General features: G+C 38.8%; 6 protein-coding genes and 1 pseudogene across 11 annotated transcripts; 4 read left to right on the top strand and 3 right to left on the bottom strand.

Moving 5' to 3' along the window:
* The first annotated feature begins 2,895 nt into the window (after positions 1–2,895).
* On the top strand, positions 2,896–3,572 carry LOC141392609 (uncharacterized; annotated as a pseudogene).
* Positions 3,573–19,456: 15,884 nt separating this feature from the next.
* On the top strand, positions 19,457–62,365 carry red (LysM peptidoglycan-binding domain-containing protein red). 4 transcript variants are annotated; one of them, XM_073962098.1, is made up of 4 exons: positions 19,457–21,297; positions 51,588–51,785; positions 56,211–56,758; positions 61,933–62,365. In XM_073962098.1, exons 1-4 carry the CDS (start codon positions 21,250–21,252, stop codon positions 62,165–62,167), a joined length of 1,029 nt encoding a protein of 342 aa, XP_073818199.1. In that variant the 5' UTR covers positions 19,457–21,249; the 3' UTR covers positions 62,168–62,365. The 4 variants fall into 4 exon arrangements, with proteins under 4 accessions (XP_073818199.1, XP_073818200.1, XP_073818201.1 ...); XM_073962099.1 differs by lacking the exon at positions 19,457–21,297 and adding an exon at positions 50,644–50,983; XM_073962100.1 differs by lacking the exon at positions 19,457–21,297 and adding an exon at positions 51,069–51,235.
* LOC141389894 (palmitoyltransferase ZDHHC6-like) lies at positions 46,970–110,158 on the top strand. 2 transcript variants are annotated; one of them, XM_073962097.1, is made up of 7 exons: positions 46,970–46,982; positions 94,446–94,611; positions 95,825–96,009; positions 103,354–103,435; positions 103,503–103,801; positions 109,166–109,384; positions 109,453–110,158. In XM_073962097.1, the coding sequence occupies exons 2-7, from the start codon at positions 94,551–94,553 to the stop codon at positions 109,939–109,941; spliced, it is 1,335 nt and encodes a 444-aa protein (XP_073818198.1). In that variant the 5' UTR covers positions 46,970–46,982; positions 94,446–94,550; the 3' UTR covers positions 109,942–110,158. The 2 variants fall into 2 exon arrangements, with proteins under 2 accessions (XP_073818198.1, XP_073818197.1); XM_073962096.1 differs by lacking the exon at positions 46,970–46,982 and having other exon boundaries at positions 94,363–94,611.
* On the bottom strand, positions 74,203–83,427 carry IFT54 (intraflagellar transport 54). The gene is made up of 5 exons (XM_073962085.1): positions 83,175–83,427; positions 82,989–83,106; positions 75,022–76,589; positions 74,762–74,961; positions 74,203–74,611 (listed from the first exon to the last, which is right to left on the bottom strand). Exons 1-5 carry the CDS (start codon positions 83,307–83,309, stop codon positions 74,464–74,466), a joined length of 2,169 nt encoding a protein of 722 aa, XP_073818186.1. The 5' UTR covers positions 83,310–83,427; the 3' UTR covers positions 74,203–74,463.
* On the bottom strand, positions 83,536–88,520 carry su(Hw) (suppressor of Hairy wing). Of its 2 annotated transcripts, none has more exons than XM_073962081.1 (9): positions 88,448–88,520; positions 87,251–87,872; positions 87,027–87,185; positions 85,779–86,206; positions 85,576–85,708; positions 85,315–85,505; positions 85,106–85,251; positions 84,236–84,978; positions 83,536–84,171 (listed from the first exon to the last, which is right to left on the bottom strand). In XM_073962081.1, exons 2-9 carry the CDS (start codon positions 87,722–87,724, stop codon positions 83,860–83,862), a joined length of 2,586 nt encoding a protein of 861 aa, XP_073818182.1. In that variant the 5' UTR covers positions 87,725–87,872; positions 88,448–88,520; the 3' UTR covers positions 83,536–83,859. The 2 variants fall into 2 exon arrangements, with proteins under 2 accessions (XP_073818182.1, XP_073818181.1); XM_073962080.1 differs by having other exon boundaries at positions 88,219–88,500.
* A 9,598-nt stretch (positions 110,159–119,756) lies between the features above and the next one.
* On the top strand, positions 119,757–120,900 carry LOC141392599 (palmitoyltransferase ZDHHC6-like). Its single transcript, XM_073965534.1, has 3 exons — positions 119,757–119,768; positions 119,922–120,140; positions 120,209–120,900. The coding sequence occupies exons 1-3, from the start codon at positions 119,757–119,759 to the stop codon at positions 120,695–120,697; spliced, it is 720 nt and encodes a 239-aa protein (XP_073821635.1). The 3' UTR covers positions 120,698–120,900.
* A 25,739-nt stretch (positions 120,901–146,639) lies between these two features.
* Mical (Molecule interacting with CasL) lies at positions 146,640–229,722 on the bottom strand. Its single transcript, XM_073965525.1, has 21 exons — positions 229,322–229,722; positions 228,228–229,230; positions 226,395–227,016; positions 226,198–226,330; positions 221,768–222,261; positions 221,629–221,690; positions 220,706–220,954; positions 214,284–214,775; positions 213,522–213,791; positions 206,173–206,668; positions 205,997–206,112; positions 199,144–205,728; positions 198,065–198,223; positions 184,836–189,455; positions 171,084–171,116; positions 169,294–169,897; positions 165,100–165,304; positions 164,945–165,031; positions 164,398–164,498; positions 164,079–164,314; positions 146,640–147,307 (listed from the first exon to the last, which is right to left on the bottom strand). The coding sequence occupies exons 1-21, from the start codon at positions 229,462–229,464 to the stop codon at positions 147,302–147,304; spliced, it is 16,716 nt and encodes a 5,571-aa protein (XP_073821626.1). The 5' UTR covers positions 229,465–229,722; the 3' UTR covers positions 146,640–147,301.
* Positions 229,723–243,793: the final 14,071 nt, after the last annotated feature.

Below are 243,793 nucleotides of genomic sequence, written 5' to 3'. Positions count from 1 at the left end.
ATGTAATGGATGTAAGGAATGGGTGCACTTCCAATGCTGCTCTGGCCGGTACAAACCTATCTCGCTTGAGCTTGATTCTAGTGTATGGGTCACTAGGGAATGGTAGCGGGGTGGCGGTAAAGTGTGGGATTGCTGAGGTAGAGTAGCTTAAAGTGCATATACCACCAATGAATGGTTATGTCCTGCGTTATATGCCTGATATTATTAGTTCGCTTTTGGAGGGTAATAACCGTCAGGTGTTGGGGTAATTCAATGCTCATCATGAGCATTGGCATTCCTTTCTAGGCAATGACCAGAGGGGTACAAAGCTAGCAAACAAGCAAATTGGTAGCTCCACATCTTGCACGGTGAATGAAGACGCTCCAAGGAGGATAAGAGGAGATTGCCACAGTTCGCCAGACATCACCATTGTGGCACGTGGTCTGATAAATGTCGTGTCCTGGCAACTCGTTGTTTCCCTTGGCTCAGACCATCTTCCGATAATCGTTTCCGTTAACACACGACTTAATAACCTGGAACCATGGAAAAGCTGATTGGCAAGAATTCAGATAATTTAACTATCACCGCTTCAGAGAGCTGCCCATTCCCTCGGATTCTCGGGTAACTGAATGAACATCATGACTACTGTAGACTCGTTAAATACTAGCTGGTCGTATACATGAAATCAGACCAAATTTCCCAGAAGAGGCGATTCCCAGAAGGTTGCTTAACGAACTGGAGGATAAAACCGAACTTGAGTATTTGACATATTGTACCAGATGCCCGGAAAGTTGCGAGGGTGATCCCGCTACTGAATCCAGGCATGGATGTCAGCAGAGCCAAATTGTACAGGCCGATTTGCCTCCTGTCCGGCAGTAGCGAAGATCCTAAAGGCAGTACTCCCGATGATGAGAAGAATTAGTCAATTGACCAACATAAGCATCATGGATTTCGGAAAATTCATAGTACCAAAACAGCACTAAACACCATATAAAAAGATACACCATATATATATATATATATATATATATATATATATATATATATATATATATATACCATACCCATCTCGCTATAATGTAGCAGTCAGGTGTGGAAGTACCGAGTATTACCTGCTTAACATATATGTACATTCCGCCGATAAATATATGTGCTTCTGATAATAAGCCTCACATTAGCCCACTTTAGAAAGGTCGTAACTGCCAGCTTTTGCACATTATAGGTCACAGGTAATGATCAGAGGGTTATAACGCTGGCTGACCAGCTTGATCGCTTTATGTTTTGAACTGTTAATGACAACGACCCTACCAGGATTGGCATTAGGTGCTACATTCTGCTAGACATAAGCATCCCGTCACCTGGTCTGACAAGTTTCGTCAGCTGCAACCTGGTTTGGGGTCGTTGCGCTGACTGATCCGAAAAGGTGGGCAAGTTACTTTATTCCGCAATTTGTAGAGGACTCCGGGAGTAACAGGAATAAGAGAAGGGTACTACGTCGCATTAGATCTCTTCCTACCGAGGAGGAAGGAACCACTACAATTTTCAATGGATAATGATGCAAATGCCATTAGGAACGTTAAATCGTCCAATACTGCATGAGCAGGAAGTTGATTATATTACCAAGGTTATCAATCTGTAAACTACATCGGGAAAAGGTTGCAAGGAAGGTTTTCATCAAAGGTAAATCGTACGGACCCATTTGGCTTTTGTCGCCCGTAGTAGACTACTCTCTGGCCAAGTTTTAAATGTTGGATAGTCATGTGTGTGAAACCTGTAGTACGTGAAATTCGGTGAAGAAGTCTAAGTTCCGTGAATGATTTTTCACGGAACTTATACTTCTTGACCGAATTTCACATTCCCCTGGGAACTCCGGTCACCGTAGACTTTTTAGAGCTTTCGGGTCATTATGACTGTAAGCAAGTTATATCGTTGTAAACAGGATCAGAAGGACTACAGTCGGTAAAATTTTCCAAATCATCCTCGCTCAGCTTTTGAACTACACTTTAGGAACAATTTGTAGCTTTAGTTAGTTAACCAGCAAACAATTTCAAAACTGCTCTTTTTCGAAAAGAAATTAAAATTTTTGTGGGAAGAATGAACCATATTTTAACATGTTCTATGTTAATTACAAATATTACGAAGGGCAATGTATGGGCCAAAGTATGCAACATTTTAGCAAAAAAATCTAAAATTTTTGTGCGCGGAATAGTCCAATATGGATCATCTTTGGACCAAATCGGTTGATCCGCACAATTTGAAAAAAAATTCATTCACAACTTTCACATTAATGCCCACACACTCGTTCAAAGACGAATGAGTAACATCATAAAAACAACGTGTGAAATGAAGTATACGCAGTTTTTTCAAAGAAATTACCGGTGTCCATTGAACGAGATAGTGATCCGGATATTTCAGTTGAACGAGATTGCCCAACTCAAAAAATTTTGCATTTTACTATGTGGCGTATGAGCGATAAGTTTTGCTATTTTGCTTATTTTTCATACGCACCCTATAACGGATATAGAATAGGAGAGCTGGAACATAGAAAATTATATTAGGGATATCTACCTAATCCAACTTCCCTCTGGCTTTCCACCGACACTATGAAAAAAGTAAAAAAGTATCAGTCGGATTTGCGAACAGAGATATACCCTTAGTCTATGTAAACTTAAACTTTCATCTACTGACAAATCGAATGTATTAAGGGTCTTTTCAGAATTTTGTGGCCGTTTTTGGACATTTGAGCTTGCCGACAAAAATGTGGATTAGGACTAACGTTCAAAAGTGTTGCGGAGGAGGTACATAAATATCGAGGTAGATGTCATAAAGAAGGAATGTATCGGACACGTCCAAAAGCGTATGGGGTTCCGCCTTCGAAGTTTAGTAAAAAGTAACAAAAAGCTTGGAGGCAAAGGAATGTTGACAGGAAAATTGATTGACAAGCTCACAGTCTACTATGGACTTGCAATTCGACGCCATTCGAATTCAATTCACGATATACATGAAGCAATATGGGCAACCGTTGATCGTTACAGTTCAAGCGATACAAATCCACATCACGAGAGATGTCCAACCGGTGAAGACTCGTGGTGTTCATATCAACGGGGTCGGGCAAGAAAAGAGGCTTTCATGCACGATTCAGACCACTGCCATCAAATGTTTTGGATGCTATGAGACCTATATACAACGATCTAAGTATAGAATCTTTACTCGAAAGATGCGTCGGCGGCTTCAATCAAGATAGCAACGAAAGATTCAATCAACTTATTTTGAAAATTTGTCCCAAAACCCTTTCAAGTGGAGCACTCGTTGTAAATTTAGCCGCTTACATTGCGATTGGTATTTTTAACGAAGGTACAAAATCATTGTTATTTTATTTCAGCTCGATCGGAGTGAGCTGTGGACAAAACGCACACGAATATGCTAAGGAAATCGACCAAGCACGAATTGCACTGGCAAAGAGACGTGCGGCCGAATGCACTCGTGAAGGAAGAATGTTGCGAAGGCAACACCAAATTTCCATTTTACAAGCTGTATCGTCGGCGGAAGAGCTCCTGTATGGACCAGGAATAGATTCTTACTCACTTACTTAGGTGGCCCATTACAGAACATTTGTTCCATAGACCGAACTAAGAAAAGATCTCTCTGTTTTTCGCTTCGCTTTCTGGAATACCGCGCCTTTTCATTTATTCATCCCCTTGTGTGCTCCATCGAAGCGCCATGTGGCATGTATTCATTCGCCTTTTTAGCGGGATCATCATCGCTTATTCTTATGATATGCCCTAGCCAAAGCAATCGTTGCATCTCGATATGTTTAACTATATTCGTGTCTTTGTATAGCTGATATAGCTCGTGGTTCATACGACGTCGATATTCACCGTCAACGCAAATCGGCCCGTAGATCTTTCGAAGAAATTTCCTCTCAAACACACCAAGCACTGCCTTATCTGCTTGCGCAAGTTCCTATGCTTCGGAGCCATACATTAGCACGGGTAGTATCAGCGTTTTGTATAGTGTTATTTTTGTTTGACGAGATGTGACTTTGTTTTTAAATTGCTTACTTAACCCATAGTAGCATCTGTTGGCCAATACAATTCTTCTTATCTCACAACTGATGTTGTTTGTTGTGTTTATGGCAGTGTCGAGGTAGACGAAGTCCCTTACTACCTCAAAATTATAGGAACCAACGTCAACAGTTGGCCCGATCACTATGGATGCATTGCGCGACGACACCATTAACTTTGTCTTCTCGCCGTTTACCGCCAGACCCACTTTAGCAGATTCTCATTCGACCTTCATAAAGGTATTGGTTACTTCTTTTACTGATCGTCCCATGATGTCTATGTCATCAGCATAAGCAAGTAACATGTGGCTATTGGTGTAGATTGTGCCACTTATTTTCACCTTCGCATCTCGTATAACCTTTTCAAGCAGAATGTTGCAAATATCACACGAGAGGCCATCACCTTGTCTGAAACCTCTTTTGGTACCAAACTCTTCGGAGAGGTTATTTCCTATTTTAACTGACGACCGAGAATCAGTTAATGTCAAATTCAGACATGGCTTGGAATACCTTTGAACGTAGGGGGCTGTCGAAGGCTGCTTTGTAATCAACAAAAAGGTGGTAGGTGTCGATCTGGATTTCTTGGGTCTTCTCCACGATTTGCCGCAGGGTAAATATCTGGTCAGCTCTAAAGCCGCATTGGTATGTCCCAATTATTTCATCGACCATAGGCTTTAATCGTTCGCATATTTTCCCTGACACTATCTTGTAGCGAATAGGGAGAAGACTTATGTCCCTATATTAGAGCATACAGTCTTATCTCCTTTCTTGTGGATAGGGCACAGGATGCTCAGGTTCCAATCGTCGGGTACTCGTTCTTTCTGCCAGATGTTGCTAACTAGCTGATGAATACACCTTATCAGTGTGTCGCCACCTGTATTGAACAGCTCGGCTGGTAAGCCATCGGCTCCTGCTGCCTTATTATTCTTCAGCCGACTTATTGCTGTCTTTACCTCATCTTGGATGGGTGGTATACATTCAATACCATCTTCTGGGATTGAATCTGTGGTACCTTCGCCGTCTTTGCTACTATCGGATACCAACAGTTTGGAGAAATGTTCTTTCCATATCCTGAGCACACTATCTGTATCGTTACCAAATTACCTTGCTGGTCTCTACAGGAAGATATGCCTGTACCAAAGCCATCAGTTTGATGTTTCACTCTTTGGTAGAACTTTCGGACTTCATTCTGGCTCCTATACATCTCGATTTTTTCACACTCCCGTCTTTCCATTACTCTCTTTTTCCTGCAAAAAAGACGTTTCTCCACTCTCCTTTTCTCCCCGATACCTCTCTCGTGCGCTACGCGTTGCTACTGATTGTAGAGTAGCACTATATGCCGCATTTATCTCTTCGGTAGCAGCACGGCACTCCTCATACCATGGATTCCTTGGTGGAGGTCTCTGGTATCCAAGTATGGATTTTGCGGCTATTTGCATGGAGTGGGCAATAGTTTGCCTTTGCGCTGATGTGTTATCGGGATGAGAAGTGCTTTGATTAAGCAATTGGGCCAGTTGAGTGGAATATGCTGCGGCTGTCTTTTGTGATTGCAGATTACCGATGTCTAACTTTCGTGTTGTGCCTGTTCGCACTTTATTCGCTACGTTGAACCGGGTGCGTACCTTTGCTGCAACTAGGTAGTAATCCGTGTCTATGTTGGCTCCTCGGAACGATCGTACATCCAACACGCGCGATGAATGTCTTCCATCTATCACAACATGATCACTTTGATTAATCGTTCTTTGATCTGGAGTCAGCCAGGTGCCCTTATGAATATCGAGATGCTTAACTCTGGTACTGCTAACTACCATGTTTCTTGCAGCTGCAAAGTCTATCAGCCATCTCATACCATTGTCAGATGTTTCACTGTGGAGACTGAATTTCCCGACTGTTGGGCCAAAGGTATTCTCCTTTCCAATTTGGGCATTAAAATCGCTCAGTATAATTTTAATGTCATGGGCAGGGCAACGGCCATAAGTTTCTTCTAAGCGCTCGTAAAATATATCTTTGGTCTGTTCGTCCTTGTCTTCAGTGGCAGCATGAGCGCATATAAAGTTGATGTTGAAGAATTTTGCCTTTAATCGAATTGGAGCGAGTCTTTCATTCACTGGGGTGAGGCTGGAGTTCAGATATTTTAACCTCCGACCAAACAACAAATCCGCAACCAAACTCATGCTTTGTATCATGGCAGCTATAATACAGTGCGTCACCTTTAGGTGTTGTTGTGACGCCTTTCCCGTTCCATCGTATTTCCTGTATGTCAGTAATGTCGGCTTTGTACTTTTCAAGTACATCTGCCAATGCGTAAACTGCACCTTCTCTATAAAGAGTACGAACATTCCAGGAGCAGATTCGCAGATCATGGTCCTTAAAACGTTTGCGGGGTTCGTTAACTTTAGAGGGATTTGTTTTTCTTTTCTTTCGGTTTTTCATAGTAGGCTGTTTTTTTCTCTTTAACGCGTGTTAAAGGTGACACCACGGGGAGGTCAGTGTCCACTTGGGATGAAAGAGGGACCAACATAAATCCTGGGCTTTGCCATGTTAAAGCCGGTCAGGACCGTTCTTTGGTATCTTCCATCCCCTACGTCACCCAAGCGCACCTTACAGCATAGACAAATTATCGTATAGACAAAGAAATGCTCTCACCAATTAAAAATGCCAATAAACACGATTTTATAAATATTTTGTTCTAATAAAAACTTTATGGAGTTAGTTTTTGACGAAATCTACATCCTCAGATAGATATATAGAAGAAAATCTTTAAATTTTTTCTTGTTGAAAAACAAGAAACAAGGGAACTGATGAAGATCTGTGACAAGATCTGAAACTATAGTCTTCCCTGCCTTACCCCTTGGTAAACATTGCCAATTTTCTTACTAATAAATTATAGTTGTTTTAATAAAATATTAAAAGAACAACTATGGAATTAAGCCTGACTATTTTGAAAAACAAAATAGAAGTCTTCATCCCAAATAAAAAAACGCCACCCCTTCTTTCCATTTTCCCCCAAAATCGCCTTCGAACAATTTTGAGTTTTCTTCGTCTATACGATATTTCTTTGTCTATACGATAATTTGTCTATGCTTACAGAGTAGGTGATGCAGATCCATTAAAACTTAACATTTAACTATGCGGCGTATGAGCGATACGTTTTGCTATTTTGTATATTTTTCATACGCACGCTATAAAAATTGTATTATTTTCAGACATGTGTTGGATATCCGTCTAATCCAAGTTTCCCCTGGTTTTCCACAGAAACTACAACAAATGAAATAATTTATCACCACATATTTGAATAAAAAAGTCCCAATTTACATTGGGCGAGTTTATTTGCGGCAATTGTCAGTTTGTAGGTGAGAGAGGGTGCTGAGAGGCAAAGGGTTACCATATGCCTCACCTCTCTCTCCTACAAAATGACAATTGCCGCAAGTAAACTCGCCCAATGTAAATTGGGACATATTTAAAATACTTACCTACCTAGGGTAACAAAGTTTAAAGTCGCAATTCTTCTTCAAATTGTTTTGCATGAATGGGGAAAACAGGTGTTTTGTTCTTTTTGTTTTTCATTATTTCCAACTAATTTAACGTGACTATCATGACGCTTGTATATGACGCGTGCTTACAAACCAGCATGAAGTAAGTTTGCATTTACATATATTTACATTTTCGTTACATCTGTTAAGGTAATTTACTGTTACATACTTCAATTGTAAACAAACAAATGTTTAATTGTCACTGGAGTCGAGACCAGCTAAACATTTGATTGCAAGTGTAGGCTTTCACTAAGTTGGTATTCATTTGAGTCATTTCATTATCTGATATTGTTTTGCCTGCCTGCCCGCCAGCTGTAAAACGATTTCCTTTTATTCCACTCTTTTCCAACATCGTCATGACTCTAGCCAGCTCTGTAGACTTTTATCATTAGCACTTAGTGACAATTTGTTTATTTTGTTGTTGATATCAACACTAAGTTTAATATATTAGCAAAACAAACCTACTAAGAGTTTTTAATATAAATCACAAATAAAAACACGTACACACTATTATGTACACGCATATTTACAAAAGTACATCTCACCTTAACCGTATAATAGTTGCCCCATGGTAGGTAGTTCTCTTTGATGTGCATTTGACATGCAGTAAATGTCAATGTTTTCATTTATTGATGTTTATGGTACTTTATTTCATTTGTACATCTCTCGTATGTCATTAGAACGGGTAGCATTCTCAGGAAATTGTATAGATGTAAGAGTGTGTGTCTTTTTCCCTTTCTTTTCCAGAAATATTAACTTTAGCTGCTCTACTTCTTTGTCCATGTTTACTTTTATGGTGTAAAAACCATAACAATAGGTAGCAGCCGCCGTTATCAATCAATTACTCATCGTCGTTAAAATTTCTCCATACTCAACCATGCATCCATACTCTCTCTATTTTTCTGTATAAATATTGTTATTATTTTATAAATGTAGTTGCCAAAAATTTACAATTTTTGATCAAAGAAAAAAATCGGGAAAGAGTGTGAAGAGTGAGAGAATGTCCCATTTTAATATGAAAGATAATAATGCCAAGAGAGAAAGAGACTGTTCACCCCAACCAGAGAATTAATACAATCGATATGCACTAATAAGGAAAATAAACTAAACTAGCAAATACACTGAACAAAATTAATACATTTATTGTTATAAATTTTAGAGAATTCATATCATGACACTATGTTAAATGGAAAACTCACAGTTTATACAGTTGGACAATAAGCCCAGCTGATTGTTATGTTTGCTGTCAAAAACATTATTGTGATTTAAAATACACAGAAACTTAAATCACAATAATGTAAAATCTATTATGTTTGTTGTCAAAAGTTGTTAACAGAACTATGAATAACCGACCTTCTGTAGGCCTTGGGAAAACTTATGGAAAGATAGCGCCGTAATGGCGACCGCGAGCACAACCGGTTATAACAAATTCAAAACACCGTGGAACAGTGATAAGCACATCCATCTTGCCCTCAGAAGGTCTGCGGTTCAATCCCTGGCCAGAACATCAACATTTTCGGCCTTCGCAAAATCCCCTTAGCGTAATGGAGGCATACATTTCCTGAGTATTTCAGCCATGAAAAACTTTTGTACAAAGTGGTGACGTAAGACACGCCGTTCGAACTCGGCGATAAAAAGTAGGTCCCGCATAATTGAGCCTATATGAGTCGGCGTGCACTCACCACTATGTGACACGACATGTTTCGCCTTTGGTAAAGAAGGCTCCTCAGACATATCGGATGTGGACTTTTACTCTTTCAAATGCAGTTCGTTTTTATACCCTCCACCATAGGATGGGGGTATATTAAGTTTGTCACTACGTTTGTAACTACCCGAAATAATCATTGTAGACCCCACAAAGTATATATATTCTCGATCAGCGTGCAATTCTACATCGATATAGCCATGTCCGTCCGTCTGTGGAAATCACTCTAGCGTCCGAACGGATTGACGTAGGTTGATGAAATTTTGGGAAAATATGTTATACTAGCGGACCCGGCGAACTTCGTCTCGCTATTAAGGAATAAAATTTCATACAAAAACTCAATTTTCGATTTTTCCCATTTTCCGACTTTTCCAGAGAGATTTTCCAAAATTTTCTTCCGTAAAGACCTTTTCCTCGAAAATACGAATAACTGACAAAAAATTTTACAGAAATCGGCCTAGCCGTTCTCATTTTATGAATTACTATACATTTTTTACACCATTTTTATATATATAGATTTACGTAGGACTTTTGGTATTGAAAGCGGGCTATGTAGGTCTACGCTTTCGTATAGCCACCATACAAAATGACGCGTGACGCGTCGTCGTTTTAAGGAATTTTTAAGATATTTGGCCCATTTTACCACCGAATTGTTTGTAATTTGGTACTTTGTGTCTCCAGAGGCCAAAAATATTCCTACCAAAGTTGGGTTATATAGGTCCACGTTTTCGTATAGCCCCCATATAAGGCCCAATATAAAGTACGCGTTATTTTAATATATTTTGAATGTATTAGACCCATTTGACCAAAGAATCGGTTGTAACTTTGTATTTTGTGTTTCCAGAGGCTAAGAAACATTTCTACCATAAAATGTTTATATAGGTCCACGTGTTGATATAGCCCCCACAATACAATATCTCCCGATTTTCGATATTTTGAACGTTTTAGCCTCATTATCACACCGATATGGCTGAAATTTGGTATTTAGTCTTCTTTAGGCGTATAAAACTTTCCCCCAGAAATTTGTAGGTATAGGTCCACGCCATCATATAGCCCCCATAGAACGGTACCTTCCGAATTTCGGTATTTTGAAGGTTGTGGCCACATTAAATCACCGAAATGGGTGACATTTGTGGTGGAGGGTATAAAAAGTTCGGTCCGACCGAACTTAACGCTTTTCTTACTTGTTTACAGTTCTGAATGTTTTTTTTTCAGTCATTGTATGGCTTTCATGACAAACGCTTAGCGTAGGCTTTGAAAGTTATGAGTTTGGCTCTGAACACTAACACGCCGTGACAATACTTTTTTCCTTGTGTTTTTCAAGGACCTGGGGCCTTATTACGACATTCGATTCGATCGAGAATTTGCTCGTGAATAAGTTTTCTACACGATAAAAAGACTCGATCGAAAACGTTCAAGCAATGTTATCGATTTTTTCGATAGTAACCGGTAATCGATCAAGCAATCTTCAGGGAATATTATGAAGGTAGACGCCAAAAAATGTGTTTATTTTAAAACAAAAAATAAAAACCAAAATTTTGAATAAAAAAAATGTAAATATTTGTGGAATTTGTTGAACAATACATTGAATAATAATTTCGAAATGAAGTAGTGCTAAGAAAATAAGAAAATTATCTATGTTTACAAAACCTTTTTGACCTTGTTGTAACAGATTACTAATACATCTACCTTAATAGTTCTCTCTCAAAATAAATGAGAGAGAATTTCTTTTTGTTAGTTTACGATAGGCAATTTAGCTACGAGTAATTTCTCGCAAATTTATGCTCAATAACTCGATAATTTTACTCAATTACAAATGTTGTCATCCCAACTTTGAGTACTCGGTTCGAAACAACTCGATATCGAATCACATAATTAAGCCCCTGGGTTCAAACCCCAGCCTGGCTCAGTTGATTTTATTTATTTGAAAATTTTGCCTTTTTTAGGCAAAGATCATTTTTATACCCTCAGCATTTATGCTAACGAGGGTATATACTCTTTCATACGGGCAAAATGTGCCTCATCGAAATAATGGTTTTAGACCCCAAGTATGTTTGGACGAAATGTGTTTCAGACAATTTGGGGTCGATTGAGCAATGTCCGTCCGTCTGTCTGTCTGTCTGGCTGGAGCGCACGATAACTCTCGAAAATTTGGCTTTACTAATATTTTACCCAAACTTAGTTTAAGTTCGCAATCGGTCCACTCCTTCGGGTACCTCCCACACAAAACTTCGGAAAAGTTCAGTTTAGGGCCATCTCTCGAATCGCTTTGATTTTTGTTTTATCAACTTGTATTCACTGCCCTCCATACGACGGTACAAGTTTCATCAGGCGCAAGTCCATACTTCCTGAGAAAAAAGCATGAAAGTTGCAAAAAAACCCTATGACACCGTGTGAGGTGGTTGGAGCGCAAGATAGCTCTCGAACGGATCTGCCGATAGTTTAAGTTTGAAGATAAGCCATATCGGTCCACTCCTTCAGGTACCTCCCCCAAAAAAGTTCAAAAATGTTCGGAAAATTGTTCGTACGGTAGCTCTTGAAGGGAGTGGCCGAATTGGTCTATACTTTACACATCCTAATATATCTACCAGATATAAATCAGGTTCAAATATGTACTACAACATTTTTGTCGGTTCAAACGCCCAAAATTTTTAAACCCCCAAAATACATACATATTTTTGGGAAAAAATTGTTTCAATATACACAGGCTGAGGGTATATCTCTGTCGGCAAAGCCGACTGATACTTTTTTACTTGTTTATATGTCAAATGCTTATAATTGACAGAATGTTGACCTAAAAGTACGTTGACTGTCGGTGTGTACCCCGCACCACCCCGCAAACAGCACCTAAGCGAAATATTGCGATGTATTAAGGTTCAACTAATGCCTGTCACTTCTTTCGATAGATCTCGTGCCAACCAGCCATTTTATATGTCAGGAAGCAATTTTAGTTTTGGCCAAATCGGGTACTCGATTCGTAAGACAGCGTTCACATCAGTCTTTTTAGTTCGTATTGATTTGTTTTAAGCTTTTGAGTCATTAACTTAGGTAGTATGGGCTCACCTTCAAAAAAAATTGTACTTTCGTAAATCGATCCATAAACTGCACTTTTGCGAACGAATTAAAATTTTGTGTGGGAGGCATCGAAGGAGTGATGTTGTATCCTTGTTGTTGTAACAGCATATACTATGTTTGTATGTTCGTTTTCCTGCTTAATCTGGCTCTATCTCTGACTCTAGACTATTTCAGTGGGTTGTAACCATGTAGTAGTAGGTTTGGCAGTGCAGTTGCAAAAATGCAGGGTGTCGTGCGGGTCTGTACCGCATGGTGCATGGCGATGTGTACTAAGAGGTCCGCATTCACACGATAATTGTTTATGAGCTAAGGTTTCTCTTTTGTATCGTTGGATCTCTTTCTCTAGATAATTATGATCACTTCTAACAAACCTGAATGGTTAGTAGAATGACCTTCACAGAAACACCTGAGCAAGTAATACATTACAGGAAGAGGCACTCTGATACAGTTCTCAGAGAATATTACCCCATCGCGTTGTTTTTATGTTCGCGGACTAAACTGGTGCCACATTGCTTACCACAGACCGGCCTTTTTGCACCAGAAGTGGTGGCTTGGGGACCTGGCTCATACATCTTAGCTTTTTCCAGATAGTGCGCACCACGTGAACATCGTCATCTCCTCATGCAAATGATTTACTGATGACATGAGGAGGCACCCTGTTGTATTTATCTGAATGACGTTCTTAAAGGTTTGAATTTTATACCATTACGTTACACTTATATTCACAGACCAATCTGACGCCGAATAGCGTACCACAGACCGAATTATAGCGTTATATGTGGTCAACAATCTTTCTCTATCTGCACCCAAGTGTTGCTGGCTAGGGACTTGACCATGATCCTACATCTCAGCTTGTCGCAGATATCTCTGACATGCGTGGACAACGTTAACTTGCTGTCGATTGTTACCCCTAGAACCTTGGGGTACTTAGTGGCCAAAATTTATTTAACATCAACCAGGTGAACAGAGAGGGTGTATACTTAGAGGCGGATGTTTGCATGTTCCTCGCACGGAAAAAGGTGTTAAGATGGAATAAATAAGAGTTTAGCCATTAAAGGTCAAGCTGGTATAATGATCCTAATACGATTTCAATGTCGTCTGGAGGGAGTGGTATACAGAAGTGTTAGAGGTTAATGTTAATGATATGACCCTGAATTCCATGTACGACTAGTGTCCACACATATCAATGATTATTCAACTTTCAAACATGACCGGGGAGTTTATGTACCTTTTTGATAACTCGGGGCAACCAACACTGTCCTATCGCACGGCTTCTGATTGAGCTCTGGTTGAGTCCTCGACTAAAAAGTGTGGAGATGATCGGCAACTGGATTGCTATGATCAGCTATGTGTGGTTGATCTGCAACTGGATTGCTACTTCTGCTATTGGGAAGAAGTAAAGGCTCAAGAGTCTTTGATACGGGCAATAAAAACGAAATCGATCTGTACGATTCACCTTTGCTTACATTCTTGTCTGACTTCAGTAACTGGACGGTTTTTTAGACTTCGACACGATTTAGGTGTCTACCGACAGATTGTGAACTTCGGTGGGATACTACCTGCCGACACTCCAGACTTCGGGAATGATGTAGTTGGCTAGCTATTTTGGTGATATTAACTCCTGGCTCATTTACCTGTTTTAGAATTACCATGGAGAGTTCATCCACGCTTTAGATGATTTAGCGTCATTTACAAATATCATCCATTTGAAAATTGTGGTCGTTCACTCTCTGCAGGAGGGGATTTAATGCGGCGTAATACTCTTCTCTTCACCATTTCACCTGGGATTGACATGACGTTTATTGGCAAGTACCATCGCATCGGAAATATAGTCACCCTTCAGATATTCAATTAACGGTGACAAAAATACCCCTCAGCGTAATGTTGGAGTCGTTTTCTGATTATTTCAGCCCGCAAAACTTCTTTACAAATGGTGTCTTGAGATACGTCATTCGAGCTCTGTTATAACAAGTAGATACCAAATCATTTAACTAATACGATTCGGGGTTCACTTATTGCTATAAGAGAAGTCTCTCTTGTACCTTCGGGTACGTTTGTAGTATGATATATATAGGTATATAGCGAGCGGCAGCAGTATTACTGATGTCCCGTAACGTTATTTCTATTTCCCGATCATCAGAAGAGTTGCCTATTTCCTTAAGTGGTGATAAGTGAACTCTATGAAACTAGGCCAGAGGCGATGAAGTAGGACTGTTTGCTGATGGAGACAATTATATTCAGATGGTCTGACCTAACCCTGCGTTTACACATGACAGGACAGTTTAGTAAATGTATTGATTGTCAAAAACCCAAAACTTGCTTGTGTGACGTAAGCGTCCAGACAACTGCAAAAACAGTTGTAAAATTATGTATGAAAATCGTCGATTTCTTTTCGTTTTCCGTTCACATATTTTGTTTTAGTTCATGTTCTTTTGTTTTCAACACATTTAAATTATTATCTCACTTATTTTTACAAAAAATTTCAAAAATTTGTTAACCCAACTGTCTGTGAAAAAATGATGGACAGCTGGGAGACAACCGACAAATGAATGTATGTGTAGTAAATCAGAGTTGTATTTGCAAACAGTCTGTCTTGTGTAAACGCCTAGTAAGACAAACGATGGATTGCCACTTGACATCATATGTCAGACCAGGTGAGACAATGGTTATGTCTGGCGAACTGTGGGACTCTCCGCTAAGTCTGGTAGGGACATTCTCATACGTTCATTGTTCGGGTCATTAGAGGCAGGCTCACGAGAGATAGTTATTCAATAAACGGATGCAAAAGGAAACTCGGTTCCCCACATCTACTTCTAGGGATATCCTTCCTCAATACGGTGTAACCATTACAACGATTTAAGCTGCATTTGTTGAGCTTGGTTTCCCTTACCGCTGCGATCATGAAGTTCACTATTTCCTCAATTTACTTCGGAGTCCATTGCAATTAAATTGAAGCATTTTTAGGGATTGGGACAGTAACGGACGGTTTTAAGTGCTGCAGCTGAGGGGACTGCGGCCGAGTCTCGTACTCAGATGACGACTCACTAGAGACTGTGTTCACGCACCATGCATCAACATATCCTTATCGTAGTCACTCACATTGTCGAGTCCAGAGCAACCCCTAGATGTACCCACTCCGGACATCTATTGCATTTCACCGAACCCTGAGTGTGGTGGATACGGATATGACAAACCGAACACATACATGTTGGTCCTGTGTTCTCCTCCCTCTCGGCATTGACCAAAAGAACCCGGGCAGCCATTTCGGTTTCAAACAAGTAAAAAAGTGTCAGTCGGCTTTGCCGACAGATATATACCCTCAGCCAATGTGAAGTGATACTTTCACCTACGGACAGATCGAATGTATTTAAGGTCTCTTCAGAATTTTGTGACCCTTTTTGGACATTTGAACTTGCCGACAAAAATGTGGATTAGGAATTAAATGATGTGCCCTTAGGGAGGACCGATATGGGAAATTTTAGAAGTTAAACTAAATGTTGACAAAATATTAGGAGATCCAAAGTTTGGACCAAATTGGTTACCCCATCGTCCTAGCATTTTAAAATATTGGGGAGAAGTACCGGAAGTTAAAGACCGGTATTGCCCCATGCAACTAACTTTGGATAAAATATGACGAAGACCAAATGTTGGACCAAATCGGTTGAACAGTTCGAGAGTTATTGTGCTCTCCGATCGCCACATATGGTGACATATGGGTTTTTTACACCTTTCGGGTTGTTTTCCCAAGAAATATGGACTTGCCCTGAAAAAAATTTTAGCGACGTAATGGAGGTAGCGAATGCAAATCGTTTCAACAGAAATCAAATTGATTCGAGAGCAAGTCTTAAAGTGAACTTATCCGAAATTTTGTGTGAGAGGTACCAGAAAAAGGAGACAAATATAGTCCATATTCGAACCTGATCTATATCTGATAGATACATTAGGATGTGCAAAGTATGGATTACATCGGTCAATCCCTTCAAGAGTTATCGTGCGCACAATTTTTCCGAACATTTTTGAACTTTTGTGGGGAGGTACCTGAAGGAGTGGACCGATATGGCTTATCTTCAAATCTAAACTATGTTTGGACTACATATTACGAAGGCCAAATTTTGGACCAAATCGGCAGATCCGTTCGAGAGTTTTCTTGCGCTCCAACCACCTCACATGGTGTCATGGGGGCTTTTTGCATCTTTCAGGCTATTTTCTCTGGAAGTATGGACTTGCCCCTGAAAAAACTTGTACCGTCGTAATGAGGGCAACGAATACAAGTTGCTGCAACAAAAATCAAAGCGATTCGAGAGGAGGTCTTAAACTGAACTTATCCGAAATTTTGTGTGGGAGGTACGCGAAGGACTGAACCGATAATGTCTGGTAGAATTTCTCGATGTGCAAAGTATGGACCAAATCGGCTTCTCCTTTGAAGAATTATCGTGCGCACAATTTTCAGAACATTTTTGGACTTTTGTGGGGTAGGTATCCGAGGGAGTGGACCGATATGACCCATCTTCGAACTTAAACTAAGTTTGTACAAAAATTTACGGAAGCCAAATTTTGGACCAAATCGGTTAATCCGTTCGAGAGTTATCGTGCGCTCCAGCCAGACAGACAGACGGACATTGCTAAATCGACTCCAAATTGCCTCGTTAGCATAAATGCTGAGGGTATAAAAGGAAATAAATGTCAAACGAAAGATATTATAAAGAAAATATTTTGCATTTCAAATGTTCATAGAACAAGAATCTACACTCTGGTGTTGTAAATTCTCATGTCCTTGGCGTTCTTGAAGTTAATGTTAAGTCCAACATTGTGTCTCTAATTTTGACTGCATCCCTGCCAGCAATTGGAAGTGAGTTTCGCACTCCCTCACCTATGAGGTCACTCCGGAGACACGCCAAGGAAGATCATTGGTGAATTACACAAACAAGTTCTATAGCCTTATTGTGATTACGTTTTATCGCGTATGCCGACACTTCGGAGTGACTTCTGAGTGACTTCCAAGGCGATTGTTTACATTTATTTAATGATTCAACACATTTGAACAAATATAGAACATTTTCTATCTGATGATTCTGTCCGGGTTCGCTTCCCAAGTCAGGCAACAAAACATCACATTTATAAAATGACAAAGTTAATGTAGGCGGAAATTGCAAATAATAATTTCTCTAAAAGAGAAGAAAAATAAAAAAATAAATAAAAATAAAAAAAATTAAATTAAAATAAATAGAAAATAAAATATTTTTTTAATTTCTAGAACTATCGCGGAAATGATCTTCTAGAAGTGTCGCTGGAGTGACTTCCAAGACGACACGCCGGCGTGGTTCATTTCTTCACAACGGTCACTTCAGGGTGACTTCTGCGACTATCGCCGCGACTGTTTTCATCGCCCTGGGCGACACGCCTAAGTCACTTCCGTGAAAGTTTTTGCTTGCAGGGATGTTGGATATCTTGTGAGAGAGAATACAGTCTTCGAGTTGTCGCGAGAGACTCAATGTTATGCCTCTTCTCTAATATCAGACTTCACACAGTATTTCACCCATTTCACAATTGTGGCCAGCAGGGTGTAACAGAAGGCATCCTTGCTTTACTTCCGCATTTGTGTAGTTTAAACACAGTTGGTTTATGTTCCCGTTGTGAAGAACTGACAGTTGTGCACCCTCATACATGGATCTTTTTATTGCGAATATTTTCTGTGGTACCTCCTTTTTGTTCAATGCTTCCCATATGGCAGGTCGGCTGATGGTGTCGAAGGCTTTCTTGAAATCGATTAACAGTAGATACAGGGGATTGCACAATTCTATAGATTGTTCATTATGACGCGTAGGGTATTGCCATGGTCCACACAGCTTCTATTTGATCTGAAGCCAGCTTGCTCATCTCTCAGTATGTTTTCCACTTGCCTTTGAATTCTTTGTATTGTATTATGGCTGCTTGTATCTTGCATATGGTGTTTCCAGTTGTTACAATCTTTCCAGTCGCCACTTTTGGGTAACTATTTAAACGATGTTTTTTTCCATGTTGGAGGCAGTCTTTCCTCATTCCTGGCTGATATGATGTGAGGTCGAAGTATCTGTTGCTTACTGTTTTGTTGTTCTATTGCCTCTTATATCTCGTTCAAGCCGGGAGGGTTATACGGTATATTGAACGTATTTTCCATTGGCGTTTAGTTATTTTCATTGGCGTTTCTGACGTTACTAATTTCTTCGAAATGATCTCTCCATCTTTGTATTTGTTTTAGTAGTCTACCATTAAGATATTTTACTGCGTGGCTCCGAGTAGACCTTCGATTTTTCAGACTATCGATTGTCCGGTGTAGCTTTCTCATCTTATTCTGACTAGCTGCTTCATTGGCTGTTTTTGCTAGATCTTCTAGGAACTATCTTTTGTATTTTCTTGTTGATACTGTTGTCTTGTGATATTGTTGTTGTGCATCTCAAGCTCACCTCTTTGAGAAATTAGGTTCCAACCATGGTGCAAGAACGAATGTGATATAATAATAACATCTGATGTCTTCATTTGCTGTCGAAACAAAATTTTAATTAAAGATAAATAACAAATATTTCGCTTCCATAATAAATATCTGTGTATAACATCTTTATGTAAGCTTCGCGAAGTCTATTTTACCGTTTTCTTCTAACTTTTGTGGATATTTCGCGCAACAAATGTTGAAATCTACGGTCTGATTTCGCCTTTTGTATCACCGTGTTAAATTCGCCATGGTTCCAACTATAAGTTGTACTTGTGTATTATTTTCACTTTACTTTATTTGCAGTGTATTATTAATTTCTTTGTTAAAAATATCAATTATGTTAAAATAGCTCTCGCCAAATACTAATGCTAGTTATTCTCATTGTTTTTAGTTCTATCACTCACTCTCAATTTCACTTATCTTCTTTCACTCTCTCCGTTTCCAGAGAAAATAATAAATACACAGAACTCTTTGTTGATAAAATGTGAATAAGAAGAAATACCAGCAGCAAAATGATAATAATGAAGTTTTATTATTTGTTTTGTAAAGAGTAGAAGGGGATGGGGAGGAGATGAGGAAAAACAAAACAACAGAAATCAAGCTGCCAAAACCAGCCATACACATGAAACACAGTCTATAACAACAACAAACAGCTGACTAGATTGCTGGCTGGCTGGTTGGGGCTGACTGAGTGGCTGCTTTTTGTTGCTGTTGAGGTATTGGTGTTGTTGTCGTTGACTGACTGGGGCTTGCTCTGATGATGGTTGGTGTTAAAGTTAGTTACCCCACATAACAGTCAAGCAGTCAGAAGTAGTCGCTAGCCAAAAGCGAATGGTGAACGAAGAAGTTTTCAAAGCTGTGCGCGCGCTTAAATCGAATGTTTTACAACAGATATTTTTTGGTGGAATTGTTAACGGTTTTAAACGGTTAAAGGAGCCCCAAATATAGAACGGTTAAATTTGGAACAAAACATTCGTTGTGGTCGTACGAAACAGCAAAAAAAGAAAATTAAAAACGTCTTCCATTGAGAAAAAAGAAAAAAAATCAAATTAGTGCCTTATTTTTGATTAAAGAAATGAAGAAAATACCTCCAACAAAGTGATTGTAAATAGAAGCCTATGGAATTTGAAAGAAATTTATTAACAAGTGTATAAAACAAAATTTGCAAAAATAACAACAAGAACAACAAACAACGATATTTGAATGCCATATCTAGTATTAGTAGCAAATAACAAAAAAGTAACAGTCCAGCCGCCGCCGTTTTTATGGAAATCGAAAATATCAGCATTTAATCGTCCAATTTGATAATACGTGTACAAATTGACATTTCTGGTGGATTGTTTGCATATTTCAAATAAGAAAAAAAATCCAACATATAAACATCACGTTTCAACGTTTATTTGAATTTTTTTCATAACAACAAAAAAACTAAAGCACTGATACAGCAACAACAACAAGAACCATATAAACATTCACATTGTTTTATTGGCATGCAATGAATTTTGCACAGAAACAAGAATAGCAGGCAAAAGCCAATAACAACGACACAATAATAATAGTAATCAACAACAACTGTACTACAATTATAAGTGTATACAAGAAATAAAAGGGATTTCATGCAAGAACTACAACAACAATAAAAAGGAGTAAAGACCTGTCTGCATACCATATGTCAAAAGATATTTTTGGCCCCCCCAACACTACTGAATGTTAATTGACAAACAAAGAGATTAACAAGGAGAGTAGCCCCAATACTAAAACACTCTCACTAAGTCCATTGCACAACATAAACTCTGCATTGCATTTGCAACCAACGAAGAAGAAGAAGCCATTTGTCTTTTTTATCATTTTGCAAGCCATTCTTTTTTCTCCACTTAAGTCAGCTTAAGAAGACAAAGACCTTTGGTAGAATAAAATAAAAAAGGCAAGCAAGCACGTAACAACAAGTCCAAGCCCAATAACATTCACAAGTTAAAACTTTGCAAAGGCCAAATAGATCTGTACTAAAAGAAGAACAAGAACAACAAAGTGAGTGGCAAAGAGTGTACACAAAACAAGTAAAGTTTGTTGCCAAGTCCATAAGTCACATACTACAGAAACAACAGAAGAAAAGCAACAACCTCATATTTGGAGACAGGCACACTTCGCTCCAAAGCAAAAAAAAAAAGCAGACAGCCAGCCAGTAAGTGGAAGACACACAATAACAATAATCAACAACAAACGCCATTGTGACGTGCTAAAAATAAACTTACCCTACCCTAACTATTGGTGGTTTGTGTTAAGCTTGCAATATACATATGAGCACAAGGGACACTGGCTCTTCTTGATTTTGCAAAAGCAAGCACAGCAACAACAACAAAAGGCATCATAAACAGCAACATTATTATCACACGCACACAGGCAGCTCATCTTAATCATCATCATCATGGATTACTTTGTAAAGGCCTATAAAGATTGGAAACTGCATTCCCAGGTAAGAACAAAAAAACAAAAACAAAATATACATAGCTACAAAGCTTTTTGACTTAAACGTCTGTTTATTTCTTATAGTAACATTAATTTTTATCTGTAACACCTCACAAAACGCAAACACTTGGGGATTGCGTTCCAAAAAAACAAAAAAAAAAAACGTTCAACCATATTAAAATTTATTGCCATAATATTTTTAACGGGTAAAATTACCTTAACCGCAGTTGCGTTGAAGCTTACCTAAATTGTTTTTGCAAATACAAAATGATCGACAACAACGTCATTGGGTGGTGGTAGCCTACCAACCAGCATCATGTGTTATTGAGTACAACCTTCTTGGAAGGTTTTCCATTTCATGGGAAATATGAAATTCCATAGTTAAGTGGTTTGTGGCTTTTCTTTGACAGCCTAGATTGCGATTCTTATACCACCACAGATAGATGATTCACCAATTTGAGATCACAGAAGACGACGAAGAAGAAGAAAAACCCCCAAAACAGAAAAGAAAGTCATTGTACTGAACCAGTTTTATTTATTTTTTTGAGGATTGGGAAATTTTCTACCGACAGATACAAAGCCAGTTAGGCATAAGAAACTCGATTTCGTATAATTAAGTACGCTTGGTTTTGAAATTATCAAAATACATTTAATTAATGAGTATGCGTGTATTTTTTGAACTTTGAATCTCCTCCACACTCTGAACGATATGAAGTACCCCCAAAAAGATGTTATCGTTTTTATTCAGCAGTCATTAAGTCTGTCTGTTGACAGCAAATTCTTGCTGGCCAAATTACTTCTAGGAAGCACTTGTAACTCTTCTTCTTCCTGAAAACAATCAATCAGCTGTTCTTAATTATTCGGTGATTTATGTTTGTGAAAATTAAAAAAAAATTTTATTGTGGAAATAGCAATCATAATTGTATTGGTTTTTCGGAGAACAAAGTTGCAAAGTGGAAAAATCCATTTTTGGGTCATTTTCTGTATTGTTAAGTCAGCTGATTGCTTGCTGGTTTTTGCTGGGAAGGTGTCTGTTTACGTTTTACAATTTCCTTGTAAAAGAGAATAAAAACTCCTTACTCTCTGAGAAAGTTCTTGCTGGGAAAGTAACCAGACAGACCTAATCCTGATTCATTGCAGCAAAAATACTAATTACAAACATCTTACTGACCCATTATTTTTATAAGGGCATATCCCTCGAAATAGGTGGCTATTTTATAGCAAGGCATTTTGACTAGTTAGAAATATCAAAAAAAAAAAAAAACAAAAATATTTTGCAAAATAAAGCGAATCCTACAATATTTTTTGCACAATTAAATAACACTGTGCAACATTTTTAAGGTGATCTTGTGCAAACAATTCGAACTGAAGATTTTTTGAAAGTACAGACCCAAACGCCAAGAAACCCTAGTTGGGTTTTGTTGTGTCAGACCATCTCGGATTTTATGGCCCCATCTAAACATGGTTAAATATTGAGTTTTTAAAGAAATTCGGGCCTATATCTCTGAAACCAATGCGAATCTTCTTCTGACCTCTGAAGCAAATTTGTAGATAAGGACAAGAAAACAATATTTGGAGAAATAACGAACTCGAAAAACCACATTTATTGCCTCAAATTTCAAAATATATGCAAAAATACCACAATTTTTATACATTTCGCACCGTATCTCCAAAACCGTTAATTTTTTCTGAATATTTTCTTTTGCAAAAATATTCCCTGGAATGTAATACACAACTCTTCAGAACATGTCATTGTTGTAAAATGCCTCTGTCCCGTTGTTTTCAGTACATTTCTCAACGACGATTTAATAAAAATGTCAATAATGTAGTGAAATCCGAAATGCGAGAATAAACTGTTGGTGTGAACTGTGTTTGAAATACGTGTTGTAAAAGATATGATGCAAAATACCGCTGAAACAACATGAAGTAAGCAGTTTAGAGTTTCAGAATGTTCTAAAGAATTGTTGAGAACTTTATTTGGAAGATTTTTGCAAAAGGTTACTTGGTTCAACTCCCAATAGTTTAGCCGATACTGACCAGAATTTCAGCAATTATGTAAAATTTTCTATATTTTATAGATTTTGATGCCCTAGATGGAGTTTTTCTTATGTGGTTTCTACAAAAGATAAGTTCTACTAGTTTATGGCTATAATATTGCTAAAGACAGCAAGGCCAAATTCCTATTCGTTTCTGGGATAAAGGCCTGATAAATGCAAAAAAGTGTAGATTTAGCCCGTTTTAGATGAGGCCATAAAATTCGAACTGGATCTGACAGGACAAAACCCAACTAGGGTTTTTGTAGTCTAAATATGTACTTTCAAAAAATTAATACTAGAAGTTGTTTGCATTTTCAGTGTTGCATAGTGTAACAAAACGTAGAATTCAACAAATTCATTTAAATTATTAAATTAATGCTCTCTTCCAGAACCTGCAAGAAACTACTAGTTTTTACTACGATAACATTTTTTCCTTTATGTTATCCGGAAAAATAGTAAAAATTAGTAGATTCTTGCAGTTCTGGAACAGACCGTTAGATATATTATTTTAAACAATTAAATCATGTTTGACAGCTCTTGGTACCGTTAACTGGACTGATTTGGGCACCTGTATGATTGTGCCATGTCTGTTAGCCATTAACATATCGCACCTTTGCAAGAAAATTCTTATTTTTACAGTGTTTTATTTAATTTGCTTTGGTCCGTTTAGTTCAAATCTTACTTACTTAGCTGGCCCATTACAGAACATTTGTTCCATAGACCGAACTAAGAAAAGATCTCTAATTCTCTCAATTTCTTGCTTCGCACTCTGGAATACCGCTCCTTTTCATCTCATCATCCACTTGTTTGCGCCATCTATTACTTGGCCTGCCAATTCTGCGTGCACCGCCAAGTGGTCCGTATTTATACGCCTTTTTAGCGGGTTCATCATCGCTCATTCTTATTATATGGCCTAGCCAACGCAATCGCTGCATCTCGATACGTTTATCAATATTGATGTCGTATAGCAGATACAGCTGAACCACGCATGCGACGTCGATATTCACCGTCAACGCAGATTGGTCCGTAGATCTTTCGAAGAATTTTTCTCTCAAACACACCAAGCACTGCCATGTCTACTTGCGCGGGTAGTATCAGTGTTTTGCTGAGCGTTATTTTTGTTTGACGAGATGTGGCTTTGTTTTTAAACTGGTTACTTAAACCAAAGTAGCATCTGTTGGACAATACAATTCTTCTTTTTATTTCACAACTGATGTCGTTTGTTGTGTTTACGGAGGTGCCGAGGTAGACGAAGTATTTTACTACCTCGATATTATAGGAACCAACTTCCACAGTTGGTCCGAGCTCAATGGACGCATTGCGCGTCGACACCATCTACTTGGTCTTCTCACCGTTTACCGCCAGACCCACTTTAGCAGATTCTCCTTCGACCTTCATAAAGGTATCAGTTACTTCTTTTACTGATCGGCCTAGGGATAGGTAATGGAAAGCAATAATCGATTTTTCGACATTATGGTCTAAAACTAAAAATGCGATTTTCGGTCTTGCGATTATTTCAGTTGTCTTAAAACTCGACTTTCGACTTTGTCATAACCGTAGAAAATCGATTATAATCGATTATTCGTCGATTTTCGAGTTTTCTTTTGAAACTGTAAAACCGCCAAAAGTGTAAAACCGCCAAGTCAACAATCTATGGGCAAACTCGAAAATCGATCACAAGATAATCGATCATGCGATTTTTCCTCCAAACAAAAGTCGACTACGATTTTTAGATTTTTGACTGCAAAAAGTCGATTAATCGATTAACCGAAAGTCGACTTACCTATCCCTAGATCGGCCCATGATGTCTATATCATCAGCATAAGCAAGTAATATGCTGTTTATATTAGAGCTTTTTGCAGGGTTAACCTTCTTTATGAGGATTTGTTTGAAATATAAGCAATGGAATTGACATTTAAAACCCAGTCGGTTTGTTAAATCCGGTTATATATAAACGGGGTATAACATGTGACTATTGGTGTATATTGTGCCACTTCTTTTGACGTTTGCCTCTCGTATAACCTTTTCCAGCAGGATGTTGAAGAGATCACACGATAGGCTGTCTCCTTGTTTGAAACCTCTTTTGGTACCAAACTCTTCGGAGAGGTTCTTTCCTATTTTAACTGAGGACCTCGTGTCAGTTAAAGTCATTTTACAAAGCCGGATGAGCTTTGCGGGGATATCAAATTCAGACATGGATTGGAATACCTTTGAACGCAGCGGGCTGTCGAATCGACAAAAAGGTGGTAGGTGTCGATTTGCATCTCTTGGGTCTTCTCCAGGATTTGCCGCAGGGTAAATATCTGGTCAATGGTGGACTTGCCAGGTCTAAAGCCGCATTGGTATGGTCCAATTATCTCGTTGACCATAGGCTTTAGTCGTTCGCACAATGTCCCTGACACGATCTTGTAGGCAATAGGGAGCAGACTTTTGCCCCTATAGTTAGAGCATACAGTCTGATCTCCCTTCTTGTGGACAGGGCACAGGATACTCAGGTTCCAATCGTCGGGTACTCGTTCTTCCTGCCAGATTGTGCTAACTAGGTGATGAATACACCTTATCAGCGTGCCGCCTCCGGTTTTGAACAGCCCCTGCTGCCTTATTATTCTTCAGCCGATTTAATGCTGTCTTTACCTCATCTTGGCTGGGCGGTATACATTCAATACCATCTTCTGGGATTGGGAGTGTGATATCTTCGTCGTCTTCGCTGCTATTGGATACCAATAGTTTTGAAAAATGTTCTTTCCATATCCTGAGTATACTATCTGTATCACTTACCAAATTACCTTGCTGGTCTGTACAGGAGGATGTGCCTGTACCAAAGCCATCAGTTTGATGCTTGACTCTTTGATAGAATTTTCGGACTTCATTCTGGCTCACACTCCCGCTTTTCCATCTCTCTCTTTTTCCTATGGAAACGACGTTTCTCCTCTCTCCTTTTCTCCCTGTATCTCTCGTGCGCTACGCGTTGCTACGGATTGTAAAGTAGCCCTATATGCGGCATTTTTTTACGGTGGCAGCACGACTCTCCTGATCATACCATGGATTCCTTGGTGGAGGTCCCTGGTATCCAAGTATGGATTTTGCGGCTGTTTGCATGGAGTGGGCAATGCTTTGCCATTGCGCTGATATGTTATCGGGATGAGGAGTGCTTTGATTAAGCAATTGGGCTAGTTGAGTGGAATATGCTGTGGCTATCTATTGTGATTGCTGCTTACCGATGTCTAACTTTCGTGTTGTGTCTGTTCGTACTTTGTTTGCTACGTTTAAGCGGGTGCGTACTTTTGCTGCAACAAGGTACTGTTCCGAACCAATGTTTCCGCCTCGGAAAGTTCGTACATCCAACACGCTCGATGAATGTCTTCCATCTATCACAACATGATCAATTTGATTTCTTGTTTTCTGATCTGGAGACAAACCAAAACCAATATGGAGTACATTTTTTCCTATAGCTCCCATATAGCGGTACCACCCCATTTAGTTAAAATCTAGAAACTCATTTTTAACAAAGTTGCAGTTGACCTATCGAACTGAAACTTTGCACACTTTTCAGATTTGTATGACAATACATGGATATGCGCCCAATTTTTCCTACAGCCCCCATATAGCATTTCCAATGATACAGACATTTCCGCTCCAAAAATTGTTGACGTAGGTGCAGGTTTTGGTATAGCCACCATATAGTGGTACCACCCGATTTCAAGTGTTTTAAGGATTTTATCTTAATTTTTATCCAGAATTGGTTGTGACTTGGCATTTGGAGTTCCACTTTGGTACAGAAACTTCCCCACCAAAAATTATACGCATAAGTCCAGGTTTTGGTATAGCCTTTATATAACGGTACTGCACGATTTCAGGCATTTTAAAGTTTTTATCTAAAATTTTCGGCCAAAATTGACTATAATTTTGTTCTCAGTGGTCAAAAAAATTTATTTACTAAAAAGTTAAAAATAAAAAATAATTAAAAAAGTTAAGTTTCAGTGCTTTATTTAGAAATGCAATCAATAAAAATATATTCTTTCTCATGATGGAATCTCTCAAATATAATGCTTGTATTTAAATTATTTTTTTTAGTATTTTGTTTATTGATGTTTGACACTTTTTAATAGATCGGCACCATGGCACACTTACCAATGTAGTGGTATCACACCAAGGGCTGGATTCTTGTTCTATGAAAAATATTTTTGTTGTAATTTCCCCAACAACATAAAGAATATTTTGACATGACATATTCAAAATTTTACGATACCACTACCTTGGTAATTGTACCCTGACTGGAACATGTGAACTTCTCAAAAACTCATATTTTGATGCAAAATATGAAAAAAACTCAAAGGTTAAATATTACCTTGAATTCCGATGCAACTAGACGAATTTGTATTTGTTTAATGTATCGGAAAGCTGATTGCGTTATCTGAAAATATCTCTATCCGTTCAAAAGTTACATAGTTTTGGCCAGGAAAAAAATATTCTGAACCACTGTGCGCCGTGAGATTGTGGGAATCCTCATTTAGCGCCACCTTGCGACAAAATCATTTTCATCCCAGGTAGGCCCTTTCTATTATAATTACAACGATGTATATTTTTTTGTCCAGGAAATACATATATACTTCCCCAAATATAGTCCTCGAATGTTTCACCAAAACTCTAAACTGGACTTAAGTTTAGCATCGTATGGAAATTTTATTATGAAATTTTGTGGGGAGATTAGTACTGGAAAGTGTTGTCGTTATAGTTCAAATATTTCAAAAGAAATTACTTAATTATCTTGGCCTCAAAATATCTATTCCGAGTCCCCACTGTGTGTCGTGGGATATTTGACCATATGAACTATATCATGACGTATTTATAACTTACTTAATTTGAAAATTGTCAAATTCTGACTTACTGAAAATTCCCCACACAGCTTTCAAAACTAATAATCGGCTACTTCCGTCTCAATGGTGTCGAAAAGTACATTTTTGAGTAAGAAACAAAAAAACCGCTGTTGTTTGTTGCCATACAAAAATAGACAGTTATTTTGTTTTTATTTTAACAACAAACAAATCTACTCTGATCTATTCAATCGGTGATGATGATGATGATCAGAATGATGGTGCAAACGCAGACGTCATCAATCCATTCACAAAGATCGTGACACATTTGGTGGCTTGACAAGTTTTTGGGATTACCGTATGATTTTAGAAGTAGAGGTGAGAGAGTGAATGAAAAAAATAAAACCAGCCAAAAAAAGTTGTTCTTATTCCATTTTGTGTTTTTTGTTTTTTCTTTTAAAGTGCTTTACTTTCATCAGTTTCTGTTAGTTGCTGTTGATTGCAATGAAAGTTGTTGTCAGTTATCAATACAAAAAAATAATATTATTTTTTTATGGTGTTAATGGAGAACAATGGAAATTCTGTATAGGTACGCCATACATGAACTGAACTCAAAAACTTCATGGCCATCTGGTTAATGATTGTTAAGATCGAGGAATGGCCACAGAGACATTGAAACAAAAAAGAACACAAACAATAAGAAACATGTTACCATTAAGAAAGAAACTACTTGTTACAGAAAGCGAATAGAACACGCTGGACAGCCAGCTGTCGTTAAGAATTAAACTAATACCCAAGCTACAGCTGAACTTGTCTATAACAAACTTCACTATTAGGAAAAATTCTCTATAAGGAATTGTTTTATAGACCAAACATATGATATTTTACACAAAATTATCTCTCTATCTCTTTCTAACGTATGAACGTTTTGCTCCCAATAGCTTCGTTTTAGCGAAGTTTGACTGTACTTTGAAAACAAAAAACAATTTATTGTAGCAATCGAGGAAACCACTTCATGTTCTAATTGTTTTGACGACAACAAATGATGCTGGGTCGATCACCCACCTGAATAGCAAAAAACCAAAGGGTACACAAGTTTACTCTAAAACCGGATTTCATTTGTAGTAAATATTTGAAACGGATATGAATATTAATATGGGAAAATACAGCATGCAAGCCAACGCTAACTTTTGTTGACTTGTGATACTTATTATAATTGCCATAAAAATCATAGCAAATTCACAATTCCGTAATAGTTTTATGGCCCACAAATAAGGCATTAATGATTTTATTTTAATTATTCATTTAATATTTATACGAATATGGGTTAGTAAAGGGACCTCCTCATAGTCTGGGTACTAAATGAGAATATAGACTGCAAAAAACCAGCTGACAATGCTTAGAAGCTGATAATAACTGGGTCGTAAAGCATTTATTATCTACTATGGTTAAGCCGATAAAACCATAATTTAGTTAATGATACCATCATCCATCTTCCTATCCTATAACACGTTTACCAACAACATGTCACAAGGATCATAAACAATATGACATCAGATCAACAGGTGTTATCAAATGATGCCAGTTGGTTTGAATTCATATTTTTGCGAACATTAATGTTTTTATTTTTTTGATAAAAAAAATCACAAAGAGAAGGAGCATGTGCACTGAAAAAATAAAATTTATATTTTCGTTTAGCTCTCTTCTTCTTTTTTAACAATTTAAGGTAGACCACCCCTGCTGTATATTATTATTATTTTACTGCCAAGAGAATTCTAGTAGAATCATAAATTTCAAATCTACATGTGTTAAGTTGATAATGCGAAGCGATAAAGACCGGGGGTTGTTCACATATGCTTTAAAGGCCCCCACATTAGAACAAAGGAATAAATAAAATAATAATAACAAATGCATAATAACACACTGTTGGGACCAAAGCTATATTGTAGTTTATGAGGGAGCCAGTGTGGTGCAATTGTAAATACGTCTTCCACCCAGATGGTCTGCGGTACAATCCCTGACCAGAACATAAACATTTTCGGAGGGGGGAAAACTCCTCATTGCACAGTGGTTCCGCCCTTGGACAAAAATTGAAAAATTGATGGCGACAAATTTGATTGCGATTGAAATAAATATTCTCTAAACATGTAAAATTTTTAACATCCAGCATTATTTTTGTAAATTTACAGCGGTTATATGCCAAGTTAAGCCAAAGATGTTGTGATTTGTATGTGAGGCCTTAAAAACGAAAAATGCCTTTAAAATCGTCAAAATTCCGAAAATCGGGAGGTACGTTTATATGGGAGCTATACCTAAACATGGACCTATACTGAACATTGAATCGGTTGGAAAATGTAGGTAAAATGGTCAAAATTTCGAAAATCGGGAAATACGTTTATATGGGGGCTATTCCTAAACGTAGACCGATATTGACCATTTTTTGCATGGAAGTATTTGGTACACTCAGAACTCAAAATGCCGAAGTACAGCCAAATCAGTTGGAAAATTTAGCTTAAATTGTCAAAATACCGAAAATCTGAGGGTACATTTATATGGGGACTATACCTAAACGTAGACCTATATTGAAAATTTTTTTGTAAGGAGGTAGTTTATTCACTCAGAACTCAGAATGCAAAATAACATCCAAATTGGTTGGTAAATTTGGCCAAAATTGTCAAAATACCAAAAATCGGGAGATTTCTATGGGAGCTATACCCAAATATGCCAAATATAGACCTAGATCCACTAAAAATGGTTTTCTATATTTTTGGCTTGTTATAAAACTACGTTTAAAATTTGGAGGCGGTAGCTCGATTAGAACTATTTTTGGCACTCTTTTCCATACAAGTGGGACCACTGTGCAGTGTAATGCTTGCATTTCCTGAGTATTTCAGTAATGAAAAACTTCTCTACAAGTGGTGTCTTAACCCTGCGTTTACAAATGACAGGACAGTTGACTTCATGTATTGATTGTCAAAATCCCACAACTTGCCTGTGTGACGTAGGCGTCCAGACAACTGCGAAAACAGTTGTATAATTATGAATGAAAATTAACGATTTCTTTTTGTTTTCCATTCACATATTTTGTTTTGTACATATTCTTTTGTTTTTTAGCACATTTGAATTATCATCTCACTTCTTTTTCACAAAAATGTCAAAAATTTGTTAACCCGGCTGTCTGTGAAAAACTGATGAACAGCTGAGAGACAAACGACAAATGTATGCATGTGTTAGTAAATCAGAGTTGTATTTAAAGATAAACTGTCTGGTGTAAACGCCTTGTAAGTTGTATTTGAAGATAAACTGTCTGGTGTAAACGCCTTGTAAGTCACGCCGTACCAGTCGGACTCGGCATTAACCAGTAGTAGGGCACTCATTGATATGAGAGAAGTCTCCATTAATCCTTCGGTGATGTTGTGGGAAGATATCGCTCATTTACTCAAAGAATGGCACAACTCAAAAAATGCCTTTTACGAGTTAGCAATTTATATTTTTTCTACGACTTCTACTTTATCTTGTACCAAATTTTTATGTTCATATCTCTAAAACTCAGACTTTATGAAACATTAAAACACTCCAATTCATGCTGGATCTTGCACAGAAATTTAGCACTGTGTAATAATTCTTTTTTCATTTGGGAAGTCAAATTTCATTCGGCAACTTAAAACGTCTTTTTCTTGAAACTGAATTTTTTTAAGATGTGGCACTCTTTGAATAAATGAGCGGTATGTATGCAGTTCATTTTAACCATAGCTGTGTTCCTTTACTTACCTGAGGATACCATTTTTACCACCTGTTACCATTTTTGACCTGCAAAGCGTTCCTTAACCCCAAAACGTGATAAAACTGGCAGCAATTTTTAAGAGAGTCAGAGAGGTCACATATGCCTTTCTCTTCTACCACAGGCTACCAGACATGGTGGAATAAGAAGGTGTTACATCAAATCATGTTAAACGTCAAATTTGCTTACAATAATGTATTTAGGGTGCCACCGTGGTGCAATGGTATGCACGCCCGCCTTGCACGCAGAAGGTCGTGGGTTCGATTCCCCGGCCAGGCAACATCAAAAATTTCGAACGGTGGCAAAATACCCCTCAGTAATGTTGGCGACATTTCCTGAGTATTTCAGCCTTGTATAACTTCTCTACAAGTGGTGTCTTAGACACGCCGTTCGGACTCGGCGATAAACAGTAGGTCCCATATCATTGAGCTAAATATGAATCGGGGTGCACTCATTGATATGAGAGAAGTCTCCCTTGTCCCGTATGGGATGTTGTGGAACAATGTTTTTTTTTTTAATGTATTTCTGTGAATTGCTTGTTTACATTTTGTATGTGATTTTATTCACAATACCGCATTTTGACGACTGGTATGAAGATCAGCTGTTTTTGGCGCTACACCTTATTATTCCACCATGCTACCAGACAAATTTCTGCAGGTAAAAAATGGTAGAACTGATTTTTCGACATTTGTTCGATGATTAATGTTCGATGATGATCAAAAGGCGAACGTTGAGGAAAACAGAATCAAAAACTGTAAAATAAAAGAAGAAAATTGATTTTGTATGTTTCTTTTTGACATTGCTACCATTTTTTGAGTTACAAATTTCGGTAAAATTCAAAAGCTTATAATTTCGGTAATTAACGATATTTTTCAGTAAGTTTTATTCTCTTTTGCAAGAAATTTTTAAAAACTAACAGACACCTCCCCAGCAAAAACCTGCAAGCAATCAGCTGACTTGCCAAAACAGAACAATTAGTCCGCCAATGAAGGAAACAAAGGAAACAAAAATGTTGTATTTTAATAAAAATAAAAAAGAAAAGGATCCAAAAATGGATTTTCCGCTTTGCAACTTTGTTCTCCGAAAAAACAATAAAATTAGGCTTGCTATTTCCACAATAAAATTGTTTTTATTTTCACAAACATAAATCAACGAAAAATTAAAAACAGCTGATTGATTGTTTTCAGGAAGAAGAAGAGTTACAAGTTCTTGCTAGAAGAAATTTGTCCAGCAAGAATTCGCAAACTCTCAGTAAAAGTACTGTCAAAATGTCTCGAGATTCGATTCGAGAAATCGCTCTCTTTTGCCGACTTTTTGTGTTAACAGACGACTTTCAGCAACAATTGGTACAGACTGTTACAAGTTTTAGGATAACCAGACAGACCTAATGTTGTATTTTATTAAAAATAAATAAAATAAAATGACCCAAAAAATAAAAAAATAAAATGACCCAAAAATGGATTTTATGCACTTTGCAACTTTGTTCTACAAAAAATAATACAATTAGACTTGCTATTTCCGCAATAAAATTGTTTTTAATTTTCACAAACATGAATCAACGAAAAATTAAAAACAGATGACAGATGTGGCAAAACTGGAAGCAATTTTTAAGAGAGTGAGAGAGGAGAGAGAGCGAAAATGGCTTTCTCTTCTACCACAGGCTACCAGCAAAATTTCTGCAGGTAAAAAATGGCAGAACTGATTTTTCGACTTTTGTTTGACGATTATTTCACAATGAAGAAGAAAATGGACGAAAAAGAGAAGAAAAAGTCGAACGCTGACAAAACTAAATTAAAAACTGTGAAATAAAAGACGAAAATTGATTTTTTTATGTTTCTTTTTGACGTTGCTGCCAGATCTACCATTTTCCGTTCCTTTACTTTTCTGGTAAAAATGTTCATGACAGAGGAATTTTGAGCAATTTTGACACTTTTCTCTTTTACCACTCTTACCATTAAAAAAGTAAAGGAACAAAGCTATTGTTACAAATTTTAGTGTAACCAGACAGACCACATGTTTCACATCCATTGCAGTCGAATATTCGATTTTTTTCATATTTGGGATCGCCATATTTTACGAGTTACCGTGCTCACTATTTAGGGGAACATTTTTGAACTTGGTGGAAGAGGTATCCGATGTTGATTTAAGTTTGTGTAAAATATTACGAGATGCAAAGTTTGGACCTAATCGGTTGATCCGTTTGAGAGTTATCATGCGACTACAGTCGACTTCAAATTGTTTGAAATGGATTTCGTCCAAGATTATCCATTCGTGAAAAGATTTAATTTTGTAAGGCAAATCTGGTCAGATTTAGTTCACTCAAAGCTATAATGTAAACTTGCTATAATTTTACCTTTTACGCTGCCTCTCCAATCTGGAATAGCATGTTTTCAGTTATTAACTTTTCAATGTGAAAGTAAAATAAAAACAATTAAATTCCTATGAAATATAGAGCAATGAATAATGACAAACTTTAATCTAACAACGAATAAAAAAAAACTAATATTTATATTATGAAAAAATTGTATGAAAATATCTGAATTATTCTCAAATCTTTTAGACAAACATAAATTATACTTTGGCAAATGTTAAACAAAAGAGATAACAACTAAATTATTTATTCTTAACTCATCAACTTCACAATTCGGAAGGGGAGGGAAGCTATCTACTTTGTGATCATGATGAGGATGATGATGAGTCCATCACATTATCTGGTTAAACATTCATACTGCATAATAAAAATAATAATAATATTAGACATACATACAAACACTTGTATGTATGTTAATACATATCTACATAATTAGAAAAATTTCGTTGTGTTTATATTTTACCGCATTATAAAAACAAAACAAAAAGCCTGAAAATTGAAAAAAATATGAAACACATATTTTGTTATGAGCTTTCATTCATTTTGAATCTTTATCTTAAAGAAAAAAGGAATGAAATTGTGACATTGTTATTGTTATCAAACATGTGGGTGTTTTTTTCTTCTTCTTTGTTTTAATAAACGTTTTTAAAGAAAGGAGGCAATTCAAAGAAAAAACGAAGTATTTTTAGAAATCAAAGTCGATTTTGCTGGGTTGTGATATTTTCAAACTTTAGAAGGAAAATAGAATCTTGGTGATTAAACAAATAATGAACTCTGAAGACCTTCATATGGTGGTACAAAAAAAATTGGCTAAGGAGATTTCGTGTCCAGACACATAAGGCTAAGGATATAATAAATAATAGTACATTTATATATAACCGGATTTAATAAACCCACTCGGTTTCAAATGTCAATTCCTTTGCGTATACGTCAAATAAATCCTCATTAAGAAGGTTAACCCTGAGAAAGGCTATAAAATAAACATGGCATAAGTTTTTTAAAAAATTGGCATTAAAATGAAAACAATTCCAAACACAGTTTAAAAAAAAATTCGTTACTACTGACTCACACATCAACCACCCTCCCCCACTATTTCCATTATATTTACCTACTTCAGATGTCTTGAACTCACTTATCATTTAATTATATCAAAACTTAACAAAAGAATATAAACATAATAATAAATATGACAAGCAATTTTTGTGGAGTCTTAATTTTATTGTTGATATCAGCCGATATTTTGATTAGTTGTCAAAATCACATCAAAATTATACGGAAATATTCGAATCGTCATCATTATTGCTCAGAAAGGGGAAACAATTATGAATGAATCAAAACAATATCTAAAACCCCAAACCGGAACAAAAGATTTTGTGACCGACCAACACGAACGAAACAGTAATTCTTCTAATCGATCAAAAGGCGGAATTTCATTTCATCAAATTTATTGGACTATTCACTCGAATTGTTTACACCAAAACATATTAATCAATTTAAAATTAAATTTTTTTATCGAATTTATTTGAGTTCATAAAAATGGTTAGTTATAGACAACTCGCCTGGCTGTCTAAGTGGAATGTTCCATTAGAGTGGACACAAATGTTGTTGTGTTGTGTTCCATTGATAAGATTAAAACACATGCACAGTAGTTAAATACATGTGTTTGCTGTGCCTCCCACAAACATTTATGGAAAATTCCTGTCATCACCGATTTCACGGTCATTGTGGAATAATGCTAAGTTTACATTTACGAAATCCACTCGATTTCAACTGTCAATTCCATAGCTCAAACGTCAAATGAAATCTCATCTGGATTTCATTTGACGTTTAACCTATGGATTTGACAGTTGAAATCGAGTGGATTTCGTAAATGTAAACCAAGCATAAGAAGGTGTTACATCAAATCATGTCAAACGTCAAATTTGCTCACAATAGGTCTGTCTGGTTACATTCCCAGCAAGAATTGTCGAGCAAGAACTTTCTCACAGAAAATTGTAAAAAGTAAACAGACACATTCCCAGCAAAAACCAGCAAGCAATCAGCTGACTTGCCAAAACATAACAATTTGTCCGCCAATAAAGGAACCAAAGGAAGCAAAAATGCTTTGTCCATGGTGGACATCAAATCATGTCAAACGTCAAATTTGCTCACAATAGGTCTGTCTGGTTACATTCCCAGCAAGAATTGTCGAGCAAGAACTTTCTCACAGAAAATTGTAAAAAGTAAACAGACACATTAAGCCTGTCTGGTTACTTTCCCAGCAAGGATTGTCCAGCAAGAACTTTCTCAGAGAGTAAGGGGTTTTTATTCTCTTTTGCTAGAAAATTGTAAAAAGTAAACAGACACCTTCCCAGCAAAAACCAGCAAGCAATCAGCTGACTTGCCAAAACAGAACAATTTGTCCGCCAACAAAGGAAGCAAACACGTTGTATTTTATTAAAAATAAAAAAGAAAATGAAACAAAAAAGTATTTTTCCACTTTACAAATTTGTTCTCCATAAAACAATACAATTAGACTATGTTATTTCCACAATAAAATTGTTTTTAATGTTCACAATCATAAATCAACAAAAAACTAAAAACGGCTGGTTGTTTGTTTTCAGGAAGAAGAAGAGCTTGCAAGTGCTTGCTAGAAGAAATTTGTCCAGCAAGAATTTGCAAGCTCTCAGTGAAAGAACTGTAAAATGTCTCTCTCGAATCGCTCTCTTTTGCTGTTTTTTTTTTTTGTGTTAACAGACGACTTCCAGCAACAATTTGTACAAATTGTTACAAATTTTAGGGTAACCAGACACAGCTATTCCCAGCAAAAACCAGCAAGCAATCAGCTGACTTGCCAAAACATAACAATTTGTCCGCCAATAAAGGAACCAAGGAAATGTTTTATTTTATTAGAAATAAAATAGAAAATGACCCAAAAAAGGAATTTTTCCACTTTGCAACTTTGTTCTCCAAAAAACCAATACAATTATGCTTGCTATTTCCACAATAAAATTGTTTTTAATTTTCACAAACATAAATCACCGAATAATTAAAAACAGCTGATTGATTGTTTTCAAGAAGAAGAAGAGTTACAAGTGCTTGCTAGAAGAAATTTGTCCAGCAAGAATTTGCAAACTCTCAGTAAAAGAACTGTCAACATGTCTCTCTCGATTCGATCTCTTTTGCTGGCTTTTTGTGTTAACAGACGACTTCCAGCAACAATTGGTAAAAATTGTTACAAGTTTTAGGGTAACCAGACAGACATAATAATGCATTACTGTGAATTGCTTGTTCACAAGATTCAAGATTTCAAGATATATTTTATTGAGGCTTTTACAAAATTATAAGGAAAAGCATTTTGACAACTGGTATGTTTTTGGCGTTACACCTTATTATTCCATGATTGTGCCTCATTGAAATAATAGCGGTATTCACCCATGGTGGTAAAGTGGTATTGTAGATCTTTTACATGTTGTTAAAACACACTTTACACTTATGCTTGGTTTACATTTATGAAATCCACTCGATTTCAAATGTCAATTCCTTTGCGTATACGTCTAATGAGCAATGGAATTGACAGTTGAAATCGAGTGGATTTCGTAAATGTAAACCAAGCATTAATATGTTTTATAAAACTTGCTTCATTTAAGTTGTCAATTCCATACAATATCTGTCAAATAAATAACGTAAACTCCCAAAACACCCGTTTTAAGTGTAAGTGTAAAATGCATTTAATATTGTAGATCTACAACTAGAGGTGGCAAAAAATCGATAGCGCTATCGATAATATCGATTACTATTTAAAAATTCAATATCGATAGATAGTTTTGCCTATCGATATTATCGAAACAGAAATCCCCAACCTAAAATTCATTGAAATAAATAGAAATTTCGATGCTTTTCGGTTTTGTGTGTGTGTGAGAAAGTAAGTCCGTAGTTACACGTACACATTTTCGGTAAAATAAAATGTATTTTTTACATATTTTATAAAATAAAAGCAGTTGTTTATTCTCCTTTACATTTCTGTGAACTACTTTTGTATAATTTCAAGAAAATCATTGACATTTCCGCCATTTTAATCTCCAAATTAATGGCGATGACAACTTAATAATATCGATAGTAATCGATATTTTAAAACATTATATCGAAAATATCTAATGTTGGGAATATCGATGGTTTGCCAGTTTTAGACTACAACTGTTTACAATAGGTCTGTACGATAACCCAAAAGTCTGTACAAATTTGTAAAAACTTTTACAAAATGCTGTTCGATAACAAACTAGTAAAGTAAAAGAGAGAGAGTTTGGAGACAATAGTGAGAGAATTTTGGAGAGCTTTGGAGAGTTTTGTTTACAAGTTTTTGCAAGGAAAATTTTTCCTTTGATCAGCTGATTTAAATTCGAATGTTTTGTGGCGGACTTCTTGGCAAAAACATAAACAAACGTTTGGTTATTAAAATAAATAGAAATAAAAAAGGGAAACATTATTAAATAAATTATGGAAAACGATAATGTAAATAAAATAACTTATTTTGTAGATTGTGGTGACTACTTTTTTAATTTATTATTTATTTATTTAATCTTTTCCGCCAACATTTTCTTCTTCTTCTTCAAATCACCTAACTTCTTGCAAGTTTTTACAAATTACTGTTTGATAACAATCTGCAAATTTTTAGCTTCGAGAGAGTAAAATTGGCGGAGAGACGTTACTGAGAACTTGCTGAGTACTTGCAAGTACTTTTCACTTGCGAAGTTATCGTACAGACCTAATATCACAACAACAAAATACACGAAAGTTTAGTAGGTGTAGAACAGCTGATTGTTTTGTGAATTTTATGTCGGAGTTTTGTTTAGTGGTAGAAAAATGGGAAAAAAAAGAATAAAAGAATGGAGGCCAAGAAAAAACAAATTTTTAAGAAAAAAGTGTAATAAAACTGATTCTAAAAATATACTATGTTTACATTTACGAAATCCACTCGATTTCATCTGTCAATTCTCATATGAAATCGATTGGATTTAGATTTGACGTTTGAGCAATAGAATTGACAGTTGAAATCTAGTGGATTTCGTAAATGTAAACATATGTAGGTATAGACTGATGATGATGGTAAGATATTTTAATTTGTTTACAATATTCACAAAAAACATTGCTAAATTAGAAATGAAATTTTGATTTTTTTTCTCAACACTTTGACTTTCTAGGAAGAAAAAACTTAAAAAAAACGTTATTCCAGATCTAATAGTACGTTTATATATAACCGGATTCAAATGTCAACTCCTTTGCGAATACGTCAAATAAATCCTCATTAAGAAGGTTAGCCCTGCAAAAGGCAATAATATAAACATGGCCTTAAACTCGTTGCAACAATTCGGCTTAAGATACAAGTGTTATAAGCTTTGTTCCTTTACTTTTTTAATAGTAAAAGTAGCAAGAGAAAAAACTGCCAAAATTGCTCTCACGAAAAAAGTTTTGCTCAAAAGTAAAGGAACGGAAAAACAGTAGATCTTGCAGCGATGTCAAAAAAACAAACATGGCTACTTCAAAAAAATAACAACAAACAAAATAAATGCCACTGTTTTTTATTTTTTGTTTCATTGGTTTATTTTTTTATTATTTATACTTATTTTATTTTATTTCTTCTTATTTTGCTTTGACAGTGCTCCTTGTTTTTTTCTTTTGCCTTAATTGTCAATTAAATGTCAAATCAACAGTTTGACAGATTTTCCACTTTTTACACCACGAAATTTGTCGAGCAGAAAATAGTAAAAGAGAAAGCCATTTTGGCATGGTCTCCCTTAAATTTTGCTTCAAGTTTTACTACTTTTTGGGGTTAAGGAACGCTTTCCGAGGTAAAAATGGTAAAAGTGGTAAAACTTTAAGAAACTTTAACGTAAAGGAACAAAGCTATATTTAGGTCATCTAAAAACATAAGGGAGGAAGGAATGAGCTTTCTCTCATGAATTGTTACACTGTTTGCCTCGAGAGCCAATAAAGCTGTGTTCCAGAACTAAAAAGTTTTTACAATTTTTACGACTTTTACACATTTTACTCGAAAAAGCGTTCCCGTACACAAAAAAGTTGTAAAATGTTCACTTCTCTTTAAACAAAAATGGCGTTGAATGACGCTCTCTTTAAAAACTTTTTACACGACAAATTTGGGCGAGTAAAAAAATAGTAACATGGTTGCCGGCGTCTGATTGGCTGATACGCCGACTTTGACATTTGTTCCAGTTTTTTTGACGTATTTTCCATTTTTCCGTTCCCGAACTATTTCAAAAAACTTGTGTGTGAAAACAAATTTTTTGCAGTTCTCTCTTTTACGAGTTTTACTATTAAAAAGTACGGGAACGAAGCTTAAATGTGCACACCAACATTCAACATTTGTAAACGACTCAGCTGAATTTTGTAGTTGACCTAATTATAGCACATTTACATCATACCCGATTAAAATTTATTTTTTTTCCCGAAAGGTGTAAATTAGGTTTTAGTTGTTTTACAACAATCACCTTGTTGCCTGTCTGGCAAATTCATTATTAAACTAATTATTTTCCGAACAAAACCCCGATTACAAAATTTTGACAAGATTATTGTTTATTATTAAGTAATTTATCATATTTCCAAAATGTAGCATATCATTAAGATATTCAATCCTGCATTATGTTGATTAATCCCTACTTTACAAAAAATGGGACAAAAAATTAATTTTTGAACAATTAAATCAAAACACATGTGTCAAATTTTTACGCCACTGTGACATTTACCCATCAATTAGCAGAGGAAATATTTGAGTTTTCGTTTTTTTTTTGTTTCTTCGTTCATAATTAATAATTAAACATTGCTAATTTAGAAATGAAATGTTGATTTTTTTCTGAACACTTTGACTTTCTAGCAAGAAAAAAATGACAAATGATGAATTGTCATTATTGTTGCTGAAAAAATAATGTTTTTATTTATTTGTCAATCATCATACATATATCTGGTTAATGTTTTTTTGTATATTTCCTTTATAACAACAACAAGGTGACAGCTGAAAGTACTTGAATTGGTGGCATTTAACAATATGCCGCGGCGATACGCACCTTTTGTTGTTGGTTTGAATGTGAAACACAAAACCCCCCCTCTTTCTCTTTATTGATGAAATTAATGGAACTTGTTAATTATTCCCCTAAACTGATTAGAATCTAAATGGAAGTTTGTCTGGTTCACTTTTGTCACCAAGTGAAATCACATCCTACATCACACCACCAAGTGCCTGTCAATGAAAGTGTGTGTCTGTTTTTACCCTGACTTATTTAATGTGGGCTAAGTTAACACAAACACCCCCATTGTTCTTCTGAGGTGTGATTATTGTGATTTCCTGTTAACATAATAGCGGCATTATTTATTTACATATTTAGTTTTTATATTTGTATAGTTGTTTTTGTTTTACTTGTTGCCGTTATTGTCTACTGCTACTACTCATTCATTCACATAATGTTGAAAACAAATCACTTGCGTATTGACTTAACTAGTTCATGTATCATGAATTAAACAAAAATCTCAAAAATCTCTCGTATATCAACAATGTATGATCATATTTATAGTTAAAGACATATACATATATTGTTTATTTATATACAATTTTGTATGATATGTTTATTTAAAAGAAAGATTATTAATAATATATATGAAATATATATTCATTACTTGCGTTGAAATGCCGCGTATTAAGGTTTTGTGAAGGTCCAGTCGGGCGTATACGTTGTGTCAACAATAATACGCAATGATGTACATCAGGTATTTTTAAAGGAGAACCAAAAAAACTATGAAATCAAATTATGTTTCCAATATTTCCGCATAAATTTTTTGATAACTTTCTGGCCTAACAATAAAACCGTGAATATTTACCATCAAAAATAGGTTTATTGTTTATATGTATACATAATTCCGCTTTTTGCCCCCTTTTTATGTACCTTAAACATTATATTCTAGGTGTAATTTAATACGCTTAAATTTGAACTTTCCCAATTTGCCACTTAATTAGCATATGATTCATATTTTGATGCAGTGGGAAATTCAGTTCAATATACACATGTATTGTATTAAGTGAGAAATAAAAGCGAGTTCACGTGACATTCATAGGTAAAATACAACAATTGTTTAATGTTAATAACCCTATAAACGAGGCTCAGGTAAAATAAAGCCAAGTTTAGATTAGAGCTTTTTCCCAGGATAATAGTACGTTAACATATAACCGGATTTAACAAACCCAATGGGTTTCAAATGTCAATTCCTTTCGGTATACGTCAAATAAATCCTCATTAAGAAGGTTAACCCTGTAAAACGCTATAATATAAACATGGCCTATCTTTATGAGCATGGCACAATTACCAAAATAGATGTGCATCAGCCCAGATGATCGAATTTGAGATGTCAAAATAAACTGCAATTCGCCATGAAAAAATCAAAACAAAAACCATATGATTCAGTTGAACGGGGTTTGCACTAGAGCCATGGCACAATTATCAAGGTAGTGGTATAACACCAGCTGTTCGAATATGAAAAGTCAAATCCCTTTATAAAAAAATTATTTTTGTTGTAATTTCCCCAACAACACAAAGAAAAAATTTCGCATAACATATTCAAAATTGTGCCATGACAAGAGCTCATGATGAAATTAGGTGTGTTCGTTTACTCAATAATTTGTACAAATTTGTACAAGTTCAGTAACTTCTTGTAAACGACTAATGCTAGGTTTACATACATACATATGTTCCCACAACATCCCCGAAGGGACAAGGGAGACTTCTCTCATATCAATGAGTGCACGCCGATTCATATTGGCTCAATGATATGGGACCTAATTTTTATTGCCGAGTCCGAACGGCGTGTCTTACGACACCACTTGTAGAGAAGTTTTTCATGGCTTATATACTCAGGGAATGTCGCCAGCATTACTGAGGGGGAATTTTGCCACCGTTGAAAATTTGATGTTGCTTGGCCTGGGATTCGAACCGCAGACCTTCTGAGCGCAAGGTGGACGTTCTAACCATTGCACCACGGTGGCCCCAAATGCTAGGTTTACATTTACGAAATTCACTCGATTTCAACTGTCAATTCCATTGGTTAAACGTCAAATGAAATCCAAAGGATTTCAGAGTGGATTTCGTAAATGTAAACGTAGTATAAGGTATTTTGCATCGTATTGTAGAGTAAACTAACTAGAGGTGGGCGATTGTCGTGTTTCGTGTCACTAGAAAACACTACACAGCAAAGCTAAAGGGTTTAGTACATAGTCGTCGCTAAAATGGTATTGTTGTTTATGTGCATATTTGTTATTGTGTCGTGTTTTCTAGTGCCACGAACACGACAATCGCCCACCTCTAAAACTAACAACCTCCACAAAATATTTTATGGTTGCTGGACTAGAGCTGGCAAAAAAATCGATGGCATTATCGATAAAATCGATTGTTTTTTAAAAATTAAATATCGATTGATAGTTTTGCCTATCGATATTATCGGAACAAAACCCCCCAAGCCAAAACTCATTAAAATAAATAGAAATTTCGCTGCTTTTCGGTTTTGTGTGTGTGAGAAAATAAGCCCGTAGTCACACGTACCTATTTTTCGGAAAGGTAAAATGTATTTTTTTAATATTTTTATAAGATAAAAGCAATTTTTTATTCTCCTTTGCATTTCTGTGAACTACTTGTGCAAAATGTCAAGAAAAGCATTGACATTTCCGCCATTTTCATATCCAAATTAATGGTGTTGACAGCTTACCGATAATATCGATAGTAATCGATATTTTAAACTATTATATCGAAAATATCTAATGTTGGGAATATCGATGGTTTGCCAGCTCTATGCTGGACGGTTGGACAGTTATCGATAATTGCGAAAAATCGACAGTCAAAACTGATCGTGTGTACTCCGCTTAAAGGAACAGCTCATTTGTAAGTCCGCGTTTAGACACACAAATTTCTCGGGAAAGTAAATTAAATTTTTAGGTAGTAGGGGGTAGGAAAGAGTATTAAGGAGCTCTTTCCTCTCCGCTCTCTCCCAAAAAACTCAATTTACTTTCCCGAGAAATTTGCGTGTCTAAACATAGACTAAACAAATAGATTAGGTTTATTAGGTCTGTCCGGTTACCCTAAAACTTGTAACAATTTGTACCAATTGTTGCTGGAAGTCGTCTGTTAACACAAAAAACCAGCAAAAGAGAGCGAATCGAGAGAGACATGTTGACAGTTCTTTTACTGAGAGTTTGCAAATTCTTGCTGGACAAATTTCTTCTAGCAAGCACTTGTAACTCTTCTTCTTGCTGAAAACAATCAATCAGCTGTTTTTAATTATTCGGTGACTTATGTTTGTGAAAATTAAAAACAATTTTATTGTGTAAAAAGCAAGCCTAAGGGCCATTATTACATGTGTTCTTTTACTATCCGATGGATTTGAAAACGCAAAATAAACCAATTTTGAGGCATTAAAAATATAATTTGTACATTGAAAGTTAATTCCAAGAAGCTCCTCCTTGAAATTCAATCATCACTTTCAACTTTAAGTTAACCGGAACGCTATAAATCTGTTCGGTAAATCCAAACTATAACAAAAGAATTTTTATAATAATGGGGGTAATTGTATTGTTTTTTCGGAGAACAAAGTTGCAAAGTGGAAAAAAACCTTTTGTGGGTCGTTTTCTTTTTTATTTTTAATAAAATACAACATTTTTGCTTTCTTTGGTTCCTTTATTGGCAGCTGATTGCTTGCTGGTTTTTGTTGGGAAGGTGTCTGTTTACTTTTTACAATTTTCTTGCAAAAGAGAATAAAAACTTCTTACTCTCTGAGAAAGTTCGTGCTGGGAAATTAACCAGACAGACCTATTATCGTATTCGCATCAGTCTCTCATATAACCGCCAACCACACATTAATTATTTTGGCGGTTATTAAAATATAAATATGTGTACAACAACTTCGGGTATTACAGAAACATGCATAGTAAGACCATGATAAAAAATAATTGCCACCATGTAAACAAAAGTGAATTTACCACAAGCAAATTTAATTTCAATGTCAAAAACAAACTGTTGAAAAATTACACACCATGTTTGGAAATAATTGCATCTCTATGGTTTTGTAATTTATGAGAGTTGAAGATAATGGAGGTTATGTGCATATCATAGTTCATTATTAAAAGTCAAGGTAGAACGTGTATAAACAATATGCTTCAAAGGTAATGGCAAGTGAAGAATTGGCCGAAAATGTTATATCGCACTCATGGTCTTAAACCTAATTTACACTTGAACCTAAAACGCATTTTACACTGACATTCAAAACAGGTGTTTTGCGAATTTATGTCATTTATTTGACAGATATTCTATGGAATTGAGAACTTAAATGGAGCATGTTTTATGAAACATGAAACGCTTAAAAAAACTATTTGTGAAAAATACGTCATTTATTTGACAGATATTCAATGCAATTTACAATTTAAATGTCGCATTTTGTTAAAAATCTGTCAGATGTAAACGCTACTATATACTATTACGTCTAATAGTACGTTTACATATAATCGGATTTAATAAACCCACGGGGTTTCAGCTGTGAATTCTTAGCTGATGGCCATTGTAGCAAATGCTATGTCTTATTAACATTGTATTTACTACAAGTTAATATAATAATAAATAAATAAATTAAATAAATAAGTAAATAAATATGAATTCCATTGCGTATACGTCAAATAAATTCTCATAAAGTAGGTTAACCCAGCAAAAATCTATAATATAAACAGGTTATATGTTTCTTATATATGTTCATCCAAAAAGGATGATTTTCTTTTTATGTACAAACTTTTTTATACATTCCCAAAATGTTGACATTTCCTATTTTCCTTTGTATTTCACCTTACCTCTACAAATTCTCCGAAACTCACTCCTTCTCTGAAATTACCTTTTAAATCACAAACAAATACCATATTGTATTTTGTGTCATGGGAGCTGTTGTGTCGTGTCCACAATTTACAATATGGCAAATGTTATATAAATTAAAACAAAATAATACCTACTATTATAAAACATTCTATAATTTTAATACCCAGTAAATGAATTTATTGACATGGGGGATTTAGAAACATTTAGCAAAATAAAAATAAAATTCATTGTTTTTCATAAATTAAACAAAGCGACCGAATGAAGGCCAATATTAACCCCCAGTTTTTGTAAAAATTTTTATTCTTCTCACACGAATTGTCAAATTTTGTAGATCGATTTACTCGCTTTAGCGCAAATGTAGAGCGCTGATTTTTAAATGAGGAATCCTTAACGATATATGGAACGGGTATACGAAAAATTAGATGTGTATGTCATCTGGGGTCTGAGCTATGAATGCCTAAATTATTACGAATATAGACGAACGAACAAAAATAAGTTACAAAAACAGGGGGTAAGACGGCACTTTAAACAGACGGACGGGCCAACGATTATTTGAATTAGTACATGTACATACATACATACTCATATATTTGCGGACAAAAGTACAACAATGAAGCGCGCAATAGTCATGAGAGGTTTCTTTTCATAAAACAAACAAATTTCAGATTCACATACCCACTTACAAACATGTGTACAACAAATATGGATATGAATTTAGTTCTAACACGATTTGTGCAATACTTAATTATTGCCATTGTATATATATGTACATATTTCGCTTGCTGTGTAGTTGTATGTGTTTATTTCTAATTTAAAATATACAATTGCCTTTTGATAACATTAGAAGTTTTTTTTCTGCCGTTTGCGTTTTTTTTGCAAAGTGGCAGGTCTTAACATTTCAATTTGTTTGTCCATAAGTCAAGTAGAATTTGGCAAAGATTTACAATACTTATTAACATTTTTGAAAACTTAATTCATTGTTTGTTTAGGTGTTATCGGTGAAACCATCAACACCCAAACCGCCCCTTCGCCTCCCTTCCCACCAACCAACCAGCCAGTCAACCACCAGTAATTAATGTTTGTCAAAATAATGAAATAAAATAGAAATAATAAATAACAAAACACCCAATACGACCACCACTCACTCAGCTGTGTGACAAGAGCGCATTTTTTCTGTGTTGTCAAACAATTATTTCACATTCATTTGCAAATATTTTTTTGTCTGTTGTATTACTTCTACACTTTTCTTAAATGACAACAGGTTTTAGCCGGTTCGAGTATTTAAACGAAGCAAAAAACAACAACAAAAAGTTACCTGTATAATTATCACGTGAATTACGAAAGACATGATGTACAAATATTCCTTTGGAATATTATTTTCTTAGTAGTAGTTGTTGCCGCAGCAGCTGTGGTATTGTACCAGCTGTTAAGTTACTTCTTTTCTTTTCCATAACCATGATCATCTCAACTATTGTTATTGTTAAACTACCACATTTCTGTAGTTTATCATTGTTGATTTTTTGTTTTGTTTGAATTTTCATTTCAATTTTAACGGCACGTTGTGTCCTCTGTTTGCTCACCCGAATAGATAATTGTGTAACTTGGCATCACTGTCAATCAATGCTCAACACAGTAATGTAAAAAAGGGGAGTATGAGAAAGATTGGTATTAAGCCGCATTTACATCTAACAAATTTTATAAAACATGTGTCATTTAAGTTGTCAATTCCATATAATGTGTATTCCCGTACTTCTTAATGGTAACAGTAGTAAAAGAGGGAACTGTGAAAAAATGAGATACACATAAGCTTTGTTTCCGTACCTTTTAATAGTAAAACTTGTAAAAGAGAGAAAGAGAGACAAATGTTCTGACAATTTTTTTTTTCAAAAAGTTCGAGAACGCTTGAAATGAAAAAAACGTCAAAAGGCTGGAACAAATGTCAAAGTTGGCGTGCCAGTCAATCAGACGCCGGCAACCATGTTGCTATTTTTTACTCGCCCAAATTTGTCGTGTAAAAAGTTTTTAAAGAGAGCGTCATTCGGCGGCAAGTTTGTTTAAAGAGAAGTGAACATTTTACAATTGGAAATTAACAGGTTGTTCGGTGAGCATAAGGGGAAAAGTGGCTAAATCATTTGAAAAGGTGCAATATTGAATCCTGAAAAAATAGGAATATAGGGTCTCAGTCACGTTTGGCGACGTTACGCTAATGGGCCAAATACTGATCCGAAAAGGTGCGCAAATTACTTTAATTGACCGTTTGTCGAGCATCCCGGGAGTGATAGGACGAAGGGGCCAAAGCGCCGCGTTACAACAACCACATAAAAACTTCAAGAATAAACTTGGCATCAGTTACACATTTTTCATGTTGTTGTTTTCAACGCGCAACTCGTCACACAACGGCCGTATGTATTGGCCTCGAAGAGAAGGGTACTACGCCGCATTAGGTCTCTATTTGCCGAAGATGTTCCACCACAATTTACGATGGGTGATGTTGCGAATGTCACCAGGAACGCAAAATCATCCATATCGTTGGGCCGTGATGGAATCTCCATTATAATGCTGAAGCAGCTGGATGTTGAGAGTTGACAATCTTACGATAGTTCTCAACCTGTACCTAGCCACCCACATTATGCTCGTGGTCAGAAAAATGGACAGGCTGGCTCGAAGCCTGGCAAGGATACCAGCAAAGATGAATCGTACTGACCGAACTCGATTTTGTGGCCGGAAATAAAGACACTTGAGACGTCCTCGCCAACGTCAGAAATAGCGTACAGACCGATTTCACTTTTGGTGCTCGTATCTAAGACCCCTGAGTCTTTAATCCTTCCCAATGCCAGATATAACTATCCAGTTGCCGATCAACAGTATGGGTTACGTAAGAAGCACCATAGCACGAAAACAGCACTACAACTACAGGCCATCAAGTTGTGCGACTCATACTGTTTATGGCGCCCAACTTATCAAATGCCTTTGATGGTGTTTGGGGACATCGAGCAGACTATCAGGCCATGTTTGAAACGTTGGATAATCAATTATATGTGTGGACGCCAGTCGTACGAGGAATTCAGGAACATAAAGTTCAGGCACCGTAGAGTGAAACAGGGAGTTCCACTAGGTGGAAAATCTACAGCTATTCCGTTCATCACATGGACAGCAAAGGTCAGCACTGAGTTTAATACAATGGTCGACCACTAACTATCCCAAAATTCTAGAGGGCACATTTGACAGTATGCTAACGTCGTCCGGGAATATCACAGTTATCTGCGTCCTCAGTCGGCAGCGATTAGTGTGCAGATAAAGAAACCTTGTTGGAACAGACCAAAAGTAAAAACCCGTTATAGTCTGTTTATATTTTAGCTTTATATCGGGTAAACCTTCTTTATGAGGATTTATTTGACGTATACGCAATGGAATTGACATTTGGTTTGTTCCTTTACTTTTGAAAATGGTAAAACCGGCAAAAGTAGCAAAAGTCATAAAATGCTCCAATATGAATTGTATTGTGCCTGAAATAAAGGAACGCTTTTCAAGTAAAAAGTGGTAAAAATTGAAGATTCTTGAACGTAAAGGAACAGAGCTATTTAAAACTCTGTAGGTTTATTAAATCCGGTTATATTTAAACGTACTATTACTTTTCTATTAGAAATGTCGGATTGCTTTGCATAAAATGTCTGTTCCAGAACCTACAAGAAGCTCCTTTATGATATCGAAAAAATAGCAAAAATTAGTAGGTTATTGCAGTTCTGGAACAGACCAAAAGTTGTGTGAAATTAACAACCGGATTCAAAAAAATATTTGCTCTGTTCCAGAACCTGAAAGAAGCTGCTAGTTTTTACTACGATAACATTTTTTTCCATTATGTTAACGAAAAAATTAGTAGATTCTTGCAGTACTGGAACAGACCAGTTATTTGATTAAAAATATTTTTTTAAATACATATGGTCTGTTCCAGAACTGCAAGAATCTACTAATTTTTACTATTTTTTCCGATAACATAAAGGAAAAACTGTTATCGTAGTAAAAAATAGTAGATTCTTGCAGGTTCTGGAACAGAGCAATAATTTATATATCCCAATTAGAGGTAGTTTACACTATCTACCAATGTCATATGACACGAAATAAAAACATTCCATATCTACCCACGGAGGCAATGTGGAGACGTAATTTTATTATATTTTTGTTGGGGTGGACGCACAGAATAAATGGCGTAAGGAAAATCTCCAACATTCCACATATTAGCGAATATTTAACGATGGAAAATTTCATGTCATATGACATTTACATATAGTGTAAACTACCCCTTAGTGATCTAAAATTCCACCATTTCCCCGCCTTTCAATAGAATGCAAACATTCCACTCCGAAAAGTACCAAATTACCCATCACTGGCTGATAACAATTCTACCCAACATCTCTGTGTTATCTTGGAGATTATTTATCTGTACAATTTGTTGCTATCATTTCACTGGTGAATGACAATTTTTAAGAAGAAGTGTCATTCGTTTTTTTAATGGTGAAGGGTTTTGTTTTGGTTTGTCGGAACAATTGAACAATTAAAAAGCAAAAGAAATTAGAACAATTAAATCAGTGCAATATCTTATATAAACAATTGTTGTTATAAATCAAAAAATATATTAGTTTATTAACAAAAAATTATTGTGGCAACAATAAATAATAAGTTGGTATTGCTGAAACGTAGTGTAGTGTGTAAACCCACAAACGAGAAAATTAAAATTGTATTGAATTAAAACGTGTTTTTGTTGTTGTCGTCGTGTCAAAGAGATTGTTTTTTTTTTGGTAAAAGGTACATGTTGTGATTACGTTGGTTTAAGTAGAGAGGGGTATGGGTGGGGGTTTGGCAAGAGGGTAGTGGTTTTTGGGTGGCAGGCAGTCAGACAAGTGATGTGTTTGCGATTTGGACTTGTATGAAATTCCTGCACTCTTTATAATATAAATTTTACATTGCATAAAAACAACGAGGAATAGTTTAAATTACTACAGCTGACAAAAGTTGTAGCTGCTGTTGTTGGTTGTTGTTTCATCTGGTCTATTGAAAGTATGTCGTGCCAAGTGACATTTTATTTGCTGTAAATTTGTAACACTTTTTATAAATACAGGCTTATAATTGCGCAGTGTTTCATGACGTCACACCATAGACCCCTTGTCATTCATGCCACTCACTCGCTTATAAAGCTGTTCCGAGATGACTACCGCAATGATGAGGAACTGATAAGTGGGGGATTAAAACCAACAAAATGACAAGAGCCACACAAACCAACCAGTCAGTACTTGATGGGGCAATTAAAATCCAAGTGGCTGATATATTTTTGATTTCATTTACTCTTTATTTTTATCGTATGTGATGTATATTCATTATTTCATTTTATGTTTCTCCATTCTCTTTGCAGTTCCATGAAATTGTTCCCGATATGGATGATGATTTTGTCTTCAATGAAAAGCAATCAATACGCGATTCTTCACGTTCTCTAAAGAAATACGGCAGTACATGCTGTAATCAAAATATACGCAACAATGAGATTCTGGTACGCCATGTTGTGGAGAAAACCGACACATTACAGGGTATTGCTCTGAAATATGGATGCACTGTAAGTATAAATACATTATATGTACGAATGTAAACGTCTTCTATAGGCATTTCAATCAATTGTATATTATTTGTTGTAATCATCGCTTTGTTTGATTTTGCAAGCTTTTTTTATTGCTCAAACAACAAGATCACCAATGATTGTTGGTGTTTGTGTACACATTTGTGTGCTATCAAAGGGGAGCAGTAACATTGAACCATCAATTCATCGGCCAGCATCACATTGCATTGCATTGATGTCGGTCATTCACAGCTATTGACATTATCATCTCACCAAGGAAATTCATTACACATCATTTCATCTTTTTCTGATAACACCACTGATTCATAGAGATGATCGTGATGTACTTTGCAGCAAATAAAAACAATATGGAATGTGTCCTTAGATAGAAGCAGGGATGAACAATCCAAGTAGTGCCACCTCAGTCTACATATGTTTGTATTTGTTTCGTTATTCTGTGTTCGGATCAGCATATCCCGGAATGCCTGTTCCGAATTCTTTAGGTCCATGCCGGGACGGAGGAAAACCCACGGCCAATATATTTGTGCTCGGTTTGTCACATCCGCATCTTCTCCTAGTGAGTCGTCATCAGATTACGAAACTCCCCCGCAGTCCCCTCGACAGCAACAGCACACGCAGCATATTACACCAGCCGTTGTTGTCCCAATCCCAGAAAATTCATCCTGTTTGCAATTAGATTTCATGCGCCGGAAGAACATCAAGGTCGCGGTGGTGTAAGAAACCCAACAACAACTGTAGCTTACAACGTTGAGATGGTTACAAAGTGTTTGGGAAGGATCGCACCAGAAGTGGAGGTGGGGGAATAGCTTTCATATTGCACCAGGCTGTTCAATACAGACCTCATCATGAGATGTGGCTCTACGATTTGCACGGTCAATGAGAACGCCCCTACCAAAATTAGAGGAAAGTGTCGCAGTTCGCCAGACATAACCATCGTGTCACCTGGTCTGACAAATGACGTTACCTGGCAACCCGTCATTTCCCTTGGATCAGACCATCTCCCCATAATTGTCTCCAGAGGTGATGAAGTCAGGTGGTCCATCTCCAGACCACCCGACTTCATCACCTCTGAACGCCGCACGTTCGTCAATCATAAAAAAGCTGATTGGCCGAGTTTCAGAGAGTTCACCAATCACCGCTTCAGAGAATTGCCCAATCCTTCTGATGTTCGGGTAGCGGAAAGGACATTCCGGGACATCATCACTGCTGCAGCCGCTCGCCATATCCCTGCTGGTTGAATACCCGAAGTAAGACCAAATTTCCCAGCAGAGGCGACGAGATTAGCAAATGAGCGTGATGAGCTTCGTCCAGCCAAACCCAATTACCCCAGATTCAGGGAGCTGACACTGGAAGTTAACAGGCTGGTCGGCGAGCATAAGCGGAACAAATGGCTAAATCATCTGAAGAGTTGCAACATTGGAGCCGGTATAAGTGAATTGTGGGCAACGGTTAAGTCACTCTCTGGAAGGAGGGAAGATAGTGCCTCAGTCACATTTGGCGTTATGTTGACTAACCCGAAGAGGTGCGCAAGTTATTTCAATCGACAGTTTGTCGATCACCCCGAGAGTGACAGGGCGAAGAGAAGAGTTTTACATCGCATCAGATCTCTTCCTGCCGAGGATGAAACACCACAGTTTAAAATGGATGATGTTGCGAATGCCATCAGGAACGCAAAATCATCGTTGGACCCTGATGGAATCTCCATGGTAGTGCTGAAATAGCAGGATGAGCCGGGAGTAGAGTATCTCACTAAAGTTCTCAACTTGTCGCTAGCCACCCTCATTGTTCCCGAAGTCTGGAAAATGGAATACGGAAGTTAGGCAAGGATGCCAGCAAAAGTGAATCGTTCAGGTCGATTTCACAAAGACCCTAGAGGCCTTAGTCCTCCCCAGTATCAGAAATAGCTATAAAGTTGCCGATCATCAGCATGGGTTCCGTAAGCAGCACAGCACGACAATAGCACTGCACGCCATCTCCACATATATTTGTCAAGGACTCAACCTGAGACCGCTGTGTGATAGAACAGTGATGGTGGTTCTTGACTTATCAAAAGCCTTTGATACAGTCACGCACTCCACGCTGTTTGAGGACATTGAGCAGGCAGCCCTCCGGCCAAGCTTGAAACGTTGGATAGTCAATTATATGTGTGGACGCCAGTCGTACGTGGAATTCATAAACAAGAAGTCGAAGAGTGAAACTGGGAGTTCAAGGAGTGACACTGTTTAACCTCTACCTCTCCTGAACCAAAAATTGAGATCTGATATGCTCCAATAGCGAAGTGTGACTGCACTTAGTGTGAAACAAATTATGTTGAAGAACACCGCACTGATTTTTCGTCTGTTCATCTGTACGGTCTTAAATTCGTCTCCATAGACGACCTTAAATTTGCCTCCATAGATGACCTTAAATTTGTCTCCATAGATGACCTAAAAGTCGTCTTAGTAGACGTCCTTAAAGTCTTCTCCATAGTCGTCTGCCTATTCAGACCCTTAAAGTCGTCTGAATACACGACTCTTAAAGTCGTCTGCATAGGTGACCCTTAAAGTCGTCTGAATAGGTGACCTTTAAGACGGCTGCATAGACGACCTTTAAGTCGCTTCCATTCGTCACCTCTCTAAAGTCTTCTCCATAGTCGTCTGCCTATTCAGACCCTTAAAGTCGTCTAAATACACGACCCTTAAAGTCGACTGAATAGGCGACCCTTAAAGTCGACTGAATAGGCGACCCTTAAAGTCGTCTGCATAGGCGGCTTTTAAGTCGGCTGCATAGACGACCTTTAAGTCGCCTCCATAGCAATCTTTAATTCATTACCTCTGCCGTCCATGTAGTGAACAAAATGGCCGTAGATTTAGTGGCGGATCTTTGCATATTCCTCGGGTGGAAAAAGGTAAAAAGATCAGTCAAATCGGAGTTCAGCATTTCACAAATGGTATCAGGGAAGGTACGTGATTCCAAGATCATAACTGTTCGGTCTCATGGCCTATTCTGGTTCAGTCCTCGACTGATATGTGTGGATTTTGCTTGTAATGCTGTTGTGGTACTGTGCATTTTTCAGAATTCATGCTGATGTCGGGCAACTGGGAAACTGCTTTCATCGTGGGGAGAAGTAGGCCTCTAGGATCTTCGCTACTGGTGACATGATGAGAGCTAGAGCATGCTACCACTATCTGCTACAAGCTGAGAAGTAGGTTCAAGGTTCTCTTTCTCTGGAGTTATGTTTAGAATCGAAGAACCTGCTTGAGTGCTTAACATCATATGATGGCTAGGACCCCCAGCGGTCGCGGAGTATGTTCTTGAGTTCGAACATTACACGTGAGATCCGCTGTATCATCATGACTATCAAACAGAATTGGTCGATCCATCAGTCACCGCTAAGTTGTCTGAAGCGAAACCCATCGCATTTTAATAAGGACAACAAGTGGCCGGAACACGGGATTATTTTGGTTCCGTAATAGCCATTTTACAACTTTTTTCGTCGGCATAATTCACATTCATCTCATCTTCTGTGCCCTTTTCATAGCTAAATGCACGTGGAAATGAAAATTTCTTCCCGTAGCCAAGTTTTAATTTGTCTCTGTAAGATAAAAAGACACGAAGCAAAGATTTCAAACATTATTCATGTCATTGCTGCTTTAGACATTTATTTATTTAAGAAATTAAATAACAGAAGAGATAAGATTTTTGTAGTAAAACAAAAGGAAAAAAAGAAGAAAGTCTCTCGTCGGCATATCAACAACAAATATGAAGTAACTTAAGATAAATCACGAGTTTTATTTACCCTCCCACTCCTACACTTCTTTCCCATTGCCGTATTTATACGAAAAACAGATTGCAGTTATGAGAGTGATCATATATTCTATAATCCAGTTAATGGAACAGGCATATGATTTCAGTACCCTAACCTAAAATGTAGAGTATCTTCTTTAGACATATTTATGTCTCCATGCATCAATTCCATCATATTTGGAATGGAATTTAAAAAGAAATGAGACACTTTATAAGGTGTCATATTTCAAATTCAAAAAATTTCGATAGAAAAAAAAACTAATTGTTTATTCTGAAAAATTAAGTAATTTAACTACACTTCTAAATCTTATCAGATGCGCCAGTATTTCATGATTCTCATGCATGGCTAATAAATCAAACAGTCAAAACTGCTGCCTGTTGAATCATCAATCATTCATTCACCCTAAATATTTTAATATCATCAGTTTTTTTGTGGTTTTAATGGCCCATGGAAATCACGATAATGCCATGGTTTTCGACAATAATAAGATGGCAATTAAATTCAGCTTTACAACAACAATTATTAATGAATTAAATCATAATAATAATTTAATCATAGTATTTTTTTAATATTAATTTTTTTCCTTTTTCTCTCTTCCTCCCTCCCTCTCTTTACAGACAGAACAAATACGTCGTGCCAATCGTTTATTTGCCTCGGACAGTTTGTTTTTACGTCAATTTTTGATGATCCCCGTTGACAAATCATCAATCTACAATCCCAATGCAACGACAGGTGGTGGTGGTGATATTTTTGACAATGTGATAGAGAATAATGACAGCAGCAGCAACAACATTGGTGGCGATAGTGTCTTTGGTGATCCCCTAAATTGTACCTCAACATCTTCAACATTGTCTTCAAATTCTGCCTCGTCTTCTTCAATGTCCTCTACCTCGGATGTCGGTGGCAACAATCCACATCCTGGTACATTACCCACCCGGCCGTATTCAATAGCCGGTGAATTGTTAGTACAAACTGAGGAAGTTGAAACCAGCCTAAATAAAGCCAACAATGGTAATACAACAAAACAAAGTAAATCGTTGGATTCCGTTGCCGCTGTAGCTGCTTTAACGCCCGAGGAAGAAAGCCGTCGTAGCATAAATGAGTTTTTAAGCAAAATCGATAATACAATATCAGAATCACGCAAATATGTGGAAAAGTCAAAAGAGTAAGTACATGTTTTTTTCTTTTCTATGTGATCTTAATTATATTTCAAAATAGTTCTAGGACTTGTAGTAGAAGAATTTGAAAGTTCATTCAGATACATTTCACTACATTTCACATAAAAACCCGTCTCTATGGCTTCTGAACTGTTGGAGAAGATAGCTGGGAAGACAAGTTATCCTATCTTTCGTTGATATGAGGGAAGACATCATTGGTCCTTATTTTAAGTTTATGGGAAAAATATATGTAGATATTTAAACTATGTTATTAATAGCAGCGAACCACAATAGTAAAATGCTTCGTATGATGGCTAAACCCCCTCAGCAAGACTAAATCAGACAATTTGGAGTCGATGCAGCTGGTTTTTTGAAGTTTAAAGGCCTCGACACATAAGAAGTATGGCATTCTTGCTGAATTCATATCTGATAAAAGACTAAAGACCAAGTTCGACCTAATAAAAAGATTTCAGAATCAAATTTGAATTAGGTCGAACCTGTAGTGCGATTCTCTAACTCATTTTTTGAGTTATCGACAAATGTCGGTAAAATTAAAGCGCTAAATTATGAATGAAAAGTTCAAATAAAAGTTGACAACACTGTTGCTATCGGTGGAACTTTATGACGACTTTTTTTGGTCGCTAACTTACCGAATGATATTGTTAATTACCGAATTTATAAGCATTTTAATTTTACCGATTTTTGTCGGTAACTAAAAAAATGTGGTAGAGAATCGCACTACTGGTCTTTAGTCATTTACCAGATATGACTTAAGCACGAATGCCACGCTTCTTATGTGTCGAGGCCTTAAAGGCTGTTTGAGAAACGTCTTAGAAATGTGTGCGCTACACTAAGCCTTTAGCCCAATGAGGTACACATTTTGGCCCTCATCGAAATAATGACTTTAGACCTCAAGAATGTTGTTGTTGTTTTTAAAACCAAATCAGAAAATTTGGAGTCGACTATCTTTTGCAGACTAAGGGTTGTTTGAGAATCGATTTAGAATTTTCACTGAATTTAGTTTTTGTGACCCTGATAGCAATGACGTTATTACACCCTCAGCCTTGAGGCCTTATACCTCAGGTATGTTTTAAGGGCGAAACCTATAGCTCTGCGTGTTGCGTGTGCGTTCAAAAATACAAAAACAAAATACATGTATTTGTTGTTGTTTTCAATTTGAAATACATGTATTTTGTTTTTGTATTTTTGAACGCACACGCAACACGCAGAGCTATAGGTTTCGCCCTTAAAACATACCTGAGGTATAAGGCCTCAAGGCTGAGGGTGTAATAACGTAATTGCTATCAGGGTCACAAAAACTAAATTCAGTGAAAATTCTAAATCGATTCTCAAACAACCTTAGTCTGCAAAAGATAGTCGACACGCAAAGCTACAGGTTTCGCCCTAATGAACTCCGTTTCAGAGAATTTTGAGTCGACTCAGCCCTGTCGAAATATGTTCGTACGCATATATTTTTCAGTTATTTTGTTCTGATTCATCTATGCATAGATTCAAAAAATCTGCAACCTTGACTACCTGCTTCCATAAAGAATCAGGAGAAAGGTACGTGGGTTTAGATGGGCATCTAAACCGATGCAGAGTTTCGTGCGGTCCCAATCCACATGCAGGGCATTCCTTGCATATCGTGCGATGAATTCGCGCCCAATACGAATTGAGGAGGATATTTATTGGGCTAATACGACTAGTGTTTGTCTTGACAGATGGCGTTCTTCTGCTGCGATAGATAGGTGCACCTATCTGTACAGTACGACACGTGTTGTGTCAATATCAAAGGCGTCAGAATTGTTTTCGATTTTTTCAGAAAATCTGAACTTTTCTCCGAATTTTTCCAGAATTTCTTTCCTAATTCGAACAGATTTTCTTAAGAAAATCTAAATTTTTCATCGAATTTTCCAGAATTTTCTTCCGAATTCTGTCAGAAAATCTAAATTTTTCTCCGAATTTTCCAAGAATTTACTTCCGAACACGGACCGAATTCGTCGCGAAACTCTAAAATTTTTTAAGAATTTCCTTAGAAAATTCTTTCCGAATTCGGTGACCACGTCCATACAACTTTCGTACCGAATTCGATACGAATTGTTAGCTGGGTGGGTAGTCTCCGAGTATGGCATCCAGACTGTATCTTTGTACTTCCTGCGTAATTGCATCGTTGATCTAGAGTTTTTCGCTAGTACCTTTGGACCTCTTTCTAGATCATAAAAATCTCTACTAACATGCCTGAGGGGGGGGGGGGGGGGGGGGGGGAAGCCAGTCCACTAGCCTGTGGCGGGGATGCTCACGGCGGTAACATATAGTTAGTGCATCGGAAACATCTAGCTTTGTTGATGTACCGGTGAACTTTTTATCTCGTCGTGAAGACGGTACACTGGTGTCATGAGGAGGGACCCTGTTGCAGTTATCAGGGCGGCACTCTGACATTTTTGAATATTTTTTCCATCGGGGTGGACATGTATTCGCGGACACAACTGGCGCCACATCGCTTGTCACAGACCGACCTATCGCGTTATATGTAGTCAACATAGGGTCTAGGGCTAGGGTCTTGAGGAGTTCCTAAATCTCAGCTTGTCGCCGATAGCTCTTGCATGCACGAACGACGAGAATGTGCTGTCGAATGTGACTCCTAGAATTTTGGGGTAATTTATGGTCGGAATTCTGCTACCGTCGACCATGACATTCAACTCTGTGGCCGTAGATTTAGTGGCGGATATCGGTCAAATAGGTGTTCAGTCTTTCAGGGAAGATACCTGACGCCAAGATGGTACAATGGTCCGCATACGTTACGATATTAATGCCGTCTGGAGGGGGTGCAATATGGGTGAGGTAGTGGTTTAACAGTTCCGGAGATATCACCCCACCTTGGGTAACTCCCTGTTTCACTCTATGGGGCCTGGACCACTTGTTCCTGAATTCCATGTACGACTTGCGTCCACACATAAAATTGATTATACGACGTTTCAAGCTAGGTTGGAGAGTCCTCAAACAGCGTGGAGTGCTTGACAGTATCAAAGGCTTTCGATAAGTCAAGCGCCATCTTCACTGTTCTATCAGACGGCATACGTTACGATCTCAATGCCGTCTGGAGGGGACGGAATACAGAAGAGGTAGAGGTTAAACAGTTCCGGAGATATCACCCCATATTGGGGAACTTCCTGCTTCACTTAGTACTTGGACTTCTTGTTCCTGAATTCCACAAACGACTAGAATTGTCGACGCATATAATTGAATGTTTCAAACTAGGCCGAAGGGCCCTTAAACAGCGTGGAGTACTTGACAGTATCAAAGACTTTTGATAAATCAAGCGCCACCAACACTGTTCTATCACACGGCTTGTCCGGTTGAGTCCTCGTCTAATATGTGTGGAGATGGATTGATAGCTGTTTCTGACGCTGGGGAGGCCTACAGCCTCAAGGGTCTTTGCTAGGGGCGACAAAAGCAAAATCTGCCGTTACGATTCAGCTTTGCTGACATCCTTGCATGGCTTCAGTAGCGGAAACACACTGCCCATTTTTCAGACTTTGGGAGTGATGTGGGTGCCTAGCGACAGGTTGAAAACTTTAGTAAGATACTCCACTCCCGGCTTATCCAGCTGTTTCAGTATTACCATGGAGATTCTTTCAGGACCCAATGCTTTGCATGATTTAGGGTTCCTGACTACATGCGCAGCATCATCCATTGTAAATTGTGGTAGTTCATCCTCGATAGGAAGAGATCTAATGCGAATTAGTACTCTTCGCCCTGTCACTCTCGGAATGCTCGACAAACTGTCGAATAATATAACTTGCGCACCTCTTCTGGTCAGTCAGCCTAACGTCGCCAAAAGTGTGATTAGTGAAACTTTGCGAATTAGTTTTCCCATGATTGCCGGCGTTCAGAGGTGATAAAATCGGGAGGTCTGCTGATGGAGACAGTTATGGGCAGATGGTGTGATCCAAGAGAAACAACGGGTTGCCAGGTGATGTCATTTGTCAGACCAGTTGACACGATGGTTATGTCTGGCGATTTCTGACACTCTTCGCCAATTCTGGTAGGGGCGTCCTCATTAACCGTTCAAAACGTATAGCTATCAATCTGCTCAGCTAGCGCTGTACCCCTCTGGACATTTCCGAAGACCGAATTCCACAACTCATGAGGCTTATTAAAGTCCCCTAAAACCAGGTTATGACCTTCTAAAAGCGGGCTAATGTTGGACCTATAATCTAGAGTACAGCTATTTATCGGCTGGATGTATACCTTCAACAATTCTACACCAGCAGTTCCACACCTGACTGCTACACACATTCATTCTATGTACGGCGGTCATTAGAGCCATACTCAAGCGAGATTAGGTCTGTATTGAACAGCCTGGTGCAATATGAAAGCTATTCCCCCACCTCCACTTCTGGTCCGATCCTTCCTCATTACGTTGTAACCATCACAACGCCGTTAGCTGCAGTCGTTGTTGAGCTTGGTTTCGTATACCTAATGAAGTCCACTATTTCCATGATCTCACCTCGGAGTCCATTGCAATTAAATTGCAAAAGTGATGTATTTTCAGGGCTTGGAACAACAACGGCTGGTGTTAAATGCTGCGTGCGCGATTCCTGTTGGGGGGTGCTGCGGGGGCGTCTCGTAATCTGACAACGACGACGTGTTCATGCAGCGTGCGGCAACATAGTCGCTGTCATAGTCCATCGCATAGACAAGACCTGAACAACCTGTTAGATGCACCCACTCCCGACATCTGTTGCATCTCACGGAAGATTGGGTTTGGATGAAGATGCGGACGTGACAAACCGAGAACAAATATTAGTCCTGGGTTTTTCTCCGTCCCGGTACGGATCAAAAAAATCCGGAGCAGGGCATTCCGGGATATGGTGCTCCCAACACAGAAAAACGATATAAATACAAACATGTGTACACTGAGGTGGTGGCGTTCGCTGGCCGAAACACGGATGTTGTGTGGTTCCGGGTCAATCCGGTGCGAGAGAACCCGCTGCCGTGGGATTATTGTTGGAATCTCTGTTGCTCCCATCTTTAAAGGGCACTTCTTCCATCATTGTGTACAACTTTTTGTTTTTCCATTTTCTAATTATATTCTTTAGAAGATAATAATCGATTCAAGTCGAACTGTTAGCTACAACAACAACTAATCTCCCTGTTTCCCCCTTTTTTCTCGTTTTAGAATGATCTCCAATCAGACTGATGATTTATTTGTGGCCACCGAAGTTGTGTCGCGCCGACGTAACAACAACATCAACAATTCATACAAGAAAAACAGCTCTTCAAATACGTCCCAACACATCCGACACAGTTCAACGGGCAGTAATTCGGATACTGCCAATCTCTTGAACACAACACAGATGCGTCGGGTGCAAAAACGCATGGAACAGCAGCAGGATGATTTCTTTGAATTGTAGCATCCTAATGCTGCAAATGTTTAGATGTAATTCAAACTCTACAATATACAGATGGTACTAAAACTATAACGGAAAAAAATAGTTGACTGAAAATTACAACAACCATCGATATTAAAAATTCAACTGCAGTTTAAACACAGCACACACACACATACAGCAAGAAATACAGAAGAAGACGTCCTAAACAAGAAAAATAAATTATATAAAATATAAAATTACTTTTAAATTTAAATTATTTCTATATTTCATAATTGTAAATAATTTTTAATTGGTTTATAAGTACAACAACAAAACATATTAAGGGAAATTTCGATGAATACCAAGCACCCCAGTGGAGTGTTGGCAAATTTAGTTTGTTTTTTGTTACAATTTGAAACGGAAAGTAAATTGTTAAAGCAAATAACACAACTAAGCCAAAGAATGTTTCCAAGTCATTCCAGGTTTCAAGTGTTTGAAAAAAGAAATATTTTCTTTGTTTTGTTGCGATTGGTAAATGTATTATAAAGTGGGTCAAATGAGGTTATAAAAGTACCACATGATTATTGTTAATAACAAATTTGTATATTGTGTTATAACCTTAACTTTGGCTGCTTAACAACAATTTGTGATTGAATGAAATTTAAATGAAATGACGGGGTATTGTGTAAAAACCGGTTATTTTTTTTAACTGTATTTTTAAAATATTGCAGCTTTTTAATTATAAATTATTTTTAATGTATATTTTTATTTAGAAACTAGCGGACCCGGCGAACTTCGTCTCGCTATTAAGGAATAAAATTTCATACAAAAACTCAATTTTCGATCTTTCCAATTTTCCGACTTTTCCAGAGAGATTTTCCAAAATTTTCTCCCGTAAAGACCTTCTCCTCCAAAATACGAATAACTGACAAAAAATTTTACAGAAATCGGCCAAGCCGTTCTCATTTTATGAATTACTATACATTTTTTACACCATTTTTATATATATAGATTGTTCAAAATGTGTCGATTATAAATTTCTGCACAGAAAAAAAGAAAATCTAATTTTAGATTATAATTATTAATATTTTAAATTTTAGTTATTTTTTACTTATGACATTATTGCGAAAAGAAAGAAAATAGTCTATAACAACATATAATGTTTATTTCTCTATTATGTATATTTTGTTAGATGTAATGAATTATAAATATTTTTCATTATTTCCTATTCCAATACTTTCCTTCCTTCCCTTCCATCACATAATAGTACCTTGTTAATATAAAAACAATTTGTAATTATTGTTTTCCATTGTAAATGTTAAAAAATTATCTTCATTTGTTTTTTAAATAAAGTATTAATTTTTTAAAAACCTTCCATAAAACACAAACACCAAATAGGTTTCTTTTCTTTTAAAACACCAAAATTATATTACAGGTCTCCCTCCTCCTCCTCCTCCTAACAAAGAAACAATACTCTACAATAAATAACTAACCACCATCATATCTTTAAAGTAATGAAAAAAAAAAACCGAAAAATTTAGCATAAAAAAACAAACACGAAAACTCAATTACTAATTACCTATATATACAACAAATACATGCATACATACATACCTATCTAGTTAAATGAATTGATAATCTAAATATATTTTGAAATTTATAAAAAAAAAAAAACAAAAAACAAAAACGCACCAAATGAATATATACACCTTATTACCGATTAGGGAGTTAATCATATATGTGATTTGTTTTTAATAAATTTGTATCTCCTCTCCTTCTGCATACTCTGTTTCGTCATTGCAAAACCTAATTTTAAATTGCAAATTAAAAAGTAAAAGAAATCACATATTAATGCATGTTGTGTTGTTTTGTATAGACCAAGCCACGAGTGAAACAAAATGTATGTATAACCTATAATTGTTGAATATTTGAATGAAAAAAAAAATGAAATGAAATATAATGATGAGTGTATGTATATTTTATAGGAATAAATAAAGAGTCCACTAAATTACAATATGATGGAGTTTTTTCTTCCTCATACATTGGGGGTTATCTAAACAAAAATTACCCGTGAGTTCTGCCCTTCCGCCGTTTCAAATTAAGGCAGAAAATTAGAAAACTCACGGGGAATTTACCTTCAGAATAACCTCAATTATTGTTGTACCAACTCAAATATTTTTGCTATACCCTCTGCCTTTAGGATAACGAGAGTATATACACTCTGATACAAACAAAAATTTGCCTCATCGACATCAAGTCTGTCTGCATAGTGTGCACGATAACATTCAAACGGATAGATAGTCAGGGCAATCATGAATATTTCCCTCGGAATTTTCCGCACGGAAAATAATTTTAAAATGTGAAATTCTTTTAAAATCAATATTTTAAAAGGTTGGAAATTACAAGAGTCACTAAAATACGGAATATTCTCGACGAATCGACAAAAATTTTCCATTTTTGAACATAAATACGGAAATAATAAATTGTGAAATAGGGGAAGGGGAACAAATTCCGCACGGAATTTTTATTCGTGATTGCCCTGAATAGTGTTTTGTCCAAATTTACAATTTATATCATTTGGTTCACATCGGTGACTTCCTGGTGCGCACAATAGCTCTCGAAGTGAGTAACCGATTTGGTCTAAACTTTGCACATATTCGATATCAGGGCAATCATGAATATAAATTCCGTGCGGAATTTGTTCCCTTTCCCAAATTTTACAATTTTTTCTTCAATATTTATGTCCAAAAAGAGAATATTTTTGTTGATTCGGCGAGAATATTCCATAATTAAGCAATTCAAGTAGTTTTCAACGTTTTAAAATATTGATTTTAAAAGAATTTTACTTCATAAAATTATCGTCCGTGGGGAAAATTCCGAGGGAAATATTCATGATTGCCCTGTATATATCGCTGCAGGTTGTTCTAGCGTCCACTTTAAGGTGGTACAATTTTTCAAAAACATGTGCATACTTTCCTAGAAAATGACCCGAAAGATGTGAAAAAAAATTTCCGTCACCAACTAAAATGACTAATGACTCATCATCAGTTGTGACATTCGGTCCTCGGAAACGACCAGAGAGGTATTGTGCTAGCGGAGCAGATTTATACCTCTACGTTTTGCAGGGTCAATGAGGACGCCCCTACCAGAATTAGCGGATAGTGTCACAGTTCGCCAGAAATAACCATAATAACCTGGCAACCGGTTATTTCTCTTGGATCAGACCATCTCCCAATAAATGTCTCCATCAGCAGACTACCCGACTTCATCACCTCAGAACGCCGCATTTTCATCAATCATGGGCAAGCTAATTGGCCGACTTTCAGAGAATGCAGCAATCACCGCTTCAGAGATCTGCCCAATCCTTCTGATGTTCGGGCAGCAGAAACGACGTTCCGAGACATCATCACTGCTGCAGCCGCTTTCCAGCACAGGCTACACAGGATTAGCAAATGAGCGTGATGAGCTTCGCCGTGTCAAATCCCGTCACACCAGTGTCAGGGAGCTGACACTGGATGTTAACATGTTAGTCGGTGATCATAAGCGGAACAAGTGATTAAGTCATCTGAAGGGTTGCAACATTGGTACTCGAATAGTGAATTGTGGGTAACGGTTAAGTCACACTCTAGCCTTGGAAAGAAGGAAGATAGGACGTCAGTCACGTTTGGCGACGTTACGCTGACTGATCCGAAGAAGTGAGCAATTTTTATACCCTCAGCATTTATGCTAACGAGGGTATATACACTTTCATACGGGCAAAATGTGACTCATCGAAATAATGGTTTTAGACCCCAAGTATGCTTGGACGAAATGTGTTTCAGACAATTTGGAGTTGATTTAGCCATGTCCGTCCGTCTGTCTGGCTGGTGCGCACGATAACTCTCGAACGGAGCAACCGATTCGGTTCAAAATTTGGCTTTCGCAATATTTTGCCCAAACTTAGTTTAAGTTCGAAGATGGGTTATATCGGTCCACTCCTTCCGGTACCTCCCACACAAAAGTTCCAAAATGTTGGAAAATTTGTGCGCACGATAACTCTTGAAGGGAGTAACCGATTTGGCCCATACTTTGTACATCGTGAAAGTTCTACCAGACTTAGATGAAGTTTAAATATGGACTCAATCGGTCCACTCCTTCGGGTACCTCCCACACAAAATTTCGGAAAAGTTCAGTTTAGGTCCTGCTCTCGTATCGCTTTGATTGTGTTGTAGCAACTTGTATTCGCTGTCCCTCATACGACGGTACAAGTTTCATAAGGGGCAAGTTCATACTTCCTGAGAAAATAGCCTGAAAGGTGCAAAAAAAACCCTACGACACCGTGTGCAGTGGTTGGAGCGCAAGATAAATCTCGAACGGATCTGCCAATTTGGTCCAAAATTTGGCCTTCGTAATATTTTGTCCAAACATAGTTTAAGTTCGAAGATAAACCATGTCAGTCCACTCCTTCAGGTACCTCACAAAAATTCAAAAATCTTCGGAAAAAAATATGCGCACGATAACTCTTGAAGGGAGTGACTGATGTAATCCATACTCTGCACATCCTAATATATCTACCAGATATAGATCAGGTTCGAATATGGACTATATTTGTGCACTCCTTTGGGTACCTCCCACACATAATTTCGGATTAATTCACTTTAAGATCTGCTCTCGAATCACTTTGATTTTTGTTGAAGCGATTTGCATTCGCTACCCCCATTACGACGGTAAACGTTTTTTCAGGAGCAGGTCCATATTTCTTGGGAAAACATTCCGAAAGGTATAAAAAGCCCTATGTCACCATATGTGGCTCTCGAACTGTTCTACCGATTTGGTGCAACATTTGGTCTTCGTCATATTTTATCCAAACTTAGTTTCATGGGGCAATACCGGTCCCCAACTTCCGGTACTTCTCCCCAATATTTAAAAAATGTCACTAAAATGTTAGGACGATATCACTTGAATGGTGCAACCAATTTGGTCCAATCTTTGGATCACCTAATATTTTGTCAAAATTTAGTTAAACTTCAAAAATGGCCCATATCGGTCCTCCCTAAGGGTATCTTCCCCACAAAAGTTCAACATTTGTGTTAATTCCTAATCGACATTTTTGTCGGCAAGTTCAAATGTTGAAAAAGGGCCACCAAATTCTGAAGAGACGCTAAATACATTCTATCTGTCCGTAGATGAAAGTTTCAATTCACATTGGCTGAGGGTATACCTCTGTCGGCAAAGCCGACTGACACTTTTTTACTTGTTTTTTAAATCGACACTGTATCGAGAACTCCGGAGTGACAGGGCGATGAGAAGAGTACTACTCCGCATTAGATCTCTTCCTGCCGAGGATGAACCTCCACAATTTACAATGGATGATGTTGGGAATGTCATCAGGAACGCTAAATCATCCAAATCGTTGGGCACTTATGAAATCTCCATGGTAAAGCTGAAACTGCTGGATGTGCCGGAAGTCGTTTTTCTCTCTCTCTCTCTCTTGCTAGCTTCCCACATCGTTCCCTCAGTCTGAAAATGGGCAGGGTGGTCCCGCCCGTAGCAAAGACCCTTGAGGCCTTATTCCTACCCAGTATCAGAAATAGCTGTCCAGCTGCCAATCATCAGCATGGCGTCTGTAAGCAGCACAGCACAACAACAACGCTGCACGTCATCTCCACACATATTCGGGTATGGTCTGAGGCATACTTCACCTCTCACATCACGCCTCAAACATTTTGTTCACCCCATTTACTCCTATATTTTGCGAATTTCTTGGGTCTACGATTCATTAGGGCATTTAAAAAGAAGTTTACACCCTAGTCCGTCTACAAAATACTCGAACAATAAGCTTAGATTGGCTGAACAAAATGCTTGAGGAGCTTTTGATACTGTCAAGCACTTCACGCTGTTTGAGGTCATCGGGCAGACTACCCTCCGGCCAAGGTTGAAACGTTGGGTACTCAATTATAACGGGTGATCCACTAGAGATACTTTTTTCAATAGCATTTGTTTGACTGATCTCGTGTGAGTCGTATCATGCTGTCATGTTATTTGTGTTAAGTATTCGGGTATGTTCTGAGACACACTTCACCTCTCACTTCACTCTTCAAGCATTTTGTGCACCCCATCGTGGAAAGACTACTCATCAATATTTGAAAATCGTTAAACCTTATTACGAAAATGCACGTTCTTTGAGGAATGTGTTTCTAGCCAAATTTTGTTCAGTGTTTTCTGAGTAAAATATACAAAAAGTGTCTAGAAAATAACCACTTTGGGGGGCCAGGCTGTCCGGGCTTTCCCCTGGCTAGTCGGTGGTTCTGGAGATAGGTTTCACTCTTCATAGCTTCAACTACTTGTTTCTGAATTCCAAACACGAATGGCGCCCAACGTGTCTGACTAGGCCTGTAGTGTGATTCTCTTACACAGGTTTAGAGTTACTGACAAAAATCGGTAAAATTAAAACGCAAAATTATAAATGAAATTTTCAAATAAAAGTTGAAACGGTGGAACTTTACGACTACTTTTTATTTGTCGCTAACTTAGCGAATAATACCGTGAATTACCGAAATTATAAGCATTTTAATTTTACCGACTTTTAGGGAATCGCACTACTGGCGATGGTTTGATCGATAATTTCAATCAGTGCAGCGCCTGTAGGATAGACTTTTAATAAGTCTAGTGCCACCAACGCTGCTCTATGTTACGCCCTACTTTGTTTTCTGATGCCGTGCAAAACGTTGAGCTAATTATCTACTCTATCAGTGCCATGCTGTTCTGATCATTATCTAGGACGGAATGCTTCAGCTAATGATGTGCCTTAAAATCACCTAGTAACAGCCGATTATTGTCTGACAATAGCGGCCTAATGGTAGGTCAAGAAACCTTGATTACAGCTGCCTAGAGATAGCGGACAGAAGGTGTGGTAGTATCGATCTGGTTAAGTTTTTCCTCAGAGCCATCACAACGGTAAAACTATATTTATTGTTCTTCTAACCACTATGGCAAAATTTTTTATCGACGATGATTACATTGAATAGCTGGACATTTAAGCCAGCATCTTAGGCTAGATGGGTCCATAGTGATTCAGGTTAGCTGGGCTTGCAGGAATGCGAAAAGGTGCTGTGTGAGGTGCGATAACTGACCCCGTTTAGGTCATGTGTCTGAGACATCGGTTTCAGGAGTGAGATATAACTATTAGGTACCTAGAGATGCTCGATCGGTCTGGTCTCCCTAGTCGTCGTGGCCTTCTTATCACATAACCTTTCGGTTACTGACTCAATGCCTTCAGAATGTCAATTTGTGATACCCGTTGAACAGATTGGGTCCGCGTAATCCATAAGCGGTCGACAAATGGTTTTACATGTGGTATGGTCTCTTTGTTCTGCCGGTTCGTGCTTTTAGGATCTTATTTATCTCCCTCAAATTTCTAGTTACCAACTCAGCGTGTTTACAAAAAAGGGATATATGTATTATCAAAGGTGACGTCTAATATTTTGAAGCTTTTGGTACGTCGGGATATTCTGCCTGCGGATATTGATATTCAGTTCGGCATTTACCACTTTTATCCAAGATGTTAGGATGGAATGTGTACGTGAAACTTATACATACGTTGCGGAAATCTCTGAGAGAGGGGAGGTAGTTGTTAATGTTTGTTTCTATCTCTTTGATTCCCTTTCTGTCGATATGATTATGTAATCGTCAGAATATGAGATATGTTGAACGTCGTTTGGTTGATTGGGGCTTTGGATGAATAAACGTTGAATAGTAGGGTTACTTTTTATGTAGCAGGATCTTACTTAGTCCACTGAATTCTACATAAGATCACCTACCGGTCATCTAGTTTGTTAACCATATCATGGAGTGATTCGGTAGAGTGGTCTCCATGGCTTCCCTTTTTGACTGTGACGAAGGCTTTCGATAAGTCGAGCACCACTATTATTTTTCTTTAGTTGTTGTTGTTGTAACGGTGTTTTATTATTATGTTTGTATCTTCGTTCTCCTGTTCAATCTGGCTCTGGGTCTATCTCCAGTTCCAGGAAGTTGGCTACTTCGGTGGGATGTATCGGTGGCCAGCAGGTGGCGATTGGGATGGCTCTCACGGTAACACCCGAGCAAGTACTGCAACGATAGCATCTCATTATGTTGTCGTCCTGGAAGAATCTTTGCCTACTCATGTAGATGGTCCACTGGAGATTTGATGAGGCACCCTGTTGCTTTATACGTGGTCAACAAGGTTTTTTTTTATCTGCACCCCAAGTGCTGCCGGCTAGGGACTTGAGGACCTTGTTCCTACATTTCAGTTTATTGCAGATAGCTGTGGCATGCGCGGACGACGTGTCGAATGTGACCCATAGAATTTTGGGGCAGTTTGTGGTCGGAATTCTGTTACCATTGACCCTGACATTCAACTCTCTTCTTTACTACGCCGTCCATGCGGTGAACAGAGTGGCCGTCGATTTAGTGGCGGATATCTGCATTTTCCTCGCGTGGAAAAAGGTGGTAAGATCGGTTAAATAGGAGTTCAGTCTCTCAGGAGTTCTCATCAGGGTAGGTACCTGACGTCAGGATCGTACAATCATCCCCATACGTTACGATCTCAACATATATTGATTATCCAACGTTTCAGACTTGGCCGGAGGGTTGTCTGCTCGATGTCCTCGAACAGCGTGGAGTGCTTGACAGTATCAAAGGCTTTTGATAAGTCAAGCGCCACCATCACGGCCGTTCCTGGTTGAGTCCTCGACAAATATGTGTGGAGATGGCGTGCAGCGCTGTTGTCGTGCTGTGCTGCTTACGGAATCCATGCTGATGATCGGCAACTTAATAGTATTTGTAATGCTGGGGAGGACTAAGGCCTCAGGAGTCTTCGCTACAGGGGACAAAAGCGAAATCGGCCTGTACGATTCACCTTTGCTGGAATCCTTGCCTGGCTTCAGTAGCGGGACCATCCTGCCCATTTTCCAGACTTCGGGAACAATAAGGGTGCCTAGCGACAGGTTGAGAACTTTAGTGAGATACTCCACTCCCGGCTCATCCAGCTGTTTCAACATTACCATGGGAATTCCGTCAGGTCCCAACGCTTTGGATGATTTAGCGTTCCTGATGGCATTCGCAACATCATCCATTGTAAACTGTGGTGGTTCATCCTCGGCAGGAAGAGATCTAATGCGACGTAACACTCTTCTCTTCGCCCTGTCACTCTCGGGGTGCTCGACAAACAGTCGATTGAAATAACTTGCGCACCTCTTCGGGTCAGTCAACGTAACGTCGCCAAACGTGACTGAGGTCCTGTCATCCCTCCTTCCGGGGTTCGAGAGTGACTTAACCGTTGTCCACAATTTGCTTATACCGGCTCCAATGTTGCAACTCTTCAGATGATTTAATCACTTGTTCCGCTTATGTTCGCCGACCAGCCTGTTAACTTCCAGTGTCAGCTCCCTGACTCTAGGGTCGTCGGGGTTGGTTCGACGAAGCTCATCACGCTCATTTGCTAATCCCGTCGCCTCTGCCGGGAAATTTGGTCTTACTTCGGGTATTCGACCAGAAGGTATATGGCGAGCAGCTGCAGCATTGATGATGTCTCGGAACGTCCTTTCCGCTACCCGAACATCAGAAGGATTGGGCAATTCTCTGAAGTGGTGATTGGTGAACTCTCTGAAACTCGGCCAATCAGCTTTCCCATGATTGACGAATGTGCGGCGTTCAGAGGTGATGAAATCGGGTGGTCTGCTGATGGAGACAATTATGGGGAGATGGTCTGAACCAAGGGAAATGACGGGTTGCCAGGTGACGTCATTTGTCAGACAAGGTGACACGATGGTTATGTCTGGCGAACTGTGATACGCTCCTCTAATTCTGGTAGGGGCGTCCTCATTGACCGAGCAAAACGTAGAGCTATCAATCTGCTCAGCCAGCGCTATACCTCTCTGGTCGTTTCCGAGGGCCGAATGCCACATCTCATGATGCTCATTAAAGTCCCGAAGGACCAGACGATTATGACTTTCCAAAAGCGGGCTAATGTCAGGCTTATAATCTGAGATACAGCTATTTCTCGGCGGGTTGTATACGTTCAGCAACTCTATCTCGGCAGTTCCACACCTGACTGCTACCCCCATACATTCCATGTACGGGTCATTAGAGGCAGGCTCAAGCGAAATAGGTCTGTATTGAACAGACTGGTGCAAAAGGAAAGCTAATCCCCCACTTCCACATCTGGTGCGATCCTTCCTTATTACGTTGTAACCATCACAACGTACTGAGCTGTGGTCGTTCAGCATGGTTTCCTGCACCGCCGCGACCTTGATATTCTTCCGATTCATAAAGTCTACTATTTCATCGATCTTACTTACCACGGAACCCATTGCAATTAAATTGCAAAAAGGATGCATTTTCTGGAATTGGAACAACAACGGCTGGTGTTAAATGCTGCGCGTGCGGCTGCTGTTGGGGGGCGACTGCGGGGGAGTTTCGTTATCCGACGACGAAGGAGTTTTGTAATCTGACGACGACTCACTGGGGGCTGTGTTCGCGCAGCATGCAGCACCATAGTCCCTATCGTAGTCCCTCGCGTGGGCAAGTCCAGAGCAACCCCTTAAATGCACCCGCTCCTGACATCTATTGTATCTCACCGAAGATTGGATATGGGTGAAGATGCGGATGTGATAAACCGAGCACAAATATATTGGTCCTGGGTTTTCCTCCGTCCAGGCATGGACCAAAAGAATCCGGAGCAGACATTCCGGAATATGCCGCTCCCAGCACAGAAAAACGAAACAAATACAAACACATGTACACTGAGGTGACAGCCGCTGGCCAGAACGCTGATGTTGTGTGGTCCCGGGTCAATCCGGTACAGAGAACCCGCTGCCGTGGGATTTATTGTAATTCTGGTGGTTACATCACCGAGGGTGGTTCAGCGTTTTGGGATCTTAAGCCATATTGATGGTTGCTATGTGGAAGTGCTTCGTGAATTAAGGCAGGAGCATAGGTTATAGGATATTTATATCTGGTGGTAGGTGCGTTATTGGACGATAGGAGCTGCCCATGTGAGCGGTTCGCATGTCCCCTCAAAGATTTGTAGCCAAGCTATACGGACCAATCGGAGCTCTTGGAGATTTTAATACTTATAAGCCCATTTTCACTTGTTATGTTGATGTGGTCTAGTACAGGAAGGTGTTCTACAAAATTATTTGCAGAAGGAAGGATTCTTTGGTGTTGTTTCTAGCATTCGAAGGATAGATCGTATTCCAATCGAGATCAGATTGCTCTAAGTACCTGTACAAAAGATCTCATTTATGATTATGTTGAATCTCTTTAGAGAGACCTTGAATCATGGCGTCTGATGTGTTTTCTTTTTAATTTTCAGTCAATCTGTTGTCCCAGTCGGCAATATTGAAGTTCGCAAATGTTGTTTCTCCGATCAGGAACGTGTTCTACAAATTTTCTGCAGAAGGCTGCTGCTATTCGGGATGGGTTTTTTGCCGTTGCTTCTCCGAAGGTTATAGTTATACTGTAATTTCTCCTAGTATTCAAGAGCTTTCTAACCGTGCCCGAAAGTCTTTTTGGAGCCGTGATCGGATTCCTGTAAGTGTTAATAGTGATGGGATTGTTGATATGTGTTAAATTTATTGAGTTGCATGCTGTGGTGTTTGAAGTTGCGGGGCGTGTTCGTGATTTGGGGGTAAAGGAAATGGAGTTGGTGGATGGACATCTATATGCTTTGGTATTATCCCGTACATCTCAGAGGTATGCCCCCCCCTGACACTCATTACACATCACCCGAGTATCCTTTACCCGTGGAGCAGACTGGGCTTGGTTTGCTTCAGTGTCACCGGTGTAGAGTAAAAGAAGGCTAAGCAGGCAAGCAACCGTTTTCTGTCAGAACGGGCTCCAAAAATATTATTTGTTCTCAGTCAAAAAAAAAAAAAAAAAAATCGCATGATTCCAAAAATGTCGTTGAATTTAAAAATCCTTGAACTATTTTTAATAAAATGCTTCTTTTTAGCAGGTGCGACAACAACGTTGACAACAAAATACGTTTAATGTTGACATCAATTTTAAGATCGAATTAATTATAACAAAAATAAGCTCACAACGACTTGAATAAATATTGTGATTTTCTTTTTTATTGATTCAACTAATTATGACACACGATACCTGAGGGTGTGTGTGAGTGTTTGTTCGATACTTATCAAAAAAGAAATCAATAAACAACTGCGGCTTTCTTGCAACTACGCCTTACAAATCTTAATATTTTTCACAAATTTTGGTGACAACAAATATAAAGAGTAAATACAAAGAGTAGGTGGAACAAACACGATCACTCGCCCGCTCACTTACTCCTCCACATATACATAACAACAAATCAATTAGGACTGTGTTAACATTTTAAATATTTTTTCATTATTTTGTAAAATTTTAACACGACTTGCATCAATCATTTCCAAATATTCTTGAATGCTGGACTCAATTTGTAGCAATTGATTTTTCATGGGTTCTGTGGCCGATTCGGTGAGACTGAAAAGGGAAAAATTGTTAAGTGCTCCAATCTTTTGGGATTATTCTGAACGAAAATTCCCCGTGATTTTTTCATTTTCCCCCTTAATTTGAAAAGGCGGAAAAACAAAATGTTCAGAATAACCCTATTTATGTTGCTCTGTAACTCACCTCTTCTCCCTTTTCAATTGATTAGCTGCCTGGGTATAGGTATCACGCCACATTGTAAATTCCAATTGCATGGCATCAATATCTTCTGGTATAAAATCCATTAGCTTACCCAAGGGATTTATGGACTTGGTTAAACTTTGTATAACATCGCGCAAATTATTCATGGAGGTTTGTTTCATAACCATGCCATTGACGGTGTCCTGGAAGAAAAAATATTTTAGATAACAGAATCCAACAAGTGATCCAATTCTCCACCATACCTTTTCATTCTTAATCTGTTGATTGACATCCTTTTGTTGGGTCAGCTCCTTCTGGGTTTCCAATATTTGCTGTACCAAGTGACCTTGTTGTTCCATGGCATTTGCATCCATACCATTTTCACCAGCCAATCGATTATCATTTGCCGATAATTCACCAGAATTTATGACATCAGGATTTTCAATAATAACCAGATTTTCGCCATCATCATCCAAATCGCCAAAATTTTCCAATTTCACTTGTATGCCAGACATTTTGATTTGATCATTCGGCTGTAGAATAATTTCAATATTACGATCTCGGCGTCGTGGTGCCCCTGGTCGTGCTGAAGCTGGCCTTGCTGATGGGGGTCGTAATGATGTTCTTGGACGAGCGGCTTTAGTTGTAGAATCTTTGGAATTTTCTCTTATAAATGTGGATTCACGTTTTATTATGGGATCAGCAGCGGTAACAAGCCCCGCAGCTATGGCTACGGGTGGGGCTGGTGATTCATTTGGTTGAGCTTTAATGGGACTTGGTGGAGTGGGAATCTTTTCAATAGTTTCCTTTTTTATTTTGGGAGATTGGGTTTCTTGAGTAAGTGTTGGTTGTTGTTGCTGCTGCATTTCTCCCACAGCTTCTTTAAGTTTGTCATTATGTGTCATAACTTCCATTGCTCCTTCTTCTTGCATGGTGGTGTCATTATTTTGCCTTTTATTTCGTGATTTACTTGAGGACTTTTTGCGTTCTTCCTTTTCTTGAATACTATTTTCCTCTTGCATTTTGCTAACTCTTCCCGATGATTTTCGGCTATCACTTTTATTTTCCACGTCTTTAGGTGGTGACATTTCTACGTTTTCCTCTTTTGCTTGCCTAGATTTTCCGCCAGAACTTTTGCCACTACTTGTTCTTCCTGGCTTTAAAACGTCTCCGTTTTGTTTTTCTTTCCCATTCTCAATTTCCAATAACTTATTTTCGATAACTATGCCACCATTTAAATTGTCCATAGGGATCGCATCACCCATCAAACTATTTTTTCTTTCCATTTTCTTTGCCTCCTCTTCATGTGAGCATTGAAGAGCCTCATCCCCGTCCTTTGTAGGTTCCTCTTTTTTCTTCGTTTTCACTTCTTCATTGGGAGAAATACTTTTCTTGCTATTTTGAGAATCGCTTTTCATCAATTTCTTGCTAGACGATTCCTTCGATTTAGCTGAAGCTTTCTCCTTAACCTTTGTCTTAGAAGAATGGTCTTTTTCTTTGGTGTTAGAGGATTTCTCTTTTTCCTTGGTACGTTTTGTTTTCTCTTCCTTGTTAACCGATCCTTGCTTGCTAACCTTACTGGTGGTGTTGGTTTTACTAGCCTTTGTCGTATCTTTTGCCTTGGATGCTTCTTTATCCTTTACCTTCTCCTTGGGCTTCTCACTGGCCTTGGTATCTTTACCCTTAAGAACTTGTTCCACTGCCGTTTGCCAATTTAGTTTGTTCTCTATGATTTTACCCATCAACTGCAGCAGTTCATTGGTCTTCTCTGCTTCATGGCCAGCCACAATTTTTGATGTCTTCACCGTTATGGGGACATTGGTACAAATTCCTGAAAAAAAAACAAATTTATTAGGTCTGATTTATAGAAACCACCAGACGCCAGGATTTAAGGACTCCATAAAGAACATGAAAACTTGTGGAAAAACGTAAGTGATATGTGGCGCAATCACTTACAGTTTTAGAAACATATCGAATCCTTTGAAGAAACAATATTGTTACGAATGTAACTGATAGGTTTATGTTAGTTTAGTTTAATTTCCGTTAATTTAAAAATTTGAATTGTAACGTAAAGTTTTTATTACGCAGTTACTTTATTTAAGCAACAACAACTACCATGTAGAACTCTCTTCATCATTCTAGTCGTTACATTACCTTTTGTTAATGTTCTTTTGTTTGTTTTGCCATAATAATGTAATTATCGTTAGTTCCTACTTCTTGTATTTCGTGTTGTTGTTTGTTGTTGTAATAAACGTCATTACTGTGCTTGTCTACTTGTATGTATGTGAGTATGGTTGTTCGCTTAGTGCGAATGTGCGTCTGTGTGTTCGCTGCACAGATTCGAGAGGTTGCCATATGTTCTAGATATTTCTAGACCAAGGAGATTTTGGGTATAAATAGAGTTACGAATGGCAACATTGAGTTGAGTTGTGTTTTAAGCGTTGAACTGAACAGATCGGTTAAATAAGAGCTGCGTGCTAACTAGAGACTTGCTGTGTGCTTTGTAATTAAAGTCGGTTCTGAATAAGTGTAATAAAGTAAATAAAGCATTGTAGAAACGTAATCTAAAACGAACCCTGTTTTATTTGGTACAAATCGTATCGGGGAATAAAACAACGTCTACACGGAGATTAGTTAAACCTAATTCCGTAACAATATCTTATCATCAATATCGAACAGCAGCATCATTTTGTACACAATTTGTAAAACTACATCCCGCACCACACCGTAATAGAAGGAGATTAAACCGAACCAGATACTGAACCGGCTATCATTATAACGGAAAATGTGCTAACAAGTTCCAAATAAGTTCCAAAGCGATCGGTCCGGATGGTTTGGCCACAAAGATGTTGAAGCATATTGAGTGAAGTGATGTAACAACCTGTGCCTCAGCACCTTTGTAGGCAGCTCCTACAAGCAATATTCTCGCCTTACTTCATGAAGAACTTTTATCTAGCCGACCATCAACTTGACATCAGAGGTGGAAGTAGCACCACCACAATCCTCCACAACCAGATTTCGTTTCCACGACAATCGGATCTACGCTCCGGAACGACCCGAGTCCTTCTCGGCCAGGGATTGTCAACACAGCACCAGCTGTACAAACAAATTTTTTCCCCAGGTGAGCAAATCATGCCAGCCGTTTTGCTCAAGATCCTGTTGATTATGGCTGGCATCGAGCAGAATCCAGGCCCCACTTCCACCAAGGTGACAATATGCTGCATGTGTCATACTAGAATTACACGTAATTTAGTACAGGTTCAGTGTAGTCAGTGCCAAGGTTGATGTCACCTCAGGCGCTGCTCTGGTCTGGCAAGTCATCGCGACTACACAGACACATTTGTGGCAAGCTGTTGTGGTACCCCTCCAGCTGCTGGCCAAACAACAACTCGTGGCCGAACTGCGACAACGCCAACGGTCTGACGCTGTTCAGTCTGCAGCAACATTATTTGGAGTAATATTGCATCAGTGCGTTGTAATAGATGCAATAACTGGTGCCACTTGAGACGGTGCACAAATCTGCGCTCACATCGAGATTGGTCTGAAGACTTTGTGGCGGACTGATGCGCAAACTCTACCATAGCTAGCACCACACCAACCTCAACGAGCAACACCACCAATAGCAGTCATTCTGGCACATCAACATCCATGTCTCCTATCAGCACCCTGTCCTCCCCTCCATCTAACACTCCAGGACACTGCAGCATAAACATCCCGCCACAACAACAACAGATTCTGCTTAATGCTGCCACAGAGCCACAAAATCAGAGCCCTCCTCTCAACATCTGCAGCCATCACATCATGGTGTTGGTGGTTCCCACTCCTTTAAGATCTTGCAGCTAGGCTGCAACGGTCTGAGGAATAAAGTAGTGAAGATCACCAACTACATGCATGTCAACAACATCCCGATAGCTGCAATACAGGAGACTAAACTGACCAGCGATACCAGGCTCAACTCTCATGCAAATTTTATCATCGTCAGACAGGACAGGCGGCGCAACCATGGTGGAGGACTTGCGTTTATAATTAACCGTGACGTTAATTATCAGCTAACCCACCTCCCGTCCCAGCCTCACGACCAATACCTCGAGGCGATGGCTATCTCAGTGCGAACTGAAGGAGGCAATATGCTAGAGATAGTCAATGTCTACATCCCGCCCGTAAACAGCATAGGGTCAAGTTATCGTCCCTCCATTCGATACCTTCTAGAGGGTGATAACAGGATTATACTCGGTGACTTTAACACGCATCATGAGACCTGGTACTCGTCGCTTGCCCAAGACCAACGTGGGCTCAGTATTGCCGTTGAAATAGACGACTCGGAATTCGCAGCCATCAATGAAAACTTCCCCACCAGAATTACGGCCAACTGTTCAAGCTCCCCAGACATTACGATCGTCAGCTCGTCGCTCATTGCCACAACATCCTGGCAAACTCATGTGGCCCTAGACTCTGATCACATCCCCATCTTGATCACGGTGGAGAAGTCAAGCGACTTTATGGAGCATGATTCGTGAACTACAACAAAGCCAACTGGCATGGCTTCACGAATGAAGTTGAAACTGAACAGCCGCCCCCCTCATTTGCCACAAAGGGTGAGAATATCTTAAGGAATGTCATTCTCCGGGCGGCCAAGCTTCATATCCCAGCTGGAAGAATTCCGCAATGTAGACCGGGTTATCCTACGGCTGCAGCAAGACTTGCTGACCAACGCGACCACCTGCGTGCTACAAGCCCCGATGACCACAGGATTGCATCCTTGACGGCAGAGATTAATACTCTGGTCAACCAGCACCGTCGGGAAAAATGGATCAATCACCCCAACAATTGTGATGCTGGTTCACATAAATTATGGTCTACGATCAAAGGCCTATCCGGCGTACATAGCAACCAGGGTAACATTGCTATAACTTTCGACAACGCCCAACAGTCAGATGCCAAAAAGTGCGCAAATAAGTTCTGCCAGCAATTTATTGCCCATCCCACCACGCAGAAGAGCAACCCTTCGGAAATTCAGGAAACTCCCATGCGAGACCAATCCCCGCTCCTTCCCCCACCTGCTGAAGTCGAAGCCGCAATCTCCAAGGCGAAACCATCAAAAGCTCATGGCCCAGATGGCATCTCCATGGTGATGCTAAAGCACCTCGGTCCAATAGCCCAAGGGATTTCTGTCGCAACTTCTCAGTCTCTCGGTAAACCTGTTGGTAATACCAGAGATTTGGAAAGTTGCACGGGTAATCCCATTCCAAAGCCTGATAAACCGGCAAACTCTGGAGAATCATATCGTCCTATCTCCCTATTATCACATATTGCCAAGGTTTTGGAAGCGCTATTGCTGCCATCCATGACCGAACACCTCCAACTAGCTAATCATCAGCATGGATTTCGAAAGGCTCGTAGCACAACGACGGCTTTAAACGAGATAACTACACATATTTCGAATGGTTTCAACCAGAATCGACCGCCAGCATGGACTGTGATCGCCGCTTTGGACTTGTCAAAGACTTTTGACACGGTAGATCACTCGATTCTGATGGGTGACATTATGGATTCCACATTACCCAATATTACCAAGCGCTGGCTTACTCAAATTCACAAGACACGCCGCATATATAAAACAAAAGTCCAAGCCAAAAATAAGGTCCTGAAAGCGCTGGCAGGTACCACTTGGGGCAAAGACAAAGAAACGCTCACAGCGACATACAAGGCAATTAGTCGCTCAATTCTGAGCTATGCTGCCCCCGTTTGGACATCGTTTATGAGTGGCACCCAGTGGAGTAAATTACAGGTAGTTCAAAACAGTGCTTTGCGGTTTGCTACCGGATGTGTTTTGATGTCGAGTGTGGATCATCTACATGAGGAGACGAGGGTACTGTCGGTACAGCAACATAATGTGTTGCTTGCTAGACAGTTCCTCCTGCCCTGCCATCTGCCTAGTCATCCCAACCATCACATTGTGATGCTGGATCCTCATCCACGATACATCAGGAAGGACATCAGGCGCTACTGCCCGGACATCAAAGACGTCATACCATCAGACCTCAACAGATTGTCAATAGCAGCAGGTCTGAAACAGCTGCACACTCGGGCGGTCCAAGAGGCCGTCAACAGATACAGCCCTAATAAAGTCCTTAATCAACACCCACCAGCAATCTCTGACAGCGAGAGACAACTTCCCAGATCAACCAGAACCATCTTGGCACAGCTCAGATCTGGTAATAGCAATATATTAAACTGCTACCGTGCCAGAATAGTTCCAGGCACATTGGACCAGTGCCCAAGTTGCTCACAGTCTCCGCACAATACCGCACATTTATTCTCTTATCCGAATAAACCCACGGATTTGCGTCCCGTGGATCTCTGGATAAGACCGGTGGAAGTGGTCCGTTTTCTACAACTACCCATAGACAATTAGCCATATTTATACATTCTCTCATATCACACACATCAATCAACCAACACACACACACAACTAACCCACAATATCCCAATATACCTCCACAATCAATTCTCAGCCCACACTCATCCAAACACAATATCCCATTACACATCCCAACACAATAACCCATGCATGCCACATCCACACCAACTTTTGACACACGAATGATTAAAGTGGAAATCAATTGGTTGCAGACAACCTGTTACAACAACAACAACCAGATTTAAAGAAGCATAAAGGAAGATGCCACTTAAAAGAACAATACCAGTGAGGCTGAAAGCCTTCGTCAGATTCGATCGATCACATCATACTTTTGAGGGAAGCCAATGAAGACTACTCATCCCAATCCACCATAAGAGATGATTAACCAACTACAAAACCACATGACCGGTAGATAATCGTACATTGAATTCCGAGGACATTTCTTTGCAGACTACAACCCGAAACTATGACATCCGAAATCAACGGCTACCAACCTATCATCTTCAATCCCATGGCAGCGGGTTCTTTCGTACTGGATTGACCCGGAACCATAGTGTTTCGGCCGGCGGCTGCCAACCCAGCATCAAACCTACGGTTCTATGTAGGTTTTTATGCTGCTACAACAACAACAACCTATCATCTTGGACAAAAGAGGTAAATGAATACTGAACTAAACATCCATAAACACGGAGAAGTTGTTGAAGATTACTCCGAGTGCTTTCGGGTTTCGGAGAGTTGGTATTGTCCTGTCTCCAACCATGATGACCAATATCCTCCTTACCTCCTTTGTCCATGAGGTGAAGGTTGTTGCTGTGGATTTCGGCGCTGGTAGCTGCAAGTTTTTCTCATTCAGCCAGGATGGTATGCATTCATATTCACCTCCTTCCTGTACACCTTCTTTAACTTTCAGACTCTTGGACTTCTTTCCTCTGAATTCCACATTACCATTTTTCATCGTACCAAACAACACTGCATGATCGACAGTGTCAAATGCCTTTGACAACGCTGATGTTTCCTGCTGTAAATTGGACCGGGGCCTCTCTGTTGAAATTTCGGGCTCTCCTCATGGCTGCTCTTTTTCCATGTTCTACTCAGCAGATCTTAAGAGCATATTTTTTGCACCGATGATTTCAACATACAGAAATGTTTCCTCTCTGTCCGTTGGCTCCTGGAAGACTCTTTACTGTGTCCTCACAGTTGTCCAGATACTTCGCCTATTTCTCTCGGCGATGCTGGATGACTAAGTTGTTAATTTCGCCCAACAGAGTGGGGATTATTGGATCATCTGGAGAAGACTGGCGTATCTCGTCTTGTTTTTGTGCCTGTCGCGCAGCAGCTGTTGCAAAATTGGACATCCAGTGCTTCCTGTCTGGCACATAAGGACGACCAATTTTTGGCTCTCGAAGTCTCTGGACTTCGTAGCCGTAATGAGAATCGGGATGTGGTCCGATGCAAGGGATACACATGTTTGACATGATGTAAATGACAGAATATGTATCAATACATATGTGATTAATGTGTTCAATCCATGGCACAATTACCAAGGTAGTGGTATCACACCAGCTGTTCAAATATGGAGTACAAATCCCTTTATAAAAACATTATTTTTGCTGTAATTTCCCCAACAACATAAAGAATGTTTTGACAGCCACTACCTTGGTAATTGTACCATGGGTTCAATCCTTACATATAGCATGACACCTTTTTGAATGTTCTGCTTACATAACACATCTCATTCCTTACTCCGTCAGAAAGCTTGAATGTCTTTTTGGAAAAATTTAACACAATTTGAAGAAGCAATTTACTTACGCACAACATCAATCATTTTCTGCAGGAAACGCATTTTATCTTCACGATCTTTAATATTATCCGAGTTTAGTTCATCAGCAGTATAAAGGCCCTCAAAACAACCTGTATCACGTATAACCTTTAAATTACAAAAATACATGATTAATAATTAAAACAAGAATAAGAATTAACATTCCGTTTCTTTACCACAGCAAAGACATCATGAAGGAAGCGAAATGGTGGTTTCTTCAACAGTTTCTCCGTTAAGTGAGGCTTCTTTACATATTTGCCCAATGTTTCTTGGGTGTGTTTAATAACAGCAGGATTTATATCCTCTGACATATTTGAAGGCACTTGTTTTTTAATTTTGTTTAAAACAATTTTTAGTAACTCCACATTATTGTGTTTTGTTGAAATAAATTGATAGTATGTGGCTAATTGAGTGCTTAGTTACCTTGGCAACCGGGCAATACAATGACAGGACAACGGTGGCAGGTTTACTGGTTGAGTGGGGTTGCCATACTAAACGAATAGTCCAACTGACATTGCAATCAATTTAAAGTAAATATTTAAATTAAATTATTAAATAAAAAAATTTATTGCATTTAAAATTCCTTAAGCCTAAAATGTATTACTAAAAATAACTATATATGTAGCTCTAATATAATTCTATGAATTAATTCAATTTGCATTCTTTTTCACAGGCATATAAAAACTTATTTATATACACATTGAAGTAATTTGTGTACTTCATTAAGGCATCAATGGTGATTAACAAACGAAACCAATATTTTAAAAAAAATCAAATTAAAAGAATAGAGAAGTTGTTTGTTTCTCCAAATAGCAATAATTGTGTGAGTATATGTTGAGTGGAATTGTTGCTTTAGATGGTTTACGATTTAACCTTTTCACTTTTAATTGCTTTCTTGTCATCTTTCTCTTGTTTAATGGGAGCTTTTGTGGCGATGGTTTCTTCTTCATGCTCCTCATCGTCGTCCTCATCATCATCATTACCCAAAACATATTCAATAACTTCATCAATTGGATAATTGTTTAATAACTCCTTAATCGATTCATTGTGTATGACCACCGTAAACAACAACTTGACATATTCACGCATGCGACTAGCAAACTCCAGTTCATGATAATTAAATTGATCCTTGGATAAATCATGGCCACAGTTTTCAATGACTTTACAAAGGACCTGAAAGCAAAAAAAAATCCATAAAAAAGAACTCAAAGAGCAACAATGATTATTTGTCACATACCGTTTCTTCAGAGGCATCTGGCCAACCAAATTTCTTCAGTGTTACACTATCCACCAACATATCAAGTAATTTGCCAACATTATCTTTTAGTTTCAAATCTTCCTCAGTTAATTCTTCATCCTCGTCTGTACTAAAGTGGGTTAGATTATCATCATCGGCAATGGCAGCTGCCAATGATTCAGCCAATGATTTGCGTTCCTTTTTATTTTCAGGCGTCCTAAATGTCTTAGTGGCAATGGTATTCGTTGTCAACGGTTCAATTACACCACCATTTGATTCCAATGGTATAACGGTAAATGCTTCATTGGATAAAATTATGGTTTCACCTGGATTACCCGTTGATGTTGAGGGTCCATCATTGATAATGAATTCTTCTAAAATTTGCACTTTATTGGCGGCAACAGTTTTTGGAGATTGTATTATCCGCTTTTCTGCCAAACCTTCAATACTGCTATTCAGTATTTTACCTTCACTATTTGTGGTGACAAATTCAATTCGTGGACCTTGAGAATCTTCAATTTTAATAATTTTCGGTGCTGGTATTGTTATGGACTCGTCATCTTCATCATCTTCTTCGCGTATAATACCACGACGATCTCCAAATGGATCTTCATTTACAAATGTTTCCGGATCTTCTTGATGCACCTTTAAAATGTGGAATTGTAAACTCTGCACACAATCAAAGTTCTCTTTGCAAACAGCACAGTCGGTGCGGGTTCGTAATTTCCGTTTTTGTAATGGAGCTGTAAAGAAGGGAGATTAAGAAATGTATTAACAGGGAAGGTAAAATGGAATACAATAGCTTTAGCTAGAAATAATGAAGGTAATAAGCTTAAAAGTAATGTAGCTTGCTGTATAAAAAATACTTACTTATATGCTTGCCCTCTTCCATATGCTTATTGTATTCGAGTTCAGTTTTGAAACCTTTCTTGCAAATATCACATTTTTTAAACATTTTAGCACGGCCTTTACGTTTGGTTTTTTCTTTATTGTGTTCTTTAACATGTTTTTCAAGCCTGCAACAACATTAATTGTTAAATAGAATTTAAAAAATTTTACAAATAAAAAGTTATCCTTACTGTTTTTCAGTTTTAAACTTCTCTGGACATTGGTCACATTCATATGGTCTTATGTGAGTTCTTAAATGGGTTTTCAATTGTGTTCCTTGAATAAAGCTTCTGCCACATTCCGAACAAACATGTGGCCTTTCACCTGTGTGGCGTTTCATGTGTCTATTTAAAACCTCTTTTACGGCAAATGATTGTTTGCACTAAAAATAAAACAAAATAACTTTACAAAATCTATGATCTTTAAACATTTCTTTGGAAAACTTAACTTACCACAGAACAGGTATAAGGTTTTTCTCCTGTATGATAGCGTCTGTGTTTTTTCAAAGCCACCAATGAGGGGAATTTCTTTTCACATAAATCACAATCGAATGGCCTTTCTCCGGTGTGTGTACGATTGTGGATGCTATAGTAAACAAGGATAAATACAATTATCTGTCAATATTCCTATAAATCAAATCGAATAATTTACTTACTTCAGTGTTGATAAACTGTAGAAACATTTCTTACATATAGGACACATATATTCCGATTTTTTGGTGGTTTGTGTACCCAAATGTTGCTTAAGATGTGAACGTAAATTATCCAAACGATAAAATGCCTTATTACAAACTTTACAATGTATGGTGTCGGTTTCATTCGAAGCACATGCACTAAATTTCATGTGACGACTTAAATGATAGGAACGTGTAAAATCTTTTCCACAGGTCTTGCAAGCAAAAGGCTTTCCACGATTGCTGTGCTGTTCTTCGTGCAATTTCAATAGATTAGCACTACGCAGTTTGGCATTACAAATGCTACAAGGATAATCATCGAATTCTGAGTGGGTTATGAAAATGTGACGCTCATAACTCATTTGAGTTTTAAATGACTTTGGGCAATCAGGGCAATTGATGTGACCTAACTGAAAATATAACATAAACATAACATAGAAATTTTATTTTTGGACAAAATAAATAAAAAGAATAAAACAAAATAAAATTTAAAAATATAATAATAAAAAATAAATAAAACAAAAAAAAAAATTAAAGTAGATAATAAAATAATTCCCCCAGGTGGAATATTCAGCGCAACAATTATCTTTAAGGGACACCTATCGAATTGCTTTGTTTTTTACCATGGCATATAGTTTTTTAATGGAAACTCCATACTTCCTTAGACATGGGCCTTGAGAATTAACTGTAAATGCCAGGGCTTTAACAGGGGGTTTGCCGTAAGTCACGTTTAAAGAATCAAGCATCCACAAGCTTTAAAATGATACCAATATTACCTTGTTGGCTTCCAAAAAAAATATATAGGGGTATTTCAGGAATTTTAAGGTCCATATCTTGGGAAGTATGGACTTCCGCAACACAAACTGTAAATCGTTGTAATTAGGGTCCCAAGGGCTTTAGATATGTCAAAATGATTCACAATCAGTTCTTAAACATGACTTCTTGAAATGATAGGGCGAAACATTTCCTAAATTTTCAATTAAACTCATTTCTTACAGAAATAGCTCTAACGAAAAAAGGCCATAACTAAGACAATATATTGGAAAAACTTCAAACTGGTGCTGAGTTCTTTACATCTCAAGGACGGGCAATTCAAATTATTTTCATAAATGGGAACCTAGCCTATTAGACCAAGAGCAGTTCCAAAAACTACAAAACAAGATTTTGTACATAAATTTCGTTACAAACTGTTAATAGTATTTTTTTTTTTTAAACCTGTGTATAACTTACATGAAAAGTATCATAGCTTTCACCACAGCAAAAACAAACATCTTTATTTTCCATTATAACAGCATCCTTTTCGATTTTCTCCAAGTTCTTTAACATTTCTTCCTTGCGCTGCTCGTAGCCACTATCAAAACGGCAATAATCCAAATGCTTTTTTAAACCCTACGAATATTCAAGCAGAGTATTAATATAAATCAATATATCCTTCAAACCAAATTCCAACTTACCTTCAAACGCCGAAAAGTCTTAAAACATTTACCACAAACATGTTCAACAATCTCCTGGGTACGCGATGCCGTATCCATTTCATCATCCTCATCACTTATTTGTAGTTCTTCTAAGATCTCACCCGTATGCCCGGTTGTTGTATCCTCAATATTTTCGTTTAACACAAAATCGATTGTTTCATGTTCCTCACCATCTTCGGCATCCTTTTCACCTTTCACCATATTCATTAAATAGTGATCCATTTTCTTCTGTTTTAAAGTTGTAGCAGGTGTTTTGGCCTTAGCTATGGAAAGTGTTATTTGTTTGGGTGGTGACATTTGTACAGAAGTCACGACCTTTGGAGTTTTTGGAGCTGGAGTTTTAAATTGTTCATCATTTAAGATTTTAATACCCTCATTTTTGGACGCAGGCGCCAATGCATTACTTTCATCCTTCTTTTCTTGTTTCGGAATTATCTTAGTAGTAGTACTCATTGTTGTGCTTTTTAGGTCATAAAAAGTTTCTTCAAGGATATCAATGACCACTGATCCAATAATAAAAATTATAGCAAACTTTTAGGCAATTTGAAAATGTGACTGGTCTCGGTTTCTAATTCTTAATGAACCAAAATGTCAGCTACGCCTAAAAACACAGAAAGAAAAAATTAAAATGGCGACCAAATAAATGAGTTGCAAGATCTCTCTCTCCCCCTAATGACGATACAGTTGTGAGAGACGGCACACAAGCCAAGCAACAAGTCGAAATACAAACACACAAAAACAAGTTATATGGGTATGTTAATCTGTGTTTGCTCATTTATTTATCCCCCCAAAAACAGAAAATAATGTATCAATTCCAATAAATTTTCACTTTTTTCGTCTCAATTGTAAGTGCATACTTTTCAAAGCTTTGTGTTTTTTTCTTTTATTTTACTTTTTGTGCTAACCATACAAACACATTTTATAGTATTTTCTTATTGTATGCTTACTTTGCAGATTAGATAAAGATTGACAATTTTTTCACTTTAAAGCACTAGAACGTCACTTTTCTTTTAAACAATAAATCGAATGTGAAATCTTTGCCACGATTTCCCTTAATATTCACTGTTTTTCAAGTAACAATTTATAGGGCATCTTTTTGGGAAACTATTTTTATTATCCACTCCAAATTATTTCACTATTTACAATATCACTTTCGGCTCTGAAATGTCTCTTTACCTAATTTTATGCTTTGAAATGTAATGTGGCACGAATAATGTTATCAACTGTTCAAATTTTCTCATATTTTGGCGTATTTCTCAAAAGTAGTGATCTCACATGAGTACGTTTAATACAACGCTGTAATATATGTCAAGTTAGGTTCTCAGTTATTGGAAAGACGTGAGTGAACATGACTTACGAGTAGAAAACGTGGGGGAGCAAATAAAAATTGAAAAATTTTAATAATGGTATAAATTAATATAAAAATTAAGAGACTCAAGCATGTTTATGCACATGACATGCATTTTTTTGCATTAATGGGTAGCTGACGTTTGATCCACTGACGACATTAGAATAGAATCGAAGCTAGTAAAATTTGCAAACCGCCTAAAAGTTTGCTATTATTTGTATGTATTTTAAATTCTTGTCCTTGAAATAAAAAAGGAAAACGGACATAAAACCAAGATGACGAACAGACTCGAAGCAACAGTAGGACATTTAATCTGGTGCTCAATGTAAACAGCCCAGCAAACAATTTGGATTTCGTGCAGGGTAGACTCCTGATTTCACCGTATGTTTCGATGCAGTCCATAAGAAGTCCAGGTCAATCCGGTGACCTTTGACCAAACAACATCCGTGTTCCGACATATATTTGTATTTACATTGTTTTTCTGTGTTGGGAGCAGTATATCCTGGAATGCCTGCTTCTTTTGGTCCGTGTCGGGACGACGGGAAAGCCAGGACCAATATGGATGTGTTCAGCTTACACATACGCATCCACCACATTCGAATTTCGGTGAGATGTTACCTGCTGTTTGAACACAGCCCACAGTGAATCGTCGTGGTCATCGAGGAAATATTGAATTTTATGAGTCGGAAGAATATAAGAAAAACCCAGGACCAAAATATGTGTGCTCGGGTTGTCACATCCGCATTTTCACCCAAATCCAATCTTCGGTGAGATGCAATATATGTCGGGTGTGGGTGCATATAAGTTGTTGTTCTGGACTTGTCCATGCGAGGGAACATGTTGCTGCATGCTGTGTGAACACAGCCCTCAGTGAGTCGTCGTCAGATAACAAGACTACACCGCATGTTATACTCCAGATCATGGTACAATTAAAAAGGTAGAAACAACGGCGAATTGCTACAACAAAGCAACCATGGTACAATTACTTACGTAGAAACATCGGCGAATTGCTACAACAAAGCAACTTTTTTTGTAATGTAAATTGCATGGTACAATTACTTAGGTAGAAACATCGGCGAATTGCTACAACAAAGCAACTTTTTTTGTAATGTAAATTGTCAAAATTTTCGCCAAATGTTCTCTTGTTGTCTCTTTTTATCGCTTGTGATTGTACAGTGAAGTGAACACATGCTATCTCTTACTTACCGAATCATATGGTTTTTTGTTTTGATTTTTCACGGCGAATTCCTCTTTTTTGACGTTTTAGATACGATCAGCTGGGCTGAGGCATCTACCTAAGTAATTGTACCATGCATGGTAAAATTAGAAAGGTAGATGCCTCAGCCCAGCTGATCGAATCTAAAACGTCAAAAAACTAGGAATTCGCCATGAAAAATCAAAACAAAAAACCATATGATTCGGTAAGTAAGAGACAGCATGTGTTCACTTTATAGACAAACACAAGCGATAAAAAGAGACAACAAGAGACCATTTGGCGAAAATTTTGACAGATTACATTACAAAAAAAGTTGCTTTGTTGTAGCAATTCGCCGATGCATCTACCTTTCTTATTGTACCATGGTACCATGGTAAATTGTCAAAATTTTCGCCAAATGTTCTCTTGTTGTCTCTTTTTATCGCTTGTGTTTGTACAGTGAAGTGAACACATGCTATCTCTTACTTACCGAATCATATGGTTTTTTGTTTTGATTTTTCACGGCGAATTCCTCTTTTTTGACGTTTTAGATACGATCAGCTGGGCTGAGGCATCTACCTAAGTAATTGTACCATGAAAGCAACTTATTTTGTAATGTAAAATGTCGAAATTTTCGCCAAATGATCTTTTGTTGTCTCTTTTTGTCGCTTGTGTTTGTCTATAAAGTGAACACATGCTACCTCTTACTTAAGCCGTCATCAGACCATCTGCTTTTTCACATGTATGACATCAGCTGTTCTGTATATTAGTATACCCAAAGTGACAACATACATGTGAAAAAGCAGATGGTCTGATGGCCGCCTTACCGAATCATATGGTTTTTTGCATGGTACAATTACTTAGGTAGATGCCTCAGCCCAGCTGATCGAATCTAAAACGTCAAAAAAACTAGGAATTCGCTATGAAAAATCAAAACAAAAAACCATATGATTCGGTTAGTAAGAGATAGCATGTGTTCACTTCACTGTACAAACACAAGCGATAAAAAGAGACAACAAGAAACCATATGGCGAAAATTTTGACAGTTTACATTACAAAAAAAGTTGCTTTGTTGTAGCAATTCGCCGATGTTTCTACCTAAGTAATTGTACCATGGTTTTTTGTTTTGATTTTTCATGGCGAATTCCTAGTTTTTTGACGTTTAGATTCGATCAGCTGGGCTGAGGCATCTACCTTTCTAATTGTACCATGCTCCAGATTATAAGCCCAACATAGCCCGATTTTGGAAGGTCATAACCGACATTTCTTGGGGGACTTTAATGATCATCATGAGTTGTTCGGTTAACGACAATGACCTGTAGTGCGATTCTCTAACTCATTTTTTGAGTTACCGACAACAATCGGTAAAATTAATATGCTTATAAATTCGGTTATTAACGATATTTTTCGGTAAGTTAGCGACGAATAAAAAGTAGTCGTAAAGTTCTACCAATAGTAACAGTGTTGTCAACTTTTGTTATACTTTTCATTCATAATTTTGCGTTTTAATGTTACCGATTTATGTCGCACTACAGATGACTATAAGCTAGCTGAGCAGATGGGTAGCTCTACATTTTGCACGGTCAATGAGGACGCCCCTACCAGATTTAGCGCCTAGTGCGTGTCACAGTTCGCCAGATGTAACCTGAGAAATGACGTCACCTAGTCCCGGTCCACACTAGAGTAAATTTCATTAAAAAATTTCATGAAATTAGGTGTTCTTAGGCCGAATTCCCCAATACAGCAATTTCATGATTTTACTCTACGATGGAACTCAATCTAGAGACTCATAATTTCATGTTAAAATTTCAGTGAAATTATTCTAGTGTGGTGTGGCATCGTAAAATTTTGAATATGTTATGTCAAAACTTTCTTTATGTTGTTGGGGAAATTACAACAAAACTAATTTTTTTATAAAGGAATTTGACTTTTCATATTCGATCAGCTGGTGTGATACCACTACCTGGTAGTTCTGCCATGGCCCGGGCCTAGCAACCCGTTGTTTCTTTTGTGTGAGGCCATCTCCCCATAATTGTGCGGAACGCGGAACTCAATCAATCAATTGGTCCAGTTTAAAAAAGTTTACTAATCACACACACCTTCTGATGTTTCGGTAGCAGGGAGGACGTTCCGAGTCATCTTCACTGTGATAACACATTTCCCAGCATAGGCGACGGGATCTGCAAATGAGCGTGAAGAGCTTCGTCGTGCCAACCCCAGTGATCGGAGTCATTGACTCGGAGTCAGGAAGCTGACACTGGAAGCTAACAGAAATGCAAGAATCGACTATTTTTTTTATTATTTTTCGATATCATAAAGGAACAATTGTTATCGTAGTAAAAATTTGAAGGTTCTGGAACAGAGCACTTGTTGACCACATATGACGCGATAGGTCGGTCTGCGGCGGCGTTAATTAGTGGTCTGTTCCAGAACTGCAAGAAGCTACTAATTTTTACTATTTTCTTCGATAACATAAAGGGAAAATTGTTATCGTAGTAAAAATTAGTAGATTATTGCAGGTTCTGGAACAGAGCATATGTCCACGTATATAAGTGCAAGACAATTGAAAAATATTAAAAAGATGTCAACCCGGCTTTTGACAGCACAAGCTATAATAAGAAAAAATTGTAATCAGCTAGCCGTGGCCTACCTTCATTTTATTTTACCATTGTACAATAATGTCAAGGTGGGCTCCGTTTGAATAGCGTTAAAAATATTACAACCCTGTAGCTAGGGCTTAAAACGTCAAATGCAATGGAGCAATAAATAAAGATAGATGTATATGTGCATATCAACATCACGACTTTTCATGGAGTTCTTTGGATTGAATTTATATTATTAATTTAACACCCGTTTACACATGCAAGTGGCAGTTCGAAAAACACAAATACACTCACACATATTCATTGCCACACCAACTAACAACCTCACTGCCGACAAAATTTTCTTGTCAGTAATCAATGTAAGTGCTTTGAAAGTAACTTCATTTTTTTCCGAACGTCTACACATGCAAGTGTCAGTTCGAAAAAATTGAAGTTTCGACTATAATATGTATACACAACTGTCTGTAAGTTACTTGCATGTGTAATCATTGGGTAAATATTTTTAAATAGTACTTGCTTCAGTAATTCAACATCAACTGAGTTGTTGTTGTTGTAGCAGCATCTAATGCTGTGTTGGCAGCCGCTGGCCGAAACACTTTTGGTTTCGGGTCAATCCGGTACGTAAGAACCCGCTGCCGTGGGATTGCTGAGATGACTTGCTCTTTCCATTTAAATAACAAATGATTTTGCTTCATCATCCAAAAAGTTTTTATATTGTCTTATAGTACGTTTATATAGAACCGGCTTTAACAAACCCACTGGGTTTCAAATGTCAATTCCATTGCTTATATGTCAAACAAATCCCCATAAAGAAGGTTAACCCGGCAAAAAGCTCTAGTGTGTACGGAGTTTAATATAAACATGGCCTTGCCATCTCCTGGGGCTGGATTCTTGTTCTATGAAAATTTTAAATGAAAAATATTTCCTTTATATTTTTTTTCATTTGACAGTTTTCATTATACAAGTTTTCATTTCACATTTTCATAGAAACAGAATTGAGCCCCTGGATTCCAACTCCATTAAAGTATAGTACACATTGACAAGCAAAACTGACAGTCATCGAGGTCTATTTCGTGAATATCAAAGCCTAACTGAAAAATTTCTTTTGTAATCTCTAAATAATACCGTATATATTGTATTTCAAACGTTTTTAGCTAAATAAAAGTTGTTATTTGCCGGAAAATCGTCCTAAACAAGGCACATTTATAGAAGGTAGAAGTGACAATCAGCTGTATTTTTACTTTTTTTGTAAATTTGGTTTTCAAAATATAATAGGGTCTACTCGTGAAATTTGAAATTTCGAAATTTGCTACCACAAAATACTTCTTTTCATAATAAACGTGTAATAAAAATTACCTACGAGAGTTCTGAATGCGTTATATTTACATTTTGATTCAAATTTGTTCTATTTTAGATGATTTTCAAAACGTATTTATGTTTTTCTTGAAAAATTTTTTGGAACGACCCTATTACTCAATATTTATCTTTGACAATTAATTTTCAATAACAACAATGTTGTTTTTGTAAATTTTTTAGTTGTTGTAATTCATGCACATACCTTCTATAAATTTACCTTGGTCCTAAAAGTACGTTGACTGTCAGTTTTGAATGATAGTGTGTACTCCCCTTAAGAATTTCAATCTCGTCAATAACTGCAAAAACTTTCCTACCTTTAAACATTTTCTTGACAAACTGTATCCTATTTTTATGCTATCGATAAACAAGTTTATTTGAATTTTCAATTAACTGCTGATAAAAAGGAAACTTTGGTTATGTAAACAGCTTGATGTTAACATGAGAATTATACAAAATTGAGCAAGTAAAATAAAAATGTCAATAAAAAAGTTGAGTTCCTTTTTCTGACTTGGTTAAAAATAAAGTGATTTTTTCCACTTTTGCTTTCTTATCGATGCCATCTCGATTATTCAAGTAATGGTCGATAACCGACATGTGATCCCTACTTTTTACATTTTCGATGATTTTTTTAGTTTGGTTTCTATATTTGCCGTGTTCTGTTGTGTGTGTTTTTCGTTGGTTTTTTCAGAATGCAAAAAATAAAAATACGAAGTTAAAAGAAAAAATATTACAACATAATATTTATATTGCAAAAGTATATCTATTTTAATATACAAAATGTCTGCTAATTTATCGGGTTTTAAGCGATTTCTACACTGGGGTCCAATAACAGCTTTGAGTAAGTAGATAAATGGATGGATTGTTTGTAAACATTAATAATATATTTTCAATTGTCTTATCCAAATTATTTTTCCAGGATTGGTCGGCTATTAATTCATTTCATTCATCAATTTAATTTTGTGCTAATTAATTCTGTTTTATGTGTGGTTCCTTTTTTTGGTTTGCTAGCAAACAAAGTAATTGTTGGTGTTCTCATTTGCTTTTGTTGGTTCATTCATGCCAGTTCATGCCACATTAACTCCACAATACTTCCGTTTGTGCGTCTATTCCGGATATTAAAATTCCACGTTAACATTCCGCAATAAAAAAGACCGACCACTTGTGGCAGTTTTGATAAAGTCGATGACATTCGCCTTTGGACTTTTGGTCAATTTTGTTTTGTCAACGAGTTTCTTTCACTTCTCACCAATCACGCATTCCATCATTTCATTCCATGGTTAATTATAAATTTCTTTTGTTACTTGTGGTTGTGTGGTGACATGCAGAAGTAAACAAATGTAAAGGAATTATACGTTCCGGTCCGCCTTCTACATGAAAATATAACAACATTTGCCAGATGTAGGCGTCAAATTCAATACATTTTGTTTGTTAACTGCATTACAAGACTTTTTATGGAGAAGAATTTTGTCATCATTTGTTTGCAGTTCTGTTCTTCAAAATGACTTGACAAAATAATGTTTGTAACATACATATATTAACCTTGACTTTTCCTTTATCGATTGAACTCCTATACCATATATGGAAATATTTATATTTAACTTACTAAAGAAGTACTTTATGAATCATAGTACCAATATACCAATATTATAATTTGTTTCTTATCATTTATCAGTGGTTATTTTAGGCTCTTGTTGACTTTAATTGGTATTTTGCATACCCCTTATGTTTGTGATATTCGTTTGTTCGCTCTTAACTAAAGCATTACAAAATCATGTATTAGAAGTCTCCGTATCAAGGGCTTCTTGTCTCTTATGCAGAAAATAATTTATTCATCAAACTCCTCCCCCATAATATTCCAAGTCAAATTTTCATAACAACTCCCAATTATTCCACCAATAAATCAATTTTTGTATTGCATGTTCAAGCGCTCAATTGCTTGATTGCATTTGTTTTAGGCCAACCAACCAACCCTAAACAACCAATAACATTATAACTTTATTACCCATTATTTATTCCAACACTTAACCACCTTTGTTTCCTTTCATTTGCAGGTATTATAAAATGCATAACCCTGACAACTTTATATATGAACTCAATGTGGTGGCCACCTAATGTATCATTAGGAGCATTTCTAAATCAAGCCATATTCTTAATGCTTTCATCGTTTGCAACCTTTAACTATGTGATGGCCACAATAACTGGGCCAGGTTTATTACCACTAAAATGGAAACCACAAGTAAGTAAAGTGCGACATGCAGTTGTTTGTTAATGTGTGTGTTTGTTCTACGCAGGAATAATTTGTGATACCTTTTTATTATTCTGTAGCAATTAGTAAGTTCGAAAGGAAGTTAGCTACTAATTAGCGGTCATAAATAGTAGATGTTAACAGTGTTAATTAAAAGATTATTTTTGTGCTATTAGACGCTTCCTAAGACAAAAGTAATGAATTAATAAGGACATAATTATGAGGGAATTTGTTGGAAGTCAGTAGAGGATAGAACCGTTTGGATAAATGACACAGCTCGTTCGTTCATCTAGAAATTCCCGTTTGTACATTTGAACCCCTCTCTCTATAGATCATGAAGGTTTATCCTGATGTAGCTCTGTGGGAGAATTCCACAAGATTGTGTTAGGGATGCCCACGACAACATTTTGTTGTGGTGATGTATTGGTAAAATCTTTGTCATGAGGATAAACCAATGGTGTCTGAGAAGACACCCTGTTGCAGTCAATAGGGCTGATTTGAATACTCTTCAACCCCACGGCGGCGGGTTCTTCGATACCGGATTGACCTGGAATCAAACAACAACAACAAAACAAACATCAAACAAAAAACAACAGCGACTGCCACCTCAGTGCACACATGTTTGTACTTATATCGCTTTTCTGTGCTGCAAGCAGCATATCCCGGAATGCCTTTTCCGTATTCTATTGGTCGGTGCCGGCACATAGGAAAACTTAGAACTAATATATTTGTGCTCGGTTTGTCACATCCACATCTTCACGCAAATTCAGTCGTCGGTGAGATGCTATAAATGTCGCGAGTGGATGCATCTAAGCGCTGTTCTGGACTTGTCCATGCAAGGAACTTCGACAGAGACTATGTTGCTGCATGCTGCGTATACACAGCCCCCTGTGAGTTGTAGTCGTCAGATTACGTGACTCCCCCGCAGCTCCCCCTAAAGCAATTACTTGATGTACGCGCAGCATTTAACACCAGCCGTTGTTGTTCCAATTCCCTTGTATCCCTTTTTCAAATTTAATTGCAATGGACTCCTAGGTAAGAAAGAGACCATAGTGGACTACATGAGTCGGAAGAATATCATGGTCGCGGCGGTGCAGGAAACCAAGCTCAATGACAACTTCAGCTTAGAGCGTTACAACGCAACAGAAGTGAAGATGCACCAGTCTGTTCAATACAGACTAATCTCCCTTGAGCCAGGCTCTAATGACCCGTACATGGAATATATACGGGTAGCGGTCATGTGTGGTACTGCCGAAGTAAAGTACATCCTGCCCATAAATAGTTGAACTCCAAGTTGAAAGGCTCATCATTTGCCCGTCTTTGCAGTATCATAACCGTCTGGTCTTTTTGGTGACTTTAATGCTCATCATGAATTGTTGCATTCGGTCCTCGGAAACGACCAGAGGGGTATAGTGTTGGCTGAGCAGATTGATAGCTCTATTTTTTGCACGGTCAAATATGACGCCCCTACCAGAATTAGCGCAATCACACGGCAGCGGGTTCTTTCGTAGGATTGACCCGAAACCATAGTGTTTCGGCCAGCGGCTGCCAACCCAGCATCAAACCTGTGCTTCACGTAGGTTTCTATGCTGCTACAACAACAACAACCAGAATAAGCGGAGAGTGTCACAGTTCGCCAGACGTCCGATTTCATCACCTTTGAACGCCGCACTTCCGCCAATCATGGAAAAGCTAATTGGCCTAGTATGAGAGAGTTCACTAAACACCGCTTCAGAGATCTGCCAAACCTTTCTGATGTTTGGAAAGGACTTTCTGAGAAACCATCACTGCTGCAGCCCTCCCCATATATCTGCTGGTCGAATACCCGAAGTGAGACCAAACTTCACAGCGGAAGCCACGGGACTAAAAAATGAGCGTGATGAGCTTCGTCGTACCAAGTGACCCCAGAATCAATGAGCTGACACTGGATGTTAAAAGGTTCGAAGGTGAGCATAGACGGAATAAGGGGTTAAATCATCTTCAAGAGTTGCAACATTGGAGCCGGGATATATGAATTCTGGGCAACGGTCAAGTCACACTCGAATTTTGCAAAGAAGGAAGATAGGAGCTCAGTCACGTTTGGCCACGTTACGCTGATTCGAAGAGAGGTGCTCAAGTTATTTCAATCGACAGTTTGTCAAAATACTGGGAGTGACAGGGTGAAGAGAAGAGTACTACATCGTATTAGATCTCTTCCTAACCAGGATGAACCACGAAAATTTACAATGGATGATGTTGCGAATTCTAAATCATCCAAAGCTTTGGGCCTTGATGGAATCTCAATGGTAATGCCGAAACAGCTGGATGTGCCGGAAGTCGTGTATCTCACTAAAGTTTCAACCTGTCGATAGGCACCCAAATCGTTCCCGAAGTCTGGAAAATGGGCATGGGTGGTACCGCTACTGAGGCCGGGCAAGGATGTCAGCAAAAATGAATCGTACAGACCGATTTTACTTTTGTCGTCCGTAGCAAAGACCCTTGAGGCTTTAGGCCTCCCCAGCGTCAGAAATAGCTATACAGTTGCCGATGATTAACATGGCTTCCGTAAGCAGCACAGCACGACAACAGCGCTGCATGCCATATCCACACATATCAGTCGAGGACTTAACCACAGCAGGCCGTGTGACAGAATTGATTGTGGCGCTTGACTTATTAAAAGCCTTTGATATTGCCAAGCACTCCACGCTCTTTGACGACATTGAGCAGACAACCCTATAGCCAAGTTTGAAACGTTGGGTAATCAATAGACAGCGGAATTTTTTTTCAGATAAGTCCATAAAATAGAGAAATGTATAACCACAGCCTCAAACTTCAAAATACCGAAAATCGGGAGGTATCTATGGGAGCTATATGAAGGCCTGAACCTAAACCGACAAAGTTTAGGTGGAAATTTGTTTACCCCCAGGGAAAATTTAATACCAAATTTTAGCCCCTTGGGGGGAATTTGAGGCCTCAACCTTCAAAATACCGAAAATCGGGAGGTATCGTTCTATGGGGGCTATATGAAGGCCTGAACGTAAACCGGCAAATTTTAGGTGGAAAGTTGTTTACCCCCAAGGAAGACTGAATACCAAATGGCATCCACTTTGATGGGATATTGAGGCCACAACCTTCAAAATACCGGAAATCGGGAGGTACCGTTCTATGGGGGCTATATGAAGACGTGGACCTATATCGAGAAATGTCAGGTGGAAAGTTTTATACCCCCAAGGAAGACTTAATACCAAATTTCAGTCATTTCGGAGGGATATTGAGGTCACATCCTTCAAAATACCAGAAATCCGGAGGTACCGTTCTATGGGGGCTATATGAAGAGGTGGACCTATACTGACAAATTTCAGGTGGAAAGTTTTGTACTCCCAACGAAGACTTTATTCAAAATGTCAGCCATTTAAGAGTGATGTTGAGGCCACAACCTTCAAAATATCGGAAATCGGGAGGTACCGTTCTATGGGGGCTATATGAAGACGTGGACCTATGCGGACAAATTTCAGGTGTAAAGTTTCATACCCCTAACGAAGACTTAATATGCACGATATGCAAAATATGCAAACATTTCTGGGCCTATTTCCTGTTATTTTGTGATAAAACTAATTTCTGTCTAATCAGATTTTCTCTACGACCATCCTAACCATATATGCATTTGCATAGGATTCCGCCGTCTAGTAATCAATCATATGTGTGGACGCCAGTCGCACGTGGAATTCAGGAATAAGAAGTGCAAGCCCCGTAGAGTGACACGGGGAGTTTCCCAAGATGGGGTGATATCTCCGAAATTGTTTAACCGGCATTGAGATCGTAACGAAGGCGTCAGTTTGTTGCCAATTTTTTTCCCTGTTGTCATTGTTAAAATGCTGAACTCCACTTTACTGATCTTGTCACCTTTTTCCAACCGAGGAATTTGCAAATACATATCCAACACTAAATCAACGGCAACTCTGTTCACCACATGGACGGCAGAGGTGAGAACAGTGCTGAATGTCATGGTTGATGGTAGCAAAATTCCGACCACAAACTACCCCAAAATACTAGATTCGACAGTATGTTCATGTCATCCGCGCATGCCAAATTTATCTGCGACAAGCTTATATGTAGGAAGAAGGTCCCCAAATCCCTAGCCGACAGCACTTGGGGCGCAGATAAAGAAACCTTTTTGACCACATATAATTTGATAGGTTGGTCTGTGGTAAGCTAAGCGGTGCTAGTTTGGTCCGCGAATATTATGGTAATGCGATAGAAAAATATTCTAACCTATCAGAATGTCGCTCTGAGAACTGCAACAGGGTGCCACCTCATGTCATCAGTGGACCATCTACATGAGGAGACAATGATTCTTCCAGTACAGCAACACAATGGCATGTTTTCGTTGCAGTACTTGCTCGGGTATTGCCGTGAGAGCCATCCTAATCACCATATATGGTGATTACATACATACATGCCACCCAGGCATGTCATGAGGGATCCTCGTGATGTAGAAAGAGAGGCCCAATGTTACGAAAGAGAACCGCTAGATCAACAAGCTTATCAAGCAGGTTTGAATAACATTCATGCGTATGTAGTCGTAGATGTCATAAACAACTGAATAGGGTCCTCGGAGAACATAACTCATCTATCGAAGCTGAGGAGCGTCAAACCAGAGTAGCTTATTTTGGCTCAATTACGCTCGGGATGGCACAGTCACCTAAATTCTTATAGGACAAGGATTGGTGAAACGGTGCAAAGCGTCTGCCCAACGAACATATATACACATATTACAACAAACAAGTAAATAAGTATCAGTCAGCTTTGCTGACAGAGATATACCCTCAGCCTGTGTATATTGAAACAATTTTTTCCCAAAAAACGTATGTATTTAGGGGGTTTTAAAAATTTTGGATGTATGGACCGACAAAAATGTTGATTAGGATTAAAGATCAAAACTTTTGCTGATGAGATACTTAAAGGAATGGATCGACATTGACCATTATGGAAGTGGATCTCCAGCCATTACAAATGGTGCCATAGGGGGTTTTTACACACTTCGAGCTGTTTGCTCAAGAAGTATGGACTTGCCCCTGACAAAAAATTTTACCATCGTAAGTGAAGCACCGAATGCAAGTTGCTTCAACAAAAATCAATGTGATTCGATTGCAGGTCTTAAAGTGAACTTATCCGAATTTTTGTGTGGGAGGTACCGGATGGAGTGTTCAAATATAGTCCATATTTGAACCTGATCTATATTTGGTAGATATATTAGGATGTGTAAAGTATGGACCAATTCGGCCACTCCCTTCAAGAGTTACCGTACGAACAATTCTTCCGAACATTTTTGAACTTTTGCGGGGGAGGTACCTGAAGGAGTGGACAGATATGGCTTGTCTTCGAACTTAAACTATGTTTGGACAAAATATTACTAAGGCCAAATTTTGGACCGAATCGGCAATCCGTTCGAAAGTTATCTTGCGCTCCAACCACCTCACACGGTGTCATAGGGTTTTTTTTTTTTGCAAATTTCAGGCTACTTTCTCAGGAAGTGTGGACCTGCCCCTGATGAAACTTGTACCGTCGTATGGGGGGGCAGTGAATACAAGTTGCTAAAATAAAAATCAAATCGATTCGAGAGCAGGTTCTAAACTGAACTTATCCCAAATTTTGTGTGGGAGGTACCCGAAGGAGTGGACCGATTGAGTCCATATTGGAAACTCATCTAAGTCTGGTAGACATTTCACGATTAGCAAAGTATGGACCAAATCGGTTACTCCCTTCAAGAGTTATCGTACGTACAAATTTTCCGAACATTTTCGAACTTTTGTGGGGGAGGTACCGGAAGGAGTGGACCGATATAACCCATCTTCGAACTTAAACTAAGTTTGGACAAAATATTACGACAGCCAAATTTTGGATCGAATCGATTGATCCGTTCGAGAGTTATCGTGCACACCAGCGAGCCAGACAGACAGACGGTTGGACATTGCTAAATCGACGCTAAATTGTCTGAAACACATTTCGTCCAAACATACTTGGGGTCTAAAACCATTATTTCGATGAGGCACATTTTGCCCGTATGAAAGGGTATATACCCTTTCTAGCCTAAGGCTGAGGGTATAAAAATGTGCAAAAATTTCATTTAAGTGTTGTTTAAGGCCTGTTCGAGGATTGTTTTGAAATTTTCATTCTGTGATTCTGATTTCAACAATATGTATTTTTTGGTGGGCAAGTCTATTCTCCCGAGAACCAATGCCAAATTAGATCCTGTTCAAAGATGAACTATGCCGGTCCATTCATTTAGGTACATCCTCCGCAGAATTTAAAATTATTTGGCTAGACGAAACCAGTTTTTCCTTTGATATGGCCCTGGCCCTCGAAATGTCCTAATATTTAGGGCCACTTCTTCATATCTCTATCGCACTATAGTTTTTGGAACTTCGCTCATACTTGTAATACAAGAAGGATGTCTATCTTTGTTTGCGAAGACAAACGCATTTCCTCCCGCATTCTAGTACATCAATCACCTTATTCAATGTGGCCGACTTCCGTATTGTCAGTTGCTTTGTATTCGTGCATGAAAATAGGGGTTCTTAAATCGATTTCCCCACTACTGCAATTTCTTAAAATTACTCTTGTATGGAACTCGATTTAAGAACCCATAATTTCATGCATGAATACAAAGCAACCGACAATACGGAAATCAGCCTGTATGTTCATCTAAATTACTGTTTAAACAAAAAATATAGTTTTAGGAAATAAGGAAAATAAGTACCCACTATTTCGTCGACTAATCAAGATTTTATTGCACCAACGAGCAATATATTGCTTAATTATAATATTTAAGAACCCCGCCATTTTCTTTGTTCACTTTATTGCACTTAAAAACGCATTCGTCTTCGTGTTGGTAAACTTCTTTCTTATGACGTTCCTTTTTTTCCGCTTCCGTGTTGCGGTTAAGACTTCGTGCAAAACAAATTTGTCCCACAAAGAGAGAATTTAGTCGTAAAATTTTGTTAAGATTGTCGTCGCAAATAAAACATTTTACACAAATAAAACGTTCCATTAGGCACCATATAACATTGTAATAAATATCCTTTAAACACGCAATTCTGTTGGCAAAAGATTATATCAAACATAACACCATCTTGTCGGGGGGTTTGTTGTTGTGTACAAATTAATAATGAAAAATATAAAAACATTTTAAAGCGGCCTAAACATCCCTCGTAGAAATGGAATATTAATGTCCAATAGTTAAAAAAGTTGTAGGCATGAAATATAAAAGTAATTTACATATAAGGGACACATTTTTATGGATAATTAAAAGTAATTAACTTTTTTGATTTAATTTATTCTATTGTTTCTTTTAAGGACTCATCCGTCACATATCAGCTACAATATTGTAAGGTATGTGAAGGTTATAAAGCTCCAAGATCTCATCATTGCAGAAAATGTAAGTCATGTTGATTTTATTTCTTATTGATTTTCTATATTAATATTGTTCCTTTTTTTGTTTTTAGGCAATCGCTGTATTAAGAAAATGGATCATCATTGTCCCTGGATAAATCATTGTGTTGGTTGGGCAAATCACGCCTATTTTACCTACTTCCTTTTGTTCTCTATTTTGGGCAGTTTACATGGTGCTGTCATATTGTCTTGTGCATTTTATCGTGGCATTCATCGCTACTGGTATCTGACACGTGGTCTGGTACATCTGGCAACAGTCCAATTTACTGTTTACAGTATAATTATGTGCATATTTGCAATGGGTTTAGCCATTGGCGTTGTCATAGCATTAGGTATGCTGTTATATTTTCAGGTAAGTCAATAAAGTTATTATTCAAAAAATGTATAATGTAGAAATTTTCACAAGTCGGCATATTTTATGAGCAACGTTAGCGGAGTTTATGTGAGGTACCAGAAATCTAGAATCGAGTTGTGCAATTATTATACTGAGTGCAGTGGTTAGGATGCTCGCCTAGCACAAAAAGGTCAGTTGTTCGATCTCCGCGAAATATTAGTCAAATTTGTGGAGTATTTCTCTCCTTAGAAATAGTGGTATTGTGGAATATTCCACCGTTTGTTGAGTTGAGTTAAAATGAGCCATATTTTGGGAGTACTTCGACGTAGAAAAACTTATCTATAAGTGGTTTTGTGGGAGATTCTACCTGCTGCAAGGTCTGAAGTTATTGAGTTAACTTGAAAAGGACCCATAAATTATAACGAGAGGTCTCCTTGTCTCTTCCATGATATTCGTGGGAGATATTTTTACAGTAAAACATAGGACCTGTCATAGAATTTTATTCGACAGTCCTATTCAATTGCAGATATACAATACCATAGATAAGTTATGCATTTATTCGCGAGATTTGATTTTGCAGAATAAAATAAGTAAAAAGTAATAAATCGGCTTTGCAAAGAATACCTAAAACTTAAGTGCGAGAGATGTATGAAGGAGTGACCCTAAATATTGGTCCATTTTAGGGGCCACATCTCGGGAAGTGTTGGCTTTCTCACACCAAAAAATTTCAACATAAAGTTTTGAACTTTTGTGGATGTTGGCCTAAAAGGATGAACCGAGATAGTCCTTTCCAATTTCGTTCTGCCATTTTAGTTGGTGACCGATTTAAAGCTTTTAATTCATATTGTCCGGTAGCACGAACTTGCTGAAGAAAAAATATACGGCCGTAATAACAACATGTGCCTTCGGTAAAAATATCAAAATTATCCTCCATTCCACTTAAGCGGACATTTTGAACTTTTATGAGGAAGGACCCGAAGGTGTTGGGCGATATTGGAATTTGACGTATGTATGTACGTTTGAGAGAAATATCAAGATGTGCAAATTTCAGCAATTTAATTTGGTTACCGTAGGATTTTTTAGGACTTTTGGACACTATGTCTGGAAGCATGGACTTGTGCACAAAACACATTATATCACTGTAAACACGACCTTTACCTTCGGTAAAATTTTCAAAACAATCCTCGAAAATGCCATGCCGCGCTTATGCGAACATGTTGAACTTTTTTGGGAGTGGTATCCGATAGCATTGTCCTATATAGATTTTCTTGCGAAATCGGATACTCAATTCGTATTTAATCGTGTTCATCAATCAGTTTAGTTGGTGTCGGCAGGTTTTTAGAGCTTTTGGACCAATATTTCAGACAGCTTGGATTTGGATCCGAAACCTGCTGCAAAAAATTGGAAAATGATCCGAGAAATGACCTTAAACTGCAATTGTGTAAAACGTTTTGAAATTTAATGTGGCAGGTACCGGAAGGTGTTGTCCGAAATAGTCAATCTTTTGATCTTTTTGAAACATTATGTCAGGAAGGATAATCAGGATCACAAGATATCCTTAAACTGCAAGGGTCCTTAAACTGCATTTAAGTGCATTTTTCAACTTTTGTTGTTGTTGTAGCAGGTTCTACAAGTACATGTAAATCTTTATTTTATTGATTCGGCTCTGCCTCCAACTCCAAGCTCAGAAAGGACGCCACCTGAATTGGATTAGTCCAAAGAGAGAGAGAGAGAGAGAGAGGAGTTAAGTCAGTCGGGTTGGCTGGGCAGTTAAACAGGTGCTGCGTAGTATGCGGACCGGTGCCACATGCTGGGCAGATATTCCGCGTGCCATCAATCCTGGCCCAGTAAGTATTAAGGCGGCTGCACCAACCAGATCTAAGTTGCGCCAACACGACTCTCGTTTGTCTTGGCAGCTGCTGTTCTTCCGCTGCCACGGGTGGTGGATGATCTTCGAGGACTATATTCACACTGTAGGCTGCCAGAGCCTCTGCAACCGCATCAGTATGAATGACTCTTAAACCTGCCTGGTATGCACGTTGATCTAGAGGTTCTCTTTTATATCTGTGGACCTCTCTCTCTAGATCTCTATAATCCTCCCTAACTCGCCTGGGGGGTTCAGGCATATCCACCAGATGGTGATTTGGGTGGTCTTGCCTATAGAATTCAAGCAAGTACTGCATCGTCAACATCCTGTTGTGACGACTCACAGGAAGGATCTTTGTCTCCTCATGTAAATGGTCCACTGCAGCTGTTCTCAGGGCAGCATTCTGACAGATTTGTAGTTTATCCCATTGCGTATCACCTACGTTAGCAAACCACGCTGGCGCCGCATAGCTTACCACAGACCGGCCTATCGCGTTGTATGTGGTTAACAAGGTTTCTTTATCCGCACCCCAAGTGCTACCGGCTAGGGACTTGACGACCTTGTTCCTGTTTCTCAGCTTATCGCAGATAACTGTAGTATGCTGGGACGACTTATACATGCTATCGAATGTGACCCCTAGGACTTTGGGGTAGTTTGTGGTCGGAATAGTTGCACTGTCGACCTGCACATTCAGTGGGAGCTTCATTGGCGCCGTCCATGTGGTGAACATATTCCTCGCGTGGAAAAACTCTACAAGATCAATGAGATAGGCATTTAGCCTTTCACAAACGTTACCGATATTGGGACCTGACCATGAGTGTACAATCATCCGCGTACGTAATTAACTCAATGCCGTCGGGAGGGCGTGGAATTGCAGAGAGGTAGAGGTTAAACAGTTCCGGAGATATCACCCCTCCTTGGGGAACCTTGCTCCACTCTACGGGGTTTGGACTTCCTGTCTATGATAGTTGATGACCCAGCGTTTCAGACAAGGCCGGAGGGTAGTATTCTCGATATCCTCGAACAGCCTAGCATGGCTGACCGTATCAAACGCTTTGGTCAGATCCAATGCTACCATCACTGTTCTGTGACATGGTTTGTCCTGGCTGAGCCCTCGTCCAATATATGTGGAAATGGCGTGCAGTGCTGTTGTGGTACTGTGCTGCTTCCGGAACCCGTGTTGATGATCTGCAACTGGATAACACGTTCTGATGCTGGGGAGGAGTAATGCCTCGAGTATATTTGCTACTGGTGATAGAAGTGAAATCTGCCTGTACGACTCACCTTTACTGGCATCTTTGCCAGGTTTCAGCAGCGGGACCACCCTGCCCATCTTCCAGGCATCGGGAACTATTAGGGTGGCTAGTGATAAGTTGAGGACCTTACTTAAATACTCGACTCCTGGGCCATCCAGCTGTTTTAGGATCACCATAGAAATTCCGTCAGGTCCAAGCGCTTTGGATGACTTTGCGCCTCGGATAACATCTGCAACATCATCCATCGTAAATTGTGGCGGTTCTTCTTTGGCTGGAAGAGATCGCAAACGACGCAAAACACTTCTCTTCGCCCAGTCGCTATCGGGGTGCTCGATAAATTGTCGGCAGAAATAGCCAGCGCACCTCTTCGGATCTGTCACAGCCACGCCGTTAAACGTGAAAGATGTCCGATCGTCTCTCCTACCAGGGTTCGATAGCGCCTTAACCGTTGTCCACAATTTATTGCAGCCGGCTCCAATGTTGCAGCACTTCAGATGTTCTAGCCACTTCTTTTGTGACAGAGGTTCCCGATGGTGTTGTCCGATATAGGCCTTCTTGGAACTATATCGTTTCGGCCAAACCGGTGAGTTGATTTATCTGAACAGTTAAACAAATCACCGTGTCGTGCGATCCCAATCCACGTGCAGGACGCGTGTAAAACCACGTGTTTTTGCAGTGGCAGTTGATGTTCTTAGAGTAGTTCCCTTAAACATGCTGTCGAACATCAACATTTTGGAGTAGTTAGTTGTTGTTGTTGTAGCAGCATGAAACCTACGTAGAAGCATAGGTTTAATACTGGCCGAAACACAATGGGTTCGGGTCAATCCGGTACGTAAGAACCCGCTGCTGTGGGATTGAAGGTGGGATTGGAGTAGTTAGTGGTCGGGAACAGTACACCATCGACCAATATGTTGAGTGGGATCTTCATTTCGGCCGTTCAATTGGTGAATAGTGTGACAGTGGATTAAGCGGAGCATATTTCATATTCCTTAAATGCTGACTTAGTAGTGCAGTATGTATATATTATTTAACCTATCACAGACATATGTCATCGATGATGGGGCCCGCATACAATAATCCGCATACATTACGATCCCAATGCCGTCTGGAAGGTGTGGCATTTCATAAAGGTAGGAGTTAAACTGGGGATATCAGACCAACATGGGGAAGTCGATGTTATACGGGCCGGTCTTTAGACTTCTTATTTCTGAATTCCACAAACGACTGTCATTTACACAAATAGTGGTTTTTCCAACGCGTTAAACATGGCTGGAGGGAAGTCTACTCTATGTCCTTGAACAGCCTGGCATCTATGACGATATTGAACGCCTTCGATAGGTCAAGAGCCACCATGACTACATGCACGACCTGTTCAGGTTCCAGTCCTCGACTAATATGTTTGATGACGTTGGGTATCGGGGAAACTGCTTCTCAGCACGCTTTAGTAGCGTGACCACCCTGCAAACTTTCCTGGCTTCTCGTGCAATATGTGTGGGACCAAATCGACAAATTAAGGACACTTGTCAAATACTCAACTCCGGGTTCATTCAGTTGCTTAAGCAGTACCATTATGATTCTGTGTGGGCCGAACACACGAAGAGCACACTCCTCTTCATCCTGTCACTATTGGGGTGCTTTAAAAATTTGGGCTTAAATAACACACGCACCTCTTCCTGTTACTGTCACGTTGTTGAAAGTAACAATATCGCGTTGACCATAACGTTATGGTCTCTCGTATTCCCACGACGAAGTTGGAGACACACTCGGATATGTTCTGAAGCAGTAAGCAGCAACTTCTATCGCAGTAGGCCTAGAGGCTGTCAGATAAACCTCGAACATGCATTCATTACCTACATCCATCACATCTCACCGATGTTGACATATGGTGGATGTGGATCGGGCAAAGGAAAATATCCATTCATGGCCCGTAACTCGGAAGTGTTACATGGATTTGTGGACTTGCTCACGACAAAATAGTACCATCGTAATAGATGTTGTTGTTGTAACAGTGACACTGAGGTGGCAGCTGCTGGCCGCAACGATGATTTTGTGTTGTTCCGGGTCAATCCGGTACGAAAGAACCCGCTGCCGTAATAGTGGCCGTGAGAAGCGAGGTACCAGATGCAGTAAACCGATGTAGTTCAATTTGATCTCTGTTTGGTTATCCGTTCGAGAGTTGTCGTGCACATTTGACGGTCGAAAATCTAAAATATCCTCTGACTAAACCAGTAATAATTTTCCTTTATTTAACTCTTACAGATGAAATCGATATTGAAAAATCAAACTGGCATCGAAATGTGGATCATTGAAAAGGCCATGTATCGGCGTATGCATTATCCAGATCTCGATGAGTTTGTTTATCCCTATGATTTGGGCTACAAAGAAAACTTAAGACAAGTTTTCAAAAATGAATGCGTGGCCAAAGGTATGGGTATTGAATGGCCAGTTATACCAGGATGTGATCAATATACGTTGACAGTAAGTGAAACAAAACTCTCGCTGCAATTACAGACTCCTTTTCAGTAAACGTTTTCTACCTATTCTAGCGTGAGCAAATTGCTCAAAAATGTGAAAAACGTGCTCGTACACGTACCTACAAATGTATACGGCGGGCCACGGGCAGTTACTTGCCACTGTTTTCACAGGGATTCCGTGTCTGCCTATCACCACCCTGTACCGATGAACCACGTTTGCGTTTAGAGCCAGAGGACATTATCAAAGTAACACGTTTTCGTAAACATTGGTTGTTTGGTGAACGTGTTGTTGATGAATCACAACAAAAGCAGGACGACGAGGATCAAAAGAAAAAGAAACCTCTACGTGGCTGGTTTCCACGACGTTGTGCCATTGAATTAATACAACCAAGTCAACCGGTGACATCTGAAGAAGACGAAGAGGATTGCAATGAGTCTGAAAGACGACCTAATAACACAAAACCAGACAAAACAAAGAAAATAGAGAATGGTGGTAATCATCATTCTCGCAAAAAGGTACAGCAGCAACCACAACAAAATGGCCACAAGAAAAGTAATTGACAAGAAAAATGACGTTAACATGAGAAAACTGAAGACTCATTAAGATCGACGTGAAAGTGAGACTTAAAATCCTTGACAAAAGCAAATTGGTTATTGTCCTTTATAGTGTAAAGCAAAAAACTTTATAGTGTTTATGTGAATATTTTATAAGCAGTTTTTATTTAAAACAAATATATATATTCCCTTTTAGAGGAAAGATAACAAAATCATGCAAAAATGTCCTAGCCGAATACTGCTTTAACTTTGGTTTTTCTATATGAAAATGTGTTTTAGTGAATTCAGGTAAGTACATTTTCCCGTAGTGTAACTTGAAGATTCTCTCGCGCAGGAGCAGAGCTATTTTTTTGGGGTTTTGTTTAAAGACTTAGCTGTGTAAACACCAATAGCCAGGTTGGTTCGACAATCAGCAACCCAAGTACTGATTCGTAAATCGACAGCAGACGTAATCAGCAAAACAATGAAGGTTTCAGCAATCCAAATGAGATAAACACTAGTTGTAGATACATATAAAACGACAGCAAACAATAAACACTGCAGACTAATGACGAATATAAACGACGAGTCAGCACGTTGTTGATATAGATGAACAGCTGTGGAGCATAGGAGTAAACGAAACAGGAAAATCGGGGAAGGGGAGCAGAGAGTATAATAAGTAAAGGGTTTTCATAGGTAAAACAATAGCGTATAATTCATGCAATAATAATTAATAAAATTTGTATCTTCTAATATCACAGAAGGTTCCAGTTGAGATCACGATCAAACGAACATTTGATCAATTGTAAATGTGTTTTAAATTTTATTGTCGGCCTCATTAATAAAATCGACCAGCGATTTATAATGAGAAATTGACTTGGACTTTAAAACCAGTTCGATATTGTTGAATTCATTGAATATTTTATATTTGTATCTTAGTGAAGCGAATTTACTGCACACAAATATGCTGTGCTGTGCAGTATCAGGTACATGACATATCTCACAGTTAGGGGACTGAATTACACCGATGCGATGTAAGTAGTCTTTGTCAAAAAAAAAATTGCTGTTTTACGACGTAGATTTTGTGCAGCCAAATCAAAGTCTTTGTGGAATGACATGATGACAAAGTCATCTGCGTATTGGTACACCAAGGTACTATGACCTTCAATAGCGTGTAACCCTGCTGTATAAATGTTAAAAAGAAGCGGAGAAAGGCAGCTCCCCTGGGGGAGGCCATCTTTAACCGTCACCTTAGCATTTCCCATGGTCAACACTCTTTCAGAGAGAAAGTTTTTAATCCACCGACAGAAGAAACAATCTACCCCCATATGCCAGAGCTGGTTAACTAGTATGTCATTTCTTACGCAATTATACGCGTTGCTGATATCTAAAGATAGGATCAGAACCTTGTATTCGTTTTCTTTCAGAAGAGCCAATCTGTGCAATAGTTCGTTGATGCATGTGGATGTTGACATATTTTTCCGGTATGCATAGGACCTTACAGGAAGAGAATTACAGTCATCCAACAGCCTCTGTATTCTCTCTTTTATCATCAAGTTACAGCACTTTAACAGCTCGGGAATCAAGGAGATAGGTCTAAATTTGCATATTTGATCATGATCCTTATTTGGCTTGGGTAAAGGAACTATCTTGATAGTTCTCCAACTATCACGGATGTTATTATTCTCCACTGCATTATTAATAGCTGTAAGTACGGCTCGTTTCGATATCTCTGGTAGAGCTTTTATCATTGAGTATGTAACTCCATCAGCCCCTCCTGCCGAGTTCGCTCTTTTATTCTCTAAACACTTCTCAAACTCCTCAAATTCAAAAAGAGCAAAGTTGTCGTAATAGTCTTCCTCCCAGTCAAGTTCATCAGTGCTGAATCCTTCCGGAACCTGTTCTTTAAAGAGTTCTAAATACTGCTGGTTGTTTTCTTCATTCCATTGCGAACTTACTGGGGTTTGTCTTCCTCTAACATTGTTTATAAATTGCCAGGTTTTCCTAGTGTTATGCATTCGATTAACTTCTTCGATCTTTGAGAGAAAGCTTTCTCTCTTGGCCCTTTCTACCTCTTTCTTCCAGTTTTCAATTTCAATTCTGGCATTTTCCAAGTTGCGGTATGATGGATATCTTCTAGCTTTCTTAGTAGCAGCTGCTTGTCTTCTGTAGAGTGCGAGCAAATTACTATTCCACCAATATTTAGGTGTTCTATTGGGATTAAGTACGTGGGTAGCACAATCAATTTCTTGCCTAAGGGTACTTTCTATACTTTCAAAATCAGGTTCTAATTCAACTTTTCCCAAAGATTCATATAACTTGTTCCTCGACAGGAATTTTTTGGAGCTTATCCTGGAGTTATGAACCTGAACAATAATCGGGAAATGTCTACTTCCACCAAGATAGTTCTCAGTAACCGTCCAATCTGCAGACACACCACTACTCACAAATGCTAGATCTAACACCGATCCGTCGGAGTCAATATTCCTCTTGAAGGTAACTTTGCCACTATTGATGCATCTTAAATCCGAGCTGAGAAACAGATTCTCAAAATCCTTGCCTTTCCTTGTTGACACAGAATCACCCCAAATCTCGTTTCTAGCATTAAAATCGCCAAGCAACACAACGTCACCCTTGTCTTCCAAGAAGTTAAGAAGTCTCTCCATCTCTCCAGTGAAGGCATCTCCTGGCAAGGAAGGAGGAAAATAAACAGAGACAATATGCAAATTGGGAGATTGATTGGTGGTTTTCGCAATGTTAATATCATATTCTGTGTCAAACTTAACCTTGCAGAAGCGTATATGTTTTTTAAAGGCAATGGCTACGCCTCCATAACCATCACCCCTAAATTTCTGGATTAAATTGTAGTTAATCATTTTATTTGGTTTTTTATTATTCTCCGCAAATATTTCGGAGAAAACCGCAATGTCAATGTTATAATTGTTGCAGAAAAAATCTATGTATTGCTTATTTGATTGAAATGACTGGATGTTATACTGAAGAATTCTAAGAGTCATGATTGTAAATGGGAACAGTTATGTTAGAGTGAGAGCTATTGTGAGCTACCCCACATTTTTGAATACTCGCAGAAAAGTGATTAATGGCATCTAGAGCCGTAGTGTTACCACTCATTGAAAAACGTCTTGAACAAACTTCAAAGCTCAGAAGTTATCCTTTCAAGCTCTGAAATCCTCTGATCTTCTCTCGGAAAGACCGGAGCTGATGGAGACGGCGGCAGAAACATTCTTTCCGCCATTTTGACTCCTGAGGGATGAACGTACTTTTTCCTAGGGAGCTTAGCTACCGAATTAAAGGTGTAAGGAGTCATGATCGCATTAACTACTTCATCCTTGTTGTTGTTTCTGGCTTTACCCTCCTTGTTGTTTGATGGCAATTGGGAAAATGTTTCGTCATCAACAAGCAGATCAAATCTGTTCATTTTTCCATATTCCATGATGACTTCCATTTTCGACATCTTTTTTTGTGTCATTATTTTGTTGGTTTCCATTTCCTTCTTCCATTTAGGACAAAGTTTTTTGTCAACCGAAATATGTCCAACCTTGCCACAAAGAATGCATTTATTTTCATTACACTGACCGTTGCAAGTGTCATCCTCTTTTCCACATCGCAAACATCTTTCCAGTGATCTACATCCAAGCCTAGTGTGGCCTAACGTCCCACACTTATGGCACTGCCTTACCGCTGGATAGTAAGTGTCAACCACTAACACCGCTTTATGAAGGATCACCCAATCGGGATGATCAGTTCCATAAAACCCAATTTTAACTGTTTCCATTGGAATATAATTGTCCAGGTTATTTGGATCTTTCTTGGAAAAACGCTTGACGGATGCCACCTTCTTACTCGACACAATATCTCTCAAAATCTCCTCTTCTGACCAACATACAGGAACGTCCTGATAACACCAAACGTCTCAATAAAGTTTCTTGGGATGAATGCCCTCAACTTCCTCTTCCTCAACTCTTCGTTGCACACAAAGTCATTAGCAGACTTAACATCATCAAACGAGATTTTATAAAGGGTGACCCCTATCGCCACAATCTTCTTGATCTTCTCAAACTCATCTGACTTCAAGCCTTTAATTTTTTCATTTTTCATCATTCTCAGCGCCAGACGTGTCCACAAGGACATGAATCTCACCTGCATGATCATCATTATATAGAACAATCTCTTCATTGAATTTTCTTTTCTTCTGATTTAGCAAATTATTTTCACCGGGCTCTCTGTCTCTTCTGATACCTTTAACACTACCGCTCTCCTGCACTCCTAACTCCATGGCCTCACCTCCTGCAGCACTGCTTTCACAAGCGATTGTCGTACTTCCACCTTCAGTCTCCGCATTCTTCACTCTCGGCTTCCTTCTAACAGTCTTTCTCATCTGCTCATCCGGTTTGTCACTGTCTACGCGACAAACTATGAGGGAATTCGGCACCATTGTGCCATCAGTCCCATCTATATCGGCCATTACTAATGGCCACAACAATACACACGCCTCTCAGAGGTTATGTATGACGTTAAAACAAAATTACTGAAAATATTAAAAAACTCTGTGGTAAAGATTAAAAGCTCCACAGCACAATTGTGCTTACAAAAAAATTAGTTTAACAGTAAGCACGAATACCAATAGACGAAAAATTATTTAATTTATTCTTCACAGAAAAAAACGCGTGCACACGGAACAAAATGTCGATCAGCTGTCAGAGCTAATTAACACAAGTGATTGCTTTCAATAAAAATTAGGTAATTTTATTTGCGCCTAAAATTATGCACTGAAATTTATTTGCAACAAACGGTGGTGCTATAATGAAAGTATAGACAACATAACAATCAACAACAATTTTCCAACAGATGGCGCCCAAACATATTTTGAGACTTGTCAAATGACTATAAGCTGAGCGGCGATAAATGAAGTGATTAGATCAGACATTAACGCTTCTTTACGAAAGCGTTGAATACAACTCACATGAACTTTTACGCTCCGTTGTTTAGTCGTTGTTGAGAAGGCAACGGATTAATATGCGCGCGCGAAAAGCCTGACTATGAAAGTAGAAAATCTCTTCTTTACAATGATTCAAAGTAGGTTGGCGTAGGTGACCAAATACCGGATATATCGCAATAGTCGGTAATACATCCCATTTTTCAATTTTTTTAAATCACGCTACTGGCCGCAGTTTTAATCGGATTATCACCAAATTTGGGGTGTTGCTGGGGGGTCCCGGAGGGGAAGAAGACTATTGAGGTCCATTGTGATCATCCTGGTTGTTGAAAGAGGGGTTAGTTGTAGAGATGGTTATAGATGTATTAAAGTTGTGATAGTGGTGTTAAATTGTTGAGGTGAGGAGTGAGTTAAAGATGAGATGATGGTTGATGATTTTGGGCTATGGTTTTACATGTATGTTGGGACTGATGAGTCGAGGAAAGACGTGGTATATATTGGTTGTGATAAGACTGGTGATTGTTGATGGTTTTGACTATTGTTTCGTTGGAATTTTGTGATACAGAGTTGAGTTGAGGATGATATATCAGCTATCTCAGATTTGGTTGGATGCGTTTCAACAATGAAGAAATTCAGAGCTTTAAAATGTTCTCAATTGCGTTATTAAAATTTGTGAAGTGCCAATTTATGAAATTTTATTTCCATGTCAGATATTTATTTCTGTTTCTGTTGTACATATTCCAAGGAGAGAGCTTGATAATGAAACTAAACCATCCGAGCTTTAAATTAATACAAAATGTGGCATTTTTATTTATTTTTTTAGTGGCAAAAGCCACTAAGCTATCACAATTTTAATATTTTGAAGTTTTTACTTTAATGACAAATATCTCTGCTTCTATTTAGCGTATTAAAGACATGTAAAATGCTAATCAAGAAGACTAGTAAAGCATTTAATCAGTACCAAGTAGAAGACCTTACTTACTTAGCTGGCCCATTACAGAACATTTGTTCCATAGACCGAACTAAGAAAAGATCTCAAATTCTCTCTGTTTCATACTTCGCTTTTCGGAATACCTCGCCTTGTCATCTCATCATCCACTTGTTTGCGCCATCTATTCTTTGGCCTACCAATTCTGCATGCACTGCCATGTGGCTCGAATTTATACGCCTTTATAGCGGGTTCATCATCGCTCATTCTTAATATATGGCCTAGCCAACGCAATCGCTGCATCTCGATACGTTTAACTATATTGATGTCGTTGTTTAGCAGATACAGCTCGTGGTTCATACGACGTCGATATTAACCGTCAACGCAGATCGGTCCGTAGATCTTTCGAAGAATTTTTCTCTCAAACACGCAAAGCACTTCCATATCTGCTTGCGCAAGAACCCAGGCTTCGGGACCATACATCAGCACGGGTAGTATCAGTGTTTTGTAAAGCGTTATTTTTGTTTGACGAGTTGTGGCTTTGTTTTTAAAGTGCTTACTTAAGTCAAAGTAGCATCTGTTGGCCAATACAATTCTTCTTTTTATTTCACAACTGATGTCGTTTGTTGTGTTTACGGAGGTGCCGAGGTAGACGAAGTCTTTTACTACCTCAATATTATAGGAACCAACTTCCACAGTCGGTCCGAGCTCAATGGACGCATTGCGCGTCGACACCATCGACTTGGTCTTCTCACCGTTTACCGCAGAAAGTGGGTCTGCAGATTCTCCTTCGACCTTTATAAAGGTATCAGTTACTTCTTTTGCTGATCGGCCCATGATGTCTATATCATCAGCATAAGCAAGTAACATGTGACTATTGGTGTAGATTGTGCCACTTCTTTTGACGTTTGCCTCTCGTATAACCTTTTCTAGCAGGATGTTGAAGAGGTCACACGAAAGGCTGTCTCCTTGTCTGAAACCTCTTTTGGTACCAAACTCTTCGGAGAGGTTCTTTCCTATTTTAACTGAGGACCTCGTGTCAGTTAAAGTCATTTTACAAAGCCGGGTGAGCTTTGCGGGGATACCAAATTCAGACATGGCTTGGAATACCTTTGAACGCAGCGGGCTGTCGAAGGCTGTTTTATAATCGACCAAAAGGTTGTAGGTGTCGATCTGCATCTCTTGGGTCTTCTCTAGGATTTGCCGCAGGGTAAATATCTGGTCAATGGTGGACTTGCCAGGTCTAAAGTCGCATTGGTATGGTCCAATTATCTCGCTGACCATAGGCTTTAGTCGTTCGCACAATATCCCTGACACGAACTTGTAGGCAATAGGGAGTAGACTTATGCCCCTATAGTTGGAGCATAAAGTCTTATCTCCTTTCTTATGGACGGGACACAGGATGCTCAGGTTCCAATCGTCGGGTACGCTTTATTCCTGCCAGATGGAGCTAACTAGCTGATGCATACACCTTATCAGCGTGTCGCCTCCGGTTTTAAACAGCTCGGCTGGTAGGCCATCAGCTCCTGCTGCTTTATTATTCTTCAGCCGGTTTATTGCTGTATTTACCTCATCTTGGCCGGGTGGTATACATTCAATACCATCTTCTGGGATTGGATCTGTGGTATCTTCGTCGACTTCGCTACAATTGGATACCAACAGTTTGGAAAAATGCTCTTTCCATATCCTTAGCACACTATCTGTATCAGTTACCAGATTACCTTGCTGGTCACTACAGGAGGATGCCACTTCCAAAGCCACCAGTTTGCTGTTTCACTCTTTGGCAGAATTTTCGGACTTCGTTATGTCTCCTGTACATCTCTATTTCTTCACACTCCCTCTTTCCCATCTCTCTCTTTTTCCTGTGGAAAAGACGTTTCTCCTCTCTCCTTTTCTCCCGATACCTCTCTCGTGCACTACGCGTTGCTACTGATTGTAAAGTTGCCCTATATGCCGCATTTTTTTCTTCGGTAGCAGCACGGCACTCCTGTTCATACCATGGATTCTTTGGTGGAGGTCTCTGGTATCCAAGTACTGATTTTGCGGCTGTTTGCATGGTGTGGGCATTGCCATTGTCCTGATATGTTATCGGGACGAGAAGTCCTTTGATTAAGCAATTGGGCCAGTTGAGTGGAATAGGCTGTGGCTATCTGTTGTGATTGCAGCTTACCGATGTCTAACTTTCGTGTTGTGTCTGTTCGTACTTTGTTTGCTACGTTTAAGCGGGTGCGTACTTTTGCTGCAACAAGGTAGTGGTCCGAATCAATGTTTGCGCCTCGGAACGATTGTACATCCAACACGCTCGATGAATGTCTTCCATCTATCACAACATGATCAATTTGATTACTTGTTCTTTGATCTGGAGACAGCCAGGTGCCCTTATGAATATCGAGATGATTAAATCTGGTACTGCTAACTACCATGTTTTTTGCAGCTGCAAAGTCTATCAGCCTCATACCATTGTCAGATGTTTCACTGTGGAGGCTGAATTTCCCGACTGTTGGGCCAAAGATATTCTCCTTTCCAATTTTGGCATTAAAATCGCCTAGAATGATTTTAATGTCATGGGCAGGGCAACGGTCATATGTTTCTTCTAAGCACTCGTAAAATATATCTTTGGTCTGTTCGTCCTTTTCTTCAGTGGGAGCATGAGCGCAAATAAAGCTGATGTTGAAGAATTTAGCTTTTATTCGAATTGCAGCAAGTCTTTCATTCACTGGAGTGAAGCTGGATACAAGATGTTTTAGTCTCCGACTAACTACAAATCCACAACCAAACTCATGCTTTACGTCATGGCAGCTATAATACAGTGCGTCACCTTTAGGTGTTGTTGTGACGCCTTTCCCAATCCATCGTATTTCCTGTATGGCAGTAATATCGGTCTTGTACTTTTCAAGTACGTCTGCCAATGCGAAGACTGCATAGAGAGTGCGAACATTCCAGGTGCAGATTCGCAGATCATGGTCCTTAAAACGTTTGCGGGGTTCGTCAACTTTAGAGGGGGTTGTTTTTCTTTTCTTTCGTTTTTTCATAGTAGCCTGTTTTTTCTAGGGGAGGGTTACTAGCCCGACGCCCAAACCCAAGTTTTTAACGTTTTTATGGGAGAACGCGCGGCACATGTTAGCTCACTACCTTTAACGGGTGTTAAAGGCAGTTCCCCAGGTGACACCACGGGGAGGTCAGTGTCCACTTGAGATGAAAGAGGGACCAATATAAATCCTGGGCTTTGCCATGTTAAAACCGGTCAGGACCGTTGCTTGGTATCATCCATCCCCTACGTCACCCACTATCGTGACCATCAGCAATTTAATTTGGTCACCGGAGGATTTTTAGGACTTTTGGGACCACTATGTTTGAAAGCATGGACTTGTGCACGAAACACATTATATCGCTGTAAACACGACGAAACAATCCTCGAAAAGGCCATACTGCGCTTAAGCGAAAACTTTTTTGGGTGTGGTATCCGAAGGCATTGTCCGATATAGACCTTCTTAGAAATTACTGTACGTTTAGAAGAAGAAATCGGATACTCAATTCGTATTTAAATAGGATCACAAGGTATCCTTAAACTGCAAGGGTCCTTAAACTGCATTTAAGTGAATTTTTCAACTTTTGTGACAGAGGTACCCGATATAGGCCTTATTGGCACTAAAACCTTTTGGCCAAACTGGTGAGTGGGTTTATTTGAGCAGTTAAACAAATCACTGTGTCGTGCGATCCCAATCCACGTGCTGGATGCATGTAAAACCATGTGTTTTTGCCGTGGCAGCTGAAGTTCTTAGAGTAGTTCCTAATGTGGAATTACGGGACATATTCCTGCTTCCATTTTAGTTGGAGCAGGCGGCGTTATTGTAAGGCTGTTGGGTGATTATCTCATGAAGTATGGACTTGAGCACGACAAAATAGTATCATCGTAATAGTGACTGCGAGGAGGGAAGTATTCGAAGCATAGTGAGCATGAGAGTTATCGTGAGCATCATTTTTATATTTTTGTGTGGAGTTACTGATTGGAAATAAAGATTGGAATAAATTGGTTGATCCGTTCAAAACTTGTCGTGCGCATTTGACGGTCGAAAACCTAAAACATTGTCAGACTAAATTTTCCTTTATTAACTCTTACAGATGAAATCGATATTGAAAAATCAAACTGGCATCGAAATGTGGATCATTGAAAAGGCCATGTATCGGCGTATGCATTATCCAGATCTCGATGAGTTTGTTTATCCCTATGATTTGGGCTACAAAGAAAACTTAAGACAAGTTTTCAAAAATGAATGCGTGGCCAAAGGTATGGGTATTGAATGGCCAGTTATACCAGGATGTGATCAATATACGTTGACAGTAAGTGAAACAAAACTCTCGCTGCAATTACAGACTCCTTTTCAGTAAACGTTTTCTACCTATTCTAGCGTGAGCAAATTGCTCAAAAATGTGAAAAACGTGCTCGTACACGTACCTACAAATGTATACGGCGGGCCACGGGCAGTTACTTGCCACTGTTTTCACAGGGATTCCGTGTCTGCCTATCACCACCCTGTACCGATGAACCACGTTTGCGTTTAGAGCCAGAGGACATTATCAAAGTAACACGTTTTCGTAAACATTGGTTGTTTGGTGAACGTGTTGTTGATGAATCACAACAAAAGCAGGACGACGAGGATCAAAAGAAAAAGAAACCTCTACGTGGCTGGTTTCCACGACGTTGTGCCATTGAATTAATACAACCAAGTCAACCGGTGACATCTGAAGAAGACGAAGAGGATTGCAATGAGTCTGAAAGACGACCTAATAACACAAAACCAGACAAAACAAAGAAAATAGAGAATGGTGGTAATCATCATTCTCGCAAAAAGGTACAGCAGCAACCACAACAAAATGGCCACAAGAAAAGTAATTGACAAGAAAAATGACGTTAACATGAGAAAACTGAAGACTCATTAAGATCGACGTGAAAGTGAGACTTAAAATCCTTGACAAAAGCAAATTGGTTATTGTCATTTTTAGTGTAAAGCAAAAAACAAAACTTTATAGTGTTTATGTGAATATTTTATAAGCAAGTTTTATTTAAAACAAATATATATTCTCTTTTAGAGGAAAGACAACAAAATCATGCAAAAATGTCCTAGCCGAATACTGCTTTAGCTTTGGTTTTTCTATATGAAAATGTGTTTTAGTGAATTCAGGTAAGTTGCTAATGGTATACATTTTCCCGTAGTGTAACTTGAAGATTCTCTCGCGCAGGAGCTGAGCTAATTAATTAACACAAGTGATTGCTATCAATAACAATAGGTTATTTTTTATTTGCGCCTAAAATCATGCACTGAAATTTATTTGTGCTATAATGAATGCATAGTAGACCGGGGCGATTTGTATGGGAGGAAAAAAGTGTTATCGGGCGCCTGGAGTTTCTGATTCTTGGGGTTGTACTGAGCAAAAAAGTCAACTAGACCATATGTCTACGGTGAAAATCGAGCCCCCGGATTTTGGCTTGAAGTTATTTTTCAAGAATTTTTGGATATTTTGGCATATAAGAACCAAACCACTGAGATTTTCGATCCAACACAAAGACAAAAATTGTAGCCAAGACAATAATAAAGAACTCTCTAGTACATCGCAAAAGCATTGGAACGCTCCTTCAGGTAGTTATGGCCTCGAGAAGGTGCACATTTTTCGGAAAATATCGATAAATGACACTGTGCTACAAAATGGGACTCAAAGTCAGTGGGTGGAAAATTCCTTTTGGAGATGAAAGCCCTTGGTGAGTGTACTAAGAACCCAAAAGGAAATATTCACCATAGGTCAAGTTTCCGAGATATCGCGTGATTAATGGTTTAATTTTGGTCCCTTAATTTGTGAGAAAATAGCTTCATATCTCTCTAAAGCGTTATTGTAGCTTCATTTTGACATTACATTTCTTCGGTCAAATCGAATGGTGAATCTTTTTGTAGAATATTTCATCCCTCTAACTCAATTCCTTTCATGTCCTTTTCGTCCTTTATTTTTTGAACCGTAGTAAAAGTAACACAAGACGAGATTTTACAGCATCCAAATATTCTACAAAAATTTTGTTCAGAAGATTTTAGGTACGGTTCTCATTGATGACCAATCGATATTTCCCCGTGTTCATGGTCCTTTTTGACATTTACCCGGTTTTTGTTCAGAAAACTATGTTTTGTTTTTATGTATATTCGTTATTGGTCTGTGGTGCTTCTGAAATACTTACCATAAATAGCTCTTGTAATGACGAACACGTTAATAACAAATTTTATTTGAGGATAGATCCGGTTATCTAAATTTTTGAACCGGATATTCTGATATTAAAACCGATTTTGGAACCGGTTTTAACTAACCGATGAACCGTATATGTATATCATTAGAAAGCTAATATAACGGTCAATCAAATGACAGCAAGTAGCTTATTACAACGTTGTTGGTTCCGTAGCTAGAAAAAAAAAACAGCTTTCTTAAACCGATTTTGATGCAAAATATCACTGGTTGAAAAATTCTTTTTGGCGATGAAAGTGCATGATAAAAAAACAACATAACATAAATTCATCTCGCCATAACTCAGAAGTTTGACCTATCTGACCTATATTTTACATCAAAATCGGTTTAAGAAAGCTGTTTTTTTGTTCAAGCTTCGGAACCAATCGGTTATTCGGTTACTTAAAACCGGTTCCAAAATCGGTTTTAATATCAGAATATCCGGTTCAAAAATTTAGATAACCGGATCTATCCTCAAATAAAATTTGTTATTAACGTGTTCGTCATTACAAGAGCTATTTATGGTAAGTATTTCAGAAGCACCACAGACCAATAACGAATATACATAAAAACAAAACATAGTTTTCTGAACAAAAACCGGGTAAATGTCAAAAAGGACCATGAAAACGGGGAAATATCGATTGGTCATCAATGAGAACCGTACCTAAAATCTTCTGAACAAAAAATTTGTAGAATATTTGGATGCTGTAAAATCTCGTCTTGTGTTACTTTTACTACGGTTCAAAAAATAAAGGACGAAAAGGACATGAAAGGAATTGAGTTAGAGGGATGAAATATTCTACAAAAATTCACCATTCGATTTGACCGAAGAAATGAAATGTCAAAATGAAGCTACAATAACGCATTAGACAGATATGAAGCTATTTTCTCACAAATTAAGGGGCCAAAATTAAACCATTAATCACGCGATATCTCGGAAACTTGACCTATGGTGAATATTTCCTTTTGGGTTCTTAGTACACTCACCAAGGGCTTTCATCTCCAAAGGGAATTTTCCACCCACTGAGTTTGAGTCCCATTTTGTAGCACAGTGTCATTTATCGATATTTTCCGAAAAATGTGCACCTTCTCGAGGCCATAACTACCTGAAGGAGCGTTCTAATGCTTTTGCGATGTACTAGAGAGTTCTTTATTATTGTCTTGGCTACAATTGTTGTCTTTGTGTTGGATCGAAAATCTCAGTGGTTTGGTTCTTATATGCCAAAATATCCAAAAATCCTTGAAAAATAACTTCAAGCCAAAATCCGGGGGCTCGATTTTCACCGTAGACATATGGTCTAGTTGACTTTTTTGCTCAGTACAATCCCAAGAATCAGAAACTCCAGGCGCCCGTGATGGTGTTCAAATCGCCCCACTCTAATGCATAGACAACAACGCAAACGCATTTTTCTAACAGATGGCGCCCAAACATATTTTGGGACTTGTCAAATGACTATAAGCTGAGCGACGATAAATCAAGTGATTAGATTATCTAAAATTTGACTGTGTAAATTGTTCGACTTCATCGAATACTTTGCACATTGGAGCAGACCATCCACCATTAATAAGATTTTTGTTAAATATACTTTGGGTGTAGTTATACCTTACACCACTATGTGGCGAGGGTACGCATCGAAATAATGGTCGTAGATCCATACTTTTATATATCAAAATGAATGCCTCGACGAGCTGAGTCGATCGGGCTATGTGTGTCCGTCCGTCTATCTAAGGGGTCGATTATGCATCGCCACTAAAATTGAGTTGCGTTGTAAATTGTCAGCACAACTGAGATGAAATGTTGTATTATTGATGTCAACCCAACTGGGTTGTCGATAAACGTGTTATCGATCAATGTTTTTCAAACTTGTGAACTCTATTAAATCCAAAAGGCACAATTCGCAAAAAAAAACTATTTTAAAATGAAAAGTTCATGGAGAAGAACATGTATAGGATATGACATCTATTTGAAGAAATTTGAGGGACAATTCGAATCCGAATTGTCATCTGCACTGTCAGTTGAAACTCATGTTGGAAAGATCTGTATAATCAGTAAATTACTTTAGGTTTAAGGCGTATTTGCGATTGTCAAAGGATGCCGTAGTTTACATTGTGGAAACGTTAAAGGATGACTTCAAAGTAAGTTACAGATTAACAGCAATACCCCACTTTTAAAAGTGTGCGCTGCGTTGGGATTTTTTGCGGAGGGACGTTTCCAAAAGTCCCATGGCAATGATTACAACAATTGCATGACTCAATCTACATTGATCGAACATGTTGAAGGAAGTTGTCCACATGATAGAGGACAAATTGGATCGTTTCGAAGTCGACGGAGGAGGATAAAAGACAAAGCAAAAATCATTTTTATTCAAAAACGACATTCCCTGGTGTAGTCGGCTGTATAGATGGAACCCACGTGCACATTGGATTTGCACTCAATTTATCAATTAATATTTCAAACGGTTGTTTTCTTGTTATTTTCACCATATTTTTGATACACAAAATTAATTAATCATGCAAATAATCAACAATTGTTAAGAAAATGTTTTTTCTTTTAATTTTACTTCTTGTTTCTTCGAAAATATTCACTGTAACTGAAAATAACTGGTTGCCGGTTCGTCAACTGAGATTCGCAAATTCAGTTGAAGGTTGCCATACATAAAGTAATTTTGACAACTGACAACTCCTCTCAACGATAATTGCTATCGATAATCGACCCCTAAACCTGTAATCACGCTACAGTTCGCTCATTTTGGGTGTTGATGGTGTCCGGAGTGGAAGAAGCCTATTGATTTTCGTTATGGTCGAATAATATTTAAGGGTCGGAATGGACAAAAAAATTATTTGGAGAAGAAGTCAAAATTTTTTCTAAAGCGAATATCTCAGCTTCTATATAGCAAACGCAAAACCTGACAATCAAAGTAGAAAATATCATCTTTCTAACGATGCAAAGTAGGCTGTCGTAGGAGGTCAAACGACGAAGATATCACAATAGTCGCAAATAAAACCCAATTTTTCATTTTTGCAAATTTAGTTATGACGAATATCACAGCTTTGGTTAGGGACCTTCCAAAATAAAAGCCTGACTATGAAACTAGAAAATCCCATCTTTACAATAATTCAAATTAGGTTGGCGTAGGTGGCCAAGTAACGGGGATATCGCAATAGTCGGTAATACATCCCATTTTCCATTTTTTTTTAATCACGCTACAAGTCGCAATTTTGATCGGATCGTCACTAAATTTTGGGTGTTGATGGGGGTCCCGGAGTGGAAGAAGCCTATTGATTTTGGTGATGGGCGGATAGTATTTATGAGGCAAAAAAATTATTTGGAGAAAAAGACAACGTTTTTTTCCAAAGCGAATATCTTTGCTTCTACAAGGGGTATACCAAAAGCAAAACCTGACAATGAAGGTAGAAAATATCACATTTTTAACGATATAAAGTATGTAGGTTGTCGTAGGTGGTCAACGATGATATTACAATAGCCACAAATAAAACCCAACTTTTCATTTTTGCGATTTTATTTATAATGAAGAATATCACAGCTTTATTCTGCAATGGTGAGTTCTCTATTCCCCAAAGCATTGATAAGGTCCCTTTCATCTGATGTATTTGTCCAATCTAGAATATTTTTTATCCAGGATATTTCTCTTCTTCCCCTTGGCCTTTTTCCCTCAATTTGGCATTTAATTATTGAAACACCAAGAATGGACGTTGGTAGTTTTCCTGTAGAAAGTGAAAAAGCTTGAAACCCGAAACAAAGAAGTATTGCTGGAAACACAATATTTCTCCCAGATTGGAGTGCGTGAAAGTAAAAGACACGGAAGATGTCAAAAAGCCTGAGTTGCCAGAAGTCGACGGGGACCTCTATGACCCAAGATTTTGACGTTAAAAATTATGTTCTGGATGACTGAGCATTTTTCGTTTCTCATTATGTGTTTTCCGATTTTCCTATTTTTTATGGAGTCAAGAAGCTGTCGTTCTGTATGCATTCTTCTTAGCACTTCTTCATTTGTAGACAGCGGAATCCTATGCAAATGCATATATGGTTAGAATGGTCGTAGAGAACATCTGATTAGACAGAAACTCGTTTTATTACAAAATAAAACGAATTAGGCCCAGAAATGTTTGCATATTTTGCATATCGTGCATATTGTGACATATTTCTACATATCTGCATAAAATGAGCAGATCGTCACCAAAAATGCCCAAAGACGAAACCCTCATGCAAATCGGAAAATGGTATAATATTGCAGATTTTGGCTGACTTCATAAATGCAGTATTTACATTGCAAAAAATGACAATATCATAAAAAGATGAAGTAAATATGTGTGGCAACACTGACATTGTCAAAAAAAGACGTGTCATTTTACTGCATTCATGAACGCACACATTGCTTTACTTTTTGTAAAATTCCGTTTTTTGAAAATAAATTTATTATATTGAATAATTACCACAAATCCGCCATTTCTAATAGTTTCTTATGTATTTTTCCTGTTTTCTTTGGATATGTCAGTTGGCATAACAGTACTAAAGAAATGTCAACTTCGAAAAACACTGCACAAATTCAGCAATTGCTGCGCAGTGTGATGTGTCGCGTGACATTTATGAAGTCGCGACGATGTGATTTGACGCATCATACTGCATTTATGAAGTCAGCCTTTGTTGTAATGACGGATCCCAAAACCAAGCGTTTTCGCTGTTTTGGTTTCATTTTTCTACCCTCAGCCTTTAGGCTAAAGAGGGTATTTACACTTTGATACGACCAAAAATGTGCCTCATCGAAATAATGGTTTTAGACCAGTGTTCACCAGCGAGCAGTGTTGCCGCTCGAAAAATTTTTTTCGGCCCAAAATTTTCCTAAAAACGGCCCAAAACGACCTAAAACGGCCCAACATTAAAAATTAAAACAAAAATATATATTTCTCATAGATACCTTTTATTACTTTTAGAAAAATCGAAAAAAATGTTGTCTATTTTTACGCAAAGGTAGTATGTCGCAAAAAATTGTCTGAGATATAATGATTGGAAGGAAACAATTTATTGTGATTTGAATGTAGCATATAAACTTTAAGTGCGTGTTTCTCGAAACGGCGTTTTTGAAGACGGTCCAAACGATAACTCTAAAACGAATTGACCGATCTTCATATGACCTTATTATATTATTCATGTAAGCTTATTAAATACATATCGCCTTTAAGCGAGACAGATTAAAAAAATTATTTTGCCCAATTTTTTGACAAAAACATTCAATTTGTTTCGTTAAAGTCGAAATTTGGCTTTGACAGCTAAATTTTTTTAAGAATATTTTTTTAATTCTGTTTTATTAGATTCCTAAAACGCTTACAAAAATATACTATGATCGGCCCATCCGTTTTCGAGCTATCGTTGGCACCGCAAAACGCTTTTACAAAAAGATGGTTTCGCAGATAGCCATTTATTTACCTCAAGAATATACACTATTTTTCAACAACAAAAATTCCAAAGGTATTATAAGATGTGTTCTTTGAGATGAAAGAAAGTATAGTTTCACCGAGTCTTAGCAAATTCCAATCTGTTACTATTAAATCGGGGTCACATTCTACAAGTCTGGGAAAATGTAATACCTGGTTCATAATAGCAAAACTTCGTTTGAGGTTACCTTATATGGAGTTATTATATTTAGTAGTTTAAGCGCCATTATTACATCCTTTCTTTTACTATTGGATGGATTTGAAAACGCAAAAAAAAACAATTTGCATGCATTAAAAGTGTAATTTTCACACTAAACGTTAATACACACGGTGCACCTTAAATAATTTAGATGAGAAATGTCAAGAAACAAAAAAATCGCCGGAGGGATTTTCAAATAAATCGCGATTTAAGTTCACATTTTTAGGGGTTCTTTGGGTTTTCACAATTTTGCTTGGAAATCGCGAGTCCTATTTAAATTTGTCTAAAGAAAATGTTGTAGCTGTGAAAATTTTCCACAAGATTGACCTTTTGTGATATTTTCGTAGATTTTTCCGTTTTTGAGATATAGAAGGTCAAATTGAGACAATGCACTGACTGTATCGCCTCCTTATAAAACAATGTCATTACTGCAATTTCCCAAATTAAACTTATATATCTTGAAAATGGTACAACCTAGAAAAAAATAAATCATCCAGCGGTTCCCAAGCTAAATCTTGAAGACTTAAGATAAAAACCTAAAAATTTGAACTGAGCCTCTATACCTCACAAATAGTAAAACCTAAGAAAAAACCTAAAGGTCAGTGTTGTAGAAAATTTTCACAGCTACAACATTTTCTTTAGACTCATTTCGATACGACTTTCGGTTTCCAAGCAAAATCGTGAAAACCAAAAAAAAACCCTAAAATTGTGAACTTTGACCGCGATTTATTTAAAAAACCCCCCAGCGATTTTTTCTGTTTATTTTATTTTTCTTATCTAGGAACATTGCTGTTTCAGAATCCGCGAAATCTTCCAATGTGTAAGCGGTTTCATCAAAAGTTAGTTAAGGCGCACTGAGCATGATATTGTTTTATAAGGAGTCGATACAGTCAGTGCATTGTCTCAATTTGAACTTCTATATCACAAAAACCGTAAAACCTACGAAAATATCATAAAGGTTAATCTTGTGGAGAATTTTCAAGGCTACAACAGGCCCATTTACATAGGACTCACGGTTTCCAAGCAAAATCGTAAAAACCTAAAGGACCCCTAAAAATGCGAATTTAAATAGCGATTTATTTTAAAATCCCTCCGGCGATTTTTTTTTGTTTCTTGATACTTCTCATCTATGAGCATTGTAGTTTCAGAATCTGCAAAAACTTCTCAGGTGTAAGCACCTTCCATTTACATTTGGTTAAGGCACACCGTGTACAAAGAAGGTCCTCCTTCAATTTTAATCATTACTTGCAACTTTAAGTTAGCCGAAACGCTATAAATCTGTACGCAAAATCCAAACTATAACAAAAGAAGAGTTGTAATAAAGGGGGGTATTTGGGTCACTTTTATAGCTATTCCGTTATTATTTTGATCTAGTAATTTAATATAAAACTCCAAAACAGCAAATTTTATTTCAAACTTTTCATTTTCTGTTAAGTAAGAGTGCATAAATGTAATTGTCTGCTTTTGTGCTTACAAATATTTATGAAGTTTCGAGCTAGTACGATTTATTTTTGTAGTCAATGCCAATATACTGATGCGCTTTTTTATTTATTTTTTTTTTATAAAAAAAAGACAATTTGAGTTGGCACTCGGATATAAATAGGGTAAACCTGAACTATCTGCTTGAAATTCATTCTTAGGGTTCTTAATTATAGGTAAAATATATGCAAAAAATAGAAAAAAACCTCTAGCTTGGCATGATTCCGTTGCCACCAATTTATTATGAACACAATGCATGAATCTTTACCAAATACTTAAGTATCACGAAAAATATATTTCAAAACCCGTGTAACTAAAAGTTAAAAGTGACAATTAAACTACTAGGAGGACCTTCTTAGCATTAAGTTTTAATGTGAAAATTATATTTTTAATGCCACCAAATAGCTTTATTTTACGTTTTCAAATCCATCTAATAGTAAAAGTAAGCATGTAATAATAGCCCAAAGACTAATATTTGATATTTTATAAAATATTGTTTAAAATTACTAGCATGAAAACGGCCCAAAAGGGAGTTGGGCCGCCCATCGGCCCAAAATTAAAAATTATTTTTTATTCGGCCCAAATTTGGGCCGAAATGCCCAAAACGGCAACACTGCCAGCGAGCCCGTACTGAGAGCAACTGAGCATACATTACCGTGTGTTTTGGATTGAAAGTTACGATAATTTGCTCTCAGTAGCAGCTCGCTGGTGAACACTGTTTTAGACCCAAAGTATGTTTGTACGATATCCGTTTCAGACAATTTTGAGTAGATCTAGCAATGTCCGTCCGTCCGTCTGTCTGTCTGGCAGGCTGGTGCGCACGATAACTCTCGAACGGATCAATCGATTCGGTTCAAATTTTGGGTATCGAAATATTTTGTCCAGATTCGATTTAAGTTCGAAGATGGGCCATATAGGTCCACTCCTTCAGGTGCCTCTCCCACAAATGTTCAAAAATTGTCGCAAAACTTGTGCGCACGATAACTCTTGTAGGGAATAACCGATTTGGTCCATACTTTGCACATCATGTAATTTCTACCAAACTTAGATGAGGTTCCAATATGGACTCAATCGGTCCAATCCTTCAGGTACCTCCCACACAAAATTTTGGAAAAGTTCAGTTTAGGACCTGGTCTCGAATCGCTTTAATTTTTGTTTACGCAAGTTGTATTCGCTGCCCTCTATAATACGCTGTAAGTTTCATTAGGGGCAAGTCCATACTTCCTGAGAAATTACAAAAAAAACCCTATGACACCTTGTGTAGTGGTTGGAGCGCAAGATAACTCTCGAACGGATCTGCCGATTCGGTCCAAAATTTGGCTTTTGTAATATTTTGTCCAAACTTAGCTCAAGTTCAAAGATGGATTATATCGGTCCACTCCTTCCGGTACCTCCCCCACAAAAGTTCGAAAATGTTCGGAAAATTTGTGCGTACGATAACTCTTGAAGGAAGTAACCGATTGGGTCATTACGTTGCACATTATGAAATTTCTACCAGACTTAGATGAGATTCCAATATGGACTCAATCGGTAAACTCCTTCGGGTACCTCCCACACAAAATTTCGGAAAAGTTCAGTTTGGGACCTGCTCACGAATCAAATTGGTTTTTGTTGTAACATCTTGTATTCACTGTCCCCTATACGAATGTACAAGTTTCCTCAGGGGCAAGTCCATACTTCCTGAAAATCGCCTGAAAGTTGAAAAACAAACCCTATGACACCATGTTTATGGGTGGAAGCGCAAGATAATTCTTGAACAGAAATGCCGATTCCGGCCAACATTTGGCCTTCGTAATATTGTTTCCAAACTTAGTTTAAGTTCGTAGATAAGCCATATCGATCCACTCCTTCAGGTACCTACCCCACAAAAGTTCAAAAATATTCGGAAAAATTGTGCGCACGATAACTCTTGATGGGAGTGACCGATTTGGTCCATACTTTACACATTCTCATAATATCTACCAGATATAGATCAGGTTCGAATATGGACTATATTTGTCCACTCCATCCCGTACCTCCCACACAAAATTTTGGATAAATTCACTTTAAGACCTGCTATTGAATCACTTTGATGTTTGTACCATTAAGTGTCTTTTCCGCAAAATGTTTGAACTTTAATCCTAATCAACATTTTTGTCGGTTCATACGACCAAAATTTTAAAACCCCCTAAATACATAAGTTGTTTGTGAAAAAAGTGTTTCAATTTGCACAGGCTGAGGGTATATCTCTGTCGGCAAAGCCGACTGATACTTTTTTACTTGTTTACTCCCATTCGTATATGTAGGATTGGTAATATCCCGAATATTCGCGCTCATAAGAATTATATTCCATAAAACCGTTTTTCATTTTATAACTTTTTTTGCTTCTCCTGTAAAGTTTTGATTTTGTGGGTTACGTCTTCGGGCATTTATGGTGACGATATGCAAAAATGTATTCAAGGATTTGTGGTCTAAATATCCCACCGAAATGGCTGAAATTTGGTATTAAGTCATCGTTAGGGGTATGCTACTTTACAACTGAAATCTATCCGCATAGGTCCACGTCTTCATATAGCCCCCATAGAATGGTACCTCCCGATTTTCGGTATTTTGAAGGTTGTGGCCTCAATATCCCACCGAAATGACTGAAATTTGGCATTTTGTCTTCGTTTTGGGTATAACACTTTCCACCTGAAATTTGTCGGTATAGGTCCACGTCTTCATATAGCCCCCATAGAACGGTATCTCCGGATTTCTGGTATTTTGAAGGTTGTGCTCTCAATATCCCTCCGAAATGGCTGAAATTTGGTATTAAGTCTTCGTTGGGGGTATAAAACTTTCCACCTGAAATTTATCGGTATAGGTTCACGTCTTCATATAGCCCCCATAGAATGGTACCTTCCGATTTTCGGTATTTTGAAGGTTGTGGCCTCAATATCGCACCGAAATGACTGAAATTTGGCATTTTGCCTTCGTTGTGGGTATAAAACTTTCCACCAGTAATTTGTCGGTGTAGGCCAACGTCTTCATATAGCCCCATAAAACTGTACCTCCGGATTTCTGGTATTTTGAAGGTTGTGTGTAAAATGCATAAATTTTGCATATGCAAAAATTTATACATTTTGCACATGTCATATGTTTCGATTGCAATGTAATCAGAAGCCAAAAATATGCTCAGTCCCAAAATTTGGTACACGATCTGTTCATTGAATTTTCAGAATTTCAAATGCGTTCAATTTATTTTCGTCCGTTGATTTTATTGTCCATGTTTCGGCTGCATAAAGTGGACCATATGTAGCATTTTATAAATCGCATTTTCGTTGCAATGTGAATGTCATGACTTGTTATCATATGATTTTATGATATTTGAAAAATTATTGTCTGGCTACTTCAATTCGGCACAATCAGCCTTATTACGGTTGGCGTAGTCGTATCCAAAATTGCAAATTGACGTGTCGTAACGTCTAATTGGTATTATGTATGTCGTACACGACATTTTCGCAACGACTAATTGGTATTATGTATGTCGTATACGAGATATTACAACTCTGTATGCCATTCTTTTACAATTTTTGGTCTGTTCCTTTACTTTTAAAAATGGTAACAGTGGCAAAAAATGGTAAAAGTGGTGAACTGGTCTCATATAAATTGTATGCTTTTTAAAGTAAAGGAACAGTTTGCAGGTTAAAAATGGTAAGAAATGGTAACCTGAGGCACGTAAAGAAACAGAGCTTTTGCTACTACGAGAGGCGTTTTATTACGAGAAACGCTGTGAAATTAGTCGTTAGAGATTTTGTTGACGACAACAGACAAATTTCTTAAAACGTTAATAAAAACGAACAAATAAAATGGATTTAAACAAAAGGTATGTGTCTATATAACAAAAAGATTATATATTCGTATAAATTTTATAATATTGCACATGTTTTAGAACAAAAGTCACCACAAAAAAGCAGTTTGACACAATGGTCCAGATTTTGCAGAACAATCCAAATTTGGCCAGAGGTTACAGCAATGGAATAAAAAAAAAATTAGCGTGAAAGAAGAGTGTTATAAAATTAGTACGAAACTCAACATTTTAGGACCGCCAGTACGAACAGGTGAGGGTTGGATGAAAGTCTGGGCTGGCTACAAATTCAAGTTAAGGAAGAAGTTAGTTCACAATAAGGCGGAATGTCGTGCTACAGGTGGAGGATCCTTCAAGCAGTACATACTAACAGACACGGAAGAAGCAGCATTAAGCTTGTTACAATTGGATACAATTGTAAACGCGGGCAATCAGTCAATTGGAATCCAGCAGCCTTCAACGCTTCGAGAAACAACCACTGAGGAAGAACTGTTTGAAGCATGTATAATCCATGAAGATTTAGAAAACCACGATCCCTGCACAGTTACTCCCCAAAGCGTAAGCAGGTCTCATGCAAAAGAGCCGCAGGTCGTAGTGATTCAGGATCCCCGCACAATAACCCCTGTAAGCATAGGTATCACTCATGGAAATGAGCAACAGGTCCAAGTGAACCAGGATCCCTGCACACTAGTCACAAATACCCCTCACAGAAATGGATTTCAGCAACAGCAACTGAGTATCAGTCATGGAAAATATGTTTGATTCTTGTCGTAACTGTTTTCGTCTTACGTTTAAATCGTTCGGAGTATATTCATCCTCATCGTCAGATATAAAATAACCCACCCTTAACATTTTTATGGTTTATTAATAAATAATTGTTTTTTTATTTTAACTGACTCTATTTTTTGTTTTCTTTTTTATAACAGGGTGGCGTGTAATAGTCGAAAATGTTAATAATCTTCAACACCCTGTATTTTTGCAATCTATTACAAAAGAGGCGTAGTCGAAAATTTTACATAATACCAAAAATTATAGACTACGACAACGCCAACCGTAATAAGGGTGATTATTTCCTTTGACGCATCCCATTGGTCATTTATGAGGACTCCGACGTATTTAAAGTTCCTTAATCGTTCTATTTCATAATTTTTATTATGAGCGATGTGCTGTTTTGGTTATTTTTTCTACTTATTATCATATACATATTTCGTCTTCTTAATATTTATTTTTAGACCGAATAATTCGCTTTTTTCATTGAGTAAGGAAACAAGTCTCTGTTGGCCATGTAGACTACTGGCAATTAATGTTGTGTCGTCAGCGTATCGTATATTATTTGTTACTTCAGAGTAGTTTAGCCTTACACCAATTTGTTCATTTTCCACTGCTTCTTGAAATATTTTATTGGAATATATGTTGAATAATAATGGTGAAAGGATGCATCCTTGTCTAACGAATTTGAATATTAATACAGTGTCACTAAGTTCCCCATCGACTTGAATATTTGCAGTTTGCTGCCAATAAAGGTTCTTTATGCATCTTATTTCCTTTTCTGCTATACCGCTATCAACCAAGATTTCCATTAGTTTTTCATGCCTGATACCGTGTCGAAGGCTTTTTCGTAGTCGACGAAACATAAGAAAATATCTTTTTGGACATCTCTGCATTTTTGGATAATGACTTGAATACTTAACAGTGTTTCTCGCGTTCCCATGCCTTCTTTGAAGCCGAATTGTGTTTTCCCCATATATGCCTCATACTTGGGGTAGATTCTTTTGTGTAGTATTTTAATGAATATTTTTAGGGCAAGGCACATTAGACTTAGTCTGTAATCACATCATGTTCGGGCATTTGCTTTTTTTTTGGTATAGCTATAAACGTGGAATTTAGCCAGTGGTTTGGGTATTGTCCTGTGTCATAAATATGATTATGAATGTCTTTTTATCTTTCATTGATTGAATTGCCGATTTAATTTCGTCTTCGGTCATGTTCGATGTTTGTTTAACTGAGCGTTCTATGCAGCTCATGTGGCGTTTTTAATTTCTTGGTTTATTTCCCAAAAAGTTTCGGAGCTGCTGTTTTTGTATATTTTCGCTTTTCGCGAGGTTCTAGAATCTCTGCTGTGATCCAGGATTCTTCCTTTCGGTTTGCTTTTGTTCCTAAGATATTTGTGGTTGTTTTAAATGGATTATGAAAATATAACTTTTATTATCATGCAAAATTGGTTGGCGGACATTCCATGGTTGATAATGGAACTAAACCATCTGAGCTTTAAATCAATACAAAATATGGCATTTATGGTTAAATACACTGTGAACCGAAATTTTGGGGCAAAGATAATTTCTTTTGGGGATGAAAGTCCTTGTTGAGTATATTAAGAATACCGAAGGACAGATCCGCCGTGAGTCGAACTTCCGAGTTATGGCGTGATGAAGTTTCTGCTGAAGACCCTGTAAGGCATCTGAAATTTGCGTTATATCTTTGTTAACTGTTGTTTTAGTAGAGTTGGGCAATCTCGTTCCTTTTGCGGTTCGATCTTTTCCGTTCCGCAAAAGGAACTAGGTCGTTCAGTTAGTTCCATAGTTCCTTTTAGTACCAACCTTTATATCGACGCCTCCAAACAATAGTATGCTAAGTCGACTTAGCATGTTTTCAAGTTCTTTACATTTTTACATTTTAGGCCCTTAGCTTAAATTCTGTCAAATTTTGGTAATGATCGGTCAATCCGAACAGAAGTTATAAACAAATGTTTACTCAGAATAGTAGTGAAAGTCAAAGAAAACTGTAAACTTTGAGAGCTTCTCCTGCAAAACTCACTTTTCAGACTTAGCATACTATTATTTGGAGGTGTCGATATGTATACCCACACTCATACTCGTTCACTCAATTTATCTTCTTCTTCGGACATATGTTACCATACGTCAATTCCACCATATTTGGGGTGGAATTAAAAGTGGCATGAGACACTAAGTCTATGTTGCCACTTTCACGGGTATATTTCTTAGGAATATCGTAAAATTCTGACTTTTCACGGGTATAATTTAGTTATTAGTTTTGAAATTGTTTTGAATTTTTAAATTTTGATGTCTGCGTCTTTATAGAATTTCCATAAAGTGAAGTAAGCCTTAATGTTGTTAATTTTTAATATGTTGTCGATTGATGGTTGATGTATGCCAAGATTTTGCAGTTTTTGCAATAAGAAAAGTCTTGTGTTGATGTTAATATTAGGGCAATGAAAAGTGATGTGGTCCATAGTTTGAATGTCACCACAATCACATCTGTCGCTGCTGGTTATATTAATTTTGTAAAGGTAGCATTTCATCTGATTGTGGCCAAATCGTAATCGTGTTGTATTTGTAATGACACTTCGGGGTAATTTTAAGTTTCTGAACCAAGGATGACGGTTAACCTTAGGTGAAATTGAGTAAAACCTTCTTCCAAACGTGCTGGTATTCCATTTTTCTTGCCATGAAGCGATGGCAGAAGATCTATCTTCTTGTTTTAAATCCGAAGGACATATTTCCGGGTAGGAATTGTCAGGGCTGTGATTGTTGGCAAGAGAGTCCACGTACTCATTTCCATCGATGCCACAATGGCTTGGTACCCATAGAAAGCGCACGGAAAAGGCCTCCCTAGACATTTCATACACCTCATTTTTTATTTTATAGATAGAATGATGGGTGTTTCTACAGTTTTGGGAACCGATGGCCGTGAGGACTGACTTGCTGTCTGTTATGATAATTTATTTTCCATTACCACATGTTCTAATTAGTAATAGAGCTTCATGGATAGCATGTGCTTCAGCGGAGAATATAGAACAGGAGCTATCTAGTGAGAAGGATGCTTCGATGTCTAATGATGGCATCCATATAGCACAGCTGGTTTTGTCAATAGTTTTAGAACCGTCAGTGTAGACTCGGGTAAAATCACTAAACTCTGCTTCCATGGTAGAATTGTACATGTTGAGAATGTCTGCTGGAGATGACTGGTTTTTACAAATATTAAGGTAAGTTATATTGGGAATTAGCAAATTAGCTTGAAGAGGATGCTGGTATAGAATAGGTCTTTGTAATTTCATTAGATTCGTTGTGGTTTTTTGTTTTCATATATCTGGAAGAGGGTAGGTCTGGCATAAAATTTTTCATTATCGGGTATGTGATGAAAACCGAATCGACTCGATTTGCAGAATCGAAATGGTATATAATCGGGGTGCCGTTTATGATATATATAGTTTTGCTTCGCAAAAGTCCATTATTTGAATAATATTTTTAAAATCCATTTTCAACTTCATTAAAATATTCACCAAAATTAGAGATATACGATTTCGATTTATGGCAAAACGAGTCGAATCGTTTTCCATCACATACCCGTATATATTGATATAAATTTGTTGGCGGGATTTCTGCGGTCAGCTAATATATTGTTAATATAACTGTTTGCCAAGAAATTAAATCTTTCGGGTATTGGCATGACATTTGCCTCTACTTCCAGGGCTTGAGTGTGAGTCGAAATCATGGCTCCGAGGGAAGTCCTTATGGCTCGGAACTGGATCCTTTGTATCTTTAACATTTTACTCAGCGGACAGTCAAGCAAGAGATGACCCATATATTCAATTTTAGGCCGAACCACTCCAATGTAAAGGCGAATTAGTTGTTGTGGGTTGCCTCCCCAGGATACACCACATAGGGCCCGGATAATATTCATAAATTGAAAGGTGGTCTTATGAATATGTTCAATGTGTGGTACCGGGTTCAGTTTACTATCTAGTATAAATCCTAGGAAGTTGAAATTGTTTACAAATTCTACACATTCCCTCTTGATATATAGATCCGGTTGCATTTGTACAGATCGACGGTTTGACGGATTGAAAAGCATACATTTTGACTTCTGAGGCGAAAGTTCTAGTTGTACTTCTTCTAATCGGCTGATTATTTTGTCCAGAGCATTTTGGATCTTATTTTTTGCTGTATTTAAGTCGACATCGGCACAAAAAATTGCTAGGTCATCTGCATAGCCTAAAATTTCCACATCTAAGTCATTGAATATCTCATTGATGTAAACGTTGAAGCTTAGAGGGCTCAAAACGGAACCTTGGGGCGTTCCCGTAAATGACCTTCTAGTACCAGAATCTGCTGAGTCGATTATGAGCTCTTTAAATTGAAAAAGACGATGTATAATTGAGCATACGTGATCACTTACGCCGAGAAGTTTATATTTTTGAATAAGGATGTCGATATTAACATTGTCGAAAGCACTTTTGATATCTAGGAAAGTGGCCATCATGAATTTACCTTCTCTCTTTGCTAATTGTGCTGCTGACCATATACAGGTTACGTTGTCCCGTGTGGATCTATTTTTCGAAATCCGGACTGTGCATTATGTAACTTACCAGACGACTCCAGTTGGTGATCAAGTCTTCGAAAGATCATTCTTTCGAAAATTTTTCTCCAACAGGATATCATGGCAATTGATCGATACGAATGTGGATCGTCAGGTGGTTTGCCTTTTTTAAGTATAGGGCATACTTTATATTCCATCCATGAATTCGGGATGACTCCATAGTGCCATATATGGTTATATAATGATAATATTTCCTGTCTTACCTCATTGTTAAATTTTTCATGTGCCCATGACGTATGCCGTCAAGGCCTGCACTTGTATCCTTCGAATCTTCTATGGCTGCATTTAATTCATCCATTGTGAAGTCTTTTTCTCTTGGAGTATTTCCTATAGGAGGTGGTTCGTTGATGGGTCCAATCGGTCCAGATAAAGTGTCATAGAATTTATCTATGCACATTTCTGGCATTGTTTTGAATTTGTTCGTATTTCTGCCCCTGAACTTTTTGATGGTGTTCCAGAGTTCAGTTGGAGTGATGTTAGCACTTATATCTTCGCACAGCCTTTCCGTTTTTCTTCTCGGAGTGTGTAGAAATAATCCTTTTGGCTTGCTTTTAACTTGTCGTGGTTAGCTCGGTTGGGAAGTTTCTTGTAGCGAGCAAGGGCTTTAATTAAGGCTGCCTTAACTTTTTTACATTTTAAACTCCACCAGCTGTTGTCTGCATATATTTTCTTACTAATAGGGACCTTGAGCTTATTGCAAAGACTTTGAGTGAGATGTTCGAACTTCATATGGTCCGGACATTCTAGATATTGATTGTCGCTTAATATTTCCCATATACTCTCATTTAGCCGGTCCTCTGCTAAGTTTCTCGGCACTCCATAGGCGGTTTTACGACATCTCGCGTGTAGGTCAATTTCTATAATAATGGCACAGTGATCCGATCCGAGGCACTCATTTAAAGTGTGCCAGGTCGAAACGAGCGCAATTGCTGGGCTGCAATCGATAAGTCCAAAGCTGAAGGGCAGATGTTACCGAAGTAGGTTTGCGATCCGTCATTGAGAAGTACGAGGTCTCTATCCTCTATAAATTGCAGCATGTTTTCTCCACGAGTATCTGTGTTGTTGCAACCCCATATTTGATGGTGGCAATTGAAATCTCCGCATAGGAGAATTTTTGTATTTTGAGGTACATATAGATGATGCAATGCTCATTAGATCAGCGTTGTTGAATGTCACGTTCGGTGGAATATATGTAGAGATAATAGCAATTGGGCCAATGTCACAATTTATGCAGCACGCTATAGTTTCTATATTTCGATTGGAAATGTTGGTATTAACAGTTGAAGTTAATTGTGTTTTTAATTAATATGGCAACTCCGCCGCCATAAGTAATCCTATCTTTCCTTAAAATGTCATAGCCAGGTATATTAAAGTCATCCAAATTATCCAGATATGTTTCCGATATGCAGGCTATGTCTATTCCTGATTCCCTTAGGAATAGAGATAACTGCGGTTTTTTATTGCGTATGCTTCTTAAATTTATTTGTAGTATTTTCATCATCAAGATGTTTCATATTTTCTTTTTGCCGCTATCGGAGGAAGTGGATATGTTGTTTTGGTTACTGGAATTTTCGGTTAAAGTAATTTTAGGTGTATTGAGGTTGGGTTTAGTAAATTTGTTGTTGGGTTTGGAATTGATGGATTCATTGATGTTATGATTAGAATCGATTTGTGTGGAGTTGCATACTGAGTTCGTGTTGAACTCAATGTCTGATGCACTATTCTCCATGGTATCAGTATTTGTCTGGTCTGAGGTAAAGACAGTATCTGCCGACTCTTCCTCAGTAGGTAAAGTTGTGGGTTGTGTGTTATTTGGACGGGGTTCGTCAAAAAAGTCATCAGAAAATATATTTGAATAATTTGTCACTTTTCTCTTTGTGCCCTGTTTGGGCTTTGGTTTCAATTTTGGTCTCTTGGCACCAATCTCAGGAAAGTCTTCCTGAGACAAATTAAAGATGTTTTGGGCGACCGAAGGTGTAATCATTTCATTTACCATAACTTTAGGCGTCTTATCCTCAGCTTCCTTCCTGGCTTTGTCCTTGAGTCTTATGCGTATTTCGCAAAAGTTAGATCGGACGTCATGCTGACCACCACAATTGATACATTTCGGTATCAACGAACAAGTGCCCGTATGGGCAGCTCCGCAGCGCGGGCAGATGTCACGGGAACGGTTACATACTTTTGTAGAGTGTCCGTATCTCCAGCACTTTTTACATTGGAGGATTCTTTCTATATATGGCTTAACTTGGAAAAATACCTTGTTAAGGCAAACATGTAACGGTAACTTGTCACCGCTAAACGAGAGCATAACTGCTTCTGAGTCAATCCTCTGACCTTCCTTGGAAGGATCAGGTTTAGTGAAGCGTTTGATTTCAGTTATTGTTATGTCGTCGTAAATTGGTCCGAATTCAGGCTTGTGTTTTATTACCAGATTTTCAAACAAAAATTGTTCTGAAAACTTCACTACTGCTTTGATTTCGCTCAATTCGGCAGGTATGAATATGTTGTATTTCTTGCGATATCCGTCGTCGGCAACAATCTGGGGCCTAATTATGTGAGTCGATTCGAACGAGAAATTACTCGTGAATTTGTTTTCGACACGATAAAGAAACGGCATTATAAATATCGATCGAAAACGTTTAAGCATTGTTATCGATTTTTTCGATAGTAACCGGTAATCGAACTGTGAAAACCGGTAATCGAACTGTGAAAGCCTATATTTTCTTTAATTAACATAATTATAGGTAGATGCCGAAAAAGTATTTATTTTAAAACAAAAACGAAAAAAAGCATTATTATGAATGAAAAAATGTAAATTTTTGTGAAATTTTTTGAAAAATACTTTGAATAATAATTTCGGAATAAAGTTGTGGTAAGAAAATAAGAACATTATTAATGTTTGGAAATCCTTTTTTACATTGTTGTGACATATTGCTAATGCATCTACCTTAATAAACGTACGGTTGTTTTGGCAGAATTATTAGAAACATTGGCGCAATTTTTATAAGAAATGAACATATAATAATAAAATGGATCCATCTGTGTTATTCTTGTTATCTTCTTCTGACGAAGAAAATGACAACATTAATTTAATTCGTAAACAAATTCGTTCACACAGTGAACCTTCATCTTTACCGTAAGCTGCGTGTTTTAAAGTATAAATCATAAATTGATCAATTTAAAATGTATATTATATTTCTTCGCAGATTTCTACAAAGATTCAAGCTGACAAAAGAGGCTTTCCGTTATGTACTTTCTTGTTTGGAATTTTCGTGCCAAAGTTCAAAATCTGTCCCCCCAATTTTGCAGTTGGCAGCAACGTTGTCCCTTTTGGGAAGTGGCGGTTTCCAATATACTGTAGGGAATGATTTCCTTTTAGGTCTGTGTCAGAGTGTTACATCAAAAATTGTTAAACATGTTAAACAATATTGTATTCTTAATTGGGGGCCCCGCGGCATTTAATTTAGATGCAAGTTGCTCCCATAAACGATTTGAATATGCCCGAGCTTCTGGACAACTAAATTTTCCTTTGGCCGAAGATGGGTGTTGGGACATGAATTCTGCCATAATCGCTTTTTGTTTAAAATTTATTCTGTTCACTTTTGTAGTCCTAAAAAATAACAACTTCAATTTTGTTTTCATTGTTTTTCGCAGAAATACTTACATGTTCCTCTTATTTCCTTAAACGACTGCAAACACAAATTTTCCTAAATTGAATACGAAAATTATTTTTGTTTCAGTTTTGCTATTATTTCTCAACACAATTTTTTATTCTCAGCCCTATTCTGAACATTCCCATGGGAACTGTTTCCCATGGGAGCGAAATTTCCCATTCCCACGTTTTCCATATTCTCAACGACGTGGGAACAGCAAATGATGGGAGCTGGAATTTCGAAATTCGAAATCAGTTACACCAAATTAGTATAGCATACTTTTGGGGGGATGTAATTTGGTTTTGTAATACAAAATGCCTATTTGCATTGAATTCGCGGTTTTTGAATTAGATTAGCAAAGCACAACTCACTTAATTCAACAACCGTGCATTGATTTATGGATTTTTTAAGTGAATGGAGTCAACGATGTGTGGTGTTGTTCTAATAAGCACATTTTCTTCAGAATTTGCGAATTGGTGTAAGCATTTTTTTAATTAGTAGGCAAACATAAGTTTTGTGTATAAAGTAATAGGAATTAGGATTATTACATATTATTACATATTTCAGAAAACGTATCTCAAAAAAATAAATAAATAAAATACGTTTTTGATTGAATCTAAAACTAAAACACATGCCCTTGCAAAATTTCAAGCTTCTACGTTCAAAAATAACGATCCTATTCAAGAAAAGGCATTTCGGAAAATGGAATAGCATTGCAATAATTTAGCATATGTATATGTATGTACGTTTGTGTGATAGTTGTCGTGTCGTTGAGGAGACTAACACGTTAATAGAACGTTAGTCGTCTGATTTAAAAAACCGGAAGATTATATTACGAAAATGAATACAAGTTGTAAAGATTGTATGTATTATGGTTATTTTCCAATATACATATTTTAATAATTATTGCCAAAAATTCTTTTGAAATTGATTTGTTTTTACTTGCTGTGCTGCGTTAACAGAATCAACCATGACTCTTTTTCTCGTATTTCAATACATATGGTCTGTTCCAGAACTGCAAAAATCTACTAATTTTTACTACTTTTTTTTGTTTTGTTCGATAACATAAAGGAAAATTTTTTATCGGTGTAAAACATGTTAGATTAGATTGCAGGTTTTTGTATCATATAATATGCAAAATCCGAAATCTACTAGTGGCATATTTTACAGTACATTTTGTATGCTTTTATTAAGCAAACACATGGCGATTATAAATATTTGCAATAATTTTGTCGTGTAGATGTCTTAAAATATGAAATTTCATAAAAATATGAAATTTCTTGAAAATTTTTTTCAAACTCCCACACTGGTTGCTGGGGAGATTTTTCCCACAAAAAGACACAAAATTCTCCCACAATTCAAGATAGAGAATGTATCCTTTTTTGCCATGGGAACAAATTCCCAATTCGAACTTCATTCAGAATGAGGGGAGATGGGAAATGGGAAAGAAACTCCCACAAAATTTTATTCAGAATACGAAAATGTGGGAATGGGAAAAAATTCCCAACTCCCATGCGTTCAGAATAGGGCTGTCTTACTTTGTTCAGAAATCTTCACATTTATTAACTAATTTATCTGTTTTTTGCATAAACAAGCAAGATTCAATTTGCACATTACTTTTCTTGCATTTACTTTCCTTTTGCTTGTTTACGATTGGTAATGTAGCAACGAGAAATGTCTCGCAGAAAATTGATCGATAACTCGATAATTTTACTCGATACCGAATGTTATCATACCAACTATGGGTACTCTGTTCGAAAAAACTCGATATCGACTCACATAATTAGGCCCCTGGTTTATGGTGTCACGATCATTGCAAATAATTTTCATTTTGCGCTTGGTTACAAAATGAGTTTCAAGATTATTAAATTTTGTATGTAATCCATCGGTGATCTTCATAATGGGGATATTGTTATTTTTAGAATATCCCTGGAGGATTGCGACGTATTCTTTTCTATAATTAACATATTTTTTAATTTTCGGTAAAGGGTATTTAAACCCATCTTCCAATGTTATTTCATCAGGCATGGGCCAAACCATATTTATATATTGTTTTCACTTAAAGATCGACAACACAAATATGATTATTGAGATGTAATTTGATTTTTATTAATTCCTTGAAAATTTTCACGTCCTCTTAGTTCGGCGTCTTTCGCGGTTTTCCTCACTCAATTCATATCGTTCGTGCTTCTTCTTCATCAAAACAAAAATAAATTGTTTTCGGCTTTCTTCATGGTAGATTACAAATATTTAAATCAAATTTACAACCCTTTTGCTAATTAAAACACTTCAATTGCTTTTTCAATTCGGCAAAGATCAGTTTAAGGGTTGTTTACACCATCTATCAATGTCGTATGAGATGCCAAATTTTCTACCTGCGAATGTTGTACACATAGTGTAACCACTATGAAAATTTTCATCTATCAAAATGATTTGGCAACTCATATGTAAATTTTTCATTTAGGGAGCGCTCTATTTGATACGGCATTCTCGTATGTAAACATAAATTTATCAGCTGTTTTCTGACATTCTCAAACAAAAAATGAAAAACAAAATCTTTTAAAAAAGAAAACGGAAAGGTATGTATATTTAAATATTCAGTAAAGTAAATAAATGGCGTTTATAATGTTATTTTCAGATCGATTGGTCGAAAGAAGCAGTCTTTGAAATGATTGTTTGGTGGCAAAAATATGAATGCCTCTATAACTCCAAACACCAATTCTACCAATTCAGTTTCCTTCAACCAAAATTAAAATTTGCGCAAAATTGCAACTCAACAATAAATGTAAATAATGACAAAAACAGCTGTTTTTATATTTTAGGTTATGTCATACGAAAATAACACTTGCAGGTATGAACGCACAAATTGAAAGTTGTATGGATGACGTAAATTTTGACAAACATAGAGAATGTCGAATGGGTGAAAGAAATGGCAGCTCATATGACATTGATAGATGGTGTAAACAGCCCTTTAGTAAGAAATAAAAAACGAAATGACACTATGAGATTTCTTATTCACTAATAAAAGACATGGAGAGAGAGACAACTGATGATAAATGAACTGTTGGAACTAACTGAAAGAGAAGAGCAAAAAGAATGGGAGAAAAACGAACAAGGGAGCAAAAGGAACTAGCTGAACCGCATAGTCGGACCTAGTACCGGTCGTTCCTTTTGTGGAGTAGTTCCTTTGAACTAGTTCGTTCCGGAACGACACAACTCTATGTTTTAGCTTATTTATGAGATGAAATGTCTTCAGTCAAATCGAATGAGGATTATTTTCGTAGAGTATTTCGACCTTCTAACTCGCTTCCTTCAATGTCCTTTTAGCCCTTTATTTTAAGAACCGCTATAAAAGTACCACAAGATGACGTTTTTCAGGAATTATCAGCTCTGCCCCAGATTTTCGCATACATTTTGTGTCACAGTGATATCAGAGATATTGCAAAAGGCACTAAGCTATCACAATTTTAATATTTTGCAATTTTTACTTTAATGACAAATACCTCTGCTTCTATTTAGTGTATTAAAGACATGTACAAATGTAGAGAAGTTTTATATGGCTGAAATACTCAGGAAATGTCTCCAACATTACTGAGGGGTATTTTTGTCGGGTTAACCTTCTTTAAATCTAGTCTGATACTTTTGAGGAAGTTGATCAACAACACCTTTAGGCTGAGAAGTTACTTTGAAGAATTGGGCATTAAAAATTTAAAAAAACATAGAAACACACAGTGAGATACAAATAAAACAACACACAACATCGTTTTGCTACGTACATTGTTTTCTTTTATTTTTATTGTATTTATTGACTGATTTGTGTCGATTCGAATAGAAATGTTAAAATTAAAAAAAAATTAAATAATAAATCAATAAATTCGTTAATCGTATTATACATACAAACATGTTGTATATGTGTGTGTTTGTGTAAAACAATAAATAGGTGTTTTTGAGTTTGAATAGGGGTGGTATGCGGTATGTGTTGGCTGTGTGTTGAGTGGTTAATAATTTTTTTTTGCACAAATAAAAAATACAATTTTAATGAACTCAAGCACACAAAAGATTGATTTCAAGACACCATCTTTTTATGGTTTCCCAGTTTTTTCTAAACATATAATAATAGACAAAGAGTACAAAAAACACATTGCATTTGTTTAAAATTAGCACGATTTTGTTTTTTTTATATAGCAATTAAAATTACATAAATATATTATTAAAAAAGAATATATGTATGGGTGTATATAGTAGAGTAGCATAGCATAATAATATATAATATAATAGTTGGTAGAGTATGTATGTGTTTAGTTTATTCTTGTTTGTTGTTGTATAGTATAATAGTTGTTGTAGTTATTGTGTAAGATAGATAAAATAGGGAGGAATTCGTTTGTTATTGGGGGGATAGAGGGAGGATTAATAAATGTATAAATATACATAAGTTTATAAATAATTTAGTTGTTGTTTTTAAGATTATTTAATGTTAAATAAAAATTATTTTTAGAATACTTACAATACTTTTCTTAAAAAAAAAGTATTCATACATTTCATTCATTCGTAACACATTTCTTCTTTCATTCTATGCTTTTGGGGTTTTATCATGCAAAAAAAAAAAAAAAAAACACAAACAAAAAATAAACAAGACAAAACACAATGGGAGTTTGTTGACACAACTTTTTTTTACATATTGAAGAAAGATTTTTCTTTAAAAAAAATTAATATTTTTTTGTCGAAAAAAGAGAAAATTTTATTTTTGGCATTGTGTTTTTGCATTGGTTTTTGGGGACTTTGAAAAAATCTTTTTTTTTATAAACATAATAAATATTTTTAATTTTAAATATTACTTAATATTTTTGCTTTTGAGGGGGGAATTTGTGTTTTGTTCATATTCTTCATATTCCGGTTTCTTATATATTTTATATATAATTACATGTTATAATTTTGTTTTTGTTTTTCTAAAAAAATGTTTAGTTTACTAATTGATTTCGATGAGGCATTTTGAGAAGGCTTTTCATTTTCCATTTCACTGTCAGTGTTTTTTCTGCTTTCCAGTTCTAATTGCATTTCGAAATTTCTATTTTCTAATTGTTACTGTTTTTGTTTGTTTATAGGGGTTTGGTTGGTTTCCTTGTTAAAAAATCTCACTTAGCGGTTTTGTTTTGGTTCCATTAGTTTAATATTTTTTCAATACATCCATAAGTATCACCGTAATCAGTGTATTCCAAGAAAGGTGAACACTTCAAATCTGGAAATAAGAGAAGGAAAAATAAATATATAAATAAGTAAAATAGCAAAGAATATAATCATCTTCCATAAAAGTTCGAACATTAGATATACATAGATGACATGATGAAGGGCTTTAATATCCATTAATATCCACTCCTTCGGGTACATCCCCCCTCAAAAATTTAACATTTTTATACCCTCAGCATTTATGTAAACGAGGGTATAGACACTTTCATACGGGTAAAATGTGCCTCATCGAAATAATAGTTTTAGACCCCAAGTATGTTTGGACGAAATGTGTTTCAGACAATTTGGATTGACACGGTGCTCTTGAAACAATTTTAAATGGAAGGTGCTTACACCTTGGAAGTTTTTGCTGATTCTGAAACTACAACGTTCATAGATGAGAAAAACCAAAGAACAAAAAAAAAAAAAAATCGCGGAAGCGCTTTTTGAATAAATCGCGATTTATGTTGACATTTTTAGGGGTTGTTCAGGTTTTCACAATTTTGCTTAGAAACCGCAAGTCCTAACAAAATGGGACTAAAGAAAATGTTGTAGCTATGAAAATTCTCTACAAGATTGACCTTTATGGTATTCTCGCCGGTTTTACCTTTTTTTGAGATATAGAAGTTCAAATTGGGACAATTCAAATTCAATTCAATTCTGCATCGCCCCCTTATAAAACAATGTCATGACTGCAAATTCCCAACTTAAACATATATATCTAAAAAAATGGTAATACTTAGGATAAGTTACTTAAGCCAGTCTTGTAGAGAATATTCACAGCTTTAAGATTTTCTCAGGTCCCATATCGATAAAACTTACCGTATTCAAGCAAAATCGCGAGACCCTAACAGAAAAACCTAAAAATGTAAACTGAGCTTCTTTATCTCAAAAATGGTACAGGCTGGGAACAAATGATAAACGTCAATCCTCTAGAGAAATTTCACATCTACAACATTTTCTTTAGCTTCATTTCGATTGGACTTGCGGTTTCCAAGCAAAATCGTGAAAACCTAAAACACACCTAAAAATGTGAATTTTGACCGCGATTTATTTAAAAATTCCTACAGCGATTTTTTCTTGTTTTTGGATTTTTCTCATCTATGAACATTGCTGTTTCAGAATTCACAAAAACTTTCCCTGTGTAAGCGGTTTTCATCAAAAGTCAGTTAAGGTGCACCCTTCATGACATTGTTTTATAAGGGGGCGATACAGTCTCAGTGCATTGTCCCAATTTGAACTTCTATGTCTCAAAAATGGTAAAAACTACGAAAATCCATAAAGGTCGATTTTGTAGAGAATTTTCATTGCTACAACATTTTCTTCAGTCCCATTTTGATAGGACTTGCGGGTTCTAAGCAAAATCGTGAAAACCTAAACAACCCCTAAAAATGTCAACTTAAATCGCGATTTATTTAAAAAGCGCTCGGGCGTTTTTTTTGTTTCTTTTTTTTTATTTTTCTCATCTATAAACATCGTAGTTTCAGAATCCGAAAAAACTTCCGAGGTGTAAGCACCTTCTATTTAAAATTGTTTCAAGAGCACCGTGTTGAGCAATGTCCGTCCGTCTGTCTGGCTGGCTGGAGCGCACGATAACTCTCGAACGGTTGAACCGATTTGGGCCAAAAGTTGGCTATCGCAATATTTTGTCCAAACTTAGTTTAAGTTCGAAGATGGGTTATATAGGGTCACTCCTTCCGGTACCTCCCCCACAAAAGATCGAAAAAGTTCGGAAATTTTGTGTGCACGATAACTCTTGAAGGAAGTAACCGGTTTGACCCATACTTTGCACATCGTGAATATCTACAAGACTTAGATGAGGTTCCAATATGGGCTCAATCGGCCCACTCCTTCGGGTACTTCCCACACAAAATTTCGGAGAAGTTCAGATTAGGACCTGCTCTCGAATCACTTTGATTTTTGTTGCACCAACATGTATTCACTGCACCCCATACGACGGTACAAGTTTCATCAGGGGCAAGTCCATACTTCCTGAGAAAATAGCCTGAAAGATGCAAAAAGCCTATGACGCCGTGTGTAGTGGTTGGAGCGCAAGATAACTCTCGAACGGATCTGCCTTCGTAATATTTTGTCCAAACATAGTTTAAATTCGAAGATAAGCCATATCGGTCCACTCCTTCAGGTACCTCCCCCACAAAAGTTCAAAAATGTTCGGAAAAATTGTGCGCACGATAACTCTTGAACGGAGTGATTGATGTAATCCATACTTTGCCCATCCTAATATATCTACCAGATGGACAGCGCAGTTTGGACGCGAGTTGAATGTCGTGGTCGACGGTAGCAGAATTCCGACCACAAACTGCCCTAAAATTTTAGGGGTCACATTCGACACTACATTCACGTCGTGCGCACACGCCACAGCTATCTGCGACAAGTTGAAAAGTAGGAACAAGGTCCTCAAGCCCCTGGCCGGCAGCACTTGGGGTGCAGATAAAGAAACCTTGTTGGCCACGTATAACGTGATAGGTCGGTCTGTGGTAAGCTATGTGGCTCCAGTCTGGTCCCAGAGATTGTGTGATACGAACTGGAAAAAGATTCAAACTTGCCAGAATGCCGCCCTGAGAACAGCGACAGCAACACAATGAGATGATTTCGTTGCAGTACCTGCTTGGATGTTATCGTGTGAGCCACCCCAATCACCATCTCGTGGGTAGGCCCGGCCCATTCAGGGAGATCAGGAAGGATATCCATGCTCTAGAGGGAGAGGTCCAACGATACAGGAGAGAACCCCTAGATCAACAGGCATATCAAGCAGGATTGAATAGCATTCACACGGACGCAGTTGCCAAGGCCTTAAGCTATTATAGTGTGAATAAAGTACTCGGAGTACATCCTCCATCTATCGCAGCTGAAGAGCGTCAGCTGCCACGACAAACCAGAGTAGTTTTGGCTCAACTACGCTCGGGATATTGCAGTCGCCTAAATTCGTATTGGGCGGAAATCGATCGCGCCGTGCAAGACATCTGCCCAGTATGCGGCATGGGCCAGCACGACACACAACACCTTTTTAACTGCCCCGCCAAACCTACCCATCTAACTCCAGTTGATCTGTGGCTTCATCCCATCGAAGCAGCCATTTCGGATTAGTTCACTTTAAGACCTTCTCTCGAATCACTTTGATTTTTGTTGAAGCTATTTGCATTCGCTAACTCCATTACGACGGTAAAAGTTTTTTTCAGGGGCAAATCCATACTTCTTAGGAAAACAGCCCGAAAGGTGTAAAAAATCCCTACGTCACCATATGTGGCTGTCGGAGAGCACGATAACTCTCGAACTGTTCAACCGATTTGGTCCAACATTTGGTCTTCGTCATATTATATCCAAACTTAGTTTCATGGGGCAATACCGGTCCACAACTTCCGGTACTTCTCCCCAATATTTAAAAAAGTCACTAAAATGCTGGGACGATATCACTTGAATTGGGCAACCAATTTGGTCCAAACTTTGGATCTCCTAATATTTTTTCAAAATTTAGTTTAACTTCTAACTCCTCCCCCACAAAAGTTTAACATTTGTGTCTAAGTGCAGTTAATTCCTAATCTTCATTTTTGTCGGCAACACCTTAAATACATTCGATCTGTTCGTAGGTGAAAGTTTCACTTCACATTGGCTGAGGGTATATGTATATCTGTCGGCAAAGCCGGCTGACACTTTTTTACTTGTTTTGTTTCGAAATTGCACAGGTGGTCTTGATTATACAAATTTGGATATAGATGATGACATTAATATCCATTAATCCATTAATATCGGGTACATCCCCCACAAAATCTTAAATTTTTTTCACTAAAATGGTGTGCACGATAACTCCTGCAGGGATAATATTTCAGTTTCAACACCTCTGCCACATTTACATGGTATTTCGGCAGTAGAGATCATGACCAGCCTGCAGCCAATCCCAAAGTGCATCGGATCCATTTAATGATTGGATAGGGAAATATTTCGATTCCTTATCCTGACAATGACTTTGCCACCCTTGAAAATCGATGTCCTGCGAAAGACGGTTATCCTGTAATTCTGTTACGACATTCCTCAGACGACTTTCCACCAGCAACCAATGATCCTCACAGACCCTGCTTTCAGGATCAGACTTATCACTGATTGCTAGCATCTGGGGCGCCAGAAGGTTTTGACGGGTTTTGCCTTGGGATACCTTTGCAAATCTTCCCTGGTTAGACTCAAACTATTTTTCGAGCGGCCATTTTCGCCTACGAAGCCGAGTGCTACTTGATGGACGTTCTACCATCCTTTTAGCACCTAGCTGCGGATCCTCAGAAGACCACACTCTCTTCACACACTCCAGTTGTGTAGGTGGTTGTCTTCGGGCCTCCTTGAACCAATTCCTTTCTTCCCCAATGAGCTGGACTTGTTTGTTGCCACCGAGTTTACAGATATACCTTGGTGGAGTCTGATCGTTTCGTGTAGCCGATGGAGTCAAGTTGGCTGGCTCTGCCGCAGACATCATTGCTGTCCGCAAGGCATCCGGAAAGCTTAAGACCACTTGTTTTCTGGACATGACTGGGTCCTAGTAGTTGTTGTTGTTGTAGCAGCTTCTACAAGTACATGTAAATCTTTATTTTATTGATTCGGCTCTGCCTCCAGCTCCAAGCTCAGAAAGGACGCCACCTGAATTGGATTAGTCCAAAGAGAGAGAGGAGTTAAGTCAGTCGGGTTGGCTGGGCAGTTAAACAGGTGCTGCGTAGTATGTGAACCGGTGCCACATGCTGGGCAGATATTCCGCGTGCCATCAATCCTGGCCCAGTAAGAATTGAGGCGGCTGCGCCAACCATATCTAAGTTGCGCCAACACGACTCTCGTTTGTCTTGGCAGCTGCTGGATGATCTTCGAGGACTATATTCACAATGTAGGCTGCCAGAGCCTCTGCAACCGCATCAGTATGAATGTCTCTTAAACCTGCCTGGTATGCACGTAGAGGTTCTCTTTTATATCTTTGGACCTCTCTCTCTAGATCTCTATAATCCTCCCTAACTCGCCTGGGGGATTCAGGCATATCCACCAGATGGTGATTTGGGTGGTCTTGCCTATAGCATCCAAGCAAGTACTGCATCGTCAACATCCTGTTGTGACGACTCACAGGAAGGATCTTAGTCTCCTCATGTAAATGGTCCACTGCAGACATGAGGTGACACCCTGTAGGTGTTCTCAGGGCAGCATTCTGATAGATTTGTAGTTTATCCCATTGCGTATCACTTACGTTAGCAAACCACGCTGGCGCCTAGTAGTTATCGTCGTGACCGTTTCGTTTGCGTCTCTATCTTCGGCTTCTCCGACTTCGGAGCTGGAGGTGTCGGATTGTGGTGGTGTCCGAAGGATGGGGTCATGTTGGCCAGTTTTCCGGATTTGAGCGGTTCCCGAACGGTTTTCAACGTGAGGGTACTTCCTCTAGAAGTGCTTAATAAGGTCAAGCTTCAATCTTATCTCCTGGAACTCGGTCTGCGAAACATTCCTGGGGATTTTTACACGAACTTAGATCAATATTGCACTGCCTTATAGCCGTTCTTTCTCTCTTTCTCGGGCCTCACTACTATTGATTGTTGGGGATGTGGGAGAATGATCCATTATTTCTATATCCACAGGCTCATCCGTCAAGTCTTCTGCCTGGGAAGGACATGTTTGTTGTTCCCTGAATTGTCTGTGTTGTTGTGCCATAAAAAGCAGCCGAGGAGGACGCCTCTCCCTGTTCGATTGAGATGGATGACCGTGGTGCCCATTTCATCTTTCGGTGAAAGGATGTATTTCCAGATGCTTAGAACTTTAAGAGATCGATATATTGACTGCTCTACGTCTAAATTGCGTTACTCAAAACGTTCAAGTCGGTGTGGATCAGTCGTCAACGTGAAGGTACCTCCTCTCGAATCGCTTAATAAGGCGAAGCTTCAATCTTATCTCCTGGAATTCGGCCTGTGAAACATTCCCTGTGGATTTTTCCACTAACTTAGATCAATATTGCAGCGCCTTCTTATAGCCGTTCTTTCTCTCTTTTTCGGGCCTCACTACTATTGATGGTTGGGGATGTGGCAGCATGTTCCATTATTTCTTTATCCACAGGCTCATCCGCCAAGTTTCCTGCCTGGGAAGGACATGTTTGTGTTCCCTGAATCGTCGGTGTTGCTGTGCCATAAAAAGCAACCGAGGATGACGCCTCTTCCTGTTCGATTGAGATGGATGACAGTGGTGTCCATTTCATCTTTCGGTGAAAGGATGTATTTCCAGATGCTTTGAACTTCCTTAGAACTTTAAGAGATCGATCTATTGACTGTTCTACGTCTGAATTGCGTCACTCAAAACGTCCACAGTCGGTGTGGATCAATCGTCCCCACTTGAATTTACGTCATTTGCACCAGGTGCAGTGTTGTCTGTGGTCATAGCAGTGGTCTTCAACAAGGGTGATTTATTTTGTTTTGGGGAGTTTGGTGTTTGTTAGAATAATGTAAATGGAACTGAGGTTAGTCATGGATGGCCCTCCACTACCATGATTACGTCTCGGCAACTAAGCCAAAATTCTCAATTTAATCATGGCCATGTATACCGATTTCAGATGCCGAGTTCTTGATAATGGTAAATTATCAGATCCTTTTGATGTCAAAACAAGGCAAGACAAGGATATATTCTGTCACCAATACTTTTCATCCTTATCATCGACGATGTAATGGGTTCAGCTTTGAATGGCACACTTGGAATCCTGGAAGACTTGGAATAAGCTGATGACGTATGCAAGTAACTAGTCATTTGCATGAAAATATAAACTCCTTGAAAATGAGTCGCGTTCAGTTGGGCTCGAAATCAATATCTTAAAAACTAAGTCCATACCGGGAGGCTATGGAGCGACCTCTGATTCACACATTCGCATTGCCTGTGCTGACATCGAATGGGTGGACAAATTCAATTACCTTGGTAGCCAAATAACGATAAATGGGGGGGAGGTGAAGAAGATATTAACGTTCGACCAAATAATGTTTCAGCCTATTATTTGGAGATCCCGACAAATCTCAACACACACGAAGCTTCGTAAATATAATTCGAATGTAAAATTTGTCCTCTTTTACGGATGCGAAATCTGGAAACGCACGAGTTCAATAGACGCCCGTCTACAAACCTTCACAAATGTCTGCGGTAAATTTTAAGCATTTGGTGGCAAATTTTAAACATTGCAGCTCGTCAAGCGCTTGGTGCACCAGCTAAAACGTGGAGAAGGTCGATCGACGCAGAACTACAAGCAGCGTGCGTTTACAGCGTGGGCAAGTCCATGCTTTCTTACATAATGGTCCAAAAGCTTTCGTAAATCGCACTGCGACCAACCAAAATGGCTGTTGTCATTTGTCCAACCCTTACACATCGTAATCTTTCTCTCAAGCTTATACCAAGTCCGAAGGTTGTTGTTGTAACAGTGTTTTATTATTATGTTTGTATGTTTGTTCTCCTGTTCAATCTGTCTCTGGGTCTATCTCCAGTTCCAGGAAGTTGCCTACTTCGATGGGATGTAACCACAGATCCACTGGAGTCAGATGAGTAGGCTTGGCGGGGCAGTTGAATAGGTGCTTAGTATCGTGCGGGCCCATGCCGCATACTGGGCAGATGTCTTGCACGGTGCGATCGATTCCCGCCCAATAGGAATTTAGGCGACTGCAATATCCCGAGCGTAATTGAGCCAAAACTACTCTGGTTTGTCGTGGCAGCTGACGCTCTTCAGCTGCGATAGATGGGGGATGTGCTCCGATGACTGCATTCACACAATAACTGCTTATGGTCTTAGCAACTGTGTCCGTGTGAATGCTGTTCAAACCTGCCTGATATGCCTGTTGATCTAGAGGTTCTCTCCTATATTGTTGGACCGTCGTCTCTAGAGCATGAATATCCTTCTGGGTGTATCGGTGGCCAGCAGATGGTGATTGGGATGGCTCTCACTGTAACACCCGAGGAGGCACCTTGTTGCTGTTCTCAGGGCGGCGTTCTGACAAATTTGAATCTTATCCCACGAACTAAACAAAACAAAAACAACCCAAACCAATCTCCCCTCGTTATCGACCCCAGCTATGACCACGGACAATGCCGCACTACCAAATGCGACTCTAGGACCTCAAGAATCCCTGGGTGGGGACGTGACCCCGACGACCTTGACGATGGACAGAGTAAGTCAAGACATTCTGAACCAAAGCAGGGAATTGCTTGATCTCATAGAGCAGAGAGAGACCTGCAGATTGAGCCAGGAGAGCCCCCCCCCCCTTGGAACTGGGAAGACGACTCCCTCATGTCGGATGAAGAGATGGACGTTACTGTGATTCCATCTCGGACATCCCAGGAAGCGCCTTCCTCGGTCCAAGGAGAGACCTCGAACCTTACCACAGCAGGTCCAACTCCTCTACGGGATGTTACATCGGTCGGTACCGATAAGCCATTTCTTCCGAGGCAGGACGCCATGGAGGAAGAAGCCGTGATGGAGGAAGCGACCCCCTCTAACACGACCTCTACCAACAAGAGCGAGAAGGCCAAGGAGAAAAAGGATCGGCACGAATACAAAAGAGCCGCTAAGTACTGCAACAAATTTGTTGGTAAGGAAGCCACTGACATAAGTCAGGACGAATTTCGTTTAATCGGAGTGAGGCTTCGAGTTATGAGGAGACTTGAGCGTAGGTACCCTCATATGGAGAAGATCCACGTTCCGGTTAACCAAATTCCAACTCCTGGAACGGCTGTCCCCTCCAGCCTAACGGCTGCCAAGGGTGCAGTCGCTCCGGGTAACCTACCCAAACCGGGAGTATCAGGCTGTTCGGACTCCTTGCAGACACCGATGGTGTCAGCGGCGGAGACGGGCAGAAGGATGCCCTCGACCCTGGAAACAGCAAGACGGCTGCTGTCCTCAAAGGCACCAACCGTCTTGCCGTCGGAACAGAAAAAGGGTCAGTCAGGGACAACGCAGATGCTCAAGGCGACTCCGAATGTATCTGCCTCGTCGGTGACTGCCCCCTCTTCTGTCGGGGTAAATAGAAGCAGCGACCTCTTGCGAACCTCGACGATGCAGAGGCCTGGTAAACAGGCAACTGAGGCGTCGAAGGATCCCAAGAAGCCCTGCTCCTTAAGTGATGGAGGAGTGAGGATCGCCGGTGGCGCAACTGGTAGAATGGCTGGTGTGACGGACGGCCCTTCAACCTCTAGGCAGGCCAGTGGTAGACCAAAGACCTCTCCGCAGCAGTCATGCGTAAAGCGGGTCAGGTCTTCGGAGGACCCACAGCCAACAGCCAAGAGGTTGCTGGACCGACATCAAACCAACCATCCTCCCACTCTTGCTAAGGTGACCGCCCAGCAGACGGCAACTGGGGTTGAACAGGAGAAGTCCTGCAAAGGAATCTCCAGTCCGGCTCCCCAGCAGTCATCTGCTGGCGGGACATCAAAACCAGCGAGGACCCGGAGGAAGCTGGCCTCAAAAGACGTTCAAATAGCAATCATTGATAGGTCTGATCCGGAAGGTTGGATCAGTGATGATCATTGGTTGCTGGTTGAACGTCTACTGAGGAAGGCCATAACCTCTGACGAGGCGGACGCAAGTATGACGGGCTTTGGCAAGGCAACTTATATCAGAGGTGTCAAGGTCATCGGCTGTCAGGATGAGAAATCGAAAGATTATCTCATACGAACGGTTGATGGCTCGGGCGCACTCTGGGAAGGTTGCAAGCTAGCCGCGGTGCCTACTAGCGAGATACCTCGCAGAGCGTCAGCCACAGCCTGGGTGCCACCTCCGGATCAGGAGGTTGCGGAGGTGCTGAAGATGATCCAGAGGCAGAACAGAGGTCTCTCTACTGCCAGCTGGAGGTTTATCAACTCCACTAAAGAAGGAGCTGGTGCGGTGATGAAGTTCACCATGGATAATGAAAGTGCGGACTACATTAGGGATTGTGAGGGAGAGCTGTACTTCGGCTCTGGTTGGCTTCGGTTCCGAGTCTCGAAGCCACAGTAGAGAAGCTCAGCAGCAAGAGCTCCGCGTTGTGCAGATCAATCTGCACCACTGCAGGGCTGCGGCTGCTGAACTTCTCCTCTCCCTCACAAAAACTGAAGTAGACATCGCTTTGGTCCAGGAGCCCTATCTTCATAAGAATAGGGTTTCTGGACTAAACGATGGGCGCTACTCTATATTCTCTGCATCAAATGGAGAGAAGGTAAGAAGCTGTATTGTAGCGAAGAAAAGTTTAAACCTTATTCAACTCTATAATTACAGTGATGGTGACACGACTGTAGTGAGGTTAGAAGTAGGCTCTGGAAGAGCCTTGGTGCTGGCCTCAGTCTACATGCCGTACGAGGAACCAAACCCACCCGGTATACTGTTGCGGAAGCTAGTGGAGGAGACGATGAGTAAGGCAAACTTGATAGTGGGCTGTGATGCAAATGCTCATCACTTCCACTGGGGTAGCAGCGATACAAACTCAAGGGGTGAGTCCGCATTCGATTTTATTTTAACTAATAATCTTCGAGTATGTAATAGGGGAAATACCGCCACTTTCCATAATAGGGTAAGGGAGGAGGTGATAGATCTAACCCTTACAAATATGGAAGATACTTCTATAACTGACTGGAGAGTATCGGAGGAGTGCTCCTTTTCGGACCACAGAGCGATACTCTTTCATGTCTCTTATAGAAGTAAGCGGCAACCGCCTCATAGAAATCCGAGAAGAACAAACTGGGACTTTTTCCATTCCCTTACAACTTCCAGGCTGTGTGAAGTTCCAGAACCTCGCACAGTAGGGGAAATTGACAATCAGGTGGAAAATCTCACAAAGATTCTGATGGATTGCTATGAGATGTCCTGCCCACTAACGTATCCTGGTAGGAAAGCTCAGCCCGTCTGGTGGAACAAAGATTTACACGATCTGAGGAAAACCAGTAGAAAGGCATATAACAAAGCTAGTAGGACCAAACTCAGTACTGATTGGGATCTCTATAGAGCATCTTTCAATAAGTACAAAAGCGAGGTTAGGAAAGCAAAGAGAGACTCTTGGGTTAGTTTTAGTGAGTCCATAGAGGGAGTTAATGCAGCAGCAAGATTTCGCAAGGTGATCTCAAAGGACCCGAAAACCATTGGAAGCATTAAGCGAAACGAGGGCACCTGGACTAACTCAGCTCTTGTGACTCTAAACCTGTTGGCAAGTACACACTTTCCTGGCTGTCAAGATGCCAGCACGTGTCGACCTAGTGAAGATGCGAGCAGAAGCTTCAACACAGCAGAGTGTGATCTTGTTGATGGTGCAATAAGTAGTCCCAGAATCTCTTGGGCGATCAGTACTTTTCAACCCTATAAATCCCCTGGACCTGACGGTATCATCCCTGCGATGCTTCATAACGCGCCTCGAGTGTTGATATCCATATTAAGGAAGATTTTTAGGGCTTGCATTCTGCTGTCGCACATACCGGCGATATGGAAAGAGGTGACGGTGATCTACATCCCCAAAGCTGGGAAACCTAGTCATACCTTACCAAAGGACTATAGGCCGATAAGTCTTTCCTCCTTTCTACTTAAAACTTTGGAAAGGCTACTAGATTTGGAAATTAGATCTTATATAAATAATGACCTTGTAAGCAATTCACAACATGCCTACGTAAAAGGGAAATCGACAGACACAGCGTTACACGAGGTCGTGGGTTATATAGAGAAGAACATGGATGACTCGAGCTTCACTTTGGCTGCTTTCTTGGACATAGAAGGTGCGTTTAACAACGTGAAACTTGAGTCTATCCACTCTGCTCTAGAATCACTAGGTGTCCCCTCAATTCTAATCAATTGGATAGATAGAATGCTCGAGAGTAGAATTATCAATTCAAATTTAGGAGAGAGTTCAATTAAGAAGTCGGTCACCAGGGGCACACCACAGGGAGGAGTCCTATCACCCCTGTTGTGGCTTCTGGTACTGAACGGGATACTTTTAGAATTTGACAGGTTAAAAACCAAAGTAGTCGCCTACGCTGATGATGTAGTTATTCTAATCAGCGGGAAATTTCTATCAACGCTGTCCGACCTTATGCAAGGTGCCTTAGTAAAGCTCTCACGCTGGGCCCACCAAAATGGACTTGGTGTGAATCCGGCGAAGACAGAGTTGGTACTATTCACCAGAAAGAGGAATACTGCTGAGTTTGTTCCACCAACTCTGGATGGGGTGCAACTAAACCTCTCCACTGAAGCTAAGTACCTTGGAGTGGTATTGGACCATAGGCTTCTATGGAAAAGGAACACCGAGGAGAGAGCTAAAAGAGGTTTAATTGCACTATATTCCTGTAAGAACACCATAGGAAAGAGCTGGGGCTTAAAACCACACATTATACACTGGTTGTATAATACTGTGGTTTGCCCCATTCTAACCTATGGTTGTCTTGTGTGGTGGCACTCACTTAGTATAAAAACAAATCTTTCAAAGCTAACCAATGTGCAACGTGCCGCGTCAATTCTCATTACTGGAGCTATTAAAAGCACTCCTCAAATGGCGCTGAATGCTGTTTTAAATGTTCAACCTTTGGACATTTTGGCTCAGCATCAGGCCTCCAGGTGTGCTTTGAGGCTTAGGGAACTTGACATGTGGCGTTGCTCATTGGCTGGCCATGCATCTGTTCTGCGGCGGCTTATTAGTCAGGTAGAGATTGGTGACAGAGGGGGAGAGACTGACTATATCTCTCCGTCTCTTGACTTCAATATACCTGACGTCTTAATTCCCAATAGGGACGCATGGGTTCAGTGCAGACCAATACCCGATAGCCTATCCATCTTCACTGATGGGTCTAAGATGGAAGAAGGCACGGGTGCTGGAGTGTACTCAGACGAACTGAACTTCAGGTACTCGTACAAACTTAACGACAACTGTAGTGTTTTCCAGGCAGAAGTCTTTGCAGTATTGAAGGCCTTAGAGGCACTAGTGGGGGGGGACAGACCTAGCAGACAGGGCGGTCACCATATATGTAGATAGCCAGGCTGCGCTAAAAGCTCTAGGATCTTTCACTATTAAATCTAGGATCGTTCGAGACTGTAGAACTGCTCTGAAAGCCTGCAGAGTGCCACTAAGACTTTGTTGGGTACCTGGTCACTGCGGTGTAGTGGGAAATGAGATTGTGGATGAACTGGCAAGGCGAGGCTCGCAATCAACCGATATACAACTGGAGGTTGGAGTGCGACCCCCGCTTTGTCACTTCATTGACAAACTCACAAGGTTCCACGTTGAGAAATCCAAAAGAACTTGGCTAGACGCTCCTGGTTGTCGGGTGGCTAAGTCAATCTGGCCGGAGATCTCGGCACGTAGAACTGATTCCCTCCTCTCACTATGCAAGTCAGAGATCAGGGTTGTTGTGGGGGTCATTACTGGCCATTGCAACATCAGATCAATGACGTGCAGATGGGAGGCTAGCAGCGGTGATTATTGCAGGCTGTGTGAAGATGCAGAGGAGACGGAGACGATTGATCATTTACTGTGCCAGTGCCCCAGACTGTCGGCCAGGAGATACAGACTCTTCGGCACATACATGATTGAATCGCTCTCCTACCTCTCTTCTTTCGACCCATTAGTCCTGCTTGCATACTGTAGAGGTCTTAAATGGCTATGGGGCAGACAAACTTAACTGCATGTTAGTCTATTTAATAACTAATATACCTCTTTTGTTTTTCTTTCTTTTACCATCCCTAATCCTTCTCCTATACCCCCCCCCCCCACCCGTCTCTTCCTCTCCTACCTCTTCCTCCCCCATCCAGCAACAACAAACTGGTATCCAGTCGAGCACACACTCACACGCCATCACATCACAACAATCAAATCCATAGATGCAATATCCATCATCACCACACTTACACAACCAACATCACATATACACCAGCAAAAATCACCACACACATCATCACATCACCACACTTTAACGGTCATCATCACACACAGAAACACATGCAGAACCACCAAACAACAGACTACATCAACAATACCAACAATATCCGATCACAACATAACAGGATGATCACAATGGACCATAAGGTCTCCGAGTGGAGTGGCTGCCTTCTACAGCAGCTGCGCATCCTAAAACCTAACCTAACCTATCCCACTGCGTGTCACATAAATTCGGGGACCAAACTGGCGCCGCATAGCTTACCACAGACCGACCTATCGCTTTATACGTGGTCAACAAGGTTTCTTTATCTGTACCCCAAGTGCTGCCGGCTAGGGAAATTGAGGACCTTGTTCCTACATTTCAGTTTATCGCAGATAGCTGCGGCATGCGCGGACGACGTGTAAGTGGTGTCGAATGTGACCCCTAGAATTTTGGGGCAGTTTGTGGTCGGAATTCTGCTACCATCGGTTAAATATGAGTTCAGTCTCTCACAGATGTTATCAGGGTAGGTACCTGACGCCAGGATCGTACAATCATCCGCATACGTTACGATCTGAATGCAGTCTGGAGGGGGCGGAATACAGGAAAGGTAGGGGAACTTCCTGTTTCACTATGCGGGGTTTGGACTTCTTGTTCCTGAATTCCACGTACGACTAGCGTCCACACATATAGTTGACTATCCAACGTTTCAAGTTGGCCGGAGGGTTGTCTGATCAATGTCTTCAAACAGCGTGGAGTTCTTGACAGTATCAAAGGCTTTTGATAAGTCAAGCGCCACCATCACTGTTCTATCACACGGGCGCTCCTGGTTGACTCCTCGACAAATATGTGTGGAGATGACGTACAGCGCTGTTGTCGTGCTGTGCTGCTTACGGAATCCATGCTGATGATCGGCAACTTGACAGCTATTTCTAATGCTGGGGAGGACTAAGGCCTCAAGGGTCTTCGCTACAGATGACAAAAGCGAAATCGGCCTGTACGATTCACCTTTGCTGGCATACTCCACTCCCGGCTCATCCAGCTGTTTCAACAGGATGATTTAGCGTTCCTGATGGCATTCGCAACATCATCCATTGTAAACTGTGGTGGTTCATCCTCGGCAGGAAGAGATCTAATGCGACGTAACACTCTTCTCTTCGCGCTGTCACTCTCGGGGTGCTCAACAAACAGTCGATTGAAGTAAATTGCACACCTCTTCGGGTCAGTTAACGTAACGTCGCCAAACGTGACTGAGTTCCTGTCATCCCTCCTTCCGGGGTTCGAGAGTGACTTAACCGTTGTCCACAATTTACATATACCGGCTCCAATGTTGCAACTCTTCAGATGATTTAACCACTTGGGGAGATGGTCTGATCCAAGGGAAATGACGGGTTGCCAGGTGACGTCATTTGTCCTTCTCTAATTCTGGTAGGGGCGTCCTCATTGACCAAGCAAAACGTAGAGCTATCAATCTGCTCAGCCAGCGCTATACCTCTCTGGTCGTTTTCGAGGGCCGAATGCCACATCTCATGATGCGCATTAAAGTCCCCCAGGACCAGGCGATTATGACCTTCCAAAAGCGGGCTAATGTCAGGCTTATAATCTGAGATACAGCTATTTCTCGGTGGAATGTATACGTTCAGCAACTCTATCTCGGCAGTTCCACACCTGACTGCTACCCCCATACATTCCATGTACGGTGTACATGTGTAAGTCCGAAGGTGGGCTATAACAAAAATAAAAATACCTCAGCGTAATGTTGTTTTTGTAGCAGCATATGGTGCTGAGTTGGTAGCCGCTGGCCGAAACACTTTTGGTTTCGGTTCAATCCGGTACGAAAAAACCAGCTTTCGTGAGATTGTCAGCTTAATGTTGGAGACATTTCCTGTGTATTTCAGTCATGTAAAACCTAAGACACTACTTGGTACGTCGTTCGAATTCGTCTATATGAAGTAGGTCCGCATCATTGAGATAATACCCACCAAAATGTTAGATGCCAAAGATGCCATTCAATCATAGGTGCAAGTGATCTGGCATGTCATCTTTTTAGCATCTGCATCGATGAATTTTATATGAGCGTGGACCCCAAACGATGCTATTCATTTTTGGATCCAAGACAAGTCATTTACACCAATGCTTTGACATGTCATTTTCACCAATGCTTTGGCATGTCATTTCCACCAACCCTTTTCAATGGCATTATCATTACGACGAGAGTTTTAACAACGTTGTTTCGGATCTTTCACGACTTCCTTTGCATGGGTTCAAATGGTGATGAAAAGATAGGATCTTTCACGACTTCCTTTGCATTGGTTCAAATGCTAATGAAAAGATCGGGTCTTTCACGACTTCGTTTGAACTAATGCAAAAGATGCCATGAAATCACGTCATCGCATGGAACCCCTTCCTTTAAATGTTGCTGGGTATGAATCGTGATGTGCTCATTCGTCAAAAACCCCGCCTAATTGGCATATTTGCAATATAAGAAGGATTATGTGTTTATTGTGTATACTGTATTGATTGGGTTTGTCAATGGAATACACTGTTTATGATGTTGTTTCGTAATTTTTAATAAAACGACTTAAGCAAAGTAAGAAGTTCTCCGTAATATCATTTAGAATAGGGCTAATAATAGTCATCAAATGGGTCCTCCTCTCAGCTGGTCTCATAATATAAAAAGTCGTCGCAGAATTGCCCGAAAGAAGCTTATATAGAAAAGCACAGGAAGGCGTGTAAAGAAAACAATGTTTTGAGTTGCATTTAGCAGGGCGTGGTAGACAAGACCTTTTGTTGTAGTTGTTGTGATCTCACAGCATTACTATCTGACTATTTTAATTATGTCAAATTTTCCCATAATTGAAACTATTTGATAAGCGATTTTTGCAACTTTTAGAAAAGAGGGCTTTGATATTTCAACTTACATTTGATTCTTCATTATCATTCGATTGTCCTCGTGCTGATGTACTTAATTGTATTTTACTACTGCCACTACCGGATGGTAAATCACCTGCAGTTGTTCCCCTTAAAAGGTCGGAGGTTGCGGCTAAATCATGGGTTGATGATGATGGCCTCAATGCTGCACGTTTGGCAACAATTTCCAACATTTCATTTAATATGGCTCCTTCGGCAGCAACATCTGCTGAACTTTTATCGAGTTCTGCATTTATTAAAGGAAAAACGAAATGTAAAGATAAGTTATCATGGAAGGTAGAGAGATTGATAGAAAGAAATATGACTTACTGTTACACGACAAACGCATATTAAGTTCTTCCTTTAGCTGGGCATGTCGGTGTTCCAATTGTAGTTCCTGTTGACGTATACCAAGTTCTTCATCGCGTTTTCTGTAAAATAAAAAAAAAAACGAATATTGAATGTGTGAATTGTTTTGTAAGTCATTAAAGGGAGAATTTGTAATTGGGTTAAATGAAATTTAAGTGAAATACGCCAGTGTATTTTAGATGCGGTAACTTTCAGTTTCGATAAGGTGAAGGTTTTGTAAAAGGTTCCTCTCTCTCTCTCTTACAAACTGTTGATTACGCAAGTAAAATTGTTCAAAGTATCTCAATGACAGATTTATCGAAATCGTCGGTAAGACCAATATTTTAACTGTCCATACCTTGTATTATAAAAGAACATTCTTTTAACAATAAACTGCAAATTGGTGCATGCAATATTGCAAAATGTCCATTAGGACAGAATTGCACTACCGGACTATTGTGTCCATATCCAATATTATAGTCTTTATAATTTCCAGTCAGTCTTATTCAATCTAAAACTTTTTACTTACTTAAGTTGTGTTATATTACGCCATATTTCCAATAGTTCCTTGAGTAGTTTTTCATCATTACTGCCAATGTTATTACCAGGTTCCAAACTAAAAAAATTAACAAATATTTCTTAGTTACATTTAAAGCCATCATTTAGGAATTGCGTTACACTTACTTCTCCAACGTTTGTTCTTCACCGCGTAAAGCCTTTTCAATAAGTACACCGCGTGTCTCTAGCTCCTTTAATTGCACTTCAATTTCTTCCTGTTCTCGCTGAATTTCCTGAGCGATTCGTAATCGCTTAAGCTCAGCTTGACGTACAGCCTTTGATATTGCACGCTGTTTCTTTTGATCACGGGTTTCGTTTGTATAGCTTTCGTCTGAAAATGTGAAAAGAATTTTATGAAGCATTCATATATTAGGGTGAGGTTTAGATGAATATATTAAAAACATCCTCGATTATTTTGGTCTGAGTGCCCTTATAAAGACTTACAAATCGTCATCATAAAATATCAAAATTCGTTTTTTGTTTGAATCTAATGAATAAAACTAAAATACATACTCCTGCAAAATTTCAAGCTTCTACGTTAAAAAATAACGATCCTATCCAAGAAGTAAAAAATTATGGGAAAGTCTGGTAAAAGGAAAAAAGTTGCGGTATAGAGTTTTAATAATCTCGTACCGGCTGTAAGGATGGTTGTGAGCGAGCACCAGTCAAGTGTCGTCAAGATCAAAAGGTTGTGATCCGGCTGAATTATGTCTAGGATTAGGTATAGAATATGTTATGGGATAGTTGATGTATATGAAAGATGATGCAAGAATGGTGCAAACAAATCTCTGACAGACCGAGCTTTAGGCGGATAATATTTTCCTTCTAGAATCTGGACTTTGACCTGTCTCTCAAGAGACGACAGGCAGAACGCCTTGACGGCGAACAAAAGACTAGAAAAGAAAAAACCTCAGATCGTAGCAAAGTGTTGGAGTATGTTTCTGTCCCGAAAACGAACCCGAAAGGTAAGAAGGCCAAATTACATACTCCCAAAACCTCGCAAAATCCGTAAAGGTGAACAATTGGTGGACAGGCCTCCACCTTAAACCAAAAAATTGAAAGTACTGCTAAGAGACAGTCTGCCGACGTAATGAAGATAGCGTGGGTGGCCCGCCAAACCAGTTCCAGGTCCGGTCCGGACGGATCTTGTCGCTTACCAATAAGGTGGGCTGAATATTTCGAAGTACAACATGTATAAAGTAGTGATCTACTACCTAAAAAGAGATCACCTATCGGCGGCGTGTTAAGCGAACATATCCATGTGTTTCAGGTTTGCAGTCAGGGTAGTGGTAGGGAGGCTCAACGAGTAGTAGTCTTAGTTGCCATGTCCTTGTCATGGTAGTGGAGTCATCAGTTCCCCATTCTCAAATTCTCAAAAAAGAACCCTCCTTGAAGACCACTGATACGTCCACCGACAATGCTGCACCTGCTGCAAAGGACACAAATTCGGGCGGAGACGATTGTTCCACACATAGTCGCATAGCAGGGAATTGCTCGATCTTGTTAGGGAAAGTGCATCTCTAGGTCTTACTAGAGAATGTTCTCAAGGTCTTACTAGGGAATGTTCTCTTAGAAGAAATCCCTCTGCTGGACATGAGATGGTCACTACGGTCATCCCATAAAACACAGATGCGTCCTCTTCAGTTGCTCTAGGGGGCCCCAACTCATGTGATCAAAGAGCAACTCCCTCAGACCTGACCCTCCCAGACAGGATGCCTTGACGGATGAAGATATGGATCACCCTTTCCCATTCCCAACCATCAAGATTAGTAACGCCCGAGAGAGAAAGGACAAGCACTCCTATAAAAGAGCGGTGAATTATAGAGTTGTGCCATAGGAACTGTATGGAACTATCTAGTTCCCAATGGCCCACATTTTTTCTTTGAACAAACTGCGTATACTTAATATCACACGTTACATTTCATGACGTTACTCATACGTTTTGGAACTAGTACAAGGAACTAGGAACTAGATTACCCAATTCTAGTGAATTATTGCAGATATCTCACAGGCGAAATTGCGGGAGATATGGTTGAAGCTTCGTTTTGTGACGCGCTTCAAAAGCGTTCGCTACTTATGAAACGGATTCTTCTCCGTTACCCGGAAGTAGTCAACTGTGATGACTACAGCGTATTCAGTCAAGTCCGTTACGGACGCCAATGGTATCTGCGACAGGGCCATATAATTTGACTCCATCGGACCCAAATACACGACTCCACCAATGTGGCTCCCGATCCGAAGTCTGAGAAGGCGTGAGTGTTCCGCCTGCCACTACCGCTAAAACTGCTAGGGAAAACAGGAACTGCAAGGGTACTGGAGCTCCGAATTTGCAGAAATCCGGTAAACAGACAGCAAGTGCAGCTCCTCGGGTAAGAATGGAACTGGTTCAATAAGGAAGAATGGTGCGGCGGGAAGTCAGTCAACAGTCATGTTGTACTTACTTTCCTGGTCCTCTACAGAACATTTGTTCCATAGAAAATATCTCCATTACTCTCTATTTGTTACTTTATTTCGCAAATGTAGCCTAGGGAAAATTCCCAAAACCTTCCTGTGAGAACCAAGATGAGTCACCATACCTGAGAGGAGTGATAAGTCTGATCCTGAAGGCAGGATCAGCGAAGGTGATAGGTTGCTAGTGGAAGGCCGTCCAAGGAAGGTCATAACTTCTGACTATATGGATTACAGGAGGACTAGCTTTGGCAGGGCAGCAATTTTCAAGAATGTCAAAGCCATTAATTGTCAGTATAAGGAGTCGAAAGATTACCTTATACAAACAATAAATGTATCTGACGGACTTTGGAAGGGCGGCAAGCTGGCTCCGAACTCTACTGCATAAAGTCAGGTGGCCTAAAGGACCCACAAAAAAGTAGGCTAGTGGCCCAAAGACAACTACTTCATAATAGGCGTGTGTGAAGAGAGTGCGGTCTTCTGAAAATCCACAACCAGGTGCTAAGAGGATGGTGGAACGTCCGTCGAACAAACATTTAAAAAGTACCCAACCTGGTTGGGTAGCCCATGACAAAACCCCCTAAAACCTTCTGGGACTGATAAGTCCGACCATGAAGGCAGGATCAGATCCTTGGTTGCTGGTGGAAAGTCGTCTGAAGGAGGACATAAGAACCTGGGTGCATAAGCAGCCTCGACTGCCTGCCTTGCTTGCCTGCTTCATTTCCGACATAATAAAAATAAAAGAATAAGGAAGGAAAGGGCAACCTAGTTCAAAATTGGTTGGGTGCATAAGCAGCCTCGACTGCCTGCCTTGCTTGCCTGCTTCATTTCCGACATAATAAAAATAAAAGAATAAAGAAGGAAAGGGCAACCTAGTTCAAAATTGGTTCGGCCTTCTTTGTTCTTTTATTTTTATTATGTCAAAAATGAAGCAAGGCAAGAAATCCACTTCTTCTGATGATGTGGATGACAGGAAGACCGAAAGAGAAAGAATCGAAAAATTTCCTCACAATAAATGCCTCCGACAACTTTGGAAGAGCTGAAAGCTGGCCGCGATACTGCCGACCATACAAACCATAGTTGTAGCTACAACATGGGTGCCACCACCTGACTCGTGTTTGGGAGAGGTTTTGATCCGGAAGCAGATCAGAGACCTCCAGACAGACGGTGGTGGTCAAGTGGCTCGAGAAGACCTTGGTGATACCCTCGTCTAGATTCCGTACCCTTGGTGGTACCCTCGTCTAGTCAAGTGGTGAGCAAACTAGTGGACAATACATAGAGCCGTTGCCGTTTGAAAATGGGCTGTAATGCAAATGTTCATCACTTCCGTTTTCGATTTCACTGTAATTAAAAATCTGCGAGCATTCAATCGGGGGAATACGGCCACCCTCCAATATAGGGTAAGAGAACTGCGTGGGAACTACTTTTCAGTAACAATCCTCGAACCGCCCTTAAAATGCATTCATGCGAACATTTTTTAACTTTTCTGGGAGCTACCCTAAGAACTGATCCGATATAGTCCATCTTGCACCAAATTCCTTCCTCCATCGGTAAATTGTCATACGGTCCAGCCTGCCGACAGACAGACGGACATGGCTAAATCGGCTTCAAATTGTGTGATATGGATTTGGTCGGTTTGGAAGGGTTCGTGTAGGGTCTAAAACCTTTATTTCGGTTAGACACATTTTTGAACTGAGGGTAAAATAAACTTTTTATACATTACAAGGGTTAGACGTTTTCCATATCTGATGTTAACCCACTTCATAATTTGACCCTGTCGGGTTCAAATTCCAATTAACCATATAACTGGACATTAAAAATTTTATTTTAGACATATAAAACAAATACAAATGGAAAAAATGAAATACAAACCATCAGATCTTTGATAATTCAGTGGCAAAGGTGGTATGGGTGGAGGTGTTTGATCATCATAAGCACCCGGAGAGGAAGGACCGGAAGCAGCAGCAGCAGTTGTGTGTGATGCATTTGTCATTGATTGTGATTTGTGTACACACAATTGAGGGCTGGATGTCGAGGTAAAGGCCAGTGCCGATGAGGATGATGATTTCTTTGCAGGCGGACTAGTGGTAGTGTGATGAGAGGAACGTACATCTTTACGTTGTTGGTGTTGCTGATGATGACCGGCAGCATTATTGTTGGTATGCATGCGTTGTTGTTGTTGTTGTTGTTGAAGGTGTAGGCAATTATTGCTGCTACTGCTATTGTTGTTGTTGGTGTTTTTGTGGTTCGGACTGTTGCTGTAATTCAAATTATTGAGTTGATTGTGACTATAGTGATGGGTGGGTGGTGGAAAATGTGAACGCGTTAAAGCATCCTGAGACGATGAATGTTGATGATGATGCTGCTGTTGTTGTCGTGGGCATTCATAGCACGATAAGGCTGCCATTGACATGGATGATGTACGCAAACGGCGTGTGGGACTGTCGGTATAGCTATAGTCCTCTTTATCCTTATCCTGGTTTTTTTGTAAGGATTGGAATTTTTGAGTTTTGAGATGAGGATAAAATGTTTGGAAAACAATGGAGAAAAATAATTAATTTTTAAAATTTACACATATATTTTTAATAAAAAAAATTCATGCGATTTTTAACAAAAAAAAGATAAAAAATGTTGAACCTTGTAATATTTGTGAGTGTTTTTGTTGTTGTTGTTTTTTATTGAATAACAAATGTAAAAAAGAAAAAAAGGTGAGGGGGAAGAGATTCCAGGATTCCAGCCATCCACATAGAATAGGAGTTGAAGAGTAAGGAAATGGGTTCCCTTGTTTTAAAAACAAAAGTCAAATAGTACCAAAACCACCAAAACGGAGGGTAGGAGGAAAGATAATAAATAAAAAATACACAAAACAACAGAATTGTCGTTAAAAAAAAACTACTCATAGTTTTTTTGGGTTTATTATAAAAAAAATTAAAAACATTAATTAAAGATAACAGATATTACATAACAATTATAAATTAAAAATAAAATTAAAAAAATATATTTTAAATTAATTAAAATTAATGGCAACTTTATAAATATTTTGGAATATTAGTTTAGTACACAGAATTTAACTAAAACATAATTAAAAAAAAAAATAAAAACATAATTTAAAAAATAAAACACTTAATAAAATTAGATATACTAAGGAGGGTTCTATGACGGACTTGGATTTCTATCGTTTCGTTGTGTGTTTCGTGTTTTCACACAGACAAGAAAAACAACTTAAAAAGGAAATGTGTTTATTTGTTCTGTAAAAAAAGAAAAAGAACCAAAAAAGAAGAAAGAAAAAAAACAAAAACCATGAAAAACTAAATCAACTTTACTACAATAGACCCATATAACCACAAAACAAAATAGACGAACAAACAGGTATGAATACAAATTATATAACAAGGGGGACTCTGACACTTGGATGGATGAATTGGAATGCATTGGCTCAAATTAAAAGCAAATTTTGTAATTTATTTAACCAATAAAAAATTAAAAAAATTTCTCATGAGAATTTGAGGTTATAATGAAAATTTGGTGTAAAGATTTATGCAATGGGGCAGATGTAATTTGATTAAAATTTGACAAGCAAAAGCATGCAATGAGTGGAAGCATTCACAAACACACACAGACATACATATACATATATAATACAAAAAATATATTCATCTTACACCAATATAGATATCCCTTAGCTCAAAGCAGGACTGTTGAGATTATTGAAAGAAGAAGGCGAAAAGAAGAAGAAGACAAGGAATATTGATAGAATATTAGAAATATTTCAATAAACATTCATACATGTAAAGTAAATATTCCTATGTACATACAATATATAGACAAATTGTATCATATTTAAAATATTGGAAAAATCGTTTACAAAACTTTGGTAGATGGCTTTAAAATACAATATCGCTTTTTGTCTCGACTACATGTCTGAAAACATATGTATGCAGTATGAAATTGGAGTCCTCACAATACTAAGTAAAAATGAATCAGTCTGCTTTGCTGACAGTTTAATCCAAAGTTATTGCCCGATATGGACCTATATAAAACGTGAGGTATGAAATAAAAAAATTTACGATGTGCAAAGTTTTGGCCAAATCGTATACTCAGTTCGTAAGTTTTGTTGGTGCCGTCAGGGCTTTTAGACTTTTAGGGCCATTATCTCAGGAAGTGTGGTTTTGTCCCCGAAAAAAATGTAATAGCCGCGGGGACAATCGGCTGCAAACAATTTCAAGACAATCCTAGGCGTGCCCTTGAACTACACTCGTGCGAAATTTTTTTTCCTGATCTATGTATGTCGGGAAGAAATATTATGAGGACCTAATGTTGGGCCAAATCTGTAGATCCATTCGATTTATATTAAATAAATAATTATTTTAGCAAAAATAGGTACAAGAAATCAAAACGGAAATCCTGGATTAGCTTTAGTGAGTCAATAGAGGGTATTGATTCAGTCTCAAGGTTTCGCAAAATGCTGTCAAAGGACCCAAAACCATTCGGAAGTAAAAAAACGGTGTGATGGGGCGTGGACCCACACCGGTTTGGAAACTCTTGATTTCCTGGCCAGTACTCACTTTCCAAACTGTAAAGATGTCGGCACAAACCCATCAATGCAGGGCAGAATGCGTAATCTTACTGGTGATGTCGGCACAAACCCATCAGTACACACGGTGCTCTTGAAACAATTTTAAATGGATGGTGCTTACACCTCGAAAGTTTTTGCGGATTCTGAAACTACAATGTTTATAGATGAGAAAAATCAAAAAATAAAAAAAATCGCCGGAGCAATTTTTAAATAAATCGCGATTTAAGTTGACATTTTCAGGGGTTGTTTAGTTTTTCACGATTTTGCTTAGAAACCGCAAGTCCTATCAAAATGGGACTAAAGAAAATGTTGTAGCTATGAAAATTCTCTACAAGATTGACATTTATGGTATTCTCGTCGGTTTTACCGTTTTTGAGATATAGAAGTTCAAATTGGGACAATTCAAATTCAATTCAATTCTGTACTGTCCCCTTATAAACAATGTAATGACAGCAAATTCCCAACTTAAACTTATATATCTAAACAAGTAAAAAAGTATCAGTCGGCTTTGCCGACAGAGATATACCCTCAGCCTGTATATATTGAAAAAAATTTTTCCCAAAAAACCTATGTATTTAGGGTTTTTTTAAAAATGTTGGGAATTTGAACCGACAAAAATTTTCATTAGGATTAGAGATCAAAAGTTTTGCGGAGGAGATACTAAAAGGAATGGATCTACATTGACCATTATGAAAGTGGATCTCCAGCCACTACATATGGTGCCATAGGGTGTTTTTACACCCTTCGGGATGTTTGCTCAAGAAGTATGGACTTACCCCTGAAAAAACTTTTACCATCGTAATTGAGGCAGCGAATGCAAGTTGCTTCAACAAAAATCAAAGTGATTCGATAGCAGGTCTTAAAGTGAACTTATCCGAAATTTTGTGTGGGAGGTACCGGATGGAGTGGACAAATATAGGCCATATTTGAACCTGATTTATATCTAGTAGATATATTAGTATGTGTAAAGTATGGACCAATTCGGCCACTCCCTTCAAGAGTTACCGTATGAACAAAACTTCCGAATATTTTTAAACTTTTGTGGGGGAGGTACCTTAAGGAGTGGACCGATAAGGCTTATCTTCAAACTTAAACTATGTTTGGACAAAATATTACTAAGGCCAAATTTTGGAACGAATCGGCAGATCCATTCTAGAGTTACCTTGCTCTCCAACCACCTCACACGGTGTCATAGGGGTTTTTTGCAACTTTCAGGCTACTTTCTCAGGAAGTATGGACTTGCCCCTAGTTAAACTTGTACCGTCGTATGGAGGGCAGTGAATACAAGTTGCTAAAACAAATATCAGAGCGATTCGAGAGATGGCCCTAAACTGAACTTTTCCGAAATTTTGTGTGGGAGGTACCCGAAGGAGTGGGCCGATTAAGTCTATATTGAAACATTATCTAAGTTTGGTACACATTTTACGGTGGGCAAATTACGGACCAAATCGGTTACTTCCTGCAAGAGTCATCGTGCGCACAAGTTTTCCGAACATTTTCGAACTTTTGTGGGGGAGGTACCGGAAGGAGTGGACCGATATTCGTAATTAAACTAATTTTGGGCAAAATATTACGAAAGCCAAAATTTGAACCAAATCGATTCATCCGTTCGAAAGTTATCGTGCGCTCCAGCCAGCCAGACAGACAGACGGACGGACATTGCTCAATCGACTCCAAATTGTCTGAAACACATTTCGTCCAAACATTCTTGGGGTCTAAAACCATTATTTCGATGAGGCACATTTTGCCCGTATGAAAGTGTATATACCCTCGTTAGCAAAAATGCTGAGGGTATAAAAAATGTTACAACTTAGGATAAGTTTCTTAAGCCAGTCTTGTAGAGAATTTTCACAGCTTTAAGATTTTCTCAGGTCTCATATCGATAAAACTTACCGTATTCAAGTACCGTATTCGCGAAACCCTAACAAAAAAACCTAAAAATGTAAAGTGAGCTTCTTTATCTCAAAAATGGTACAGGCTGGGAAAAATGATAAACGTCAATCCTCTAGAGAATTTTCACAGCTACAATATTTTCTTTAGCTCCATTTCGATTGGACTTGCAGTTTTCAAGCCAAATCGTGAAAACCTATAAAAAACCTAAAAATCTGAATTTTGACCGCTATTTATTTAAAAATCCCTACAGCGATTTTTTCTTGTTTTTGGATTTTTCTCATCTATGAACACTGCTGTTTCAGAATTCACAAAAACTTTCCCTGTGTAAGCGGTTTTCATCAAAAGTTAATTAAGGCGCACCCTTCATGGTATTGTTTTATAAGGGGGCGATACAGTCAGTGCATTGTCCCAATTTGAACTTCTATATCTCAAAAATGGTAAAAACTACGAAAATACCATAAAGGACGGTCTTGTAGAGAATTTTCGTAGCTACAACACTTTCTTTAGCTCCATTTCGATTGGACTTGCGGTTTCTAAGCAAAATCGTGAAAAACTAAACAACCCCTGAAATTGTCAACTTAAATCGCGATTTATTTAAAAAGCGCTCCGGCGATTTTTTTTTTTGTTTTTTGATTTTTCTCATCTATGAACATTGTAGTTTCAGAATCCGCAAAAACTTCCAAGGTGTAAGCACCTTCAATTTAAAATTGTTTCAAGAGCACCTGTACACGGTGGGATACGCATTTTTACTGAGGAAAATGAAAATCTGATTAGCAGGCTAATAAACGCTGCCAGCATTTCATGGGCTATAATACTTTTCATCATTTCAAATCTCCGAGACCAGATGGTGTATATCCGCCGCTGCTGCAAAACTCACCGAACGTGATACCCATCCTGATGGAAATTTTCAGTGCGTGTCTATTACTGTGGTATATTCCGTTTTAATGGAGAGAGGTGACTGTGATGTTTATCCCCAAGGCGGGGAAGCCTAGTCACTGTGAACCAAACGATAATAGACCAATCAGCCTTTCTTCCTTTTTACTAAAGACCCTTGGAAAACGTTTGGACCTTGAAATAAGATCTAGTTTATGCCCGGCTCAGATTTGCAAAGCACAACATGCCTATACCAAAGGGAGGTCTATCGAAACCGCATTACATGACGTAGTGGGGCACATCGAGAAGAATATGGAGGCATCGAACTTCACACTAGATGCCTTCCTTGAAGGAGCGTTTAACAACGTAAAGCTCGAATCAATTCACAATGTCTCCGAAGACTTGGGGGTCTCATCTACCCTGACAGGGTGGATCTATGAGATGCTTAAAAGCAGGATCATTAACTCAAGATTGGGAGAGAGTTCCATTAGGATATCGGTTACTAGGGGTACATCTCAGGTGGGAGTACTTTCACCGCTACTTTGGTTCTTAGTAATAAATGGGAACTAAGATCGTGGCCTATGCCGACGATGTAGTCATCCTTATAAGCGGGAAATTTGTCTCAACATTGTCAGAGCTTATGCAGGGCCCTCTCTGTAGACTATACAGATGGGCCAAGACCAATGGACTTAGTATAAATCCTACAAAAACTAACTTCGTACTTTTTTACAAGAAGTTGGAAAATCGAAAGCTTCCCACTACCGGTTTGGATGGTATAAACGGAAACAAAATATCTTGGTGTAGTCCTTGACCATCAACTACGATGGAATAGGAACATTGAGGAGCGCACAAAGCAAGGTTTGCACTTTACTCCTGTAAGAATTCAATAGGTAAGAGTTGGGGGATAAGGCCTCAGGTTATACATTGGATATATAAAACTGTGGTCTGTCCCGTCTTAACATATGGATGTCTTGCATGGTGGCATGCGCTTTGTACGAAGTCAATCCAGTGAAAAATGGATAAAGTACAACGCGCAGCATCAATCCTAATCATCGGCGCCGTCAAAAGCACACCGCAAGCTGCGCTAAACGCAATGCCTTATATTAAGCCACAAAATATTCTAGCTGAAAACATCGCAGCCAGAAGCGCTTTTAGGCTCAGAGAGATGAAGTGCTGGAGTGAGTCGCGTTCTGGACACGCTTCTATACTTCACAAAGGAGGCTGTCTAGACTCTATGGAGATAAGTGATTACCTCTCACCAATAATGAACTTCAAAACGGCTAGGGTCTTGATTCCAACTAGGAGTGACTGGACTTATGGAAGACCAATTCCACAAAGCTTGGTCATCTATACAGATGGATCAAAAATGGAAGAGGGCACAGGAGCCGGACTCTTCTGCGATGAGCTCGATGTAAACCGGTCTTATAAGCTGAACCAGTTCTGTAGCGTCTTCCAAGCGGAGGTATTAGGCATTGTAAAGGCCCTAGAACTGATTCAGATCAACTTGCGTGGTTATGAGAGACCGATAGTGGTTTTTGTGGACAGCCCGGCGGATTTCCTGGCACTCAAATCCTATTAAGTCCATGAGTGTTAACACGTGTAGAGGATTGTTAGGAAGGCTGAAGAATGAAATCACTTTCTGCTGGGTACCAGGACACTGTGAAATAATTGGACATGAAATTGCCGATGAGCTGGCACGTGCAGGATCGCAGTCTTCAAATATTTAAATTGAGGAAACTGTGCATCCCTCTCTGTGTCACTTCAATAATAAACTGGACAACTTCTACAGAGATCTATCTGCTCGCAAATAGCAGACGAGCCCGGATGTAGGATCTCGAGGCTTATCTGTGTTGAAAAAGAAGAATGAACTACCTAATACTACCACTGTACTTATTGTATTTGAAAAATATCTAGTTAACATAGTTTTTTGTAGTTGTCATGTTATACAGAAAATTATTAAAAATAAATTTTCATTCGTTGTGAAACCTTTAATAAAATAACAATCTGGCTGGCAATATCGAGCCGTAGAATTTCTTCCCTGCTACTTCTCATGACGGGGCACTGCCACATAAGATCAAGAACTAGTCTGTGGGACTGTAGTGTCGATTACTGCAGGCTATGCAAAGATGAGGAGGAGACTGAAACGATTGAGCGCCTACTATGCCATCGCCCAATGTTAAACAACACTAGACACAGACTCTTCGGCTACTATGAGTTCTCTTCTGCCTCAGACCTATCTAGCATGGATCCATCAGTGATTGTTCTTTTCTCAAGAAGCCTCAAACGGCTATGCGGAAGGAACTCCAAGCGTCTTTAAACTTAAAAAAAATCTACTTTTAACTGACTTTTTTATTTCTATCTTTTCTTTTCTATTTACAGGATGAACACAATGGACCTTTGGTCTCCGAGTGGAGCGACTGCATTAATTGCAGTCACGCGTCCTCATAACTTAACCTAGCAAAAATTTGTTTACTTTTGTGTCGGATGTAGCAGAAGAAGTGGATCTTCGAACATGAACTAAGTTTGGAAAAAAAATAATGTGATTGGCAATGTTTACACCAAATCGCTACATCCTTCGAGAGTTATCGTGCGCACCATTTTAGTGGACAATATGAAATTTTTGTGTTGGAGGTACCCAAGGAGTGAACCGATATAACCCATCTTCTTCCAAACACATGTGGGGTCTAAAACCTTTATTTCTATGAGGTACATTTTTGCCGTATCAAAGTTTATATAATCTCGTTCGCCTACAGTTAGTCATGCTACGCTATTCAACCTAAACGTTGGGTCCTATGTGAAATTCAGAAAAAAAGAACTCCAAACCCGTACAGTGAAGCAGGGAGTTTCTTAATGGTAGCTCCGGAACTGTTTAACCTCTCCCATGTTGCAATTTCACGCCTTCCCCACGGCATTGCGATAATTTCTCTCGCTAATGATTGTACGCTTATGGCCCCAGTTCATACTTCTTCTATTCTTCTTAACTTATGTGTCAGGCTAAATGTCTATCTATTCCAAGGGTGCAATATAGAATTATTCGCCGCTGAGTCAACAGCCACATTGTTCACCACATTAACTGCAGAGATGAAGCTCTCATTAAATATGCAGACCGATGGGTCAATCGGAAACGACCAGAGAGGTACAGCGCTGGCTGAGCAGATTGACAGCTCTACGTTTTGCACGGTCAATGAGGACGCCCCTACCAGAATTAGAGGAGAGTGTCACAGCTCGCCAGACATAACCATCGTGTCGCCAGACATAACCATCGGTCTGACAAATGACGTTACCTGGCAACCCGTCATTTCCCTTGGATCAGACCATCTCCCCATAATTGTCTCCATTAGCAGACCACCCGATTTCATTACCTCTGAACGCCGCACATTCGTCAATCATAAGAAAGCTGATTGGCCGGGTTTCAGAGAGTTCACCAATCACCGCTTCAGAGAACTGCCCAATCCTTCTGATGTTCGGGTAGCGGAAAGGACGTTCCGAGATATCATAACTGCTGCAGCCGCTCGCCATATCCCTGCTGGTCGAATACCCAAAGTAAGACCAAACTTCCCAGCAGAGGCGACGGGATTAGCAAATGAGCGTGATGAGCTTCGCCGAACCAACCCCAATGACCCCAGAGTCAGGGAGCTGACACTGGAAGTTAACAGGCTGGTCGGCGAGCACAAGCGGAACAAGTGGTTAAATCATCTGAAGAGTTGCAACATTGGAGCCGGTATAGGTGAATTGTGGGCAACGGTTAAGTCACTCTCGAACCCTGGAAGAAGGGAAGATAGGACCTCAGTCACGTTTGGCGACGTTACGTAGCAAAGACCCTTGAGGCCTTAGTCCTCCCCAGTATCAGAAATAGCTGTCGAGTTGCCGATCATCAGCATGGATTCCGTAAGCACCACAGCACGACATCTGCACGCCATTACCACACATATTTGTCAAGGACTCAACCAGAGACGGCCGTGCACTCCACGCTGTTTGAGGACAGTGAGCAGACAACCCTCCGGCCAAGCTTGAAACGTTGGATAGTCAATTATAGGACGCCAGTCGTATGTGGAATTCAGGAACAAGAAGTCCAAACCCCGTAGAGTGAAACATGGAGTTCCCCAAGGTGGGGTGATATCGAGATCGTAACGTATGCGGATGATTGCACGATCCTGGCGTCGGGTACCTATCCGGATGACATCTGTGAGAGACTAAACAACTATTTAACCGATCTTACCACCTTTTTCCATTCGAGGAATATGCAGATTTCACCACAAAATCAACAGGCACTCTGTTCACCACATGGACAGCGCAGTTTGGAAGAGAATTGAATGTTGTGGTCGACGGTAGCAGAATTCCGACCACAAACTGCCCAAAAATTTTAGGGGTCACATTCGACTTTAACGTCGTGCGCGCACGCCACAGCTATCTGCGACAAACTGAAGAGTAGGAACGAGGTCCTCAAGTCCCTAGCCGGCAGCACTTGGGGTGCAGATAAAGAAACTTTGTTGACCACATACAACGCGATAGGTCGGTCTGTGGTAAGCTATGCGGCGCCAGTCTGGCCCCCGAGATAATGAGATACGAATTGGAAAAATATTCAAACTTGCCAGAATGCCGCCCTGAGAACAGCAACAGGGTGCCTCCTCAAATCTTCAGTGGACCATGTACACGAGGAGGCAACGATTCTTCCAGTAAAGCAACACAATGAGATGCTTTCGTTGCAGTACCTGCTGGGATGTTATCGTGTTAGCCATCCCAATCATCATCTTGTGGCTAGACCCGGCACATACAGGCAGATCAGGAAGGATATCCATGCTCTAGGGGGAGAGGTCCAACGATACAGGAGAGAACCCCTAGATCAACAAGCGTATCAAGCAGGTTTAAATAGTATTCACACGGATGCAGTTGCCAAGACCTTAAGCAGTTATAGTGTGAATAAAGTCCTCGAAATACATCCCCCATCTATTGCAGCTGAGGAGCGTCAGCTGCCACGACAAACTAGAGTAGTTTTGGCTCAACTACGCTCGGGATATTGCAGTCGCCTAAATTCTTATTGGGCGGAAATCGACCGCGCCGTGCAAGACATCTGCCCAGTATGTGGCATGGGCCCGCACGACACAAAACACCTTTTCAACTGCCCAGCCAAACCTACCCATCTAACTCCAGTGGATCTGTGGCTACATCCCATCGAAGCAGCCATTTTTCTGGAACTGGAGATAGACCCAGAGCCAGATTGAACAGAGGAATAATAATAAAAACACTGTTACAACAACAACAATATTTAGGATGCCCGCCTACCATTTTAGTTTATAACCGTAGGATTTCTTGGAACTTTTTGGGTTAATATGCAGGGAACTATGGACTTGCCCATGAAAAAAAATATATCGTTGTAATAGGGACCTCAAGGACTACATTCGGTGAAAATTTCAAGCCGATCCTCGGAAAGTTCTTAAACTGCACTTAAGCGAGAACGAAGAAGTTGTCCGGATATAGGAACTTGATGTACGTTTGAAGGAAATATTGCGATTATCAAAGCTTCGGCCTAATCGAACACTCAATTCGTGTGTTCTCGCCTTTAACAGTCATTTAGGCAGGGGGTTTAAAGCTTTTAGGCGATTATCTCAGAAGGTATGGACTTGCCCACGTAAAAATTAAATCATTGTTATCAGGACCACAAGGACTTCCTTCGTTAAAAATTCCAAAAAGGGTCAAGATCGACATGCTAGTTACACATATGAAATAAATATCCCCCACTAGGAAGGTGGATGAAAACAAGGCAATTTATCCTATGCAGAAAGGCCAATCTGGTAACATATTCCTCATGGGAAAGTTCATCATTGGATCTACGACCATCTGGTAAGGGACCCAAACTGGGGCTATCCTTAGATGATTGTCTGGTAAGTGTGTTTTTACTTGATGTGGTTGCCGAATTGGTACGGGAAGTGCATTGTGAGGATTTGGTTGCCCTATCAGTGCTACTGGGAGTTCAACCACTAACATCTACCAGATAATCCTGCTCTCCAGGAGACGAAGTTGACCAGTAATTGTTCCCTCTCGTCCTCAGGGAATTATAACATCATCAGACGAGATAGGGAAAGGGATCATGGAGGTGGCCTCGCATTTATCATCCAGCGAGACGTCAGATACACTCTGACGCCGCCTCCTGTTCCCCCCCGTTTCGATCCTTTCCTTGAGGTCATGAGCATCTCAGTTCATTCCGATGATTCTGATATCGAGATCATCAATGTATACATTCCGCCCGTCAACAGCATTGGGGCAAGTTATCACCCTAGCATAATTCATCTGCTTCAAGGGGATAACCGAATTGTTCTTGGCGATTTCAATGCTCATCACGAGATATGGCACTCCCAGTTGCCGAACGATCCACGCGGTATTCTTATTGCGGACCAGATAGACGAATCCGACTTCGCATCCATCAATGAGGAATCCTCCACTAGAATTACAGCCAGATGCTCGAGTTCTCCGGACATTTCCATCGTTAGTCCCTCGCTCCTTCCTTTCGCATCTTGGCAAACAAAAGTCGCGCTAAATTCCGACCACATTCCAATCTTGGTCACAGTGGAGAAACCTAGCGATTTCGTTGAGCCCGACAAGCGCACATTCGTGAACTACAACAAAGCCAACTGGCATGGCTTCACGAATTTCATTGACGACTCCTTACGTCACTTGCCGCCGCCCTCATGTGCCAGAAAGGGTGAGAGAACACTAAGGGAAGTAATCCTCAAGGCGGCAAAGCGCTTTATTCCAGCGGGCAGAATTCCTCTCATGAGACCAAATTATCCATCCAGGGCATCCCGTTTGGCACAACAGCGCGATCAAATACGTGTCGATGACCCAGCTGACGAACGAATTGGGCAATTGAACGCGGAAATTGAGAACCTGGTTCTCGAACACAGGCGTTCCAAGTGGATTCAACATCTCCACCACTGCACAATTAATTCCAAGCAACTTTGGTCCACAATTAAAAATCTATCTGGTTCCAACAAGAATAGAAATCTCCCTGCTATAGCCTTCAATAACATTACATATTCCGATGCCAAAAAGTGTGCAACACAGTTCTGCCGCCAATTCATTGAGCATCCATCTTCGCAGAGCAGGTCCAGGCGAGCCGTTTTCCGGAGATGCAAGTCACTAAAGCGTGATTTGCAGCCCATCTCCTTCACATCCAGTGAAGTCGAGAGAATTATCTCCAAATCCAAACCATCTAAAGCCCTTGGGCCAGACGGCATATCCATGGTAATGTTAAAGAAGTTGGGAGCAGTAGGTTTGAGCTACTTGACAAAGGTCCTGGAACTATCAATTTCCCAATTGGTAATTCCAGACGTTTGGAAAGTGGCTCGTATAATTCCTATTCTAAAGCCAGACAAATCCGCTACAAATGGGGAATCCTACCGCCCGATCTCCATGCTTTCACCAGTAGCAAAGGTTTTAGAGTCCCTATTGCTCCCATCCCTGAAACAGCATTTTCACCTTGCCTCCCACCAACATGGTTTCAGGGAAGCTCATAGCACAACCACGGCTTTGCAAGAGATAACCACAAAGATTGCGAACGGCCTAAATCAGCTACGACCACCCAAACGGACCATTGTGGCAGCGCTTGACCTGTCCAAGGCATTTGACACGGTCGACCATTCCATGCTGATTTCTGACGTCATGAATTCCACCCTTCCCAATGACGCCAAGCGTTGGATTGCCAATTACCTTAATGGTAGGCAAGCCTTCGTTGAATTCCGAGGCCAAAAATCCAAATTCCGCAAGATTAAAATGGGAGTACCCCAAGGTGGAGTACTATCCCCCATTTTATTCAACATCTATCTTGCTAATCTCCCTCCTCCGCCAGCAGATATTTCGGTGGTGTCGTATGCTGATGACTGCACCATAATTTCATCTGGTGTTGACATCGACGACGTAAGTGCTAGAATTTCCAACTACCTAGCCACCATCACAAATTTCTTCCGGGAGCGCAATCTTCAGCTATCCCCTACAAAGTCCTCAGTGTCCTTATTCACTTCCTGGACGAAGGAAGTTAACAACCAGCTTGATGTATTTGTCGAAGGCAGGCGTATCCCCACTGTTCATAGTCCAAAGATCCTTGGGGTAGTTTTCGACAATCTTCTCCACTTCTCTTCGCACGCCACCTACATCAACCAGAAAGTGAAATCCAGGAACAAAGTCCTTAAAGCTTTAGCTGGCACCTCCTGGGGCAGAGATAAGGAGACATTGATAACGACCTATAAGGCCATCGGTCGGTCTGTCTTCAATTATGCTGCCCCGGTTTGGACTTCCTTCCTGAGTGACACCCAATGGAGAATCCTGCAGACGACGCAAAATAATGCTCTCCGAATTGCTACGGGTTGCGTCCAGATGTCACAGGTGGATCATCTTCATGAGGAGACCAGGATGCTGTCAGTCAGGCAACATAATGTGTTGCTGACTAGACAGTTCCTGCTGGCTAGCCATCAGCCGAGTCACCCCAACCATCACGTAGTGATGGAAGATCCACCACCTAGACGCATCCGTAAGGACTTCAGGTGTTACCGTGATGACATCCAAGACGTCATTCCATCGGACGTCAACCGATTGTCTTACACGGACTCCCTTAACATTGTGCACCAACGGGCGGTCTCCGAAGCCATAAGTGTGTACAAAAACAATAAAGTCCTAAATCAACATCCTCCAGCAATTTCGGATAGTGAGAGGCTTCTTCCAAGGCAAACTCGTTCCATACTGGCACAACTTAGTTCTGGTTACAGTAGCATTCTCAATTCCTACAGAGAACGCATTGTTCCCGGTACCATAAACAGGTGCCCCTCCTGCCATCAGAGCCCTCACGATACTTCACATCTATTCAACTGTCCGTCCGCCCCCACAAATCTAACCCCTGTTGATTTGTGGTCACATCCAATTGAAGTAGCACAATTCCTTCAATTGCCAACATCAAATCCTATTCACACAACTGATTAATAATATATTCCATTTTCTTTTCTCGTTCCATTCTTCCTTTATAATTTTCAGGAAAGAGCTTCCGAATACAACCGAACTGTTACAACAACAACCAGATAATCCTTCTTGTTGTGACTATTGCGTGTGTGTGGTGAAGAATCTAAAGGAAACTATTTAACGGCCTTACTTTCTTCAGTGGTTGTTGTAGGAAAGACATTTGTTCTTAAGTTCGCCTGGGTTTTGTCGCTCTGCCGTTTCAACTTCAAGGAGAGAGTGTGAAAACACACGGGGAATTTACGTTCAAAATAACCCCCATTAATCATGACATTAGGTCGAGATTTTTTTCCACCCTGCCTGGGTGTGAATTGTGAATTGGCACTATATCGAAAAGTTTATGATACTCAAAATTGGGGAGAAAAAGTAAAGGAAATATATGACATTGTTGTTTCCGTGGTGCAATGGTATGCACACCCGCCTTGCACACTAAAGGTAGTGGGTTTGATTCCCAGGCCAGGCAACATCAAAATTTTCAACGGTGAAAAAATACCCCTCAGTGATGTTGGCGACATTTCCTGAGTATTTCAGCCATGTAAAACTTCTCTACAAGTGGTGCCTTAGGACACGCCGTTCGGACGCGGCAATAAACAGTAGGTCCCATATCATTGAGCTAATATGAATCGGGGTGCACTCATTGATATGAGAGAAGTCTCCCTTGTCCCATCTGGGATGTTCGTGGATCAATTATTATTGTTGTTTCGATGAGACTGATTTTCCCTTTGTAAAGTGAGGTTATGTTAAAAACTAATTTAATTATTTATACACTTTCCTGACATTTTTAATTATTATTCATGACCTCAATTTTTTATGCTTGTTTCACACACCTCAGCATCTCGAATATGGTATGCATTCAAATGATAGGCGATCAAAAATAATACACTAAAAATAACCACAACCAATACTTAATGCTAAACTTAAATACACCTTATCACAATAAAGCCATCACCCACTTGAAGATATACAACAAAACAAAACACATACAATTTGCAATAAACGCTTTGTTTAAGCATGTGAGTAATATTTACAAAATAAGACATTTCAATTTTAAACGAATTTTCGGACTTACCCTAGACTTTTCTTTGGATTTTGGTGAAATACGGAAACGACTAAGAACAGCATCAATACCACCACCTCCCGATGATGGGGTGGTAGTTGGAGTACTATTGCTGCTGCCACGGGCACCAGTACCAGTTTGCTCTGCCGCGGCAGAGTTAACATTACTGGCGGCGGCGGTGTTGGGGGGATGCGGCGATGATTTGTTTTCTTTATTATTGATGTGAAAGAAATTGCTCAGTGATTGAATCAATGACTTGCGACGTTCTGGATCCTTGGCACGACGATTGAGTTTTTTAGTTCCAGCAGCAATGGCTGCTGGTTGTTGCTGCTGATGCAGTTGTTGTTGTGAAGACAATAGTATATTGGGATCTGAGGTGAAATCATTTTTAACACTGGCAATGGGTTTTAAATTGTCTGACTTTGCACCACCACTTAAAGCCATTTGATAGGCCAAATCATTAACACTCTTGGAGGTGTTCATTTTGGAATCACGTAAACTAGTTTGTCGTTCATAAGCTCCTGGCTGATTGGCTGCTGTTGTTGGCGTTTGTTTAGCTCCACCACCACTGTTGCTGCTGCTATATTCATTTTGTATGCGTTTTCTTAGCAATTGCATTTTCTCCTCAGGACTCAAACCCAATTCTGAATTGGATTTAAGTCTAGCCCTGGCCCTTGCTTCACTGCGTAGATTTTCCGTAGAGGTAGAAAAGTTAGTGTCTTTGTTAATGGCGGTCTCCTTGCCATCTACATTGGCGGCATGTCTTCCACGATTTTGCCTTAAGGGTGGTATGGGTGTGGAGCTACCCATGGGCTGTTGTTGTGTTACTGCCGCCACCATGCTCTTTTGTTGTGCGCTTACATATGAAAAGGATGGGGTTTTGTTGATTTTATAACGTTGCTCAAAGTTCTTCATTTGTTCCCCTTCGAGGTGCTCACTGAAAGGCCTTTGCATTTTATAGGCATTGGCCCGTATGGGCGAGAGAGCTTCCATGCCACCATAGGGTGACACATAACTAGTTGTTGTTGTGGTTGGATTATTTTCCTTAAAACTGGAACTGTTGCTTAGGAAACGTTGTGTTGCCGCCGCTGTTCGAGCCGATGGTGATGTGGGGTTCGGCTGGCTGGCGGCAGTGGAAACATGATAATGGGCCTGATTGGTACAATTGGTGTCTGTGGTGGAGTTTGCTGCTGCCAATTTGGGTGTTGGACTAAGACTAGAACCACTGGAATAACCACAACCAGCACCACCCGCTCCTCCTCCTCCTCCTCCCAGGCCACTGGTTACAATACTGCGTTGACGACTACGATGTAAACGCTTTTCGGCATTAAGTTGCTTCTTGGACTGCAGTTTGTCCATGACTAAATCGTGTATTAGATCCTTTTGCTTGGTGCGTTCTTTGGTAATTTCCTCCAGCTTACTAGTGAGCGTTGGAATTTCAGGTACTTTTTTCTGTGCAGATTGTTGCGAAGATGCAGGTGCTGTTGTTGTGGTAGTGTCTTGGCTGGTCGTTGTTTTCTGCTCTTCACTGGTCCTTAAATTAGTTGGTGTTGCCGTCGTATTGTCTATCACAGATGTTTGTTGCTGGGTAGCCGCCGCCGCTTCGCCTTTTGAGCTTTTTCTTCGTTGCTTTTTGGCCTCCAATGAATCACCGCGTGCTGTGGTACTTATTTGTACAATTTTTTGTTGTAAAGCTCTAACATATTCCTCATAGGAAAGTTCATCATTGGATCTACGATCACCTGGTAGAAGACCCAAACTGGGGCTATCCTTAGAGGATTGTCTGGGTGGTGTGTTTTTACTTGATGTGGTTGCCGAATTGGTACAGGAAGTGGATTGTGAGGATTTGGGTGCCCTATCAGTGCTACTGGGAGTTGAACCACTGTCATCTACCAGATAATTCTTCTTGTTCTGACTGTTGCGTGTGTGTGGTGAAGAATCTAAAGGACTAGAAACCACTGTTAACGCCTCACTTTCTTCCGTAGTTGTTGCGGTAAAGGTGTTAGTTGTGACATTATTATTTCCTCCTCCTCCTGCCTGCCTAGAGGATGATGCTGATGTTGTGGATATTTGTATTTGTGAATTGGCACTATCATCTTCCAAATCATTGATGGTACTGGAATCTGTCAAAGATTGACTCATGATACTGGAACTACCACCACCTCCCATTACATGTTTGGTGGTTTCATTGACGGGTGTCTTATTGGCATCATCGTGGTGCATTATATAGGCCCCTTGCTCTATGTAATCCACACCAAGGCGTTCATCCCGCTTCACCGGTATGTGGGCTTTGGAAATATCCAAAGATGTAATGGGTTTTGCCGAATGCTTGGGTGTGGTTTGTTGTTGATCCACAAACTCCATATAACCACGATTGCGTAACAGGGCGGTATTTGTGGCCGAATGGGGTTCAGTGCCAGAACTTTCATCTTCCGACCCGGTATCCATAAATTCAATATCATCCAAATCAATTGATTTAAGGATACCCTCAAATTCTGCCACGGGGGCCACAGCCTTGGCCAGTTCTTGCATTACCTCATTGGTGCTGGGTAAACGTGCTGCCTCAATGCTTCCCTTGCGCTTGGAATTTTTGTGACTTTTACCCTTAGCGGAGGCTCGATCACTGCTCGATCTTCTATAATCCAGTTCCACAAAATTCTCTGAAATGCAATCATCTGCCGTCCAATCGGAAAGTTCTGTTTCGGTTAAAATTTGTGCTGTTCCAGTTGGCTCAGTTTCTGAATCCGAACATCTTGAAAGTAGATCACCTGTGGGTGTCTTATCCATATCTATGAGGGGCGAGGTAATGGGTGATTCCAAAGACTTTTGTGCGCTACTTAAATTAAGGCTTTTTGGTTTGATGGCCTTGGTGTTGTCCACGGTGCCCGAATCCAAAATCAAAGGTAAATTTTTAAGACTTTCGATTTTGTTCTCATTCTTGGTATCAAACTTCAGCATGGAGGGTATCACTTTGGGTGGACCTTTTTCCGGCAGTGGTGGTCCTGTTTCGGGCAGTGGTGGTGGTATTGCTTCAACTTCTGAATCCCCGTCCAACTCCTGGGGATCATCTGTGCTCATTTTGCCCACTTCTATTACTGTGGTCTCTACGGGCTCGGGTGTGGCAGTAACGGGTTCATGCTCAGTCTCCACTTCATGTTCCAGTTCTATGGTTTTTACGGCAGCCTCTTCGGGTAAGGTTACACCCTCGGGTAATTCCATGTATTTCAAATCTTCCGGGTCCCCAATATATTTGCCATCGATAATCATTAGACTATCGATTTGCATCAAAGTTCCCGAACTGTCATGAACCTCCAGACGTGGCACTTGATGATTACCACCGCCCGAGCTGGACGAGACCATAGCAATAGCACTGTTATGCGTTTCAGGACTAGTGGTTGATTCCAAAATGAAATGCTCAATATCTTCCAGACTAGAGGAATGTGATGAACAGGAAGAGTTGCTGGAGGAGCATGACAGATTGCTGCCCTCCTTGTGGGTATTCCATTCAATGTTGGGCACTTCAATTTGCACATCCTCCACTTCGTTATCCTCTTGCAGGGCTTCTTTTTCGGGAGCATCCTCCTTTTCCATGCTATGATCATCTTGTTGGGTAGGTGTTTTATCACATCGATCAGATACGGCCTTGGGACTTAGTTGTTCTCCAATATGACCCAATATGTCGGGTATTACCTGTTTAACATCTTTGGAAACGTCCGGAGGTTTTATCTCACTTTCCTCCAGAATGGTACGGTTACTTTTTTGCTCCGGTGAATCGCCTGTCAGATCTATGACCTTATTACTATCCGATTTATCACGTTCCACTTCTTTTTCCGGGGTGGTCAAATCTATGGTCTCCAAAATGCTTTTATTATTGGTGGGTGTGGTATTCGCTGAGGTCTTCTTTCCCGCCATGGTATCCAGCAAGGCTGCATTCACCGTTTCCGTATATTCCATGCACTTGTTTAGTTCATTTTTATTATTCACATAGACATTCTCCTTTTCATTATCTGTGGATGCGGTGCTGGAGGCCTTCTGTATGGTTATTTCCACCTTCAAGTCATTCAAAATGTTATTGGTGGCGGAACGCATTAAAGCATCATTGGCAGATTTTTCTCCCAATTTGGTGCGATCCAAAAAGGTTTTCATGCTGGGACTTATTTCATTGCTGGGATTCAAGAGTTTCTGACATTCCGAAATATTCGATTGGAAACTGCGTATACGTGAATCCAACACAGATGTGGAGCCGGACTTTTGTATTTTATTACCATTTGCCGGTTCACCGAGTAGATAACGTTTCTTCAGCTCCAAACTCTTTTTCGATGCTATACCTTCGGTACTGGCAGTTTTATTAAGTAAATAATCTCCGGGCCGTGGATTTTGCAAGGGCGTGCGATTGCTGGTTAATAGTGAGGGATCAACTTGTACCAGTGGTTTGAATTGAGGTATTTGTGGAGTATGCTGTTGTTGTTGCTGCAGGTGTTGTTGTTGCTGTTGCGGTGTTTGATATTTAGCCAAATAGGGCCCACTTGTACCAATACCCGTTGCCGAAACCATACCACCTCTATATTGTGGTATATTAGAACCGCTATTGTATTTTTGTATTGTATTTGGGGGTATAACAGTTGATTTAATCTGGAAAGACAATAAGAGAAACAAAATTACAAAATGTCTTTGACAACATAACCTCAAAATGTTAAATATAACTTAAATTTTTATAAGAGAAAGACTTTATTCAAAAATTAAGTGCAGGGCATATAATTGAGGTTTATATATCAGAATAAACCAGAAAATCTTCGTACTAATTATTCTATAGATGAGTAATGCTAAACATAACCTCAATTTTCTTTGACAAGATAAAACAAATACAGACAATTTTCAGATCTAGGAAAATATGACTGTGTGATTCTATAGTAGTTGAGTAGATTTATAGCTCTACGTTTTGCACGGTCAATGAGGGCACCCATACCAGAATTAGTGGAGAGTGTCATATTTCGCCAGATATAACCATCGTAACACCTGGTCTGACAAATGACGTCACTTGGGATCCCGTGGTTTGCCTTGGGTCAGAGCACCTCTCCCTAATTGTTTCCATCAGCAGACCTCCCCATTTCATATCCCCTCTGAACGCCGTACTTCCTCGTCCCAGCCCTTGTGATGTTCAGGTAGAAGGTATGACGTTCTGAGACATCATCACATCATATGACCGCTCGCTATCAACCTTTGGGTTGAGTAATTTCTAGCAGAGGCGGTGGGATTAGCAAATGAGCGTGGGAGTGATAGGGTGAATAGAAGAGTCCTACGTCGCATAGATTTATTTCTGCCGAGGATAAATCACCGCAATTTACAAGGGACTAATGTCAATCCCACGACAGCGGGTTCTTTCGTATCGGATTGACCCGGAACCACACAAGATTAGCGTTCCGGCCAGCGGCTGCCACCTCAGTGTACATGTGTTCGTATTTGTTTCGTTTTTCTGTGTTGGGAGCAGCATAACCCGGAATGCCTGCTCCGAATTCTTTTGGTCTGTGCCGGGACGGAGGAACACCCAGGACCAATTTATTTGTGTCACATTCGCATCTTCACCCATATCCAACATTCGGTGACATGCAATAGATGTCAGGAGCAGGTGCATCTAAGGGGTTGCTCTGGACTTGTCCACCTGAGGGACTACGACAGGGACTATGTTGCTGCATGCTTTAACACCAGCCGTTGTTGTCCCAATCCCAGAAAATGCATCCATTTTGCAATTTAATTGCAATGGACTCCGATGTAAGATCGAGGAAATAGTAGATTTCATGAGTCGGAAGAGCATCAAGGTCGCGGCGGTGCAAGAAACCAAGCTTAACAAAAACTGTAGCTTACAACGTTGTGATGGCTACAACGTGTTAAGGAAGGATCGCACCAGAAATGGAGGTGGGCGATTAGCTTTCCTATTGCACCAGTCTGTCCAATACAGACCTATCTCGTTTGAGCCTGTCTCTAATGACCCGTACATGGAATGTATGGGGGTAGCAGTCAGGTGTGGAACTGCCGAGATAGAGTTGCTGAACGTATACATTCCGCCGAGAAATAGCTGTATCTCAGATTACGGGTCTGACATTAGCGCGCTTTTGGAAGGTCATAATCGTCTGATACTGGAGGACTTTAATGCGCATCATGAGATGTGGCATTCGGCCCTCGGAAACGACCAAAGAGGTACAGCGCTGGCTGAGTAGATTGATAGCTCTACGTTTTGCACGGTCAATGAGGGCGCCCCTACCAGAATTAGAGGAGAGTGTCACAGTTCGCCTGACATAACCATCGTGTCTCCTGGTCTGACAAATGACGTCACCTGGCAATCCGTCATTTCCCCTGGATCAAACCTTCACCCCATAATTGTCCCCATTAGCAGACCACCCGATTTCATCACCTCTGAATGCCGCACTTTCGTCAATCATAAGAAAGCTGATTGGCCGAGTTTCAGAGAGTTCACCAATAACCGCTTCAGAGAACTACCCAATTGTTCTGATGTTCGGGTAGCAGAAAGGACGTTCCGAGACATCATCACTGCTGCTGCAACCGCTCGTCATATACCTGCTGGTCGAATGCCGGAAGTAAGACCAAATTTCCCAGCAAAGGCGACGGAATTAGCAAATGAGCGTGATAAGCTTCGTCGAGCCAACCCCAACGACCCCAGAGTCTGGGAGCTGACACTAGAAGTTAACAGGCTGGTCGGCGAACATAAGCGGAACAAGTGGTTAAATCATAAGAAGAGTTGCAACATTGCAGCCGGTATAAGTTAATTGTGGGCAACGTTTAAGTCACTCTCGAACCCGGGAAGGATAGAAGATAGGATCTCAGTCACATTTGGCGACGTTACGTTGACTGGCCCGAAGAGGTGCGCAAGTTATTTCAATCGAGAGTGACAGGGCGAAGAGGAGAGTATTACGTCGCATCAGATCTCTTCCTGCCGAGGATGAACCACCACAGTTTACAATGGATGATTTTGCGAATGCCATCAGAAACGCTAAATCATCCAAAGCGTTGGGCCCTGATGGAATCTCCACGGTAATGCTGAATCAGCTGGATGAGCCGGGCGTGGAGTATCTCACTAAAGTTCTCAACTTGTCGCTAGCCACCCTCATTGTTCCCGAAGTCTGGAAAATGCGCAGGGTGGTCCCACTACGGAAGCCCTGCAAGGATGCTAGCAAAAGTGAATGGTACAGGCCGATTTCGCTTTTGTCGACCCTTGAGGCCTTAGTCCCGCCCAGTATCAGAAACAGCTATCAAGTTGCTGATCATCAGCATGGATTCCGTAAGCAGCACAGCACGACAACAGCGCTGCACGCCATCTCCACATATATTTGTCAAAGACTCAAGCAGAGACAGCCGTGTGATAGAACAGTGATGGTGGCGCTTGACTTATCAAAAGCCTTTGATACAGTCAGGCACTCCACGCTGTTTGAGGACATTGAGTAGACAACCCTCCGGCCAAGCTTGAAACGTTGAATAGTCAACTATATGTGTGGACGCCAGTCGTACGTGGAATTCAGGAACAAGAAGTCCAAACCCCGTAGAGTGAAACAGGGAGTTCCCCAAGTTGGGGTAATATCTCCGGAACTGTTTAACCCCTAGCTCTCCTGTATTTCGCCCCTCCAGACGGCATCGAGATCGTAACGTATGCGGATGATTGTACGATCTTGGCGTCAGGTACCTTCCCTGATGACATCTGTGAGAGACTGAACAACTATTTAACCGATCTTACCACCTTTTTCCATTCGAGGAATATGCAGATTTCATGGACTTGGAGGTCTCTAGGCGTGGATTTATTAAAGGATTTTTTTCATGGACTTGGAGGTCTCTAGGCGTGGATTTATTAAAGGATTTTTTCATGGACTTGGAGGTCTCTAGGCGTGGATTTATTAAAGGATTTTTTTCATGGACTTGGAGGTCTCTAGGCGTGGATTTATTAAAGGATTTTTTTCATGGACTTGGAGGTCTCTAGGCGTGGATTTATTAAAGGATTTTTTCCTGGACTTGGAGGTCTCTAGGCGTGGATTTATTAAAGAATATTTTTCTTGGACTTCGAGCTCCCTAAACGTGGATTTATTAAAGAATATTTTTCTTGAACTTCGAGCTCCCTAAACGTGGATTTATTAAAGAATATTTTTCTTGAACTTCGAGCTCCCTAAACGTGGATTTATTAAAGAATATTTTTCTTGAACTTCGAGCTCCCTAAACGTGGATTTATTAAAGAATATTTTTCTTGAACTTCGAGCTCCCTAAACGTGGATTTATTAAAGAATATTTGTCTTGGACTTCGAGCTCCCTAAACGCCACTCTGTTCACTACATGGACAGCGCAGTTTGGTAGAGAATTGAATGTCGTGGTCGACGGTAGCAGAATTCCGACCACAAACTGCCCCAAAATTTATGGGGTCACATTTGACACTACTTTCAAGTCGTGCGCTCACGCCACTGCTATCTGCGACAAACTGAAAAGTAGGAACAAGGTCCTCAAATCCTTAGCTGGCAGCACTTGGGGTGCAGATAAAGAAACCTTGTTGACCACATATAACGCGATAGATAGGTCGGTTTGTGGTAAGCGAATGTAAGTGATACGCAATGGAATAAGATTCAAACTTGTCAGAATGCCGCCCTTAGAACAGCAACAGTGTGCCTCCTCATATCTTCAGTGGACCATCTACATGAGGAGGCAAAGATGTTCCAGTACAGCAACACAATGATGTGCTTTCGTTGCAATACTTGCTCGGGTGTTACCGTGAGAGCCATATCAATCGGGTATGCCCGACGCACCCAGGGACATCAAGGAGGATATCCACGTTCTAGAGGAAGAGTTCCAACGATACAGGAGATAACCCCTAAATCAACAGGCATATCAAGCAGGCTTAAATAGTATTCACACGGATGCAGTTGCTAGGGCTATAAGCAAATATAGTGTGAATAAAGTACTCCGGTATATCCCCCATCAATCGCAGCTGAGGAGCGTTAGCTGCCACGACACCCCAGATTAGTTTTGGTTCAACTTCGCTCGGGATATTGCAGTCCCCTAAATTCTTATAGGGCAAAGATCGATCGGACCGTGCAAAACATCTGCCCAGCCTACGGCATGGACCCGCATAACACACTGCACCTTTTCAACTACCCTGCCAAGCCTACTCATCTAATTCCAGAGGATCTGTGGTTACATCACATCGAAGCAGCCACTTTCCTGGAACTGGAGAAGACCCAGAGCCAGATTGAGAAGAACAACGAACACGCAAACATACAATAATAAACACTGTTACAACAACACCACTGCTACAATCTGAAAATCTACCCTACGTTTCAAATAAGGCCGGAAGGTAGTATTCTCGAAATTTTCGAACAGCATTGCATGGCTAACCGTACGAGGAACACTAAAAACCTTCTGGCCTAGGCAACACTCAGTGTCGTCAGGCGTCATTTGACATTTTCTATGGAAAGTTTGACAGTTTTTAGCCCAAGCGTGCTCTCAGGACATTCTGACATACGACCATGTATTGTGTTGTTTACATTGACTTGAAAAAATCACTTTGCAAAAAAAAAAAAAAAAAATGGAATTTACTTGTGAACAATTTCGTCCTACAATTTTTCACAACTTTCGACATGGATAATCACGGCAAGAGTGCATCGATCAAATTAAATCTTTGTATGTCGACAAATGACCATCCTGTATCACTATCAAAAACTGGTTTCATGAATTCAATCGTGGCCGACTCTCGCAAAAAAAAAACGAAGGTCGTGAGGGTCGCCCAAAATCGGTCGTTGTGCAAGAAAAATTAAGCCGTGCGTGGACGGATAATGCAAGATCACCATGTTATGTACCGTGAGATAGAGGCATACTTGGGCATTTCTTCCACCAACAAAGATTTGATAATGCATGAACACCTGGCCGCAAAAATGGGTTTTTTTCTCGCTGGATCCAGCAAAATTGGACAATCGCTCAAAAAGAGGGTGTAAAAAAATAGTAAATAAAAGCGGTCCTTGTGCTTCAAAAGACGTTTATAAGATCGTCACAAACGACTAATCTTAAATCTATGATTAGGAGCCCGAAACAAAATTGGAATGGATCGTTTAGGTCTTCTAAATTGAGCCAAATCAAAAAAAAAAAAAAAAAAAATGTTCATGGAAGAAGACCTTCGAAGCAAATGGTCGCCAGTTTCTTCGGCAAAACTGACCGTGTGGCTACTATACGGCTTTAGAAAGGTAGGACGGTTAATTCTGAGCATTACACTACAATTTGTTGCCTTAAGTCTCCTGAGGAATTCGAAAAACAAACAAGAGAAGACGAATCGTTCTGCATCATGACAATGCGAGCTCTCACACATCGATTCAAACCAGCGCCTGTTTGACCGGGCAAAACGTGGAATTGATGGGTCATGCGCCGTACAGCCCTGACTAGGGATCCAATGACTTCATTTGATTGCAGCACATCAAGAAAAAGAAGCATGGTCAACGATATTCGTCGCCAGAAGATGCTGTAAAAGCGTTCAAAAACCATGTTTTGGAGGTGTCTCAATTAAGCGGCTGAAAACAACCCAACACATGGTCGAATGTCAAACTGTCCTGAGTGCGCTTAGGCTAAAAACTGTCAAACTTTCAAAATAACAAGTAAAAAAGTATCAGTCGGATTTGCCGACAGAGATATACCCTCAGCCTGTGTATATTGAAACAAATTTTTTCCAAAATACGTATGTATTTAGGGGGTTTTAAAAATTTTGGGCGTTTGAACCGACGAATGATTAGGATTAAAGATCAAAAGTTTTGCGGAGGAGATACTAAAAGAAATGGATCGACATTGACCGTTATGGAAGTGGATCTCCAGCCACAACATATGGTGCCATAGGTTTGTTTGCTCAAGAAGTATGGACTTGCCACTAAAAAAACTTTTGCCATCGTAATTGAGGCAGCGAATGCAAGTTGCTTCAACACAAATCAAAGTGATTCGATATCAGGTCTTAAAGTGATCTTATCCGAAATTTTGTGTGGGAGGTACCGGATGGAGTGGACAAATATAGTCCATATTTGAACCTGATCTATATCTAGTAGATATATTAGGATGTGTAAAGTATGGACCAATTCGGCCACTCTCTTCAAGAGTTACCGTACCAACAATTTTTTCCGAACATTTTTGAACTTTTGTGGGGGAGGTACCTGAAGGAGTGGACCGATATGGCTTATCTTCGATTTTAAACCATGTTTGGACAAAATATTACTATGGCCAAATTTTGGACCGAATCGGCACATCCGTTCTAGGGTTATCTTGCGCTCCAACCTCCCCACATGGTGTCATAGGGGTTTTTTGCAACTTTCAGACTATTTTCTCAGGAAGTATGGACTTGCCCCTAATGAAACTTGTACCGTCATATGAAGGGCAGTGAATACAAGTAGCTAAAACAAAACTCAGAGCGATTCGAGAGATGGCCCTAAACTGAACTTTTCCGAATTTTTGTGTGGGAGGTACTCGAAGGAGTGGGCCGATTGAGTCTATATTGAAACAGTATCTTAGTCTGGTACACATTTTACGATGTGCAAAGTATGGACCAAATCGGTTACTCCCTTCAAGAGTTATCGTTTCCGAACATTTTCGAACTTTTGTGGGGGAGGTACCAGAAGGAGTGGACCGATATAGCCCATCTTCGAACTTAAACTAAGTTTGGGCAAAATATTACGAAAGCCATAATTTGAACCGAATCGGTTCATGCGTTCGAGAGTTATCGTGCGCTCCAGCCAGCCAGACGGACGGACATTGCTCAATCGACTCCAAATTGTCTGAAACACATTTCGTCCAAACATACTTGGGGTCTAAAACCATTATTTCGATGAGGCACATTTTGCCCGTATGAAAGTGTATATACCCTCGTTAGCATAAATGCTGAGGGTATAAAAAATTCATGGAAGAAGACCTTCGAAACAAATGGTCGCATGTTTCTTCGGCAAAACTGATCGTGTGGCGACTATACGGCTTGAGAAATGTAGGACGGTTAATTCTGAGCATTACACTACTATTTGTTTGCCTGAAGTCTTTTGAGGAATTCGAAGAACGCATAAAGAAGACGAATCGTTCTACACCATTTTCAGATGTAATTCGAATTATTTTAATTGTAATTCGAGAATTCTATTTGTAATTCGTAACATTTTATTTGTAATTCGAGAATTCCATTTGTAATTCGAATTATTCCATTTGCAATTCGAATTATTCCATTTGTAATTCGAAATATTCCATTTGAAATTTGAATTATTCCATTTGTTATTCGAATTATTCCATTTGTAATTCGAAATATTCCATTTGAAATTAGAATTATTCCATTTGCAATTCGAATTATTCCATTTGTAATTCGAAATATTCCATTTGAAATTCGAATTATTCCATTTGTAATTCGAATGATTTTATGTGTATTTTCAAATAAAATAATTCGAATTACAAATGGAATAATTCGAATTTCAAATGGAATAATTCGAATTACAAATGGAATAATTCGAATTTCAAATGGAATAATTCGAATTGCAAATGGAATAATACGATTTTCAAATGGAATAATTCGAATTACAAATGGAATAATTCGAATTACAAATAGAATAATTCGAATTACAAATGGAGTATTTCGAATTACAAATGGAATAATTCGAATTCGAAAAAAGACGCCTGACGACACTGTGTGTTGCCTAGGCCAGAAGGTTCTTCAGAGCCCTTCGTATCTAAAGCTTTAGTAAAGTCAATGCTACCATCATTGTTCTTTGGCACGTCATGTTCTGGTTGAGACCTCGGCTAATATGTGCAGAAATGGCGTGTAGTGCTGCTGTGGTACTATGCTGCTTCCGGAACCCGTGTTGATGATCTACAACTGGATACTACACTTTGCTACTAGTAACAAAAGTGAGATCGATTCACCTTGGCTGTCATCCTTGCCATGTTTCAGTAAGGGGACCACACCGTCCATTTTACAGGCTTCAGGAACTATTATCGCGGTTAACGATGAGTTAATGACTATGCTCAGATACAAACTTCATCAAGTTCCACAAATGTTTAAGCACCGTTAACTTTGAAAATTTTACCGAAGGTACTTCTTGTTGACCTGTTTACAATAATATAAAGTTTTTCGTGGCCAAGTCCATGCATCCAACATAAAGCTATAAAAAATTTTACGGTTGGTGGACACGATAACACTGTAAATCTTATCTAATAGCCAGGAATCTCTAACGATGAAACAGCATACTAACCTGAACTTTAGTGGGTTTTCTCAAATGGGTATCATCGATAAAGATCTTGGGAGCACTGCGTATTAGCTCATCGTTATCAAACTCCGAATCGGTGGATATTTCGGTAGCTGAATTATGTTCCAATTCGTCGGATGTAGAGGTATCTGTATCACTTTGGACCTAAAAGGATAACAACAAAAATCATTAGAAAAAAAATTTAGAATGAAGAAAACAAAAACAACATTACAAAGAAAGAGAAAAACGACATGCTTAAAAAAGAACACAAATTAGAAGAAAATAACAAAAGAAGTTAAGAAAAAAAAAAATAACAAAAAACATTTATAAAAAAACATCCTTTTTAGGTACGATCCAAAAAGGTATGAGAACGAAGGCATTAGTTTAAAAAAACGCTTAATTTGTACACTTGTATGTGGGACAAAAAACATTTGAAAAAATTTGAGGTTAGGTTTTTGGTAAAAACAAATAAATGTCCCAAAAAGGGGCGATTAAAAAAACATTTAACAGCAGCATTAACAGCAACAGCGGTTTCTTTTGTTGGTGGTAAGTGAGGTTAGAACAGCATTGTTTTTTGTTGGCCTGGCAGTTACAACAACAGTTAGGGCATTTGTTTTTGTGTGGGGCCTTTTTTTAAAGGGGGAGAACACTTTATTAGAGAATTTTGTTTACCTTTAAAGATCGTACCCAGAGAGTGCAGTTTTAATAGGCATAAAACATTTAACACAATATCACCAGCCCTCTCCTCTTGTTTGAATTATTAAATACTTCTGTTGGGAAGCAGTGGCGGGCGGTAGAAGTAGTAGTAGGTGATGATAGAGGTGGTGGTGAGGATTGAAGCGCTCATCAAAAGAAAGGGCTTAGCGTTACTTTTTGTTTTGGAAATCTCATTTATGCCACACCTTTTATGTTGGTTGTTGGAAGGGATTCTTTTGGAGAGGTATTATTATGGATTGTTTGTTCTGGACTGTGGATGTGGGATGTAAGGATTGTTTTTTGTTGTTTAACTAGGTTCTAATTCTTTTAAGCTGACTGGTGTTGGTTCGTTGGTTGGTTGACTTATTACAATATTTTTAAGATATAACACATTGATCATCTGTCCCTATTCCCGTTCCAGTTGTTCTTTCTCTATATTGTGAGGGCGAACGCCGACTTGTTAGATCATTGAGATAGGAAGAACGTCCATAACCCAAATTGCTGGTGGTGTAGGGCGATTTATATGGTGAAGTATAGTTATTGGTTAACGATGTTGTGGGCAAGCGGCGACTGCTGCCATACAAGGAACTGGAGGTATCTGCATATATTGGTACATAATCATAAGTTGAGGTATTATATGATCTTCCCAGGGCACGAGAGCTGGGAAAACGACTAGAAGAGTTTGTGGCGCTGCTGTAGGTAGGACGTGAACGATATGTGGGAGTGGTTAGATCGTCATCTTCATCATCGTCTGAGAGATATTTGTTGCTGGCGTAAAGATCTCCTCCTCCCAAAGAGTTCCTCCTCTCGGCTGCAATTACCTCCTTCATATAGGGATTACGTTCCACAACTCTTTCATTGACAAAATCCCGTTTACGATCATGCAAACGTTTGCTGCGTTCCAAGAGCAATTGGGTACTGGCATCCATGGCGGCAGATGATTGTGGTACCATTGGGGATGTTGTTGTTGTAGTAGTGGGACGTTGATGTCTTGCCGGCCTTTGAGGCGTTGAAGATTTATTATACCTTGGCATTTCAAATTCACTCTCATTACTGGACAGGGACATTTGGTTACGTCCAGTGGCAGCTGGCCCTGATGTTGTGGCCAAAGAATGATTGGAACTATAAGGCTGGCTAAGCTTACTTAAATCTGTAATGGACTTTGAGGCCGGTTTACGGCCCATAGATTCCCAATCCAATTCATTGGCATTGTGTCTCGATTCCGGTGTCTCGGAACGAGGTTTAAGAAACCGAGAGGGTTTGTTGTTTTTGCTTTTTTCAAATACGGTATGACCATCTGGCCATTGGCGTTTGGGTGCATTTGGGTCCATTGTTAAATTGGCATATTCCACGGCTTTTGTTGAATTGTCTTCCTCATTTTCTTGTTCTTCCTGCTCCTCCTCATCCTCCTCTGTTTGGGGTTTAGGCCAAGGCCGATTGTTGGCTTCCTCGTTAATTTCTCCCTTTAAATTGTCGGGTTGTAGTTTTTCATCTTCCAATTTGGGTAGATCCAATTTCTTGGGCATTGGAGCAATAATGGGTTTATTGTCCAACAATTCTATAAATGCAAATGAGCTACGACGTGAGGATTGTGCTGTCTGGGCGGGGGAGGGGAATTCCAAGGTTTTTGTCATGGGTGGGGTGCCACCACGATTGCCGCCGGCGGAACTTTGTACCGAACTGCGTCGTGAATCATGGGGCCGAGGCGTACTGGGAGTTAGAATTTTGTTGGAATTCCCACTACCACTGCTGGAACCACTGCCCTTGCGTGGTGGTTTGATTTCCAGAGGTTTCTCATTGACATTATAGTCCTTGTCACGTTGTATCAAAGCCTGGCGCCTTTCCAACTCGAATTCTTCAATTAATCGCTTTTCGGAACCCTCGGAGGTTAGACCAATGGTATTTAGGATTTTTATGGAGGAAGTGGGGGATTTTTCTCTCAACAATGAATTGGAATCTCTGCGAAGCGACTTTTCTAGGGCTTTTTGTTTTTCTTCTTCTTCCCTTATTTCATCCTTAAACTTCCGTTGAGGTGCGGCGGCTTCTTCCTTGATGTCCTCCTTAAATTTTCTCTGAGGCATGGGACTGCGTGGCAACATTTCCATATTCCAATCGGAGGAGGTTTTTTCCGTTTCCGTTAGGCTCTCTAGGGAGCCCAAATCTTTTTGTAAATGTTTTGGCAAGGCTTTGTGTTTGGGCATGGGGCTGTTGGGCATCATTTCCATGTTCCATTCCAAGGAAGGGGCCTTGGCTTTGAGGCCTTGATTTTTGTCTTCACTGCCCACCGCAGTGTCTACCATATCTGCCTTAACTGTGGTTGGTGGTTTTTCCACTTCCTCCTCCTCCTTTTGTGGGGGATTTTCAATGGGTTTCAAAACCTTGGTGAACTCAGCCACATTTTCCGTTTGCCTATTGGGACCATAACCAAAGCCATCATTAACAATGTTGGGAGTTATTTGTATGTTGGGCACCTGTGTGCTATTTTTGCTGTTGCCATCCTCCATTACCAGGGATCCCCTGGACCCAGAGACCACCTTGTTTATCATGGGATCCTTGTTGTAAATGTCATGGGTAAATAATTTACTGGCAATTGGAGAATCTTCTATTAAAATCTCATCCTCATCAATAAGACGAGGAAATTTTAAGGGTTTATCAGCCTCCAAAGGCATGGCGGGGGGTTCCACTTGCCTTGATTTACACACCTCCTGCATAACATCTTGCACTGATGGTGGCATATTACTGGGTGAGAGCTTGGAAAGTTTCTTTTTGAGGCGTTGAGGTGCCAAGGGTGGTGTTGATTCACTGGAAGATGAAGTGCTTTTTTGTCTACGTTTTGGCCTACAGGGGAAGTTGTTATTACCACCGGTGGGAACTTGCAGAGGCACATCAAGCCGGGGAGGAGTTTTGACAACATAGTGGATAACCTGTTCTTCTTGTTCTTCGTGTGGCTTTTTCTCTTCCCCTTCGAGTGTCTCCACCTCCTCCTCCTCATTGAGAGGTATAATTTCAATTAACTCATCATTGGAATCAAATTCCACATTGACCAACATTTCATCGGAAAATTGACTAAATAAATTCTCTATACTATCATCTTCGGATGAGCCACGCATTTGTACTGTTACCGGTGCCACACTGGGACTTTTGCTAATGGAGGTACACAGGGAATCCTCATCGAAATGTTCATTGAGCAATATGTTCTTATCCTCTAGTAAATCGGAGGGATCTAATAGAGAATCCAAGTTGTCAATGGTGATCTCACCACCACCCATGGAAACGTTGGATTGGCGTCGCGATTGTAAACTGGCCAAGGAACTGCGCCGAGAACTATTTAATGAAGATTTGTCACAGCCGGTTTTGGGTAAATTGCGTATATCTTCCACCAAGGGGCGTTTGGGGGGTGTAACAACAACAGTGTCACTCGGTGATGATGAAGCGGCAGCGGTGGCGGCAATGTTTTCAGTCGTTGGTTTCAAATCAATATTGTGGGACTGATTTTTGTTTAAAGCAACAGAAGTTAGGCCGGATGGTGTTTGAGGCTTTGTATCCAAATTCTGGGGAATATCATCTTCCCTTCTAGCTGTTGAAGAGGATGATGAGGAGGACTCAATATTGTTAAACGAGGGTTTCAAATCAATATTCCGAGATTCATTTTTGTTTAAGTCAACGAAAGCTAAGTTTGAGGTAGAATTAATGGTATTGAACGAGGGTTTCAAATCAATATTCCGCGATTCATTTTTGTTTAGAGAAACGGCTGCTAGGTTAGCTGCAGCTTGAGTCGTTGTATCCAAATTATTCAAAGCAGTTATGAGAGCATTTTCAGAAGTTTCTTCCGCTTGTGTTTCTCCTGAAGGTTTCAATTCAATATTAATGGAATTGCTTTTCAGACCTGGCTTCGGGGAATTTTCTGTTTCCATCTTCATGACGTCCGGAGATACTTCAGCTTCTTTGGGCTCATGGGGCTTTAACTCAATGCTAATGGATTGCTTGTAGGGCCTGTTGGCTGTTGCAGCAGTATCCATAGGTGTATCCTCCGACTTTTCATTATTAATGGTTACTAAGGTATCTTCTTTAGTTGCTTTTGGACTTTTGGGTTGGGAATCCGTTTCTTCCTTGTTTGTAAGAAGCTTCTCTTGTACCTCTTGCCCTTTCGTTTTACTCACATCCCCACTAACACTCACCAAAGCCAATTCCTCCAAAGAGGCATAAACTATGGGCTTCTGCTGGGGTGGGGGAACTTTCTTGGCCATTTCCTTGGGTGGAGAAGGCGATGGTTTCTTTAGCTTCTTTTCGGGAGATTTGTGCAACTTCTTTTTCAATGGAGATTTACGCTTCTCCGGTGACTTATCCACCACCTTACGTTGTGGAGTTTTCAGCTGCGCTTTCTGGGTCCTTTCAGGACTTTTTTGTTTGAAACCAAAGAATTTGGCATATTTTGAATTGCTAAAAACATTTGGCTGGCCATTCATCATGGGCATACTTGGCGCCGCCACCTCTTCCTCCTCTTTGTTATTCTTTTTATTGAGGTTATGTGTCTTTTGAAAATCTGTCCTTTTCTTTTGCAAAAAATTGGTGGCCTCATTACGCCATTCAGATTTCAAATACTCCATGGTCTTTTCCAAATCACTAAAACTATCCGATTCCCTAGAGACAATGGATTCTTTGGATTTATTCAAGTTGCTTGTGGAGGATTCCATGCGCCGCAATTTGAAATTTGGTTCGGCAGCATTGGACACTGAACTCATGGACTCAAAACGTTTGAGTATATTCTGGACACCACTTGGCAAATCACCTTCCTCCTTGTGCGGTGATTCTTTGTCCAGGCTATTTTTACGCGGCAAATGCATTTCACCCTCACCCAAGGATTTGGCTTTAAGTAACTTTTTCCGATTACTTGCAGGTGAGGCTTTTTTCTTTGCCAGCCCCAAATCTATGCCCGTCTCTTCTAGGATATGTTCAATTTTATCCGACAAATCGTCACTGGGTGATCTTTCTTCTTGAAAGAGCTGTTGATATTCCAGACTGGGCGAACGCATTTCATCACTTTGATTTTGCAGAATTTCATCGAGTATCAAATCATCTTCATCACGGGGAATGAGCGATTTCTTGGCTGCAGCTGGGGACTTTTTTAGGGAGCCCTTGCGTACAATTTTCTTAATGATTTTTACATTTTTGCCCTTTTTACCGGCCGCGGCTGTGGCCACAGCTGTGGTGGTGGTTATGGCTTTGTTGTTAGATGCCGGGCTAGCGTTGGTGGTTATGGCTTTGTTGCCAGAGACTGGGACTGTAGTGGTGTTGCTTGTCTTGGGTTTTGCTTGCGTATTTGCAACGGTCACCACCTTGGGTTTTATTTTTTCTATATCCACAGCCCCATCCATTTGATTGTCCTTCAGGCTAAACTGCTGTTTGGAAGCTCCTGTTGCCAGTGAGTTCTGCCTCTTGGGAGGTTGTGGTTTATTACCTTCCACTTTTGCCTTACTATCCAAGGCTTTTTCCGTTTGACTCTTCCTCAACCTATCGGCCACGGTAACAACCGAACTTCGCCTCTGCGGTGCCGGACTGGTGGGGAAATATTTCGATAGATCCACTTCTTGCAAAGATTTTTGATTTTTATTTACATTTGTGGTGGAATCTTTGTTTTGTTGTTGATTGGGAAAATATTTGGAAAGATCTACATTGGGTGGCACCTGTTGGGCACTTATGGTGGGTGTTACCATCTGAGATTTGATACTATCCAAAGTACCGGAGAAGTTTTTCGTTTCAATTTCCTTCAATTTATCGGACATTTTCCTGTTGGGTTTGGGTGAGAATTTTGTTTCAATTTTATACAACATTTTACCCATATCCTTGGTGGAGGATTCCGTATCCTGGGGTTCCTTTGGTTCTTTGGGTTTCGCTTTATCGGCGCCCTTGGAAATTTCAATATTCTTAACAATACCCAAAATATTTTCAATTTCCATTTTGGTATTCACATCAGCCGTTGATTTGGAGGATTTGGGGAGTTGAGGACTTTTGGGGGCAGCCGTGTCCCCCTTTAAGCTATTTTTCCTACTCAAGGGTTTCTTGTTGGCCTTTAATTGTTCATTTTCCTTGTTGATCATTTCCTTGATTTGGGCCAATACCTGACGGCTATCCATGACGGGTTTTTGAGACTTCTCCTCTAACTTATTATCAGGCTCCTTCTTAGCCTCTTCCGGCTTCTTTAAAACATCCTTAAACTGTGATTTGGGGGCATACGGATTGTTTTGGGTGTTTGCTGCAACACCCGCTGATGCAGATTGTTGTTCCAAAAACTTTGCCTTGGCCGCCAAATCGTCCTTGAATTTATTAATTTTTTCTTCAAATTTGTTTGCGGCAGGAGCGGGGCTATTACCACCACCTACACCAGTGGCTGCCTTATTATCGGCCAACCATTTCTCTTTCATACTTAATTTCTTTAAAATATCACTTTGTATGAGATTCTCCTTGGCAATGGTATCCAAATCCTTGTTCATCTTGACCACATTGCTTAAGTTGTATAGCTTGGCACTGATGGCATCGATTTCCCTGCTCAATTTATTATCGGAATTTTGTTCCAATTTTTCAATATCAGCTTTGGTGGTTTTCATGGGACCTTGATCTAGGCCATTTAAAGGCATATTCAATGATGAGGATGTGGATTTAAATGATAAATCTGACCCAGCAGAGTCCTTACGTTTTTCAGCACCGGGTTTAATCTCCAATAATTTGGAGTCATTACTGTCCTTTGATTTTTCAGGGGTAAGGTCCTCTTTTTCTGCTGCATCCCTTATCTTTGATTCTTGTTCCGGCATCTTTGTTTCTTGTTCCGGAATCTTTGTTTCTACCTCCTTAATAGGTGTTTCCTTATCCTTAGTCGTTGTTCTTTCTTCCTTAATAACTGTTTTATCCTTGTCCTGACTCGTTGTTGACTCTTTAGTTTCGTTGAGATTTTCGTTGGTTTCATTTGAAGATTTATTCTAATTTTTGCATTATTTTTAAAATTTCAAATAAAATTTACATAAAGAAGGATACCCAACACCATTTACATGAAATTAAAAGTGAGAAATGAAAAAAGGATAAATGGAAATAAAGGATAAAAGAGTATGTTTAAATATGTGAGGTTGTATTCGTGTATGTGTGTGTGTGTGTGCATAAAGATAAAGTATAATTAAAGAAAATAAAAAAGGCTCGATTAAAATTAAAATTTCCCAAAATCCATAAAAAACAAACAAAATTCGCACTTACCTCAGTTTCGGTGTCTGTTGGCAAATTGGGTGGTAGGGGAGGTAATCTAACCTCCTCACGTCTCAATTCTCGAGCCTTGGCAAATTCCTCGCCCTCAGTGTCATCTTTGCCATCATCTGGAAACAAGCAAAAAAATTGTCACTCAAATCTTAACAAAAAGAATCTCCCAAACTTACCCGCCAATCCTTCACTAGAATCATAAAAATCATCTGAATCATCACTATCCGTATAGTTTTGTTTACCAATCCACTCCGAGGCAAGCTGCAAAGTTTGTGCCCCCAATGGTGAATCATTGGCCTCTTCAAACATATCTGAATCCGATTCAGTGTCAGATTCATCAGAGCTTGTTAAATCAGATTCTGAATCATTATTAGATTCTGGTAAGAAATTACGTCCCGACCATTCATGTTCATCGATTATGTGTTCCTCGGAGGGTTCACCATCCGACATGGCATCGGTATTTTCAAATTCGATGCGTTCGGGCGTTTGACCCCGTTCTAGTAGTTCCATTTTACTGACATTATCAACTGGGCCACGTTTCTCGGGTGTCTTGGGTTCTTCACCCGACTCACTGTTTAGGGCTGACTCTTGTTCGCCGGTTAAGCGGTCTACTGCTGACATTGTAGCAGCAGCTGTGGCGGGTGCTGCCTCATTTGCTGGGCCAGTTAATTTCTGAAAAAGGCAGAGAAGAAATTAAAAAAAATTAGTTCGAACTGTAAAGAGAGGTTGGTTCATTTCCTGGTTATTTTATAGGAGCATATACAAATTACTTCATAGGAACCTATAAAAGTTACCTTACAGGAGCCTATAAAGACACTTCATAGAAACATATAAAGGATACTTTATAGGAGCCTAAAAATGTTACTTTATAGGGGCCTACCTTATAGGAGCCTATAAAGGACGCCTTATAGGAGCCTATAAAGGGCACATTTTAGGAGCCTATAAAGGCTGCTTTATAGGAACCCATAAAGATGGCTTTATAGGAACCCATAAAGGCTGCTTTATAGGAACCTATAAGTGCTAGTCTGTAGGAAACTGTAAAGGCTCCTTTATAGGAACCTATAAAGGCTGGTTTATACGAACCTGTAAAGGCTACTTTACAGGAACCTATAAAGGCTGCTTTATAGAAACCCATAAAGACTGCTTTATAGGGACCCATAAAGACTGCCTTATAGGAACCTATAAAGGCTCCTTTATAGGAACCTATAAAGGCTCCTTTATAGGAACCTATAAAGGCTGCTTTATAGGAACCTATAAAGGGTCCTTTATAGAAACCTATAAAGGCTCCTTTATAGGAACCTATAAAGGCTCCTTTATAGGAAACTATAAAGGCACCTTTATAGGAACATATAAAGGCTCCTTTATAGAATCCTATAAAGGCTCCTTGGGTGCCACCGTGGTGCAATGGTATGCACACCCGCCTTGCACACTAAAGGTCGTGGGTTCGATTCCCCGGCCAGTCAACATCAAACACTTTTCAACGGTGGCAAAATACCCCTTAGTAATTTTGGCGACATTTTCTGAGTATTTCAGCCTTGTACAACTTCTCTACACGTGGTGTCTTAGACACGCCGTTCGGACTCGGCGATAAACAGTAGGTCCCATATCATTGAGCTAATATGAATCGGGGTGCACTCATTGATATGAGAGAAGTCTCCCCTGTCCCACCTGGGATGTTTGTGGAACAATTATATATTATTATATTATATTATATTATATATTATATTATATATAAAGGCTCCTTTATAGGAACCTATAAAGGCTGGTTTATAGGAACCTATAAAGCTCCTTTATAGGAACCTATAAAGGCTCCTTTATAGGAACCTATAAAGGCTCCTTTATAGGAACCTATAAAGGCTCCTTTATAGGAACCTATAAAGGCTCCTTTATAGGAACCTATAAAGGCTCCTTTTTAGGAACCTATAAAGGCTCCTTTATAGAACCTATAAGGGCTCCTTTATAGGAACCTGTAAAGGCTCCTTTATAGGAACCTATAAAGGCTCCTTTATAGGAACCTATAAAGGCTCCTTTATAGGAACCTATAAAGGCTCCTTTATAGGAACCTATAAAGGCTCCTTTAAAGGAACCTATAAAGGCTCCTTTATAGGAACCCATAAAGACTGCCTTATAGGAACCTATAAAGGTTTCTATATAGGAACCTATAAAGGCTCCTTTATAGGAACCAATAAAGATTTCTTTAAAGGAATCTATAAAGGTTACGTTATAGGAATTTATAAAGGCAGCTTCATAGGATCATGTAAAGGGTACTTTATACGAACCTATAAAGCTCCTTTATAGGAACCCATAAAGACCGCCTTATAGCAACCTATAAAAGCTCCTTTATAGGAACCTATAAAGGCTCCTTTATAGGAACCTAAAAAGGCTACTTTATAGGAACTTGTTAAGGCTCCTTTATTGGAACCTATAAAGGCTCATTTATAAGAACCTATAAAGGCTCCTTTATAGGAACCTATAAAGGCTCCTTTAAAGGAACCTAAAAAGGCTCCTTTATATGAACCTATAAAGGCTCCTTTATAGGAACCTATAAAGGCTCCTTTATAGGAACCTATAAAGGCTCCTTTATAGGAACCCATAAAGACTGCCTAATAGGAACCTATAAAGGTTTCTTTATAGGAACCTATAAAGGCTCCTTTATAATAACCCATAAAGACTGCCTTATAGCAACCCATAAAGACTGCCTTATAGGAACCTTTATAGGTTCCTTTATAGGAACTTGTGAAGGCTCCTTTATAGGGACCTATAAAGGCTCCTTTATAGAAACCTGTAAAGGCTCCTTTATAGGAACATATACAGGAGCCTTTATAGGTTGCTATAAAGGAGCCTTTATAGGTTCCTATAAAGGAGCCTTTATAGGTTCCTATAAAGGAGCCTTTGTAGGTTCGTATAAACCAGCCTTTATAGGAACCTATAAAAGCTCCTCTACAGGCTCCTTTATAGGAACTTGTAAAGGCTGCTTTATAGGAACCTATCAAGGCTCCTTTATAGGAATCTATAAAGGCTTCTTTATAGGAACCATAAAATGCTCCTTTATATGAACCTATAAAGGCTCCTTTATGGGAACCTATAAAGGCTACTTTACAGGAACCTATAGAGGCTCCTTTATAGGAACCTATAGAGGCTCCTTTATAGGAACCTATAAATGCTCCTTTATGGCAACCTATAAAGGCTCCTTTATAGGAACCTATAAAGGCTCCATTATAGAAACATATAAAGGTTTCTTTATAGGAAACTATAAAGGCTCCTTTATAGGAACCTATAAAGGCTCCTTTATAGGAACCTATAAAGGCTCCTTTATAGGAACCTATAAAGGCTCCTTTATAGGAACTTAAAAAGGCTCCTTTATAGGAACCTATAAAGGCTCCTTTATAGGAACCTATAAAGGCTCCCTTATAGGAACCTATAAAGGCTCCTTTATAGGAACCTATAAAGGGTTCTTTATAGGAACCTGTAAAGGCTCCTTTATAGGAACCTATAGAGGCTCCTTTATAGGAACCTATAAATGCTCCTTTATGGCAACCTATAAAGGCTCCTTTATAGGAACCTATAAAGGCTGGTTTATTCGAACCTATAAAGGCTACTTTATAGGAACCTATAAAGGCTCCTTTATAGGAACCTATAAAGGCTCCTTTATAGGAACCTATAGAGGCTCCTTTATAGGAACCTATAAATGCTCCTTTATGGCAACCTATAAAGGCTCCTTTATAGGAACCTATAAAGGCTCCATTATAGAAACATATAAAGGTTTCTTTATAGGAAACTATAAAGGCTCCTTTATAGGAACCTATAAAGGCTCCTTTATAGGAACCTATAAAGGCTCCTTTATAGGAACCTATAAAGGCTCCTTTATAGGAACTTAAAAAGGCTCCTTTATAGGAACCTATAAAGGCTCCTTTATAGGAACCTATAAAGGCTCCCTTATAGGAACCTATAAAGGCTCCTTTATAGGAACCTATAAAGGGTTCTTTATAGGAACCTGTAAAGGCTCCTTTATAGGAACCTATAAAGGCTTCTTTATTGGAACCCATAAAGACTGCCTTATAGGAACCTATAAAGGTTTCTTTATAGGAACTTATAAAGGCTCCTTTATAGAAACCCGTAAAGGCTCCTTTATAGGAACCTATAAAGGCTCCTTTATAAGAATCTAAAAAGGCTCCTTTATAGGAACCTATAAAGGCTCCTTTAAAGGAACCTATAAAGGCTCCTTTTTAGGAACCTATAAAGGCTCCTTTATAGGAACGTATAAAGGCTCCTTTATAGGAACGTATAAAGGCTCCTTTATAGGAACGTATAAAGGCTCCTTTATAGGAACGTATAAAGGCTCCTTTATAGGAACTATAAAGGCCCCTTTATAGGAACCTATAAAGGCCCCTTTATAGGAACCTATAAAGGCTCCTTTATAGGAACCTATAAAAGCTCCTTTATAGGAACCTACAAAAGCTCCTTTATAGGAACCTATAAAGGCTCATTTATAGGAACCTAAAAAGGCTACTTTATAGGAACCTATAAAGACTGCCTTTTAGAAACCTATAAAAGTTCCTTTATAGGAACAATAAAAGGCCTTTATAGGAACCTATAAAGGCACCTTTATAGGAACCTATAAATGCTGCTTTATAGGAACCCATAAAGACCATATAGGAGCCTATAAAGGGTAAGGTTTAGGAGCATATAAAGACTGCTTTATAGGAACCCAAAAAGACTGCTTTATAGGAAGCTATAAAGGCTCCTTTATAAGAACCTATAAAGGCTCCTTTATAGGAACCTATAAAGGCTCCTTTATAGGAACCCATAAAGACTGCTTTATAGGAACCTATAAAGGCTCCATTATAAGAACCTATAAAGGCTCCTTTATAGCAACCTATAAAGGCTCATTTATAGGAACCTAAAAAGGCTACTTTATAGGAACCTATAAAGACTGCCTTATAGGAACCTATAAAAGGCTTCTTTATAGGAACCGATAAAGGTTCCTTTATAGGAACGTATAAAGGCTCCTTTATAGGAACGTATAAAGGCTCCTTTATAGGAACGTATAAAGGCTCCTTTATAGGAACCCATAAAGGCTCCTTTATAGGAACCTATAAAGGCTACTTTATAGGAACCTACAAAGACTGCTTTATAGGAACCCATAAAGACTGCTTTATAGGAACCTATAAGTACTCGTCTATAGGAACCTATAAAGCCTCCTTTATATGAACTTATAATGGCTCCTTTATAGGAACCTATAAAGGCTCCTTTATAGGAACCCATAAAGGCTCCTTTATAGGAACCTACAAAGACTGCTTTATAGGAACCTATAAAGGCTGGTTTATACGGACCTATACAGGCTACTTTACAGGAAACTATAAAAGCTGCTTTATAGGACCCTATAAAGGTTTCTTTATAGGAAGCTATAAAGGTTACGTTATAGGAACTTATAATGGCTCCTTTATAGGAACCTATAAAGGCTGGTTTATACGAAGCTATAAAGGCTACTTTACAGGAACCTATAAAAGCTGCTTTATAGGAACCTATAAAGGCTCCCTTATAGGAACCTATAAAGGCTCTTTTATAGGAACCTATAAAGGCTCCTTTATAGGAACCTATAAAGGCTCCGTTATAGGAACATACAAAGGCTCGTTTATAGGGATCTATAAAGGCTTCTTTATAGGAACTTGTAAAGGCTCCTTTATAGGAACCTATAAAGGCTGGTTTATTCGAACCTATAAAGACTCCTTTATAGGGACCTATAAAGGCTCCTTTATAGGAACTTGTAAAGGCTCCTTTATAGGAACCTATAAAGGCTCCTTTATAGGATCCTATAAAAGCTCCTTTATAGGAACCTATAAAGGCTCCTTTATAGGGACCTATAAAGGCTCCTTTATAGGAACTTGTAAAGGCTCCTTTATAGGAACCTATAAAGGCTGGTTTATTCGAACCTATAAAGGCTACTTTATAGGAACCTATAAAGGCTCCTTTATAGGAACCTATAGAGGCTCCTTTATAGGAACCTATAGAGGCTCCTTTATAGGAACCTATAAATGCTCCTTTATGGCAACCTATAAAGGCTCCTTTATAGGAACCTATAAAGGCTCCATTATAGAAACATATAAAGGTGTCTTTATAGGAAACTATAAAGGCTCCTTTATAGGAACCTATAAAGGCTCCTTTATAGGAACCTATAGAGGCTCCTTTATAGGAACCTATAAAGGCTCCTTTATGGCAACCTATAAAGGCTCCTTTATAGGAACCTATAAAGGCTCCATTATAGAAACATATAAAGGTTTCTTTATAGGAAACTATAAAGGCTCCTTTATAGGAACCTATAAAGGCTCCTTTATAGGAACCTATAAAGGCTCCTTTATAGGAACCTATAAAGGCTCCTTTATAGGAACCTATAAAGGCTGGTTTACAGGAACCTATAAAAGTTGCTTTATAGGAACCCATAGAGACTGCCTTATAGGAACCTATTACGGCTCCCTTATAGGAACCTATACAGGCTCATTTATAGGAACCTATAAAGGCTACTTTACAGGAACCTATAAAGTCTGCTTTTATAGGAACCTATAAAGTCTGCTTTTATAGGAACATATAAAGGCTGCTTTATAGGAACCTATAAAGGCTCCTTTATAGGAACCTATAAAGGCTCCTTTATAGGAACCTATAAAGGCTCCTTTATAGGAATCTATAAAGGTTGGTTTATACGAACCTATAAAGGCTGCTTTATAGGAACCCATAAAGACTGCCTAAAAGGAACCTATGAAGGTTTCTTTATAGGAACCTTTAAAGGCTCCTTTTTAGAAACCTTTAAAGGCTCCTTTAAAGGAACCTATAAAGGCTCCTTTATAGGAACCTATAAAGGCTGCTTTATAGGAACCCATAAAGACTGCCTAAAAGGAACTTATAAAGACTCCTTTATAGGAACCTGTAAAGGCTGGTTTACCCATAAAGATTGCCTTATAGGAACCTATAAAGGCTAATTTATAGGTTCCTATAAAGGAGCCTTTATACGAACCTATAAAGGCTACTTTACAGGAACCCATAAAGACTGCTTTTAGGAACTTATAAAGGCTCCTTTATAGGAACCTATGTAGGCTCCTTCATAGGAACGTATAAAAGCTCCTTTTTAGGAACGTATAAAGGCTCATTTATAGGAACCTATAAAGGCTCCTTTATAGGAACTTAAAAAGGCTCCTTTATAGGAACCTATAAAGGCTCCTTTATAGGAACCTATAAAGGCTCCCTTATAGGAACCTATAAAGGCTCCCTTATAGGAACCTATAACGGGTTCTTTATAGGAACCTGTAAAGGCTCCTTTATAGGAACCTATAAAGGCTTCTTTATTGGAACCCATAAAGACTGCCTTATAGGAACCTATAAAGGTTTCTTTATAGGAACTTATAAAGGCTCCTTTATAGGAACCCGCAAAGGCTCCTTTATAGGAACCACTTCAATTTTTAACCCATGGTTGAGTGTATAAAAAGTGAGGTTATGTGGACGAAAATTTACAAAGAGCTGTAAAACCACTTACCCTCTGTCCTGGTTTGCGTACCACCGGCCTTGTGGGTTTAGCTGGCAATCTAAAATGTTGTGTGCAATAGAAACGACCATTGGGATCTTCACGATCGAAGGCATAGGCACCCAAACGTAGATTTGTGTGACAATGATGACATTTCAAGCAACCACGGTGCATTATCAAATTCTCCGTTTGCAGTTTCTCCATGAGATAGACTGTTTGGCGGCAGAAGTGGCACTTTTCGGAGGCAGCCTGTTTCTTAAAAGCCAAGGCGACTTTGGTGCTCTGGGAAGAGGATAAAAAAAACATTATAATTAGTTTGCCATAATAATAACAAGTTTTTTTAAAATGTATTCCCTAAAACAAAGTAGAAATAAGGTGGGTGAGGAGAGGTGAGGAGATATTCCCCAATGTTGGTTATTTATGATTTTATGAATCTATTGTTGTTGTTGCAATGGCAAGGTGCTGCCTATATTACACAAAAAGATTTTCCAAAAAAAGCAAAGCATGTCTCTTGTTATGAGAGCGAGTGGTGGGATGAGAGAGAGATGTGGGCAAATGAAGATGCTTCTCATTTGAATCAATTTTTTAAGAAATTATAAAAAAATAAACTTAAAAGTAAATTACAAATTATAACAAAATAAAAATAAATAAAGGTAAAAAAATAAAGCATGTGTATGGGTGGTTGTGCGTTTTGCAATTTAACTTGGGGGACTTATAAGGAGCGGGGCCTTAACGACCCACTCCCCTTTGCTTCTATGGACTAGTGGTACTCACAGATTTCGTTGCATTATTGTTTGTGGGAGGGGGATTCTTTTCTTCGCTGACATCACGTTTGACAAATTGCCCCGCTATTGAGGCCACTTTGCCCGGTTCCAAAACATTACCCTCTTTCAATTGTTTATCGAGTATCTTCAGGGTTTGATCGATTTCCTTGAATTTCTCCTCAGCTGAATCTTGTCGTGTGGGTTTGGCCATTTTGTGCTGACGTGCCTGAAATTGTTCACGACTCCATTTCGGTACTTTCTCCCTACCCTTGGGTCCATGGACTTCGGTTTTCTTGGATTGTTCAATTTTCTTTTCTATCTCACGGACATTCCAATCGTTACTGTCGATTTTTCCAATGGCACGCATTAAATCTTTGGGTTTTTTATCATTACCACGGAATGAGGAGGTGATACGTTGTTCCATAGATTTAATACGATCACTGAATTGTTCATCGGCCGCGGAACGGGGCACAGCTGAGGGTATATCACCACGTTCACGATCCTATATGAAGATTTCGGGGGTGGATGGATGGATATGTGGATGCAGAGGATGGAGGGAAAATAAGGTCGCGGCGCACATTCGTTGCAGGCAATAGTGTTGGTGGTGGATGGTTATAATAATGGATTCAATAATTTTATGGCATTCCAAAATGTGTGTTGGTTGTAATGTGGAGTAATACAGATTTGGAAAATGGGGAAAAGAATATTGGAAGGTAAAAAGGAAATTTGTTTTGAATTAGGTTTTGAAAAAACAATATTGTGTTGGATTGTTTTATTTAGTTTATTTCAAAGGTGTTAACAATTATTGTAAGTGTTGAGGTTATGTTGTAAACAAAAAATAAAGTGTGTGTGTTGTTTTAAGTTATTGGAAAAATGTCAGGGAAAAATGGTAGGAGAAAATAAAGATTTAATTAAATAATATATAAAAAAATGTAAAAAATTAACACGTAAATAATGTAAAATAACACAACAAAAATAAATTATTAAAAAATTTAACAAAAAAATACAACAATTTTGAATATTAGTGCATCGGTTGTTGGAGGTTATGTTTGTTTAGCCTAAATGTATTGTAATGGTTGAAGCAAAGTTGGTTTCTTGTTGGTTTTACTGTGAAATATTGACACAGCTTCTCAAACTTTAGCAAAATTTTGTACTTCATTTTGAGGTTATGTTTTCCCAAAAATCCCATGGATTTGCAATCAATGTAGGAAAAAAGGTTTCTTCCTTTTTGGTATAGCAGTAAGTATTTGATCTGCACTCGATACAGTTTTCAAAATCTAAAGTAAAAAAAATCTTAGTAACTTTTGTTAGGTTATGTTTTTTGTTTTACGTAACAAGTCCACCTGGAAAACTAGTAATAAGGTTTAGTGGACGTAATAAAGTTGGTTTGTTTCTACCTTTACTTGAGGATTTTAATCTACTCTGAAGCGTTTTCTTAATTTAAAATAATTTTATCTAATAGTTTTTTTGAGGTTACGTTTTTAAATCTCACAAGATTTGCAATATGTGTCAAAAAATTGCTTTTCCAACTTTTTTAAAGCAAACATGTTAGTTTTTGATTCACATACTGAAATGGTTACCAAAAATTTAACAATTTCTGTTACTTTTTAAGCTATTTGAGGTTATGTTTTTTTAATTAAGGACTTTGGAAAATGTGAAGAAAGTGATACATAGATTTACTATAAATTCATGAGCCAGGAATAGCTAGGGAGGGGCAGCTGAAGACTAAATACCAAATTTCAGCCATTTTGGTGGAATATTGAAGCCACAACCTTCAAAATACGGAAAATCGGGAGGTACCTTTCCATGGGAGCTATATGAAGGCGTGGACCTATACCGACAAATTTAAAGGGGAAGTTTCAGTACCCCCAACGAAGTCTAAATACCAAATTTCAGCCATTTCGGTAGAATATTGAGGCCACAACGTTCAAAATACCAAAAATCGGGAGGTACCTTTCCGTGGGAGCTATATGAAGGCGTGGACCTATACCGACAAATTTAAAGGGGAAGTTTGAGTACCCTCAACGAAGTCTAAATAACAAATTTCAGCCATTTCGGTAGAATATTGAGGCCACAACGTTCAAAATACCGAAAATCTGGAGGTACCATTCTATGGGGGCTATATGAAGGCATGGACCGATACCGACAAAGTTCTGGCGGAAAGTTTTATACCACCAGCGTAGACTATGTACCAAATTTCAGCCATTTCGGTGTGATAATGAAGCTAAAATCTTCAAAGTACCGAAAATCTGGAGGTACCGTACTATGGGGGCTATATGAAGGCATTGGACCGATACCGACAAAGTTCTGGCGGAAAGTTTTATACCATCAGCGTAGACTATGTACCAAATTTCAGCCATTTCGGTGTGATAATGAAGCTAAAACCTTCAAAATACCAAAAATCGGGAGGTACCGTTCTATGGGGGCTATATGAAGGCGTGGACCGATGCTGACAAAATTCTGGGGGAAAGTTTTATACCACCAGCGTAGACTATGTACCAAATTTCTGCTATTTCGGTGTGATAATGAAACTAAAACCTTCAAAATACCGAAAATCGGGAGGTACCGTTCTATGGGGGCTATATGAAGGCGTGGACCGATGCCGACAAAATTCCGGGGGAAAGTTTTATACCCCAAAAGAAGACTAAGTACCAAATTTCAGCCATTTCGGTGTGATAATGAAGCTAAAACCTTCAAAATACCGAAAATCGGGAGGTACCGTTCTATGGGGGCTATATGAAGGCATGGACCGATACCGACAAAGTTTTGGGGGAAAGTTTTATACCCCTAAAGAAGACTACGTACCAAATTTCAGCCATTTCGGTATGATAATAAAGCTAAAACCTTCAAAATACCGAAAATCGGGAGGTACCGTTCTATGGGGGCTATATGAAGGCGTGGACCGATGCCGACAAAATTCCGGGGGATAGTTTTATACCCCTAAAGAAGACTACATACCAAATTTCAAAATACCGAAAATCGGGAGGTACCGTTCTATGGGGGCTATATGAAGGCGTGGACCGATGCCGACAAAATTCCGGGAGAAAGTTTTATACCCCAAAAGAAGACTAAGTACCAAATTTCAGCTATTTCGGTGTGATAATGAAGCTAAAACCTTCAAAATACCGAAAATCGGGAGGTACCGTTCTATGGGGGCTATATGAAGGCGTGGACCGATGCCGACAAAATTCTGGGGGAAAGTTTTATACCCTAAAAGAAGACTAAGTACCAAATTTCAGCTATTTCGGTGTGATAAGGAAGCTAAGACCTTCAAAATACCGAAAATCGGGAGGTACCGTTCTATGGGGGCTATATGAAGGCGTGGAGCGATGCCGACAAAATTCGGGGGGAAAGTTTTATACCCTAAAAGAAGACTAAGTACCAAATTTCAGCCATTTTGGTAGGATAATGAAGCTAAAACCTTTAAAATACCGAAAATCGGGAGGTACCGTTCTATGGAGGCTATATCAAAACGTAGACCGATATATCCCATTTTCAATACCAACCATCCTGCAAACCTGTACCAAATATTGACTCTCTATCTTTAAAATTGCGAGCTGTATTTTGATTTCAACCGACAGACAGACGGACATGGTTAAATCGACATAGAGTTTTATGCTTATCCAACATAACTCGATTTTTAGACATTTTCTTTTTGGGAAATTTCCTTAAGGAAATTTTAAGGAATAAATAAAATATCTTTTTTGGGGAATTTTCTAAAATTATATTTTCTGGAACAATATACACGGTGCTCTTGAAACAATTTTAAATGGAAGGTGCTTACACCTCGGAAGTTTTTGCTGATTCTGAAACTACAATGTTTATAGATGAGAAAAATCAAGATACAAAAAAAATCGCCGGAGCGCTTTTTAAATAAATCGCGATTTAAGTTGAAATTTTTAGGGGTTGTTTAGGTTTTCGCTATTTTGCTTAGAAACAGCAAGTCCTATCAAAATGGTACTAAAACAAATGTTGTAGCTATGAAAATTCTCTACAAGATCGGCCTTTTTGGTATCCTAGTTGGTTTTACCGTTTTTGAGATATAGAAGTTCAAACTGGGACAATTTAAATTCAATTCTGTATCTCCCCCTTATAAAACAATGTCATGACTGCAAATTCCCATCTTAAACTTATATATCTAAAAAAATGTTACAACTTAGGATAGGTTCCTTAAGCCAGTCTTGTAGAGAATTTTCACAGCTTTAAGATTTTTTCAGGTCCCATATCGATAAGACTTACCGTATTCAAGCAAAATTGCGAAACCCTAACAAAAAAACCTAAAAATGTAAACCGAGCTTCTTTATCTCAAAAATGGTACAGGCTGGGAACAAATGATAAACGTCAATCCTCTAGAGAATTTTCACAGCTACAACATTTTCTTTAGCTCCATTTCGATTGGACTTGCGGTTTCCAAGCAAAATCGTGAAAACCTAAAAAACACCTAAAAATGTGAATTTTGATCGCAATTTATTTAAAAAATCTCTACAGCGATTTTTTCTTGTTTTTGGATTTTTCTCATCTATGAACACTGCTGTTTCAGAATTCACAAAAATTTTCCCTGTGCAAGCGGTTTTCATCAAAAGTTAGTTAAGGCGCACCCTTCATGACATTGTTTTATAAGGGGGCGATACAGTCAGTGCATTGTCCCAATTTGAACTTCTGTATCTCAAAAATGTTAAAAACTACGAAAATTCCGTAAACGTCGATCTTGTAGAGAATTTTCATAGCTACAATATTTTCTTTGGTCCTATTTCGATAGGACTTGGGGTTTCCAAGCAAAATTGTGAAAACCTAAACAGCCCCTAAAAAAACAGTTTTAAGATTAATTTGACACATTTTGAATTGAGCCCATTTCTACCACTGTACTTAACGTAAGGATGATGGTGACAAGGAAAAAATATTTTACATCAAATTTCATTAAAGTTGTCCAAAGAACATAAATTTGTATCTCTAATATATAACCCCAAGATAAGAGTAGCAAATTGGGCATATACAGTAATTTATGATTTTTTTAGGTTAACTTGGAATTAAAACCATTTGTCCCACAATACTTGTCGTAAGAACGATAATGTTAAAGGGAAAAATATTCTACATCAAATTTCACTTAGGGTCTCCGAACAACATAATTTTGTAGCTGTAATATATAACCTAAAAATTGGGATAGCAATATGGAAATGAAGACTGTTTAACAATTTTTTAAATATAACTTGAGACTTTCTGATTTTAACCCATATCTCCCACAGTACTTGACTTAATGGCGTTGGTGTCAAAGGAAAAAATATTGTACATCAAATTTCACTATGGCTCTTCGAACGAAAGAAATGTGTTGCTTTAATATATAACCCTAAAATATGAGTTGCAAATTTGGTAAAAATGCTGATTTCTTGATTTTTAGATTAACTTGATGCTTTTTGAATTTGTTGCATTTCTTCCACAGTACTTGACTTAAGAACGAACATGTTAAAGGAAAAAATATTCTACATCAAATATAACTAAGGGTCTTCGAACGAAAGAAATGTGTTGCTATAATATATAACCCCAAAATATTAGTAACAATTTGGGCATAAATACTTATTTCTGGATTTTCAAGGTTAACATGACACTTTTTGAATTTGACTCATTTTTCCCATAGTACTTGGCTAAAGGACAATGATGTTAAAGGAAAAAATATTCTACACCAAAATTCAGTATGGGTCTCCGAATAAATGAAATTTATAGATATAATATATAACCCTACAATTTGTATAGCAATTTGGGCAAAGACTGATTTCAAAAATTTCAAGGATAACTTGATACTTTTTGATTTTAACCCATTTCTCCCACAGTACTTGACTTAGGGACCTTGGTGTCAAAGGAAAAATTTTTCTACATCAAATTTCACTATGGGTCTCCGAACGAAAGAAATTTGTAGCCATAATATAAAGCCCTAAAATATGGGTTGTAATTTGGTCATTATACTTGTCCAGCCACGTCATAGTCATTGAATGTAAAATTGTTTTTCTCAATTAAACAAATCTCCAGCTATTGTTTATTGGCAAATGTTTTTTCTTTATAAACTTCAAGTGTTTTTGTTGCTTTTTGGTTAGTCAAAACATTTGTTAGAATACAGAAAGAAAAGAAAGCATTTTGTTTATTCAATTAGAAACGCAGGTTAGTCTTTAGGTTGGTTGTGTGTCTATGTTTTGTCGGCTTTCTTAAATGGGGGGAAGGAACAAAAACAGCAATGTTCCCTCCAATTATCCATGATTACGATTCATCATCTTCACATGGAGATAGCAAGAGAGTGAGAGTAAGCAAAACAACAGCAGCATTTTTTTCACTTATGATTATCATATTTCACACAACAACGAACGATAACAAGAACAAGAATAGAGAACGTCAAAAAGTATTAATTTCGGATGGCATGCTTCATCACATCTTATCATGGCTTACGGGATACAACAGCTTTCGTTCCAATTCTTTGACGCGATCATTAAATTCCGGTGCCTGCTGGCGATACATAAATATCGAATAATCCTCAAAGGGGGTGTTTTCATCGGCTTCACGAAGCAATATATTGGCTTGCAACATGTGCAAGGATTTGTAAAAGTTTTGGGTTTGTTGATAGCGTTGTTGGCGACGTTTGCTCATGCGATCTTGGCGATTTTGTTCAATTTCCTGTAAACGTTGTTGACGTTCCTCCTAGGGTTGGTTTTTTTATATTTTTGTGTGTGATGAGAGTGTGAAGATTTGGTTATAGATAAATTGGTCATATTTAAAATTTCTATACTAAAACATGTGTTTTTCAAAATCTAGCATCTAGCAGTCTTTAACATTTAAGGGATATGGTTTGGTTCCATTTTATTTTTTTTTTTTAGGTTAGGTGAGACAAATACACATGACACATGGATGGATGTTGTGGGAGACAAACTATGGTATTACTCATACATGGACAAGACAACTTCAATGAATGAAAAAAATACCTTTTGATGTAAACAACAACTGTTTGATGAGTTGGAAGAGGTGGTGGTGGTTATGATGTCATGACCCAAAACATGTGTATTTTCATGATAACGATTTATTATGAAATGAACCTTTATAAGATTTATAATAAAATTTCATGACAAGTAATTGATTTTTTGATGCAAAATGATGTGAAAAATATGGCAATATTTATACAAAAATAGAATTTATATGAAAAAAAAAAACAAAATAACTTCTGGCAAGTGTTTGAAAAGTGATCTTTGAGATCCTAAGAAAATATTTACATACAAAATATGATCAACATATTTATTTTGGGGATGGATCACTTTTCAATTTCGATGGCATTTTAAGTGGGCCATAACATTAATGATGAATCTCGAAAAGCAACTTACAATATTGGCAGCCTTTTCGGCACTGCGACGTTTTTTGGCACGGCGTGGGGTATCGGTTTGTGCTGCAATGTTAGAAAATAAAAACAAAACAATCGTATCAATATTTTTTCCAATTAACAGATCTTTTCTTTTTTCTCACCTTGATTTCCTGCACCTCCAGCAGCAACGGCATTACTACCCGCTGCCAATAGCTGTTCATGACGTCGCTGGCGTTTTAATTTCTCCTCATCCAATACGGAACGTCTTTGGACATTTGTCGTACCAGCCGCTTGCGGTACATCCACTGCATCTTGTATGGGTGACTTGGATTTTTGTTTATTGCTAGACATTTGCAAGAGCTTGGAGAAGTCCGGTTGTACATTGGTATAATTGATACGATATTTTTCACGCAGATCACTAAAATCAATTTTAGGATGTTTAACGTGCGGTATTTCACCACGAAATACTTCACATATCTGTTCCAGATAGCTAAGCCATACTTTCGATTCTACATTGTTTAGCTGTATGGAATCTTTGCCCGTCATAACACGGGGTATATGCAACTCTTTGTCGAGTATTTTAAAGGCGAGATCATTCATTTCGATGGGGCTTAAATCTTTGATTGCATTGAAGTCGACTAGATCGGGACGATAACTGTAAAGAAAGAAAAAAAAACAATTTTCACTAAAGGTCTCCTCGGAACAACATAAATTTGTAGCTATACTAAATAACCCTAAAATATGAGTAGCAATTTGATCATAAAGACTGATTTCTGGATTTTTAAGGTTATCTTGACACTTTGAATTTGACCTATTTCTAACACAACACTTGAATTAAGAACGATGATGTTAAGGGAAAAAATATTCTACATTAAATTTCACTTAGGGTCTCCGAACAACATAATTTTGTAGCTGTACTATATAACCTAAAAATTGGGGTAGTAATTTTTACATAAAGACTGATTTATGAATTTTTAAGGTTAACTCGAGTCTTTTGAATTTGACCCATTTCTCCCACAACACTTCATTTAAGAAGGATGTTGTTAAAGGACAACATGTTCTACATTGAATTTCACAAAAGGTCTCCGAACAACACCAATTTGTAGCTGTAATATATAACCTTAAAATTGGTGTAGCAATTTGGGCATAAAGATTGATTTGTAAGGTTAACTTAACTCCTTTTCAATTTGACCCATTTCTTCCACAACACTTGACTTAAGAAGGATCATGTTAAAGGATGAAATGTTCGATATCGAATTTCACTATGGGTCTCCAAACGAAAGAAATTTGTAGCTATATTATATAACTCTAAAATATGAGTAGAAAATTGGGCATAAATACTGATTTATTAATTTACGAATTATGCTTTTTAGATTTAACCCATTTGCCCCACAATACTTGATTTAAGGACGACGATGTTAAAGGAAAAAATATTCTACATTAAATTTCACTTACGGTCTCCGAATTAAAGAAATTCGTAGCTATATTGTATAACCCTAAAATATGAGTAGCAATTTGCACACAAAGACTGATTTCTGTATTTTAAGATTAACTTGGCACTTTTTGAATTTGACCAATTTCTCCCACATCATTTGACTTAAGAACGATGATGTTAAGGGAAGAAATGTTCTACATCAGATTTCACTATGGGTTTCCGAATAACTTAATTTTATAGCTGCAATATATAACCCTAAAATATGATTTGCAATTTTGACATAAAGACTGATTTATGAATTTTTAAGGTTAACTTGAGTTCTTTTGAATTTGAGCCATTTCTCCCACAACACTTCATTTAAGAAGGATAATGTTAAAGAACAAAATGTTCTACATTGAATTTCACAAAAGGTCTCCGAACAACACAAACTTGTAGCTGTAATAGATGACCTTAAAAGTGGTGTAGCAATTTTGGCATAAAGATTGATTTCTGAATTTTTAAGGTTAACTTAACTCCTTTTCAATTTGACCCATTTCTCCAACAACACTTGACTTAAGAAGGATGATGTTAAAGGAAAAAATCTTCGATATCGAATTTCACTATGGGTCTCCAAACGAAAGAAATTTGTAGCTATATTATATAACCGTAAAATATGAGTAAATTATTTACGAATGATGCTTTTTAGATTTAACCCATTTGTCCCACAATACTTGATTTAAGGACGGCGATGTTAAAAGAAAAATATTCTACATTAAATTTCACTTAGGGTCTCCGAACTAAAGAAATTCGTAGCTGTAATGTATAACCCTAAAATATGAGTAGCAATTCGGGCATCATGACTGATTCTGGATTTTAAGGTTAACTTGACACTCTTGAATTTGACCCATATTTCTCCCACAGCAGGTGACTTAAGAACGATGGTGTTAAAGGAAAAAATGTTCTACGTCAAATTTCACTATGGGTTCCCGAATAACATAATTTTGTAGCTGTACTATATAACCTAAAAATTGGGGTAGTAATTTTGACATAAAGACTGATTTATGAATTTTTAAGGTTAACTTGAGTCCTTTTGAATTTGACCCATTTCTCCCACAACACTTCATTTAAGAAGGATGATGTTAAAGGACAAAATGTTCTACATTGAATTTCACAAAAGGTCTCCGTACAACACCAATTTGTAGCTGTAATATAACCTTAAAATTGGTGTAGCAATTTGGGAATAAAGATTGATTTCTGAATTTTTAAGGTTAACTTAACTTTTTTTCAATTTGACCCATTTCTCCAACAACATTTGACTTAAGACGCATGATGCTAAAGAGAAAAATGTCCTACCCTAAATTTCACTATGAGTCTCCGAACGAAAGAAATGTGTAGCTATATTATATAACCCTAAAACATGAGTAGAAAATTGGACATTAATACTGATTTATTAATTTATGAATAATACTATTTAGATTTAACCCATTTGTCCCACAATACTTGATTTAAGGACGACGATGTTAAAGGAAAAAATATTCTACATTAAATTTCACTTAGGGTCTCCGAACTAAAGAAATTCGTAACTGTAATGTATAACCCTAAAATGTGAGTAGCAATTTGGGCATAATGACTGATTCTGGATATTAAGGTTAACTTGACACCCTTGAATTTGACACATATTTTTCCCACAACACTTGACTTAAGAACGATGATGTTAAGGAAAAAAATGTTCTACGTCAAATTTCACTATGGGTTTCCGAATAACATAATTGTATAGCTGCAATATATAACCCTAAAATATAAGTTGCAATTTTGTCATAAAGACTGATTTATGAATTTTTAAGGTTAACTTGAGTCCTTTTGAATTTGACCCATTTCTCCCACAACACTTCATTTAAGAAGGATGATGTTAAAGGACAAAATGTTCTACATTGAATTTCACAAAAGCTCTCCGAACAACACCAACTTGTAGCTGTAATATATAACCTTAAAATTGGTGTAGCAATTTGGGCATAAAGACTGATTTCTGGATTTTTAAGGTTAATTTAACTCTTTTTCAATTTGACCCATTTTTCCAACAACACTTGACTTAAGACGCATGATGTTAAAGAGAAAAATGTTCTACGCTAAATTTCACTATGGGTCTCCGAACAATGTAAATTTGTAGCTATAATATATAACCCTAAAATATGAGTATGAAATTGGGCATAAATACTGATTTATTAATTTACGAATGATGCTTTTTAGATTTAACCAATTTGTCCCACAATACTTGATTTAAGGAAGATGATGGTAAAGGAAAAATAGTCTACATGAAATTTCACTTAGGGTCTCCGAACTAAAGAAATTCGTAGCTGTAATGTATAACCCTAAAATATGAGTAGCAATTTGGACACAAAGACTGATTTCTGTATTTTAAGGTTAACTTGGCACTTTTTGAATTTCACCCATTTCTCCTACAATACTTGATTTAAGGACGATGATGTTGAAGGAAAAACAATTCTAGATAAAATTTCACTATGGGTCTCCGAACTAAAGAAATTTGTAGCTATACTATATAACCCCAAAATATGAGTACCAATGACTATCAATTTGGACATAAGAACTGATTTATGATTTTTATGAATTATACTTTTTAGATTTAACCGATTGCCCCACAATACTTGATTTAAGGACGATCATGTTAAAGAAAAAAATGTTCTACATCGAATTTCACTATGAGTCTCCGAACGAACGAAATTTGTAGCTATACTAAATAAATTTTGACATAAAGATTGGTTTATGGATTTTTAAGGTTAAGGTGGTACATTTTGAATTTAAAGCATTTGTCCCACAGTACGTGACTTAAGAACGGTGATGTTAAAGGAAAAATATCTACATCGAATTTCACCATGGATATCCGATAGATAGAAAGAAGTTTCCTTAAAAGGTCTTCAATAAAAAGAAGTCCCTTAAAAGGTTTCGTTTATATATAGAATTCCCCCCTAAAGGTGTCATCCATAGGTAGAAGTCCGCTTAAAGCGGACTTCTATGGAGATAAGTCCTCTTAAAAGGGTCTTCTATAGACAGAAGCCTCTTTAAAGGGGTTCCTATTGATAGAAGTCTCCCTAAATAAGAAGTATCCTTATCATTTTAAAACCCCCTCCACTCCAAAATGTCAAAATTATTCTAACTTACCGATTGATTAGAGCACACAAAACTTTACCATTGGTAAAGACATCGGAAACCTCTTTTAGATCCTTGGTAAATTCATAGGCATGCAATTGGGCGCAGATCCAGCGTAGCAGGACAGTACTTAATGGCATAGAATCTGAAGAGAAAAGAAATTTCTTTAAAAATCCCCCAAAAAGACATCTCCTCAAACGTCTACTTACCGCCACTGCGACGTTTCCTGCGCACCGGTGTATCAACCTGAGTAACTTGTAAGGCATTTGTGTCCATAAATGTTTGTTCCAGAATGGATTTATCATCGGTGTCTATTAAATGTTTGACTTGCCATACATTAACCGAACTGCGATTTAGATTGGGATAACGTGTGGCTGGATCAACGGTATAGCTGCCAGTATCACGTTGCAAATTTTCGGGTGTTGTTTGACCCAACAGCCTATAAATACTTTCCCTTTGGGCCAATACACCCAGAGTACTGTTAGCCGGATTCGACCACAATTTAATGGCATAGGCGGCATCCATACTGGAGAGGAAACCACGTGCACAACCTGAACCTGTGGGCCAGAAAGGTTCGAGCAAACTATCACCCACCAGGCATTGGAGTAAACGAAAACCTTTTCGCACTATGACACGACACGATGTCTCGGCAGCAAACATTGAGGTAAAATCAAACATGGCAACATCCGGTTTGCCATAATGATTGACGGCAAATTCTAAATTTGGCATTTGATATTTGGTTGAAAATTCTGCTGCCTCACGGGCATAGTCCAGCAGTTTTTCAGTATTTACATTGACGGGTGCTAATAGTTCAGCCGGATCGGCAAAGTCCTGGAAGGAAAGAGGGAAGTTAAAAAAGGAAAATGTGAAAAAAAAAACAAAATTGTGAAATTGCCATAAGGAGCATGGCTAAATAGAAGTTTTCCTAAGGAAACCCGCATTCAGCCCGGCTGAATAGAAGTTTTCCTAAGGAAACCCGTATTCAGCCCGGCTGAATAGAAGTTTTCCTAAGGAAACCCGTATTCAGCCCGGCTGAATAGAAGTTTTCCTAAGGAAACCCGTATTCAGCCCGGCTGAATAGAAGTTTTCCTAAGGAAAACCGTATTCAGCCCGGCTGAATAGAAGTTTTCCTAAGGAAAACCGTATTCAGCCCGGCTGAATAGAAGTTTTCCTAAGGAAAACCGTATTCAGCCCGGCTGAATAGAAGTTTACCTATGGAAACCCGTATTCAGCCTGGCTGAATAGAAGTTTACCTATGGAAAACCTTATTCAGCCTGGCTGAATAGAAGTTTACTTATGGAAAACCTTATTCAGCCTGGCTGAATAGAAGTTTACCAATGGAAAACCTTATTCAGCCTGGCTGAATAGAAGTTTTCCTGTGCAAAAACCTTATTCAGCCAGGCTGAATAGAAGTTTTCATATAGAAAACCTTATTCAGCCTGGCTGAATAGAAGTTTTCCTATGGAAAACCTTATTCAGCCTGGCTGAATAGAAGTTTTCCTATGGAAAACCTTATTCAACCTGGCTGAATAGAAGTTTTCCTATGGAAAACCTTATTCAGCCTGGCTGAATAGAAGTTTTCCTATGGAAAACCTTATTCAGCCTGGCTGAATAGAAGTTTTCCTATGGAAAACCTTATTCAGCCTGGCTAAATAGAACTTTTCGTATGAAAATACCTATTCAGCCAGGCTGCATAGAAGTTTTTCTATGGAAAACCTTATTCAGCCTGGCTGAATAGAAGTTTTGCTATGGAAAACCTTATTCAGCATGGCTGAATAGAAGTTTTCCTATGGAAAACCTTATTCAGCCTGGCTGAATAGAAGTTTTCCTATGGAAAACCTTATACAGCCTGGCTGAATAGAAGTTTTCCTATGGAAAACCTTGCTGAATAGAAGTTTTCCTATGGAAAACCTTATTCAGCCTGGCTGAATAGAAGTTTTTCTATGGAAAACCTTATTCAGCCTGGCTGAATAGAAGTTTTCCTATGGAAAACCTTATTAGATTTGGGAACCCATTGTTGTTTTTGTTATTGTAATACTCACTTGTATAATGACACCCTTATCAATCAGACTATGCTTCTTGGCAGTCATAACAAAATAGTGAGTCTCATCTTTGTAGTAGACAATGTTTTCCAGGTCAATACCCGTGGTGTGATACAACTCCTTGAAGAATGATTGATTGAAGATAAAGGCCACACCACTGATTTCCTCTGCTTTGGCTTCAGCTTCTGTTTTCTTGTTGATGAAATTTGCCGTTATGGCAATGGCCAATTTACCTCGGAACTCTTTGCGTTTAAAACCCTCCAGGGTATTACGTTTACCATCAGCACCTATCAGGACATCAAATTCATAGTGCGAAACGGCATGGTCTGAGGGGGTGACTTGGGCACGCCAACCACAACCATCACCACTGGGTTCTATGGTTCGATCAAAGGACACACCCTCGTGGACCTCTACACCCAGCAGCAATGCCACCTTGAGCAGTATACACTGCAACTGTCTAATGGATATGTGATCTATGGAACCGGCACAAAATTTACCATAGAATTTCTTGGCCCCTAAATTCCTTAGATCGGTAATGACAAAAGGCCACAGATGGAGTACATTATTGCGGGATATGCGATCACGTTTCTCAACCACAACCACCTTGGCACCCAATAGCTGGGCCTCAATGGCAGTCCGTAGGCCACAGGGACCGGCACCAATTACCAGGACTCGAGTACCGGTACAGGCATTGCCTTTGGCATAGGCCCTATGGGCTGCACGAGCATCAAATTTCTTCCACAGCGCCTGGGCTTTCCATGATCGCACCTTGGCCTTTAGCTTCGGGTAGAATTCATTGAGGGGGGCGGGACGTAGACCAATGACATCACACATCTGACGATGTAGGCCGAGAATTTGACGCATTGTTGTGGCCACACAAAAATAGTCAAACATCTCGGCCGCTGCGGCGGCTGCCTCATTGTCAGCCATTTGTTGGGCCAACAACTGTTGCTGCTGTTGTTGCAGCTTTTGTTGTTGGCGTTGATGAGCTGACCGACTCATGCTGGAAAAGAGAGAAGAAACAAAAGAAAACATTAGTAAATACACAAAAAAACAACAACAATAAGCCATAAAAATATATATACAAAATTCACCATTGCACGCTGCAATTGTAAATGACTTTTGAAGAAGAAGGAGGCACGTCTACCCCACCCAAGCCCAAATAGTTTTCATAAATCACTTGTTCTGAAAGAGGTGGTACCTCCGTCACATTCAAATTATCGCCAAAGGCATCCATAATGCCCACTCAAAGGTTTCCGAGGTAAAAGTTGATATAAAACAAATACGAAGTCTGCCGCTTTTCGTTCCATCCACGATCTCCTTTAGAGATATGGTATTGTATACAAAGATTAAATAAATTTTACGATAATGTCCTGTTTTTATTTGCTTCCAAAGGATGTGCTTATTTTTTTGTTGTGTTCTGCTCTGTATCGTCGGGAAATTATATTTTAAATGCAATTTTCCATCACTAACCTCGGCTATTTTATATTGCCAAGAATTTCCATTTTTTCCTTTCCTTTGAAATTGCATTTCTTACACTTTAAGGCATCATTACGATTACATAAAGGCCGGTCGGACGGGGTTCATTGAACTCATAAATCATCAATGGATGAGACAGACACTGTGTAGGAAATTCGGAAGAAATTTTCAAACACACAATGAAATTGAGATCCCCCACATGGGAGACGACAAATCGCCATGACAATGATCAATTAATTATGAATGTAAGAGAGTAGGAAAGATCGTGATCATTATGAAGATGATGATGGCCATCATCATCATCATCATCATGATAATGTCGTAGAATATTTATGACTTTTTCTTTGAGAACTCATCTACGAGCGATTAGCAATTAAATGTAAATGAAATAAACACGACACGAAATAAATGATTATTTTTTATTTTTTAATTGATGCTTAGAAAAGGTAAACAATATAACGGTTTGAATTTCATATGACAGTATGACAGTTTTAATTTTAAAATGGATAAATATGGTTGATAATAGGTTTATAAATAAATTATCCCCTATGGCGGAAAAAATTATCCACTTTTGTGGATAAATTAAAATATTCACTTTTGTGTATAATTTCTATTATCCACATTTGTGGATAACTAAAACATCCACATGTAATCATAAACAAATTATCCACATTTTTGGATAAATTGAATATTTTAAAATTAAAAAAAATGTTAAAATTGAATAAAATTAAAAAAATAAATAAATAAATAAAATATTAAAAAATAAAATAAAATGGATAAATAAATTATCTGCATTTGTGGATAAATAAATTATCCGCATTTGTGGATAAATAAATTATCCGCATTTGTGGACAAATAAATTGTCCACATTTGCGGATAAATAAATTATCCACATTTGTGGACAAATAAATTATCCACATTTGTGGATAAATAAATTGTCCACATTTGCGGATAAATAAATTATCCGCATTTATGTAGGTATAAATAAAATATCCACATTTGTGTATAAAATTATCCACAACAATTATCCACATTTGTGGATAAATAACTTATCCGCATTTGTGGATAAAGAAATTATCCGCATTTGTGGATAAATAAAATATCCATATTTTTGGATGAATAAATTATCCACATTTGTGGATAAAGAAATTATCCACATTTGTGGATAAAGAAATTAAACACATTTGTGGATAAATAAATTATCCACATTTGTGGATAAATAAATTATCCACATTTGTGGATAAATAAATTATCCGTATTTGTGGATAAATAAATTATCCGCATTTGTTGATAAATAAATTATCCGCGTTTGTGGATAAATAAATTATCCGCATTTGTGGATAAATAAATTATCCGCGTTTGTGGATAAATAAATTATCCACATTTGGGGATAAATAAATTATGCATATTTGTAGATAAATAAATTATCCACATTTGTGAATAAAGAAATTATCCACATTTGTGGATAAATAAATTATCCACAGTTGTGGATTAATAAATTATCCACATTTGTGGATAAAACAAATTATCCACATTTGCGGATAAATAAATTATCCGCATTTGTTGATAACTAAATTATCCACCTTTGTGGATGAATAAATTATCCACATTTGTGGTTAAATAAATTATCCACATTTGTGGATAAATAAATTATCCACATTTGTGGATAAAGAAATTATCCGCATTTGTGGATAAATAAAATATCCGCATTTGTGGATAAATAAATTATCCGCATTTGTGGATAACTAAATTATCCACATTTGTGGATAAATAAATTATCCACATTTGTGGATGAATAAGTTATCCACATTTGTGGATGAATAAATTATCCACATTTGTGGATAAATTATACACATTTGTGGATAAAGAAATTATCCACATTTGTACATAAAGAAATTATCCGCATTTGTGGATAAATAAATTATCCGCATTTGTGGATAAATAAATTATCCGCATTTGTGGATAACTAAATTATCCACATTTTTGGATAAATAAATTATCCCTATTTGTGGTTAAATAAAATATCCACATTTGTGGATAAATAAATTATCCACATTTGTGGATAAATAAATTATCCACATTCATGGATAAAGTAAATTATACACATTTGTGGATAAATACATTGTCCAAAATTGTGTACATAAATTATCCACATTTGTGCATAAATAAACTATCCACTTGTCTGGACAAATTAAATTACCCAAATTTTTGGATGAATGAATTATCCACATTGGAGGATAAGTAAAATTCTCCACATTTGGATATAAATGAATTATCCACATTTGTGAATAAATAAATTATCCACCTTTGTGGATAAATTATCCACATTTGTGGATAAATAAATTTCCACATTTGTGGATAAATAAATTATCCACCTTTGTGGATAAATTATCCACATTTGTGGATAAATAAATTATCCACATTTGGGTATAAATAAATTATCCACTTTTGTGGATAAATAAATTATTAAAAAATAACATTTGCGGATAAATTTAACCCAGATATGCCCAATGTCCTATATATAGGACACACAAAATTCTTGCTAATTTGATATGTTATGTTTATCAAAGTACCGTTTATTTTGGTGATATACTCAGTACACATCTGTAGCTCTTGGGATATTATGTGATTCCATTATTTTGAGCTACTATTTTGGAGTTTTGAGGTCTAGTTCATCGAAGTTGCCACCTATCGCTTAGTTTTTACAATGATTTGCGTTATGACCGAATGTCTGTGAAAATAAATTCGTAAACAACTCCAGCGTCCCTGCCCATTTTGATTTAGACGCTTACCAACACTGAAAATCTTTTTACGGTAAAAAACACGAATTTAAGTATAAAATCACATTAAATTATAATAAAAATTAAACAAATTTAATGCAAAAATGCTTAATTAATAATATTACATAAAATATGCCAACATTTTATTAATATTTAACCAGATATTTGAGTGTGAATTATTATTCCGCCTCAAGTATCCCACGTGCCATATAGCAACATACACCATACGATAGGTAATAAAAATACCTATTCGACAGTACCCGATATATATCCCAAAACGTTTTGGTTCCCGAGATATCGGCCAATTATATATATCTGCCGAAGGGCCCCATATAGTAAATGGGGTGTTTCTCAGGAACGGCTCCACGTGCCATGTAGCCATATATACCATACGATAGGCAATCAAAATACCTATCCGACAGTGTCCGATGTATATCTTAAAACGTTTTGGAACCCGATATATCGGCCATTTTATATATATGCCGAAGGGCCCTTTTGGTAAATGGCCTATTTCTCCGGAACGGTTCCGCGTGCCATATATCGACATATACCATACGATAGGCAATAAAAATACCTATCCGACAGTACCCGATATATATCCCAAAACGTTTTGGAACCCGATATATCGGCCATTTTATATATATGCCGAAGGGCCCCATATAGTAAATGGGGTGTTTCTCAGGAACGGCTCCACGTGCCATATAGCCATATATACCATACGATAGGCAATCAAAATACCTATCCGACAGTGCCCGATGTATATCTTAAAACGTTTTGGACGCCGATATATCAGCCATTTTATATATATGCCGAAGGGCCCTTTTGGTAAATGGCCTATTTCTCCGGAACGGTTCCGCGTGCCATATAGCGACATTAACCATACGATAGGTAATCAAAATACCTATCCGACAGTGCCCGATATATATCCAAAAACGTTTTGGAACCCGATATATCGGCCATTTTATATATATGCCGAAGGGCCCCATATAGTAAATGGCGTCTTTCTCAGGAACGGCTCCACGTGCCATATAGCCATATATAGCATACGATAGGTAATCAAACTACCTATCCGACAGTACCCGATATATATCCCAAAACGTTTTGGAACCCGATATATCGGCCATTTTATATATATGCCGAAGGGCCCCATATAGTAAATGGCGTCTTTCTCAGGAACGGCTCCACGTGCCATATAGCCATATATAGCATACGATAGGTAATCAAACTACCTATCCGACAGTGCCCGATGTATATCCAAAAACGTTTTGGAACCCGAGATATTGGCCATTTTATATGTGCCCAAGGGCCCGTTTGGTTAATGGCCTATTTCTCTGGAACGGTTCCGAATGCCATATATCGACATATACCATACGATAGGTAATCAAGATACCTATCCGACTATACCCGATATATTTCCTAAAACGTTTTTGGACCTGAGATATCGGCTATTTTATATATGCCCAATGGCCCGTTTGGTAAATGGCCTATTCCTCTGGAACGGTACCGCATGACATACAGTATCGGCCAAAACTAAAGCACCCCCTCAGTAAATTTTTTTGAAATGATAATTTTTTTATGAAAACTAAATTATAAATTTATATTTTATTTTTCTTTTTATTTATTTATACCTTTATAATCGGAAAATACAAAAATAAGGAATTCAGAATTTAATAAACAAAAGTTAAAATTCAAAAAATATTTTAGGTCGCAAATATAAGCGGACAAAACTAAAGCACCCCCCAATTTGAGGTACAACAAAAACTATTGAAATCAATATTTCGTTGCGTATCCTCTATTCTGAATGACACAATTACATCTTTTTGGTATAGAAGATATTAAATTATTAATTACTGCAGGCGAAATAATTGATTTTCGGAAAATTTAGCTTAAATCCTCAAAATACTGAAAATCGGAAGGTACCGTTATATGGAGGCTTTACCCAAACGTGGACCCAGCTCCACGATTTTTGGTGGATAGGTTTTGTGACCACTAAGAACCCTAAGTACCAAATTACAGCTAATTTAGTAGGAAAATGTGGCCTAAATATCCGAAATACCGAAGATCGGAAGGTACCGCTATAAGGGGGCTATACCAAAACATTAGCCGATATTGTTCATATTCATCCAAAAATGATGCTACAGCACCCACTAGTCAAATACAATACGCTAACGTTTAAAAATTGGCAAAAGAACGAATTGCAGAAGAACGATAGACGCCGGCTTATTCAGTCGACGACCAGCAAAAAAACCTTTCATATCGACTAAAAATGAAGGAGCCAGACTGGCATTCGCCAAGACCCATTTGAACTGTTTTCCGATGAATCTATGTTTAATTTAAAGTATTCAGATGGTAAAAGGCTTGGACCAAATGGGCAACCGTTAAATCCTAAATATTGCAAAGACGCTGTAAAACATGGAGGCGGGAGGTTTTTTGCTGGTCGTCGACTGAATAAGCCGGCGTCTACCGTTCTTCGTTCTTTTGCTAATTTTTAAACCTAAGGGATTTAGTATTTGACCAGAGAATGCTGTAGCATCATTTTTGGATGAATATGAACAATATCGGCTAATGTTTTGGTATAGCCCCCTTATAGCGGTGCCTTCCCATCTTCGGTATTGTGGATATTTAAGCCACATTTTCCTACTAAATTAGCTGTAATTTGGTACTTAGGGTTCCTAGTGGTCACAAAACATATTCACCAAAAATCGTGGACCTGGGTTCACGTTTGGGTGTAGCCCCCATATAACGGTAACTTCCGATTTTCAGAATTTTGAGGATGTAAGCTAAATTTTCCGAAAACCGATTATTTGGCCTGCAATAATTAATCATTTAGTATCCTTTATGCCTAAAAGATGTGATTGTGTCATCCAGAATAGAGGATAAGCAACGAAATATTGATTTCAATAGTTTTTGCTGTACCTCAAATGGGGGGGTGCTTTAGTTTTGTCCGCTTATATTTGCGACCTAAAATGTTTTTTGAATTTTAACTTTTGTTTATTAAATTCTGATCTCCTTATTTTTGTATTTTTCAATTATAAAGATATAAATAAATAAAAAGAAAAATAAAAAATAAATTTATAATTTAGTTTTCATAAAAAAATTATCATTTCAAAAAAATTTACTGAGGGGGTGCTTTAGTTTTGGCCGATACTGTATGTCATGCGGTACCGTTCCAGAGGAATAGGCCATTTACCAAACGGGCCATTGGGCATATATAAAATAGCCGATATCTCAGGTCCAAAAACGTTTTAGGAAATATATCGGGTATAGTCGGATAGGTATCTTGATTACCTATCGTATGGTATATGTCGATATATGGCATTCGGAACCGTTCCAGAGAAATAGGCCATTAACCAAACGGGCCCTTGGGCACATATAAAATGGCCAATATCTCGGGTTCCAAAACGTTTTTGGATATACATCGGGCACTGTCGGATAGGTAGTTTGATTACCTATCGTATGCTATATATGGCTATATGGCACGTGGAGCCGTTCCTGAGAAAGACGCCATTTACTATATGGGGCCCTTCGGCATATATATAAAATGGCCGATATATCGGGTTCCAAAACGTTTTGGGATATATATCGGGTACTGTCGGATAGGTAGTTTGATTACCTATCGTATGCTATATATGGCTATATGGCACGTGGAGCCGTTCCTGAGAAAGACGCCATTTACTATATGGGGCCCTTCGGCATATATATAAAATGGCCGATATATCGGGTTCCAAAACGTTTTTGGATATATATCGGGCACTGTCGGATAGGTATTTTGATTACCTATCGTATGGTTAATGTCGCTATATGGCACGCGGAACCGTTCCGGAGAAATAGGCCATTTACCAAAAGGGCCCTTCGGCATATATATAAAATGGCTGATATATCGGCGTCCAAAACGTTTTAAGATATACATCGGGCACTGTCGGATAGGTATTTTGATTGCCTATCGTATGGTATATATGGCTATATGGCACGTGGAGCCGTTCCTGAGAAACACCCCATTTACTATATGGGGCCCTTCGGCATATATATAAAATGGCCGATATATCGGGTTCCAAAACGTTTTGGGATATATATCGGGTACTGTCGGATAGGTATTTTTATTGCCTATCGTATGGTATATGTCGATATATGGCACGCGGAACCGTTCCGGAGAAATAGGCCATTTACCAAAAGGGCCCTTCGGCATATATATAAAATGGCCGATATATCGGGTTCCAAAACGTTTTAAGATATACATCGGACACTGTCGGATAGGTATTTTGATTGCCTATCGTATGGTATATATGGCTACATGGCACGTGGAGCCGTTCCTGAGAAACACCCCATTTACTATATGGGGCCCTTCGGCAGATATATATAATTGGCCGATATCTCGGGAACCAAAACGTTTTGGGATATATATCGGGTACTGTCGAATAGGTATTTTTATTACCTATCGTATGGTGTATGTTGCTATATGGCACGTGGGATACTTGAGGCGGAATAATAATTCACACTCAAATATCTGGTTAAATATTAATAAAATGTTGGCATATTTTATGTAATATTATTAATTAAGCATTTTTGCATTAAATTTGTTTAATTTTTATTATAATTTAATGTGATTTTATACTTAAATTCGTGTTTTTTACCGTAAAAAGATTTTCAGTGTTGGTAAGCGTCTAAATCAAAATGGGCAGAGACGCTGGAGTTGTTTACGAATTTATTTTCACAGACATTATGACCGATTAATTATTGGGTAGTTTTATAACGAAAACATACACGATATGGAGCCTACTACGAAAAAACGTTAACTAGATGCCGAAAAGGTGTCTTTGGACTATATGTCAAATGTTTTGTGTCCCATAACTCCCAGTTATATGATAAAACCCTGTGTCCAAAAGTTGCCTCAAAAACCACTTTTTTCAAAAATTTTTTAAAAAACATATAAACATACTGTTATTATTTCACATTTGCTTCTAAAATAATATAAAAATACTTTTAAAATGATCACGATCAAGCAATGGGCATATCTGGGTTAAATTATACACATTTATCGATAAAAAATTATCCACTTTTGTGGATAAAAAAGTTATACACATTCATACCAAATAATTTATCCACACTAGGGGATAAAAATTGGGTGACGTTGGGGATGAAAGATACCAAGGGACGGTCCTGACCGGCTTTACCATGGCAAAGTCCAGGATTTATCTTGGTCCCTCTTTCATCTCAAGTGGACACTGACTTCCCCGTGGTGTCACCTGGGGTAACTGACTTTAACACCCGTTAAAGGTAGTGAGCTAAAATGTGCCGCGCGTTCACCCAAAAGAACGATTAAAATGTGGGTTTGGGCACAGGGTTAGTAACCCTCCCCTAGAAAAAGCAGCCTACTATGAAAAAAACAGAAGAAAAGAAAATCAAATCCCTCTAAAGTTGACTACCCCCGCAAACGTTTTAAGGACCATGATCTGCGAATCTGCACATGGAATGTTCGCACTCTTTATAGAGAAGGTGCAGTTTACGCATTGGCAGATGTACTGGAAAAGTACAAGGCCGACATTACTGCCATACAGGAAATACGATGGAATGGGAAAGGCGTCACAACAACACCTAAAGGTGATGCACTGTATTATAGCTGCCATGACATAAAGCATGAGTTTGGTTGCGGATTTGTAGTTGATCGGAGGTTAAAACACCTGGTCTCCAGCTTCACACCAGTGAATGAAAGACTTGCTACAATTCGAATAAAAGCACAAAGTGCAAACAGACACAACACGAAAGTAAGACATCGGTAAGCTGCAATCACAACAGATAGCCACAGCATATTCCACTCAACTAGCCCAATTGCTTAACGCGAGCACTCCTTGTCCCGATAACATAACAACACAATGGCAACATATTGCCCACTCCATGCAAACAGCCGCAAAATCCATACTTGGATACCAGAGACCTCCACAAAGGAATTCATGGTATGACCAGGAGTGTCGTGTTGCTACCGAAGAGAAAAATGCGGCATATAGAGCTACTTTACAATCAGTAGCAATGCGTAGCACATTTTTCCAATCTGCTGGTATCCAATAGTAGCGAAGACGATGATACCACAGATCCAATCCCAGAAGATGATATTGAATGTATACCGCCCATCCAAGATGAGGTGAAGACAGCAATAAGTTGACTGAAGAATAATAAGGCTGCAGGAACAGATGGCCTACTTGCCGAGCTGTTCAAAACTGAAGGTGTATGCATCAGCTAGTTAGCACTATCTGGCAGGAAGAACGCGTACCCGACGATTGGAACGTGAGCATCCTGTGTCCAGTCCACAAGAAGGGTGATAAGACTGTGTGTTCCAATTACAGGGGCATAAGTCTGCTCCCTATTGCATATAAGATAGTATCTGGCATATTGTGTGAGAGACTAAAGCCTATGGTTAGACCTGGCAAATCCACCATTGACCAGATATTTACCTAAAGACAAATCCTGGAGAAGACCCAAGAGATGCAGATCGACCTACCACCTACCACCTTTTTGTCGATTATAAAGCAAACTTCGACAGCCCACTACGTTCAAAGGTATTCCAGGCCATGTCTGGATTTGGTATCCCCGCAAAACTCATTCGGCTTTGTAAAATGACTCTAACTGACACGAGGTCTTCAGTTAAAATAGGAAAGAACCTCTCCGAAGAGTTTAGTACTAAAAGAGGTTTCAGACAAGGAGACAGCCTTTCGTGTGATCTCTTCAACATCCTGCTGGAAAAGGTTATAAGAGAGGCAAACGCCAAAAGAAGTGGCACAATCTACACCAATAGCGACATGTTACTTGCTTATGCTGATGATATAGACATCATGGGCCGATCAGTAAAAGAAGTTACTGATACCTTTATAAAGGTCGAAGGAGAATCTGCTAAAGTGGGTCTGGCGGTAAACGGTGAGAAGACCAAGTTTATGGTGTCGACGCGCAATGCGTCCATTGAGCTCGGACCAACTGTGGAAGTTGGTTCCTATAATTTTGAGGTAGTAAAAGACTTCGTATACCTCGGCACCGCCGTAAACACAACAAACGACATCAGTTGTGAAATAAAAAGAAGAATTGTATTGGCCAACAGATGCTACTTTGGTTTAAGTAAGCAGTTTAAAAGCAAAGCCACATCTCGTCAAACAAAAATAACGCTCTACAAAACACTGATACTAACCGTGCTGATGTATGGCTCCGAAGCCTGGGTACTTGCGCAAGCAGACATGACAGTGCTTGGTGTGTTTGAGCTGTATCTGCTATACAACAACATCAATATAGTTAAACGTATCGAGATGCAGCGATTGCGTTGGCTAGGCCATATCATGAGAATGAGCGAAGATGAACCCGCTAAAAAGGCGTATAAATACGGACCGCTTGGCGGTGCACGCAGAATTGGCAGACCAAGGAATAGATGGCGCAAACAAGTGGATGAAGAGATGAAAAGGCGCGGTATTCCAGAGTGCGAAGCAACAGATAGAGAGAAATGGAGATCTTTTCTTAGTTCGGCTTATGGAACAAATATTCTGTAATGGACCAACTAAGTAAGTAAGATGGAGAAAGGACACAACCTTGTTTTACATCAGTGTGGATTTGAAGCTGAGAACTGTTTGCTCCTTTGTACTTGGACTTCGAAGTCTCGATATAGTCCTTTAATCAGATTTATAATTTTATTTTGGTATACCGGTTGCGGCTAGTGCGCTCCATTAGGCAGGCCTTAAGACAGTATCAAAGGCTCGTTGGAAGTCCACAAATACAAATACAAGGTAGAGTTGGCAATTGTATTCTCGTGACTGCTCGATGATGATACGTCGTATTGTATTGATATGGTCGGCACAGGACCTATTTTTTTCTGAAGACAACTTACTCATTCCTTAATGTTTTGTCGACAAAAGGTAAGATCCGGTGTAATACACTGTGCAACACTGAAAATGCAAACAACTTCTAGTATGGATTTTTTGAAAGTACATATTAGACTACAAAAACCCTATTTGGGTTTTGTCCTGTCAGATCCAGTTCGGATTTTATGGCCTCATCTAAACCGGGCTAAATCTAAACTTTTTTGCATTTATCAGGCCTTTATCTCAGAAACGAATAGGAATTTGGCCTTGCTGTCTTTAGCAATATTGTAGCCCTAAACTAGTAGAACTCATCTTTTAAAGAAACTACATAAGAAAAACTCCATCTAGGGCTTGAAAATCTATAAAGTATAGAAAATTTTACATAATTGCTGAAATTCTGGTCAGTATCGGCTAAACTATTTGGAGTTGAACCAAGTAACCTTTTCCAAAAATCTTCTAAATAAAGTTCTCAACAATTCTTTAGAACATTCTGAAACTCTAAAATGCTTACTTCATGTTGTTTCAGCGGTATTTTGCATCATATCTTTTACAACACGTATTTCAAACACAGTTCACACCAACAGTTTATTCTCGCATTTCGGATTTCACTACATTATTGACATGTTTATTTAATCGTCGTTGAAAAATATACTGAAAACAACGGGATAGAGGCATTTTACAACAATGACATGTTCTGAAGAGTTGTGTATTATATTCCAGGGAATATTTTTCCAAAAGAAAGTATTCAGAAAAAATTAACGGTTTTGGAGAGACGGTGCGAAATGTATAAAAATTGTGCTATTTATGCATATATTTTGAAATTTGAGGCAATAAATGTAGTTTTTCGAGTTCATTATTTCTTCAAATATTGTATCCATGTCCTTATCTACAAATTTGCTTCAGAGGTCAGAAGAAGATACGCATTGGCTTCAGAGATATAACCCCGAATTTCCATAAAAACTCAATATTTAACCATGTTTAGATGGGGCTATAAAATCCGAGCTGGATCTGACACAACAAAACCCAACTAGGGTTTCTTGTCGTTTGGGTCTGTACTTTCAAAAAATCCTCAGTTCGAATTGTTTGCACAAGATCACGTTAAAAATGTTGTACAGTGATATTATTTGAGCAAAGATTATCCTTGCCTATGGCATTTTGGAGTGTAATATCGCTCCAATTTTTACACTCTTTTAAATCTCCTTTATTCGGGTACTGCAACAATTTCGCCATCTTTCCATGATTTTGGTATTTCATCTGTTCTCCAGGCATGATGTATAACTTCTGTGATGTAGGTACTCGTTGCACTGACCCCGTATTTAAATAGTTCAGCTGGCAGGTTGTCAGGTCCAGCAGTTTTAGTCATTCATAATATGCGCTCGTTAAGAAACTTTGTAAGTGTGAGGCAGGCATCGTATACCCCTATAGTTTCCACATACCACCCACCCTCCATTGCATACCAATATTTCTCTCTCATCTAATTATTTATTATTTTTTTAAATTAATTATTTTCTAATTACCAACTGGAGACAACAAAGCATTTAGTTTGCCCTTTTGTCCATAGAATGGAATGAATGCAGTTGACCTGCTTTGTACTTGAGACAGGCCAATATATAGCAAGAAAACTTTGCTATTATATACCACCCTTCGCCACCACCTCGTGTAGAGGAGAGGAGTGCAAAAACAAAAACACAACAATTATTCAAGTCATTCTCCACACACACATTTATTGCATCCATGAACTTGCCAAATGGAGTGGCTGGCTACTACTACTGCGGTGTCGGTGACAATGACCATTGTACGGCTGTCGAATGCTGCCGAATGACTCTTTGTGTAGCATGCGCTATTTTTCCGTCCCGTTTCGTTTTTTTGCCATTTGTCCGATGTTTTTTATTGTTGTTCTGATGAATGCGTTTAATGAATGTTTTCTAAGGTACAATGTGCGGCGGCAACTGCAACTGCGGCTACGGTTGGTTGTGTGTGACTTATTATTGGCATTGACAAAGCGCGGAGCACAATGCCTGTCTTTTTCATTATTGTTGCCACAATCATTGTTGTTGCTGTTGTAATTTAATATAGTTCGATCGTGTGTGAGATGATTATTGTTATTATTTCTCACTTTTTTGTCGTTATTGTTGTCATCGGTATTTATATTTTTTATTTCGTTTGTCTTTAAACAATGAAAGATCTTTCATTGACATATGTCTTCGTTGAGGATATTTTTAGTGCGGTCCCACAGATTGTGGGAGGGAAATAAGAATGGAGAATAATCTGTCCTACTCACTAGGAATTTCAGACTTTTTGGGTGTGTCTAACTAAAGTATCCACGGAATTATTTTTTCTGTCAGTCCTCTTGGGACTTGGATTTGTTGCCATTGTTTTTTCATCTTCCCATGTAAGCATATTTTGTATTTGCTCTTGGGTTATTGTTTTTGCTGGGAGTTTCTTTCTCGGCCCTCGATTTCGTGATCCTTGGGTATTCCATTCCCATGGATTCCTGGTCCATTTTGTTTGAAATCATTTGCCCTTTACTGTAAATAAAATCTCTCCACATTATGCGATGCTGCAGCAAAACACATTTGCGGTTTTATTATGCGGTGGTACCAAAAGCAGCATTATCAACAGACATTACCACCACCCAATAACATTACACGTGTACGTGTCTCGGTTTCTCAGCAACCTCCTCCCCCCTCTCTCTCTCTCTTAACCCATAAGATGACTATTCCAAAGAGATATTAGTCGCCTTCTTGTAGATGCCGACCAAGTTCAGCAAAGTAAACATATGTTTTGTGTTTTTGTTGTTATTGTTGTAGCAAATGTCTGACGCTTTGTCTATTCGCCCCATATGTTTAGTTTAGTTTTTTTTTTCTTCCACAAATTGTCTTCTTATTGGCATCCCACCACTTTGCATTCGTTAAAGGGAGATGGGTGGTGCCTTTGTCTGTTTTAGATGATTTTTATCGACCCACTTGAAGATTATTTCTGGTTGCAAGTTTTCCGTAGCTCTCTCTATACCTCCTGCTAATGTCTCACCGCTAATGGTAATGTAAACAGTTTTCTTTTTTCTCTTCAACTTTGAGGAAGACGACTGAACTTAAGATGTAGTTCAAGTATCACTTTGCCCAGGGAGCCATAACAGCAATAAAAACAAAGGCAACAACAAACAACAACAGCATCGACAACCACAAATCTTTGCATGTGCAAGAAAAACAATTAGAGGTGGCTTGTTGTCCCAATGGACTCCCATCCACATTTTCTTTTAAAGTTTCGTGAGTGATTGATGTTGTTGGAGGTGGTGGTTGGGGTAGTTAGTAGTTCTAGATTATGTTTCCTTTGTGGAACAGTTTTAATATTAAAAAGTTTTTTTCAATGACCCTTAAAAATAAGTTAACAATACCCTCAGAGACATAAATGTATCCCTATTTAAAAAATAAATAGTATTTTGGTAAGCGACAAAAGAAGTTATGGAAATTTACAG

This window comes from Musca autumnalis, unplaced genomic scaffold (genome assembly GCF_047663935.1).
Source record: "Musca autumnalis isolate F117 unplaced genomic scaffold, ASM4766393v1 scaffold_1, whole genome shotgun sequence".
Classification (NCBI taxonomy): domain Eukaryota; kingdom Metazoa; phylum Arthropoda; class Insecta; order Diptera; family Muscidae; genus Musca; species Musca autumnalis.
The sequence above is the reverse complement of the archived record's forward strand: the minus strand, read 5'-3'. Positions and strand labels throughout refer to the sequence as shown.

Excerpts from the sequence above, each read along its gene's own strand:
- red (XM_073962098.1), top strand. The coding sequence starts at position 21,250 with ATGGATTACTTTGTAAAGGCCTATAAAGATTGGAAACTGCATTCCCAG. Across the intron at positions 21,298-51,587 it reads ATTGGAAACTGCATTCCCAG|TTCCATGAAATTGTTCCCGA; the intron begins GTAAGAACAAAA and ends TTCTCTTTGCAG. Across the intron at positions 56,759-61,932 it reads TATGTGGAAAAGTCAAAAGA|AATGATCTCCAATCAGACTG; the intron begins GTAAGTACATGT and ends TTCTCGTTTTAG.
- IFT54 (XM_073962085.1), bottom strand. The coding sequence starts at position 83,309 with ATGTCAGAGGATATAAATCCTGCTGTTATTAAACACACCCAAGAAACA. Across the intron at positions 76,590-82,988 it reads GAAAATGATTGATGTTGTGC|GAATTTGTACCAATGTCCCC; the intron begins GTAAGTAAATTG and ends TTTTTTTTTCAG. Across the intron at positions 74,962-75,021 it reads AACAGATTAAGAATGAAAAG|GACACCGTCAATGGCATGGT; the intron begins GTATGGTGGAGA and ends TTTTTCTTCCAG.
- LOC141389894 (XM_073962097.1), top strand. The coding sequence starts at position 94,551 with ATGTCTGCTAATTTATCGGGTTTTAAGCGATTTCTACACTGGGGTCCA. Across the intron at positions 96,010-103,353 it reads CACTAAAATGGAAACCACAA|GACTCATCCGTCACATATCA; the intron begins GTAAGTAAAGTG and ends GTTTCTTTTAAG. Across the intron at positions 103,802-109,165 it reads GTATGCTGTTATATTTTCAG|ATGAAATCGATATTGAAAAA; the intron begins GTAAGTCAATAA and ends TAACTCTTACAG.
- LOC141392599 (XM_073965534.1), top strand. Across the intron at positions 120,141-120,208 it reads GTGATCAATATACGTTGACA|CGTGAGCAAATTGCTCAAAA; the intron begins GTAAGTGAAACA and ends TACCTATTCTAG.
- Mical (XM_073965525.1), bottom strand. The coding sequence starts at position 229,464 with ATGGATGCCTTTGGCGATAATTTGAATGTGACGGAGGTACCACCTCTT. Across the intron at positions 213,792-214,283 it reads ACAATAATGCAACGAAATCT|AGCACCAAAGTCGCCTTGGC; the intron begins GTGAGTACCACT and ends TCCTCTTCCCAG. Across the intron at positions 206,113-206,172 it reads TTCTAGTGAAGGATTGGCGG|ATGATGGCAAAGATGACACT; the intron begins GTAAGTTTGGGA and ends GCTTGTTTCCAG.